This window comes from Heptranchias perlo, chromosome 1 (assembly GCF_035084215.1).
Source record: "Heptranchias perlo isolate sHepPer1 chromosome 1, sHepPer1.hap1, whole genome shotgun sequence".
NCBI lineage: Eukaryota > Metazoa > Chordata > Chondrichthyes > Hexanchiformes > Hexanchidae > Heptranchias > Heptranchias perlo.
In genome coordinates this window covers 51,055,830-51,335,567 of record NC_090325.1, presented here as the reverse complement: position 1 = coordinate 51,335,567, position 279,738 = coordinate 51,055,830, and the positions used below count along the sequence as shown (strand labels likewise).

Sequence of the window (279,738 nt, the reverse complement as noted above, 5' to 3'; positions counted from 1 at the left end):
GCCTCTGCTGACAAACCGCTTGCTACTGGAGCTGGATCATTTTTTCTTTTCAAAAAATAATGAGCTGGATTTTGCTGTCAAAGTAACGGTGAGCCTAACAGCGCTCACCATTATTTCAGTGCAAATAGAAGAACGCAGTTAAACACGGAAATCTGGAACTTCCTCTACCAGATGCAGCCCTCCTCCAGAAGCTTCATGGAAGGACAGCTCGCCGGCTGACTCACGTTGAAATGATTGCAACACCGCAACGTTCCTCACCATCCCCTGTGGGAAACTAACTAATCTCGCCAGAAAAAGGTACGTCAAATTTTTTATTGTAACCAAAATTTTAACAGCATGGTAACTTGAGGAGGAGTGTGAAGTATTGGATAAACATAGTGAGAGAGTAAGTATTAAGGGGTTTAGCATGTTTGAAAGCAGATAAATCACCACACCCAGATGAAAAGTATGCCAGGCTGTTAAAAGAAGCAAGGGAAAAAATAGCGGAGGCTCTGACCATCATTTTCCAATCCTCTCTCACTACAGGTGTGGTGCTGGAGGATTGGAGGACTGCTAACATTGTACCGTTGTTTAAAAAGGGAGAAAGGGATAGACCAAGTAATTACAGGCCAGCCAGCCTAACCTCAGTGGTGGGCAAATTATTGGAAACAGTTTTGAGGGACAGTATTAATTGTCGTCTTGAAAGGCACAGATTAATCAAGGACAGTCAGCCTGGATTTGTTAAGGAAAGGTCGTGTCTGACTAACTTGATTTTTCTTGAGGAGGTAACAAGAAGGGTCGATGAGGGTAGCGCATTTGATGTAGTCCAGATGGATTTTAGCAAGGCTTTTGACGAGGTCCCACGTAGCAGACTGGTCGAAAAAGTAAAAGCCCATGGGATCTAAGGGAAAGTGGCAAGTTGGATCCAAAATTGGCTCAGTGGCAGGAAGCAATGGGTAATGGTCGACTGGTGTTTTTGTGACTAGAAGGCTGTTTCCAGTGGGGTTCTGCAGGGCTCAGTACTAGGTCCTTTGCTTTTTATGGTATACATTAATGATTTAGACTTAAATGCAGGGGGCTTGATCAAGAAGTTTGCAGATGATACTATCAACCATTTGGCCAATTTTTGTGAGGAGGAAAGCTATAGATTGCAGGAAGATATCAATGGACTGGTCAGGTGGGCAGAAAAGTGGCAAATAGAATTCAATCCAGAGAAGTGTGAGGTAATGCATCTGGGGAGGGCAAACAAGGCAAGGGAATACACAATAAATGGGAGCATACTAAGGTGTAGAGGAACAGAGGGACCTTAAAGTGCATGTCCACAGATCCCTGAACGTGGCAGGGCAGATAGATAAGGTGGTTAAGAAGGCATATGGGATACATTCCTTAATAGCCGAGGCATAGAATATAAGAGCAGGGAGGTTATGCTGGAACTGTATAAAACACTAGTTAGGCCACAGCTTGAGTACTGCGTACAGTTCTGGTCACCACATTACAGGAAAGATGTGATTGCACTAGAGAGGGTACAGAGGAGATTTACAAGGATGTTGCCAGGACTGGAGAATTTTAGCTATGGGGAAAGATTGGATAGGCTGGGTTTGTTTTCTTCGGAACAGAGGAGACTGAGGGGAGATTTAATTGAGGTATATAAAATTATGAGGGGCCTAGATAGAGTGGATAGGAAGGACCAATTTCCCTTAGCAGAGAGGTCAACAACAAGGGGGCAGAGAAGGATTAGAGGGGAGCTGAAGAAATTTTTTCACCCAGAGGGTGGTGCGGGTCTGGAATTCACTGCCTGAAAGGGTGGTAGTGGCAGAAACCCTCATCATATTTAAAAAGTACTGGGATATGCACTTGAAGTGCCGTAACCTACAAGGCTACAGACCAAGTGCTGGAAAGTGGGATTAGGCATGATAGCTCTTTTTCGGCCGGCACAGACACGATGGGCCAAATGGCTTTGCCATAGATTTCTATGATTCTAAGTCTTAATGACTGCCAGACAGCTTCTCTGGCACTGAAAATTTACTTTTACAAATGGTGTCTCATTTTAAAAAAAATAATTTTTATTATTTTGCTTTTTCTTTGTCTTTTTATATGCCTTTTAATTAGGGTACGGTAGCATAGTGGTTATGTTACTGGACTAGTAATCCAGAGGCCTGGACTAATAATCCGGAGTCATGAGTTCAAATCCCGCCACTGCAGTTGGGGAATTTAAATTCAATTAATTAAATTCAATTAATTAAATCTGGAATTAAAATACTAGTATCAGTAATGGTGGCCATGAAACTACCAGATTGTCGTAAAAACCCATCTGGTTCACTGATGTCCTTTAGGGAAGGAAACCTGCCATCCTTACCCGGTCTGGCCTATATGTGACTCCAGACCCACAGCAATGTGGTTGATTCTTAATTGCCCTCTGAAATGGCCTAGCAAGCCACTCAGTTGTAAAATCTCGCTAAAAAAAGTCACAATAAGAATAAAACCGGACGGACCACCCGGCATCGGACCACTAGGCACCAGACACGACAAAGGCAAACCAAGCCCAGTCGACCCTGCAAAGTCCTCCTCACGAACATCTGGGGATTTGTGCCAAAATTGGGAGAGCTGTCCCACAGACTAGTCAAGCAACAGCCTGACATAGCCATACACACAGAATCATACCTTTCAGCCAACGTCCCAGACTCTTCCATTACCATCCCTGGGTATGTCCTGTCCGACCGGCAGGACAGACTGACCAGAGGTGGCGGTACACTGATATACAGTCAGGAGGGAGTGGCCCTGGGCGTCCTCAACATTGACCCTGGACCCCATGAAATCTCATGGCATCAGGTCAAACATGGGCAAGGCGACCTCCTGCTGATTACCACCTACCGCCCTCCCTCAGCTGATGAATCAGTCCTCCTCCATGTTGAACACCACTTGGAGGAAGCACTGAGGGTAGCAAGGGCACAGAATGTACTCTGGGTGGGGGACTTCAATGTCCATCACCAAGAGTGGCTCGGTAGCACCACTCTGACCGAGCTGGCCGAGTCCTGAAGGACATAGCTGCTAGACTGGGCTTGCGGCAGGTGGTGAGCGAACCAACACGTGGGAAAAACTTACTTGACCTCGTCCTCACCAATCAACCTGTCGCAGATGCATCTGTCCATGACAGTATTGGTAGGAGTGACCACCGCACAGTCCTCGTGGAGATGAAGTCCTGTCTTCGCATTAAGGACACCATCCAACGTGTTGTGTGGCACTACCACCGTGCTAAATGGGATAGATTCAGAACAGATCTAGCAGCTCAAAACTGGGCATCCATGAGGCGCTGTGGGCCATCAGCAGCAGCAGAATTGTATTCCAGCCCAATCTGTAACCTCATGGCCCGGCATATTCCTCACTCTACCATTACCAACAAGCCAGAGGCTCAACCCTGGTTCAATGAGGAGTGTAGAAGAACATGCCAGGAGCAGCACCAGGCGTACCTAAAAATGAGGTCCCAACCTGGTGAAGCTACAACTCAGGACTACATGCATGCTAAACAGCAGAAGCAACATGCTCTTGACAGAGCTAAGCGATTCCACAACTAACGGATCAGATCAAAGCTCTGCAGTCCTGCCACATCCAGTCGTGAATGGTGGTGGACAATTAAACAATTAACGGGAGGAGGAGGCTCTGTAAACTTCCCCATCCTCAACGATGGCGGAGTCCAGCACGTGAGTGCAAAAGACAAGGCTGAAGTGTTTGCAACCATCTTCAGCCAGAAGTGCCGAGTGGATGATCCATCTCGGCCGCCTCCTGTTATCCCTACCATCACAGAAGCCAGTCTTCAGCCAATTCGATTCACTCCACGTGATATCAATAAACGGCTGAGTGCACTGGATACAGCAAAGGCTATGGGCCCCGACAACATCCCGGCTGTAGTGCTGAAGACTTGTGCTCCAGATCTAGCTGCGCCTCCAGCCAAGCTGTTCCAGTACAGCTATAACACTGGCATCTACCCGACAATGTGGAAAATTGCCCAGGTATGTCCTGTCCACAAAAAGCAGGACAAATCCAATCCGGCTAATTACCGCCCCATCAGTCTACTCTCAATCATCAGCAAAGTGATGGAAGGTGTCGTCGACAGTTCGATCAAGCGGCACTTACTCACCAATAACCTGCTTACGGATGCTCAGTTTGGGTTCCGCCAGGACCACTCGGCTCCAGACCTCATTACAGCCTTGGTCCAAACATGGACAAAAGAGCTGAATTCCAGAGGTGAGGTGAGAGTGACTGCCCTTGACATCAAGGCAGCATTTGACCGAGTGGGCACCAAGGAGCCCTAGTAAAATTGAAGTCAATGGGAATCGGGGAAAACTCTCCAGTGGCTGGATTCATACCTAGCACAAAGGAAGATGGTAGTGGTTGTTGGAGGCCAATCATCTCAGCCCCAGGACATTGCTGCAGGAGTTCCTCAGGGCAGTGTCCTAGGCCCAACCATCTTCAGCTGCTTCATCAATGACCTTCCCTCCATCATAAGGTCAGAAATGGGGATGCTCGCTGATGATTGCACAGTGTCCAGTTGCATTCGCAACCCCTCAGATAATGAAGCAGTCCGAGCCCGAATGCAGCAAGACCTGGACAACATCCAGGCTTGGCTCCTAAGTGGCAAGTAACATTCGCGCCAGATAAGTGCCAGGCAATGACCATGTCCAACAAGAGAGAGTCTAACCACCTCCCCTTGACATTCAACGGCTTTACCATCGCTGAATCCCCCACCATCAACATCCTGGGGGTCACCATTGACCAGAAACTTAACTGGGCCGGCCATATAAATACTGTGGCCACACGAGCAGGCCAGAGGCCGGGTATTCTGCGGCGAGTGACTAACCTCCTGACTCCCCAAAGCCTTTCCACCATCTACAAGGCACAAGTCAGGAGTGTGATGGAATACTCTCCACTTGCCTGGATGAGTGCAGCTGCAACAACACTCAAGAAGCTCGACACCATCCAGGACAAAGCAGCCCGCTTGATTGGCACCCCATCCACCACCCTAAACATTCACTCCCTTCACCACCGGCTCACAGTGGCTGCAGTGTGTACCATCCACAGGATGCACTGCAGCAACTCGCCAAGACTTCTTCGACAGCACCTCCCAAACCCGTGACTACCACCTAGAAGGACAAGAGCAGCAGGTACATGGGAACAACACCACCTACATGTTCCCCTCCAAGTCACACACCATCCCGACTTGGAAATGTATCGCCGTTCCTTCATCGTCGCTGGGTCAAAATTGTGGAACTCCCTTCCTAACAGCACTGTGGGAGAACCTTCACCACACGGACTGCAGTGGTTCAAGAAGGCGGCTCATCACCACCTTCTCAAGGGCAATTAGGGATGGGCAATAAATGCTGGCCTCGCCAGTGACGCCGACATCCCATGAACGAATTAAAAAAAATTCAACATTACTTACCCTCTCTTATTTTGCTTTCTGTAACAGATTTTACATTGAACTTACTATTCTAACTTACACTATCTGGTTCTGTGTCTGCACTGGTAATTAACATGCTTCAATCTGATTGATTAAGAGGATACACAGCAGCTTGCTCCGTTCACACAGGAGGACACAGATGCCTGGGAGAAGACACTGTGCTGGATTGAGGACCCGATAAGAGGAACTTGCAGTGCAAAAGCCCATGAAAAGTCTACAGGCAAGTCCAAGTCTAACGAGCAGCAGGCGCCATTCGTTCGCCGCTCAGAGTAAAATCCGGCCCTATATATATTTTTGCCTCTGCCTCTTTCATGAATAACTTCCAGAAGGGATAAACTGTCAAGTTCTGTGAAATGTTGCAGAAAATATTTGTTTTCATGCCACTTATTTTATATGAATGAAACAAATTCACTTTGTGTTGTGTGCTCTTTTTCTACATTTAATATAATGTAGCCTACAGAAGTCTGACTCTAGCTTAGAAAATTATCCATGCATTTTTATCTGCGTTGTTGATCGTCAGATCCTGATATCTGAAGAAGGCTGACAACTGCACCTTTTTATATAATGTAGTATTTTAAATCTTGAAGTTATTTTACTGCCTAATTTTAGGTTATCTGTGGATGTTTAATTACAATCCTATTTGTTTCCAAATTTGTTACAGGCCAATATTTGCTTTAACTTGTTACATGGCTGTATAGTTGAATCATTCAGCCATCTACCCTCTTTTTTAAAGCTATTTCCTTTTTGTCGTATCCTAGACCATGTGCCCTTTAACAACTCAGATGTGGAAATATGAGCTCAGTTGGAAAACTGAGAGGGTCATCCTGCAGGAAAGCACCTCAGTTTGGAGGCAACACCCATGATTGGGCACTCTTCATGTGGGAAATTGTGTCTGTTGTATTGCACAAAATGACTCCATGAACAAAGGCATATTTACTGCAGAACAGTACAACAACAACAACAACTTGCATTTATATAGAGCCTTTAACAGAGTAAAACATCCCAAGGCACTTCACAGGAGCGTTATCAAACAAAATTTGACACCGAGCCACATGAGATGTTCGGACAGGTGATCAAAAGCTTGGTCTAAGAGGTAGGTTTTAAGGAGTGTCATAGGAGGATAGAGAGGTGGAGAGGTTTAGGAAGGGAATTCTAGAGCTTAGGACCTAGGCAGCTGATGGCATAGCCGCCAATGCTGGAGTGATTAAAATCGGGGATGCACAAGAGGCCAGAATTGGAAGAGCGCAGCGATCTCAAAGGGTTGTAGGGCTGGAGGAGGTTACAGAGACAGGAAGGGGTGAGGCCATGGACGGATTTGAAAACGAGGATGAAAGTTTTAAAATGGAGGGGTTTCCGGACTGCAAACTAATGTAGGTTAGCGAGCACAGGGGTGTGATGTGTGAACAGGACTTGGTGCGAGTTAGGATACAAGTTTATGAGGATGGAAGATGGGCGGCCGGCCAGAAGAGCATTGGAATAGTCAAATCTAGAAGTAACAAAGGCATAGATGAGGGTTTCAGCAGCATATAAGCTGAGGCAGGAGCGGAGACGGGCGATGTTACGGATGTGAAAGTCAGCGGTTTTGGTAGATGGAACCAATATTGGGTCGGAAGTTCATCTCTGTCAAATAGGATACCAAGGTTGCGAACGATTTGGTTTAGCCTCAGACAGTGGTCAGGGAGAGGGATGGAGTTGGTGGCTAGAGAACGGAGTTTGTGGTGGGGACCGAAGACAATGGCTTCAGTCTTACCAATATTTAGTTATTATCCCAGTAATTATGTTGTATTTAAAATGGAGAAAGTGCAATAATCATAATGGTGAAAGCTACAATATTTTCTGTATTGCAGATATATAATAAAAAATAAACCATTTTTGTTTGTACATTAAAATTATATTCAAGGCAAAGCAAATGCTTTGACATCAAGCCTCATTAAGAATTTAAAACTCGTTGCGTTCAAAGTCTCATGATCGTTAATTGTACTTTTAAGACCTTGTACAATAATCTATCCTTTATTTTAGAAGATAACTAATCATTGTCAACTAATCTCACTTTGTTACAAGATAAATTCTATCCTATTTGACCTCGCCAGTGACAACTGCTCACATTAGTATAGTGTCTTTAAGATAGAAAAATGTCCTAGTTCATCACATGAAGAGGCAGGGTATGAGGAGGAGAGATCTGGAGTGGGGGAACAAGATGGACAAAGACTGTGTCACGGAAGGTACAATTGGGGGGGTGGGGGGGGGGAGGTGAATGCAGAGTTGAACGAGTGGAATGTGTGCACAAGGATGCAGGACTGGAGTGGATTAGAGTAAGGAGGAGCGAGATCGTGGACTGATTTGTAGATGAAGATTTTAAAGTTGAGGAGCAAAGATAGATGCAGTGGAGTTATGGAGAAGTTGGAGTTTATATAGGATAGAGGCCAGTGAGGAACATGTTGGAAAAGTTAAGTATGCAGATGACCAATGTGAAGAAGGGATTCAGCGAGACTGAGATAGGGACAGACACCGATGATATTACACAAGTAGAGGTAGATGGACTGGATGTAAGGCTTGAAGCTTAGCTCAGGATTGAACACGAGACTAAGGCTGCATATCAGATTGAGCATGAGCAGGCTTTTACAAGTCACCTGTTGCAGGATTTCAATTGTCAGAATCAAAAGACAATTAAATAAAAATACAGTTTTACTTCTGATAGCAAGATAAATATTGTAACACTACTGCAGAAAGATGGCTATCTATTTTATGACCTTCAGTTTAGGAAGCCTGAGATGTGCTGAATAGTTGGCAACTGTTATTGTGAAGATATCCTTTGCCAAAATTTGGTGCTGGTGTTCTTTTTTGTGGGATTGGTGCAGGTTCTTATTTTTTCCTGCCCCCTGTAGTAGTGTCCCTTTGTGACAAAAGAATTCAGTCTGCATTATAAGTTGTCATATTATGCTAAAAGTATTTTAATTCTCCGCTGGCACCATACAATTTTTTCTGCTCTGCTCCTAAAGAAAGTCTCCAAACCAAGCTACTGAGAAATCAATGTAGCTATCTTTTGCCCTGTGTGGGGACACCCCACTTGCCAACCTACACCTAAGCTCTCTGGAGTCAGGTAACAGCCATGGCTTAGAAAGTCCCATGTGTGCTTAGTTACTGGAGTTTAATCAGGAATTCCTTGAGTGACATGGTGAGTAGCACAATTCACTATAAAGTGTGTACATATTGCCACCATTCTGATCACAGATTGGACATATGCCCATTTCCCATTAAATGTGCTTCCATTATTTGAAGAAGTGAAGTTTTAGCAATAATGGTTGGCCTCTTGACAATTCAGTAATGGTGCCCCCTTGATATAGGAACACACATTTTCTATACCTGTGGAGTGGATTTTTGTCTTCATTATCTAGGTGCAACACCCACCCTTATAGAATCCACCTGCTTATCATTTCATCAATTTCCACAGAATGAAAATCAGGCCGGTTCTATAGCAGGCGAGAGAGCTGCTCCACCAGATTACTCCCCAAGTGGGGTAGATGAAAATCTACTCCCCCTGCTCTCAGGTGACCCTGTCTAGCAACTTTTACTGCTCTAAGAAATGCAGTCTAAATAGGTGAGAAAGTAAATAGTGAAAAATGGACATGTGGAGACAGAAGCATTTCATTTTTGGAATGTTAGTGGCACTGGGTACCATGGTAAATTTAGTTGAGGAAGAGAAGTTGTTCAGTTGGAAAATGGGGAGATTTGCCAAATCCCCTTCTGCAGCTAGCCCAGCAGTAGTACTGTGAGGCACATTAACTTTTAAAGTACAATACCATAAAGCCTGATACAATAGTTTTGTTGGTTTATAGCCATATTCCACACAGCTGTACAACTCAGGAGCATAATAAACTACATTGTTATTGGGTTCTTACATACAGCATAATACAAACATTGAAATTAAATACATAGGTATTTTGTGTAGCAGAATGGTGTGTGTTTTATATACACACACACACATTTTTTGCTGTATTCAAATATGTGAACCTTTTTGATATTAGATCACTAAGCTTGTCGATTATGAATCACGCATGTTAATAACTGGTGTATCTGATGTTGTGGCGAGTCTCCGTTTCCTCCTGTGGCCGCAGAGAATGGAGAGTTGGCAGGTCGTTGAGTTGTACCAAACATCACAATGACTGTTAAAATCGTATGCATAATTTATCCTGAACAGAGATCAATTCCAATTAATTTTTCATTCAATATAAATGAGCCATTAAGTACATTTTTAAAAACATTAATTATGTGACAAACAACTGGTATAAATTGTAACTGATAAAAGGTGTACAACCTGCTCTATTTGTGAAGTCAGATCATTACAGCAACTCATTGTTATATTCTCTTCTGGACCTTAGTTGACAGTAGCATTAATTCAACAGAGAGAAGACCTGGGGGGAGCACATACACAAATCTTTGAAGGTGGCAGGACAGGTTGAGAAGGCTGTTTAAAAAAAGCATATGGGATCCTGGGCTTTGTTAATAAAGGCATAGGGCTCAATTTTGAAATGGTGGCGGGTTGGCAGCAGGGGTGGGGGCGTGGTGCACGTGGCAAACCTGGATTTGGAAAATACGTACCTTTTCCGATGCAATCGCGATATAATTGATGGTGATTAAAGTTCTTTCCGGGTTTCACGCCCGGCAGTCAGCCTGAGTGACAGACTGGCTGCCGACAGGAGCTGCAACGCCAGGGGTGGGGGGGAAGAGAGAGAGAAAGAGACGTCATCCGGCGCTGGAACAGAAGATCAGTGGGGGAGGGAGAGTGGAAAATCGGGGGGGGGGGGGGGAGATTGAAGAGGGAGACATCGGGGTCTGAGAGGGGACATCTGAGTAGGGTGGAGAGGTAGGTTAATTTTGTTTTTTAACTTTATGCAATGGTTTGTTATTGAATTTATTTTGTTTATTTTTGCCTGATCTGGCCTTTCACGCTTGGTTTCACCAGGCATGAATCGGAAGTCGTGGGAAAGCTGCCCAGGTAAGTTTAAAAAATTGTTCTAACTACCTAATATGTCACAAGTACCGTAAGTACCAAGGTACTTACGGTTCTTTAACTATCATCCCGCCAGCTTTAATTGCCAGCGGGACGTCCGGATTCGGGAAGCGCGCACGCACACAGGTGTATCTGTGGGGAAGTCGGCGGGTTGGAGCCGGCTTCCGAACCTGCTCTGCATTTTTGCAATTTTCGCAGCCCCCATGCCCCCAACACTCCCGCAATTTAAGTTTAAAATAGAGTACAAAAGCAAGGAAGTTAAGCTAAACCTTTAAAAAACACTGGTTGGCCTCAGCTGGAATATTGTGTTCAATTCTGGGCATGACATTTTAGGAAGGATGTTAAGACCTTGGAGAGGGTGCAGAAGAGATTTACAAGAATGGTGGTAGGGATGAGGGACTTCAGTTATGTGAAGAGACTAGAGAAGCTGGTGATGTTCTCCTTAGAATGAAGAAGGTTAAGGGGAGATTTGATAGAGGTATTCAAAATCATGAACGGTTTTGACAGAGTAAATAAAAAGAAACTGTTTCCAGTGGCAGAAGGATCAGTAGCCAGAGGACACAGATTTAAGGGGGGCTCCACAGGTAACAGTGCGGGAGCGCGAAGAGAAGCCATTGCAGGGGCGGAAATCTGAATGGAGGGCTTCAAACATGGAGTTGCGGGAAAGATGGGCACGGATTTGGGAGATGACAACACGTTCAAGAACTTTGGAGTGGAAAAGGAGGTTGGAGATTGGTGGTAGGTTGCAAGGACAGGTGTCAAGGATGGGTTTTTTGAGGCAGGATGGGTAATGATGACAGATTTGAAGGGGAGGGGGACGGTACTGAGGAGAAGGAACTGTTAACAATATCAGCTAACATGGGGGCCAGGAAGGGAAGTTATGTGGTCAGCAGTTTGGTGGGAATAGGGTCGAGGGAGCAGGAGGTGGATCTCATGGAAAAGATGAGCTCGGAGAGGGCATGAGGAGAGATAGGATAGAAACTAGAAGAAAGGTGTGAGTTCAGGGCGAGGGCAGGGGGGAACCTTAGGGGAAGTTTGGCTTGGTGGGCTAGGGGAAGGGTGTGAAGCGGCAGAGGCATTTGAATGGATGATCTCAATCTTCCTCTACAGTCAGCTTGGCTTAGTTAGTTTTGCCTCTGAGTCAGAAAATGGTGGTTGCAAGCCCCACTATGGACTTGAGTACATAAATCTAGGCGAAACACTCCACTGCTGTACTGAGGGAGTGCTGTCTTTTGTATGAGATTTTAAATTGAGGTGGTATCTGTCTACTGAGATCCAATGACACTAATTAAAGCCTGACTACTCCAACCAACATAAGCAAAAATAGATTATCTGGTCATTCATTCATCTGCTGTTTGTGGGATCTGGCTGTGGATAAACTCTGCCTACTTAACAGTAACTCTACTTTGGGCATCCTGACGAGGTGATAAGGTACTATATAAATGTAAATTCTTACTTTATTTGTATCTGTTACAATTTTTAATTTTTTCAACAGCTCTGCACTTACCAGGGTGATTTCCACTTTGGACTCTTCTTGCATTTGTGTTTGACGTTTAAGAATGGAGTTATAGTGCCATTCTGGTGTAGAACCAAAAATAGCAGTATAACTCTGGAATCATATATTAACCTGACTCCCAAAGTGGGCTCTCTCATTAATTTGACTTGACACTGCTTGGAGTATAACTCCAGTATGGTGTCAAGTTTACTATAAAAAGTACTCAGAGGGTTCACTGCACTTGCTAGACACTTTATATGTAAAGTTAAGCAGAGCTTATTTAAGTACTTTGAGAGTGTGCACCTTCCAGGCAGGAGTGGAGCTCTCCCTAAAGTTGGCAGAACGATCTGCAAATTTGCAGATGATACTAAGATATGTGCGAGAGTCAGGACTGTAGATGATGCTCAACTACTACAGGCAGATCTAGATGCAGGGGATTGGGCTCATGCCTGGCAAATGATGTTTGACTTAGAAAAGTGCAGTGTTATGCATGTGGGCAAGGCAAATTCTGGACATACGTACACCCTTCAGGGAAAAGTACTAAAGCCAGTGGAGAAAGAAAGATCTGGGTGTTCTAGTGCATAGATCTCTAAAGATTCATGGCCAATGCCGTGAAACAATAGCTAGAGCGATTCTAGGGTGTATTTATAGGACAATACACTACAGACAAAGCATACTATTTTGTCCTTGTATAAAACCTTGATTAGGCCTCCTGTGTCTAGTTTTAGTCTCCTCACATGGTGGATGATATTGAGTTTTGGAAAGGGTGCAGCGGAGGGCCACAAGATTAATTCCCAGTTTGAGGCATCTTAGTTACCAAGATAGGCTCAATGAGCTGGAACCCTACACTTTAGAGAAGCGTAGACTTACGGGTGATTTGATCGAGGTTTATAAGATGATGAAGGGAATAAATTGTGTTTGTGTAGACAGTTTGTTTCAACTAATTAAGTTATGGAGGATCAGGGGTCACAATCTCAAGTTAGGTAAGGCCGGAATTAGGTTAGATGTTAAGAGGTGGGTTTTTTTCCTAGCGAATAGTGGATCTGTGGAAAAGGTGGCCGGCTCGTGCGGTGAACTCTGATTCGCTGAATTCCTTCAAGCAAGAGCTGGAACTTTTTCTGGCTGGGGTGGAGATCACCTTATACAAAAGGTAGGTACTGTATAATATTAATCCTGGACTAGTTTCGATTGCCTAAGGGGGTTGGAGAGGAATTTTCCAGATTCATTTCCCCCTGTTTGTCCTGGGTTTTTATCTGGTTTCTCGCCTCTCCCAGTTTACATGGCATTTGGGTGGGGTGGGAGTGTATATATTGTGATGCACAAAGCATTGCAGTTGTGTGGGACAGTCTTTTTTTTTTCTGTCCGTCATTGTTCATATAAGCACACATGAACAGAGCTCTGTCCTTGCGGAGAATCCTATTAGTTACCAGGTACTATACTGTAGCTAGTGATCTGAAAATAGCAACTATAAATTGGTATAAACAAAGCCTAAAGTACTCAAGAATTATGCTATTCATTAAATCCATATAATGTATCAATAAGATGAATGTATATAGCCTTATCGGGTGGAAGCGCTTCATACATTAGCCAGAAATCGCTGCAATGGTGGGTTTCACAGTGAATGACGTTAATTGGACTTTTTTGCTCACCGTTGATATTGCACTATATTTGCACCCCAAATTGTTGAAATATAGATACAATAGCGGTGTAACAATGTCAATGTCGCATCTGGGACCTTGTGAATGTCATGCTGAATGGCTAATCTCCCTCAACAACCATATGGCACTATAAAAAGTTGATAACAGACGCTATAACTCAATTAAGGTGTGGAACTGAGAGGTGAGTGACCTGCAACTGCTGAAATGGCCTTAAATCAACTTTAATAAGTTACTAACATTTTTTTAAAACCTTTTAACAATGCAGTTAAAAAATAATTAACAGTATTGCATATACACTTTTCCACAGAAATAATGTCTCAAGAGAAATCCAAAAGAAATCCCAGAATTTTGAAGAGGATCATCTGCAGGCCCTCCTGGACGAAGTCGAGAGGAGGTGTGAGCGGCTGCTGGAGATTGCGAGGGCTCCCCTGAAAATTGTCATGGTGGCATAGAGGGAGGTGGCAAAGACTCAAACTCCATGGTCCCATAAGAACATAAGAAATAGGAGCAGGAGTAGGCCATCCGGCCCCACAAGCCTACTCCGCCATGCAATAAGATCATGGCTGATCTTCAACCTCAACTCCACTTTCGTGCCTGATCCCCATATCCCTTGATTCCCTCAGAGTCCAAATATCCATCAATCTCAGACTTGAATATACTCAACAACTGAGCAGCCACAGCCCTCCGGGTAGAGAATTCCAAAGATTCACAACCCTCTGAGTGAAGAGATTCCCCCTCATCTCAGTCCTAAATGCCCGGCCCCTTATCCTGAGACTATGCCTCCTAGTTCGAGACTCCAGCCAGGGCAAACAGCATCTATCCTGTCAAGCCCTCTCAGAATCTTATATGTTTCAATGAGATCACCTCTCATTCTTCTAAACTCCAGAGAGTATAGGCCCATTCTACTCAATCTCTCCTCATAGGACGACCCTTTCATCCGAGAAATCAATCTAGTGAACCTTCATTGCACCGCCTCTAAGGCAAGTATATCCTCCTTTTAAGTAAGGAGACCAAAACTGTACACAGTACTCCAGGTGTGGTCTCACCAAAGCCCTGTACAATTGCAGTCAGACTTCCTTACTCCTGTACTCCAACCCCCTTGCAATAAAGGCCAACATATCATTTGCCATCCTAATTACTTGCTTTACCTTTATTCATTCATGGCAAGGCCAGCATTTATTGCCCATCCCTAATTGCTCTTGAGAAGATGGTGGTGAGCCGCCGCCTTGAACCGCTGCAGTCCATGTGGTGAAGGTTCTCCCACAGCGCTGTTAGGTAGGGAGTTCCAGGATTTTGACCCAGCAACGATGAAGGAACGGCGATATATTTCCAAGTCAGGATGGTGTGTGACTTGGAGGGGAATGTGCAGGTGGTGGTGTTCCCATGTACCTGCTGCCCTTGTCCTTCTAGTGGGTTTGGGAGGTGCTGTTGAAGAAGCTTTGTGTATCTTGTAGATGGTACACACTGCAGCCATGGTGCGTTGGTGGTGAAGGGAGTGAATGTTTAGGGTGGTGGATGGGGTGCCAATCAAGCGGGCTGCTTTGTCCTGGATGGTGTCGAGCTTCTTAAGTGTTGTTGGAGCTGCAGTCATCCAGGCAAGTGGAGAGTATTCCATCACACTCCTGACTTGTGCCTTGTAGATGGTGGAAAGGCTTTGGGGAGTCAGGAGGTGAGTCACTCACTGCAGAATACCCAGCCTCTGACCTGCTCTTGTAGCCACAGTATTTATGTGGCTGGTCCAGTTAAGCTTCTGGTCACTGGTGACCCCCAGATGTTGATGGTGGGGGATTCGGCGATGTAATGCCATTGAATGTCAAGGGGAAGTGGTTAGACTCTCTCTTGTTGGAGATGGTCATTGCCTGGCACTTGTCTGGCACGAATGTTACTTGCCACTTATCAGCCCAAGCCTGGATGTTGTCCAGGTCATGCTGCATGCAGGCACAGACTGCTTCATTATTTGAGGGGTTGCGAATGGAACTGAACACTGTGCAATCATCAGCAAACATTCCCATTTCTGACCTTATGATGGAGGGAAGGTCATTAATGAAGCAGCTGAAGATGGTTGGGCCTAGGACACTGCCCTGAGGAACTCCTGCAGTAATTTCCTGGGGCTGAGATGATTGGCCTCCAACAACCACTACCATCTTTCTTTGTGCTAATTATGACTCCAGCCACTGGAGAGTTTCCCCCGATTCCCATTGACTTCAGTTTTAATAGGGCTCCTTGGTGCCACACTCGGTCAAATGCTGCCTTGATGTCAAGGGCAGTCACTCTCACCTCACCTCAAATTCAGCTCTTTTGTCCATGTTTGGAACAAGGCTGTAATGAGGTCTGGAGCTGAGTGGTCCTGGCGGAACCCATTTAGGTGCATCTTAACTTTCTGTGTTTCATGTACAAGGACACCCAAATCCCTCTGAACACCAACATTTAACAGTTTCTCACTATTTAAAAAATATTCTGTTCTTCTATTCTTCCTTCCAAAATGAAGGAGGGTGTGACTGTGAGTGAGGCAGGTACAGGGATCTAGGAGGTAGCATTGTTGGAGCCTCAGCCTCTCCACTTGTCCAATAGAATTCAAGGTTCTTGCTGTCCTTGTGGACGAGTGCAGGGACCGCAGGGAGGATGAGCAAACTGGCCACGGCACTGTGGTTCAGGGTTGAGTAAAAAGGAATGTGGTTGTAGTAGGCGACAGTATAGTTAGAGGGATAGATACTGTTCTCTGCAGCCAAGAGCGAGAGTCCCGAAGGCTGTGTTGCCTATCCGTGCCAGGGTTAAGGACATCTCCTCAGGGCTGGAGAGAAACTTGGAGTGGGAAGGGGAGGATCCAGTTGTCGTGGTACACGAAGGTACTAACGGCATAGGTAGGACTAAGAAAGAGGTTCTGCTGAGGGAGTTTGAGCAGCTAGGGACTAAATTAAAAAGCAGAACCACAAAGGTGGTAATCTCCGGATTAATACCTGAGCCACGAGCGAATTGGCACAGGGTAAATCAGATCAGAGAGATGAACGCGTGGCTCAAAGATTGGTGTGGGAGAAGTGGGTTTTGATTCATAGGGCACTGGCACCAGTACTGGGGAAAGAGGGAGCTGTTCAGTTGGGACGGGCTTCACCTGAACCATGCTGGGACCAGTGTTCTGACAAACCGAATAACTAGGGCGGTAGAGAAGGCTTTAAACTAAATAGAGGGGGGAGGGCTCAGGTGGGGCGAAGTTTAGATTGATAGAGAAAAAACAAGGAAGTAGTTCAGGAAAGTGATGGGGGTAATGATAAACAGAGTGTGTCAGGAAGGGACAGAGCGTACAAACATAAGATTGCACTAGCAAATGGGGCCGGGGTAGGAAGGAATGGTAAAAAGACAAAATTAAAAGTTCTTTATCTGAATGTGTGCAGCATTCGTAATAAGATAGATGAATTGACTGCACAAATAGAAACAAATGGGTATGATCTCGTGGCCGTTACAGAGACGTGGTTGCAAGGTGACCAAGGTTGGGAGCTAAATATTCAGGGTTATTTAACATTTCGTAAGGATAGGAAAAAAGATAAAGGTGGTGGGGTAGCTCTGTTAATAAAGGATGAAATTGGTATAAGAGTGAGAAATGATCTTGGCTCAGAAGATCAAGATGTCGAATCAATTTGGGTGGAGGTAAGAAATAGCAAGGGAAAGAAATCACTGGTGGGAGTAGTATATAGGTCCCTAACAGTAGCTACACTGTAGGGCAAAATATAAATCAGGAAATAAGGGGGGCTTGTAAAAAAGGTAATGCAATAATCATGGGCGATTTTAACTTTCACATAGATTGGACAAATCAAATTGGCAAAAATAGCCCTGAAGAGGAGTTCAGGGTATATTAGGGACTGTTTCTTAGACCAATACATTGGGGAACCAACCAGGGAACAGGCCATTTTGGATCTGGTAATGGGTAATGAAACAGGATTAATTAATAATCTCAAAGTAAAGGATCCCTTGGGAAGCAGTGATCATAACATAATAGAATTTCACATCCAGTTTGAGAGCGAGGATCTTGGGTCTGAAACTACTGTATTAAACTTAAATAAGGGCAATTATAAACGAATGAGGGCGGAATTGGCTAAAGTGGACTGGGTAAACAGATTAGATGGTATGATGGTGGATAAGCAGTGGCAAATATTTAAAAAGATATTTTATGACTTGCAACAAAAATATATCCCTGTGAGGAGGAAAGACTCCACAAAAAGGGTAACCAACTATGGCTAACTAAGGAAGTCAAGGATGGTGTCAGGTTAAAAGAAAAAGCGTACAACATGGCAAAGATTACTGGTAAGCCCGAAGATTGGGAAAACTTTAAAAACCAGCAAAGGATGACTAAAAGAATAATAAAGAGGGAGAAAATAAATTATGAGAGTAAACTAGCAAGAAATATAAAAACTGACAGTAAAAGCATCTACAAGTATATAAAAAAGAGGGTAGCTAAAGTAAACATTGGTCCCTTAGAGGATGAGACTGGGGAAATAATAATAATAATGGAAAACAAGGAAATGGTAGATGAATTGAACAGATATTTTGTATCTGTCTTCACAGTAGAAGTCACTAATAACATACCAATAATAGTAGAAAATCAAGGGGCAAAGGGGAAGGAGGAACTAAAAACAATCACTATCACTAGAGAAAAAGTACTAGGTAAACTAATGGGTCTAAAGGCTGACAAGTCCCCTGGACCTGATGGCTTGCATCCAAGGGTCTTAAAGGAAGTGGCTATAGAGATAGTGGATACGTGGTAATTGTCAAATTAAAGATACTAACATTTAATTACAGATGTAATGTTAAATTTTAAAAATCCTGTTCATCTAACATTAGAGGCAACTTCAGATGGTATATTTTTAGCTACAATTTCTTCAGAGTTTGGAGAATCCTCGCTGTGTTGCACATCATCATTTAGAGGAGATCTTATTGAAACATACAAGATTCTGAGGGGACTCGATAGGGTAGATGCTGAGAGGATGTTACCCCTCATGGGGGAATCTAAAACTAGGGGGCATAGTCTCAGAATAAGGGGTCGCCCGTTTAAGACAGAAATGAGGAGGAATTTCTTCTCCCAGAGGGTCGTGAATCTTTGGAATTCTTTACCCCAAAAAGCTGTGGCGGCTGAGTCATTGAATACATTCAAGGCTTTAGACAAATTTTTGATCAGCAAGGGAGTCAAAGGATATGGGGAAAGGGCGGGAAAGTGGAGTTGAAGTAAAAATCAGATCAGCCATGATCTCATTAAATGGCGGAGCAGGCTCGGGGGGTCGAATGGCCTACTCCTGCTCCTATCACTTATGCTCTTATGGTCTTATGAATAACCTCACAATACCCCAAATTATACTCCATCTGCCACCTTCTTGCTCACTCACTTAACTTGTCTATATCCCTTTGCAGACTCATTAGGGTGGAACTTACTCAGGTCGGGACGCTGTTCTTCAATGGCGTCCTCTCTCTCTGCTGGCGAATCGATGAAGCAAGTTCATGAATGCGCACATGCGCATTAAAACCCAGAAATTGTGAACTTGCTCCCATTAGTTCACCAGCGGTTTGTCAGCTGCGAATTAAAGGGCCATGCTACGCTACAATCATAGAAATCACTGAAAAATCGTAAATGTACCCATCTGCCCAGCTGGAACAAAAATACTTAAATCACCAAAAGGTATGGTGAAAAATACCAGTTCGACACTACTTTTTAAAAGCCTGATGACTAATAATGACTGTGAAACAACTAAAAATTAAATGTTAAAAATGTGGAATGTCATATTCTTTTTGATCATTTCATTAAAAAAAAATGTTTTAATTAATAAGTTAAAGTAATTATTTTTTACTTTTAACTTCTGTCTCTTTAATTAAATTCAATTATTTGCTTGGCTTTTCATTAAAAAATGTAAAATTTTTATTTATGTTGACATACAGAAGTTTACTTTAAATGAATGATTTTTACTTGCCTGCTTGTGGGCATGACTTCTCTTCCTGACAGATTCTGTGGGCGTGGCTTCCATTCCCACAGTCTGTCCCATACGTACGTTGATCTGACAACGCACAGCTTGAGAAAACTTCAAAATGGAGGAAGTTTACATCGCGGACCCTGCAGAAAGTATATTCGTTCCCTTTTTTCGCAGGATGTGCGGAGAGCCTTGCCACGCTGCTGTGCACAAGTTCTGGCCCTTTGTGTCCTACTCGCGACTTACTTTCCCACCTAGCTTTGTATCGTCAGCAAACTTGGATACATTACACTCGGTGCCTTCATCTAAATCATTAATATAGATTGTAAATAGCTGAGGCCCAAGCACCGATCCTTATGGCACCCCACTAGTTATAGCCTGCCAACCAGAGAATGACCCATTTATTCCTACTCTCTGTTTTCTGTCCATTAACCAATCCTCAATCCATGCTAATATATCACCCCCAACTCCATGAGCCATTATCTTGCATAACCACCTTTTATGTGGCACCTTATCAAATGCCTTTTGAAAAACCAAATATACTATATCCACTGGTTCCTCTTTACCTACCCTACTAGTTACATCCTCAAAAAAACTCCAGTAGATTTGTCAAACACTATTTCCCTTTCATAAAATCATGTTGTCTCTGCCACTAGTGTTTTCCCTTGTTGCCCCTTGTTATTGCTTATTTCCACCCATACTGATTCTATTTCCTGATCTTCTGAGCCAAGATCCTTTCTCACTATTGTCTTTATATCAACCTTTATTATCAGGGCTACCCCCCCCCCCACCCCACCCCGTCCTTTTCCATTTTGTCTGTCTTTTTGAAAAGTTCCCTGGAATATTTAGTTTCCAACCGTGGTCACCTTGCAACCACGTCTCAGTAATGGCTACTAGCTCAAACCCATTTATCTGTATTTGTGCCATTGATTCATCTATCTTGTTATGAATGCTTTGTGCATTGAGATAAAGCACCTTTAATTTTAACTTTTTATTATTTTTCCCTGATTTGACCTTATCCACTGATGTACTATTACCGTTAAACTCTCTGTCCTTTCCTGATGCACTCTGCTTATCTTTACCCAAACTGCTACACTGCTCTACGGCTTTGACTTTTCCCTTTAGATTTATAAATTTACCCTTACCTGAAACTTCCCCCCACAACCCCTCGCTTTTTAGTTTAAAGCCCTATCTACCGCCATTGTTATTTGATTCGCAAAGACACTGGTCCCAGCCCAGTTTTAGTGGAGCCCAACACAATGGAACAGCTCCCTCTTTTCCAACGGACAGGAGACCAATGCAGAAAAAAGTATAATGACTTGACCAAGGCAGGTAAGGTAAGCAGTCTCAGGGCCTCAATTCAGAACATAGGAACATAAGAAATAGGAGCAGGAGCAGGCCATACGGCCCCTCAAGCCTGCTCCGCCATTCAATAAGATCATAGCTGATCTTCAGCCTCAACTCCACTTTTGCGCCTGATCCCCATATCCCTTGATTCCCCTTGTGTCCAAAAATCTATTGATCTCAGTCTTGAATATACTCAACGACTGAGCATCCACAGCCCTCTGGGGTAGAGAATTCCAAAGATTCACAACCATCTGAGTGAAGAAATTTCTCTTCATCTCAGTCCTAAATGGCTGATTCCTTATCCTCTAGTAAAAGTACAAAATTTGACTTTTCTTTAAGAGTGGGGTTAAGGTTGGCTGGTCATTTGTTTGTTCAAGGCAGAACCTAAAGGCAAGTAAGTCGAAAAGTCAGTTGCCATGGGAGACAGCCTTTCCAAAGTGATGAATTTCACATATATTTTTCTGCTGAAGAGATTCGAATGCATGAAAAGAGAGGCCTCTCATAGTAAGCAAGCCATGTGACAGTCTCTCTGCTTTCTCCACGCAGGGCATGGTGGCGCACAACGCACGGGAGTGGGCACCGATGAGAGGGAGTGCCACCTTCCTCAAGGAGCTTTCCTCCCCTCTGAAGATAGGGCCCTGCAGCTGCAAGACTTCCACAGTGCAGCGAATGTGGCCTGTGCAGATGTTGGAGCACTATTGATATGATAAGGTGAGTGTTAAATCCTCTTGCTTTGTCTCTTGGCCAAGAACCAAACCCGCGACCTCTACCACCTAGAAGGACAAGAGCAGCAGGAACAACACCACCTGCACGTTTCCCTCCAAGTCACACCATCCCGACTTGGAAATATATCGCCGTTCCTTCATCGTCGCTGGGTCAAAATCCTGGAACTCCCTTCCTAACAGCACTGTGAGAGAACTGTCACCACATGGACTGCAGCGGTTCAAGAAGGCGGCTCACCACCACCTTCTCAAGGGCAATTAGGGATGGGCAATAAATGCCGGCCTCGCCAGCGACGCCCACATCCCATGAACGAATGAAAAAAAAAGAACCACCCAAGGATGAGAGAGGAGGGATGTTTGAGATTTGTGAAATGCATATGTTCCATGGGCTGCATGTTTAGAATCATAGAATCATAGAAGTTAAAACATGGAAACAGGCCCTTCGGCCCTACATGTCCATGTCGCCCAGTTTATACCACTAAGCTAGTCCCAATTGCCTGCACTTGGCCCATATCCCTCTATACCCATCTTACCCATGTAACTGTCCAAATGCTTTTTAAAAGACAAAATTGTACCCGCCTCTACTGCTGCCTCTGGCAGCTCGTTCTGAGAATGTCTAAGGAATGAGAATGTCTAAGTGGCAAAGAATGAGAATGTATAAGTGGCAAAGTATAGAATGAGAATGTCTAAGTGGCAAAGTAGAAAAGTAGTAATAGGACAAGCAAGGGTTAATTAGAAGCTGCCTAGGTTAGAACAATGGGCCCCTTCAAGGCTAATAGTGAGATGAGTAACTCGTTAGATGTTGGGGTCTGCTTATGCTCATCATTGACATGTTGCCATTAGGGAGTAGGGAGTTTGGTGTAGGTGTCTCTGTGCAGCTGGGTGATCAATAGAAATAATGAGCTTAGTGAAGTCAGAGACCATTCCAGGTTAGCTGATAAGGATGTGGGATGATTGGGGGAAAACATTCCAAGCTAGGAGATGAAGAGACATTCATCTATGTCTGTCACTGCGGCGTGATCAGCTAACTGTATTGTCCATGATTGGCCTGTAGTGAGGTAACCCCTCATGGCCAACCTATGCCAGGCTTATGATTGGTATTGACCCTCATGCTAACAATGTTCCAACCCCTATTGAGCTGTATAAACGTGTGTATTTTCTGTATGTTCTTTGTCTTGCTTTGCCAGCATAGGTGGGACTCTATCGGGAGTCCAGATCAATGCTGCAGACCAAGTTCCAAGTTCGACTCTAATAAAGTTATTGTTGAACTGCAATGGTGTATTCGACTCAGAATTTGCTGAACCAGACTGAGGGGAAAGAATCGAGTTCATCAGTTCCAGAAACTCACCACCCTTTGAGTGCAAAAATTGCCCCTCTGGACCCTTTTGTATCTCTCCCCTCTCACCTTAAATCTATGTCCCCTCGTTATAGACTCCCCTACCTTTGGGAAAAGATTTTGATTAATGCCCCTCATTATTTTATAGACTTCTATAAGATCACCCCGAAACCTCCTACTCTCCAGGGAAAAAAGTCCCAGTCTATCCAACCTCTCCCTATAAGTCAAACCATCAAGTCCCGGTAGCATCCTAGTAAATCTTTTCTGCACTCTTTCTAGTTTAATAATATCCTTTCTATAATAGGGTGACCAGAACTGTACACAGTATTCCAAGTGTGGCCTTACTAATGTCTTGTACAACTTCAACAAGACATCCCGACTCCTGTATTCAATGTTCTGACCAATGAAACCAAGCATGCCGACTGCCTTCTTCACCACCCTATCCATCTGTGACTCCACTTTCAAGGAGCTATGAACCTGTACTCCTAGATCTCTTTGTTCTATAACTCTCCCCAACGCCCTACCATTAACGGAGTAGGTCCTGGCCCGATTCGATCTGTCCACAATGCCACCAATCTTGGTGTCATCTGCAAACTTACTAACCATGCCTCCTAAATTCTCATCCAAATTATTAATATAAATAACAAATAACAGCGGACCCAGCACCGATCCCTGAGGCACACCGCTGGACACAGGCCTCCAGTTTGAAAAACAACCCTCTACAACCACCCTCTGTCTTCTGTCATGAAGCCAATTTTGCATCCAATTGGCTACCTCACCTTGGATCCCGTGAGATTTAACCTTATGTAACAACTAACCATGCGGTACCTTGTCAAAGGCTTTGCTAAAGTCCATGTAAACCACGTCTACTGCACAGCCCTCATCTATCTTCTTGGTTACCCCTTCAAAAAACTCAATCAAATTCGTGAGACATGATTTTCCTCTCACAAAACCATGCTGACTGTTCCTAATCAGTCCCTGCCTCTCCAAATGCCTGTAGATCCTGTCCCTCAGAATACCCTCTAACAACTTACCCACTACAGATGTCAGGCTCACCGGTCTGTAGTTCCCAGGCTTTTCCCTGCCGCCCTTCTTAAACAAAGGTACAACATTTGCTACCCTCCAATCTTCAGGCACCTCACCTGTAGCTGTCAATGATTCAAATATCTCTGCTAGGGGACCCGCAATTTCCTCCCTAACCTCCCATAACGTCCTGGGATACATTTCATCAGGTCCCGGAGATTTATCTACCTTGATGCGCGTTAAGACTTCCAGCACCTCCCTCTCTGTAATATGTACACTCCTCAAGACATCACTATTTATTTCCCCAAGTTCCCCAACATCCATGCCTTTCTCAACCGTAAATACCGATGTGAAATATTCATTCAGGATCTCACCCATCTCTTGTGGTTCTGCACATAGATGACCTTGTTGATCCTTAAGAGGCCCTACTCTCTCCCTAGTTACTCTTTTGCCCTTTATGTATTTAGAGTCATAGAGTCATAGAGTTATACAGCACGGATAGAGGCCCTTCGGCCCATCGTGTCCGCGCCGGCCATCAGCCCTGTCTACTCTAATCCCATATTCCAGCATTTGGTCCGTAGCCTTGTATGCTATGGCATTTCAAGTGCTCATCCAAATGCTTCTTGAATGTTGTGAGGGTTCCTGCCTCCACAACCCTTTCAGGCAGTGAGTTCCAGACTCCAACCACCCTCTGGGTGAAAAAGTTCTTTCTCAAATCCCCTCTAAACCTCCCGCCTTTTACCTTGAATCTATGTCCCCTTGTTATAGTACCCTCAACGAAGGGAAAAAGCTCCTTAGTATCCATCCTATCTGTGCCCCTCATAATTTTGTAGAAGCTCTATGGATTCTCCTTTGCCTTTTCTGCCAAAGCAATCTCATGACCCCCTTTTGCCCTCCTGATTTCTCTCTTAACTCTACTCCGGCAATCTCTATACTCTTCAAGGGATCCACTTGATCCCAGCTGCCTATGCATGTCATATGCCTCCTTCTTCTTTTTGACTAGGGCCTCAATCTCCCGAGTCATCCAAGGTTCCCTACTTCTACCAGCCTTGCCCTTCACTTTATAAGGAATGTGCTTACCCTGAACCCTGGTTAACACACTTTTGAAAGCCTCCTACTTACCAGACGTCCCTTTGCCTGCCAACAGACTCTCCCAATCAACTTCTGAAAGTTCCTGTCTAATACCATCAAAATTGGCCTTTCCCCAATTTAGAATTTTAACTTTTGGGCCAGACCTATTATTCTCCATAGCTATCTTAAAACTAATGGAATTATGATCACTGGTCCCAAAGTGATCCCTCACTAACACTTCTGTCACCTGCCCTTCCTTATTTCCCAAGAGGAGGTCAAGTTTTGCCCCCTCTCTAGTCGAGCCATCCACATACTGAATGAGAAATTCCTCCTGAATACACTCAACAAATTTCTCTCCATCCAAGCCCCTAATGCTATGGCTGTCCCAGTCAATGTTGGGAAAGTTAAAGTCCCCTACTATTACCACCCTATTTTTCTTGCAGCTGTCTGTAATCTCCTTACATATTTGCTCCTCAATTTCCCGTTGACTATTTGGGGGTCTGTAGTACAATCCTATCAAAGTGATCTCTCCCTTCTTATTTTTCAGTTCTACCCATATAGACTCAGTGGGCGAACCCTCGGATATATCCCCTCTCACTACTGCCGTGATGTTCTCCCTAATCAAGAACGCAACTCCTCCTCCTCTCTTACCTCCTGCTCTATCTTTCCTATAGCATCTGTACCCTGGAACATTGAGCTGCCAGTCCTGCCCCTCCCTTAGCCATGTTTCAGTAATAGCCACAACATCCCAGTCCCATGTACCCATCCATTTCATGGCTGCAGGGTGGGAAAAGGAAATTAGAGTGGGAGGTTGCTTGTGCAGCGTGTGAGCATTGGCAACAATTGGGGTGAATTGCCTTTTTCCATGTTGTGCATTGAATGTGAAGATAACTATTGTATGACGTGGCAATTGAACATGCTGCACCATTGTAACATTTTGTTCTTCCTTGGGAACCTAACTCCCTGAACCCAACTGACATCACTCACATGTCACAGCAAAGAACTTGGTTTGTATTTATGCAGTTGCAGAGGAGACAGTCACCGGTCTTCCAGGATTCGCCAATCGTGTAATCCTGTCCATCATAGTGGCACGCTACTGGAAAATACAAACATATATACTCACAGAACAGGCAGCACGGAAAAGGCTAAATTTGGCCAGAATGAAGATAGGAAAGTCAAAGGTTCGAATTAGCCAAGGTCAGGTAGTTGTATAGCAGTGTGCTTATTGTTCCATCATGAAGATATACTGCCAGAAGTATGATTTAAAATGAAGTTTGTTACCACAGTGTGAAAATAAGCAGTTTGCTTTTAAATGGGTTTAAATTTAGGTAGTCTAACTGAAACAGAGTGAAATGCATATCATCCTGGGATACAGGACTGTGGAAAAGATATATTCAGTTTGCTACAATATTCATGCTGGCCAGTTGAAGAATAGTTTAATTTAAATCACGTTATATAATCCGGCAAATAGTTTAAAAGGTAGCATCTAATCTCTTAAAATTAACGGTAAATAAAATCAAAAGCAAGAGACTTACGAAACAAATAAAAACAAAACAATCTGTAACTACAATTTGAGTAGTGCCACATTACCTTGCATGTGCCAATAGCATTCTGCCTCGGATTCGGGGATTACTAATCCCAGCAAGAAAGAGAGGATGAGGGACCTGCTATGCTTCATGAGTGATGTTCGGCGAATAGCCTTGATGTTTCAGACAATCGCAACCAGCTCGCCAGCTCTTTGAAGGTCCAATACGGTAGTTATAAGACTCGGGTTTACGAGCCAGGTAGCCCGTAGTTTAAAATATTGACAACCGTCGGCCTGTAAAATTATACCATGTATTAAAAGGGGTGAAAAATAATTCGATCAATTTCTAACAGAAGGGTGATATGCCTCTTCACACGATTTGCCTCACAATGAAGTGCAATTTGGACGATGGACCCGCTTTTTAGAAACTTAGCACAAGGACAGTGAACCTCTGGTTTGAGGAAATTACTTTAAGACATGGCTTTTAAAAGTAACTCGGTGATGTCAGGTAGTGTTGCTCACCGACAAAAATAAAAAAGGTCTCCCTCTAATTGTCCTTTTACTTGTCACCAATACTCAAATGACTTCTGTCTCACTTTGTCACCCAAGCTTTCTGTCGTCCTCCTTCTCTGTATGCCGCTCGCTTTCTCTTGTCTTCTGTGTTTGGGCCGGATTTTTTTCTGGTTGCCTGGGGGTGTAGATATACTGTACTGTGGATACCAGCAGTAGCAACAGTATCTATTTGCAGCCAACGGGGTTCCTTACGATTGGCACTTTCAGATCCACCAGAAGAGCGCTCTCACTCATAGCAATTATTTTAAATCATAGCATCATACAGCACAGAAGGCGGCCATTCGGCCCATTGTGCCTGTTCCAAATTAGTTCCAAATCCACCGAGAACAGGAGTTGAACAGGAGTGTCAGCACTAGCTCTAGACGTAATTACTGTATGATATGTTAGAAGCTCTAACGGACCCCGAGCTCATCTTCAACCAAGTTTGTCACTGCTCTGTAGTAATATGTTATGTGGTATCAACCCCAAGTAATGTGAGACTGTCTCCTCCTCGAGTTCTCAAAATATTCCTCTCCAGAGTCAGGCCCAATTCTGAGTCCAGAGTTACACTGCAGCTTTTGTATTCGTGCAAAGCAGAAACTGCTTCATAAAGAATCTAAAATTGCAATATTAACACATCCTTTCTCTCTGTGTAAGTCTCTATCTCTTTTCTATATATTAAAGCAAAATACTGCAAATGCTGGAAGTCTGAAATAAAAACAGAAAATGGTGGAAACATTCAGCAGGTCAGGCAGCATTTGTGGAGAGAGAAACAGATTTAACGTTTCAGGTCAAACATTAACTCTGTTTCTGTCTCCACAGATGCTGCCTGACCTGCTGAGTGTTTCCAGCATTTTCTGTTTTTATTTCTTTTCTGCAGATCTCTGACTCACTCTATCGCTCTCACACATTTTCTGTTTTCCTCTCACTCTCTTTCTCTGAATATGCTGTTGCGTTCTTTTTACTGTATGTCTCACATTCTTCCTCTCACATGACATGGAGACCTGGAGACAGATTTGGGACCTAAACTCCTGATAACCACAGGAATGAACTCTGGGAGCAGGAGAAAAGGGAATGGGGTGCAGATCATTTAGTTGTCTTCACCTGAGTTTGGGTTCCGCCAGGACCACTCGGCTCCAGACCTCATTACAGCCTTGGTCCAAACAGGGACAAAAGAGCTGAATTCCAGAGGTGAGGTGAGAGTGACTGCCCTTGACATCAAGGCAGCATTTGACCGAGTGTGGCACCAAGGAGCCCGAGTAAAATTGAAGTCAATGGGAATCAGGGGGAAAACTCTCCAGTGGCTGGAGTCATACCAAGCACAAAGGAAGATGGTAGTGGTTGTTGGAGGCCAATCATCTCAGCCCCAGGACATTGCTGCAGGAGTTCCTCAAGGCAGTGTCCTAGGCCCAACCATCTTCAGCTGCTTCATCAATGACCTTCCCTCCATCATACGGTCAGAAATGGGGATGTTCGCTGATGATTGCACAGTGTCCAGTTGCATTCGCAACCCCCTCAGATAATGAAGCAGTCCGAGCCCGCATGCAGCAAGACCTGGACAACATCCAGGCTTGGGCTCATAAGTGGCAAGTAACATTCGCGCCAGATAAGTGCCAGGCAATGACCATGTCCAACAAGAGAGAGTCTAACCACCTCCCCTTGACATTCAACGGCATTACCATCGCCGAATCCCCCACCATCAACATCCTGGGGGTCACCATTGACCAGAAACTTAACTGGACCAGCCATTTAAATACTGTGGCTATGAGATCAGGTCAGAGGCTGAGTATTCTGCGCCGAGTGACTCACCTCCTGACTCCCCAAAGCCTTTCCACCATCTACAAGGCACAAGTCAGGAGTGTGATGGAATACTCTCCGCTTGCTTGGATGAGTGCAGCTCCAACAACACTCAAGAAGCTCGACACCATCCAAGATAAAGCAGCCCGCTTGATTGGCACCCCATCCACCACCCTAAACATTCACTCCCTTCACCACCGGCGCACAGTGGCTGCAGTGTGTACCATCCACAGGATGCACTGCAGCAACTCGCCAAGGCTTCTTCGACAGCACCTCCCAAACCCGCAACCTCTACCATCTAGAAGGACAAGAGCAGCAGGCACATGGGAACAACACCACCTGCACGTTCCCCTCCAAGTCACACACCATCCCGACTTGGAAATATATCGCCGTTCCTTCATTGTCGCTGGGTCAAAATCCTGGAACTCCCTTCCTAACAGCACTGTGGGAGAACCATCACCACATGGACTGCAGCGGTTCAAGAAGGCGGCTCACCACCACCTTCTCGAGGGCAATTAGGGATGGGCAATAAATGCTGGCCTTGCCAGCGACGCCCACATCCCGTGAACAAATAAAAAAAAAAGGAGGGGGACTGGACATAGATTGAGAGGTAACAAGGGTGGGGGCTGAGTTGGGAGGAGGCATGATTAATGTCTGGTAACCATGTGGCAATAATGCATTAATGTTTCTGTAGTTAGCACAAACCTGTTGGAGCTATGGGGCATGATGGCTGACTATGGGCAAAATCTCAATTTATATAGATACTAACTGGCGAATTATTCCAATTTCATAAATTGTTACATAAGCATTTTAATATATCAACAACTATTATAAATTACAAACTTAAAAATTACATTGCAAATACATAAAGTAAACTCTAAATCATCAAGAACACAAATTCTTATTTTATATATTATGAATATATAACATAATGGCAACATTTTAACAGCAATTAGACTCATTTAATGTTTACTCAGATTCATTGGGACCATAGAGGTTGGTTGCATTCAGAGTTGGGTCTAGCTCCTGCACACAAGGACAGGTTGGGCCAAAAGGGAACCAGAGCCAGATCTGGAATTCTTGGGTGGGCTTCAGTGAGAAGGAGGGAGCAGAGCTGGAGGTGGTGCTGAAGTACTTGGGGTGGGATTTAATAGGAGGGAAAAAGCAGATAAGAGCTGTATCCCGGTGGTATGCCTGCAAGATAGGAATCAGCAGGGGCTGGAGCACTTGGATTTGCTGGGAAGGAGGGATGGCCAGCAAACTTAGGCTACTTGAAATGTGCCTGGGACAGAGAGAGGGAATGGAGGAGAACTAATAGACTTGAGTATCAGGGCGGGGGTGGCTGGAGGCAGGATGGGAACAGATGTTGGCCTGAGTAGGTAAAATGCTAGGGGTAGGTTCAAGAATGATTCTAGGTCTTAGGGTTCTAGATTATGAGGGCAATCAAAGGTATTGATTAAAAGGTACAAAGGTGCAGCTGTCCCAATTGCTGATTCATATTGGTGCTGGGGCTGCGATTATAAATTCTCCTCCTTGTTTTCAAATCCCTCCATGGCCTTGCCCCTCCCTATCCCTAACCTTCTACAACCCTCCGAGATCTCTGTGCTCCTCCAATTCTGGCCTCTTGCGCATCCCTGATTTTAATCGCTCCACCATTGGTGGCAGTGCCTTCAGCTGCCTAGGCCCTAAGCTCTGGAATTCCCTCCCTAAACCTCTCTCGCCTCCTTTAAGATGCTCCTTAAAACCTACCTCTTTGACTAATCTTTTGGTCACTTGTCCTGTTATCTCCATATGTGGCTCAGTGTCAAATTTTGTTTAATAACTCTCCTGTGAAGCAACTTGGGATGTTTCACTACGTTAAAGTCGCGATATAAATGCAAGTTGTTGTTGTGAGGATCCTGGTGGATGACAGCTTCATCCTGGACACAGTCTTTTTGTGCCTGTGCTGAGAAGGATTGAGGTCGAAGATCAGCCATGATCTGATTGAATAACGGAGCAGGCTCGAGGGGCCATATGGCCTACTCCTGCTCCTATTTCTCATATTCTTATGTTCTTAAGGCACTTTGCCCTTTCTTCAATGGCAGTAAAGTCTCAATGCAGTTTACAATTACTGTACTCCTTTCCTAAAGGTACCGACTCATGTTGGGATATGGTTCCAAGGGTAGCAGCAGACTCTGGTACCTCATTCAAGTAGTAATTCTTCATATGTGAGATTTGTTAGCAGGCTACTGAAGTTGGTGAGGACCATCACTGCTCAGTGCAATTCTATCTCCACTCTTGCAGGGGTCACTGAATAGTGATCAGGAGATGTATTCTGCTATTTGCCAATGGAAATGACCAGATACATTATAGAATAGGTTATTGCACAGAGAGTGACCGCTTCACTGTAATATAAGGAACACAATGAGCTGAATTTAGTCACCTGGTTAGTTAATACAAGCCAATCTATTATATATTATGTTTAATGTACGGAGTCGTACAACACCAGGTTATAGTCCAACAGCTTTATTTGAAATCACAAGCTTTCGGAGCTTTGCTCCTTCATCAGGTGAGGAAGGAGCAAAGCTCCGAAAGCTTGTGATTTCAAATAAAGCTGTTGGACTATAACCTGGTGTTGTACGACTCCGTACATTTGTCCACCCCAGTCCATCACCGGCACCTCCACATCATATTAAGTTTAGTATGTGGGACATGTTTTATTGAAAATTCATAATAAATTCCTACAGCACATTATTTCTACAGGAGGTTCTGTGATAGATATTTTCAAAGTTAAATCTGTCTCGCTGTGTGAAACTCAAAAGATGGTGTTTTATAAAGGGTATATCACCCTGTGATTCTGCAATCTGGCCGTCAGAGTCCCCACAAATTACTCAAAATACTTTCTGTAAAATTTTTTCATCCCTTTTTTCTTAGTAACTGACATTTGTAATGCATTAAATAAGGGTTTAAACAAAATAACTCAAAGTTACATATTTTACAATGTAATCCCTTCATCATCATGAGTTGAACGTTACAAGGCTGTATCGCACATTGTGTGGATTTAAGAGTTTCATTGCTTTTTCCAAAAGATGTTGCAAAAACCGACAGTTGAATTCTCAAAGTTTTATTTAATACAAGTGATGAATTTATATAAATATATTACAATTGTGCTTTTCTGTTATGAAAAACAGAGACAGCACATGAGATTAGTAGCAGCTGTTATCATGTGACAGACAGGACCAGCTATTGTTGTGGGTGTTACATTGATTAGAGAAGAAAAATAAGATTGTTTACAAAGAATGTTTTTTTTCAGTCAGTTATTGCTTTTGGTTGTATAGATGGGGTAGCTTTCTATGGGAACATTTTGTGTCACCTCTACCACCGAGAAGGACAAGAACAGCAATATCATGGGTATCCCATCTCCTGTGAGATTCCCTCCACGTCACACATCATTCTGATTCACAAAAAAATCACTGTTCTTTCATTGTCACTGGGTCAATACTTGGAATGCCCTACCTAACACCATTGTGGGAACATCATCAGCATAAGGACTGCAGCAGTAAAAGGAGAAGACCCACTACCATCTGCTCAGGGTAGCTCGGGATGGGCAATAAATGTGGCCTTGGCAAGTGCAATAGCTTGTTTTACTGTATTTTGACTAACATATTCTAGTTTAGATTAACACTCATATGCTAACAATATAACAGTCAAGTATAATTTATGAACTGAAGCAATGTCAGAGGATAATGTAAGTATTTTAAAAAATAAATTGGTGGATATTTTATGCTGGAGGTGGACAGAAGAACACTTGAGACGTCCAACATGAGCAAATGTGGAAACCAAACTTTTACTGCTTGTTCTCTTTAACATTATATGCCCTAAGCCACTTGCGAGGAGATTTGTTAAACTGCTAAATGGTTATTGCTGTCCCACTGGCCTAGTGGGTAAGTGCACCCCAGCGTGGTACTGGGCCATACAGAGCAGAATAAACCCAGATTTGATTCCTTGTCTATGCTCAGTGCTATGAGGGGCCCTGGGATTGGTCACAGAACTCCTGGTTTAGGGAGGTTAAATTCAGGAAAGGTACCTATTCCTAACTGCTATCTGGTTACCTCAATGAAAATATTTGTGGATCTTGGGGACATGATCAGGCTTGACCGTGCTGTGCCCTGCTGTTGAATAATTTGCAAACACTCACTGTCAAACTCCCAAATGAAAAATGAACGTTTGGGTGAGGTACCAGATAATTCAAAAGTATCAGCAGAGGAGAGGAGAATATGGGGGGAGAAAAGATTATAGGAACTGCTCCTTTCCCCTGAAATGGTAGTAGTCACTAAACTGCTCTAAATCTTTGAGATTCACAGAACACTGGAGATGGAAGTCACTGGTTTGCAAGTAAGTTGGGAAGCCCTTGACATCCTAACACATCTTTTGCTTGCTGCAAAACATACTGCAACCAGCTGTGGTCATCTTGTAATTTTGATAACACACAGCATAGGCTACAATTAGATGACAAATGCTGTGTGTGAAAACCACCCAGGGACTCTGAAGTCAAGGAAGAGAGAGTCGTAGACAGAAAATTTAACAACAAGAAAAGATGAAGTAATAATTTCAAGAACACTGAGACTGGGAGAAAGAAAAGAAAAAGTACAGATGCTACATTTATGTAGTCCCTTGTCACATCACTTAGAGAAGTTTCACAGCATAATGAATTACGATGAATTACAGCCACGGTTGTTAAATAGATGAGCAGAGAAACCGTTTTGTACATTGCAAGGTCCCACAAGCAGCAATGAGATGAATGACCAGTTATATTGTTTTTTGTTGAAGGAGGACTATTGACAGGACACCAGGAGAACCCCATGTTCTTCTTTAAATGGTGTCATGGGATCTTGATGTCTGAATCTGAAGGACAGCACCTCCAGCAATGCAACACTCCTTCAGCGTCAGTCTAAGTTATGTGCTTAAGATCTGGAACAGGGCTTTATATCACAGCCTTTTGACCCAGAGGTGAGATTCATACCAAACTGAGATAAACTGACACACAAAAAGAAGTCTGAAAGAGGGGGGAGAGTGAGAGAAAAAAAAACTGGAAAAAAAATAAAGAAACAGTCAGTAAATGGAAATGCCTGTTTCTAGTCTATATTATCATTTGGTCATTTATTTCTCTTCTGTGCTCACCAGTGGACTTGGGTTCAGCATCGCTGTAGATTATTATCCACCAAAACAAACAAAGAAGGAACTTACATTTATATAGCGCCTTCATGGCCTCAGGATGTCCCAAAGCACCATAGCCAATTTGCACACAGCAAGGTCCCGCAAACAGCAATGAAATAAATGACCAGATAATTTATTTTGCTTGAGGGATAAATGTTGACCAGGACACCAGAAGAATTCACCTGCTCTTCTTTGAATAGCACCATGGGATCTTTTGCATCCACCTGAGAGGGCAGACAGGGCCTTAGTTTAATATCTCAACTGAAAGATGGTCCCTCCAACAGCTCAACATTCCCTCAGTACTGCATTGAAGTGCCAGCCTTGATTATGTGCTCAAGTCTATGGAGTGGGGTTTGAACCTGCAACCTACTGACTTAGAGGCAAGGGTGCTACCAGAATCAAAGCTGACATCTTGGGGAACACTTCAGCAGTCAAGGACATTCAGCCTCCGATCTTCGGGTAAGCGTTCTCCAAGGCGGCCTTCGAGACACACGACAACACAAAATTGTCGAGCAGAAATTGATAGCGAAGTTCCGCACCCGTGAGGACAGCCTCAACCAGGATCTTGGGTTCATGTCACGCTACATGTAACCCCACCAGCGAAAAAAGTTATCTGTTTTTAATACAACTGATCATTCTCTCTCTCTGTCTTTGTGATTTGACCCCTTGTGTATTCAGTATTCTTGGATGTAATGTTTCCCTGACTAACCTGTCTGAACACCATTCACTCCTTTGATTGCTGTGATTATCTCTCTGCCGAGGTGTGATAAAGGGCAGTTAGAAAGATTATCTGTAATCACCAGGCATTGTTCTCTGACTATATATGCTGTGCCTTTATGCAACCCTTCATAGGTAAATAGTAAATTAATGGGACTCAAGGCGGATAAATCCCCTGGACCTGATGGCTTACATCCTAGGGTCTTGAGGGAAGTGGCAGTAGGGATTGTGGATGCTTTGGTAATAATTTTCCAAAATTCTCTGGACTCGGCAAACGTCCCGGCAGATTGGAAAACTGCCAATGTAACACCCTTATTTAAAAAGGGTAGTAGGCAGAAGGCTGGAAATTATAGACCAGTTAGCTTAACATCTGTGGTGGGTAAAATTTTGGAGTCTGTTATTAAGGAGACAGTAGCAGAACATTTGGATAAACATAATTTAATAGGACAAAGTCAGCATGGCTTTACAAAGGGGAAGTCATGTCTGACAAATTTGCTTGAGTTCTTTGAGGATATAACGTACAGGGTGGATAAAGGGGAACCAGTGGACGTAGTGTATTTGGACTTCCAGAAGGCATTCGACAAGGTGCCACATAAAAGATTATTGCTCAAGATAAAGAATCACTGGATTGGGGGTAATATTCTGGCATGGGTGGAGGATTGGTTATCCAACAGGAAGCAGAGAGTTGGGATAAATGGTACATTCTCGGACTGGCAACCTGTAGCCAGTGGTGTTCCGCAGGGGTCGGTGCTGGGTCCCCAACTCTTTACAATCTATATTAACGATTTGGAGGAGGGGACCGAGTGTAACATATCAAAGTTTGCAGATGATACAAAGATGGGAGGGAAAGTAGAGAGTGATGAGGACATAAAAAACCTACAAGGGGATATAGACAGGCTGGGTGAGTGGGCGGAGATTTGGCAGATGCAATACAATATTGGAAAATGTGAGGTTATGCACTATGGCAGGAAAAATCGGAGAGCAAGTTATTATCTTAATGGCGAGCAACTGGAAAGTACTGCAGTACAAAGGGATTTGGGGGTCCTAGTGCAAGAAAATCAAAAAGTTAGTTTGCAGGTGCAGCAGGTGATCAAGAAGGCCAACGGAATGTTGGCTTTTATTGCTAGGGGGATAGAATATAAAAACAGGGAGGTATTGCTGCAGTTATATAAGGTATTGGTGAGACCGCACCTGGAATACTGCATACAGTTTTGGTGTCCATACTTAAGAAAATACATACTTGCTCTCGAGGCAGTACAAAGAAGGTTCACTCGGTTAATCCCGGGGATGAGGGGGTGGACATATGAGGAGAGATTGAGTAGATTGGGACTCTACTCATTGGAGTTCAGAAGAATGAGAGGCGATCTTATTGAAACATATAAGATTGTGAAGGGGCTTGATCGGGTGGATGCGGTAAGGATGTTCCCAAGGATGGGTGAAACTAGAACTAGGGGGCATAATCTTAGAATAAGGGGCTGCTCTTTCAAAACTGAGATGAGGAGAAACTTCTTCACTCAGAGGGTAGTAGGTCTGTGGAATTTGCTGCCCCAGGAAGCTGTGGAAGCTACATCATTAAATAAATTTAAAACAGAAATAGACAGTTTCCTAGAAGTAAAGGGAATTAGGGGTTATGGGGAGCAGGCAGGAAATTGGACATGAATTTAGATTTGAGGTTAGGATCAGATCAGCCATGATCTTATTGAATGGCGGAGCAGGCTCGAGGGGCCGATTGGCCTACTCCTGCTCCTATTTCTTATGTTCTTATGTTCACTCACCTGACGAAGGAGAAAAAGCTCCGAAAGCTTGTGATTTCAAATAAAGCTATTGGACTATAACCTGGTGTTGTGCGACTCCTTACATTTGTCCACCCCAGTCCATCACCGGCATCTCCACATCATGCTTTATTCCACAGTAAGGTGAAACGTACAGAACAATGGGTATGATCAGAGTCGCTTAGTTCAATGGCTATAACTTATACTCACATAATGATACAAAATAAAGAATATGCGACACTATCCCACTTTGTTGGGTCATGGTACTTAACTTAAGTGGAATAATCCCTTCGCATTCTGTCCTTTAGTCCTGGGGCAGAGCCACCTCTCTTTGGACCCTTTTGCTACCTGACTGTTTATGCAGCGTCCTCTTTCCAAAAGCCAGGCTGCTTTTGTTTGATGTCTGTGTTCTAATTTTGTAAACATAGAAACATAGAAAATAGAAGCAAGAGTAGGCCATTCGGCCCTTCAGGCCTGCTCCGTCATTCAAAATGATCATGGCTGATCATCCAACTCAGTATCCTGTTCCCACTTTTTCCCCATATCCCTTGATCCCTTTAGCATTAAGAAATATATCTATTTCTTGAATATATTTAATGACTTGGCCTCCACTGCCTTCTGTGGTAGAAAATTCCACAGGTTCACCACCCTCTGAGTGAAGAAATTTCTCCTCATCTCGGTTCTAAATGGCATACCCCGTATCCTGAGATTGTGACCCCTCATTCTGGACTCCCCAGCCATCGGGAACATCCTCCCTGCATCTAGTCTGTCTAGTCCTGTTAGAATTTTATATGTTTCAATGAGATCACCTCTCAGTCTTCTAAACTCTAGTGAATATAATTTTACAACACCAAGTTATTGTCCAACAAATTTATTTTAAATTCCACAAGCTTTCGGAGGACGCCTCCGAAAGCTTGTGGAATTTAAAATAAATTTGTTGGACTATAACTTGTTGGGCTATAACTTGGTGTTGTAAAATTGTTTACAATTGTCAACCCCAGTCCATCACCGGCATCTCCACATCTAGTGAATATAGGCCTAGTCGACCCAATCTCTCCTCATACGTCAGTCCTGCCATCCCAGGAATCAGTCTGGTAAACCTTTGTTGCACTCCCTCCATGGCAAGGATATCCTTCCTCAGATAAGGAGACCAAAACTGCACGCAATACTCCAGATGTGGTGTCACCAAGGCCCCATACAACTGCAGTAAGACATCCCTGCTTCTGTACTCAAATCCTCTTGCAATGAAGGCCAACATACCATTCACCTTCCTAACTGCTTGCTGCACCTGAATGCTGGCTTCAGTAAAAGCCTGACTTCAATATCAGCGCTTAGTCAAAACTGACCAATGACTTCTGCTGAGTTCAAATGAATATAAGTGTGAATGGCTGCTGGAATATAAAATTATCTTTCATTGTCTTCAGGATGCTAGTTTTAGATGCCACAGCCGAAATCTAATATGCACCTTCCAGCCCTGCTGTCCTTTGAATTTAACCCATTTGAAGCAAGCTTTAAAAGCACATTTTAAAATTACTCATATCTATATCCTTTCCATGGAAAAAAGCCAAAAAATCTAGAAATGTGACAACTTCAACATAATTCAATCAAAATGAAAGAACCCAGATTACACAAGGGTGCTACATTTGGCCTCAGCACCTCTTGGAAGTGGAACTATTAGCCAGAGTTACCACTCCTGCATGCCATCCAGTTGCCCGTGTGTGTGTGTGTTTGTGTTTCTGTCTTAGGTGAGAAAAAAATTGGATTTGGCTGTGATGCCTTCCAGGTTGAATGGTCTATTGACACTCCCTAGGCCTTTATGTGAAGAATGGTCACTTGAATGAGACACAGGTGAAATGGAAGTGCCTGTAAATCTGTACTCCAGGAACTGTCAGGAGAGATGGAAGAAAACTAAAAACCCTGTCTGCAGCTCCAGACAGGCTGTTTCACCTTGTCCTCCCGGTAATGATTGAGAAGCCTGTGTTTCAACATAGGAACAGGAGAAGGCCATTCAGTCCCTCGAGCCTGTTCCGCCATTCAAAGAGATCATGGCTGATCTGCAACCTAACTCTATTTAATCGCCTTGGCTCCATATCCCTTATACCCTTGGCTAGCAAAAATCTATTGATATCAGATTTAAAATGATTAATTCAGCTAGTATCTACTGCTTTTTGTGGGAGAGAGCTCCACATTTCTACCACCTTTTGTGTGAAGAAGTGTTTCCAAACTTCTCTCCTGAATAGTCTGATTCTGATTTTAAGGTTATGTCCCCTTGTCCTAGACTTCCTCATCAGCAGTAAAAGTTTCTTTCTACCTACCGTATGAATTCCTTTCAAAATCCTAAAAACCTCAATCAAATCACCCCGTTACCATCTATATTCCAGGGAATACAAGCCTAGTTTACGTAATCTCTCTTCATAATTTAACCCTTGGAGCCCTGGTAACATTTTGGTGAATCTGCACTGCACTCCTTCCAAGGCGAATATATCATTTCTAAGGCGCAGTGCCCAGAACTGTACATAGTACTCCAGATGTGGTCTAACCAGGGCTTTGTATATCTGTAGCAAAACTTCCTCCCCTTTATAATCTTGCCCTCTAGATATAAAGGCTAACATTCCATTAACCTTTTTGATTACTTTTTGTACTAGACCACTACATTTTAGTGATCTGTGTACATGGACCCCTAAATCTCTTTGGACCTCCACTGTTCCTAACTTTTACCATTTAAAAAATACTCAGATCTATTCTCTATTGGTCCAAAATGGATGACCTCACACTTACCTGTGTTGAAATTCATCTGCCACAGTTTTGCCCACTCACTTAATCTATCAATGTCTCTTTGTAATTTTATGCTCCCATCTACACTATTTACTATGCCACCTTTCTTTGTATCATCGGCAAACTTGGATATATGGCTCTCTATTGTGTTATCTAAGTCATTAATAAATATAGTGAACAGTTGAAGCCCTAGCACAGATCATTGTGGGACACCACTAGTCACTTTCTTCCAATTCGAGTACATACCCATTGTCACTACTCTCTGTTTTCCACTGCCTAACCAATCCACTAACCAGGTCAATAATTTGCCTTCAATTCCATGGGCTTTAATTTTAGCTAACAGTCTCTTATGTGAAACCTTATCGAATGCCTCCAAATAAACTACATCCATAGTCATTCTCCTGTCCACTACTTTAGTTATTTCCTCAAAAAATTCAATTAGGTACGTTAGACATGACCTACCCTTTCCAAATCCACATTGGCTTTCTAATCAGCTTAAATTTCTCTAATTTCCCTCTTGAAGCAATAACTAACTGAATTGTGCCAGCTACCAAACAGCTCTAGGCAGAGCTCAAATCCGAACCCACTGCCAAGCGAGTCCTGACATCACGGCCCCTTTTGGAAAGAAGTTCAACTCAGCTGCTTGCTGACATATAGCTTTCCTCCACAACTTCCAAAGATTAAATTTGGAAATCACTCTAAGAGTCCTTCATGCAAGCATTCTCGCCACTTGCCCCATATCATTCTGCATAGATTTCATCAATGATCAAAACATCTTACTGACAACAAATCTAACAACCTTCTTAAAGTTGTAGGGAAAATGCCCTAAAAATTGTCTTAAATGTGTCTTCAAAATGGAATTTCACCAGTCAAGCTGAAGCCACATAAAATTGTGAAATGCTTATGTGATACAAAGTATTGCTGACAAGAACTGGTAGGCCTAAGCTCTCAAGGGTACAGCTCGGGGACAGCATGTTAGGAGATTACAAATATGTCACTTCTAATCTGAAAATGTGTAATTTCTTTGTTAAAAAGAAGACTGCAGAGTTAGGGGAAGTTTAGGGTGATTGACATCTAAAGTGGTGGACTCTTGTAATACCTGTGTCACTCGGATTGGTTAATAAAATTGAGGAGATTTATTTGAGAATTCAGGATATATGATAGCGTTTTGACATTAAAAGTAGAAAAAAGTGTTAAGCAGAAGGTAAGTATTATAGCTTTGGGGTTCTCTCTCCAATGTAGGCATCTGTGAAAGGGACGAAAAGCATTTCCGTCCAAAGTTAGTTGTCATCCTCTGAAAGGACCAGAGAGAAGAAAGAAAGAGGTTACAGAAGTTAAAAGACTTATGTCTTTACCAGTACAGATACAAGTAGACAATATGATCCTCCTTCTTCTGTCTGCCATGCCTAGCAGCATATGAGGCAACCTATTTCTTCACATGCTTTACATCCAGCAGATCGGACTTTGGAGTTTTCTATAATGAAGACTCTTTTTGTACGGATAAGTCGTTAGATCGGCTCACAACCATATACCAGAAGTCCGGCTAGATGCAAAGAGGTGTTGGCCACTCCACTCCTGTCAAATGCAAATACCCTGCTGAATGTCAAGCTAGTATTTAGAGACTGGAACTCTTGCTTCTGCTTGAACCAATAACCTTCCACCTCAGAGGCAGGAATGCTAACACTGAGCCAAGACTTACTAAGATCCTTAGATATACAAAAAATTTCTCTGAGATTGAATAAAGTAAGATTTGAGCCAGCTAGTTTAAATAGAGCTAGCAGCACATCCATAAGACCATAAGAGATAGGAGCAGGAGTAGGCCATTCGGCCCCTCGAGCCTGCTCCGCCATTCAATGAGATCTTGGCTGATCTGATTTTTACCTCAACTCCACTTTCCTGCCTTTTCCCCATATCCTTTGACTCCCTTGCTGATCAAAAATTTATCTAACTCAGCCTTGAATGTATTCAATGACTCAGCCTCCACAGCTTTTTGGGGTAAAGAATTCCAAAGATTCACGACCCTCTGGGAGAAGAAATTCCTCCCCATTTCCATCCTAAACGGGCGACCCCTTATTCTGAGACTATGCCCCCTAGTTTTAGATTTCTCCATGAGGGGTAACATCCTCTCAGCATCTACCCTATCGAATCCCCTCAGAATCTTATATGTTTTAATAAGATCTCCTCTCATTCTTCTAAACTCCAATGAGTATAGACCCAACCTGTTCAATCTTTCCTCATAAGACAACCCTTCCATACCCGGAATCAACCTAGTGAACCTTCTCTGAACTGCCTCCAATGCAAGTATGTCATTCCTTAAATAGGGGCACCAGAACTGTACGCAGTACTCCAGGTGTGGTCTCACCAGCATCCTGTACAGTTGTAGCATGACTTCTCTGCTTTTATACTCCATCCCCCTAAAAATAAAGACCAATATTCCATTTGCCTTCCGGATTACCTGCTGCACCTGTATGTTGACTTCTTGTGTTTTGTGTACGAGGACACTCAGATCCCTCTGTACCGCAGCATTTTGTAGTATTTCTCCATTCAAATAATATTTTGCTTTTTTATTTTTCCTCCCAAAGTGGATGACTTCACATTTTCCCACATTATATTCCATCTGCCAAATTTTTGCCCATTCGCTTAACCTGTCAATATCCCTTTGCAGACACTTTGGGCTCGATTCTTGCACCCCCGATCGGGTGTGTTCATGGTGGGGGGCTGCAAAAATCGGGAATTTCCGGGTTCCCCAGTGACGCGCTGACATGTGCGCGCAGCCCCCCGCATGTGAGACTCCTGCCGGCAATTAAAGCTGGCGGGGTGCCACGTAAAGTACTTAAACAGGTACTTCAGGTTGTTTACAGACCTGATTGACCTGATATTTTAGGAGGGCTGGGATTTTGAAATTACCTGAGATTGTTTCCTGTACTGGCCACGCCGTCCACCTTTGACACGTGGAGCTCCACAACACAGTGCTGTGACACATCCACCTGCACGGCAGGAGGGAGGGCAACCGCAGAGAGAGATGCGTCGCTGAGGGCACTACCCTCGCCACAGGGTCCACAGACCGAGGCTCAGCTTCCTGGACCTCTCTGAGCAGCAGTGCACACGGAGGCTCAGAGTCACTCGACATGTAGTCGTAGACATCTGCAGCCTCCTTCATGCCGAGCTGCTCCCGGTTGGCCCGAGCACTATCTTCTTACCTGTTGCTGTCAAAGTCACCACTGCCCTCAACAACTTCTCGTCTGCATCCTTCCAGGGTGCCACCGGGGACATCGCCGACGTCTCTCAGTCATCTGCACAAAAGAGCCCTGCAAATACACCTACACCCACTCTGCAGTGACACAATGGGTGGCATCAAGTGTGTGTGTTCATGGTGAACCCCATGAAAGGGACCTATTCCACAAGCCAGTCAAGAATGGGCAAGACGTGGCAGTAGTGGTGGTGATAATAATATTTATTGTGCATGTGAAAGAAATCAAATATAAATAAAAAACATGACAAATCGTCAGGCACCCTTGTGCATTCTCTTTGTGCTTAAAAAACCTTCGCCTTGCGTTTCCGGGAACCCCTACGTGGTGCTACCCCTGTGGCTTCAGCAGAGGTAGTGGCAGGTTGCTCTTGTCCATGCCCTGACCAATGAGATGGTTTGGGTGCCCGTGAGAGCCCCTCCAAAGAATGCTCCACCTGCACCTGTACAGGGGCAGACTCGGCCACCTGGAGAGGGGGCAGCATTGTGAGTACTGGTTTAGAGGGGGGCAATGGGTGAGACGTGGGAGCGCTTTGAGTGGCGTCCCCACTTCCATGTCCCCTTTCACCATTATCCCTCTCGTGGCCCAGGCCCACATTACTTATTCCACCCTGCTGGACGGCAGTTTGGAGGACTTGTGTGAGGCCTTGGAAGGCCACTTGTAAAGTATCTGTCAGCCTGTTCAAGGCGGCAGAATGTTGCTCACCCTGAATCCGAATGGTCGTTGTCAGGGCCTGAATGGACTCATTGTTGAGCCGTGCTTGACGCTCGAGGGAGGCTAGCCTTTCCTTCATCGCAGACATTCCCACACCTACCCGCGACACTATCTCAGAGATGCCTTCACGTCCCTGCGACACTATCTCAGAGATACCCTCCTGTACTTGTGCCACCATTCCCCTCACGCAGGAGTTGGACTCCTCCATCTTCTGCGTGATTGTGGAGAGTGCGAGTGGCACCTGTTCCAGTGCCTCGGCAATGTGCTGCTGCCCCTCGACGACTCTCCTTTTCACGGCTGGCCCCCAGGGTTCAGCATCTGGGTCCAGCTAAGCAGAGCCTGGAGAAGAGTGCTCCTACTGACGCGGACTCTCCACGGCTGCCCCGCCACCAGCGATTGCTCATGCTCACATGTGCGTGGTGACTCACCATGTGCAAGCCCAACTAAGTGAGGACAGGGACCCACCGAGGTGTGTGTATCTGCGCTGGTGGATGCATGGCTCAGATGTGACAATGGACCCTCAGAGGCCAGCAGGTCCTCTGAGGAATCGCCCTCCACGGTCACGGTGCTCGCATATGGGCCTGCAAGAGAACAGAAAGGAATATTAGGCATGTGGACAGATGTTGAGGTGCTGCTGATGCCAAGTGATGCTAAGATCATTCGCTATCATGAGTGCTGAGTGTTAGCTTTTTGTCACCGACCGCGTGTGCAATCCCAGCCTCGGCATCCGCCACGGACAGGCACTCCAGCGTGCGGCTGATCTCCAATGCCTGCTGCTCTGCGTTTGTTAGTACCACCTGATGTGGCGGGCCCCCTCCGGTCTGTGCCCTCTCCCGGGCGTTCTGGCATCTCTTCTCCTATCAAGGCAAAACACAGAGGCGTGATTGAGTGATGGTTGCATGGTGAGCCGCTGCATGCATTGGTGTGGGTGGGGTTGAGCGTGAAGGAGATGCATGGGAGGGTGCATGTGCAACATAGCCATGAGATTGTATGAGGATTGGGTTGCGTGGTAGTGTTTGAATGGGGACAGGGGCGGTGAGTACGTGCAGGCAAGGTGAGGATGATAGTTGAGTGGATGTGAGGAGTGATGCGAGAGCGTTGTGGTGGCAGTGCAGAAGTGGTTGTGTGGTGGTGGAGGTGATGTGGAAGACGGAGTGTGGGAGAATGCGTAAGTATGCTCACTTTGGCTGACCTGGTTAGGTCATTAAATCTCTTCCTGCATTGGACTCAGGTTCATGGCACATTGCCGCTGCTGGTGACCTCCTCGGCCACCTCCAGCCAGGCCTTCTTCATGGTGGAGGGAGGTCACTTCCTCCCATCAGACGGGAAATGGATTTCCCTCCTCCTCTTCACCCCATCCAGCAGCACCTGGAGTGAGGAGTCCGAAAATCTTGGGGCAGCCTTCCCTCTGGCCAGCTCCATGGTTCAGCATTGGTCGTTTGCTGCAGGAGGAGCATTGGTGGACTGCCCCTTTAAATAGGGCTCCTCTAGCTGACAGACCTTGCTGCGCATGCGCAGTCCGCCCGCCACGCAGCTTACCAGCGGGAAACCCAGAAGCACAGATAAGTGGCTCCAATTAGCTTGTGATTCCGTGTGGAGCACACTGATTTCACCGGGCGCATTACCCACGCGCCCAGTCGACCCCCCGCTGAGAACCCGCCGCCCTGCTAATATCGAGCCCTTTGTGTCCTCATTGCAACTTGCTTTTCCACCTATCTTTGTATCATCAGCAAATTTGGCCACAAGACATTCTGTTCCTTCATCCAAGTCATTGATATATATTGTAAATAGTTGAGGCCCCAGCACTGAGCCGTGCAGCACCCCACTAGTTACAGATTACCATTTTGAAAATGACCCTTTTATCCCAACTCTTTGTTTTTTGTTAGTTAGCCAATTCTCTATCCATGCCAATATATTACCCCCAACACCATGAGCTCTTATCTTGTGCAGTAATCTTTCATGTGGCACCTTATCGAATGCCTTTTGGAAATCCAAATATATTGCATCCATTGGTTCCCCTTTATCCACCCTGCCCGTTACTTCCTCAAAGAACTCTAATAAATTTGTCAGACATGATTTCCCCTTCATAAAACCATGTTGACTCTCCTTGATTGCATTATGAGTCTCCAAATATCCTGCTACTACTTCCTTAATAATGGATTCTAGCATTTTCCCAATGACAGATGTTAGGCTAACTGGTCTATAGTTACCTGCTTTCTGTCTCACTCCCTTCTTGAATAGGGGGTGTTACGTTTGCGGTTTTCCAATCCGCTGGGACCATTCCAGAATCTAGTGAATTCTGGAAGATTACAACCAATGCATTCACTCTCTCTGTAGCCACTTCCTTTAAGATCCTTGGATGCAAGCCATTAGGTCCAGGGGATTGTCAGCCTTTAGACACATTAGTTTACCTAGTACTTTTTCTCTCGTGATAGTGATTGTTTTTAGTTCCTCCCTCCCCTTTGCCCCTTGATTTTCTACTATTATTGGTATATTATTAGTGTCTTCTACTGTGAAGACAGATACAAAATATCTGTTCAATTCCTCTGCCATTTCCTTGTTTTCCATTATTATTTCCCCAGTCTCATCCTCTAAGGGACCAGTGTTTACTTTAGCTACCCTCTTTTTTATATACTCGTAGATGCTTTTACTGTCAGTTTTTATATTTCTTGCTAGTTTACTCTCATAATTTATTTTCTCCCTCTCTATTATTCTTTTAGTCATCCTTTGCTGGTTTTTAAAGTTTTCCCAATCTTCGGGCTTACCAGTAATCTTTGCCATGTTGTATGCTTTTTCTTTTAACCTGACACCATCCTTGACTTCCTTAGTTAGCCATGGTTGGTTACCCTTTTTGTGGAGTCTTTACTCCTCACAGGGATATATTTTTGTTGCGAGTCATAAAATATCTTCTTTAATGTTTGCCACTGCTTATCCACCATCATACCATCTAATCTGTTTACCCAGTCCACTTTAGCCAATTCCGCCCTCATTCCTTTATAATTGCCCTTATTTAAGTTTAATACAGTAGTTTCAGACCCAAGATCAAGAGGAACTACCCAGGAGTAGAGGTTCCAGGCCAGAACATATCATATCCAAGAATGGAGGTCCATCACTCTCATGTCCCAGGAGGATAACACCATTATCCCAGAGGAAGTCGGGCAACCAATTCCACTGCACTAAAACAGAAGGATATTGCTGCACGAGTTCCTCAGGGCAGTGTCCTAGGCCCAACCATCTTCAGCTGCTTCATCAATGACCTTCACTCCAACAAAAGGTCAGAAATGGGGATGTTCGCTGATGATTGCACAGTGTTCAGTTCCATTCGCAACCCCTCAAATAATGAAGCAGTCCGAGCCCGCATGCAACAAGACCTGGACAACATCCAGGCTTGGGCTCATAAGTGGCAAGTAACATTCGCGCCAGATAAGTGCCAGGCAATGACCATGTCCAACAAGAGAGAGTCTAACCACCTCCCCTTTACATTCAACGGCATTACCATCACCAAATCCCCTGGGGGTCACCATTGACCAGAAACTTATAAATACTGTGGCTACGAGAGCAGGTCAGAGGCTGGGTATTCTGCGGCGAGTGACTCGCCTCCTGACTCCCCAAATCCTTTCCACCATCTACAAGGCACAAGTCAGGAGTGTGATGGAATACTCTCCACTTGCTTGGATGAGTGCAGCTCCAACAACATTCAAGAAGCTCGACACCATCCAAGATAAAGCAGCCCGCTTGATTGGCACCCCATCCACCACCCTAAACATTCACTCCCTTCACCACCGGCGCACTGTGGCTGCAGTGTGTACCATCCACAGGATGCACTGCAGCAACTCGCCAAGGCTTCTTCGACAGCACCTCCCAAACCCGCGACCTCTACCACCTAGAAGGACAAGAGCAGCAGGCACATGGGAACAACACCACCTGCACGTTCCCCTTCAAGTCACACACCATCCAGACTTGGAAATATATCACCGTTCCTTCATCGTCGCTGGGTCAAAATCCTGGAACTCCCTTCCTAACAGCACTGTGGGCGAACCGTCACCACACGGACTGCAGCGGTTCAAGAAGGCGGCTCACCACCACCTTCTCAAGGGCAATTAGAGATGGGCAATAAATGCCGGCCTCACCAGCGACCTCCATGAACGAATTTTTTAAAATAATGTTCCTGGAGTCACTGCTAAAGCTGTGAGCATATCAGTAATAACTTGAACTAATTTGATGTTAACTTATCTGATAGCTTTATTTATCTAAAACTGTTAACTTTTCAGCTATTTAAAGAGACTAGTCATAAATGAATCTCACCAATTTCTATCAATTTCGTACAAATACTTACAATCAGTGTCAGTTAATGCTGAATTAGCGTAACATAGCTGAACTGCCTATGAATCCTTCATTATTCATTTTATCAGTTAACCCTATCTACTAAATCATTTGCATACCTAATGTTTAAAGTTTAAATGTTGTTAATTGTGATCATAAGGTGTTAATATAGAAACGATTTCATAGTCTGACCTCTGATTATTTGGCAAGAAAGGAATGATTCATTCACACAGTATCTTATATGTAATGTAGTAGGGGGTTTGGTAGTATAGCTGAATAATCTGCACTGGTTGATGTAAGGCATTTTGGTGAGTCAAATTTATGCATTATTCTTCCCTAGGCATAGATGCTTGGGGCCAAACCCCAGACACTTTCTTGATGAGGAGTTAAGATGAAGGGTTTATTCATCTGGTGTCCTTTGATAAATAGTTCTTTTAAGGTTTGTTACAGTACTCATGCCAGTGTTCTTACATTTATTGGGGCATGTCCAAGATTTGAATCTTTCAAAGTTTTGGGGGGCACTAGTAAAATGGGATTAATCTTACATAAAATGTACAGCACAGAAACAGGCCATTCAGCCCAACAGGTCTATGCTGGTGTTTATGCTCCATATGAGCCTCCTCCCTCCTTACTTCATTTAACTCTATCAGCATATCCTTATATTCCTTTCTCCCTCATGTGTTTATCTAGCTTCCCCTTAAATGCATCTATGCTAGTTGCTTCAACTACACCTTGTGGTAGTGAGTTCCACATTCTAATCACTCTCTGGGTAAAGAGGTTACTCCTGAATTCCCGATTGGATTTATTAGTGACTATCTTATATTTATGGCCCCTAGTTCTGGCCTCCCCCGCAAGTGGAAACATCTCTACGTATACCCTATCAAACCCTTTCATAATTTTAAAGACCTCTATCAGGTCACCCCTCAGCCTTCTCTTTTCTAGAGAAAAAAGCCCCAGTTTGCTCAATCTTTCCTGATAGGTATAACCTCTCAGTTCTGGTATCATCCTAGCAAATCTTTTTTGCATCTTCTCCAGTGCATCTATATAATATGGAGACCGTAATTGTTTACAGTACTCCAAGTGTGGTCTAACCAGGTTCTATTCTCTCACTCTAGAAATGGACCTCAGTGCTTGGTTTGCTTTTTTTATGGCCTCCTTATTAAGCTGTGTTGCTACTTTTAGTGATTTGTGTATCTGTACCCCCAGATCCCTCTGCTCCTTTACCCCATTTAGACTCTTATTAGCAGTATGTGGCCCCCTTATTCTTCCTACCAAAATGTAATACCTCACACTTACCTATATTGAAATTCATTTGCCAATTACACTCCCATTCTGCAAGTTTATTAAAGTCTTCCTGTATTTTGTCGCAGTCCTCCTCAGTATTAACTATAGCCCCCAATTTGGTGTCGTCCGCAAATTTTGAAATTGTACTTCCAATTCCCAAGTCCAAATCGTTTATGTATATATAGTGAACAAGGGTGTTCCCAGCACCAATCCTTGTGGAACACCAATTCCCATCTTTTGCCAGTCTGAGTAACTACCTTTAATCCCTACTCTCTGTTTTCTGTTTTGTAGCCAGCTTACTATTTATTCTGCTACCTGTCCCCTGACTCCACATGGTCTGACCTTAGTCATGAATCTACTATGCGGTACCTTATCAAAGGCCTTTTGAAAATCCAAATATATTACATCTACTGCAATCCCCGTGTCTACCCTTTTTGTTAGTTCTTCAAAGAATTCAATAAGGTTGGTGAAGTATGATCTTCCCTTTTGAAATCCGTGCTTGCTATTCTTTATTATATTTTCAGTTTCTAGAGGTTGTTCTATTAATTCTTTGAGTAAGGATTCCATTATCTTTCCTAGCACTGGCATTGAGCTAATTGGTCTATAGTTCCCTGGATTGGTTCTAGTTCCCTTTTTAAATATAGGAATCACTTTAGCTGTCCACCAGTCCTCTGGCACTATTCCCTTTTCCAATGAATTTTTATATATATGTAATAGTGCCTCTGCAATCTCTTCTCTAACTTCTTTTGATATGCGTGGATGCAATCCATCCGGACCAGGCGTTATATCCTCTCTAAGTTTGATTAGTTTATCAATTATCTTCCCTCTTTTCTATCTTAAATGTCTTTACATCATTTTAGATCTCTTCTTCTAATGTCATGCCCACCCGTTAGTCTCCCTGGTAAATACTGAGACAAAGTAATTATTTAATATTTCTGCCATTTCGCTGTGAGTTTGTCATGTGTATCCCTTAGTTGCCCTATCTCTATTCTGATTTTTCTTTTGTTATTTATATGTCTGTAGAATACTTCACTATTTCTTTTTATATTCCTTGTTAATTTAATTTCTTAGTTTCTCTTTGTCTTTCTATTGTTTTTTTTAAAACTTATTTCCTAACCTTTTCATATTCCCTTTTGTCATCATTTCCTTTGTTGTCTATGTATTTAGTGTATGCCTTTTACTTTAGTTTCAGTTTTGCCTTTATTTCTTTATTCAACCATAGTGTTTGGCCAGTTTGTTCTTGCTTTTTAGTGGGATATATTTCTCCTGGACTCTTATTGATCACTGTTTTAAATGTTTCCCACTGCTGTTCTATTTCTTTGTTTATCAGTAAATTTTTCCAGTTTATTTTCCCTAGTTCCACTCTCATCCCCTGAAAATCAGATTTTTTCCAATTTATTACTTTGGACTTTGTCTTGCTTATGTCTTTCTCAGTCTTTATCTTAAAACCTTATTATGTTGTGGTCTAGATGTTCCCCTACGCTTACCTCTCTTAACTGTTCTAGTTCATTTCCCATTACTAGATCCAGCAGTGCTTCCTCTCGGTGGACTTTTTACATACTGGGTAAGAAAGAAATCCTGCACACATTGTAAAAACTCCATTCCCTGTACCCCTTTACCTACATCTTCTTGCCAGTTTATTTGGGGATAATTCAAATCTCCTATGGTTATTATTCTATGTCCTTTACTCATTTCACATATTTGCTTTCATAGTACTTCCTCTACCTCATTTCCACTATTAGGTGGTCTGTAGTACACCCCTATTAGTGTGATCGATCCTTCTTATCTTTTATTTCAATCCATATGGATTCTGATTCTATCCTTTTTTCTACTGCCATTATATTATCTCTAATTAGTACAGCTACTCCACCTCTTCCTTCCCTATCCTTTCTGATTATGCTATAACCTGCTATATTTAGTTGCCAGTCCTGTTCTTTATGTAACCATGTTTCAGTTATTCCTATTACATCTGGTTCCTCACTATTGATTACTGCGTCTAGTTTCCCCGTTTTATTCAGGACGCTGTGTACATTACCATCGCCAAATCCCCTACCGTCAGCCTCCTGGGGGTCACTATTGACCAGAAACTTAACTGGACCAGCCACATAAATACAATGGCTACAACAGCATGTCAGAGGCTGGATATTCTGTGGCGACTGACTCACCTCCTGACTCCCCAAAGTCTTTCCACCATCTACAAGGCACAAGTCAGGAGTGTGATGGAATACTCTCCACTTGCCTGGATGAATGCAGCTCCAACAACACTCAAGAAGCTCGACACCATCCAGAACAAAGCAGCCCGCTTGATTGGCACCCCATCCACCCCACCCATAAATATTCACTCCCTCCACCGCTGGCGCAATGTGTACCATCTACAAGATGCACTGCAGCAACTCGCCAAGGCTTCTTCGACAGCACCTCCCAAACCTGCAACCTCTACCACCTAGAAGGACAAGGGCAGCAGGTACATGGGAACACCACCTCCAGCACGTCCCCTCCAAGTCACACACCATCCCGACTTGGAAATATATCTCCGTTCCTTCATCATCCCTGGGTCAAAATCCTGAAACTCCCTACCTAACAGCACTGTGGGAGTACCTTCGCCACACGGACTGCAGCGGTTCAAGAAGGCGGCTCACCACCACCTTCTCAAGGGCAATTAGGGATGGGTAATAAATGCCGGCCTCGACGCCCCCATCCCATGAATGAATTTTTAAAAATAATATAATGTTATGCTAGTTCTTTAATATGTGGCATATTTGGATTGCCACTTCTTGAACATTACTAAGTCCCACAAGGATGTTTCAGTATCCTAGGTCAATGTCAAACCTTCCTCTCGCTTATGTACCCTTTTTGCCTACCTCTCTCAGCCTTCCTTTCCTGCTACAAGTTTTTCAGAACTCAAGTTAAGGCCTCTTCCTAAGCACTACTTCCTGATTTACCTCGCTTTCTCTAATACTCTTTTTAGCCTTGGTGATGTTGTGCACTTAGCCCTTCACTTGGGTTTCTCAATAAAGGTAAATTATTCTAGAATAAAAGCATTTCATATCTCCCCCTAGGTTATGTTAGTACTCTCCTCTTCTGTTTATTCGTATTCAGCTCATTTGGCAGCCTGACAAATAAGTACAATTGTCAGCTTCAGTAAATGCCATCGCAAGCTGTCAAATCTTTATTGGCAGCATCCAGCACCTGAAAGCATCGCAATGGTCCACAGTTCATCATTTACAGTACAACAGGATTGGTCACAGAGTAACTGGTGTAATTTTACTCATTACAGACAAATGCCAAACAAACAATAAAAATAATATTTAAAGTGAAACGCAATCTCCACCTGGCACACTGTGATTGACCTAATTGATTTAAAAAACACTTATATAATGTTTGTCAGACATTTCATGTCAGACTGTCCCTGTTTCTCATTAAATAGAACATTAGACTGAAATTGCTTTTTTCAAAGGCTGACCATTCTGTCATTTCTGCCTGAATCTTTTCAGTGTTGGTTTCATTGAAAGAATATTTGAATATGAAATAATAAAATGAGCTCCAACATTATTTGAGATGAGAAGATACTAATTGGAGACTTACATCCAGAATGGGAAATAAACAAAATGTATTTACTGAAGAACAGTTAGATGAATATCAGGTAAGTCTGCAGACTAGATTATATAATGCAAACATGTACGATTTAATCTAAATGTATAGATTTATAATGTTATAGTAAAAAAGCTGACTTTGGTAAAATAATTCAGATTTGAACATCAAATGATAGATAAGAATTAGTAGAATTCCTCTTGCAAGATATAGAAGGTGCGATTATTTAATTGCCACTAAAGTGTAATGCAGCTGTATGATATATTACATGATTGGGTGTCAATGAATTACTTAAATAATGATTATTGATAAAAAGCATCATCTTGTGCTGCGTCTCTAATTCCGGAGAAGCCTATGGATTTCACCAAATTAAACTGTTATCAAGAATGCTGGGATTCTGAAATAAATAAAATGTTGGAAACGCACAGCAGGCCAACCAGCACCTGAAAAAGACAAAAATAGGTAAATGTTTTGGCTGGGACACTTTATCAGATTTTAAATTACTGCAGCTCCGTTCAGAAGAAGGAATGTCAGCTATGTCCTTGGGAACTCCTTGTTAGTGATATTTAAGGTGTAAGGACTATTTTTATGTAGTAAATGAGTGTATATAGTAGATTTCACTGGAGTCTTTCTTTGGAATGCAGTTTGCAGGTATTTTGGCTGTTATGTAAAGAATTTCTTAATTTTAGAAGAGCTGTTATAATACAAACTAGAATTTCCCAGTAATCAGATATAAACTATTTCTCGATAAAACTGCAGTAATGGTAGTAAGAGGAGAGGTGGGGCTGATTAGGGACCATAAAGGAGATCTATTCATGGAGGCAGAGAGGTTGGCCGAGGTACTAAGTGAGTACTTTGCATCTGTCTTTACCAAGGAAGAAGATGCTGCCAGAGTCTCAGTAAAGGAAGATATAGTTGAGATACTGGATGGGCTAAAAATTGATGAAGAGGTACTTGAAAGGATATCTGTACTTAAAGTAGATAAGTCACCCAGTCCAGATGGGATGCATCCTTGCTTGGTGAGGGAAGTAAGGGTGGAGAGGCAATATAAAATAGAGGGCACAACTCTAAAAGGGGTACAGGAACAGAGAGATCTGGGATTATATGTGCAAAAATCGTTGAAGGTGGCAGGGCAGGTTGAGAAAGCGGTTTAAAAGCATACAGGATCCTGGGCTTTATAAATAGAGGCATAGAGTACAAAAGTATGGAAGTCATGGTGAACCTTTATAAAACACTGGTTCGGCCACAACTGGAGTGTTGTTCCAGTTCTGGGCACCGCACCTTAGGAAAGATGTGAAAGCCTCAGAGAAGGTGCAGAAGAGATTTACTAGAATGATTCCAGGGATGAGGGACTTTAGTTACATGGATAGACTGGAGAAGCTGGGGTTGTTAACATAAGAACATAAGAACATAAGAAATTGGAGCAGGAGTAGGCCAATCGGCCCCTCGAGCCTGCTCCGCCATTCAATAAGATCATGGCTGATCTGATCCCAACCACAAATCTAAAGAACACAAGAAGTCGGAGCAGGACCCGGCCACATAGCCCCTGGGCCCTCTCCGCCACCCACAACCATCTCTTGGAACAGAGATGGTTGCGAGGAGATTTGATAGAGGTATTTAAAATCATGAAGGGTTTAGACAGAGTAGATAGAGAGAAACTGTTCCCATTGACGGAAGGGACAAGAACCAGAGGACATAGATTTAAGGTGATTGGCAAAAGAACCAAAGGTGACATGAGGAAAAACTTGTTTACATAGTGAGTGGTTAGGATCTGGAATGCACTGCCCCAGGGGGTGGTGGAGGCAGATTCAATCTTGGCCTTCAAAAGGGAACTGGATAGGTACTTGAAAGGAAAAAATTTACAGGGCTACAGGGATAGGGCGGGGTAGTGGGACTGGCTGGATTGCTCTTGCATAGAGCTGGCGCGGACTCAATGGGCTGAATGGCCTCCTTCTGTGCTGTAACCTTTCTATGATTCTAATGACAAAGTCTCCTTAATCCAGCAGTGTGAAAATTGTCTCCTATGAAAGAGATGGAGGAGCACTCTCGCAGCTATTGTCAGTGCTGATAATCACCGACAGCGCAAATACAGACCCCAAAAAAACCAATGCAAAAATTGGATCGATTTCTCTCAATTTTTTATTGTATTAAAGATATATCTCCTCTGCCTGGTGCATTGCAAAAAACACTTTTGACATAAGGCAAATTTTGGAGTGTATTCCGCTCCTACCTCTTTTAGTTATTTAATTTGCCATTTAGCAAAAAGAGGAGATGGAAGCACTATTGTTCTTTGTTTTGGAGATTCCTATAAAGAACGCTGTCCGACAATATCAGAAATGCTAATAATGGCTAATAATTTCTGTTTTTATCTCAGATTTCCAGCAATTGTAGTTTTTATTACGTTATTTTGTCATTACATTTATTGATCAGTATTTAAGTTAATTACCTATGAATCTTTGTCAAATAAAAAGTTATTTTTGCTGCATCTGTATCCATCCATTTTTCTCGATGCAGGAAAAGTATTTATTATTTAAAAATCACAAATAAATACCTCAGGACATGGGCTGGCCCAATATCTTGCACTTTAATTTTGTGCAACATTCTGACCCATTTCTCACACTTAGGGGGGGGAATTTTAACCCCCAAGAACGGGTGGGTTGGGGGTGGGTGGGAAGTTAAAATGAATGATTTTTCCAGCATGACGGCAGCCCGGCTCCAATGCGCTCACTTCCAGGTTTAAGGGAGGTGCATCTGGATGTGTGCGAGTAACCTAATCGCCGGGGGCAGGTCCCTAATTAGTGCAGGTGGGCGGGTAGTTATCGGAGCAATTAACATCGTTATGAGATGCTAATTAGGTCTGTTTAAAATTAGGTCTGTTCAAATCCCGAAGACCCTGATCTCTCCCCGACCGCCCACATAAAAACCCTGAAGACCCTGATCTCTCCCCGACTGCCCACATACAAACCCCGAAGACTCTGGTCTCTCCCCCACCTCCCACATACAAACCCCACAGACTCTGATCTCTCCCCGATTGCCCACATACAATCCCCGAAGACTCTGGTCTCTCCCCGACCACCCACATACAAATCCTGAAGACTCTGGTCCCTCCCCCACATCCCCCATACAAACCCCAAAGACTCCATTCTCTCCCCAACCTCCCCTTAGGCAGCGAGCCTGTCAATCTGGTTGGCTGCCAGGTGCGAAACTCGGAAGTAAAAATTTAATCCTTCAATTAAATTGAGATCGCAGAATCCGATCCCCTAACTTCATTTTCTGGTTTCGAGTCCGAAAAATTTTCCCCCTCACTCTTCCCGGCTCGGAGTAAATATCGGGGCCTTATATCCTCTGGGACCTTATTTCCTTCATAAATGCATGGGGAAGGTGGCTTCTTCTTTTGTTAGGGAAATCATAAATCTAGCTACAATACAATTTTCACTGCTATATTTGGAACAGTCAATCTTAAGATTTCCCCATCAGGTGATATAATTATTGTAGGAAGTTTGCACTAAAGTCAAAGATAATGCATTACAATTGATGATAATATGTTCCTATTCTTTTAAGACTCACGGCCCAGTTATATTTAATGTATAAAATATAGAACATGGAAAGTATTAGAGCAACACTGGATATATTAAAATCTACTTCAAATCAGATTTAAAGTATTCGTGCTTAGCACCTTTCCGAAATAATGTGGAAAATGGCTGTTTAGCTTATCCAAATGGGATCTACTTCCTGATAATTGATTTTCTTAATTTATCTTTTCAGTTAACAAGTAGTAATCCATTACCAATGTATTAAATCATTCATCAAAAATGTGGTCTGGGATAAAAGTGCTTAAAGTAACAGAGCACTATCAATCGTATGTTACATAGCATTCATCTGAAAATAGTTCTTATAGAAATATAATTGTAATTAAGTAAAATATAAAAAGTATGTGATTAGTATGAGACGAACTGGAAATATTTATTTATTTTATTGTATTTTTTGTAATGTGCATATGTTTTGTGTGTGTATGTATGTGTATTATATATGTATATGTACATAAACATATAGACAAACACGTATATATCAGATGCCCTGCAACTATGCATAATTTCCATTAGGAAGCATGTTTGTTATATGGTGGACAGAAGGAACAAAGGGGGAGTCAGAATTGGCAGTGTGAGGAGGGTATAGCAGGTGGAATAAATGCAGGTTATAACAAAGATAATCCAGAGCAACAAAAGCCATTCAGACCATCAAGCCCACTTCATCCAGAGTCCAGGCATGATTATTCTCCCATGAACTTCCCTTGCACACCACTTGTCATTCCCTTACTTTTGGCAACACTAATTTCCTTCCTGATCTGCCTTGAGAAAAAAAAACAAGCAATGCTGTTAAATATTTCTATAACTCTTGATCGCACTTCTCAACTGATATCAATCCAGGTTCTTTTTAAAGGTGCCAATGGATCCCAAACTACCATCTCTGGGAGTTTATAGAATTATAGAATCTTAGAGCACAGAAGGAGACCTTTTGGCCCTTCATGCCTGTGCTGGCTCTTTGAAAGAGCTATCCAATTAGTCCCACTCCCCTGCAATTTTCTCCCCTTCAAGTATTTAACCAATTCCTTTTTTAAGTTACTATTGAATCTGCTTCCACTACATTTTTCGGCATTTGAAGTCAAGGAGGATTGGAAGATTATGGCCAGAGCCTCTGCTATTTCCACACTTACTTCTCCCAGCAACCTAGCGTGCATCCCATTTGGACCAGGCAACTTTTCTACTTTAAGCGCTACCAACCTAAGTACCTTCTCTTTATCTATTTTTATCCTATCCAATTTCTCTACTACCTCCTCCTTTACAGTGACATTGGCAGCTTCCTCTTCTTTTGTTCCACATATCCATTACCACGTGGGAAAAAATGTTTTTTCTAATCTCTAACCTTGCGCAAGGTTTGGCAATTTTATACTTGTGTCCTCCACTCCACTACTTGTTGTCTAAAGGTAAATAGTTTGTTTATTTTCACTTTATCTATACCTTTCATTATTTTGAAGACTTGTATCTTGTCACCCATCAGTTTTCTTTACTTTAGTGAACATAAGTTTAGTTGCTGGAGTTTTTCTTCAAGACTGAGTCACCAAAAGTCTCGAATCATTATGAATTCAAATCCTACCGTAGAAAATTGTAAAATTGAAATCAATAAATCTGGTAATTGTTGGGATACTAAAGTCCAAACTGGTTCACTAATGTCCTTCAGGGAAGGGAACCTGCCACCCCTACCCGGTCTGGCTTACATATGGCTCTAGTCCACACCACGTGGTTGACCCTCGTGTGGTCTAGTACATCACCAAGTTGTACAAACAAATGGTACTAAATGGTTCAAGAAGAAGGCCCACCACCAACTTCTCAGGGCAACTAGGAATAGTCAATAAATGCAACTCTACCAGCGTTGCCTACACCCCAAGAACTAAAGACTTGATTTTAATTTCCATTGAAGTCAATGGAGAGTCAAATGGGGCGCCGGACCCATCCTGTTAGGTTAAAATTGGGATTTAAATCTAAAACACATAAATTGAGCATATACAGGTGATGTCAATTTGTATAAGTACTTTATATGACCAACATGGCAAAAGTAATGTGTCCTGCTGTTATTTCCTTAGCAATTATGTTGCTGAAGCATTTATGTATCAAGACTGCAACTTGTAATGTAAAAACATTGTTATTACAAAAATTATGGTAAAACCCATAACTGTTGTCATGTTGGTACCCTGAATTGGCCATCTCGATTCTGCCAGTCTCAGCTGTTAAAAGTTTTGTCATTGAGTCACTGTGAGAAGCTGTCATAAAAATGGAATATTTCAATTTGGAGAAGGACACCATTTCTACAAAAAAGTCCTTATCCAAGGCCCTGGATTAATTTACTGGTAGATTATTTGGATCCCAGAAAATGTATCACATTGGTATGGTTCTTATTTCACTGTAGAAAGCATAGGAAAAATAACACTTAAAGTGATGCAGAAAACAGTTTAAATGGCAAGAGTACACAATGACAAGTAAATGAACATATGCAAGTTTTTATTTACATATATTTGTTTTTTATGAATTTGTAAAAGTCTGTAAACATATGTAATAAAATGCATAGCATTCGTTATGTTAAGGAGATCATTTTTATAGAAGATGTTTACAAAATGGTATGGTAGAAAATGAGATATTATCAACTCATTATAGATTTTCTTTAAAGTGTTTACAAGCAATTTCTCCCATGTACAATATAGAATTCTGTGGCTGACCTAATTGACGAGAGCGCCACATTACTGGGTAATGTTTACTGTCAGCATTAATGGACAGCGGGCAGCAGGCAATATTATTATCAAAACTCAATGGATGTGTAAGACCTAATGCATTATAGGTAAAAATGCACTTAAAGCTTCTTAAAGCTGGGATGGCTCACACAGCTAAATTGGATACATTTAAAATGTAATTTTAAGCAATATTGCTCATCAAAAATCATACTTGCAATATGATTTATTTCAGAAATTTTTAGATTTTTTTTACATTTAGATACTCTAATGCAACTCATCTTTAGTGGCAAATTGGTACATGTGGTGTGGTATTACCCATTCAGAACAATCTCTCTGCCGACTAAGCAAACTAAAAAATTTGTTTACAAATGGTACCGATCTCTATTCTGTGCTGTCAGCTTCTGATAATCCTGGAATTCATGACACTGACCACAGATTAAGAATGACTAAGAACAAAATCCAGGTTAGAAGTGCTCCACTACAGGAGTTTCCTCCAATGGTTCAGTTGATAAAGGCATTTCCCAATGTCATATGGAACCGTATACACCATAAAACTCGCAGTAAGCCGTTCTCATATATGACATTTACACACACTTTCCAGCAGAACAGCGATCAGGGGCAGGAATCCTGGGCACAAAGACATTGAGGCCAGTGGGTGCACCCTACCTTTGGTGTCAGCTGTGGCTCAGAGGTAGCACTCGCACCTCTGAGTCAGAGTGTTGTGGGTTCAAGTCCCACTTCAGAGACATTAGTACAATATCTAGGCTGACACTTCAGTGCAGTACTGAGGGAGTGCTACACTGTTGGAGGTGCTGCCTTTCGGATGAAACATTAAATCAAGCCCCTGTCTGCCCCCTCAGGTGGGGGTAAATGATCCCATGGCACAATTTTGAAGAGAACAGGGCAGTTCTCCCCAGTGTCCTGGCCAACATTTATCTTCCAACCAATATTACTAAAACAGATGATCTGGTCATTATCACATTGATGTTTGTGGCACCTTGCTGTGTGCAATTTGGCTGCCACGTTTCCTACATTACAACAGTGACTACACTTCAAAATTACTTCATTAGCTGTCAAGCGCTTTGGGACTTCCTGAGGTTGTGAAAGGCGCTATATTAATACAAGTTCTTTCTTTCTTTACCGCTGCCTCTGCTGAGATCGGCTGGTGGATCAAACCTGTGAACCTCATAGTCTATATGGCTCAGCTAATTACTGCCTTAACCAGATAAACCATCAGGATTGTGTTGAGGGGAGGGAGAAGGGGAAGGGGGAGTAGGGTTAGCTATCAATGGTGTGACTAAATGAATAGTCTTTGGTGCATGGTTACAACATATCGTAGGGAACCCAGCACTGCTAGGTCTGCAAGAACAATCTGCCTGAAAGGTAGGTTTTACCATTTGTTTATAATAGGTTTTTACTGAAGTGAGGTTGTAGCATCTGGCCTGACTTTATTGCAAAATGTCTAGCCAGATATTGGCCTGGAATTTGCTCCAAAAATAACGGAGAGCCGAACAGTGCCCACCGTTATTTAAGGGAAAATGGAAGAGCAACTTTTGGCGAGTGCGCATGCAGTCAAAGGCGCAAATCCGGAAGTTGCTACAAGGAATTCCCTGCTCATCTGAAAGCTGCATGGGAAGGACAGCTTGCTGGTGAAATGAATGGACCAGCACGCAGTTGCTGCATTGTCCAGCTGGAAACGAACTAATCTACACGGAAAATGGTACGCTGGATTTTTTAGGTCTAAACTAACTTTTAACGGCATGGTAAGACTTAATGACAGTCAAACAACTTCTCTGCCACTGAAAATTAACTTTTAAAAATGTGGAGTCTCATTCCTCCCAATTTTAATTGTTGTTGGAGATTTAAAAAACATTTAAAATTTTTTTTACTTTTTATTTGTCTCTTTTATCTCTGTCTTTTAATTCAATATTTCTTACCCTCTCTTTATTTCACTTTCTCTAACTGATTTTACATTGAATTAACTGCTGTAGTTTGCACTTCCTGGTTCTGACTGCATGGCGTGCCAAGGATGCTTCAATCTGATTGGTCGAGGGGAGAGAAAGATCCTTTCCCTGCTCACACAGCTCACAGGTTCCCGGGAGAGGACGCTGCACTTTTTGCAGCTCACCATTAGAAGTTCTTGCACTAAAGCCCGTGGATCGTTTGAGGGCATGTTTCAATCTATTGAGTGGCGGGCACCGTTTGTTCGCTGCTCAGAGCAAATTCTGGGCCATTGTGTCTTTATGATGCTTTTGGTTATTGTACAAAAATATACAATAACAGTAACTTTTTCTACCATGGATAGCATAAGTAAATATAATACATTCGTGACATTTTTATTGTAAGGTTCCATAAGGAATCTCTCTAAATTACCTAGAATTGACTATTATGCTAGTGTTTCCTAGTAAAACTTAACTGTGAAAGTGTTTCAATTGTGAATATTTGAGGATGTGAAGAAAATATCCCCAATGCCTGAATATGCCACTTTTAAGGAACCAGATAAATGGTTCAAATTGTCAAATTTATTGGAAGTATCATTTTCAGTTTTCACGGTATTTAATATTAGAAAAGCTTGTTAAAGTATTTTGGGATTTGGAGTGAACATAATTTATTACATGTGACAAACTGAAAAAAAGGTACAATTAAAAAATATTCTGTTTTCTTTTTAAAGGATTGTACTGTCTTCACAAGGAAAGAAATTCTGAGGTAAGTGTAAGCATGTGATTCATAAATGCCTAAAAATTATTGGGAGCAATATTATCATACAAATGTTTAACACAGTTATGTTAAATTCCTCTCTCCGCTATTTTAATGGTGATGTAAACCATTTAAAGTAAACTAAAAATAAATCGATAACAGCAAATGCCACAAACTCCTCATGAGGGACATGGTGATCAGCATAAATCACATCAAATGTGTGAGTGCATTGTCACTATCCTCCTGAATGGTGGCCCTGGTTGGAAAAAAGTTCACTCTGCAATAAAGATTACAGCCAGAGCAGCATGGATGGTGGCAACTGACGGCATAAACACAGTCTTATCTATGGTCCAAAGCTGGGACCAGGTGACAAAGTCATTTTTTTGACCTATGCAAAGTTGTCCAAATAAGTGTACGAACATGCAGCAACATCTTAATAGGTTGTTTGTCAAGCTTCTTCATTGCTCTTCAGTATAAAGTTTGGTACAGCATCACAGAGGGAGAATGAAGTAAATTCTGGCAAATGTTAATTTTTCTAAACACACAGACATGCTCATGTTTGTGCATTGCACTGTGTAGCCTCACCATATCAAAGAGCTGACTGCATCATTCATTAAATGCAGCAAGTAACAAGTACCAACTAGTATGCCAGCACAAGATTATTAATTCCACATGTTCACAAACTCATTAAAGATGGCTACTGTTCTTGGTACTTGGGTGACAGTCATATTCTCTCACCATCTTCTTTCCACCATATGTCCTTTTTACATCTGCTTGTAGGAGAGGTCTGGAAATAATAAGAGGCAGTGCAAACAGACAAGAGGGAGAGCCACCAAAGCTCCTTATTTTTTTTTATTCGTTGATGGGATGTGGGCGTCGCTGGCGAGGCCAGCATTTATTACCCATCCCTAATTGCCCTTGAGAAGGTGGTGGTGAGCCGCCTTCTTGAACCGCTGCAGTCCATGTGGTGAAGGTTCTCCCACAGTGCTGCTAGGTAGGGAGTTCCACGATTTTGACCCAGCGACGATGAAGGAACGGCGATATATTTCCAATTTGGGATGGTGTGTGACTTGGAGGGGAACATGCAGGTGGTGTTGTTCCCATGTGCCTGCTGCCCTTGTCCTTCTAGGTGGTAGAGGTCGCGGGTTTGGGAGGTGCTGTCGAAGAAGCCTTGGCGAGTTGCTGCAGTGCATCCTGTGGATGGTACACACTGAAGCCACAGTGCGCTGGTAGTGAAGGGAGTGAATGTTTAGGGTGGTGGAAGGGGTGCCAATCAAGCAGGCTGCTTTGTCCTGGATAGTGTCGAGCTTCTTGAGTGTTGTTGGAACTGCGCTCATCCAGGCAAGTGGAGAGTATTCTATAAGGCACAAGTTAGGAGTGTGATGGATGGTGGAAAGGCTTTGGGGAGTCAGGAAGCGAGTCACTCGCTGCAGAATACCCAGCCTCTGACCTGCTCTTGTAGCCACAGTATTTATATGGCCGGCCCAGTTAATTTTCTGGTCAATGGTAACCCCCAGGATGTTGATGGTGGGGGATTTGGTGATGGTAATGCCATTGAATGTCAAGGGAAGGTGGTTAGACTCTTTCTTGTTGGAGATGGTCATTGCCTGGCACGAATGTTACTTGCCACTTATTAGCCCAAGCCTGGATGTTGTCCAGGTCTTGTTGCAAGCGGGAATGAGCAGCTTCATTATCTGAGGGGTTGCGAATGGAACCGAACACTGTGCAATCATCAGCGAACATCCCCATTTCTGACCTTATGATGGAGGGAAGGTCATTGATGAAGCAGCTGAAGATGGTTGGGCCTAGGACACTGCCCTGAGGAACTCCTGCAGCAATGTCCTGGGGCTGAGATGATTGGCCTCCAACAAGCACTAGGTATGTGCTTGGTATGACTCCAGCCACTGGAGAGATTTCCCCCTGATTCCCATTGACTTCAATTTTACTAGGGCTCCTTGGTGCCACACTCGGTCAAATGCTGCCTTGATGTCAAGGGCAGTCACTCTCACCTCACCTCTGGAATTCAGCTCTTTTGTCCATGTTTGGACCAAGGCTGTAATGCGGTCTGGAGCCGAGTGGTCCTGGTGGAACCCAAACTGAACATCGATGAGCAGGTTATTGGTGAGTAAGTGCCACTTGATAGCACTGTCGACGACACCTTCCTTCACTTTGCTGATGATTGAGAGTAGACTGATGGAGCGGTAATTGGCTGGATTGGATTTGTCCTGCTTTTTGTGGACAGGACATACCTGGGCAATTTTCCACATTGTTGGGTAGATGCCAGTTTTGTAGCTATACTGGAACAGTTTGGCGAGAGGCGCGGCTAGTTCTGGAGCACAAGTCTTCAGCATTACAGCCGGGATGTTGTCAGGGCCCATAGCCTTTGCCGTATCCAGTACACTCAGCCGTTTCTTGATATCACATGGAGTGAATCGAATTGGCTGAAGACTGGCTTGTGTGATGGTGGGGATATCGGGAGGAGGCTGAGATGGATCATCCACTCGGCACATCTGGCTGAAGATGGTTGCAAACGCTTCAGCCTTGTCTTTTGCACTCATCTGCTGGACTCCGCCATCATTGAGGATGGGGATGTTTACAGAGCCTCCTCCTCCCAAGATTAGGACTACAGAGATCATGGGCACGGAGGCAATAGAGGGAATGGTGGGGGCCTCCAAAGTTGGAGGCCTTTCCCAAGCTCAGGACTAGCATGCTTTGCTTTTCATTCTTTAACTCTTCACTCATCCACTCCATCACAATGCAGCACTTCAGTGTAACACACTACAATGGGGCAAAAATTGCTTGGAGCGGCGAACCAACTGCTCGCCGCTCCATAGATTTATACTAATCCACTAACTTACCGCAGCCTTTTCTTCGGCCACTTCCTTGAATAGGAAGCGGAAGAGAGCCCAGCGTCAGTTCAGCCGGGTCTAGGACCCTGGGAGAAGTGAGAGGAGCGATCTCTGGCCTCGACCAATCAGATTGCCGCATTTTTGACAGGCTGCGTTCACTGTCTCTGCCGTCTTGGTACGTTAAACCAGCAAGTGAAAGGTATAACATTAAAATCAATGTAAAAACAGTTATAGACAGCGAATAAAGAGAGGGTAAGAAATAATTGAATTAAATAAAAGAGACAGAAGGGAAAAGTAAAACAAAATTAATCTTTTAATTTAATTATTTTTTATGACCAAAAACTATTAAAATAAGGAATAATGAGACTCCACATTTTTAAAAGTTAATTTTTAGTTGTTTGGCAGTCATTAAGACTAACCGTGCTGTTAAAACTTAGTTTAGACCTGTATTTTTAAGCGTAACTGTTTTGTGGCGTAATTAGTTACTTTCCAGCTGGGAAATAAGAAAGATTGCACTTTTTCAATGACTTCTCCGATTGCAGCATGCGATGTCCCTTTAATTCGAAGCTGTCATATCGCCGGTGAACCAGTAGGAGCAAGTTCCAGATTTCCACGTTTCACTGCGCATGTGCAAACGCCGGAACTTGCTCCTTCAATTCTCCACTAACAACGGAGAGTGCTGTTGAGCTCACCGTCATTTTGCAAGCGATTTCTGCCCCTATGTCTTGCTATAAGAACATAAGAAATAGGAACAGGCATAGGCCATACAGCCCCTCGAGCCTGCTCCGCCATTCAATCAGATCATGGCTGATCTTCGACCTCAACTCCACTTTCTCGCCCGATCCCCTTATCCCTTGATTCCCCTATAGTTCAAAAATCTATCGATCTCTGCCTTGAATATACTCGACGACTCAGCATCCACAGCCCTCTGGGGTAGAGAATTCCAAAGATTCACACCCTCTGAGTGAAGAAATTCCTCCTCATCTCAGTCTTGAATGGCCAACCCCTTATCCTGTGACTATGCCCCTAGTTCTAGACTCTAGCCAAGAGAAACAATCTGTCAGCATCTACCCTTTTAAGCCCCCTAATAATATTATATGTTTCAATGAGATCACCTCTCATTCTTCTAAACCCCAGAGAGACTAAGCCCATTCTACTCAACCTTTCCTCATAGACAACCCGCTCATCCCAGGAATTAATCTAGTGAACCTTTGTTGTACCACCTCCAAGGCAAGTATATCCTTCCTTAGATAAGGAGACCAAAACTGTACGCAGTACTCCGGACGAGGTCTCACTAAAGCCCTCTATAACTGTAGTAAGACTTCCTTACTCTTATACTCCAACCCCCTTGCAATAAAGGCCAACATGCCATTTGCTTTCCTAATTGCTTGCTGTACCTGCATACTAACTTCTTGTCTTTCTTGTATGAGGACACCCAAGTCTCTCTGAATATCAACATTTAATAGTTTCACACCATTTAAAAAATATTCTGTTTTTCTATTCTTCCTACCAAAATGAATAACCTCACATTTCCGCACATTATACTCCATCTGACACCTTTTTGCCCATTCACTTAATCTGTCTATATCCCTTTGCAGGCTCTTTGTGTCCTCCTCACAGCTTACTTTCCCACCTAGGATCACCTTTGTATCATTAGCAAACTTGGATACATTACACTCAGTCCCTTCATCTAAGTCATTAATATAGATTGTAAATAGCTGAGGCCCAAGCACTGATCCTTGTGGCATCCCACTAGTTACAGCCTGCCAACCTGAGAATGACCTGTTTATTCCTACTTTCTGTTTTCTGTCCTTTAACCATTCCTCTATCCACTGCTAATACATTACCCCCAACCCCATGAGCCCTTACTTTGTGTGACAACCTTTTATGTGGCACCTTATCGAATGCCTTTTGAAAATCCAAATATATTACATCCACTGGTTCCCCTTTATCTACCCTGCTAGTTACATCCTCAAAAAACTCTAATAGATTTGTCAAACATGATTTCCCTTTCCTAAAACCATGTTGACTCTGCCTAATCATATTATGATTTTCCAAGTGCCCTGTTACCACTTCCTTAATAATAGATTCCAGCACTTTTCCGAAGACCACTGTCACGCTAACTGGCCTGTAGTTTCCTGTTTTCTCTCTCCCTCCTTATGTGCAGCAATTTTTTAGGAGTGTCTTACTTCAAGTGTTGTAAAGTATATTCTTCTGCTCCTCCAGGTGCCCACAAGGAAGTGGTGGAGCCCAAGATGCAGCCTTAATCCAGCATTCCCAGCACGCTGTGTCACCAATCCTACAGTGACAAGCATTTTTAACAGAGAAACTGCAGCAACTTGTATAGTGCTTTTAATGTAGATATTTCCCCAAGGTGCTTCATAGATGGCAATTGGGAATGAATACAAGCCATTAAGAAATGGAATGGGTGGGGGGGGAGGAAACTTGGCTAAACAGATTGGATTTGAGAAACCTTTGACGTTGGAAAGAAAGATGGAGAACTGAAGAAGTTGAGGGAGAGAATTCCAGAGTGCAAGACTGATATACCTGAAGGTTCTACTACCAATGGTAGGGCTAAAGGTGTGGGGTTTAATAGGCAGGTGGAGTTGGAGGAATGGAGCATTTGGGAGGAGTTATAGGACTAGAGCTTGTAGAGATAGGCCGGGCCAATTTATCGACAGGAACAAAAATTTAAAATCTATATGTTGAATGACCAAGAGCTCATGGAGGTCGGTGAGGACTGGGGAGTTGTATGAATGAGAATTATTGTGGTGTATCAGCATGGGAGTTTTGGAAAGTTGGAAGAGTAGTTTGAAAGGAGTGTATATAGTGTAATTGCATCTGTCTGCCTTGCCTCTTCTGATCCTTCTTCTTCTCCTCCAGAACCTGCAAATAGGGGTACATGCACAAGAATATTCATAGCTGCATGCAAATGAGCACATTAACAACTCCAGTGATACTTTGATTAGGCACAGATCAGGCCTCAGGCCTCCATGCCTGAAACTATGGGGCTCCAGTGCCCGAAGCACTGTGGCAATCTGTTCTCATTGACAGCAACCTCACTGCAAAGTTAAATTGACAAGCTAGCCTTCAAGGAGATATTCCTATTCATCTTACTGATTCCCATTAATTATATGCTGTATAAGTCAGAGGTAGACTATGATTTTACATTTTACCAGATACCCTCAACAGATTTGGATTACCTGTCTTAGACAGCCTCATTGGAGTATAAGAACTGCTCATAAGTCTCTAGCATATTATCGTAGATCTTGATCTGGTAGCAAAGGCTGAGTAAATGAAGCATGACAATTATCTTCTATATCAAATTTCTGACACATGCATTTTGGTTCACAAATGGAATCAACTAAAGGCACCTTAAGCAAATGTGAGCCCCTTGGCTGAGCTGCATCTTAGAAGTTGAAAATACATTAGCGTAGAAATTACAGTTAGAAAGAATTTCTATTCAAGTGAAGCTGGGAGAAGCGAGAGGATCACACTCTCCCCTCAACCAATCAGATCGCAGCATTCCAATGACATAGGTAGAAAGAGGGATGAGGTCCTGCAGGCAGATTTTAAGGAGTTAGGAAAGAGATTAACAAGCAGGACCTCAAAGGTAGCAATCTCCGGATTACTCCCTGTGTCACACGCTAGTGAGTATAGAAATAGGAGGATAGAGCAGATGAATGTGTGGCTGGAGAGATAGTGCAGGAGGGAGGGCTTTAGATTCCTGGGGAATTGGGATCAGTTCTGGGGGAGGTGAGACCTATGCAGGCCGGATGGGTTACACCTCAACAGAGCTGGGAGCAATGTCCTCATGGGGAGGTTCACTAGTGCTGTGGGGGAGGGTTTAAATTAAATTGGCAGGGGGATGGGCACCAGGATGTAGCATTAGAAAGGAGAAACAAGGTGCACAAAGGATTGGGAGAGACAGATAGCACTAGAGTAAAAAATAGTACGGTATTAGGTGGGATCAGATTAAGCAAGAATACAAGAAGATCTAAGATAGGTTTAGAGTGCATGTGTGTAAACGCACGAAGCGTTGGTGAGCTGCAGGTGCAATTAGCCACATGGGAATGATATCGTGGCGATAATGGAGACCTGGCTCAAAAAAGGGCAGGATTGGGTACTAAATATTCCTGGATACGAGGGGCGCTAAATTGGGCCATGTAGCGCCCGTTGTTTCGGCGCTACACGGTCTCTCTGACATCCAAGATGGCTAATCCCGAATGCTGGAAGCATGTAAAATAGGGAGAAAATGGCTGCAATCAGTGTGCAACGCTGATTTAAAGTGATACACACAATTTTGGACCTTAATACTCAACTCAACGCACAGTCTTATCCCCGACCATCTAAACATTTCTTACAGTGCCTGAAGGACCCCCCACCAGCGCTACTTAAAGGGCCATGCAGGTGTTGCAGGTTAGTTGCTGGATTATTGCTACTGGCTGCTGGAGGAGCAGCAAGTGTTTTTTAAAGCTCCCTATTCTTATTGAGAGTTCCTACACTACTTTTGAGAGTGCTTTGGCAGGTATTGCCTTACGGGTCGGAAAGTGACAAACCTGGTGGAACAACACTCCTGCCAACCATGGGTGGTCTGCTAGGACTCCTGTTGGGCATTGAGCACGACTGGGAGCATGCAGAGAGGCTACGCCCAGCAGGTCAAGCTGGGAGGAGACGGAGGACGAGGAGGCGCAGGGCACTGAGCAGAAGGCCCTACCCAATGAGGGCCTTCCAGGACCAATTTTCTTACCTCAACATGACCGAGGAGGATTGCATGCAATGGCTGAGCTGTCACCAAGATCTGTCAACTGGTGTGGCCACAACTGCAGCCTCAGAGCAGGGCGAGGACAGCATTGCCTGTGACTGTGAAGGTCACCGTGACACTGAATTTCTACGGCTCAGCAGCATTTCAGGCCTCTGCTGGCGACGTGCAACATCTCGCAGAATGCGGTGCACTGCTGCATAAGGGAGGTCACAGACGCACTGTACCACATGAGGAACAGGTTCATCATCTTCCCTCTCCACAGAGACAATCAGAACGAGTGAGCACGGGGGTTCGCCCACATTGCTGGCTTCCCCATGATGCAGGGTGCCATGGACTGCACACATATTGCCCTGCGTGCCCTTCACATCAACTCGGCTCTCTTAGTCAACCGAAAGGGCTTCCATTCCCTCAACATGCAGCTGGTGTGCGACCACACGCATCACATCTTGGAAATCGATGCCTGCAACCCTGGGAGCAGTCACGATGCCTTCGTCATGCGGCAGTCCAATGTGCCAGCTATCTTTCATCTGACTCGGCAAGTCAAAGGCTGGCTACTAGGTGACAAGGGCTATCCCCTCATGACGTGGCTCATGACACCGTTCAGGAATCCATGCACACGTGCACAGCAGGCCTATAATGAGAGCCATGCTGCCGCACGCAACATCGTGGAGCGCACGATAGGCCTCCTCAAACAAGGCTTCTGCTGCCTAGACCGGTCTGGAGAAGCCCTGCAGTACTCCCCTGAGCGGTTGGGCAGATTCTTGGTGGTCTGCTGCATGCTGCACAACCTTGCCATCATGAGGGACCAGCCTTTGCCACCAATGACTGGAGAAGATCCTGAGCCAGAGGTGAAGGAGGAGGAGGAGGCTGAGGAGGAAGAGGCAGAGGAGCAGGAGGAGGAAGAGGCTGAGGAGTAGCAGGAGGAGGGGGTGGAGCCGGAAGAGGATGTGGAGGAAGATGCAAGGTTGCAACAGGAACCACACGCCTTGTCTGCAAGGGCTGAGCATGCTCGCCAGATCCGTGCCCGCTATCAATAATTGGAACTACATCCCCCAACTCACCAACAGTCCAACATTTCCCACCTTTCTCCTCCCACAAGACAATCAAATCGCCCTCCATCTGATTACACATTGGATTCCCTCTCAGCTCATTGCATGAATAAAAACCACCATCAAATGCAAAATCAAACTCTCATTTATGGATTAATAAATGAAAATATGCAAACATAACAGAACTATTCACCCTTGTACATTCCCTTAGTGCCTGTTGTTCATGTGCCTTTAACTATCCTAGTGCTCCTACAAGGTGCTTCCCCAGTGGCTGGAGCATGGGTGGTGGAAGGTTGCTGGCCTTCAATGGAGGAACGTCCAGATGGCCTTGGAGGACGACCTTGAGCAGCTCTGGGCCTGGAGGGCCCGGCTTCAGACTGCATCATCTCAGCATGGGCTGCAGCAGTCTGGCCTAGCTGGCTGAGAGGCAACAACAGGGGCACTGGCGGAGTGGCAGGGGTGGGAGCAGGAATACTGTCGTCCTGAGAAAGTACAGCAGGTCCGACTGCCATGGCGCCACTGCCACTCTCCCGGGGTGGCGCCTCAGCAATCCTGGTAATCGGCTGGTGAACGGATTGCTGGAGTGCTGTGATGCCCAGGAAGCCCCGTTCCGCAGTGGTCCCCAGAGCCATGATAGCAGCAGTCCGAGCTTCCAAGACAGCAGTCTGAGCTGCAAATGCAGCAGTCAGACCTTGGACGACAGATGTTTGTACTGCAATGGAAGCTGTGACATCAGTCATCAGACGCTGCATCATGGTGGGTTCCACAAGTGCACTGATGGAGGTGACCACCCGTTCCATGTTGGAAAGGATGGGCTCCAAGCTCTGCGCAAAGCCCTGTGCCAAGTTGGAGCTGGACTGCTCCATGCCCCTTCTCATTATGCGCAGGCTTTCTGGCAGGCATTCCAGTGCCCCAAGCATTTGGTGGTGTACGCCCATCAGCCGTCTTCTGTAGCCTGGCCCATCAAAGTCCTCATCTGACTCCTCTGCAGCAGAACTAGTGAGCGACCTCACCCTCCGGTGAGTTGGCTCTGGTGATATCCGTTCCCTCCGCCCCGGCTCCTGTGCACTTGTGCTCGGTGTCTCACCACATGCAGATCCCTCCACTAACCTAACCTCTAAAGGACGCACAGTGTCAGTCTCTGAGCTGGTGGAAGCAAGTGTCAGATCGAGTCACGGTGTGGCTTCAGCGTCCTCCTCCTCCTCCTCCTCCTCCTCCTGTGCCGTCACGTGTTCTTGGGTATCTGCAATGACAAAGGGAAACAGGTTGAGTTGTGGAGCGGGGAGAGAAGCAAGTAAGAGGTGCATGCTGGCAGCATGTGCAGCACGTGAGTCAGAAAAGATTATGGGAGGAGGGAGATGTGGAAAAGGAAAAGGAGCAGTAGAAATGGAGAGATCCCCTTGACCGGGACCTCCAGCGTGGCACGTTGTGACGGGTGCAGCACCATCTCCTCTGGGGCCGGGGGTGGGGGGGGGGGGGGGAAGACGTGTAGACATGCCCGTCCAGCCTCAGGTCCCTCCTGCTGCCGGTTGTTATACGCCACCTTCTCCTGCAAAACAGAGGACACTGTGTCAGTGAGTGTCCTGTAAGGTGTGTGGGTGATGTGCCTGTCATGGTCAAATAGTTCCCAGTTTGTGTGACTTGAGTGGTGGTTGTGTGACCTGCAAGTGTGTGCAATGTGTGGGTAAGATGCAGCATTGCGTATGGATGGGTAGTGTTTGTTGGTGGGTGGGTGGGTGACGGGAGGTGTCGTGCATGGAGTATTGTTGCAGTTGGTAGGATGTGCCACTTGACACTTGCATTCACTCACCTTGACCACTCGTGTCAAATCATTAAATTTCTTGCGGCACTGCACCCACGTGCGTGGTGCAATGCTCCTGGCATTCACCTCCTGTGCCAGCCTGCCAATGCCTACGCAGCTGTAGTCTGGACGGTCTCGGACACCATGCGGGTGGTCCACACCTTCCACTAGGGCCTCCAGAGCATCGTCCGAGAATCTTGGTGCCCGCTCTCTTGCTGGTGCAGCTACTCGTGATGCCATTTTCCCTTCTCCTACTTGGCTGTGTATCTGCCATTCGAAATGTCCCTGCACCTTTAAGTAATGCAGGCTGCTGATGACATGCGCTGTCCACGCCCCATTTCCAACTTCCTCATTCTCCGTGCAGCCTCTCAGCAGAGAGGGCTGCGCTTGCTGCATGGAGATTTCATGGTAAGTATCAGGCAGCATGAAGTTCACATGCTGCTTGCATAGGGATCCGTTGGGCACGGGGTGGTACCATCGCCCAGAACGGACCCTTATCTAATTTTTCCCCCCAAGGTGATCAAGATAGATAGAGAAGGAAAGAAAGGCGGGGGGGATGGCAGTATTGATTAAGGAGAATATTGCAGTGCTGGAGAGAGAGGATGTCCTGGAGGGGTCAAGGACACAATCTATTTGGTTAGAGTTAAGAAACAATAGAGGCGCCATTACACTACTGGGGGTATTCTATAGGCCACCAACTAGTGGGAAGAATATAGAGGAGCAAATTTGCAGGGAAATTACAGAGAGGTGCAAGAGCCATAGAGTAGTGATAATGAGGAACTTCAACTACCCTAATATAGACTGGGATAGTTAAAGTGTAAAGGGCAAAGAGGGGGAGGAATTTTTGAAGTGTGTTCAGGAGATCTTTCTTGACCAGTATGTTTCCGGCCCAACGAGGAAGGAGGTATTGCTGGATCTGGTTCTGGGGAATGAAGTGGGCCAAGTGGAGCAAGTGTCAATGGGGGAACATTTAAGGAACAGCGATCATAGTATCATAAGGTTTAGATTAGCTATGGAAAAGGACAAGGAACAATCTAGAGTAAAAATACTCAATTGGAGGAGAACCAATTTCAGTGTGTTGAGAACGGATCTGGCCTGGGTAAATTCAAATCAAAGATTGTCAGGCAAAACTGTAATTGAACAATGGACGGCCTTTAAAGAAGTAATGGTTCAGGCACAGTCAAGGTACATTCCCACGAGGGGGAAAGGTAGGGCAACCAAAGCCAGAGCTCCCTAGATGATGAAAGAGATAGAGTAAGATGAAGCAGAAAAAAGGGGCGTATGACAGATTTCAGATTGATAACACAAATAAGAACCAGGCTGAATATGGAAAGTTCAGAGGGGAAGTGAAAATGGAAATATGGGGTAAGTGAGGAGGATAATGATAGACTTCAAGATGACATAGACAGGCTGGTGGAATGGGCGAACACGTGGCAGATGAAATTTAATGCAGAAAAGTGTGAAGTGATACATTTTGATAGGAAGAACGAGGAGGGGCAATATAAACTAAAGTGTACAATTCTAAAAGTGGTGCAGGAACAGAGAGACCGGGGAGTATATGTGCACAAATCTTTGAAGGTGGCAGGGCAGGTTGAGAAAGCAGTTAAAAAAGCATACAGGATCCTGGGCTTTATAAATGGAGGCATAGAGTACAAAAGCAGGGAAGTGATGATGCACCTTTATAAAACACTGGTTCAACCACAACTGGAGTATTGTGACCAATTCTGGGCACTGTACTTTCAGAAGGATGTGAAGGCCTTAGAGGGAGTTACTAGAATGGTTCCAGGGATGAAGGACTTCAGTTACATGGATAGACTGGAGAAGCTGGGGTTGATCTCCTTAGAGTAGAGAAGGTTGAGAGGAGATTTGATAGAGGTATCCAAAATCACAAAAGATCTAGACAGAGTAGATAGAGTGAAACTGTTCCCATTGGCAGAAGGGTCAAGAATCTGAGGACTTAGACTTAAATGATTGGCAAAAGAACCAAAGGCAACATGAGGAAAAACTTTTTTACACAGCAAGTGGTTAGGATCTGAAATGCACTGTTTGAGAGGGTGGTGGAGACAGATTCAATCATGGCTTTCAAACAGGAATTGGATAAGTACTTGAGGGGAAAAAATTTCCATGACTACGGGGAAAGGGCAGGGGAGTGGGACTAGCTGGACTGCTCTTGGAGAGCTGGCACGAGCTCGACGGGCCGAATGCCCTCCTTCTGTGCTGTGACCATTCCATGATTCTATTTATATAGCGCCTTTCATGACCTCAGGACATCCCAGTGTGCTTTACAGCCAGTGCAGTACTTTAACAATGTAGCCACTATTGTAATGTAGGAAATGTGGCAGCCAATTTGCGCACAGCCAGGTCCCAAAAACAACAATATGATAATGACCAGATAATCTGCTTAATAATGTTGGTTGAGGGATAAAAATATTGGCCAGGACACCAGGGAGAACTCCCCATTTCTCCTTCGAAATAGTGCCATTGGATCTTTTACATCCACTTGAGAGGGCCACAGTTTAACATCTCATCTGAAGGACAGCACCTCCGACAGTGCAGCACTTCCTCAGTACTGCACTGGACTGTCAGCCTAGATTTTGTGCTCATGCCTTGTGGCGTGGGACTTGAACCTACAACCTTCTGACTCAGAGGCGAGAATGCTACCACTGAGCCACAGCTGACATTTTAATTGGTAATATTAGATGCTTAATATATTTGTATGACATTCCTTTGTCCACTATTTTATGACGCGCTAATCTATTTAAAGTAAATCATTTAATGCCTGCATTAAAATAGCAGATAGAGGAATGTCATAACAACACATTAAGTACTTGTGTACTAATATAGGTAACAGTAATTTCCAGGCTCAAGAAAGCAAGCTGCATCTAGTTCAACTCAAAATTAACAAGCCATTAGGAAATGGAAGGGAGAGTCGTGGGAGGAGGGAAGGTTCTACTATTGGATTATGCTTGGAATTAAATTCATACTAGATCAAATTACTAATAAAACTATTTATTCTTATCTGAAAGCTTCCTGAGTTGGGTGTAGTACAAGGAAGCCAGAACCGGAAAATGCTTTTGCACTTTACCAACCTTCTCATGGGAGGCAACCCCAAGGGAGGGTGAAACCCCTCCAATGCAAATAAATCTCAGTGCTGAATTGTGATAATGAGAAGACTGAGTTTGATATTTTAGATGCTGCCCGAGACTAAGCCGGATGGATACAAATCATGACCTTTTCTCCACAGCGGACTGATGATGATCAAATATCCTGCACACATTAAATAAATGCATATTGAGGTAAATAGAGTGCACCATTTGTGTCATTCCCATTGTCAGCAAGGATTTTGAAATAGCATCTAAATCGCAGGTATTGTGAGTTGCAGATGAGGAAAGGTTTATTTTGTTAAAAAAAACCTCTTTATGGCTGTCACCTTTTGGCATTTTTGATTATTTAACTTAAGAGGCATTTTAGGTAATTTATATTAAGATATTGCTATTGGGTTATATTCAGCTCAATTAGTGTTAAATATAGTGTTAATATACAGCTTTTGGGAGGGCAGATTAGGATTCAGCACCGAAAGGAATTAAACCAGCTAAAGCTTATGTCGCGTCTCGTGTCCTGACCAGGCTCTGTCTGAAGCTACTTGGCTGTGGGAGACTAAGATTTTCGAAGAAGGCCATAACTGAACTATGCATAACCCTACAACCAGCCTTGGGAAGCATTTGTAGGAGAGGGATGCTTCTGTCAGTGGTTGTTAGGGTTACAGTTCTATTGAACTTTTATGTAAAGGGTTGATTCTGAGCAAACCCAGATTTCTGTCACATCTGTTAACCTTCAGCGTGCACTCGTACCATGCAGGCCACTAACACGTTAGGAACATAGGAACACGAGTAGGCCATTCAGCCCCTCGAGCCTGATCCGCCATTCAATTAGATCATGGCTGATCTGTATCTTAACTCCATCTACCCGCTTCGGTTCGGTAACCCTTAATACCCTTGCCTAACAAAACTCTATCAATCTCAGTTTTGAAATTTTCAATTAACCTAGCCTCAACAGCTTTTTGTTGGAGGGAGTTCCAAATTTCCACTACCCTTTGTATGAAGAAGTGACATCACCCCTGAATGGACTAGCTCTAATTTTAAGGTTATGCCCTCTTGCTCTGGACTCTCCCACCAGAGGGAATAGTTTCTATCTACCCTATCAACTCCTTTAATCATCTTAAACACTTCAATTAGATTGTTTGCTAGAGCCAATTAATTCATCAGTTTCTCTTTGTAAAGCAGCCAGCAGTAGGAAAGAGCTTTGCACTTCTACCATGAGGCAAGATACCCCAGAGTGCAGGACATTATTGTCTGTATTCATGTAGCCAACCTGCCCTATCCCCAATGCTACTCCATTCATGGACAGAAAGGGCTACCTGCCCATCAATATGCAGCTGGTCTGTGACAACAGGAATCAAATTATTCACATAATTTCAACTGACCAGCGGCAGGTAACTTTTGCACCTAAGTCTGAGGCAATAACTATCTCCATCAAGAAATAAACCAACCTTCTCCCCTGACCTTCAGTAGTATCACCATTTCCAATTACCCCACCATCAATATCTTGAGGCTCAACGTTGACCAGAAGGTTTACTGGACCAGCCACATCAACAATGTGACTACAAGAGCATGGCAGAGGCTCAGTACTATGGTATTAGTGCTCATCTTCTGACTCTTCCAAGACTATCGACCATCAACAAGGTTCAAGTCAGGAGTGTGATGGAATTCTAACCACTTGTCTGGATGAGCCTTTGACACAGTTGACCACACCATCCTCCTCCAACGCTTCTCCTCTGTCGTCCAACTGGATGGGACTGCGCTCGCCTGGTTCCATTCTTATCTATCCAGTCGTGGCCGGAGAACCACCTGCAATGGCTTCTCTTCCCACTCCCGCACCATTAACTCTGGAGTTCCTCACAGATCTATCCGTGGCCCCCTCCTATTTCTCATCTACATGCTGCCCCTCGGCGACATCATCCGAAAACACAACATTAGGTTCCACATGTACAATGATGACACTCAGCTCTACCTCACCACCACCTCTCTCGACCCCTCCACTGTCGGCACCGTACGTTCCCCGAACTCGGGGGCTGTCATCGCCGTGCGTTCTCTGAACTCGGGGTGGTGTCGGCACCGTACGTTCCCCGAACTCGGGGGCTGTCATCGCCGTGCGTTCTCTGAACTCGAGGTGGTGTCGGCACCGTACGTTCCCCGAACTCGGGGGATGTCATCGCCGTGCGTTCTCTGAACTCGAGGCGGTGTCGGCGCCGTGCGTTCTCTGAACTCGGGGCGGTGTCGGCGCCGTGCGTTCTCTGAACTCGGGGCGGTGTCGGCGCCGTGCGTTCTCTGAACTCGGGGCGGTGTCGGCGCCGTGCGTTCTCTGAACTCGGGGCGGTGTCGGCGCCGTGCGTTCTCTGAACTCGGGGCGGTGTCGGCGCCGTGCGTTCTCTGAACTCGGGGGCTGTCATCGCCGTGCGTTCTCTGAACTCGAGGTGGTGTCGGCACCGTACGTTCCCCGAACTCGGGGGATGTCATCGCCGTGCGTTCTCTGAACTCGAGGCGGTGTCGGCGCCGTGCGTTCTCTGAACTCGGGGCGGTGTCGGCGCCGTGCGTTCTCTGAACTCGGGGCGGTGTCGGCGCCGTGCGTTCTCTGAACTCGGGGCGGTGTCGGCGCCGTGCGTTCTCTGAACTCGGGGCGGTGTCGGCGCCGTGCGTTCTCTGAACTCGGGGCGGTGTCGGCGCCGTGCGTTCTCTGAACTCGGGGCGGTGTCGGCGCCGTGCGTTCTCTGAACTCGGGGCGGTGTCGGCGCCGTGCGTTCTCTGAACTCGGGGCGGTGTCGGCGCCGTGCGTTCTCTGAACTCGGGGCGGTGTCGGCGCCGTGCGTTCTCTGAACCCGAGGCGGTGTCGGCGCCGTGCGTTCTCTGAACTCGGTGGTGTCGGCGCCGTACGTTCTCTGAACTCGGTGGTGTCGGCGCTGTGAGTTCTCTGAACTCGGTGGTGTCGGCGCCGTGCGTTCTCCGAACTCGGTGGTGTCGGCGCCGTGCGTTCTCCGAACTCAGTGGTGTCGGCGCCGTGTGTTCTCTGAACTCGGTGGTGTCGGCGCCGTGTGTTCTCTGAACTCGGTGGTGTCGGCGCCGTGTGTTCTCCGAACTCGGTGGTGTCGGCGCTGTGTGTTCTCTGAACTCGGTGGTGTCGGCGCTGTGTGTTCTCTGAACTCGGTGGTGTCGGCGCCGTGTGTTCTCTGAACTCGGTGGTGTCGGCGCTGTGTGTTCTCTGAACTCGGTGGTGTCAGCGCTGTGCGTTCTCCGAACTCGGTGGTGTCGGCGCTGTGTGTTCTCTGAACTCGGTGGTGTCAGCGCTGTGCGTTCTCCGAACTCGGTGGTGTCATCGCCGTGCGTTCTCTGAACTCGGTGGTGTCGGCGCTGTGTGTTCTCTGAACTCGGTGGTGTCGGCGCCGTGCGTTCTCCGAACTCGGTGGTGTCGGCGCCGTGTGTTCTCTGAACTCGGTGTCGGCGCCGTGTGTTCTCTGAACTCGGTGGTGTCAGCGCCGTGCGTTCTCTGAACTTGGTGTCAGCGCCGTGCGTTCTCTGAACTTGGTGTCAGCGCCGTGCGTTCTCTGAACTCGGTGGTGTCAGCGCTGTGCGTTCTCTGAACTCGGTGTCGGCGCTGTGCGTTCTCTGAACTCGGTGGTGTCAGCGCCGTGCGTTCTCTGAACTTGGTGTCAGCGCCGTGCGTTCTCTGAACTTGGTGTCAGCGCCGTGCGTTCTCTGAACTTGGTGTCAGCGCCGTGCGTTCTCTGAACTCGGTGGTGTCAGCGCTGTGTGTTCTCTGAACTCGGTGTCGGCGCCGTGCGTTCTCTGAACTCGGTGGTGTCGGCGCTGTGTGTTCTCTGAACTCGGTGGTGTCGGCGCTGTGTGTTCTCTGAACTCGGTGGTGTCGGCGCTGTGTGTTCTCTGAACTCGGTGGTGTCGGCGTTGTGTGTTCTCCGAACTCGGTGGTGTCGGCACCGTGCGTTCTCTGAACTCTGTGTCGGCGCCGTGTGTTCTCTGAACTCGGTGGTGTCGGCGCCGTGCGTTCTCTGAACTCGGTGGTGTCAGCGCTGTGCGTTCTCTGAACTCGGTGTCGGCGCTGTGCGTTCTCTGAACTCGGTGGTGTCAGCGCCGTGCGTTCTCTGAACTTGGTGTCAGCGCCGTGCGTTCTCTGAACTTGGTGTCAGCGCCGTGCGTTCTCTGAACTCGGTGGTGTCAGCGCTGTGCGTTCTCTGAACTCGGTGTCGGCGCTGTGCGTTCTCTGAACTCGGTGGTGTCAGCGCCGTGCGTTCTCTGAACTTGGTGTCAGCGCCGTGCGTTCTCTGAACTTGGTGTCAGCGCCGTGCGTTCTCTGAACTCGGTGGTGTCAGCGCTGTGCGTTCTCTGAACTCGGTGTCGGCGCCGTGCGTTCTCTGAACTCGGTGGTGTCGGCGCTGTGTGTTCTCTGAACTCGGTGGTGTCGGCGCTGTGTGTTCTCTGAACTCGGTGGTGTCGGCGCTGTGTGTTCTCTGAACTCGGTGGTGTCGGCGCTGTGTGTTCTCTGAACTCGGTGGTGTCGGCGTTGTGTGTTCTCCGAACTCGGTGGTGTCGGCGCTGTGCGTTCTCCGAACTCGGTGGTGTCGGCGTTTTGTGTTCTCTGAACTCAGTGTCGGCACCGTGCGTTCTCTGAACTCTGTGTCGGCGCCGTGTGTTCTCTGAACTCGGTGGTGTCGGCGCCGTGTGTTCTCTGAACTCGGTGGTGTCGGCGCTGTGTGTTCTCTGAACTCGGTGGTGTCGGCGCTGTTTGTTCTCTGAACTCGGTGGTGTCAGCGCCGTGCGTTCTCTTAACTCGGTGGTGTCGGCGCCGTGTGTTCTCTGAACTCGGTGGTGTCAGTGCCGTGCGTTCTCTGAACTCGGTGGTGTCGGCGTTGTGTGTTCTCTGAACTCGGTGTCGGCACCGTGCGTTCTCTGAACTCTGTGTCGGCGCTGTGCGTTCTCTGAACTCGGTGGTGTCAGCGCCGTGCGTTCTCTGAACTTGGTGTCAGCGCCGTGCGTTCTCTGAACTTGGTGTCAGCGCCGTGCGTTCTCTGAACTCGGTGGTGTCAGCGCTGTGCGTTCTCTGAACTCGGTGTCGGCGCCGTGCGTTCTCTGAACTCGGTGTCGGCGCCGTGCGTTCTCTGAACTCGGTGGTGTCGGCGCCGTGTGTTCTCTGAACTCGGTGGTGTCGGCGCTGTGTGTTCTCTGAACTCGGTGGTGTCGGCGCTGTGTGTTCTCTGAACTCGGTGTCGGCGCCGTGCGTTCTCTGAACTCGGTGTCGGCGCCGTGCGTTCTCTGAACTCGGTGTCGGCGCCGTGCGTTCTCTGAACTCGGTGTCGGCGCCGTGCGTTCTCTGAACTCGGTGGTGTCGGCGCCGTGTGTTCTCTGAACTCGGTGGTGTCGGCGCTGTGTTTTCTCTGAACTCGGTGGTGTCGGCGCCGTGTGTTCTCTGAACTCGGTGGTGTCGGCGCCGTGTGTTCTCTGAACTCGGTGGTGTCGGCGCCGTGTGTTCTCTGAACTCGGTGGTGTCGGCGCCGTGTGTTCTCTGAACTCGGTGGTGTCGGCGTTGTGTGTTCTCTGAACTCGGTGTCGGCACCGTGCGTTCTCTGAACTCGGTGGTGTCGGCGCTGTGTGTTCTCTGAACTCGGTGGTGTCGGCGCTGTGTGTTCTCTGAACTCGGTGGTGTCGGCGCCGTGCGTTCTCTGAACTCGGTGGTGTCGGCGCTGTGTGTTCTCTGAACTCGGTGGTGTCGGCGTTGTGTGTTCTCTGAACTCGGTGTCGGCACCGTGCGTTCTCTGAACTCTGTGTCGGCGCCGTGTGTTCTCTGAACTCGGTGGTGTCGGCGCTGTGTGTTCTCTGAACTCGGTGGTGTCGGCGCTGTGTGTTCTCTGAACTCGGTGGTGTCGGCGCTGTGTGTTCTCTGAACTCGGTGTCGGCGCTGTGTGTTCTCTGAACTCGGTGGTGTCAGCGCCGTGCGTTCTCTGAACTCGGTGGTGTCAGCGCCGTGCGTTCTCTGAACTCGGTGGTGTCGGCGCTGTGTGTTCTCTGAACTCGGTGGTGTCAGCGCCGTGCGTTCTCTGAACTCGGTGGTGTCGGCGCTGTGTGTTCTCTGAACTCGGTGGTGTCAGCGGCGTGCGTTCTCTGAACTCGGTGGTGTCGGCGCTGTGTGTTCTCTGAACTCGGTGGTGTCGGCGTTGTGTGTTCTCTGAACTCGGTGTCGGCACCGTGCGTTCTCTGAACTCTGTGTCGGCGCCATGTGTTCTCTGAACTCGGTGGTGTCGGCGCCGTGCGTTCTCTGAACTCGGTGGTGTCGGCGCTGTGTGTTCTCTGAACTCGGTGTCGGCGCCGTGCGTTCTCTGAACTCGGTGGTGTCGGCGCCGTGCGTTCTCTGAACTTGGTGTCGGCGCTGTGTGTTCTCTGAACTCGGTGGTGTCAGCGCCGTGCGTTCTCTGAACTCGGTGGTGTCAGCGCCGTGCGTTCTCTGAACTCATTGTGTTAGCGCTGTCTGCTCTCTGAACTCGGTAGTGTTAGTGCTGTGCCTTGTCTGAACTCTGTAGCCTGCCTGACAATGACTGGATCAAATTACACATTCCAGACAAAGGGTTGGGTGAGTATTGTCCTCCCACATCCTTTCGGTGGCAATACCAGAATGTATTACTGCCACCATAGTGCTGGCAGTAGACACGATCATGAACTTACTGCTCTATTGTTTTCAAGCATATCTCAACGCTTTTTTAAAGTAAGGTGTTATATCAGCCAATTTTCAATCCTCAGACATTTCTCTCTAATTTAGCAAATTTACAAAAACATCGATTAAACTTCATTAATTTAAATCCTCACCTCCTTTAAGACCAGTGGGTTGTAAATGATCTGGATGAGGTACTTTGTTAATTTTAAGAGCAACTAACTTTTTTACATTATCTTGTGTTACTTGCCTACTATCTAGCCCCTTCTTTGTTGTTCCTACTGACTTAAGCACTTTTCCTCCTCTTCCTGGCTAAAGACAGATGTAAAGATTTAGGAAATGCTATTTCTTTATTCTCAATTTCAGTTTTCTACTATAATTTCTAAACAGCTTACACTGTTCTGTAAGCTCTGCCTCCATCTTACATTCCCATTGTGTTGAAATCAAAATTTATTGCATAGTCTCCTAAACGACCATATTATTTTGCAAGATCTGAAACCTGTGGAACTCTTTACCTCCTTAATTCTTTCCTTTCTCCTATAATCTTCTGGCTTTTAAACCCAAACTTGGCATCACCTAATCATGACTTACGGTGTTAAATCCAATATTTTTGTGTCACTGAATTTTTCTACATCTTAATGAACATTTCAGTGCTGATGATATTATGGTCAATGAATCTTAGATGCTCATTCCTACATCAGCACAATATGCCAACGCATCTCAATTATTTAAATTCTTTATTAAAACAATTCTTTTGTAAAATTTTGATAGTGACCTTAAATTGATCTACTTGTGTATCTTCCCCGATCAATTCAGCAGAATAAATTGATACACTTCAATGCTAACCTCTTCATTTCTCATTACCTATGACATATTAGCATGGGGAAAATTAATCCATTTAGTTTTGCCATTAATTGCTGTACCTCTGTTCTCTTTCAGGTTGTATCACAGATACCATGCGTTGGCACCACAGATTGTCACACGCCACTTCAATGATAGTGCAAATATCAAACTACCTCTGCAACTCATCAGTGAGATGCCGGAGCTAAAGGTACCAGTGAGAGATTAAATGGTACAAATGACACAGGTTTTCACTTCTCCTGGTTGAGACATTTGACACCTAGTCCTGGCACTTTTTGAAATTGGCACACAGTAATAATATTAGCCCGGATTTTAACCCATCCCACTCAGCCCGAACGGGGCAGTCGTGCATGGGTTTGCGCTGCGTTACCAACGCGTTCCCACCCTACACCATATCCACTGCTGGGATTCCGGCAGGGTGGAGGCCACCCGCTCCAGGCAGCTTTGCGGTCTGCTGACGTCATCAGTGGCCGCATCATGATTTTAACTAAAGCCCCCATAGCGCCGAACCCGCCAGCAAATGCTGGCGGAAATCAGATGCATTTTGTATACATATTTTCTTAAGGATCCTTGTGGCCCAGGAGGATCATTGCTGTACATTTTTTAAGGAGATGGTTTATTTTCTTCTGGAGGTAACAACTACTACTGGACTGTGGTCCCTGGGAACTGGCTGTCTTCCTGGCTGGCTGACTTGCTGGCTTGTTCAAGTGGCTATTTTTATGTGTGAGACTAGACAATGAGTGTCACCGGGCTATTTGACCAGAGGGAAGGACCGGGTGATCATAGCCAAGGCTGATCCTGCCCTTGTCTGACATCCACAGGCCATTTTCAGTGGACAACAAAAAATTCCGAAAGCTTGTGGGATTAAAAATAAAATTGTTGGACTATAACTTGGTGTTGTAAAATTGTTTACAATTGTCAACCCCAGTCCATCACCGGCATCTCCACATCACAACAAAAAATTCAGCATTACACATTCATTTTTCTGTGTTATATTTAAGCTTGTGTTTGAACATATGGGATGTTAACTTCTTTCTTTTTCCAGGAAAATCCCTTTCATCAAAAGATCCTTCAAGTATTTTCTGAGGATAAGCAGGGGAACATGACATTTAATGACTTTCTAAATATGTTCTCTGTCTTAAGTGATCTGGCACCAAACCATTTAAAGGCATATTATGCATTTAAAATTTATGGTGAGTGTTCAAATGGTGAGTGCAGTATGGCAACAGAAGGAATAAATCTTTTGCAAATGAAATGAAGTATTGATCTTTGCTATTAATTGAAAGCTATGTTCATTGATCAGTCTATTGTCGGCTATCTGGTATCAAAATCAAATTAGGGGGTTGCATGAGGAATGGAAGCAAACCTACATATAATCAAAAAAAAGGTTTGGACTGTTAGAGGCTCCTTTGTGTCAGACCTTTTGAGTAACAAGTTCCATTGAAAATTAATGGTCCACCAGCCTTGTAATTCATACATTAGGGAGAACAAATTGATGTGCAGTGTTTCAAAAATGACTGGTCCTTACCCCCTTTTTATACACTTTTCATATATTCGATATCATAATAATAGAGAGCATTTAGTTGCAAATGTAAATAGGACAGGGTGCCTTAAAATTGATCCTGGTGTTGTTGAAACACACAATAATGTGGGGATTTGTGCTGGGTTGCAACATTTGACATTCCACGACCTAAAACATGTTCCAAAAACTCTGGTTCAGTAGTTTGTAGTTAATTGTGTGACTGAACTTATTGGTATGACGGATAGAGTTCCAGGTGAGGACAGTGTTTAGGAGAAAGGTTTGGAGCCAGAAATATGTAATGCTTTGTTTACTGTTGGTATTTTGTATTAACTTTATTGATTTGTACAAAACAAGAAGCAGCTCCAATTCTTTCTATAAACATAAAAATCTGTCCTTTTTCTTATTAATTTAAAATGTTTCAAATACATCAGACAGTAACGGTTCTTTTCTGTCACCAATTTTTATCATTCCCTTCTTGAAGGCATCAGCTCCTTGCTCAGGCACCTCACCCAATTGTAGTGACGAGCACCATGGCTAAGCTCAATTCTGCTCCCATTCAGTATCCAGGAGGAGCACTGGATAATAATCAGGAGTGGGAACCCTGACTGGGTGTCCCAAAACTAACTCAAGGGCACGAGGCCAACTGTAGTAGCTCTAATGCTGTCCCAATTGAGGTTAGTTAACTCAGCACAGATCGAGCCTGCGACCTTCCTGCTCTGTATAGCTCAGTTACTCCTTATATAAACTCTCAGTGATGAGGATTCCTATAGATGTCTGTCCTAAGTCCTAATCATTCTTGTGGTGCTGCTCTATTCATTATCTACTAAACAACAAAATCAGAGGATTTTCCGACATCTCATTTAATTCATTTATCATATATATGGCTTTAAATTCAATTCAGACACAACAGATGGTTGTAGGCTGCAAAACAGAGCTGCAGTATGTTCCACGATGAACAGATATAGGCTTTGTAGGAGCCCGATCCCACTGATTGTGACACGTAGGCGTCAATTTTCAGATGGCTGAGCGGGTACATTCGTGTTGGGTGGGGGGGCCTCCTAAAATTGGGGATTCCTGGGGCGGGTCCGGAGCCCGCCCAATGACGTGCTTAGATGCGTGCGCAGCCCCTGCATGCGGGACTCCTGCCGACTTTAAATCAATGAATCAGATAGTTCAGGTCCTTTGGAGACCTGATTGACATGATATTTTAGGAGGGGTGGGATTTTTATCTCAACTGAGCGTATTTCCCGTACTGGGGGAAACACTCCCAGTTGAAACAGACGTGTTGCAGCCACCAGCCTGTGGGAGCTGCAAAGGTCCATTTGACAGGTGGAAGAAGACCCTCACTCATTGCAGGAGGCCACTCTGTCACTTTGGACAAAGTATGGCCTCCACCACCCTCCTCCTAACAATAAAATTCACCAACTTGGAACATCAACCCCGGTGTGCAGACCCCCTCAAATGTACATCTTGCAGATGGGGGCCGCCATAGCTGCAGTCATGACTTCATTGGAGGACGAACAGCATCACCACCCTCGCCGTCCACCTCTGACACGTGGAGCTCCACAACACAGTGCTGTGACACATCCACCTGCACAGCAGGAGGGAGGGCAACCGCAGAGAGAGATGCGTCGCAGAAGGCACTACCCTCGCCACAGGGTCTACAGACAGAGGCTCAGCTTCCTGGACCTCTCTGAGGAGCAGTGCACACAGAGGCTCAGAGTCATTCAACATGTAGTCGTGGACATCTGCAGCCTCCTTGATGCTGAGCTGCTCCCGGCTGGCCCGAGCACCATCTTCTTACCTGTCGCTGTCGAAGTCACCACTGCCCTCAACAAGTTCTCCTCCGCATCCTTCCAGGGTGTCACCGGGGACATCGCCAGCGTCTCTCTGTCGTTTGCGCAAAAGAGCCCTGCAAATACACCTACACCCACTCTGCAGTGACACAATGGGTGGCATCAGGTGTGGGTCTTCAGGGTGATCCTCAGGAAAGGGAATTATTGCACAAACCAGACAAGATTTGAAAAGACGTGGCAATAGTGGTGAGAACAACATTTAATGTGGTTTGCAAAACAAACAAATCTAAATGAAAAACATGACATTCCGTCATACACCCTTGTGCATCCCCTTTGTGCTCACAAAACCTTCGCCTTATGTTTACGGGAACCCCTACGTGGTGCTACCCCTGTGGCTTCAACAGAGGTAGTGGCAGGTTGCTTTTGTCCATACCCTGACCGATGAGATGCTTTGCGTGGACGCCCTCTGGGTTTCGGTGCTTGTGAGGGCCCCTCCAAAGACTGCTCCACCTGCACCTGTGCAGGAGCAGACTCGACCACCTGGAGAGGAGGCAGCATTGCGGGTACTGGTTGAGAGGGAGGCAACGGGTGAGACGTGGGAGCGCTTTGAGTGGCGTCCCCACTTCCATGTCCCCTTTCGCCATCATCCCTCTCCTGGGCCAGGCCCACATCACTCCTTCCACCCTGCTGGACGACAGTTTGGAGGACTTGTGTGAAGCCTTGGAAGGCCAGTTGTAACATATCTGTCAGTTTGTTTAAGGCGGCAGAATGTTGCTCATCCTGAATCCGAACGGCCGTTGTCAGGGCCTGAATGGACTCATTGTTGAGCCATGCTTGAAGCTCGATGGAGGCTAACCTTCCCTCCATCGCAGACGTTCCCACACCTACCTGCGACACTATCTCAGAGATACCTTCACGTCCCTGTGACACTATCTCGGAGATACCCTCCTGTACCTGTGCCACCATTCCACTCATGCAGGAATTGGACTCCTCCATCCTCTGCGCGATTGTGGAGAGTGCGCGTGGCAACTGTTCCAGTATGTTGGCAATGTGCTGCTGCCCCTTGATGACTCTCCTTTTCACGGCTGGCCCCCAGGATTCAGCATCTGGGTCCAGCTGAGCACAGCCTGGAGAAGAGTGCTCCCACCGACGCGGACTCTCCATGGCTGCCCACCACCAAGGTCTGCTCATGCTCACATGTGCGTGGTGACTCACCATGTGCAAGCCCAAATAAGTGAGGACGGGGACCCACCGAGGTGTGTGTATGTCTGCGTTGGTGGATGGCTGGCTCAGATGTGACGATGCCCCCTCAGAGGCCGGCAGGTCCTCTGAGGAATCACCCTCCGCAGTCATGGCGGTTGAGAACAGAAATCAATATTAAGCATGTAGACAGATGTTGAGGTGCTGCAGATGCCAAGGGATGTTAAGATCATTCGCTATCATGAGTGCTGAGTGTTAGATTTCAGTCACCAGCCGCTTGTGCGCTCCCAGTCTCGGCGTCCGCCATGGACAGGCACTCCAGCGTGTGGCTTATTTCTAGTGCCTGCTGCTCTGCGTCCGTTAGGACCACCTGGTGACGCGGGCCCCCTCCGGTCCTTGCCCTCTCCTGGGCATTCTGGCATCTCTTCTCCTATCAAGGCAAAACACAGAGAGGCGTGATTGAGTGATGGTTGCATGGTGAGCCGCTGCATGCATTGGTGTGGGTGGGGGTGAGCGTGAGGGAGATGCATGGGAGGGTGCGTGTGAGACATAGCCATGAGATTGTATGAGGATTGGGTTGCGTGGTAGGGTTCAAATGGGAACTGGGGCAGTGAATAAGTGCAGGCAAGGTGTAGATGATGGTTGAGTGGATGTGAGGAGTGATGCAAGAATGTTGTGGTGGCATTGCAGAAGGAGTTGTGTGGTGGTGGAGGTGATGTGGAAGACGGAGTGTGGGAGAATGCGTAAGTGTACTCACTTTGGCTGACCTGGTTAGGTCATTAATGCACTTCCTGCACTGGACCCAGGTTCGGGCGACATTGCTGCTGCTGCTGACCTCCTCAGCCACCTCGAGCCAGAACTTCTTGGTGACAGAGGCAGGACACTTCCTCCCGTCTGATGGGAAAAACACTTCCCTCCTCCTCCTCCTGACCCCATCGAGCAGCACCTGGAGTGAGGAGTCAGTGAACCTTGGAGCAGCCTTGCCTCTGGCCTGCTCCATGCTGCCATTATGGTTCTTTGCTACAGGAGGAGCATTGGAGGACTGTCCCTTTAAATAGGGCTCCTCCTGCTGACAGCCTGTGATGCAGGTGCGCAGTGCGCCCGCTGCGCAGGTCTGCAACGGGAAACCCGGAAACACACGTAAGTACCTTCAATTAGGCTGCGATCGCATGCGGAGCACGCCGATTTCACTGGGCACGTTACCCACGCGCCCAGTCGACCCCCCACTGGCAACCCGCCTCCCTCCTAATATCAGGCCCGTAATGTTGAAGTTAGCTGAGAATAACCAAACCTTTACTCACTTTTCCTGTCACTTTCTCCACTTATTCACTTTGATGTACTTTCCAAAGTTGACTACTGTGTGGAAGCCAATTTGACAACAACAGTTTCAAGCCTGGCAAAGACCAAGCATAGTGAAACTCTGCTCATTGTTTCATTAACCTTTTCAACCCAGTAATATGCCAAAAGCAGCCAGTTAACTCTACTGAAAGTACTGGAAAGTGTTGATATTTAAAAAAAAACTGGCAGGGTAATTTCATCTAGCAGCTTGATATGGAACAAATGTGTCATAAGAGCATTCATTCTAACAGAATATTTAAAAAGTAATCTTTAAATTTAGCAATACAATACTCACATTTACAAGAAGTAAGTTTTTAAATTCTATAAATGTAGATTTGTTCATGCCCAGGACTTCACAGATGGCCTGGACTTTAGATTTATTCCATAGGTTTGTTGAAAGTATGTCTTCCTAGGAACACACTCTCAGAACCAATATGATTCTTGATGAAAATCTGAAATAAATATGATTAAATTTGACAAAACTATGTTCACATATAGGTGTATGGTACATAATTAACAATTATTGCATATGTAGCTTCCTAAAATGTGAATGTACTTTCTTGAGAACCAATAAAAAATCAAAACACAAAAGGGAAAACATAATCACCCCAACTATCGTAAATAGGGTGCTGAATAGGTAAAGCTAGATATTGTCATCCAGTAAGAACAAGTTCCAATTGGATTCAGATCAATAAACAGGAAGTTGTATTATAATAGTGCCCTGCTGCTGGGTTAAGTAAATAAACTTGGTAAAGAGCTTGCAACAAACAGGACTTTGGACTTCAGGATTCTTGATTTAGTATTTGAAATTTTGGCAAAGTTTAAAAGGAACCCTCTACAAAGTAATCTGCACTAGTCTAGTTCTGTTAAGTCATTTGCTCCTTGCACCTTTACACAATCCAAAATTATACCACACTTTGGTGTTCACTTTTTTGAGAAACCTAGGTGCAGGATCAAATGCCTATAGTGTGGGACATCAGCAAAGTTGAAAAAGGAGGAGAGAAGATGAGAAGTAGTGGATAGATGATGCCAGATTTCACAAGATTGGTGAATTTAAAGCAAATTGTACAGTTCTTATAGGCCTCACAAAATTCCTAATAATATTCTACTGTCTTGCAAATATATGACCATCAGAAGCTTTGTAGTACAGATATGTTAATCAATGATAGTTGCTGATCTGGTAAAAGATGCCACACAATCTTGCCATTGTACTCCCTTCCGCTACAAACACAACTGAGAGCCCATAGCATACACACCAACCTAGAAAACTAGCAAAAGTTGAACAACAGTTTCAAAAAAGCTGACACAGCCCCAAAAAAACAGGCAAGTAGTTACATAAGCTTTGTAACTTAAGTGGTAGATATCAGAACATTCCTCCACTTTTATTGGAGGCAAATAAAGAACAACTTGCATTTGTAGACTGCTTTTAATGTAGAAAATCATCCCAAGGTGCTTCAGAGATGTGATCAGACAAAGAAATGCATGCCGAGCCAAAGGAGGAGGTATTAGGAGGATTGACTAAAAGCTTGGGCAAAGGAGAAGGTTATAAGAATGATCTTAAAGGAAGAGAGGCAGAAGGGTTTAGGGAAGGAATTCCAGAGTGTAAGGTCCTAGGAGGCTGAAGGCATGGCCGCCAATGGTAGGGTGAAGGGAGGGGAATGCACAAAAAGCCAGAGTCAGAAGAGGAGAGAGTTCTCGGGAAGGGGTTTGCAGTGCTGGAGAAGGTTACAGAGATAGGGAGGGACAGGCCACAAAGGTATTTAAACACAAGGATGAGACTTTTTAATTGGAGGTGTTGGTGGATCAGAAGCCAATGTAGATCAGCATAGTCAAGGGCGATGAGTGAGTGGGACTCAATGCGTGATTAGATATGGGCAGCAGAGTTTTGAATGAGCAGACGTTTACAGAGTGTGCAGGATATGAGGCTGGCCAGGAGAGCATTGGAATAGTTGAGTCTGGAGGTGATAAAGGCATGGATGAGAATTTCAGCAGCAGATGGACTCAGGCAGGGGTGAGGGGAGGTGATATTACAGAGGTGAAGTAAGCAGTCTTTGTGATGGAGAGGATATGCAGTTGGAAGCTCAGCTTCGGATTGAATAGAATGCCGAGACTGCAAACAATCTGGTGCAACCTGGGACAGTGGCTGGGGAGGGGTTGCAATCGGTGGGAAGGGTATGGAATTTCTGTTGGGGGCCAAAGACGATAAACAAAAATGTGAAAGCCTGAAGGAGAATGAAAACATTGAAGGCACAAAATCTGTGGTGCATTTCTGGGGGATCCGGGTACATGCTCAGTGGGAAAATTTTCAAATTTTTACATTAAAATGATGCATTCTGTTCCATTTTTAAGTACTTTTATATTTTATATGAATACATTCTTAAACTAAAACCAAAAATAAAAACAAAACAAAATTTGTATTTTTAACAGACCAACCTGACCAATACTTCTCCAAAAGTTGTGTCAATAGTCACACTCCCACACCCAACCCCACTGCACCAGTTTAAAAAGGCACTCAACCCCCTTCTGACCCAGTTTACAGAGACGCTATACCCCACCCTTTCCCAGAGAGACACTCTTCTCCTCCTACTCCCACAGTCCATTCAGGAACTCTTTTTTTCTCTCCCTTATCAATTCACACTTTTCCCCTCTAAACCAGTTACTTTTCTTCCACTCTCCCCCAGTTCAGGCTGGCACTCTTTCTCTACCCCCCCTCCACGAACCCCCTACCAAAAGTTCATGCTGGCATCTTTGTTCCCTCCACTTCACGTGGGCACTTTATCCTCCAAACTCCTTCTCAGTTAGTGCTGACATTTTCCTTCCTCTCCCACTTTGAAGCACGACTCCCAGCTTCTCCTCTCTTCTGTCCCAAAGCACTGCTCATTGCTTCTGCCCTCATCCCTCTCCCCTTCATTACCATCCATCCCCTCATCCCTTTTCACTACCATCCACTCCCCCCCCCCCCCCCCCACCAAACCCCCTCCTAGCTGATTATGATGGCGAATACACAAGAACATCTTTTGTGCTGCTGGGATTATTTTAGTGGAGGGATTAACTGATTTAAAATAGAGGATTGCAGTATGAATGTGTTAAGTGTTCATTTGCTAATACCACCAACAGTCACTTCTAGGCCATCACTGTTTAACTTTTGCTAAGGTTAAAATCATTGTATACAGAACAGTACCTTCAGCCCCTGCATTACTTGCTAAATCAGTAACAATCAACTGTGATTCAAAATCAAAAGACTACAGAAGCAGATCAGAAAGCTTTTAAACAACATTTTTTGTTCCCTTTGACCTCCAATTTTTCATTCTGCCCCAGCCATTCTTATTCTTCTTTATTTCATCATTACTACCATGACTAGTGCTCCTCAGGGGGGTTTGCTTTTGTTCCTCCTAATTCCTTAATTCACCTCATCTTCTCTCCTGCTTATTTCAACCTTGATGTGGAGATGCCGGTGATGGACTGGGGTTGACAATTGTAAACAATTTTACAACACCAAGTTATAGTCCAACAATTTTATTTGAAATTCACAAGCTTTCGGAGGCTTCCTCCTTCCTCAGGTGAATGTCACAACATTCACCTGAGGAAGGAGGAAGCCTCCGAAAGCTTGTGAATTTCAAATAAAATTGTTGGACTATAACTTGGTGTTGTAAAATTATTTCAACCTTGGTGGTGTTCTGCTGTATGAGCCTTAGTGCTGGACCTTGGTTTCTCAATAAAAAAGAAAACATCAAAATGCAGTTCACTTTCAAATTATAAAAAAAATACAAAGAACAAGTTATTGTCTTACTGCAGAATTCCATGTTAAAATGAATACACATTACCACTGTATCTGTGTCTTATTTTACATAGACTTCAACAATGATAACTTCATTTGCCAATCAGACCTGGAGGTGATGCTCGGTAAGCTTACAGGTGAGGAGCTGTCAGATGAAGAACTTCAACTTGTGTGCAACAAAATCATGGAGGAAGGAGACTTGGATGGTGATGGGAAGCTCTCTTTAGCTGACTTTGAGTACATGATCACCCGTGCCCCAGATTTCATCAGGTAATTTCAAGGCAGCATATAACAGCTCTCTTTTCTGTTATATTTTCTTTTCAATTACACCCATTATTCTCCCCTCTTCTCGTAAAGATACTGAATCACGCAGAATGTAGTTCCATAGCTTGCGGTGCTAGTGGCCATCTTACATTGAGTTACATCGAAACTACAGCACAGAAACAGGCCATTCGGCCCAACTGGTCTATGCCAATGTTTATGCTCCTCACGAACCTCCTCCCTCCCTACTTCATCTAAACTTATCAGGATACCCTTCTATTCCTTTCTCCATCATGTGTTTATCCAGCTTCCCCTTAAATGCATCTATGCTGGTCACCTCAACCACTCCTTGTGGTAGCATGTTCCACATTCTTACCACTCTTTGGATAAAGAAGTTTCTCCTGAATTCCCTATTGGATTTATTGGCATCTATTTTATATTTATGGCCTCTAGTTTTGGACTCCCCCACAAGTGGAAACATCTGTACATCTACCCTATCAAACCCTATAATTATCTTAAAGACCTCTATCAGGTCACCCCTCAGCCTTCTCTTTTCTAGAGAAAAGAGCCCCAGCCTGTTCAGCCTTTCCTGATAAGGCTATCCTCTCAGTTGTGGTATCATCCTTGTAAATCTTTTTTGCACCCTTTCCAATGCCTTTACATCCTTTCTATAATATGGAGACCAAAACTGTGCACCATACTCCAAGTGTGGTCTAACTAAGGTTCTATACAAGTTTAACATAACTTCTTTGCTTTTCAATTCTATTCCTCTAGTGCTTGATTTGCCTTTTTTATGGCCTTATGTGTCGCTACTTTTAGTCATTCAAGAGGCCATTCTTCGTGTCTGAGCCCTCCTAGAGAGTATCAGTAGACCCGATGATTCTGTGAGTAATTCAGTCATATTGTGAAGAAAGTTCACAGCTTTGATGCCTAGTCGATGCTGAAGTAGCTGATCTCAACAGGGGTTCAGTTGGGGTATTACAATTGAGAGGGGACAATTAGCCATGTTTCACTCTCAAATCGCTATTCAGTGACACCGGCAGAAAGTGCACTTTCAAGGACATCAGACAAGGACAAGATCGGGCTTGGCTGTGTTACTCCCACAATTGAATATCCTACTGTCAGTCACTGTCAAGGCTCAGACATGAATAATGGCCATTTGGGTGGGGTTACAGAAGGTGCCACTTACCTGTGGATCATTACCCCAGCAAGGAGTCAATGGTTTCAGGAAACAAGGGGATGAGAGAAAATTGCTGTTCAAAAAAATTGTCAACAGGCTAGTCTACCAGGAGGGACATCATAGCCAAGCTCAATCCTGTTTCCATGTGTGCACTTTCCAGTTGTGGTTATTGGTCAGTGATCAGGAATGGGAATCCAGGACTTTCCCCCTCTTTAACACAGGGCTGCTACATCCAATTGTGGCATTCCGACTGCTGCCTTAGGCGAGGTCAAGTAATTTAGCACAGACCAGGTTCAAATCTTTCTGGCCTCTATGGCTCTATAAGATAGAAGCTGTATTTAAAGTGCAATTTAACTTCAACTATCTCCACCAAATTACATGCTAGAATAAAAGACAGAGAGATTATGAAAGTGCAACCTGCAAGTTACAACAAATACTGCAAATGTTAATTCAGGAGAGGTCAGTAGTACCTTTCAGCTTCACGGAAAAACAAAAATAAGCTTTGTAAAGATTGTATTGAGAAAAACTTATAAGGAAACTACTCCTCAAAGAGTGGATCTGAAGTTGCCAGGTACCTGTCATTTTTCAAATTAGACAAGTGGGTAAAGTTTCAGGTTACTTTCTTTTGTGGCTTCTCCAAATTGCCTATGAACGAAAGAATCAGAACTTGCATTAATGTAGCGCCTTCACATCCTCAGGATGTCCCAAAGCGCTTCACAGCCAATGAAGTACTTTTGACTGGTAGTCACTGTTATGCAGGCAAATGCACTTGCCAATTTGCACACAGCAAAGTCCCACACATAGCAATGAGGTAATTGGCCAGATTTTATCTGTGTTAGTGATGTTGGTTGAGGGATAAAGGTTGACTAGGAGATGTCCTCTGCTCTTCTTCAAACTTGCATTTATATAGCACCTTTAACATAGAAAAACCTCCCAAGGTGTTTCAAAGAAGGGTAATCAGACAAAAATGGACACAACCAAAGGAGGAGATTTTAGGCGGGGATAACTAAAAGATCAAAGAGGTGGGTTTTAAGGTGGGTCTAAAAGGAAGGGACTGTGGAGAAGTTTAGGGGGGAGGCAATTTCAAAGCATGGGGCCTAAACAGCTGAGGCACAGATGCCAATGGTGGGTTGAAGGAAGTGGGGGAAGTGAGGTATGCATAAGAGGCCAGAGTTGGAGGAATGCAGTGTTTTTTGGGTGGGTTGTATAGCTGGAGGAGATTACAAAGATAGGGAGGGATGAGGCGATGAAGACATTTAAACACAATGAGAATGTTAAATTTGAGAAATTGGGAAACAAGGAGCAAATGTAGGTCAGCAAACACAGGGGTGATGGGTGAGCAGGATAGGATATGGGCAGCTGAGATTTGGATGAGCTCATGTTTATGGAAGATGGGAGGACGCCCAGGAGAACATTAGAATAGTCGAGTCTGGAAGTGACAACGGCATGGATGAGGGTTTCAGCAGCAGATGGGCTGAGGGAGGGGTGAAGGCAGGCAATAATATGGAGGTGGAAGGAGGTGGTCTTGGTGATGGAGAGGATATGGGTTTGGATGCTCAGGTTGGGGTCAAATAAGACGCCGAGGTTGCAAACAGTCTGGTTCAGCCTGAGACAGTGGCTGGGAAGGGGAATGTAATCGGTGACAAGAGTATGGAGTTTGCGGCAGTGGCCAATGACAATGGCTTCAGTCTTCCTAATTGTTAACAGGTGGAAATTGTGGTTCATCCAAGACTAGAGACAAATAGAGGTGTGGAGGGGTCAAAAGAAGTGGTGGAGAGGTATAGCTTGGTGTCGTCAGTGTACATGTGGAACTTGATCCCAGTCTTTGGACGATGTTGTAGGGTGCAGCATGTAGATGAGAAAGAGGGGGAAGAGTTCACCTGAGAGGTAGATAGAGCCTCAGTTTAATGTCTCAGCTAAAAGACGGCACCTCTGACAAAGCAGTTCTCCCTCAGCACTGCACTAAAGTGTCAGCCTGGATTATGACCCAAGTCTCTGGAGTGAGACATGACCTTTCAACTCTGACTCAAAGAGTATTACCATTGAGCAAATGCTGACACCAAATTAGAGCATTCAATTTGTTGATTTATATCATGGGAGAGGGAAGGATGCAAAATTCCTCCTGGTTAGGTGCACGGATAATATTGACAATTCTATAAACATTTGCTCATGTTATAAGAACATAAGAAATAGGAGCAGGAGTAAGCCATCTGGCACCTCGAGCCTGTTCCATCATTCAACAAGATCATGGTTGATCTTCTACCTCAACGCCATTTCCCTTGATGCCTTTAATATCTAGAAATCTATCGATCCCAGTTTTGAATGTACTCAATGACTGAGCCTCCACAGCCCTCTGGGTTAGCGAATTCCAAAGATTCACCACCCTCAGTGAAGAAATTTCTCTTCATCTCAGTCCTAAATGGCCTACCCCTTATTCTGAGACTGTGACCCCTGGTTCTAGATTCCCCAGCCAGGGGAAACATCCTCCCTGCATCTACCCTGTCGAGCCCTGTAAGAATGTTGTATGTTGCAATGAGATCACCTCTCATTCTTCTAAACGCTAGAGAATACAGGCCTAGTCTACTCAATCTTTCCTCATACGACAATCCCACCATCCCAGGAATCAGTCTGGTGAACCTTCGTTGCACTCCCTCTATGGCAAGTATATCCTTTCTTAGGTAAGGTATTGTTTAATCTGCCAGCAATTTGAATACTATTTACACTTAGAGCTCCCATCAAGTCTGAACAATGTTTTATTCCTAATTCAACACCATATCCTCAACCAACCATTGATAAATTGAAGGCAGTTTGTAAGATAGTAGCTCAGACAAAATAAGTAACAAATGAAGAAGGAACATAAGTAGTGAGTAGGACTTTGAAATAAAAACTCCAAATAACTATTTCTCAGGTCTTAAATGTTTTAAAAGTAGTTTAAGCACACAATCTCACATTTTTATTAAAATATATATTTTAAGAGATATTAGTAAAATTTCACAGCATTGTTTAATTTTGTGTGAATTCTGGCATAGATGATGTAGGTTGGTAGTGAATAGATTATGGCAGAGGAAAACATTTATGTTCCTCTTGGGTAAGCTGCTGGTATATTTTATGCTGTCCAAATTGTTAAACATAAAATTTCTATGTGAATTTTGTTTTGCAACAGCACTTTCCACATTAGGATCTGAAGCATCAACTTTATTTAAGCCCACGAGAGGCATCAAGATTGGCTGCTACACAACAGAACCTTATCAGCTAGCACCACTCTGCATGAATTTTCTTGCTACAAAGGAAGAATTCCATGCCCGCATTCTTAGAGGCCATCACTTTCTTTAAGGCAGCATTTCTATTATATATACCTGCATATTTTTGAAGAATGAGGAAGTCTAACTGCCCAAATTTAGAATTTTCTAAGGCATTCAATATCATCTGAATGTCAATAGTCCACAAGCATATTTCAGAGTGAAAGAAAAACCTTAACAGAATGTGAGGTAATTTAAAATAATGAATTAGGCCAAACAGAAAGAGCACGTTAAAGTACACACTTCAGACAAAATTTGAGAATTATTCTTCTTCTTCCTACTGTACAATGCAGTTTGATTACTAGATAGAGGCACTGTCCCTACGCATTGATCTTGCTGAGACATCCAGGTATAGTTACCACTATCAATGCAGCATGTTGGAAATCTGCAAACATGATTCACGATGTACTGTCCAGATTGAACAAGTAAAGATTTTCACATACATCATCTGGAAATAAGGGAAGATGTCCACAGGAGTGTTTATAAAAAAGGATAACAATCATTTATTAAACTATTTTATCCCTCTTCCCTTTCACTAAATTGGATTTCCCCACACTACACACTATCCATTAAGAGGATTGCAGGCAAAGTTCTCCTGGTCTCCATTAACATTGCTTCAAAATTAACTGCTAGAAAATGTAATACATTCCCAGTTAAACAAATGAGAGTTATCCATTTTTTTCCTATTTGTGAGCTTTGTTGTTGTCATATTTTTAATGCCATTACTGCATTTAGCCCAACAGATATTATCACTGCGATATAGAAGAAACTCTGCAATGTATTCAACCCATGTTGTATTGATCCTAGAAAGTGCATGAGAGCATGGTGTTGTAATTGGAAAATGTATGATTATTCCTCAAACTTGATCAGACCAAAATTAAAAATACATAGAAAAAAATCAAGTTCTTGTACAGCACTGAACAAAACTCTGGCGAATTATACCAAAAACAAAGTTTATTTGGTAGCTTATTGACCATGTACATCTTTGAGATAGCCACTGTATGTGTAGGGTATGGATGCCAACAGCAGAACACATGATAGAGAAGTGGGAGAAATTGTGTTGGTAATGGAGGAACTGGTGTATCTAAATATAGGTCAGGTAATTTGGTGAAGCAGTAGCAGATATTTATCTATTACCTTAAATATGGCAAGATGCAGGTTAAAATAAATGTAGGTTTGCTGTCCCATCCTTTCATAATTTTGAGCACTTATATCGCTCGCTGAAATAATGTTTGTTCAGGTTAGTTTTTAAATTTAGCTCCCTTCAAGTGCAGGCCATGTCCACTGGTTCTACTATTCTGGACAAGGTAAAGCAACTTGTTACATTATCTAGTCCCTTTAGGATCCTAAACACAGCAACCATATCACCTCAACCTTTTCCAGTGAGAACATGCCCAATGCAGGTCTCTTTTCCAGGGAGCAGGCACCCAATACCCTTCAGTGTACTGGACGCCTGCCATTGTATTATCATTCTCTGTGTTCCTTTAAAGAATTTCATGGCATAATCCCCAGCTGACCCTCACTTGCTTGAGTGTATTTAAAACTCTCTTTATAGCCACACGCTTTGTGGCTTTTTGTCCTGCTGTCATCAGCAGTAGTCACACCATTTTTTCAGTACATCAGGAAATGTCCATTTTTGATTTTAAAAAAAATAGGCCTTTACTGTCAATTTAAAGTGTGTTTTTTAAAAAAAAGCAGTCTCTCTTTTTATGGGGTACATGATCAGATGACTATTTTTCATTGGATGTTTCATGGATTAAGTAAATATATTGTCTACTAGGGCCTATCTTAAGTTTCTGCCACTGGTTGCTCCTGCCTGTCTTCTCCCAGCTGCGTGATTTATTTGATATTCTGACAAGAAATAGCAACAAAAAAAAATTCTAGTTTGTTTAAATAGTGATTTGGTTTTCTGCCACCCCAACAAGTATGGCTCCGCTGCAGCGGCCTTCACTGCCAAATAACCCAAAGTTGTAACTTAGCCCAGGAAGGGCCAGCACTTTCAGCAAGTGGGTACAGAAGTGGAAAGAACAAAAGGGGGAAAGAATGGACTTAATCTAGCTCCAACATTACTATTTTGGAATCCAAAACTCAAAACAGTTCCATAAAAAATAGCTTTTCTTTTTAAAAAGTCTCAACAAAATAAATTGGCTGGCCAAATGGACTGTGCTGCTGGAAGAGTAAGCATTCCAACCAATCTATTCAAAAGCCTTAGTTGGGCCAAGATTAAAGTACATAGTGTTGAACAACAATAGTATGAGTTACAATTCTCTTGAAATATGCTAAACCACAGTATTGAGTCTATTCAGTGACATTTACAACAAAGATTAGGACTACAAATTTAAAACAGAAATAGACAGTTTCCTAGAAGTAAAGGGAATTAGGGGTTACGGGGAGCAGGCAGGAAACTGGACATGAATTTAGATTTGAGGTTAGGATCAGATCAGCCATGATCTTATTGAATGGCGGAGCAGGCTCGAGGGGCCGATTGGCCTACTCCTGCTCCTATTTCTTATGTTCTAAAGAAGTTTGCTCAGTACTGAAAATCAGAAGAGCACTGCACCACCTTGTGGTGCAACACAGTACACAACTACAATCAGTAAGGACTTGCACAACATCAGGTTATAGTCCAACAGTTTTATTTTAAATCACAAGCTTTCGGAGCTTTCCTCCTTCGTCAGGTGACGAAGGAGGTAAGCTCCGAAAGCTTGTGATTTAAAATAAAACTGTTGGACTATAACCTGGTGTTGTGCAAGTCCTTACATTTGTCCACCCCAGTCCATCACCGGCATCTCCACATCATAACTACAATCAGAACAGAGGCATCCATTTGCAAGAGCCAAGGTCCATAGTCTTATAAAGCAATAAAGCCTGCTAAAGACTAAGAGCCATATATATATATATATATATATATATACACACATATACATACACATACATACACTGTTCTCACCTTTTTAAAAAAAACAGAATTAAACAAGAATAATCAGGCTGATTTCAGGCTTTAGAGGACTAAGTTATGAAGAAAGGCTCAAGCAATTAAACTTTTTGCAGCTGAAAAGATGGAGGGGAAATGTGAGATTTTTAAAAAAATAATGCAACATAGAGATGAAGTTGAGGTCACCAATGTATTTAGCTTGAAGAATCAGCATTTTTTGTTTGGTCAGTCAGGTCTGACTCTCCACCTCCACAGGAACATACTGCAATCACCCAAGTCCAGAGAGAAGCTTGGCAGACTTCGAAATCCCCAAGTGTGCAATGGGGAATAGCTGAACTTGAATCAGCTGAACTTGAATCAGCTGAAAATGGATGCAGTTTACCAGTAGAGTACCAGCACGTTCACTGTTGCTTGTCCAGCTAAGACAACCGCACCTGTTAAGATAACCTGCAAAGCAATACCCTGAGTCGAGTGGAAAGAATCCCAGCCCCCAGCAACAGGTCTATCCTTCCAATTCCCATCAGTGCTGACCTGCCCCTTCAGGTATCAGATTAGAATCTGCCACAGACGGTTGACTTAGTTCTGAATTTCCATGCAGGTTAGACTTGTTGGAACAGATGCCCCCTGTATCTTCCAAACATAACTTTTATAATCTGCTCTTGGGCCATGTAAAGCCACAATATTGCATTGGTTGGTACACATCACTATATCATACTGGTTAGCCCATTGCTCACAGTGGTAAATGGCACACACTAGATCCCCACGTGAGTTGGCCAACAACCATCGGGGTCGATATTAACCCCCCCCACCAACGATGGGAGGGAGGGGCTCCGGGGAAGGGGGGTTAAAAATAACAAAAAAAATTGTGAAACGCTACCCCAACCTGCCGCATACCCGCCTTCCGCCATTTCTACAGCGGCGGATTGCGAGGCATGCCTATGTCCCGTCTTGAAGAGGCGGGACACTTTATTCTAATATTTAAATCAGGCCCCCCGAGTGCAGTTGGGAGCCTTATTTAAATTTAACGGTTGTCAGCCACGTTTCCCAGGGCTCGGGAAACCCAGCAGCTAAATGGAGATGGGAGTAGCCCGCTGCAGAAGGTAAGTGATTTTTAAAGAGCACTGCTTGTGAGCCAGGAGGAGCAGGAGTGCTCCTCCCTCACCCCCCCCACCCTCTCAAGCAAACCTTCTGCCAATCGCGGTCTCTTCTCGCTGCTGCGATCTGCGGACCCCCCAAAACCCGCAATCCCGAGAGTCATGCCCAGTGATCTGCCGACCCCACCCCACCTTCAACCTGCGATCTTCCTGATTGCCGGGGACTGTTCTCAAGGATCTCCGGCTGCGGCCTTCTACCACTTTCCCGGCTTTCCCATCCGGCAGCTGGCCAGGCTGTCAATCTAGCTGGCTGCCAGGTGGGAAATGGAATAAAAAAATGATAGAGGTCCTGCAGTTAAATTTAGTAGGGCCTCCACGTCCCTGGGATTTCCAGGTTTCCCCCTGCTATCGCATTCCCCGCTCCTCGTAACTATTGGGACCATCATTTCCAAAAAGAAAAGTGCCATAATACCTTAGTGCCTGAAACAGACTTCAGATAAATATAGTATAATGCCATCCAACAGACCACTGATGGAAACATCGAATAAGATGGATGATCTTTCGAGATATTAAGTTCAGATAATCTCACCTATACACATATCTGGGTTCATACATCCTGGTAAAAATCTATTAAACTACAGTATATTGCTTTTAAGAACTGGTGATATTAATGAGGTTCCTCAGTAGTTTTTGGGCTCACTAGAATTGCAATCTCGTTAATAGAAATCATAATTGCGCTATGGAATATATTCACTAGGCCAAGAAGGGCAGCTCTAAGGTAAGCCAGTGGCTCCTGGACCAACACCATGGTCATTCCCTTCCTTCTCACCTAGATCAACTTTTAAGAACACCGTTCATGCCTGCTGCCCTATCTTTAGCCAGGCTACACCATGCAGGGTCCTGTTCCTTCCACTGAACTGGTGTCATAAGGCCATCTAACTATACCATAGTCAAGCTCTATTAATTTTTATGAACACCATGCAGATGGATTCTGGCAACAGCTTGCTGGCTCAAACACCAACTCCGACCCAGAGGATGCCCTCACAGGTTTGCTGGAGTGCAGTGGACTTGTCAGTCACTTGCACAAGCCCAGAGGAATCTTTTTGATCACAATGAACAACAAACTTTAGTGAATGACAAAGTGGTTTAGGGTATGAAAAGTTGGGAGAGATAGATGGAAGCAGATTTTTCCAGTGGTTGAGGGGTCTAGGACAAGGGGCTATACATACAAGATTAAATTCAAGAGATTTGGAACAGAGAACAAGAGAAACTCCTTTACACAGATCTGAGGATGTGGAATTCACTTCCAGGGTTAGAGGCAAATACGATGTCAACATTCAAGATTAGACTGGATAGGTCGAAGAAAGAAAAAGGGTTAAAGAGATGTGGGAACAGGGCGGGTAAATGTGATTCGGACTATTTACTCATGTGGAGGGTAAATGCAAACATGGACTGGCTGGGTGGAATGGCCAGTTTCAGTGTTGTAACTTCTATGCATCGCCCGAATGACCCACCTGATCTCACATATGCTGTGTTATAATCTACCTTTTCAGTAGCTCTTGATTGCCCCAGAAAGGACACACTCAAAATTTCCAAGCTTCAAGCAAGGTTGGCGATTATAAAAACTTCTTTCCCCAACAGGGTTGTAGATATATGGAATAAGACTCCCAGAGAAGGTAGTTGATTTAAGGGCAAGTGTATACTTATAAATCAACATTTCCTCTGACTCATCATCAATGCCATAAGATTCACTAGTTAAGTGTAAAAATTTGCACAGTCAGTCGTACATTTACAAACACATTTGACTGAAACAAAGTTAATTGTATAATTTCCCAGTAAACTACAAAGGAAAATGACTTGCTCAAAAGTGTGGTAATGAATCAAAAGACCAGCTTTCAAATACTGGTATTTTTTTAATTTTGATAATTGTACAAACTATTTCCCTGCATACACATTTAAGAACAGATCAATAAAGTCCAAAAACACTATATACAGTACATATAAGGAGTGAAAAATATAACATTTCTTAGTAATGAGCAGCTTTTTGCAGATTATTGTTAATACTTTGTAACAAGAAAACACTACTTAAAAAAAACTGCACAAAATACTCCTTGGACACAGTACCCAGCACACACAGGTGCAGAGAGACTTGGTAAATATTTTGTTCCTATGGAGAAATAGAAAGAATCCTTTTTGCAGCAGTAAACATGAGGAAAGTAATCATCTCTCTTCAGCTACATGTGGACATATAATCCCAATCTTCAGCCTGAAAGACAATTGTGCAAATTGTAACATTCCTGTAATTCCACAGAATCTGTGCCAACTCCACTAGTCAGTGCCATTAGAACCCAAGTGATATCAGTGGCTTCCTTTTGCAGTTCAGTGACAGTACAAAGCTCCAGGTAAAAAATTAACTCAGACTCCATAAGACGCTAAATAAATGTCTTTGTTTGTAGTTATAAATCTTATGATCGACAACCCTGCATGTATTTGAAATCAATCAATAATATCAGCAGGAGATAAATTATATATCGGGAGAACATGAAGAAAACATACCCTTGGTAAAATAATACACCAGATGCAATTCGAAACTGAAATTAGCTGCATTCACTTTTTGGGTTTATCCAGTTTAGAATGTTTTTGGCGCTTTCAGAATTGTGATTAAATATCGGCAATATATGGAGAATTGAAAATGAGCTTTTATCATCAGTAGGATGATCAGCAACCACAAACAACTAGCCACGTTTCACTAAATGGCTATTTACAAAAGTGGACACAACCCCGGCAATTTGGATCTGCATCAGACATTGGCAGAGCTGCTACAACACTGTAACCCTGGTTTGCACTCCATGAGTGCAGCTCTGCACCCAACATGAACTACTTCTCTCTGAATTTTCCTATCTCGCTTTTCCTAACCTGCAAATATGCCAGTGCATTTGCTTTCCTCCTTCTTACATCCTCTCTGTTGAAATCAAAACTCACTGCACTCTCCTATTGCAATTCAATCCTTTCCAGGAAAAGACAAAAAAATTAAACACCTTATTTCCATCGGTATAGCACTGTGATACAGTGCATCATTAAAAACCTTCCCTTTACAGCATACCTACAAGTTGCTTTCCTTACCTCCCATTGTGAATATGGGCAAGATAGTATTGGTATGAGTTGATCATGAGTTCATTGGTAATGAGGGAGAATGGATGTGTATGCCAAAAGAAAAAAAGATGTTCACATGTCAACAACCTGTATTGTTTTGTTGCTCATACATCCTTGTAATCTGAACATCAGCACTTCAATAGTATACACGTCTCCAATCTTTATTTTACAAACCATTTATTTCTTAGTGTAGTATTCTGTTGCAAATAATCGAGGTTTGTGACGCTCCTTAAACTGTTTTGGGGGGAGTTCTGGCACAGCTTCCTCTCCACTATTAGGGCTGTGAAATGCAGGCTGTTTCTATAAAGACAAAATATTTACTGTTAACCATAGGCCAAACTTCAAACATTTAATTATTAATTATTTTTTTTTGGAAATGAGTTTCAAACTACTTAAGAATCAGATGCCCAAGCAGAACAGTTTAAAAGTAAATCAACTAATTAAAAGAAATAGGATTAATGTTGACAGTTCCTTGAGTTTCCCCCTCATCACCTGCTGGTGGTGACCCAATCAGGTAAGGTCCTACAGGAACTTACTCAAAGATACCTTGCTCAATGGCCATCTTTCATCGATGACTCTGGAAAGTCAGCGTTAGTAGGCTATTCAACCATAGGGGGAGTACATTCGTGTAGATAGTTTCTTTAAAATAAAAAAATCTTTTTATCTAAAAAGAGTGAGTACGGATAACACCATTAAGGGAGTTACTGAGCCCTGTGGTACAGGGAAACAGAATTACATACCCACTACTGAGCTTGAAACACCCCGAGTCATTGATAGTGATATAAAGAAGCTGAATTGACACGGTCAGCTGCTGCTGATCCTCTGCACCTGGTGGCTCAAACATTTAATGGGATATAGTGTTCGTCCATGCTGTGGTCAGGAGAATAATGCCAATACATTCACACATCTTATGGTGAATGGAGCTGCTCACAAAGTGCAAGAAACTCCTGGTACCTGCTGTCCGCCTAGCAAGAGGTCAAACAAGCACTTGCCAGTCGTCTATTGACCGACCTCCTTGAGGTGGGACTCTGAACAAGGTCTCCAAGATGACGAGCCCAGAAATGGAAATTTAGAATCAAGTCACTCCTCTGTTGCAGGCTTGGCAATTCGATACCAGAATATTGGTAATGATTGACCAGCCAGTCTGACTCTCTAATGGGACCTGCTCAGGTAGACCTGTTACTAAAGCTAGGATTCTTCCTACTTTGTTCCAGATAATCCTGCAAACTCATGCCATAAGTGTGGCCCTAGTTGGGCAAGCAGAGGGCACCTTACCAGTGTTCTGCACTATTGGGCGGCCAAACTCCAGCTGTACCCCATGACACACTTGGGGATTAATAATAATTGCCTGTGACGATATGTGCCTAAGCTCTGGCAAATTGGACGGTCCCAAAAGGAATGCATTCCATATTGGGCAAACGGAAAGTCCACCTGTGTGAATCTCAATAAACTGGCTTAGAATCCCTTAAATATGACGATGGGGCTTCTGTGCATCCCAGACACCTGGCTGACCAAAAAAAAAACATGGCCAGAATCTGTAAATCCTATAAGCTGGTACTGTCAGTGTCATATTAAGGTTCACTATGCAAATATATAAAACAACAGAAACAAGTAGAAGAAAATCAAACAAGTTAATCACAATTACTTGTAACCATTTGATATATAAAAAGGGTTCTTGCAAGACTTCTTTCAAGTTAATAAAATTTAATTTCTATTAAAAACTCAAATTCTATGATAAACTCAAATTTAAAATGCAGTTGCAGGTGGTCTGAATTGGGTCTATGGTCATTCACAGTACGTCCAACTAATTTCAGTTTTACCATACAATGGTTACAACAGTTTCAGAAGATCTCCTTTCTTTCCCAGATGTTGCAACTAAATTCCTTTTGTAATTTAGCCAAAACCAGTCAAAATGGAAGAAAACACTGCAACTTCTTTACTTTTACTCTCCATTTCTAGTAATACTAAAATCCCGTGTTATTTATTAAGTATATATCTCCAGAGTGATCAACACTAAATATTTCATAGAATTCAGAAAAAAAGTTGCATCAACACTGTCAAAGGGTAATAGGGCATTTTGTGATAATCAGTTTACGCACTGAACACAATGTATTACTGAAGTGAAATAATGAAATCCAATTGCTTACCTCATGAACTTGCTGAATCTCCCTCATTGCTAAACGTATTGATGGGTACAGTCTTGGGAACGTACGTTTGCTTCCTTGATGTTCCTCCTCAATCCAATTCTCTGAATTAATTGAAGTTGTTACCCCTGAAGCAACAGCCTGAAGCTTCCTGTCTGTGATCTTTCTCATGACTGGTGGCACTTGAGGCTGCATTGACAACTGTGACTCAGGTGGTACAAAAAGCTTAGATAGCTCATTGTGCACTCGATCATGAATCGAGTCATCAGCCACAATGTCAGAATTTGTGCTTGCTTGCAGGTTGATTTTCATTGTAAAGTTTCTGAGTTCTTCATAATCTGTCTTACTGTCACATTTCTAGGAGGGAAAAAATATTGCATTATTATACAATCTTTAAAACACGAGAAAGGTAATCTAACTTAAAATAACAGTATATGTGTTATAGGTGTTGTAATGTATTTTAAGTGTCAGTTTGTAGTACCTTCACCTCTGAGTCAGAAGGTTGTGGGCTTAAATCCCACTCCTTGTCCTGAGCACATAATCCAGGCTGACCTTTCAGTGCACTACTCAGGGAGAGTTATATTGTCAGAGGTGCCACCTTTCACGTGAGATGCTAAACCGAGGTCTCATCTGTCAGCTTAAGTGCACTTAAAAGAATCTTGTGGCACAACTTAAAGAACACCGAGCTCCCTACTGCTGTCCTGGCTAACATTCTTCCCTCAACCAGCATGACCAAAAACAGATTATCTGTCCACACATTCATTTGCTATTTATGGAACATTGCTGATTATAAAGCACTTCAGGACATCTTGACCATATAAGACTCTATACAAAGGCAAGTTCGTTCTTTCTTGGTATATTATTAGTTTGAATTTTCTTACTATTTGCTGTAGTTGTAAAACCCTGGACTCGAGGTTCAGAAATGAAAATTCTAGCTGTGCCTGACATTCAAACTAACTACTCTGAAGGGGAGAGTTGTGACTGTTCTTGCCCAGCTAGTTAGATGGAGTACTTCATTGCTGTGAATGTTAGAGAGGAACAAAAAACTAGGTGGGACCCTTCCTGAACCACAAAAACTATAATTGGCCCATTGCTGCATTTTCACATTTTTATTATGTCTCTGCAGTCCTGACAAGTAAATAAAAAATCTGATTAACTGCAGGCAATGTTAAAAAAAGGGAAATATAATCACCAGTTTTTGGGTATTGTGGTGGTGTGACAGATTCTTTGAAGGAAGTACACGTTTACTGCTAGCCCACATATGAAACTGTGCTGCCTTTCTAGCTGTCAGCTTTCTCCCTTCTTCTAAAAGCTTTGACACTGGCTTGGTTTTTGTTCCATGGGTTCCAGCAGCCTTCCAGTATCTTGCCCAAGTTTAAATCCTTCATGTGTCAGCCATACGAGTGTCAACAGTGGGTTTGGGGGGGGGGGGGCGGGGGGGAGGCATCCTATCTGAGCCCAACGCTGTCCACATCCAAAAACACACATACTTGTGCGAGCGCATCCTCTCCTCACTTTCCCTGCCCCAGCCCCATCCAGATTCCGTCCCATCCCCCTTTTCATCTTCTCTGTTTTCTCCCCACCCTACTTTCCCGACCTGATCTTTTCCCTTTTCCTGGCTCTTTCACATCCCTAACTCCACTATCCTTTAAGTCTTCTCTTCCACTTCTCCACGCCATTTCCTGTCTTCTCTCTGTTTTCCCTTGCCCACATTGTATTTAAAAGCATTTGCTTTGCTTACAAGAGGAGAGAGACAAAGAGCCTGTTTCCCTGCTCAGTGCCAGGAAAGTAGAGAAGAAAAGATGATGTCTGCATATAGAGAAGGCTAGGTGGTGAAGGTCTGATCGCGGAGAGGCCCAGGAACATCAGAGGAGAGTTGGGAAGGGGGAAAACTGGCTGAGGTGGCAAGAACCAGTACTCAGGTCCAACAGGATTACATGTGGGCCCTCTATTTTACAAAAAAAATTACATCTATAAAAAAAATTAAAAGCTTAAAAAGAAACTTTCTGAAGGCCCATAAAAGCTTTAATAATGTAATAAAGAGAGATAGTAATGAGCTCAACTAGTTATTTGAGCCAAAACGATTACGTGCACAAAGTAGGCTTTATACATGCTCTATTCCCGAACATGCATGGGTTTTACACAGGGGGGCTGAGGAACACACATGCAAGGAAGTTAGAATTTTAAGTAATATGTATGAATCCCAATGTGGAAAGGCAGCTTGTCAAGTTGAACTAAAGGTTTACTGGTTATTAGATGGAATACTCCATAAACTCATCAAACTAGTGAAAAGTGTAGATTTTCAGTACCACCCTCACTTTAAAAGTGTCCTATCAATAACAATACTTGGCAAGAATACAAAGCGAATTAAGAATCTACGTGGAATCTGGTGACACAGGGTGGTCATTGTACTCATTATTAGAAGTTAGTGTTACAGTTACTCTTTTCTAATTACTAAATAGTCAGTTTTGTGATGCAAAAAGAAGAGATTTGGCACAGAATACCTTCTGGCACCACATGTACATTATAAACTAGCTCAAGACAATTAGGGGAATGATCCTCAAAGATTTTAACAATTACTTACCTGCCCACAAGGTATGGTAAGGACTTCCATGAATGGTTGAATTCCAACGGTTTTGTAATACTCCACTAAGTCTGGTAGTGATGGGTGGGCCCTGTCCTCTCCCAATATCACATACTTCCCATTTGGCTGCATTTCAATCATATAGTGTCTGCATCGATCTGTACCTCTGAAGTGTTTGAAAAAAAAAATAATCAAGAGTGATTACACTTGAATAGCCATGTTTTTGATTTAAATTATCCAACCACACAACTGGATTTGTAATTCTTGCCTTTTGGCTGAATTGGGAATTCAATCACATTTATTGTTAGATTAAAGTAGTAACGGCATTAACACTAAATTAGTAATTACATGGATACAGCTTTGTCACTAAGGAAAATGGATAAACAGCATGGAGATGCCATCAGTCCCAAACTATGACTATCTTGGTATACACATAGTGTACTGTACCTCTGCAAAAGAAAACCTGAGGGAACTGCTGTTAACCAGAGACAGGTAGCATTTATATTTATTTTAAAAGTGACCAATTTTACAAATACAACTGTTCATATTAAACTGTGGTGAATCTTACTCCTAAAAACACCTCCGCAGAGCCTTTTCTCCCCGCCTAGAAGTTGTTTAACTGGCGATCGTACTTGGCTCAATCTGAAACTGTGTTTTAGGCAATACAGTCACTCCATCTTAGTTACATGATTCTTCCCAACAGCCTCTTGTACAAATGAGCTGTGAGGATAATTTTTACAAATGCACATTCCTAACACAAAGCTTCGACTGCTAAGAGTGGATATTGAGAAATCACAAAAGTGCTGATTATCTGCCCACGGTGAGTGATTTGTTACTGCGAGTGATTTGTTATTGCTCAGACACCAGCTTTTTCATCGCCTCTAGGACTTTTTGTGCAAAATTCTGGCATTTGGACAGCAAATTGCGCTACACCAGGTAGGGGTAGAATCTGCAGCAATTGTTGCAGAATGTCCTGCCGGGCCAGATTACATGCCCTAACCGTTGAGGTTGAATATTCTGATATGCAAACTTCCTTTACGGGCTTTTGTGCATCCTCCCCTCTCTTCGCCCCACCACGGGCTGCAATGCCTTCATGCCTAGACCCCACCCTCTGGAATTCCCTCCCTAAACACCAATGTCTCTCCACCTTCTTCTCCTCTACAACTCTCTTCAGAACCCACTTCTTTGACCAAGCTTTTGGCCACCCTTCCTGATATCTCTCTCTCTCCCTTTGGTGAGCATCCATTTTTTTTGGTCACATTCCTGTGGAGCATTTTGGGATGTTTTTCTTCAATAAAGACACTGCGATAAATGCAAGTTATTGTTGTGTGCAACAATATTAACACAACATAACTTTTCTATTTTCCTCCAGTGTAACTGCAGTATTGGCATTAGCTGTTCAAAAATGTAACAAGATAGGATACACTGACCAATTTCCTCAGGAGAGGCAAGTTGTCGAAAGGACCCACGTGCACTACAATTGAAGCTTAAGCAACAAATGCACGGTAATAAGGTTGAGCATTCGGTTTGCCTATTCCAGTTGTGCAGCAGCTTAGGGCAGCTTTAAGTAAACTTATTGCCTTCATCCACTCATGAAAAAGTCCCCACAGAGAATAAACCTCGTTAGCCAAACACTTCTGCCATAATAATGTCCTCAGGAAACATTTCTGCTTTAAAACTTAATTTATTTGAAGTACAAGCTTCCTTGATTGGGATACAGAGGAGAGAAATGGATCTGGGATTTCTGTTCATATCCTGCATTGTAACTACATTTCTTTCTGTAATGCCCCGTGCAATGAAAGTTCCACAATTAATCAAATGTATTGTTTTCCTTCTGCATCTCTATTATTGGGAAAAACTTTACTAAAAGATTGGTTTGGAACAATTTGCAAAGGTAGAGGCAAAAACATTGAATTTATTCAAAAGAAAATTGGTTGCCATGTTGCAACAATCACTGTAAAAGAGGGAGGAGTCTTGATGGGTCAAAATTGCTCTCTCTCAACTCTGATGTTTTTATATGATTAGGCTATACTTTGTCCAGTCAGGATTATTACCTGCTCACTCAACTGAAGGGAATTACCAGAAATTTCCAAATAAGAAGATAAATAGGTCAGAGAATCTTCTAGTAGTTGTAACGATACTTGTATTTATATAACACATCACATAATATTTCAAAATGCAGTGCAGTGCTGGTTATGACAGGCAACAATGCCCTGTAAATAACAATGAAATGAATGGTCAGTCATTTGGCCATATTGTTTGAGAAAAAATGTTGCTCAGAACATGAGGAGAACACCCTACTCTTCTTCAAATTCTGCTATGGGATCTTTAATATGTAATTGAACTCGACAGAACCTTGGTTTAGAACCTCACTTTTTAATTTTTTTATGTGTCCATTAAGATGAGAGATGTTAGTGCTGAGAAATAGAACTCTTTCTATTTCAGAGTGTCAGCATCAAGCAATCCTAGGGCAGGTACAAGACAAATAGATATAGAGTAAAGTTCCCTTTACTCTCTTCCAACAATGTGCCTCAGCCCCAAACTCAAAAGCATCCCTACTGCACCAGTGTGACAATTTTTCCATTTCCCTGTGGCCTTGGAGTGAGATTGCCAATTAGTGCCAAACTGGGGACAGTTTTGTGCTCTAGACCTATTCACTAAGGAACTGGTCAAACCCATTTCACGTTGGCGTGGACAGGTCGCAGAGGCAAAATGCCAGTGTCCAAACCACTGCACCACCTAGCTTCATCTGAAGGACGATACCTGTAACAAAGCAGCATTTAAAATAAAAATCTGGAATAAAAAAGCTAGTGTCAGTAATGGTGGCTATGAAACTACCAGAGTCGTAAAAACCCATCTGGTTCACTAATGTCCTTTAGGGAAGGAAACCTGTCGTCCTTATTGCCTATATGTGACTCCAGACCCACAGCAATGTGGTTGATTCTTAATCGCCCTCTGAAATGGCCCAGCAAGCCACTCAGTTGTTCAAGAAGGTGGCTCACCACCACCTTCTCAAGGGCAATTAGGGATGGGCAATAAATGCTGGCCCTGCCAGCGACGCCCACATCCCAACGAATAAAACAAAATTCTCAGTGCCTCACCTGAGCATGAACCTTTGGGTTCAACCTCAGTACAAGACTTGAATCGACAACCTTCTGATTCAGAGGAGAGAATACAATCTAGGCTGACACTTCAGTGCAGTTTTGAAGGAGTGCTGCAGTGTCGGAGATGCTTTTTTTCAGATGAGACATTAAGCAAATCTGTTCAGATTGATGTAAAAGATTATCACCTTCCTTGCCTTGCACCATCATCCCTTTAATCACCCTGCCCTCCACCCTATCACAGACCTTCCTTTTTGTTCTTTCCTCCCCTTTCCCTGGCTCTGTACTTGCTTAAAAATGGTTTAATCTTCAGCTTCGAGTTCTGACAATCTAACTCTTTCTTCACAGATGCTGCCTGACTTGCTGAATATTTTCAACATTTTCTGTTTTTATTTTTTTTAAAATTAGTCATTCATCTCATTGCTGTTTGTGGAGTCTTGCTCTGTGCAAACTGTCTGCTGTTTTTGCCTGCATAACAGTGACTACACTTTTGAAGTAATTCATTGGCCGTGAAGCAGTTTGGAAAATCCTAAGGAAATTTAAAAAAAAACTATCAATGCAACTTTTCTACTAAATAAGCTGTTGATGCACAATATCAGAAGACAAGATAGACAAGCCAGTGATCACTAGCACTCTGCCTGCTAACCATCATTATCAATAGCAGTAACAGGTTAGAAAACGGGCTGATGTATTTTCATGTTAAATGCTAATGGCTTCACACCTACTAGACCAGAACAGTGCAACTATCATAAGGTTTAGAATAGCTATGGAAAAGGATACAGACCACTCTAAAGTAAAAATACTCAATTGGAGGAGGGTCAATTTAAGCGGGATGAGAACAGATCTGGCCCGGGTAAATTGGAATCAAAGATTGGCAGGCAAAACTGTAATTGAACAATGGGCGGCCTTTAAAGAGGAGATGGTTCAGGTACAGTCGAGGTACATTCCCATGAGGGAGAAAGGTAGGGCAACTAAAGCCAGAGCTCCCTGGATGACAAAAAGAGATACTGAGTAAGATGAAGAGGAAAAAAGGGGCGCATGACAGATGTCAGGTTGATGACACAGGCATAGAATCATAGAAAATAGGAGCAGGAGTAGGCCATTCGGCCCTTCGGGCCTGCTCCGCCATTCAAAATGATCATGGCTGATCGTCTAACTCAATACCCTGTTCCCGCTTTCTCCCCATATCCCTTGATCCCTTTAGCATTGAGAAATATATCTATCTCCTCCTTGAACATATTTAATGACTTGGCCTCTACTGCCTTCTGTGGTAGAGAATTCCACAGGTTCACCACCCTCAGTGAAGAAATTTCTCCTCATCTCGGTTCTAAATGGCATACCCCATATCCTGAGACTGTGAATATAGAAAGTTCAGAGGGGAAGTGAGAAAAGAAATAAGAGGGGCAAAGAGAGAGTATGAGGATAGACTGGGAGCCAAAATAAATGGGAATCCAAAAGTCTTCTACAGGCATGTAAACAGTAAACGGGTAGTAAGAGGAGGCGTGAGGCCGATTAGGGACCATAAAGGAGATCTACTCATGGAGGCAGACGGGATGGCTGAGGTACTAAATGAATACTTTGCATCTGTCTTTACCAAGGAAGAAGATGCTGTCAGAGTCTCAGTAAAGGAAGATATAGTTGAGATAATGGATGGGCTAAAAATTAATAAAGAAGTATTAGAAAGTCTAGCTGTACTTAAAGTAGATAAGTCCAGATGGGATGCATCCTAGGTTGCTGAGGGAAGTAAGGGTGGAAATTGCAGAGGGACTGGCCATAATCTTGCAAACATCAGGGGCCAGAGGACTGGAGAATTGCAAATGTTACACCCTTGTTCAAAAAAGGGTGTGAGGATAAACCCAACAACTACAGGCCAGTCAGTTTAACCTCAGTGGTGGGGAAACTTTTAGAAACGATAATCCGGGACAGAATTAACAGTCACTTGGAAGAGTGTGGATTGATTTAGGAAAGCTAGCATGGATTTGTTAAAGGCAAATTGTGTTTAACTAACCTGATAGAGTTTTTTGATGAGGTAACAGAGAGGGTAGATGAGGGCAATGCAGTTGATGTGGTGTATATGGACTTTCAAAAGGTGTTTGATAAAGTGCCACATGGTAGGCTTATCATCAAGATTGCGGCCCATGGAATAAAGGGGGCAGTAGCAACATGAATACAGAATTGGCTAAGGGACAGGAAACAGAGAGCAGTGGTGAACAGTTGTTTTTCAAACTGGAGGGAGGTGTACAGTACTGTTCCCCAGGGGTCAGTGCTGGACCATTGCTTTTCTTGATATATATTAATGACTTGGACTTGGGTGTACAGGACACAATTTCAAAATTTGCAGATGACACAAAACTGGGAAGTGTAGTAAACAGTGAGGAGGATAGTGATAGACTTCAAGAGGATATAAGCAGGCTGGTGGCATGGGTGGACATGTGGCAGATGAAATTTAATGCAGAAAAATGCGAAATGAGACATTTCGGTAGGAAGAACGAGGAGAGGCAATATAAACTAGGGGGCACAGGAACAGAGAGATTTGGGGGTATATGTGCACATATCATTGAAGGTGGAACGGCAGGTTGAGAAAGTGGTTAAAAAAGCATAGAGGATATTGGGTTTTATAAATAGAGGCATAGAGTACAAAAGTATGGAAGTCATGATGAACCTTTATAAAACACTGGTTTGGCCACAACTGGAGTATTGTGTCCAATTCTGGGCACCGCACTTCAGGAAAGATGTGAAGGCCTTAGAGAGGGTGCAGAAGAGATTTACTAGAATGATTCCAGAGATGAGAGACTTTAGTTACGTGGATAGACTGGAGAAGCTGGGGTTATTCTCCTTGGAACAGAGAAGATTTGATAGAGGTATTCAAAATCATGAAGGGTCTAGACAGAGTAGATAGAGAGAAACTGTTCCCATTGGCAGAAGAGTCAAGAAACAGAGGACATAGATTTATGATGATTGACAAAAGAACCAAAGGTGATATGAGGAAAAACTTTTCTTTTTTAAGCACAGCGAGTGGTTAGGTTCCGGAATGCACTGCCCGAGGGGGTGGTGGAGGCAGATTCAATCATGGCCTTCAAAAGAGAACTGGATAAGCGCTTGAAAGGAAAACATTTGCAGGGCTACGGGAATAGGATGGGGGAGTGGGACTAGCTGGATTACTCTTGCATAGAGCCGGCGCAGACTTGATGGGCCGAATGTACTCCTTCCGTGCTGTAACCCTTCTACGATTCTATAACTAGAAAGGTGCAATATGATAGTTTACAATGTACATTAATTCTTATCTGTGAAACAAAACGGGAAGTGACAAATATAACTGACCGTGTTCAAAGTTCTAAGTTCTTTAAATTAAAAACTACTTTAACTTAAAAGGAGATGGACATCGTCATTTCTGAGGATTGGAAATGGATTAATGCTTGAAATTAATGTTTCGATTCTTGGGAAGCAAATGTGTGCCTTAGAATGGGGGTATTGGGGAAAATCAATTCAGTAATGGATTGTTGGGGAATTGGCAAACAAGGGTAGCATATTGGCACAAACTTTTAATTTATGGTGTCATCTATAAGATTTTGCAAATTAAGTACCATGGAGGATTGGGCAAATTAAAAACTTAAAAATCCACTCCTATCAACGTCTGAGTGGTAAAAGATTGGCAATAATTCTGACTTTTCCAAAACTGTACAATTATGAAAATTTAGAATAGAGATCTGGTGGACAAAAAAAGTCATAAAATCAACTCTTGGATTTACTTTTCTGTTTCTGGGTATGTCTCAATTTTATAGTAACTAAATAACAGATACATTAGGCACTCTCTAGTCCTCAGAAATCTTTACAGAATTCACTGAATTTACAAAAAGTAAAAAAGATAATCATTGATGCCCAGCTCCTTTAAGACAAAGGCTCCATAAAGTTAAATGCCCTGATATTTATAGGGAGGCGGGGAGGGAGCGGGGTAGTGCAGGGGAAACCCGGCATGGCCCGGGACACTGAGATCCTGCTGAATTTAATGGCGGGACCTTATTATAATATTTTTTTCCCGTTTCCCGACTGGCAGCCGGCCAGATTAACAGGCTAGCTGGCTGCCAGGCGAGAAAACCAGTGGCAGGAGGCCGCAGCCAGGGACGGTCCCTGACAATCACGATCGCAGGACAGGCATTGGTTGGGGGGGGGGGGGGGGGGGGGGGGGGCGGGTGGTCGGCAATCGTGGGTAGCGGCTAGAGAGGCCGCAGGTTTGCTTAAGGGTCTGGGGGGAGCACTACTCCTGCTCCTCCTGGCCCACAAGGAGAGCTATAAAAAGCACAAAAACCAGAGGACATAGATTTAAGGTGATTGGCAAAGGAACCAAAAGGTGACATGAGGAGAAACTTTTTTTTTCCACAACGAGTGGTTAGGATCTGGAATGCACTGCCAGAGTACAACTGGATAAGGAAAAAATTTGCAGGGCTACGGGGATAGGGCAGGGGAGTGGGACTAGTTGAATTGCTTTTGCATAGAACCGGCACGCACTTAATAGGTCGAATGGCCTCCTTCCATGCTGTAACCTTTCTATGATTCTAGTGATAATGCAGGACATTAATTATCCCAATATAGTCTGAGACAGTAACAGCATAAAGGGCGAAGAGGGGGAGGAATTTCTGAAATGTGTTCAAGAGAACTTTCTGGAACAGTGTGTTTCCAGCTCAATCAGGAAGGAAGCAGTGCTGGATCTAGTTCTGGGGAATGAAGTGGGGCAGGTGGAGCATGTTTCAGTGGGAGAACATTTGGGGAACAGTGATCATAATATCATTAGGTTTAGAATAGTTATGGAAAAGAACAAGGAACAATCAAACATGAAAACACTTAACTGGAGGGGGGCAAATTTCAGTGAGTTAAAAATCCCAGGTGGATTGGAATCAAAAATTGGTCAGCACAACAGTAATTGAACAACGGAAGGCCTTCAAGGGGGAGTTGGTTCGGGTACAGAATAGACACATACTCATGAGGGGGAAAGGAAGGGCATCCAAAGCTAGGGCTCCCTGGATAACTAAAGAGAGATTAAAATGAAACAGAAAAAGGAGGCTTACGATCAATGTAAGGTTCATAATACAGAAGAGAATCAGGCTGAATACAGAAATTGCAGAGGAGATCTAAACAAGGGAATAAGAGGGGTAAAGAAAGAGTATGAGGATAGATTAGCGGCTGACATAAAAGGGAACCAAAAGTCTTTTATAAACATATAAATAGTAAAAGGGTAGCGCGGGACCGATTAGGGACAAAAAAGGTGATCTTTTAGAGGCAGAGGGCATGGCTGAGGCACTAAATGAATACTTCACATCCATCTTCACTAAAGAGGATGCTGCCATTATAGCAGTAAAAGGAGGAGGTAGTAGCGATATTGGATAGGATAAAAATAGATAAAGAGGAGGTACTTAAAAGATTCGCAGTATTCAAAGTAGAAAAGTCACCCGGTCCAGATGGGATGCATCCTAGATTACAGAGGGAAGTAAGCGTGGAAATTGCAGGGGCTCTGGCCACAATCCTCCAATCCTCCTTAGATATGGGGATGGTAACAGAGGACCGAAGATTGCAAATGTTACACCCCCTGTTCAAAAAAGGGAAGAGGGATAAACCCAGCAATTACAGGCCAGTCAGCCTAATGTCGGTGGTGGGGAAACTTTGAGACAATAATCCAAGACAAAATAAATTGGCACTTGGAAAAGTATGGGCTAATAAATGAAAGTCAGCATGGATTTGTTAAAGGAAAATCATATTTGACTAACTTGATTGAGTTCTTTGATGAAGTAACGTAAAGGGTTGATGAGGGGAATGCGGTTGATTGGTATATGGACTTTCAAAAGGCATTTGATAAAGTACCACATAATAGGCTTGTTAACAAAATTAAAGCTCCTGGGATTAAAGGGTCAGTGGCAGCATGGATACAAAATTGGCTAGGGGACAGAAAGCAGAGAGTAGTGGTGAATGGTTCTTTTTCAGACTGGAGGGAAGTATATAGTGGTGTCCCCCAGGGGTCAGTATTAGGACCACTGCTCTTTTTGATATACATTAATAACCTGGACTTGGGTATACAGGGTATAATTTCAAAGTTTGCAGAAGATACAAAACTCAAATGTAGTAAACAGTGAGAAGGATAATTACAGACTTCAGGAGGACAGACAGATTGGTGAAATAGACAGACACACAGCAGATGAAATTTAATGCAGAGAAGTGTGAAGTGATGCATTTTGGTAGGAAGAATGAGGAGAGGCAATATAAATGAAATGATACAATTTTAAAGGGGGTGCAGGAACAGAGAGACTTGGGGGTGCACATACACAATTCTTTGAAGGTGGCAGGACAAGTTGCGAAGGCTGTTAAAAAGTATATGGGATCCTGGGCTTTATTAATAGAGGCATAGGAGTACAAAAGCAAGGAAGTTCTGTTGGACCTTTATAATACACTGTTTAGGCCTCAACTGGAGTATTGTGTTCAATTCTGGGCACCACACTTTAGAAAGGATGTCAAGGTCTTAGAGACAGTACAGAAGAGATTTATTAGAATGGTGCCAGGGTTGAGGGACTTCAATTATATGGAGGGACTGGAGATGCTGGGGTTGTTCTCCTTAGAACAGAGAAGGTTAAGGGGAGATTTGATAAAGGTGTTCAAAATCACGACTGGTTTTCATAGAATAAATAAGGAGAAACTGTTTCCAGTGGAAGAAGGGTCGGTAACCAGAGGACACAGATTGGTGATCGGCAAAAGAGCCAGAGGCGACATTAGGAGACTTTTTTTTATACAGCGAGTTGTCATGATCTGGAATGCACTGCCTGAAAAGGTGGTGGAAGCAGATTCAAAAGTAACTTTCAAAAGGGAATTGGATAAATACTTGAAGGGAAAAAGTTTATAGGGCTTTGGGGAAAGAGCAGAGGAATGGGACTAAATGGATAGCTCTTGCAAAGAGCCGGCACAGGTACAATGGGTCGAATGGCCTCCTCCTGTGCTATACCTACTACAATGTTATGATACTATTAACGTTCTGGGAAAAATATATCTGTAATACAAGTAAGAGTTGTGTTTGAGGTGTGGGATCCATCTGGATTTTCTTGCTGTATTAAGCAGGTATTTTTGTTCAAGTCTTTTCAACAACTTCAACTTGTATTTTAGTCTGGAAACTACAGCGGTGCAGTTGTACTTCCAGAAGTGTTTTAGGGTGGAACTTACACCCTCTAACTTTGTTTCCACTGTGACCCCATCCTAAATCCCAGACACAAGGTAATTTCCATAATGGGGGCAGCGCAACAGTGGCAGAATGTCTGAGCGTCAATCTACTGCATCGAGAAGGGAACCAGAGGCCAGGTTGGATGAGTAGATTTGAGTATTAGTGAAGATGGGGGTGGGCAATATTAGAGGTGATAAGATGTTACTATGAGGTTTGAAATTAGCCCTGGATTAACAGAACACTGCAGCTGCACTGTGGACAGCCTGAACAATCAGGCAGGGAGGGAGATGGGACCAGAGGTAGGGGGCAAAGTTTTTGACAGAATAACTTTGATCTTGCCAATATGAATTTGGAGAAATTCTGGTTCATCCAAGACCTGATGTTTGAAGAGTAGCCATATAACAGAGGCAGTTGAGGGTTGGCAGAAAGGTAGAGCTGGGTGTCATAAGCATATACATGGAAGCTAACCTCATGTTTACAAATAATTTTGACAAGGGCAGTAGGTGGAAGAGCAAAGAGAGTGGCGAAGAATAGAACCTTGGGGCACCGCTGAGGGGATTGCATGGGTGTGAGAGAAGAAGCCATTGCAGGAGATGCGCTAGCTATGTAGGAACAACTATGAATGAAACATGCAGGACAGTGCCGCAGAGGAAAGGGATGGAAGGGGATGGAGTGGTCGACGATGTCAAAAGTTGTGGAGAGTTCGAAGAGGATAAGGAGGGATAATTTGCTGTAGTAGCAATCACAGAGTATGTCACTAGTGACTGAGCAGGATGGTCTGTGTGCTGCAGACTGGACAGAAACTAGAACACCCAGAAAGTATTCAAAACAGAGAATGATGGGAGATCATAGCAAAGCTCAGTGGTGATGAAAGGGAGGTTAGAGACAGGGTGATAGTTGAAGAGGACGTGTGTAGGTTTTTTGAGGAGCAGGGTGATAACTGGTTTGAATGGGATTGAAAGAGGTATTTAGGTGTAAAGAAGGAGAGTCTGGGACTGACCTCCATTGAGAATTGGATAGTTTCTTGAAAGAGGAATACTAAGGGGTATGGGGAGCGAGTGAGGAAGATTAGGCTAGCAGGCGCATGTGGAGAAAAACACCAGCAGACTCGATGGGCCGAATGGCTTGTTTCTGTGTTGTGACTTCCCTCATTGTATGATTCCAGAGCACTGTAGTAAAACAATTTGGCCACTGAGAGACAACCTGGCGACAACAAAATCATTTATATACCAGTGGGCTCACTCCATGGCCCTCGGATTTGAGTTGAGATTTGTATCAGGATAAAGATAGGGATGGGATCTGTGAGCATTTTGGTAAAGAAAATTATATCAAAGGCAGAAGCAAGGAATCTGTTGAGCAGATTGACAGAAAGAGTGATAGTTGTGGTGAGTGGAAGGTCAGAGGAGGTGAGTTGGGAATTGAGAGAGGGTACTGATGAGTGAGCTGGAGGGAAATTAATTTTCATAAGAGCAGAGGAATGCAGAAAGATGTTGAGGGAGACAAGGAATTGATTAGAGATGGTCTTGTCAGTGATCAAAACCTCAGTGAAGGCTGTGGGTGTGGGGAGTTTATGTGCGGTGTTGAAATTTCAAGAGAGATGAGTCCACTCAAGCTGATGGACTAATGCTGGTAGGATTTAAGTACATGTGGGTGGGCAAGATGGACTGCACATTGGCTACTTTGGTTTGTCCCGAAGCACCACATATGTGCTTACATGTGCACAATAATGCTTCAAGTTTCAATGGAAATTTATGTACTGCTGGCCTAAAAAAGTAAACTTTTGAAAGGCCATGAAAGTATCAGAGTTTAAAAAGGAACATGTTAAGAACCAGAACTCAACTTCCTACTGCAGGAGGGGGAGCGAGGGTAAAACCATGCAAGGTATGTTAAGTAGAGGAGAATTTCAGATATGGTAATATGAGTATAAATAAACTTTAAAGTTGTGATGAATTTGCTGCTGCATATTCTGACTAGGCCAGAGTGATGCACTGCATTATCATACTGAAAGGAGTCAAGTTGGTCTGTGGCAGCTGGAATTGTAGGAGATAATAATCTACTTTTTGGAATAATCAGCTTGCCCAAGTCAAAAATGTTTCCATTTGGATGGTTTTTCGTGTTGTTGTTTAATATTTTTTGATGACTTTACTATGTATAGCAGATGCTTCACCAACTGGAGATTTATACACTGGTAAATTTTAGCAACAAAGCACTTAGTGCTGCTGATTTTAACTGGCAAAAAGATAGGAAAGGAAAGTTACCTGAAAGTCAGTGTGTATCCTTCCCTACTCCCACTGACACGAATGAGGAAGCAGCCTAAAGCTTGGTTTGCCAACAAATCTTCACCCTCTCTGTAAATCATAGAGTATAAAGAAATATCATTTTTAGACATTCCCAAATAAAACTGAAACACAGGCCCGATAAACACCCAAAATAACTTAGAAGGGGAGATATTTAAAACCAAATATCATATGACAGTCACTTTGTGCCAGACTTGCTCTTACATCCCTGCAACACGCACCCATCTCACCCAACTCCCATTGGCCTAGGAAGAGGTTATTGGCCCTCGAGGATCCAAAGGAAACACAAAGAAAAAATTTGATAGTTCTTCTCAAACAAATTAATTCTTAAATGATTCGGAAATAAAGTTTTAAAGAATGCCACGCAGTATGTCCAACTTTTAAACTTAAGAATAACTCAAAACATCAGAATTTCAAACTCTTTATCCTATAAATGGATTTTGTTCATCTTCACCTTTCCCATTGCCCTTATTTCAACGTTGTGAGGACAGACATGCACACAATCTGTTCCCAGATTATTTGACCACCTCATTTTAGACAGGTTCCTGGGGTTTGGCCTGACTCTGATTTTCCCTCCTTTCCTCCCCTGGAGAAGAACTTGGACCCATTCCCTATTGTGTGGGGAAACACACAAGCAATCTTAAGTCCCACTGCATCAGATACAGTATGTCAGTAAGTAAATTAATACTGAGACATCGTTGTTGTTGGTAGAAATCTATTATATTTAAAAAATGATAGGTAGGTTGCTGAATTCGATGCAGTACCCTACAAGCCTGTAGGTGGCGCTGTGATAGGGCTTAACAATGTTAAGTGAACATGTCGCATTACCAGCTAAAACAATAGCTCACACTTAGCATTGGTTTAGCAGTAGTTCCATACTTTCGCCAGTGAGTGGCTCTGCTGCAATTTGTGACCTACCTCTGGCTTTTAGATCATGCTGTGTCATGCAAGTGTGTTTGGAATCTTAATTATGCTCATAACTGTGATAACTTCCCCCCACATGTCTATGCATTAAATTTCACTGGAGATTCATTGGCTCAATCTATTAACCAGTCTCTGTCCTTGTGACGTCATTTACAGTCCTCTTCCGTTAACCATGCACGCATATTATGCAGATAGATAGACAGACAGACAGACAGACAGAAATGAGCAATAATCTCAAAACTAGCCTCTGGGAGATTTTCTTTTGTTTTATTAGACCTAGAATTATCACGTGCTTCCAATCATTTTAATTTTGAAGATTTTAATCTGAAGAAATCCAGCTATAGCTGCACATCCTTTACTTTTTGTGGGGATAGGTTTAGTTTGTTTTAATGGGTTTGACAGTATTAAGTATCTCCTGTTTGAACAATACCATTATTTGTCCATTATTTTAGTTACAATTTTTCTAATTTATCTGGGTTAGTTTCTTTTCGGTCTTGTTAAAATTGTGTTTTCCCCTCCGACAAGTACCTTAAGACTATTACTGTAAACAGGTTGGGACATGGGGAAAGCGTGCATACAACAGGGATTTGCTTCCCCGTGTAGGTTTAATTACAGTAACATCTGATGTAAAAGCCAACTCTTCATGCAGGTTTTCATGACATGCAAATTTGGAAATTTAAAGAACTTTTAACGTCAAGGTACTAAAATCATTGGGTACCACTTTTCCAAAGTCCAATCAATAAAATTGACCATGGTATCACTATAATACATTTTTAAAAAACCCCTGCAATAGAATGAAGACCAGACTCACCGCCTTGTAATCATTCCGTGGAACCAGCATGGAAAAGTGCCATTCTGAACTACTTTTCGAGCTTGAGTCTCCTTGAACCACCGGATTGTAGCCCTTTTCTTGTTAATTCGTTGCTCCTTATCTGCCTGTTCCTGTAGCCAGCTGCTGTTCATATGGTCACGAGAATTATCGAAAGGAGTTGCCTAAAATAAAGGGGAAACTCATAGCAGACATCTTGCCTTCTTTAAATCACCGAGTCCTTTTTACTGAGTTATTAAAGTCAACAATGGGACTGGTTATGCATAGCATTGCCTCATTTAGCTTAGGGCAATACTTCTGAAATCCAAGGTTGCTGCCTGTGCCTGCACTCTAAGTACATACAGCATAAAAATCAGTAACACACGGTTACTGAAAGACTCAAAATAGAGTCATCCACAGAAATCCCTTTCCCCTTAAAATGGCAGGCATCAACAATCAATTACAGAAATGGCACAAGGATGCACTGACAAAATATGCTTTAGAACATACATAAAAAAGGATCTGGTATAAATATATTAGTTTTAAAGTAGAGCTTTTTGAAGGGATAAGTATTATTTTTAAAACTTCCATTTGACAAGTAACTTTTAAAAACTTGTTGTGGTCATCTGTGCCAAATGACTGTTTTTCCGTGAAGAGGATCTGCTGCAGATCAATCTCAGTAACCAGTAAAACACTTAGTTTTGTGGCTTTCAAAAGGGAACTGGATAAGTATTTGAAAGGAAAAAATTTGCAAGGCTACGGGACTAGGGCGGGGGAGTGGGACTAGCTGGATTGTTCTTGCATAGAGCCGGCACAGACTTGATGGGCCGAATGGCTTCCTTCCGGGCTGTAACCTTTCTATGATTCTAGTTCTCTTACACAAAGTCCTGTGATTTGTGTGTCCAGTCGGCCAATCTATATTAGTGTTAATGTGAATTAGACTTCACATTAAAGTGAAAAAGGTAATATAACTTTAGTTTGAAATTGTCCAAATCCAAATTTGTCTGGTCAGAGGGAAATGCGAGTTCACAGATGACTTCATGTCCTGCTAAGCAGATAACGGTCTCAAAACTGGTATTGCCAGTATTATTGCACTCTTTTTAATCTTTTGATTACATTTTTTTGGACAGGAAGAAATGAATACCACCCTCAATGCCCATCTTCCAGACCAGAGCTCAGTGCCCATTTTAAAATGCATGTTCCTCCCAACCCCCCCAAACTTCCCTAGCCCTTGCAGATAACTTGTCAATATGCATGCTGCTCCAACTCAATCATCAGGTCACTTGGGTCACTGACTTCATTGACTTCATTACTCACAAAAGAACAGCAAAGTTAGAAGGTGACACTGCCAGTTTTCCCCTCTTCCTGATACAGTATGTACTGCTGTTCCAGGCAACTAAACTAAGGTACAAAACTCAAAAATAAAGCATGGTCAAATTAGTGTGACAGGCCAGTGGTGTGAACCCAGGCACTTCTAAAGAAGTAAGTGACAGGAATCCCACTGTGAACAATGTTGGAGGGAGAGGGTCTAGTAGTAGGCAACCCTCCCTCTCTTTAGGACCCTTACAACTTCTTTGGGGTCCTGCAGTTTAAGGATGCCCTCTAACAGTTATAAAAGTAACCTTCTGGACACTTCGGATTCCTTTAATATGCTTCATCCTCTCCCTGGTGCTGCAGCAGTTGTCCCACTGCAGCACTGCCAAGTTTTTCTCCTAAGCAGCAGCGGAGATCCTACCGAGACACATCCTAACTTGGAAATAGGCCAGTTTCAAGGCAGTGGGCAAAAGTCTTGTCCTGCTCCTCCTCCAGCAGCAATATAGTGAGCCAGAGGAAAATCTGGCCCAACATATCTTACTGAAGTAACAAATCACCAATGGTGGTAGGGTGAGGTGCGCACAGCCATATGTATATTTTCCAGTTTATTTAGCTTTGAATGCAACCAACCTTCTCGAGAGAATATCCTTTATCAAACTGATGAGCCCACTGATTATCTTCTCATACATGGTTTAAAATGATCTTTCAGAAAACGGAGAAAGTTAAGCCCAGTTAAAATCTGACCAGTTTTTTAAAAATATAAACGTTGACAGGTTTATTAGTCACAGATGGAGATCTCTCTCCACACTACTCACTTCCCAGGTCTAAAGTGAGGAAGTGATCATGTATCGAGATTGGGAGACAATGTACGATTTCTTTTTAGAAACATAGAAAAGGCTCGGAAAGAAAGACATACCTCTACTAATTTACTCCGGGGTCTGGGAACAGGAGGCTGCACCGCATTGCGAAATTTATCTACAGCCACAGAACGAGGTCGAGGGAGAGGCTTCTTTTTTCTTGGAAGTGGAACTGGAGGGGTCACCAATCCTGTACAGTACAGATTTTGCTTAAGAAAGTATCATTTTCAGTGCAACTGAATAACTTATTTTCCAACAGTTTGTATATTCTGCTTAACAATCCATTCAGAGACTGTATTTCAATATGACTATTGCATTGCTGCAGAATATGTATACTACATGCATATCATTATTACATATACTAGATAGTCAGCAGTGGAGTGCTAACGTAAGCTGCTCATTGCTTTCGAGCATGGTGGGGGTGCCAGGCCAAAGCCAACCAAGGACTTGGGAGTTAACGGGAATAGTTTGCCCATGACCGGTCACTGTAATTAACATTAACACTGTTAACACAATTAACAAAGTAATTAACATTGAAGATTTTTTTCATATTGAACCACCAGGAAAATTCTGCTGGTGTTGCATTGTTGACTTTTATAATAGTTCCTCCTGTCTATATTTTCATACACAGTGCATATGATCAAATGTGTACTTTAATGTCCAATTCATTTTTGGTAACTTCATTTCTTGCATCCTTAAAGTGAAGTTAGGATACACAGGTTGTTTTGAGAAGCTAGCTGGGTTGAATGGAAGTACAAGATTGTAATAACAGTTCTTATTCCTGGCAGACTTGGCTATCCCTCTGCAAGTAGCCATGCAGCAAGGAGGCTTGCACTATTGTGCAGAACCCAAAATGTTTTTCCTGATGCACAATGGTTGTACAATTCCCATTTACATTTATCAAAGGCACACAAATGTCACTGTACAGTGTAAGGTCACTGAATAAATTCAGTAATAGGAAGAGTTTTCCAATTGCATTCAAGATCTTTTTATTGAATCTTATAGAATCTTTTTATTGAATAAAGTTTTTATTTAAAATGCCCATGTACTATTAGGATATCCCAAATTGCCAGTGATAGAACACAAGCCTGGAACATTGAAAAGGTTGCACTCTGGGACTTTAACATTAGTAAAGCAGCCGTTCTAGATAGACGAAAGAGGTCCAGAACCTATAAATTAGTCTGGTTAGATGAATTATATCCCACGATGTTTACAGACACAAAAGCAGCGATTTTTGGGGGAGCCAATGAGCACGACCTAAAACAACTGCATTATCATTGAATGGTCCACATCCTATTTAATATATTTTCTACCCATTTCTTTGACTCTACTCAATGATTATTAACTAGAATTCACTTGAAATATTTCACAAAACTAAAAATTTCAGTTTTCTGCATACGAGTGTAGACAGGCAGTGGAAAAGGAATTCTGCCCAACTCTTTGGCCTCACCATGACCCTGTCCCAAGGCGTGAGGATGGGGTCATAAGAATAATCGGGGCAGGTGACCCCCACCTGTACATCTGCAAAACAGGTGCCCATGCTGCTGTGCTGCTGCAATCTTAGCGTGTCGTCCAGCGGCTGTGGAGGGGAGGGGTGGTTAGGCCCTTAGCAAGCCAAGGATTAAAAGTAAAACATTATTTTCCCACTTTCCCCTTGCAGAGAAGCTTTGGCTAACAATATGAAGGTAATAGATCTGGATTGATTACTTTTGCAACCTACGCCTGTTCAGAGTGGGCGTGGGAACCGCTGGATGGAAGAGAGGCACATCAGGCATCCCAGGAACATCCCCAGACGTAGGAGGGGGTGAGCAAAAGATGCGCCCTCCAGCTTGAAATTTTAAGGACAAGTGCAGCGGAAACCAGACAGATCTGGGTTCTACCCAGAAGTCTAACCCCCTGCCCTGACCCGCCCACAGCTCTGCCAGAATTGCAACTGCTGCCCCAAGGGGCAGGAATTTTTAGGCTACGGTCTTTGGAATAGTCAAAACTCGATTGATCAATATTGGAGTTTTGTAGAATTGCAAACAATTATGCTTGCAGCCCACTCAACACCTACTTTCATTTTCCCATTCCACTGCTTGCTTCTTTCTCTCCGTTTCTTGTTCCAATTCAATCTGCCGTTTTTCTTCAATCTGTCTTTCCAGTTCCAGCTGACGTTGGGTTTGTAGTTCAGCCAGTAAAACTTTATACTTGCTTTGACAGCGGAATCTTTTATAGCCTAAAGAATACACCAAAAAAAATAAATTATCTGGGCCAATTCAATTTTACAAAGTCTTCAGTTTTGCAAATCAGTAACTTGTCAAAGACAAAAAAGATAATGAGCATAAAGTACAAATGCAATGTATGGAGAATAATTGATTTATGGGAGCAGCACAGTGATGCAGTCTGCAGGTTCATTTCTTCACTCTGATCAGTTCTTTTGCTTGGCTACATCAAATGCATTCTAACAAAGACAATCATCCCCAGAAGGAGAGTGAAGATTAGACATTGAGGATGCTCTGTATTGCTTGTAGGAGGAAGCTTTTGTATGGGAAAAGGTGGATGGCTGATTTTTGCCCTTTGTTAGTGAAGCAGTCAGTGGCTCGGGAGACAGCCAGGTGAATTTCTCCAGGGGCTTGTGGTTGTTGCTCCTTGTCTATCTCCAAATAAGTCATAGAGTCATAGAGTTATATAGCACGGATAGAGGCCCTTCGGCCCATCGTGTCCGTGCCGGCCATCAGCCCTGTCTACTCTAATCCCATATTCCAGCATTTGGTCCGTAGCCTTGTATGCTATGGCATTTCAAGTGCTCATCCAAATGCTTCTTGAATGTTGTGAGGGTTCCTGCCTCCACAACCCTTTCAGGCAGTGAGTTCCAGACTCCAACCACCCTCTGGGTGAAAAAGTTCTCTCTCAAATCCCCTCTAAACCTCCCGCCTTTTACCTTGAATCTATGCCCCCTTGTTATAGAACCTTCAACGAAGGGAAAAAGCTCCTTAGTATCCATCCTATCTGTGCCCCTCATAATTTTGTACACCTCAATCATGTCCCCCCTCAGCCTCCTCTGCTCCAAGGAAAACAAACCCAATCTTCCCAGTCTCTCTTCATAGCTGAAGCGCTCCAGCCCTGGTAACATCCTGGTGAATCTCCTCTGCACCCTCTCCAAAGCGATCACATCCTTCCTGTAGTGCGGCGACCAGAACTGCACACAGTACTCCAGCTGTGGCCTAACCAGTGTTTTATACAGCTCCATCATAACCTCCTTGCTCTTATATTCTATGACTCGGCTAATAAAGGCAAGTATCCCATATGCCTTCTTTACCACCTTATCTACCTGTTCCGCCGCCTTCAGGGATCTGTGAACTTGCACACCAAGATCCCTCTGACCCTCTGTCTTGCCTAGGCTCCTCCCATTCATTGTGTATTCCCTTGCCTTGTTAGTCCCTCCAAAGTGCATCACCTCGCACTTTTCCGGGTTAAATTCCATTTGCCACTGTTCTGCCCATCTGACCAACCCATCTATATCGTCCTGCAGACTGAGGCTATCCTCCTCGCTATTTACCACCCTACCAATCTTTGTATCATCAGCGAACTTACTGATCATACCTTTTACATTCATATCCAAGTCGTTAATGTAGACCACAAACAGCAAGGGACCCAGCACCGATCCCTGTGGTACCCCACTGGCCACAGGCTTCCAGTCACAAAAGTGTCCAGTGAAACAGAGTTATAGCATTATGCAACAATTTCTTAAGCTGAAAAAACATTTTTTTTAAATTCAGAAAGGCCAAAAGTGAAGACCTTTCTTGATGAGAAAAGCCTGTCCCTTTAAGACACTAGTGGGGTTAAATTGGTTAACCCCGAAAACATGCGCTGGGATCGCGGTGCGCGATTAAACTGCGCCTGGTCATTGAGATGCAGGCAGCACATAACATTCATGTTGCCTGGTGATTGGCTGCATGCACCAGCAGGGGGCCCCAATATCAGGAGTAGCCAGCACTACTTAAAAGCAGCCTGCACCTCTTAAAGGGGAGGTGCATTGTGGCTGCAGGGAGAACTGGACTTGGTGTGGCAACCAACTCTGTTCTGGAATATACTGAAGAACGGCTGGACCTGCGAGAGCACGCACCAAGGTTCTCGGACGACGCAATAAAGGCTTTGGTGCAAGAGGTGGATGCACGGAGTAGCATCCTTTATCCGCAGGAGACACATGCTGAGGAGGTAGTGGGAGGAAGTGGTGCACGAGGTGAATGCCAGGAGCATTGCACCATGCACATGGATGCAGCACAGGAAGAAGTTCAATGATTTGACCAGAGTGGTCAAGGTGAGTGACTTTAACTGTCATGTGGCATATCCTACCAACTGCACCACTAGCCGCATCCACTGCTCCACACACTACACCCCCCCGTCACCCACCTACCAACAAACTCTTTCCATCAGTATGCAACTCTTCAAATCAGATGCTGCATCTCATCCTCACACAGTACCACTCTTGTAAGCCGCACACCCACAACTCACAGGTCACGCACACTGGCAGCTACATCACCCAAACATCTTGCCGGATACTCAATGACACACTTCCCTCTTTTTTGCAGGAGGTGGTGGCGCATAACAACAAGCATCAGTAAAGACCTGGGAGAGGATTGGCACGTTTACATGTCCTCATCCCCATGGAGGAGACAATGCTGTCCATTATTGGGTGGGCTGTCGCTGCAGCCGTGGCCACTGGTGGTGCTGGAGGTTTCAATGATGAAGGTCTCTACATACCTAATCCTCCTTCTCCCTCATCCTACAATCTTTTCTGACTCACGTGCTGCTGATGGTGTCAGCACGCACATCTTACTTTCTCCTCTCCCCTCACCACAACTCAACCCGTGTCCCTTTGTCATTGCAGATACCCAAGAACTGGAACCGGCAGTTAGAGGAAGATGACAGTGATGATGCAGACACAGCGTCACTTGATCTTACACTCGTAGCCACCAGCTAAGAGACTGACACTTCTCTATCCTAGCCTCTAAAGTATGCGGAGGGATCTGCGCGTGGTGAGACTTCGGGCACAAGTGCGCAGGAGCTGGGGCAAGGGGAACAGATACCGCAGGTGCCAGCCCGCTGGAGGGTGAGGCCGCACACTAGTTCTGCTGCAGAGGAGTCAGATGATGACTTCAATGGGCCAGGCTACAGAAGGCGGCTGATTGACATACACAACCAAATGTTTGATGCACTGGAAAGCAGGCCAGAAAGCCTGCGCATAATGTCAAGGGACATGGAGGAGTCCAGGTCCAACTTAGCACAGGGCTTTGTGCAGAGCTTGAAGCCCATCCTTTCCCATGTGGACTGGGTGGTCACCTCCATCAGCACACCTGTGGAACCCACCATGATACAGTGTCTGATGACTGATGTCAGCTTCCGTTGAGGCACAAACATCTGCTATCCAAGGTCTGACTGCTGCTATCGTGGCTCTGAGTTCCACAGTGAAATGGGGCTTCCCGGGCGAGACAGCGGTCCAACAATCTGTTCTCCAGCAGATCACCAGGATTGCTGCGGCGCCGCCCTGGGAGAGTGGCAGTGGCTCCATAGAACACGAACCTTCCTCAGGATGACAGCATTCCTGCTGCCACCCCTGCCACTCTGCCAGTGCCCTTGCTGTTGCCTGTCAGCCAACCAGGCCAGACTGCTGCAACCCAGGCCGAGATGGTGCAGTCTGAAGCCGGGTCCTCCCGGCCCAGAGCTGTTCAAGGTCATCCTTCAAGGCCATCTGCACTCTCCTCCATTGAAGGTCAGCAGCCTTCCACCACCCATGCTCCAGCCACTGGGGAAGCACCTCGTAGTAGCACTAGGAAAGGAAAAGGCACACGAACGAACAGGGACTGAGGGAATGCACAAGGTTGAATAGTCTTCATTTTGTTTGAATTATTTCATGAGTTAATTTATAAAAGTGGATTTGAATTTGTATTTGGTATTGGTTTTCATTTCTGCGATGAGCTGAGGGAGGATGATTTGATGGTCATGAGAGGAAAGGTAAGGAGTGTGGGACTGTTAGTGAATAGGGAGATGTCGTTGAGGTTACTGGTATCGCTCATTAATCAGCTGATCATGCAGAGCCCTAGCAGACAGGGCTTGTCTACCTTGTTGCCTCCCTGCCGCACTTCCTCCTCCAACTCTTCCTCGGGGCTCAGGTTCTCGCCAGATAGGCGGTGGCAAGGGCTGTTCCCTCATAATGGCAAGGTTGTGCAGCATAAGAACGTAAGAAATAGGAGCAGGAGTAGGCCATACGGCCCCTCGAGCCATTCAATCAGATCATGGCTGATCTTCAACCTCAACACCACTTTCCTGCCCAATCCTCCTATCCCTTGATTCCCTTCGTGTCCAAAAATCTATCTATCTCGGCCTTGAATATAATCAACGACTCAGCATTCACAGCCCTCTGGGATAGAGAATTCCAAAGATTCACAACCCTCTGAGTGAAGAAATTCCTCCTCATCTCAGTCTTAAATGGCCAACCCCTTATCCTGAGACTATGCCCTCTAGTTCTAGACTCTCCAGCCAGGGGAAACAACCTCTCAGTATCTACTCTGTCAAGCCCCTCAGAATCTTGTATGATTCAATGATATCACCTCTTATTCTTCTGAACTCGAGAGCGTAGGTCCATTCTACTCAATCTCTCCTTAAAGGACAACCCTCTCATCCCAAGAATTAATCTAGTGAACCTTCGTTGCACCGCCTCTAAGGTAAGTATATCCTTCCTTAGATTAGGAGATCAAGGCTGTACGCAGTACTCCAGGTGAGGTCTCACCAAAGCCCTGTACAATTGTAGTAAGACTTCCTTACTCTTGTACTGCAACCCCTTTGCAATAAAGGCCAACATGTCATTTGCTTTCCTAATTGTCTGCTGTACCTGCATGCTAATTTTTTGTGTTTCTTGTACCCAAGTGTCTCTGGGCACCAACATTTAATAGTTTCTCACCATTTAACAAATATTCTGTTTTTCTATTCTTCCTACCAAAGTGAATAACCTCACATTTCCCCACATTATACTCCATCTGCCCACTCACTTAACCTGTTTATATCCCTTTGCAGACTCTGTGTCCTCCTCACTGCTTACTTTCCCACCTAGCTTTTTGTCATCAGCAAACTTGGATACATTACACTCGGTCCCTTCATCCAAATCTTTAATATAGATTGTAAATAGCTGAGGCCCAAGCACCAATCCTTGCGGTATCCCACTAGTTACAGCCTGTCAACCTGAGAACGACCTGTTTATCCCTATTCTCTGTTTATGTCCGTTAACCAATCCTCTATCCATGCTAATATATTACCCCCAACCCCAAGAGCCCTTATCTTGTGTAACAACCTTATATATGACATCTTATCGAAAGCCTTTTGAAAATCCAAATATATTATATCCACTGGTTCCCCTTTATCTACCCTGCTAGTTACATCCTCAAAAAACTCTAATAGATGTGTCAAACACTATTTCCCTTTCATAAAACCACGTTGACTCTGTCTAATCATATAATGATGTTCTATGTGCCCTGTTATCACTTCCTTAATAATAGAATCCAGCATTTTCCAGATGACTGATGTCACATACAATGACAAATCTTGATACCTGCTCAGCTGAGTACCGCTGGGCTCTTCCAGAGCAGTCCAGGCAGTGGAAGCGTTGCTCGAGGACACCTATGGTGTGTTCTATGATGTTCCGTGTGGCAGCATGGCTCTCCTTGTACACCTGCTGTGTGTGTGTGTGTGTGTGTGTTCTCATTCGTTCTGGAGTCATGAGCCACTTCATGAGGGAATAGCTCTTGTTGCCCAGTAGCCAGCCTTCGACTTGCCGTGCTGGTTGAAATATAGGTGGCACGTTGGACTGCCACAAAATGAAGGAGTCATGACTGCTGCCAGGATAGCAGGCATTGACCTGCATGATGTGCTGCCTGTGGTTGCATACCAGCTGCACACTGAGGGAGTGGAATCCCTCTCTGTTCATGAGTATTCCCGAGTTCAGAAGTAGAGTACACATGGCAATATGCGTGCAGTCAATGGCACCCTGCACCAAAGGGAAGCCTGCAATGCGAGCAAACCCTCCAAACTGTCGTGCTCGCACCTGCCGCTTGTCTCTGCCAAGAGGGAATGTGATAAATCTGTTTGAGTGCATACAGAGCCTCCGTGACCTTTATACAGCAGTGCACTGCAAATGGCGAGATATTGCTAATATCTCAAGCAGCCTGAAAGGAGCCAGAGTCGTAAAAATTAAGCGCCACGGTCACCTTGACAGCCACAGGCAAAGCTGTCCTTGCCCAGCTCTGAGGCTGCAGTTGTGGCTTCCCAACAGTTGACAAATCTCAATCATGACCTCTTTCGTGAACCGCAGCCGTCGGATGCACTGGTCGTTGCTGAAGTTGAGGTAGGAGAATTGGTCCCTGAAGGCTCTCATTGGATTACGATCTCCTGCTGAGTGCCCTGTACCTCCTCCTCCTCCTCCCTCTTCTGGCAGCTTGTCCTGCTCTGCGTGGCCTCTCTGCATGCTCCTAGTCTGGGAAATGCCCAGAGGAAGCCCTAACAGGCCACCCAAGTCTGGCAGCAACCTTGTTCAGCACACTATTTTAAATGCCATTAACAGTACTGCAAGACCAGCCAGATCACTCTCTTTAGAATATTGTATACAAATTACATTAGTACAAGCTCTTCAGCTGCAGTCAGGTGCAACCACCTGAAAAGCCATAAAGGAATCTGAGCCGCAATGCTGTTCAGGCACAAATGAGGGTAAAGGATTGCTGCCCATTTTTCAGGCATTATTTAGGTGTTAGGCTGAGGAAAATCACCCTCATAGGACTGCATTACTGGGAAATTGTCTGAGTTAGTGAAATTTATCAATTCAGGGAATAGAGTTTGAATGATATTTGACACTTGTATTGAAACTGGTGTTCCTCAAGGCTGCTGGACTAGGTCGGCTTCCATTATAATAGTTCTAATATTGCTATTCATCACTTTCTGTTTTTATTACCAAGTTAAAATATTAAAAACTTCAATAGAAGGTTAATTTTCTCTCTAAGTAGAACAGAATCATTTAAAATCCAAAATTGGCAGTTGTTGCTTACTTTTCTGGATAATTACTGCAGCTTTTTCCAATCTTTCTATACACTTCGCCAATTGATCCTGATGCCAGTATTTAAAGAACAGGCGGGATTTTCTGCAAGGAGAAAAAAAACCCAGCTCAAACCTACATTAAGAAATCAGTAATACACAGCAAACTGGGTTCACAAGAATCACAAGACAGGTTTGGATTGTAGGATTCACTAAATTCAAAGTGAGCCATTATAAGAGTGATTTTGTTACACCAACATGGACTGTATACTCCCCACCGGAAATAAAACGAGTGAAGTAAAACCTTCTAGATTTTGGAAGTTACAAGTTCCCTCTAGGTAACCATGCAATATTTGACATTATATTGGCTTAGTCTGATACAATATTAGATATATTTTACAAGCACTGAAAGTTGGGATTTCACTGATTAACTAAGAGAATGCTATTCCTAGTTAATTTTTGATGGCTATGCCTCATTCGCATAAATGTCAGCATAAATAGAAAGTGAGATTCCTTGCTTTATATACACTCTGACTTTAATAGATGGAGGAAGATATACCTCTTGAAGCTACTAGTAAACCTATCTGGACCATTAGCATTTACTCCTACAGTAATAGGAACCTTATACTTGAGTAATGTGAATGGACTATAGAAAGTGAAAGAATAGCTTCTCCAAGGGCTCAACAACTACACCCAGTGCATAGCTGAGTTACATTGACCAGAAAATTCCTAGGTTTGATCTCCAGTCTGTGCTGAATTATCAGATCTCAAATTAGCCACTATAATTGGACTCAATACCATGGCTGCTGCTGTTGTTTGCTACCTGAGACACAAGTATGGATAAGGGGCAAGAACAGTATTGGACTTGGCTGTGGTGTCCCCTGTCGAACTGGCCTCCCACACTCGTGCATAAACAAATGGCCACTTAGGCAAAGTACCGCTAGGCGACCAATGCCCATGGAATTGTAACTAAGCAAGAATTCAATAACTTCAGGAGTCGAAGTGATGGGAATTAGAATTTTACAGCACAGGATGTGCCATTCAGTCCATCGTGCCTGTGTGGGCTCTCAAGAGAGTTAGCTATTTAGTTTGATTCCTATGCTCTTTCACCATAGCCTTTCAAGTTTTTTTTCCAAATATTTATCCACTTCTTTCAAAAGCTATTATGGATTCTGCTTCCATCAATTTTTCGGATAAAGCATTTCGTGTCCTAACAGCCCCCTGCGTTAAAAGAAATTCTCCTAACCTCTCCCTTTGTTCTTTTGGTGAGGCTGTTAAATTTACCTCTTCTAGTTATCAACTCAAAAATAGCAGAAATCAACCAGCAGAAATAATATTTCCCTATTTACTTGATCAAAACCTCTGAATTTTGAGGTAGAGGGGGAGAAGGCTAAATAGGGGTTTAAACACAAGGATGAGAATCTTAAGTTTAAACGTTGAGACTGGGAGCCAATTTATGTCAGCAAGGACAGGTGTGATGGGAGAGCAGGAAAAATTAAGACAGTAAAGTTTTGGTTAAGCTGAAGTCTATGGGGGGTGAAGGGTGGGAGGCTGGCCAGGAGAGCATTAGAATAGTTGAGTCTGGGAGATGACAAAGGCACGATGAGGGTCAAGAACCGATTCTAAATGAAAGTTATGAAGAGACCCCAGAAAAAATATAAGAAAAACTGTGAATGCTGGAAATTGGAAACCTGTAGAGCAGGAAATGCTGCAGTAGGTGAGTCAGCATCAGAAAAAGTAAAGGTTAATGTTTCAGGTGGAACATTTCATCAGGATGGATGAAGGATCCCAGCTCAAATGCTAACCTGTCTTTCTCGTTCAGATAATAACTGAACTGCTGTGCATTTCTAGATCAGCACGTCATCATATTTCCAGTTCAACTGAAATTTGGAAAAACTAGAACATTCCTTACACGGGTTTGCTGTAAAGTTAATGCGCCCAGAATGCAATTTGTGCAAATTTCTAGTTTGTGCCTCCTTTACTCTCAGTAATGCTACCTTTGGATTCATTCTAACTTACCCAGACTTCCAGTCCTTCAGGTCTGTAGTTTGAAGAATAGCTAGGCAACTGTGAGGAAGAGAGAAAAATCAATTTCAATACAAAGATAGACTTGCATCATAACATGTCAAAAGAAACATCCTAAAGCACTTCCTTTACAATGAATTACTTTGATGTGCAGTCACTGTTACATAAACAAACATGGCAGCTATCTTGCACATAGCAAGATCCCACTAACAACGAGAAGAACCAATTAATCTGTTTGAAGAAGGAATAAATGGCTGGAGAACTCCCTGATCTTAAACGGAGGCCACACCTGCCTGTTCAGATAACCATTAAACATCGCATTTGACAGTACCTTCAACAATGCAGCACTCCCTCTGCACTGAACTGAAGTGCCAGCCTACGTTATGTGCTCAATTCCTGGAGTGGGGCTCGAGTCCACAGCCTGCTAGGTGAGGGTGCTACCAACTGAGCCTAGTTAACACTTGACAGTACCATACAATATGCAAGGATTGAAATTAGGAGATTGTTTTATGCTCAAGATTTTACAATTTCTTTGGTTAATTTTCTCCCCTCTTCCTATACAGATGATATCAATTCTTGTTAGGGTATGGCTGCAGAGTCAATTTCTGGTACTTTGTTCAAGTAGCCCTTCTTTATGTGCAAGGCTTGATGGCAAGTGTTGGCAGTCTATTTGACTGCGAAGACATTAGTCATCCTTGGCAGACGTCAAATGTGCATACTTTCTAGGAGGGATCACTGGATAGCAACCAGGAATGTAAAGCCTGGCTGATTTCTTTCCCTCCTTAGCCAATTGTAGCATCCCTACTACCACTTAGATCAGATGACTGATCTCAGACAAGCGACTGAATCTGGGGCCCTTTCAGTCTGCACGCTTCAGTTACACATAACTTTATCGAATGAGGCAGCAGGCAGCTCTTTTTAAAAAAAAGTAAATTCCTCTTATGAACAAGCGGAACATTCCAAAAAAAACTTGTTCTTGAAAGTAGTTTCCCCACTTAAAGGCATGGGTGGACAAATTCCCATGGGGCTTGTCCCACTCCTCCGACATAACTTTGGTGAAAGCCCTATTTACATAAAAAATAGGGTTTTCACCAAACTTCTGCCATGGTAACAGCGATGGAGTGGGAGAATCCCCAAGGAAATTCACCCTCAGTTTTATTCAAAAAGATTAACAAGTGGAGTAAAGTAATACTACAGATTCCATTTAACTGCAGCAAACTGCACAAAAGTACTGAGGATATACCTTCCTCATCATACAGGTGAAAACTGACTTTAGAGCAAGAGAAGATTCATCTTGCAGAGAGCTAAAATATTCGGTAATACATCAGCTTCAGAATAACTTCTGCTGCATTAGCTGACATTTTTTTTGTCTTCAGTCATAGTTTTAGACAAAAATCTAGAAATTATTTTGTATATATTATATATTCAGAGTACAAGCAATGGGTTAAAACAGTCAATCTCTTGTATCTTAATTGTTATCAATGTTATTTTATCTTTTATTACCTGTCAAAAGCAAATTCATACTTATTTTCTAGTGAACTTTTTAAAATCTTATTTTTCAGTTTCACCATTTATGACTCTTGAAGAGTGAACTTCCTTGGGATGTTTTACTATGTTAAAGGCGTTATATAAATGCAAGTTGTCGTATTTTAACAAAGTTATCAACTATTTAAAGAGAGGAATGTCACCCTTAAATGTTCAAAGCCATATACAGTTAAAAATTTTACATTTTAATTGTGATTGTGATTTTGTTTTCACTTTACCTTTCTTTAGTAAATGATATATTGGGTGTAATAAGCAGTATTCCATATCTGTAAAAAAAATACAAATCAGCAGCATACATCACTCTACATACATTTAGCTTTATCACACCTCATCTAGATGTCTGATTTCAATATATATAATCTTTCAAATTAAAAAGTTACAATTAATCTTAAAAGCAAGTTTCTATCCAGAATATTAATTTTAGATAACCACAGAAGGCACTGTTTGATCCCTTTCATTGATCAGTTCATTGTAATGTTTTCACGTTATGGTTTGGTTTGAGTTTAATATATTACAATGGTTGTCTTAGTCCTAAATTCTGTTGTCTGATTCCAATACTAATTCCCACTTTCCCATCGTCTCTGTCTTCACCGATCTCCATCATGCCTGCCTGTGTCGACCTTCATTAACGCCTCATCCCCCAAAACAATGAATTCAAAATCCACACTCATTTATAAAGCCTTCCATGGCCTCACCCCACCCAACGTCTGTAACCTCCACCAGTCCTAGGGCCCAGCCCATGCCCTTCAGCCTTCCAATTCTAGCCTCGTGCATCCCCTCCAATCCACCATCAGCTGCCTCAGCCTTACCCTCGATTTCCTTAAATCCCTCCGCTTTTCTACTTCTCTCCCCGCCTGCTTTTGACCATGCTTTTGATAATTTCTTCTAACTTTCCTCCCATTGTTTGGCACTTATTTCTCCTCTCAAAATACTTCAAGATGTTTACCACATAAAATGCAAGCTTTTGTACCTTTCTACAAATTCCTTAAAGAGTGGTCTCCATGAATATCCATCTCTACGAATCCGGATAGTTTCCAATAATCCATTGTATCGCAGCTAGAACAAATTGGAACCAAAGCAGCATGTGAGATACAAAAACAATTGATACTATAAAATGATTACATTAAAACCAAAATGGCTACATCAACTTAACTATACAGTCCACTTTTTAAAATCAAAAATGAGGTGCCACGCAAATATTCTGTAAGAATTAGCAGCTAGTATAGTTGTATTTTGCTATCTTTCCAGAATTGCCTTCAATTGACTATTTCAAAATATTCTTCTAAAATAGAGAGAAATTAAGGCTAGGATTTAGACAGAAAATGCTGTATTATGATCTTGTAAGTGGAAGAAAAATTTTCTTTAGATTTTTATTATTTCCAAATTCTGTGGTCATGCACGTACTAATTCATAACTGGTAACAAAGTAGTACTTCATAATGATTTAAAATTTCTTCCTGCTATGTGAACAATTCTAAAACATGAAATTGGAAGCCAGTTACAGTGATACATTCAGCCTCTTGAGCCTGTTCTGCCATTCAATCAGATCATGGCTGATCTGTACCTCAACTCCATTTACCCATCGTTGCTCCATATCCCTTGATAGCTTTAGCTAACAAAAAAATGTGTTTTGGCTGTGTTCAATCATTTTAAGTGCAAGAGAGATAAATGTGTTTTGTTTTGGTACACAATCCACGTTTTACTAAATTTAACCCAGCACCCCTCCCCCCTAAGTATAGCCCAGCATAGCAATATTTAACATTAGTGGGATCTGACAGCTTGCTCAGGAGAATGTGTTCTGATGACTCAACAGCTGAGAATCATTGTTGCCAAGAGTGGACCTTCACCAGTAACATGAGTCAACTGCAGGTACCAACATTGACATTGCTGCTTTATAATGCCTTCAGTGGTAGATGGGTTATGGTGGCCCAGCAGCACCAACATAGCCACTCAGGAGGCAGCAAGCCATGTTGTCTTCCATTATTAGAAAAAAAGGCAGATCTTTGCTTGACCAGGTAGACTGAAAAACATTTTAAACCCCAGGACTCTGTTTGCCACCATTCCTGTGATATTCCAGTGAACCCAATAGTATCTGAATAAAAATGCACTCCTAAAGCATTTAAATTAGATGAAAGTTCAAGTTCTATTGCCTTAAAGCCCAACACAACCATCTAAAGTAAAATCTTAACCTTTTAAGATTTTCAGAGTAGATTTTCATGGTACCAGTACATATCTTCAGCAGTTTGGAGCAATCAGTTTTGCAACCTATCCCAGCTACACATCACTACAGTGAGCAATCAGATCTAAACTCTTTCCATTTATAGCTTTGAATGGCTTACATGCAAGGTTGCAAGACTCACCTGATCCATGAAAATTTTGCTGTCCAGCTGATCAGGCAATTTATTAATGTTTGGTTTGACACAACGAATGAAATGTGGGTTTGCTGTAAACATCTTCTCCATCAGCACCGCTAAAGAATGCTTGAAAAGAAAGGCAGACAAAATGTTCATGCCAGTTCTGCATTTCAAGAAAATGTTATTTTTAAATATCCTACTTGGTTTTCTACCCAAAATATGGGTATGCTGCGCAATGCAATGAAGAATGCAGCACTTTCAACTTTATTAAAAGGAAAACAAATTTAAAGAGTCAGTGAGTATTTGCGACAGAGGAAAATCTTCCAGTTAATACTGGAACCCGATCTAAAATCCTAAATGCGATAAAGTATAAGTTCAGAAGGATCACTCCATATTACTAAATGTACAATCTCCTTTCTCTCACCTGTATTCAGCAGTGAGACACAACAGTATTTTTCTACCTTCAAAGCACTATTAGACCCGACAGTAAAACTGCTCAACACTCTTGAATGATATTAAAATATTTAACAAATGTAAAGTGGACTCTCACACTGCCAGCTGGCCCAGGGAGACTGTTGTCTCCCCAGCCTGGTTTTATTGATTCCCAGCTCATGTGCTAAGAACAGAGTGAATACAGACATTAGCACACATGTACCAATGGTACGCGTTTTGCTCATGTGTACCACTGCTGCACAACTGCTGTTATTCCATGAGCTAGTGCTTGTGCAGAACAAAATCCTGCTATTTTTGAGTATATGCACAAATGAGTCCAGTCATCATATAAATGTTATGCATGTACAGATGAGAATCAACACACTTCAAACAGCTATCCACAAACAAGCCTGGCTTCTCATCTTGCTGCTGACTTTCCATAATAGTTTTTAAAACTGTTTTCCTTGCTTTTAACTGCTTGGAGTTCTTTCATGAGTAGCTCTTAACTGTTGCTTTTCACAAAAATCACTGATATTACAGTGATAAAACCACGGAAACATCAGGAATGGGGCTTTTTCTGTAATTTTTAAAATCAGACTACACTGTTGGTAATAAAGCTACATAAACATCAGGAAAACCTTTATTACTGCATTATCATCATGTAGTTTTATGGATTAAACCATTGCAGGTGATATCTTAGTTGAACAGTTCATTTTTTAAGTTACAAATATAGTACTGTGTGGGAGAGGGAGAGGGAAGGAGAGGAGAGAACTCCTGTCCCACCACTACGAGGGGGGGGGGGGGGGGCGGGGAGGAGAAAGGTCAAGAGAGCAATAGTGATAGGGGATTCTATAGTTAGGGGAGCAGACAGGCATTTCTGCGGCCGCAGAAGTGATTCTAGGATGGTATGTTGCCTCCCTGGTGCCAGGGTCAAGGATGTCACTGAGCGGCTGCAGAACATTCTAGAGGGGGAGGTGAACAGCCAGAGGTCGTGGTCCATATCGGTACCAACGACATAGGTAGAAAGAGGGATGAGGACCCGCTGGCAGATTTTAAGGGGTTAGGAAAGAGATTAAGCAGCAGGACCTCAAAAGGTAGTAATCTCCGAATTACTCCCGGTGCCACGCGCTAGCGAGTATAGAACTAGGAGGATGGAGCAGATAAATGCGTGGCTGGAGAGATGGTGCAGGAGGGAGGGCTTTAGATTCCTGGGGCATTGGGACCTGTACAAGTGGGATGGGTTGCACCTCAACAGGGCCGTGACCAATATCCTCGCGGGGAGGTTTGCTAGTGCTGTTGGGGAGGATTTAAACTAACTTGGCAGCGGCATGGGAACCTGAGCTTAGATTCAGAAGGGAGAGAAACAGTGCTGGAAATGGAAGGCAGAAAATTAGTTAGAGAGTTTGGAAGGCAGAGGAAACAAAGGTTAGAAACTAGACAACAAAGGAGTTTGGCAGTGCTTCATGGTGTATACCTCAATGCAAGGAGTATAGTGAATAAGGCAGATGGGCTAAGGGCACAGATAGACATGCTGAAGTATGATATCTTAGCTATTACTGAAACATGGCTTAAACAGGGGCAGAAATAACAGCTCATCATTCCTGGTTACAGGGTTTTCAGACGAGATAGAGGGGGGGATAAACAAGGAGGGGGTGGCAATATTGGTTAAAGAAACAATTACGGCTGTGAGGAGGGATGATACGTTAGAAAGATCATCAAATGAGGCTGTATAGGTTGAGCTAAGGAACAAAAAAAGGGGCAATCTCACTGCTGGGAGTGTACTATAGACCCCCAAACAGTCAGAAAGAGAGAAAAGAACTAGTATGTAGGCAACTTTTTTAGCCAGTATGTAGCAAGCCCATCAAGGTGGAGGGGGGGGGGGCAGTTCTGGATTTAGTTTTAGGGAATGAAGCTGGGCAGATGGAAGGGGTATCAGTGGGAGAGCATTTTGGTGGTAGTGATCATAATTCAGTTAGATTTAGCATAGTTATGGAAAAGGGCAAAGATAGAACAGGAGTATCCTGTGCCATGTGGGAACTCCAGGATGCTTCCTGTGTCCTGGACAACCACAGGTACAGGAAGTGTCGTCAGCTGGAGGCGCTCGAGCTCCGGGTTTCGGACCTTGAGCAGCAGCTGGCGTCACTGCAGTGCATCCGCGGGGCTGAGAGTTTCATGGATAGCATGTTTCAGGAGGTGGTCACCCCGCAGCTTAAGAGAGTGCAGGCAGAGAGTGACTGGGTGACCGCCAGAAAGACAGGGAGGACCAGGCAGGTAGTTCAGGAGTCCCCTCAGTTCTGAATACTGGTGGGGGAGAAGACTCCCCTAGGGAGTGCAGCCAGAGTCAAGACCAAAGCACCATGGGTGGCTCACCTGTACAGGGTGGGGGGGTGGGGGGAAGGAGACAGATTGGGACAGCAATAGTGGTAGGAGATTCCATAGTCAGGGGAGCAGTCATGAATTTCTGTAGCCGCAGGAATGATTCCAGGATGGTATGTTGCCTCCCTGGTGCCAGGGACATGGATGTCACTGAGCGGCTGCAGAACACTCTGGGGACCGGGGGGGGGGGGGGGGGGGGAGGGTAAACAGCCAGAGGTCGTGGTCCATATCGGGAACGACGACATAGGTAGAAAGAGGGACGAGGGCCTGCAGGCAGAGTTTAAGGAGTTAGGGAAAAGATTAAAAAGCAGGACCTCAAAAAGGTAGTAATCTCCAAATTACTCCCAGTGCCACGCGCTAGTGAGAATAGAAATAGGAGGATAGAACAGATGAATGCGTGGCTGCAAAGGTGGTGCAAGGAGGAGGGCTTTAGATTCCTGGGGCATTGGGACCGGTTCTGGGGGAGGTGGGACTTGTACAAGCCAGATGGGTTGCACCTCAACAGGGCCAGGACCAATATCCTTGCGGGGAGGTTTTCTAGTGCTGTCAGGGAGGGTTTAAACTAGCTTGGCAGGGGGATGGGAACCTGAGTGTGCATTCAAATGGGATAAAGTCGGAACTGGAAATGGAAGGCAGAAAATTAGTAAGTGAGTCAGGAAGGCAGAGGGAATGCAGGTTAGAAAATAAACAACAGAGCAGTTTGGCAGTCCTTAAATGTATTTACCTCAATGCAAGGAGTATAGGAAATAAGGCAGATGAGCTGAGGACACAGATAGACACGTGGCAGTATGATATCTTAACTATTACAGAAACATGGCTTAAAGAGGGGCAGGACTGGCAGCTCAATGTCCCTGGTTATAGGGTTTTCAGATGCAATATAGAGGGGGATAAAAAAGGAGGGGGGTGGCAATTTTGGTTAAGGAAACAATTACAGTTGTGAGGAGGGATGATATTTTAGAATAAGCATCAAATGAGACCTTATGGATTGAGCGAAAGAACAAAAAGGGGGCAGTCACACTACTGGGAGTGTACTATAGACCCCCAAACAGTCAGAGGGAGATAGAGGAGCAAATATGTAGGCAAATTTCTGAGAAGTGCAAAAACAATCGGGCAGTAATAGTAGGGGATTTCAACTATGTTAATATTAATATTAACTGGGATACAAACAGTGTGAATAGTATGGAGGGCGCAGAATTCTTAAATTGCAGACAGGAGAATTTTTTTAGCCAGTATATAGCAAGCCCAACGAGTGTGGGGGTGGGGGGGGGCGGGGAGTTCTGGATTTAGTTCTAGGAAATGGAGGGGCAGGTGGAAGAAGTAGCAGTGGGAGAGCATTTTGGTGGTAGTGATCATAATACAGTTAGTTTTAGCATAGTTATGGAAAAGGACAAAGACAGAGCAAGAGTTAAAGTTTTCAACTGGGGAAAGGCCAATTTTACTAAACTGAGAAGTGATTTAGCAGAAGTGATCTGGAAACAGCTACTTGAAGGTAAATCAGTGTCAGAGTAGTGGGAGACATTCAAAGGGATGATTCATGGGGTTCAGGGTAAACACGTTCCCACAAAGAAAAAGGGAGGGGCTGCCAAATCTGGAGCCTCCTGGATGTCAAGAAGCATTCGGGGTAAGATAAGGCAGAAAAAGAATGCCAATGATAGACACTGGGAACTCAATACTACGGAAAGCAGGCAACAAGAAGGGTCGATGAGGGTATCGCATTCGATGTAGTGTACATGGATTTTAGCAAGGCTTTTAACAAAGGTCCCACATGGCAGACTAGTCAAAGAAGTAAACGCCTATGGGACCCAAGGGAAAGTGGCAAGTTGGATCCAAAATTGGCTCAGTGGCAGGAAGCAAAGGGTAAAGGTTGATGGGTGTTTTTGAGACTGGAAGGCTATTTCCAGTGGGGTCCTGCAAGGTTCAGTACTAAGTTCCTTGCTTTTTGTGCTATATATTAATGATTTGGACTTGAATGTGGGGGACTTGATCAAGAAGTTTGCACATGATACAAAAATTGGCCATGGGGTTGATAGTGAGGAGGAAAGCTGTAGACTGTAGGAAGGTATCAATGGACTAATCAGGTGGCCAGAAAAGTGGCAAATGGAATTCAATCCAGAGAAGTGTGAGGTAATGCATTTGGGGAGGGCAAACAAGGCAAGGGAGTACACGATAAATGGGAGGATACTGAGAGGTGTAGAGGAACAAAGGGACCTTGGAGTGTATGTCCACAGATCCCTGAAGGTAGCAGGACGGGTAGATAAGGTGATTAAAAAGGCATACGGGATACTTTCCTTTATTAACCGAGGCATAGAATATAAGAGCAGGGAGGTTATGCTAGAACTGTATAAAATATTGGTTAGGCCACAGCTTATGTGGTCACCACATTATAGGAAAGTTGAGACTGTACTAGAGAGGATACAAAGGAGATTTACGAGGATGTTGTCAGGGCTGGAGAATTTTAGCTATGAGAAAAGATTGGATAGACTGGGGATGTTTTCTTTGGAACAAAGGAGGATGAGGGGATATTTAATTGAGTTATATAAAATTATGACGTGACTAGCGTGGATAGGGAGGACCTATTTCCCTTAGTAGAGGGGTCAGTGACCAGGGGGCATAGATTTAAAGTAATTGGTAGAAGGATTAGAGGGGAGCTGAGGAGAAATTTTTTCATCCAGAGGGTGATGGGGATCTGGAATTTACTGCCTGAAAGGGCAGTAGAGGCAGAAACCCTCAACTCATTTAAAAAGTACTTGGATGTGCACTTGAAGTGCTGTAATCTTTAAACTGGATAGCTCCTTTTCAGCCGGCACAGACACGATGATTGCTCGAACTGCATTGCTACAACTACATTTTTGGGCATTTAACAACTGCTCAGTAACTTTCATGTGTCAATTTTTAAATAGGTTCAAAATAAAAACAAACAGCAACAACAACTTGCATTTATATAGCACCTTTAAGGTAAACAATATACAAGCAGCAGCCTGCCAGTAGTGGACTGTGTTTTTATTTTAAAAAATTAAATGTCATTTCAATTTCAGACTTGGATTGGCATAGTGCTTTTATTTGGCCTTTGTTTCCCACTTTAATGACCTGATATATGGGGATAAATTTTTAACATACTGGCAGGAACACAGTGAGGGGGAGGGGGAGGAAATCACTGCGCGCGTGCAAAACCTGGAAATTATTTTCATCAGTTCTCTTGAGCGATTGCGACTCAATTGAAGGCCCTTAATGTGACTTCCGGGTTTTGCGACTCCAAGCTGCACAGCGGACGTACTGCGCACCCGAATAACGTGCTGGCAGCTGGATTATTTAAAGGGCCATTGCAACCATGGATTTTGAAGGAGAAAGGAAGAATTGAGCCAAATGGAGCAACAAAGGATGAGGCCAGCGTCCCAGTTCAGTGACTCTTTACTGGAGTTGCTACCAGCCGGTGAGGAGCAGGAGGAATACATTGGACGCAGCTGACTGGAGTAAACGCCCTGCCTCTGCCACCAAGGCAGCCTGACTCGAGGTGGCAGAGGAGGTGAGCAGCAGGACCACCATCTCAAGGATGTGGGTGCAATGCAGGAAGCACTTCAATGACCTAACCAATGACCTGACCAATCTCCCCCTTGAATGCCTCCCACTGCTCGAACACTGATTTACCTTCAAGTAGCTGTTTCCAGTCTACTTTTGCTAAATCACTTCTCAGCTTAGTAAAATTGGCCTTTCCCCAATTTAGACCGTTTACTCATACAAACATACGAATTAAGAGCAGCAGTAGGCCATTCGGCCCCTTGAGCCTGCTCTGCCATTTGATAAAATCATGGTTGATCTGATTGTGACCTCAACCCTACTTTCCCATCTACCTACTATAACCTTTGACTCCCTTGTTAATCAGGAATCTATCTAACTCAGCCTTAAAAATATTCAATGACCCTGCCTCCACTGCTCTCTGGGGAAGGGAGTTCCACAGACTCACGACCCTGAGAGAACGAATTTCTCCTCATCTCCGTCTTAAATGGGAGACACCTTATTTTTAAACTGTGGCCCCTAGTTCTAGTCTCTCCCACAAGGGGAAACATCCTCTCAGCTTCTAGTCCCCTCAGGATCTTATGTTTCAATAAGATCACCTCTCATTCTGCTAAACTCCAGTGTATACAGGCCCAACTTATTCAACCTTTCCTCATAAGATAACCCCCTCATCTCAGGAATCAGTCGAGTGAACCTTCTCTGAACTGCCTCTAACGCAATTATGTCCTTTCTTAAATAAGGAGACCAAAACTGCACACAGCATTCTAGTTGTGGTCTCACCAATGCCCTCTGTAGCAAAACATCTCTACTTTTATATTCCATTCCCCTTGCAATAAATGACAACATTCCATTTGCCTTCCTAATCATTTGCTGTACCTGCATACTAACCTTTTGTGATTCATGTACTAGGACACCCAGATCCCCCTGTACCTCAGAGTTCTGCAATCTCTCTCCATTTAAATATACTGCTTTTCTATTCTTCCTGCCAAAGAGGACAAGTTCACATTATACTCCATCTGCCAATTTTTGCCCACTCGCTTAACCTACCTATATCCCTTTGCAGACTCTATAATCCTCTTCACAATTTACTTTCCTACCTACCTTTGTGTCATCAGCAAATTTAGCAACCATACATTCGGTCCCTTCATCCAAGTCATTGATATAGATTGTAAATAGTTGAGGCCCAAGCACTGATCCCTGTGGCACTCCACTCGTTACATCTTGCCACCCTGAAAATGACCCATTTATGCCTACTCTGTTTCCTGTTAGCTAACCAATCCTTTATCCATGCTAATATGTTACCCCCTACACAATGAGCTCTTACTTTGTGTAGTAGCCTTTGATGTGGCACCTTGTCAAATGTTTTCTGGAAATCCTAAGTACACCACACCCACAGGATCCCCTTTATCCACATTGTTTGTTACTTCCTCAAAGAACTCTAATAAATTAGTCAAACACGATTTCCCTTTCACAAAGCCGTGTTTGACTCTGCCTAATTGCGTTGAGATTTTCTAAGCGCCCTGCTATAACCTCCTTAATAATAGATTCTAGCATTTTCCCTATGATAGATGTTAAGCTAACTGGCCTATAGTTTCCTGCTTTCTGTCTCCCTCCTTTCTTGAATAGAGGAGTTACAATCGCTATTTTCCAATCTAATGGGACCCTCCAAAATCAAGAGAATTTTGGAAAATTAATACCAACGCATCTACTATCTCTGCAGCCACTTCTTTTAAGGCCCTAGGATGAAGTCCGTCAGCACCTGGGGACTTGTCAGCTTTTTGTTCCAATAATTTTTTCAGAACTTTTTCTCTGGTGATTGTAAATGTTTTAAGTTCCTCTCTCCCTTTCACCTCTTGATTCACAATTATTTCTGGCATGTTATTTGTATCCTTTACAGCGAAGACGGACGCAGAATATCTGTTCAATTCATCCGCCATTTCCTTGTTCTCCATTATTAATTCCCCAGATTTACTATCTAGAGGATCAACGCTCACTTTACTTACTCTTTTCTTTTTTAAGTACCTGTAGAAACTCTTACTATCTGTTTTTATATTTCCAGCTAGCTTTCTGTTCTATCTTTATCCTTTTCCATAACTAAGCTAAATATAACTGAATTATGATCACTACCACCAAAATGCTCTCCCACTGATACTCCTTCCAGTTTCATTCCCTAAAACTAAATCCAGCACAGCCTCCCCTCTTGTTGGGCTTGCTACGTACTGGCTAAAAAAGTTCTCCTGAATGCAATTTAAGATGCTGAACCTAGGGGGGCCATCGTCAAGGAGGAGAATGTTGGAGGTACAGATGCACCTTTGCGAGATATGGGAAGACGTGCCATGCACACTCTCCACAATAGCGGAGAGGATGGAGGAGTCCACCTCCAGCATTAGTGGAATTCTGGTGCAGGTAAATGCAGGAATGTCTGCGATGGAAAGAATGGAAGCCTCCATTGAGCTTCAAGCATGGCTTACAAATGAATCCATTCAGGTCTTGACAACAGCCGTGCGGACTCAGGGTGCCGACTATTCTGCCGCCTTAAACAGGCAGACAGATACTTTAGCCCCTAACCCACCCGTTCTTACCCCATGTATGCAAAATGGGATTGAAGAACTTCTAGGCTATGATTTAAAATTAAAAATATTAAAATTCTCTTCCCCATCAAAATAATTAAATAGCAACAGTTTAAATATAATATCTACAAAATTTTAATTTCATACTGATCAGCAATAACTAATGATATCTGCAAAAATGTTTGCTTATAGATAGCAAACATCACTTGTGTTAATAAATGCGACGCATACCCGGTCAGAGACAAACTCAGATAGAAAGAGAAAGACAAAAGAGACAGAGACAGAGATGCACACACAAATGGATCTGAAAACCTACAATTTCCTTCCACTGTTGTAACCACGGTGGAGCGAGACTTGCCAGTGACCCAAGTGCCTGACCTTGTTGGAGTTCCCAGGATCATAGATAGTCTGTGACTGACTAAATTATGGCCACACTTTAAGTTGTTTGAGTATTTAAAAAAGGTACCTCAAAACTGTGGCTGCTTCAAAATGAACCACTTTGATTAACAGAACACAATTAGTGACTAGCCACATTATTGGTCATCCAACCTGCACTGCACATTTCACTGAAAAACCTGATGGAAACTTCACTGAGGCAGTGACTTTTCCTGTGTTCAAGGCTACTGGCAAATAAGGCTTTTCTTTTAATTACTGCAAAAGTCCATTGCATAAGTTGCACCTACAACTAACTTGAGCTGCAATGTGTTCACCGTTGATACTGATCTTTTTCTATGCTAACTGGCAATTGGAATTAGCTTTAGCTCAATACATTCAATATTCTGGGATTTTTAGAATGTTAACATAAAAAGATTTGTTCTAAAAAGAAGAAAAACACCCTACAAACTTAGCTTGACATTTCCTGTGGACCAATGTGCAATGGATCAGCATCCTGATCTGCTTCCTCTCAATGATTAAGAATTTAAAAAGATTATAAAACTTACTTTTAGTAACCTTGGTAGCTAATAAATAGAATTAAACATTGATACGCACTCTAAACTGTGCTCCAACAGACTGCTTCCTGGTGCTGTTAAAGTTGTCTTGTGTTCTCTGTACTAACTGGAAAAACAAAGCAAGCATAGATGGCAAACATTAGGCCCAAATCAGAACTTGCCAAAATTTCTAAGCATTTCTTGGTGTTTCAGTAGAGCACATTTACTACTATTATGATATTTATTGATCTAAACAGAAAAAGCAACTGCAAAGATATATCCTAGATTGTATATTATTTGAGAGTAGTTACCAAAAAAATAAGAGTAATGCAGAAAATGTTAGCTTGTGTTCTTGCAATGTAAAAGTTAAAAAGGGAGATTTTCTGCTTACACTCCAAGCTAAACAGCACAAATCGGGAATTCGCATTTTCAGCCCAAGATTTTCTGAACACTAAAATTAATGGATAGAAAATCACAGGCTGGGGTGTGCAATTTCCCTAAGTGCACCAGGAGTGTTGAAGTGGAAAGTATCCCTTTATTTTACACCTGCAGGTTTAATAAATTATGGAAAGCATCAACCAAAAGTAATAGTTATTCGACACAATTAATGCATAGTACTACATACAAGTACAGTACCTTGGGTTACCAACTTTCCGGAATTGTTCTGGTGTCTCCAGGAATTAAAGATTAATCTCCAGGACACTACTGTGAGCAACCCAGGAGAAAAATCATAGGGGAATTAAAAAAAAGTGTGTTTTTAAAAATTTTCTTTGGACACTTTCGTTCATTAGTTATAAAAACATGAGAGATGAAAAAAAAGGCTGTTCATCATTCAATAGGGTAATGAAGAGTTTGTTCGCTTTCCAATTGGCTTAGGAATTGCGCAGCCCCAATTGGTGAGGATGGATGGGTTGGGCGGGCAATAGCGGGAGCATGGGGGCGGCAGGTCATGTGATGAAAACTCCAGAGTTGGCAACCCTAATGATACCCTAGTTGTTATGGTATTGGACTAGTAACCCAGAGTTCATTAATTCAAATTCCACCATGGCAAGTCGTGAAATTGAGAAAATGATCCTGACAGCTGCTGGCCATAAAAACGCAACTGGTTTGCTATTGTCCTTTTGGAAGGGAACCAGCCACCCCTACCTGGTCTGGCACACGTGACTTCAGACCCACACTATGAGGTTGACTTATATATTATCTTGCCAGTGTTTCCCACATCGCAAGAATATCATTAAAAATGTTAAAATTACAGATTAAATTGAGAGATACCAGAGCTCTTAAAAGATCTCTAGATGGTGAAGTTAGAACTTTGGGTGATGTTGTGTACAACTCAACCAGACTGGTAAGAGATGCTTTTTTTATATCTCTGTGAAGGAATTGTGACCTTGCATGTTAAATTTTACTTGCATTTTTTTTAATAAATACACAACACTGAAGCAAATAGTAGAAGATTACTGGGAAAAGACTGAAGCAAAGATTAAAACATGGTACCATGTATATGCATATTTAAAAAAAAGATTTAACTGAACTCAAAAAAAATTACATTGCGCAACAGATCGGTGCTTTATTTCTTAACCAGCTGTATTTTGGAATATCTGACGTTTCCTTATGCTTAGCTGCTCATCTGACAGGGCTTTAAACTAACAAGGTGGGGGGGAGCGGGAGAAAGAGGGTTCAGGTAAGGGTAAATTTATAACCCGAAAGAGAAAAATCAAGACTGTACAGCAGATTTGGGTAAAAACAAGTAGAGTGTGTCAGGAAGGGCCAGAGGACTAGAAATTCGGCCACCTACAGCCCGTTGTTTCGGCATTACGCAGCCTCCCGAAGTGCCAAGATGGCATCTTGGTTGCACATGCACGTTTCCAGCGTGACATGCGCCGGACGACATAGATCGCCGGAAGCATGTAAAGTAAGGAGAAAATGGATACAATCAGTGTGCAACACTGATTTAAAGTGTTAGACACCATTTTGGAACTTAACACTCAACTCAACACACCGTCTTAACCACGACCATCTGAACATGTCTTAGAGTGCCTGGAGGACTCCCACCAGCATTATTTAAAGGGACTATGCAGGATTTACAGGTTAGATACTGGATCATTGCTGCTAGCTGCCGATAAATTTGTATTTGTTTTTGGAGGTCTCCTTTACTTGAATAATAGGACGTGGGGATATAGCCTAACATTTAGAGCCAGGACGTGCAGGAGTGAAGTTAGGAAACACTTCTACAAAAAAGGGTGGTAGAAGTTTGGAATGCTCTTCTGTAAATGGCAGCTGATGCTACCTCAATTGTGAATTCTAAATCTGAGATTGATAGATTTCTGTGAACCAAGGGGTATTAAGGGATATGGGGCTAAGGCAGGTATATGGAGTTAGGTCACAGGTCCACCATGATCTCACTGAATGGCGGAACAGACTCGAGTGGCTAGATGCCACCGCCACTTGCTCCCTCCTGTTATGTGCCACCTTCTCCTGCAAGCAAGTGGGACGTGTGTCTGGGTGATGTGCCTATCATGGTTGAATAGCTGCCAACGTGTGTGGCCTGTGAGTTGTGGGTGGACGACTTGCAACAGTGGTAATGTGCAAGGGTGAGAGGAAGCATCTGAATGGGAGAGTTGAGTACTAATGGAAAGAGTTTGTCCGTATGTGGATGATGGGGGGTGTAGTGCATAGAGCTGTGGATGCGGCTAATGGCGCAGTTGGTAGGAGACGCCACTTGACAGTTGACCTCACTCACCTTGTGTCAAAGCATTGAACTTCTTCCTGCACTGCATCCATGCTCATGGTGCTGTGCGCCTGGCTTTAACTTTGTTCCCCACTGCCTCTTGGGCATATGTCTGGAGGGCTTCTTGCCACCAACCCCCCCCCCCCCCCCACGGATATAGGATGTCCCTCTTTCTGTCCACCTCTTGCACCAAGGCCTCTAGTGCATCAGCAGAGAACTTGGCGCATGCACTCTCGCAGGCCTGGTACAAACTCAGATCGGCAGATTGGAGGATGTGGGATTTAATAGTGTGCAACATTTATTCACTGCTTTAACATAACTCAGTTTGTAAACATAGGGACGGGACCTGCGTCTGTGTTTTGCATGTGTGATGTCTGATCTCTGTTCAGACTCCGTGCAGACAGCAGACTGTTATTTTCAGCAAATAACAGGTACCAACTACCTTTAAGAGATTTTAAGAGACAGCCTGCCTTTAAGAGATTGGGCTCCCCCTGTTGGTAGAAAGTGCGAATTGCATTGAATCCTCGTGTCAACACTGAATTCCAACACAGCTTGAAGGTAAGTCCACAGGCCTGACGGAAGTCTCCGCCTGCCTGCGCAGGAAGCACCTGGCGCGGGATAATAACGGATCGCGTTACCTGCACCCGGTTTTTGGGGTTATCCAATTTAACCCTCAGAGTTTAACAAAGATAAAAGGGCATTAGTGACTAAGGCCACATCAGGGAAAAATAATAAAAAGTTTAAATTAAAGGCACGAGATGAGGAAAAATGTCTTCACTCAGAGGGCTGTGACTCTTTGGAATTCTCTACCCGAGGGGGCTGTGGATGCTCAGTCATCGAGTGTATTCAAGACGGAGATCGATAGATATTTGGATACTAAGAGAATCAAGGGATAAGGGGATAGGGCAGGAAGGTAGAGGTAGATCTGCCATGATCTGATTGAATGGCGGAGCAGGCGTGAGGGGCCCTAGGGCCTACTCCTGCTCCTATTTCCTATGTTCTTATGTTGTAGCACTCTGCTTCTTGTAGCAATTTAGCAGCAGTCTCTCAAATAACCACCTTGCCTTTCTCTTTCAGTCTCATCGTTATCACACCTCAGTAATGCAAGTGTAGCTGTTGGTTTCACAGAGTCTTCCTGTCAGCTTTTGTTCATTACTATTTCTCATTCCCTGGATTTTCCTCCAGAGATTTTTCCCCTCTCCCCAACCTCACCTCCAAAATTAAGTGCAAAGAGTTCATGGATTTCTATGTCTCCAAGATTGAGGTCATTCGTGCCTTTGCTTCTACCTCCCCTTTTCTCCCATTGCTCTTGGTGTCCTCCCAGTCTTCAACCTCTAACCCCTTGACACCCCCCACATCACTCTGCAATTCTCTCCCATCTTCCCCTGCCCTCTCCAGCTAATCTCCAAGAGGCCATCCCATTACCTCAAACCCCTCCCCACTTAACTCCTGACCACTAAATCGCCCCTTCTGCCCTCCACGTCTGTGAACATTGGGAATGGCACTGATCAGGTAGTGTTCCTCTCCCATTCAGAACTGCCACCATCATCCCTCCCTCAAAAAGCCTGCACTTGACCCGTCCATTTTCTTCAACTACTGCCCGATCCATAACCTCCCTTTTCCACCCCAAGGTCCTTGAAAATGTCATTGTCGTAAAACTCTGTGCTCATCTTTTCTAAAACTCCGTTTGAATCCCTTCAGTCCAGATTTCACCTTGCTCACAGCAAGGCTGCCCAGACCAAACTCATGCATTCGATCCTCTGCGATGGTGGCCATAACCATGGTGCATTATCCCTTCTTGACCTTGCTGCAGAATTTGATATGGTCAACCACACCATTCTCCTTAATCTCCTCTCCAGTCTGTGGGACCGCCCTCATATGGCTCTACTCTTACCTGCCCAAACGCAACCAGTGCATCTCCACAATGTTTCGCTTTGTGCCCTTGCATTGTTACTTCTAGAGTCCCCCAAGGATCGATTCTTGGGCTCTTCACCTACATGCTGCTCCTCAGTGACATATACTAATAACTCCCAGCTCTAACCCACAACTACCTCTGTGCGGTCAGACTGCCTGTCCGAGATCAAGAATTGGACAAATTAAAATTACCTCCAACCAAACATCAGGAAGATTTAAGCCATCGTTTCTGACACCCGCCATAAACTCTGCTCCCTTGCCACCATCACTCCTCCCCCAGCCACCTGCTCAGGTGGAAGGAGACCGTATAAAACCTTGGCATCCTGTCTGACTTAGTGCTGAGCTTCAGAGCCCACATTCTATCCATCCAGGAGACCGCTTACTTTCACCTCTGCAACATCACCACCTTTGTCTCCTACCTCACCCATACTGCCACGAATTCCTTATTCAGGCTTTTGTAACTTCTAGACTCAATTTCTCCAAAGTCGTTCTTGTTTCCTTCCCATCCTCTGTAAACTCCCAATTTGTTCAGATCTCACCTGCCTGTATCCTATCACGTCCTGCACAAAGTCCTGCTCATCCATTACCCCTTTCCTCACTGACCTACATTGGCTCCCAATCCCCCAAAACATCAAATTTTAAATCCTTGTTCTCAAATCCATCCATGGCCTCACCCCAGCCTAACTGTGCAGTCTCCTTTATCCTTACCCTACCACACTCGTTGGTCCTCCAAGTCTGGCCTTTAGTGCATTCACCCCATCCCTCACCCCAACATTGATGGCAGAGCCTTTAGCGGACAGTCTTACTCTCTGGAATTCCTGTCCGAAATTTCTGCACCTCTCCATCTTGTAACATTCTCAGTGCACATCTTTCCAACCAAGTTTGTCACCTCCCAAATCTAGCACTATGACTTCTCACCTGCTCCTTTATTTATTTTTCCCTCTCCCCCTCCAAAGTGGGGGGGGGGGGGGGGGGGGAGTTTTATACATTAAAAGTATTTTATAAATGCAAGCTGTTGTATTTTTCATGCTTTCCTTCAGAGATTGGCTTTGGTTCTCATTGTTGATTCAAACATGCTCCTCATTCTTCATTCTTATTCCTTTCTTGATGCCCTTTTTGCCTCTCCTGTTTTGTTCTTGTGATTCCTCTTGTTACAATTTTAATACAGCAGTAATGTGTGTAACCCAAGGAGAGACCTGCTATCAGCACTGTACTTAATTGCATCTCCAGACCTGTACAACTAGTTTATCTCCTTCTATCCAAATGGCACACATCCAAAACAGAAAAAAAATTGGAGCTCTACACTTCAATTTGGGTCTAAATACTTTTAGTTACAAATATGGTTGGAATGTTTACCCTTGTAATTTTGTATCAGTAGGATCCATATTTTTTTCAGCAATTTTCAAGGTAGGATTAAAACAAAAACAGTTTGTTATTTGTGCTACACTAAATGAATGCTGAGATAATCCAGCTGTTGAGACAATTCCAAAGTAGATACCCTGACAATGTTATGGAGAAATCAAGTTATTAAAAAACTATTAAGGAAAAAGATTGATTCCTAGACCCTGCTAAGACAAAGATATAGCAAAATTTTAGTCACTATTAATTACTGCAGATCTGATCTTCAAGAGAAACAGCACTACATTTACAAGCAAAAACAAACCACCTTCTACTTCAGACAACATAACCCACTTGTCTTTGAACTGCAGATTAGATGGTTTTAAATTAATCTATAATATTCTGCATGAATGACATTAAGGTTGTACGCTTTATAAATTAATGCTCCAGGCATGGAACTTTGCTCACCAGGAGCACATTTCAGGGTTCTGTGGGTTTTATTAGAATTACTTCATATTTTCAACATGTATCACAGTTTAAAAAGAACTACTCCAAAATAATAAAATAAAAATATCCAGCAGGGGCTCAGTGGCCTCTTTCTGAGCTGTAACCATTTTACGATCAGACTTTGCTTTTGATTCAGAATGTACTTAGTTTGCTGTAAAATCAGCAACTACGTTGCCATTCCATAAAAGTCTTAGAATAACTTACTCTTGTTCTTTGCTGAGCCATTAAGGTTCCAGTTCTCGAGACTGTAGCTGCAATTAAAAAGTCAGTGTCATCAAATAAACTGGAAGCATTGTTATTACATATAGACCTATACACACACCCTCGTGCACTAAATGTAGGGTTAAAATTTTTTTTCAGGTTAATAAATTTTCTGATTCTTCCTTCCCCCTCGTATCTTTCTCTCCTTTCCTGATCGACCAGGTCATGCCTCTCCTGTGACTGAAGACAGGTGGATGTCACATTCTGAAATCTGCATCACAGCAACTCCGAAGCTCAACATAAAGTCGTGCTCAGACATAGCATTTCCCAACTGGCAGCTCAGCACATTGGGGAAAATCAAACCTCCATGCCCCATTCCACAGAGCTGCACACAGGTGTGCTCAAGTGCTCTGCATCACATCACTCCTAACATAAATATGCTTCTATTTACCATTCTCGTTAGGTTTCCTGGCCACAGTAGCCTCCAGATTCGACTATTCGAATGCTCTCCTGGCTAGCCTTCCAGTACTCACCCTCTATAAATTTCAGCTGATTCAAAACTCTGCTGCCCATATCTTGTCATGTGTTCAATGACCTACATTGGCTCTTGCTCCTCTAATGCCTCAAATTTAAAATTCTCATCCTCATGTTTAAATCCCTTCATGGCCTCACCCCTTCCTATGTAACTGCCTCCAGTCCTACAACCCTCCGAGAATTCTGTTCCTCCAACTAGAGCCTCATGTGCAGCCCCCCCCTCCATTTCCCCCCTCCCCAATAACGACCATGCCTTCAACCATCTAGGCCTTCAAGCTTTTAGCCACATCTTCTAATATCTCCTTCTTTGGCTCCGCAACCATTTTTTCTGACTACGCTTCTGTGAAGTGCCTTGGCATGTTTGTCTACATTAAAGGAGCTGTATAAACACAGATTGTTAGTTTGCATTCATCAGAACATAGATTTATATCTCTTATGAACTCTTAATTCTTATTGTTGCAAGTTTCTAACGTCCAGTACATATAGACACACAACTTCAAAACTATTTTACTGAGGCAATGCTGACCACTGCATTTACCTACACAGGTTTGTCTAAAATGCTGGTCATGTTATTTACCTGCAAACAGTACACTTAGCAGTGGAGTTATGCTGTTAATGAACAGCCCTCGAATGCTTGCTGGGATTGTGTCTCTGTTTTTCTCCAGAAACCCAGATGCATTATATTGGACCTGTGGAATTTATAAACAAACACAAAATTAGGTGTAAAAAGCTCAAACCAGGTTAAGTTTTCCTTATAATCAAATCTGGTCACTTTTTTAAAAAAAAGTTACTTAATCCCAAAATCGATTTGCTTCCATCCCTTAAAAATGGTAGATTAAGGGAAATATTTGGCCAACTGTTTCTTCAGGGTCTGTTATTTACTCACAAACTAAATTCTTTTCTCCTTTCACCCAGAATTCATAAATAAACAGAATATATCCAAATACAAAACACAATAAACTTTCCAAACTCTAAATAAAAATAAAAGACTTAAAATTGGGTTTTTGCTGGAGGGAAAACAATTGATTTTAATCCAATCATGTAGCTTACAAAATTAAATCTTGTAAGTGATTTGCAGTAACATTCACTACAATTTAGTTTTTGAATAGATTAAAAAATTGCCTGGTCATCCAAATTGTTCAAAAGTTTCCATCTCGGCCACACAGACGAGGAAGTGTAATCAATAATCTGAGTTAGATGATCTTATGTGGGGCAGCGCTAGTGTAGGTCTGCCTTTCCCACAATGCTCATTGGACTTTTTTTTATAAAACTTTGTTCTCCAGATGTGGGTGTTGCTGTTCTGGCCATATCAGGGTTGGCTCTTCATCACTATACAGGTGATCCCTAATTAGAAGTGTCAGGTGAGGGTGGAATTGGGCTATAATGTCCTTATAGTTGAGACAGTCTGGGCATTCACCATGAAGGCTCACATTTGGGTGAGGCACCAGAAGGCACTGTAGCCCATGGAACCAGGCCCCAGTGAGGGAGTCAATATAAGTGAAGTTCTTTCTGTCTTTCTTTGCCTTGAGAGGACCCCTTGCTGCTTTTACAACATTGTTCCTTAACATTAATTACTTAATATTCAAGCCATATACAAATAGAATAGCTGGTTGCAGACACTCCACAAGCAGCAAAATGTGGAGAATGCATTAACACCAGTAACCATTTGATAGCCAAGAAGGCTGCCTGAAATTTGTCCCTCCTCATACAGTTACAACTAATTGAATTATGGCAACATCTCTGCAGCAGACAGGCAAGACAAACACAATCATTGCTTTTTCAAAATGGTACCAAATTAAAAGAGGAAGGATATTCCTTCATTAAACAAAGTACTTTCCTTTTTATCTCCCACAAAGCTATAAATAAAATTTACCAGTTAGGAGAATGCCATAAATATACCAGTGGACAGATAACTACTTGTGTACTTTGTCAGGTATAGGGAATGGCACCCAGACTGAAATAAATGTTGTTCCCTGTTTGGTTAGTGTTGGAGCCCGTGGCTTAACTCGTTGAACATTGGTCAGTGAATCTAGCTAACATAAAATTATAGGCATTCTTGACTGAGAAGTATCAACTTTCTAATTTAGGATTTCACTCAACGGGTAGTAGATGTCCTGAAAACTACACATGAAAGACATTTTCTTTAAAGTTTGAGTTGTTTCTCTCCTATCCGTTAATTACTAACACAATGCCAAAAATGCACTTAAAATTTATGAGACGCCATCACTAATTTCAAAGGGATGTAGAACCAATTGAATATTTGTACAAAGTGTCTGCACTTTTGATTTCCTATTCAAAATGATGGGGAAACTAAATAGTTGATATTCATTCCAGCATGCTGATTACCTGCAGACAGGCCAACACAGAAAATTACTGCTCTTTTTGGAACTGGAACAGAACTTCACTTAAATATCAGGTTTGTTTTTGGGACAAAATGGGGCAAATGAAAGTAATTACATTGAGGCACCGTATACATCATCCTGTTTAACACAGCAAAACTTCTTTACCACTCACCTAAATTATATTAATCAGAAAGATTAACACTGACATTAGGACTCAGATTTAAATATAAACACTAAGTACACGCCAGCTGATGTAGATCAATCATATAATGATGAAATATCCAAATACTGCCATAAAAACCACCTTACATTGACATATGATATTGCAGTGGTTATGTTACTGGGCAGACAACCAAGGTATTGAGTTCAAATCATAGCACAGCAAGCTGTGAAATTGAATCAGTAAATCTGGTAATCTGTGGGCCAGCATTAGGAAAGGAGGGAAGGCTAATAAAAACCCAACTGGTTCACTAATGTCCTCAGGTAAGGGAACCTGCCACCCCTGCTGGGTCTGGCTGAGAATCATAGAAGTTTACAACATGGAAACAGGCCCTTCGGCCCAACATGTCCATGTCGCCCAGTTTATACCACTAAGCTAGTCCCAATTGCCTGCACTTGGCCCATATCCCTCCATACCCATCTTACCCATGTAACTGTCCAAATGCTTTTTAAAAGACAAAATTGTACCCGCCTCTACTACTGCCTCTGGCAGCTCGTTCCAGACACTCACCACCCTTTGAGTGAAAAAATTGCCCCTCTGGACCCTTTTGCATCTCTCCCTTCTCACCTTAAATCTATGCCCCCTTGTTATAGACTCCCCTACCTTTGGGAAAAGATTTTGACTATCTACCTTATCTATGCCCCTCATTATTTTATAGACTTCTATAAGATCACCCCTAAACCTCCTACTCTCCAGGGAAAAAAGTCCCAGTCTATCTAACCTCTCCCTATAAGTCAAACCATCAAGTCCCGGTAGCATCCTAGTAAATCTTTTCTGCACTCTTTCTAGTTTAATAATATCCTTTCTATAATAGGGTGACCAGAACTGTACACAGTATTCCAAGTGTGGCCTTACTAATGTCTTGTACAACTTCAACAAGACATCCCAACTCCTGTATTCAATGTTCTGACCAATGAAACCAAGCATGCTGAATGCCTTCTTCACCATCCTATCCACCTGTGACTCCACTTTCAAGGAGCTATGAACCTGTACTCCTAGATCTCTGTTCGATAACTCTCCCCAACGCCCTACCATTAACGGAGTAGGTCCTGGCCCGATTCGATCTACCAAAATGCATCACCTCACATTTATCTAAATTAAACTCCATCTGCCATTCATCGGCCCACTGGCCCAATTTATCAAGATCCCGTTGCAATCCTAGATAACCTTCTTCACTGTCCACAATGCCACCAATCTTGGCGTCATCTGCAAACTTACTAACCGTGCCTCCTAAATTCTCATCCAAATCATTAATATAAACAACAAATAACAGCAGACCCAGCACCGATCCCTGAGGCACACCACTGGTCACAGGCCTCCAATTTGAAAAACAACCCTCTACAACCACCCTCTGTCTTCTGTCGTCAATCCAATTTTGTATCTAATTGGTTACCTCACCTTGGATCCCATGAGATCTAACCTTATGTAACAACCTACCATGCAGTACCTTGTCAAAGGCTTTGCTAAAGTCCATGTAGACCACGTCTACTGCACAGCCCTCATCTATCTTCTTGGTTACCCCTTCAAAAAACTCAATCAAATTCGTGAGACATGATTTTCCTCTCACAAAACCATGCTGACTGTTCCGAATCAGTCCCTGCCTCTCCAAATACCGTAGATCCTGTCTCTCAGAATACCCTCTAACAACTTACCCACTACAGATATCAGGCTCACCGGTCTGTAGTTCCCAGGCTTTTCCCTGCCGCCCTTCTTAAACAAAGGCACAACATTTGCTACCCTCCAACCTTCAGGCACCTCACCTGTAGCTGTCGATGATTCAAATATCTCTGCTAGGGGACCCGCAATTTCCTCCCTAACCTCCCATAACGTCCTGGGATACATTTAATCAGGTCCCGGAGATTTATCTACCTTGATGCGCATTAAGACTTCCAGCACCTCCCTCTCTGTAATATTACATCACTATTTATTTCCCCAAGTTCCCTAACATCCATGCCTTTCTCAACCGTAAATACCGATGCGAAATATTTATTTAGGCCTATATGTGATTCTCAATTATACTAAGTATAAGTATAGTATAAAAAGTCTAGTTGTTGTTTTGTGAAGTGGCCTAGCAAGCCACTAAATTATACAAATAATTGCACAATAAATGTAGCCTGGCCAGCATCACCCACATCCTGAGAACAAAGTAAAAAAAAAGTCCAATGAGCTTTGTGGGGAAGGCAAACATATACTAGAGGATATGCACTGGGATTGAATTGGATACTACAAATACTAACATGAGTAATGGGCCCATATAAATGATGAGTGAATGCTTCCAATCAATTAATGGTTAGCAATGTATTCAATATACAACATTCATGCTAATGCAGGATTTTTGAAATTTAGAACCAGTGGTTGGGTTACAATTTAGTGCAGTATATTTTGCACTAAGTTAATCTGGAAACTTTTTACTCCAACTTAGACGTGGAGAACAAACTAGTTTTGGTAAGATTTGTTTCCCCCTTCCCACTTGATTAAACAGCATTCATTGAAGTCCAGGATTTGCTGCTACTCCAAGAAGGAAGGGTGGAAAGATCATTGTAAACATGAAAAAAAATCTACCGGAAGCCAAAAACGCAATCAGGGATACATACAGAGCAGCTCTAATAGCACAATCAAGATCTGGAGTCAAGATTGGCATCTCAAAGAAAATTCAAAGTGGTTGAACACTTGACAGCACCAAAGGAACATTATCCTAAACAGGAAGGGTGGGAATATGTTCTTTTCTTAAAAAAACAAAGACTGTTCTCAGGATTTGGGTGATGCTGTCAAGCCGGCATTCATTGCCCATTCCTAGCTGCCTGTTGCTGGGCCGCCTTCTTGAACTGCTGCAGTCCTTGTGGTAATAGTGTGTAGCAATTGTTTGTAGAACCAATCATGACCACGCCAGTTCACAAAAGCACTTTACCCTTTCTGGATCCAGTTCACAGATACGAAAGAACAAACAAACTTGCATTTATATAGCACCGTTCAAGACATCAGGACATCCCAAAGTGCTTCACAGCTAATAAAGTACTATTGAAGTGTAATCACAGTTGTAGTGTTGGGAAATGTGGCAGCCAATTTGTACACAGCAAGGTCCCACAAAGAGCAATGAGATAAATCACCAGATAATCTGTTTTAATGGTGATGGTTGAAGGATAAACTATGGCCAGGACAAGGAAACACCTCACCCTTTCATAGAGGCACACTTTTCACCGACCCTCCCCATTCCTTCCACTATTCTTCTCCCTCTCTCTTCTTGATCTGACACTCTTCTCCTCCGCCAACCTACTTAAGCTAGCACTCTTTCTCCCCTCCCCCCTCCACTCACTCAAGATAGCACTCTTTTTCCCTCCCCTCACTCATTCAAGATAGCACTCTTTCTCCCTCCCCACTTCCCCCCTCCCCACTTCCCGAGCCCGCCCCCTCTTCCTGTTGGCTTCAGCAATGCGATCAATTGTTGATTGCATAGCTGAAACTGGTCTTTTGAATTTAATTCTCCCTAGCCATAGCCCAGGCAATGCTACACCCCAGGATTTTCAGGCGTTCCTGACATTTGTTCCTGACATTTTTTGTAAAGCATATTTCCTTCACTTATATTACATTATAGTGTGCTTGTTTCCAAAATTGCCAACATTCTTTTTTAAAAAGCACTTTAAGCAATAGTGACTGGTTTCTGTGGAGGCAGAGTAATACCAATGCTCTCACCAAATGATGGTCAGATGCATTGCTGGACTCTACCCTTGACATTCGACAGGCATTGGAGCAACTTTAATCCTTATCAATATTTTATATTTTTTTTAAAAAGCGTACATAACACTTTTGATTACTAATATCAGGAGTCATGGCATGATACTTAAAAGAAAAAAATACATATACGATTACCATGTACTTTGTCTTTAGGGGAATGGTATACTAGCAGTTAACCAACATTTTCGATTGGTGTCTCTTCATAAAAATGAGAGTAAAACACAACACTCTTACCTTTCCTGCATAATGTATCACTGTAAATACTGGACTGTGACTTCTGTCTATTTTAAAGTGTGGATTCCCTTTGAAACTACTGTTTAGTTTGTCCACAAAAGTCCTGTCAGTGGCCTGTAATTGTACATAAAAGGAACATAAAGGTCATACTTAAATATTGTACATGCATAGGTCTGTAAATAATATTCCTAAATATTTGTTCATTTTGCCTTTAGTTAATAAAGGGATTCAAAATTTTTAAAAAGTTACCTAAAGCTTGCTACAAGTCTGCATGCATACATTAAAAATAACTCTATCCAGAACTCTTCCATCAGTTTATCAAGAGAAACCCAATGACAAGGTCACATTTTCACCAACAAATCAACTGGATGAGTCACCTATGAATAAAACTACGTCTACCCTTTTGATCAGATGCAAGGTGCACTAATTCCACAAACTAAACTTCTTATGCTAGTCCAACCAGCCTTTATGAAGGAAAACCACACCAATTCTGTTTAATGACTGAGTTGGAGTTGTAGTTTGTGTAGCAAAGGTACACATTGAAACAGTTTCAATGAAATGCAAGCAGTTTCTCTGGTGGTTTAGAAGGAGAATGCACCACCCAATGTGGTGAGCATCCATTTTGAACAGGAAGATCCCAGTTTTGATCCCCAGTCTGTACTGTTACCAGTAGGGTGCCACAATGGGCTTCAACAACCCGTGGTTATTGAAGGGGCTAAAAAAAAATTTCCAGTCCTGATCTTTATCTGGTAATCTCTGATGAAGGTGTTTATGTATGGGCACGAGGCCAGGACAGTTACTGGCTGTGATGCCCCCACAGTTGAACAGCCAGCTAGCACTCATTGTCTAAACTCAATGAACAAGCATGATCACTTGGGTAACGTACCAGAAAGTAGTTGGTGGCCATGGAACTATAAGAGATCATTTTATTTCAACATTGCCAGTACACGGCAGGATTACACAACAGGAAATTATGTACCCACAACTGGTGATTTTCCATCCACTAAAATTAACAGATGGAAAGTAATGGGCTGAGGGGGTGCAAGTTCCCAAAATGTGCCCCTGGTGTGTGTGCTGGCAGTGGAATACTCCAGCATAAGTTATTGCTTTTAGGAGAGGGAAAAGTGAAAGAAAATTGGAGGTGAAAAAACATTGAACAAGTGTGGCTAAAAATCTAATCCCTTCAGAAATAGACCTCATGAGATCAGACACCTCTTATAACTTGTCTGTTTGCAGATTTGATCCCAACTGCGGCCCAGGAATTAATCAAACATTCTAGGTTTGAGAATTCCATTAACTCTGACTAATCAGACAAACACCTCAAAAATAAAAACTTTGATTACTCTAAACACTCCTGCCTTCCACCCTATCAGAGACCTTCCCTTTTGTTCTTTCCTCCCCTCCCCCATCACTTTCCCTGGCTCTGTACTTGCTTAAAAACTGTTTAATCTTCAACTTCTTCCAGTTCTGACAAAGGGTCATCGACCTGAAACATTAACTCTGTTTCTTTCTCCACAGATGCTGCCCGACTTGCTGAGTATTTCCAGCATTTTCTGTTTTTATTTCAGATTTCCAGCATCTGTATTATTTTGCTTTTGAATGAATGCAAAGACGTCAAATGATGCAACTCCAGCCAGTCAATTGCTGCAGCAAACACCCCAGTGTGCATAAATCTTTGTGATACAAAAAAAAGGTTCAATAGATGTGATGTGGTTGTGAAAACACTCATTATAGCAACAGCCCTATCTACCACATCATTGGCTGTCCTGCAGCTCTGCTGTTCTCCCTTCGTGTCTCACATATATACGTTACAATTTTGTAAACTGTTAAAAAGGATTGTCACCATATTAGGAAATTTTTAAGACAGACTGTTTGAATAAACCGCTCTGAAAATGCTGCTGTAGAGCCGATAGGCTGGGCTAAACAGTAAACTTTCACCAGTATACTTTCTCTTTCAAGGCAAAATTTTTCAATGTGCTTTTCACCTTTTTTTGGAAAATCATTATACTTCTGTAAACCAAGAAAAAAATACTAAGGTGGGTTCTCTTCTGTGCTCATAGTATAAAGCTACCCATCAAGTCCCATCACAGCAATACCAACTCTTGAAAATCAGTAGGGACCGAGCGAGGGAGGGGGGCGCGCGAGTGGGACCGAGCGAGGGAGGGGATAAAAGAAATGAGAGAGAGAGAGAGAGAGAGAGAGAGAGAGAGAGAGAGAGAGAGAGAGAGAGAGAGAGAGAGAGAGAGAGAGAGGCTACAGTTGCATTCTCTTCATTGCTCAGTTCGTTACCTGTGGAAACGCACTTTGTTCATCCAGTAGGGAAAACACTCCTAGTGGTTTTGCCAAAAACAGATCCTATAGAGAGAAAGTTTGTATGTGAATAAAACAGAAAAGAAAAAATTACAATCCAATATAGCCACACTGAACTGTAAATGCCTCTTTTACCAGTATTGCCTTGTTGTCCTTAAAGGTAATAGTTTCCCACTCCAATCCTTCTTGCTTGTACTCATTTTGCTGCATTAAAAATATGTGCTGCAGAAAAAAAAATGCTTTTAATTTGGGCTTTTCATTTAAAAGGAAAACTATTAACATAATATCAGGGAAATATAATAATTGACACACGAAGAATACAGAATACAATGGGATCTGTGATTAGTTACTTTTATAAATCCATATTTCATAGTTCCAACTAATATCTCTTACAAGTCAATTGAGATACGGTGCTTAGAATGGGCCTATGTACTCTGTATTATGGCTAATGAATTATACCCACAAGATGGGGTATTGCCAAAATCAAGTTGGAATCAAAGCTGGTGAGCTGGACCAGAAATCAGCCAGTAGGCTAGAGGTGCTAACAGGAATTGGGTGGAAGTCAAAGGCTGGAGAGATGTGCTAGGATCAGACAGGAATCAAGCAATACCAATAAACACAGTGCATTTTTTAATGCACATTTGGGCTGGCCAGTGTGTTTCCAGGTCAGAACCAAGACCTTTATATTAGTTGCAGAAAGTTTGAGAGGTGAACAGATGTGGGCTAGAGATACAGGCTGCACAGAATAATGGAGCCAAGTGTAGAGAATCTTGCAGTTACTGCACTGCATTGAAGGAAGGCCACTGAGGCTGACTGATGCTGGGATGAGCTTCTCGTGATGAGACTGCATCGGGTGCACCAACTGGCTTAGCCATACATCACAGGAACTGGCTGGACTACATTAGGCGCTAGTGAGCCTCACTCTCCTCTGGCAAAAAGAGTCACCACACCAGGATCATCCTGGAGATGAAAGAAAACCCCCAGCTTCTTTTCTCCACTACCAACTGACTTAGTCAATCCCTCTCCACCCTAAAGCTTTCCACCACTGGGGGTTTCCTCACCTCATATCTGGGTTTGTTGTCGACCCAGATATGAGAAGAGACTGATTGCCATGATTAGTCAACAACTCCATTATTGTTAGATCATGCAACTATCAGGATGGTAGAAGATGAACTAGATGGACCTTGGTCTTTGTTCATCTAGCAATTCCCATGTTCCTACTGGCCATGCTCATCTGTAAGACTGTCTCATTACACCCAGTGGACATTACCTAATGGAAAAACATGGATTGAATTTCAGCTCATTTTAACTTACTGGAAATTGGTAGCACTGATTTATAATGGCAGCTGTTTTAGTGGGTGCAATGTAAACAAACAATACCTTGATGTGAGTTCATGATGGCAAAATTGCTAATATGAAAATTCTATCATTTAATATTCAGTGAAATTAGTTTTGTTTTGTGAGTGGAATTACTTCCTCTCATCTGTTCCTGGTATTTTTACAAACTGCAACACTTGTGGCATTTAGTTTAATAAGTGAAATGATACATTGGGTAAGCTTTTTTGCATTCATGTAAAATAAAATTGCCTTTAGTAGAAACTAGAGGAGCATTCCTGTTAACTCCAGTATTATAGAAAGTGATGCAGTAGTTTCCTACATACAACTCAGAATAAAGGAGCAAATCGTTAACTCCTTTTTCAATGCTGAATAACCCATGTAGCTGATTCACATGCAGCTTGACACTAGCAGTATAATTTTACACAGCATATGGAAATAACTGTAGAAAGTGGCTGTAGATTTTTCATATATTATGAATTATGTAAAACCTAATGTTTACCCTAGTAATTGAATTTTAAAGTTTGGGTTTACTTACATGATTGAAGAAATACTGAATCTGTTCATTTGCCAAATTAATACACATCTGTTCATATCTGTTAACTGCAAAATTCTCAAATCCAAAAATGTCTAGTATACCTAAAAATAAATTCAAAAGCAATTCAACAGCACAATTAGCAACCACTATGAAATTATTCACATGTTAAGATGTTTGTGATAGGTGGAATCACCAGAGAGCCAACAAATGCTCATGTTAATTGCATTGCCCCTCTCCACAAAATCAAAAGGGCATAATATTCAAAATGGCAGCTTTTAGAGTATTGGCACCAAAAGGTAAACAATGTCATTTACACTTGGCGGGGCAGGTTCAACTGCATGATAAGAACAACAATGCCATTACCTGGTATACCAGCAGTGTTAGAAAAGATAGAACTATTTTTCTTTGTGCAGGTTAACTTGCATGCTTTAGAAATATGAAGAGACAGTATTACATACCTATCTCCCGTAGTTCCACAGCATCCATGTCCTCCTTTGGAGCCAGAAGCTGGTTGATTTTGCTGACTATCCAGCCAAAAACTCTACCATAAGCTACCTTAGCAATAGAATCCCTGGCATCTATAATAATAAGAACAAAATCAGAAAGAGACCTCCTTCTCCACATGTCCCAGGGAGCAGTATGGGCTGGTTATCACTCACCCTCCCCCACAATCATGTGCTGTACTTCAGTCCCTCAGTGATCATCCTGTGGTCTCCAGAGATATCACAGAACTATTAACAGGGAATATTCAGTACTATATGTTTATGGATCTTGGTTTTCACCTTGTATTTGATATTGCCCTCTAAATTCAATCTAAATTTATTTTGTTCCATGAATCTTTCACTGTGCAACGATTTGAAATAGATTAATAAAACAGAAGAAAAAAAAAAGTAATTTTATATCCAAAAAATACAATCTCCACACCAATTTTCTACCCTCCTCTCATGAAGCCAACTCATGCCAGGGTACAGCTCCACAGGCACCTTGGGAGAAATTACTTTATAAAAATGTATTTGTTCTCTGGGTGTGGGCAATGCTGGCACATTACATTTATTGCCCATCCCTAGTTGCCCTGAGGTGGTGGGCCTTTACCTTGAAGCACTACAGTCCTTGTGCTGACTGAGTTCCCATATTGACAGGATATTGAACCTGCAATAGGGAAGGAACTGTGATGTATATCTATTTCAACATGGTGTGCAACTAGGAGGGGAACTTGGAGGTGATGATAGTCCAATAATATTGCTGCTTTTTTCCCCTCTTAATGGTAGTTGCTCTTGTCCTTCTCAGAAGGCCTCTCCCCTCCCTATCGCTGTAACCTCCTCCAGCTCTACAACCCAACTAGGGTTGCCAAACCTCCAGGATTGCCCTGGAGTCTTTAGGAATTAAAAGTTAATCTCCAGGACACTGCTGCAAACAACCCAGGAGAAAAATCATAGGGGCATCCAATCAGAGTTGGCAACCCTAAACCCAACTGTATTCTCTGTTCCTGTGACTGGCCCAACATTGGTTGCCATGCCTTCAGCCACCTGGGCCCATGCTCTGGAATTCCACCCCTCCAACTCCCTTTCTTCCTTTAAGACCCTTCTTAAAATCTCTCTCTTTGACCAAGTTTTTGGTCACCCCTCCTAATAGTCCCTTCTTTGGTTCAGCATCCATTTATTTTTGATTATGTCTATGAAGCATTGTGGGAAATTTTTCTTTGTTAAAGGTCAAGTTGTTGTAGAGGTCACATGGGAGGGAGATGCTGTCAAAGTAACTTTGGTGAGTTGCTGCAGCGCATTGAATAGATACTACGTACTCTAGCCACAACGTGCCAGTTGTAGGGAGAGTGGATATTGAGTTCAGTGGCAAGGGTGCCAGTCAAGTGAACTGTTCTTTCCTGGATGGCGTTGAGCGCATTGTGGCATGTCATGAGTGTTTAATCACACTCCTGCCTTGAGCCTTATGATGGTGGAGGGGCTTTGAGGGGGTCAGGAAGTGAATCACTTGTTGCAGAGTCCTCAGCCAACAGTGAACACTGGCAGGCTATTTGGCAGGGGGGGCAGGGGGTCACAAGTAGGGCTGTTCCTTTCCTCACTAGATGTTTATACATGCACATTTACCAGAAAGAGCTGCTGAATAGCAGACAAAAGCAGAACCCTAGTCAATTTTTTTCCCTTCCTTAACCCAATGCTAACTCAGCTGAGATCAGTTAACTCAACACAGGCCAAAGCTCGAACCCGGGACCTTCCCTATTCTGCACAGTTCACACTCTACATTGGCCAGAGCACTAAATAACTGAGCAGGCAGCAGCCTTTAAAAAGTAAACTTATTCAGCAACTCAGTTCAAATCTACTACTAGGCCGCATGACCTCTTGATGCGTACAATTAAATTGCAGTTCTCTGCCGCTGTAAATTTGTAAAATATTCCCAGATTGAATAATTTGTTCCTACCTTCAGCTTGCTGTTTACTGTGGTACCTTTGAATGGATTCGCCTCGAGTTACTGCCATTGTACAAATCAAACACTTTAACAGTTCTTCCTCCTCAACGCCAAACTGACCCTGTTGAATTTAACAGCAATTAGTACAATCCAAGACAGCTACATCAAATAAAATAGGGACTAATTTAACTCAGTATCAGCATTAGAAACTGTGCAGTTATATACCATCACTCATATTATTACAAAGTGTACTACCTTTTTTCTACATATATTTTACACATAATGTTTTAAAATTCTTGTGTATGGCATGCACTCCCTGTTAACTTGCTACATAAACATTTCCACAAGAATTACAATTTTAATACCGTCAACACTTACCTGCAATATTACCCTGTCACACCACTTGGTGGCACCCTACAGACTTCCCACCTCTTCACCCCACTGCTCTGCCTGTTCTGGCATCAATCGGACATTTCCTGTTCCTGTGCGTCCCTTGCCCAACTTCCTTTGAAAGCAATCATCAACTGAGTTTAAAGAAAATTTTAATTGCCTCTTTTAATTCCTTGTATTTATCTGGAAACTTTATTTTCATCCCAGTCCTGCTGGCCTAATGTCTACATTTGTGACCCTAAATCATTGGCCTCCTAGCCCTGCTCCTTTAAAGCCTTTCTAGGCTTTCCCAGGTAGATGACCTAGGGGCACACTGGGGGAATGAGAGACAATGTAGGGTGAGGGTAGTTGAAAGAGAAGAGGAGAAAGGTTGTTTTGTTACATCAAATGTGCAATACAAATAGATTAGGATTAGTGGTCTATTATAACATGGATACAAAAGCATCAATGATTCACAGTGGAAACCTTTGTAAAATTCCTGCCTTATGGAGGAGCTGAGAAAATTATTTTAAAAAAAAATCCACATGTGCTGAGTAGTCACTTTGGTAAGGTCATTGTATTTTGTTGTGTATTTATGATCTTTGTTGCCTTTGCCTTGGCACCCTTAATCTGTGAATTTAAATCCATTGCACTGAATGAATCAATACAACGTGCACTTTTGTTGACTTTTTTTGTACAGCTCACTAGATAATGACTATGAAAACACTGAAGTTAAGGAAGGAGACTCAGAAGTCATGATACAAACATGAAGAGAATAACAGAAATCATTTGCACAGTAAAGTGCCGATACCACCGAAATGGTGTGCCAGTAAGTGTTATACTATGCTTGGCTAGATTAACAAAAAGCCAGTTTGTTCTACAGCCTATTCAGTCATTTTCTGTACTTACGCACACAGACACACAAAACCTATTTTACATAATGATTAGAATTCTACAAACAGGCTACTAACAAAAGCCAGCAAGACATCAAGAGAAGTCATCAAGCATAACAATCTTTTATTACTACTTTGAAAAACTTCTTGTTGCATCTCATTGTTTCAAGGTGGGGGTGGACGGTGGAGGACAATTAAAGCACAATCTTTAAATCAGTCATCAGACTAGAGAGAGATTACAGGGGTAATTTTAAATTGATGGAAAATCACAGGGAGAGCACACTTGATTCCTGATGTGCATTCCAGGAGTGCGATCTTGTAAAATTATCCCTCATGTTTTGTTTTAATACTTTTTAAACTTTTTAACAGTCAGCATTTCTGACTGCAGTAGTTAGATTTCAGGATTGGAATTAAGGAAATTGATAATTTTTTTGCTACCATGTTTATATATAGAGTACTGTTAAATAAAGTATTTTGTTAGCAGTACAAGAAAAACCATTGATCGAATCCGACCATCCTCCCCCCGAACAAGTGATACAGGGAACCCTGATCAGCAACTTGAACTGTATTGGTGAAAATTAGCTAGGTAACGGTTTAAAAAATACAGACCTTGGATGTGCTGCTCTCCTTTATAATTATTGACCAGTAAGGAAAACAAGCACACAAGGCAAGCACAAAGGGCTTGCACAAAGATGATTAGTGAATTTTTTTGTCAATGCTGACATGCTATGAGAATATTGGTTTGATAAATTTGTTTTTTGTTCTGGATTTGGTGTTGGTCTTTATCTTTGTAGTGAAGTGAGGGCAAGACCCATAAGTCTGGAGTGAAGGAAGGCATCGGATGGTGGCTGTAAGGAAAGTGGTAAGGATTGTGGGACTGTAGGTGAATGGGGACAATCGGAGGGCTGACATAGGTGAAACGCTCCTCAATGAGCTGGTCTCAGAGCTCTGGAACCGGTGGTCGCTGCCGCTCCTCCTCCTCCTCCTCCTCCTCCCTTGTTTCCTGCTTCTGCTTCTCCTCCTGCACTTGTTGCTGCCTAGGTGGTGGTAAAGGCTCATCCCTCATGATGCCGAAGTTGTGAAGCACGCAGCAGATGACATCAAATCTTGATACCTGCTCAGGTTGTTTTGCAAAGCTCCTCTGAAATGATCCAGGTAATGAAAGCGTTGCATAAGCACACCAATTGTTTGTTCAATGATGTTCCTTGTGACAGCATGGCTATCGTTGTATGTCTGCTCTGCAGCTGCGTGTGGGTTCGTGGCAAGAGTCACGAGCCATGTCCAGAAGGAATAGCCCTCGTCACCCAATAGCCAGCCTTTAACTCATAGAAACATAAAAAATAGGAGCAAGAGTAGGCCATTCGGCCCTTTGGGCCTGCTCCCCCATTCAAAATGATCTTGGTTGATCATCTAACTCAGTACCCTGTTCCCGCTTTTTCCACATATCCCTTGATCCTTTTAGCATTAAGAAATATATCTGAAATATATCTATCTCCTTCTTGAATACATCTAATGACTTGGCCTCCACTGCCTTCTGTGGTAGAGAATTCCACAGGTTCACCACCCTCTGAGTGAAGAAATTTCTCCTCATCTCTGTTCTAATGGCATACCCTGTATCCTGGGACTGTGACCCCTGGTTCTGGACTCCCCAGCCATCGGAAACATCCTCCCTGCATCTAGTCTGTCTAGTCCTGTTAGAATTTTATATGTTTCGATGAGATCACCTCTCATTCTTCTAAACTCTAGTGAATATAGGCCTAATTGACTCAATCTCTCCTCATACATCAGAATCAGTTTGGTAAACCTTCGTTGCACTCCTTCCATGGCAAGGACATCCTTCCTCAGATAAGGAGACCAAAACTGCACACAATAGTCCAGATGTGGTCTCACCAAGGCCCTGTACAACAGTAAGACATCCCTGTTCCAGTACTCAAATCCTCTTGCAATGAACACCAACATACCATTCGCCTTCCTAATTGCTTGCTGCACCTGAATGCTTGCTTTCAGCGACTGGTGTACAAGGACACCCAGGTCTCGTTGCACTTCCCCTTTTCCCAATCTATCACCATTCAGATAATGATGTGGAGATGCCGGTGATGGACTGGGGTTGACAATTGTAAACAATTTTACAACACCAAGTTATAGTCCAGCAATTTTATTTTAAATTCACAAGCTTTCGGAGACTTCCTCCTTCCTCAGGTAAATGTTTCAGGAGCTCCTTGAAGCCTACGCATTTATACATATAGAACAATACATGGTGTTTACAGACTGCCCCTGCAACTGCCCGTTGCCAAGGCAATCACCGTGTTCAGACAGAGAGGTGTCACCTGCAGAACCCCCGAATACACATTCAACAAAAAAACAAACAGGGAAAAAAAACAGAGAGAGGCAGAAACATCCGGAAGGCAGAGAGAGCCAGCAAATGACCCATTATATTAAAAACAGATAACATTTGTTCGCTGGTGGGGTAACGTGTAGCGTGACATGAACCCAAGATCCCGGTTGAGGCCGTCCTCATGGGTGCGGAACTTGGCTATCAATTTCTGCTCGACGATTTTGCGTTGTCGTGTGTCTCGAAGGCCGCCTTGGAGTACGCTTACCCGAAGGTCGGTGGATGAATGTCCATGACTGCTGAAGTGTTCCCCGACTGGGAGGGAACCCTCCTGTTTGGCGATTGTTGCGCGGTGTCCGTTCATCGCGGACGATGAACGGACACCGCGCAACAATCGCCAAACAGGAGGGTTCCCTCCCAGTCGGGGAACACTTCAGCAGTCATGGACATTCATCCACCGACCTTCGGGTAAGCGTACTCCAAGGCGGCCTTCGAGACACACGACAACGCAAAATCGTCGAGCAGAAATTGATAGCCAAGTTCCGCACCCATGAGGACGGCCTCAACCGGGATCTTGGGTTCATGTCACGCTACACGTTACCCCACCAGCGAACAAATGTTATCTGTTTTTAATATAATGGGTCATTTGCTGGCTCTCTCTGCCTTCCGGATGTTTCTGCCTCTCTCTGTTTTTTTTCCCTGTTTTTTTTCCCTGTTTTTTTTCCCTGTTTTTTTTCCCTGTTTTTTTTCCCTGTTTTTTTTCCCTGTTTTTTTTCCCTGTTTTTTTTCCCTGTTTTTTTTCCCTGTTTTTTTTCCCTGTTTTTTTTCCCTGTTTTTTTTCCCTGTTTTTTTTCCCTGTTTTTTTTCCCTGTTTTTTTTCCCTGTTTTTTTTCCCTGTTTTTTTTCCCGTTTGTTTTTTTGTTGAATGTGTATTCGGGGGTTCTGCAGGTGACACCTCTCTGTCTGAACACGGTGATTGCCTTGGCAACGGGCAGTTGCAGGGGCAGTCTGTAAACACCATGTATTGTTCTATATGTATAAATGCGTAGGCTTCAAGGAGCTCCTGAAACATTTACCTGAGGAAGGAGGAAGTCTCCGAAAGCTTGTGAATTTAAAATAAAATTGCTGGACTATAACTTGGTGTTGTAAAATTGTTTACATTCAGATAATAATCTGTCTCTGTTTTTACAACCAAAGTGGATAACCTCACATTTATCCATGTTATACTGCATCTGCCATGTTATTGCCCACTCACCCAACTTGTCTAAATCACATTGGAGCCTCTTTGCATCCTCCTCACAGCTCACATTCCACCCCAGCTTTGTGTCGTCTGCAAACTTGGAAATGTTACATTTAGTTCCCTCATCCAAATCATTGATATATATTGTGAATAGCTGGGGCCCAAGCACCGATCCCTGCGGTACCCCACCAGTCACGTCCTGCCACCCGGAAAAAGACCCGTTTATTCCTACTCTCTGTTTCCTGTCTGTCAACCAATTCTCAGTATATTCCCCCCAATCCCATGTGCTTTAATTTTGCACACTAACCTCTTGAGGGACCTTATCAAAAGCCTTCTGAAAATCCAAATACACCACATCCATTGGTTCTCCCCCATCTATTCTACTACTTACATCCTCAAAAAACTCCAGTGGATTTATTAGGCACGATTTCCCTTTCATAAACCCATGCTGACTTTGTCCGATCCCGTTAATGCCTTCCAAGTGTTCCATTATCACATCTTTTATAATAGACTGTAGCATTTTCCAAACTCGGTGGCCTGGTTGGAATAAAAGTAGCAGAGGACTGGCGCAGGATAAAAGAGTCATGACTATTGCCAGGATATCGGGCACTGATCTGCAAGATGTCCTGCCTGTGGTTGCAAACCACCAAAAATATGAACTAGAGCAGAAAATGGTGAGGGAAGTTTTGATTTCAATATAGAAAGGATGAAGAATGTGCGGGTGCAGCAAAATCCACGGATACCCTGCCAATTTCTGAAAAATTGGAGCTGTTGATCATGTAAAAGCAAAGTTGTAGAGACAGAACCACTTTATATGCTAAAGTGATGCTTTGAATGTTTCACTTCTGATACATCCAGATTTTTGAAATATGTAAACAAATTAATAAAGCAGCAAAAATCACACTTGCATGAGGGAATTTCACATGCCTTTAGTTTCTTTGCTTTAGTTTTGTTGAATTGCATATTGAAGGGATACCTACTGCAGCAGCTTTGAGCCATCCCTTTGATTGATCAGTCACTTTAAGGATTCCATTGTCTTGAGGCTCGAAAATGATATTGCCTAGTGACAGGATTCCTGCCAGTATTGTCATCATGTCAACCTGCTCCTATAAACAAAAAAGGTACAAGAATTAGACTGCTTTTAATAGTACAGTAGTATAGGGTTAACACCATTCTACAAACCAAGATAATGTTGAATCGTCCTGTCAACTATAATTTTGATCTTCTAGAATTCCCTAAATTCTAGAACGGTTCCCGTGGATTGGAAGGTAGCAAACGTAACCCCGCTATTAAAGAAAGGAGGGTGGGAGAAAACAGGGAACTATAGGCCAGTTAGCCTGACATCAGTCGTAAGGAAAATGCTAGAATCTATTATTAAGGATGTAGTAACAAGGCACTTAAAAAATCATAACATGATTAGGCAGAGTTAAAATGATTTTATGAAAGGGAAATCGTATTTGACAAATTTATTTGAGTTTTTTGAGGATGTAAATAGCAGGGCAGATAAGGGAGTAACCAGTGGATGTAGTATATTTGGATTTTCAAAAGGCATTTGCTAAGGTGCCACACAAGAGGTTGTTACACAAGATTAGGGCTCATGGGATTGGGGGTAATATATTAACATGGATTGAGGATTGGTTAACAGACAGAAAACAGAGAGTAGGAATAAAGGGGTCGTTTTCAGGTTGGCAGCTTGTAACTGGTGGGGTGCTGCAAGGATCAGTGCTTGGGCCTCAGCTGTTTATAATCTATATCAAAGACTTAAATGAAGGGACTGACGATACAAAACTAGGTGGGAAAGTAAGCTCTGTGGAGATCGCAAAGAGGCTGCAAAGGGATATAGACAGGTTAAATGAGTGGGTGAGAAGGTGGCAGATGGAGTATAATATAGGGAAATGTGAAATTATCCACTTTGGCAGGAAGAATAGAAAAGCAGAATTTTTTTTAAAAAAAGGAGAGAGAATAAGAAATGTTGGTATTCAGAGCGATTTGGGTGTCCTTGTACACAAATCACAGAAAGTTAACATGCAGGTACTGCAAGCAATTAGGAAGACAAATGGTGTGTTAGCCTTTGTTGCAAAGGGATTAGAGTAGAACAGTAAGGAGGTCTTGCTGCAACTACATACAGCTCTGGGACCACACCTGGAGTGCTGTGTACAGTTTTGGTCTCCTTACCGAAGGAAGGATATACTTGCCTTAGAGGGGGTGCAACAAAGGTTCACTAGGTTAATTCCTGGGATGAGTGGGTTGTCCTATGAGGAGAGGTTGAGTAGAATGGGCCTATACTCTCTGAAGTTTAGAAGAATGAGAGGTGATCTCATTGAAACATATAAAATTCTTACAGGGCTTGAAGGGTAGATGCTGAGAGGCTGTTTCCCCTGGCTTGAGAGTCTAGAACTAAGGATCATAGTCTCAAGATGAAGGGGTGGGCCATTTAGGACAAAAGATGAGGAAAAATGTCTTCACTCAGAGTTGTGAATCTTTGGAATTCTCTACCCAAGACGGCTGTGGATCCTCAGTCATTGAGTATATTCAAGACTGAGGTCGATAGATTTTTGGACACTAAGGGAATCAAGGGATATGGGGATAGGGCGGGAAAGTGGAGTTGAGGTAGAAGATCAGCCATGATTTAACTGAATGGCGGAGCAGGCTCGAGGGACCATATGACCTGCTCCTATTTCTTATGTTCTTATCAGTTCTAATACACATTGACTTTGACTCTGTAAAATAAAGCAGTTACCTTTAATCTTTTAAACAGTCTACTATAAATACTCTTTCTGCTGGAATAATGAAAAGGTACGTGTGTAACTGGCATATCTTTACATTAAATACACTGCTGCTAAAGGAAATTCTGGAAATAGGAAAAGACGATTTGGGCCAACAAACCTGTGCCTTCCTGATTTCATAGTTAAACAAACAATGGAAAATTTGGCCCATATCCATCTATTGCCTCTACTGCCATCGGATGTGGGTACCCCGCTGGATGTCAACCCGTATTCAGAGACCGGAACTCTAGTCTCCACTCGTCTGGGCTATCTTGAATGGGACTTGAACTCATAACCTTCTGCCTTACAGGTGGGAATGCCAAGGCTCACTCCAATTCAAAATACCGGATAATTCAATTTTGATAAACTCCAGAGAAGATGAGAGTTGACTTCAGTGCTGCTTGAATAAGCAATAGCTCAGCACAGACAGCAATGAATACTACTAACACACTGGCTTTTTAGAAAGTATAAAAGTAAACTTTAATATACATAATAAATCACCTGGTATAATAGAGATCACAGTCTTAGCAAATTTGTATTTATACTTTAATGTTGAATATAAAAATAAACAAAAGGTGCATAGATTTCAAAGTTTCATATTTTAGCACTTCCATTTCTAGAAATGCTGCTTGTGTAATGGCTGAAAGCCGTATAACACATACTATCCCGGCTGTCATGCTGGGATCACACTAGCCAAAGAACTTCACCGCTAACTTTCCCTCGAAGTTCATAGGGTCAGGGGGAGGATTCTCAAGGAGTGGGCGGTGGTGTGGAGACACATCTGTGGTCCTCTCCTGTGGATGCTCCGGAAATACCAGTGATAGCTGGTCAGCCAGAGGATGAAGGTTGGGGGGGGCAGGGGCAGGAGTAAGGTTCTCCCCCACCCATGGTAGAACAACCTGGGTGCTCCAAGCAGCCCACTTGCAGAGGGCCACTTACGAACCCCCCAAAATTTAGGATTTAGGCCCCTCATCTTTGGGGGTCCAGAACCTACCCTGGCCTGGTTGCCACCTTTACTTCCTTTGGTCAGGCATGCTCGGTGAGACCACCAAGAGCATATATTGGAAATTCGGGCACATACTCCCCCCCACATTTTAACTTCCATTGAAGAGTAAAATGAACACCCTCGTTCTGGTCTTCGTGTTGTCTAAAAATAGAGGTGTGATGTCTAAACCTGATTTTCCAGTAATTTATTTTTTAAATTAAACCCAACTAACAGTAACAACACGGAACTTGGCTTTATTAATAGAGGCATAGAGTACAAAAGCAAAGTAATGCAAAACCTTTATATAAAAAAAACTGGATAGGCCTCAGCTGGAGTATTGTGTTCAATTCTAGGCACCACACTTTAGGAAGGATGTCAAGGCCTTAGAGAGGGTGCAGAAGAGATTTACTAGAATGGTTCCAGGGATGAGGGACTTCAGTTATGTGGAGAGACTGGAGAAGCTGGGGTTGTTCTCCTTAGAGTAGAGAAGGTTAAGAGGAACTTTGATAAAGGTATTGAAAATCATGAACAGTTTTGATTGAGTAAATAAGGAGAAACTGTTTCTAGTGGCAGAGGGGTCAGTAACCAGAGGCACAGATTTAAGATGATTGGCAAAAGAACCAGAGGTGACTTGAGGAAAAATTTTTTTTACACAGAGTTGTGATCTGGAATGCACTGCCTGAAAGGGTGGTGGAAGCAGATCCAACTTTGAAAAGGGAATTGGATAAATACTTGAAGGGAAAAAAATTACAAGGCTCTGGGGAAAGATCAGGGGAGTGAGACTAATTGGATAGCTCTACCATAGAGTCAGCACAGGCACGATGGGCCGAATGGCCTCCTTCGGTGCTGTATCATTCTATGAACCTAAGCCTGAAGCAGATTTTGAAAAACCTTAAATGAGTTAAGTGGAGAAAGTGACAGATGTGCATCTACAATTTGTCATCTGGTGATTTCTGATTCTGCTACAGTCTGAAAGCATGGACAGAATTTTTCATCAGCAGGGAAGTAAACAAATATTGGAGGATCAATCATCCCAGGCTGCTCTTGCGCACCGAAATCAAAAACATGGACATGTTGGGCCGAAGGGCCTGTTTCCATGTTGTAAACTTCTATGATTCTATTCTATGATTTTATGGTAAGAATATTTGGAAGAAACCTGGAGATAGGTCACTTTATTCCCCCCCTCACAGCCTCGGATTGGTGCACAATACAAGGGTCTGAACTGGGTACCAGGAATGAGGAGAAAACAAATGTGGGATTGGGATCATACAAAGGTTTTTTCAAATTAAATTCTGAGATGGCTGAGTTTTTTCGTCAATGGATGTTTTTGGAAAAGAAGGCAGACTTCCAAAAATGTGCCATAGATTTTCCACTTTAGTGTTATTTTGAAATCAATAGAAAACATATTTTAAAAACTAAGAACATAGATGTTTAAAATCCACATTCTAGTATTTCATTTTCTGAATACATTTTATTAACTTGCAAATCAAAGCTCCATCATGATATCAGCCGCACAACATGTTTTAGGGGCAAAAGTCCTCTTTTGTCCCTGAAGTGTCGCGCAAGTGTCTTCACATTTAAAAAAAAAATCAATCATTCACCTTCATCAAATATCTACATTGAAGGCTAGGTTGAAAATAGTCACCTCTCCTAATGTCTTTCTCATGGCTAGTCATCCATTCCTCTCATGATTTCTCTCCTCTGTAAAGCAGCTTGGGATATCTAGTATGCTAAAAGTGCTAGATACATGCAACTTGTTGTTGGGTAGAGGTCAAGTATGAAAATACATCTCAAAATACTATTTACAGAGAATAGCACCACAGCATCTTTGATTTGGATACACCCAATTCCTTTGGTCCCCAAAATACACAACTTCAATAAGAAATTTCATGAGCACCAGTTCTAAAGTTTCTAGAAATGCAGCTGATTTACCTGCTCAAGAAAGCCAACCATATCCAGGGCATTGCATACTTCATGATATTTCGTCTTCCATTGCTGGATGGTTTCATCAGCACCATATTTGTGATTTAAGTACCTAGGAAAGATTGGGTTGGGGTATAATGGTAGGAAGGAAAGAAAATAAAACCACAGGTCATTTCTATATTGCACATTGGACTATTCACATTTCAGTTCAAATAAAAATGCACGATGAAGCCTTTCAATGTATTTTAAACTTTTAACTGAAAGGGTGCAGTTTACAGTAACAAAGATCAACAGGAAATACAGTAATACTCCTCAGGAAAAATAGAAGCAAATAAAATAGAATATGGACTTCTGGAGCTTGTTTAAAAGCCTTATATTGTTACAATGCTAACACACAAAGAAAGCAGAATGCACAAAAACAAGAAATCCTTGAAAACTTCAACCTAATCATAGTTATTCAGTATTTTGAATCTCTAATTTTATACACAATTAGACCTGTGTGTCAAGGATAGAAGGGTCCAATCCATCAACAATTATTTAGAGAATAATCAATGGAGAACAGTGGAATGATTGATTTATTGCATTCACAAGGAAGAACTGATAACTCCTCAGTGAACTACATAGATCTTCTTGATGAGTGTAATAAACCTTTTAGAAATGCAGTGACTTATCTTGCAAAGGCAGCAGGCACTCAGCACCACAACATCCCAGAAATAGTGATATCGTGACTGACCAGTTAATCTGTTCTTATGTGGTATCAAAGCAGAATTAAGCTTATGGTTTCAGGTGAGAAACAAAAAAAGGCACAACTCCAGATATTTTAAAAAAAAATGATCCTCAAATGGACTTAAATATTTAGCTTTTTATGAAATATCAGGTTATAAAATATTATTAGAATCTGAATGATTAGCTCAATCAGAAAAGTACAACGCTTGATATTTTTTCTACTGCAAACAGATTTAACATGTGATACGCCATATGCAAGCTTTCTAATTACATAATCAGACATGGGATTCCTGTTGGGTAATCAGCTATAGATTTTCTTTAGTGGACCATTACATTTTAGTGCCCTATAGTTAGCGAGGATGTGGAAGTAAATATTCTGCAGACTTGACTCCATGGCGTTTTTGCAACTTTTGTTTCAACCACTTCCTTGAATAAGGTACTTAGTTTCCTTCAAGGACAGCAGTGGTAAATAACAAAAAAACATAAGCAATAAACCCAACTTCTGCTCAAATAAAGTAATAAAAGCTAACAAGCTCACAGTTTACAACTTCCCAACAATCTAACATATATTGCTGGGGATCCTTCAGATTCAGATTCCTTAAGCATAGGCCAAATCATTGAACCTTAGCTCAGAGTATTAATACCAGAATTTTAAGCAATTATGAAAAATCAAAATTGCTACATTAACTATGATGGGGCCTGTGTCTTTGAGAGTGCTACTAGAATCATCATCTTCAACTTGACCATAAAAACAAAGTAAAGACACGCGGTGAGCTGCCAAGATAAGATGTTACCTGTAGAACTTAGGGTCTAAAAGACCGTAAACTTCCTGGTCAGCAGCAGATATTCCAGCAAACATATAGTAGAAAATATGGAAGTTTTTCTCTCCTTCATCCTGGCGCACAACTCGGGACTTCTCCAAAAGATATTCATTTATTTTAGCACCTTTGACTGGGTGAAAGTAAAGTACCAAGTTACACGTGTGGCACTGAATATCCAATTCATTGGATGGAATCAGACAGTGTTCTTATCTAATCATAAGCTGTAGCTTTTGAGAACCTAGACACTGTCCCTGACCAGCCCAGTTTTGTTGCTACTTACCTCATCTGTTGGGCAGTGGGGGTGATTTAAACCCCTAAGAACGGGTGGGTTGAGGGCGGGTGGCAGTTGAAAATACTTGTTTTTTTGGGTTGCAACCGCAAAATTGTCGGACGTTGCATTCCCAGTGAGAAGCCTGTACTTTTACGCGCCGACATTAAACCCGAAAATAAAGCCGGGTTGCGGTCACGACCCAAAAACTATTTTCAACTCCCACCTGTTCCCAACCCACCCGTTCTTAAGGGTTAAAATCACCGCCAGTGACTCTAGATAGAAACCACAACAAATAAAATTTAAAAAAAAAACAAAAAAAAACTACACAAATACAGCATGGCCATAGTTGGTAGGGGAAAATCAGAGTGTGGGAGGCCAAAAAATAATTTCTGTCTTGGGTGCAATTGTCATACAAATGCTCAACAGCAAGTCTGTAGTAGGGTTTTATTTGGGAGTTTGCCTTATACATATAATTCATTTATTTTAGGGAAAGTTAGATTTACTTCCAATATTTACATTTGGAATAAACTTACTAGAAATTACTACAAAACTTATTTTTCATACTAGTGTCCAAATAAAATGTCCTTTTATCCAGTGTGGTCAGTCAGATGTCCAACAAACTCAGAAACCCATCACCATGCTGGACCAAACCAAGCAACAAATGTAGTTTCTTTTTGCCTGATATGGAGTTAACGTTCTCTTTCCATAGGGGATCATCTCACTAACCCAAGCCCAGAGAACTTTGATGCAGATTGACAAGAGTGAAAACGTAGGAAGCCCAAGCGTGCACTGGTTGTGCTGTTGGAGTTTATCTGGCTAAAACTGCACAACATATCAGCAGAGTATTAGTAAGTTTCCAGCTACCCATTAGACATTGGCTTGCAGGGTTATCCAGCACCAAGTAGGAAGAATCCCTTGCCCCACCCAGATTAGCTAATCAATCATTAGCAAAGTCCTGAAGTACAGCGGGCATGCTTGGCCCAGGTGTTACAGTAGCAATTTTGCTACAGGGAGATCAACTTTTTTTTAAAAAAAAATCATTCTTGGGATATGGGCATCGCTGGCATTTATTGCCAGTCCCTAGCTGGCCTGAAAAGGTGGTGATGGGCCTTCTTTCTTGAATCTAGTGGTTTGATATAACAGAGTAGCTTGCTGTGTCACTTCAGAGGGCAGTCAAGGGTCAACCATGTTGGTGTGGGACTGGAGTCACATATAGAACAAAATGGTTAAGGACAGTAGGTTTCATTCCCTGAAAGGATATTAGTGAACCAGTTGGGATTTTATGACAATCCGACAGCTTCATGGTTACTTCTACTGATATTAGCTTTTTATTTCCAGATTTGTTTTTTTTTAAAATTGAATTCAAATTTTCAAACTGCCATGGTGGGGTTTGAACTAACGTCCAAATGAATTACTAGTCCAGTGACATAACCACTACAGTATCGTACCCCTTTGTAAGGGGGCTGCCAGATTGTTCTTTTTGGAACTCTGTTCCAATCGCCCATATTAGGCATGTCATTTTGGAGCTAAGTTGACTGCAAGGAAACTCCATTTATCTCCCCGCAGCCAACCCCTAAAAAGGACAGTCATGAGATTTTATAGGACATCTGGATTCCATAAACAGTCAAATCCAGGGCACAAGGTTTTCAAGTCTTAAACGTTTTAATATATAACTGCACATTTATTAAAAATGCTGGGCTAGACTTTCCACCCACTCCGGATTTGCTGAAAAAAAAATCAGAGGGTAGGCAGGAGAGAATGAGCCTGAGGGAGGACAGATGGACATAAACACACACCCCTGCCGCAAGTTTGGCGGGATACCGCTGGAACGGTCGCAAACCTGCTTTGGTGCAGGTATGCCTGAAGCTTACGTTACTGAAAACTGGGGTCCAGGTTGGGATCAGGAATAGAATTATGTTTTAAAACTTTTGTAAGAGGGCTGCCAGATTGTTCTTCTCAGCAGGACTAACCACTGCACTGCACCACCACCCACCACCACCCACCCCCACCACCCAAACCCGGGCTGGCCAGCTTTCACCGACACCCCAATTAGCAGAGACTTTCTCCTATAGGCACCTCTCGAGGCCACAAACTTCAGGGCGGCCAGTGGCGGAGTTCCATGGCAAATTTAATCCCGGCACAACCGCTGCATTGTGCCCCCGTGGATTTTCTGGACTTGATTGTATGACATCAAAATGGGGCTTGAATTATATTGAAGTACTGTAGTTCAATTATCTTCTACCCTCCAACCCCATTTCACCTGAAAACTACACGTTCTTGAACTTCGGTATACAATGTCACCAGAGATCGATTAGTGCGCATGCACATGCACATGGATTATTCACTCCCCCATCGTGGAGGCTGAGCACACAAAGCCACGCTTGTTTTGAGATGCTTTCAGAAAAGTTACGGCTAATTGCTAGTGTTCTACCTCTCTCAACCTATTTAAAGAGTAAAGAAAGGTTCTGGCACTTTGAACTAAATTCAAACAAGTTTAAAAATAAAACCAGAAAATGCTGGAAATAAACAGCAAGTAAATCTGTAAAGAGATGTCGGGTGTGGGGATGAGAAAAGGATACAATGCTGGAGGGGATTTTGGATGTTAACCCAATAAAGGGTCTCCACCTAAACCTATCTTTTTCTAACAAGATCAACACCAATTATTTATATATTGTGCCCTTAATATGAAAAAGAATGTCTGAAGGCACTTCACAATGGAAACAAATAGCAAACCAGATGCCAAACCCAAAAGGAGAGAGATTAGGAGAGGTGACTGAAAGCTTGGCCAATAAGATGGGTTTTGGGTATGATTTTAAAAAGAAGTGGAGAGGCAGAGGGCATTACTGAAAGTAAAGCCAGGATGGCTGAAGCCTCGACCACCAATGGCCTGAGAGACGGTTGCACAGAAGGCTGCTTGTGGGGTTGGGGGAGTGGGGTAGGGAGAAAGGGAACGGAAAGAACAAGATACAAGGCTGGAAGAGGTTGGAGAGTTAAGATAGGGCAAAATCATGGAGGAACTGGAGGATGAGAATTTTAATACACTGGTTAAAAGAAAGCCACTGTAGGTTAGTGAGGTAGGAGTGATGGGTGAGCAAGACTTAATGTGGTATAGGATGCAGGCTGCAGAATTTTGGACAAACTGGAGTTTATGGACAATTGAGGATGGGTGATCAGTAAGGATGTCTTTGAAATAAAATTTGGTATAGAGGTGATAAGTAAGGATAGAGGCAGGCGGAAGGTGCGAAGGTGGAAATAAGCGGTCTCGCAAATGCGTAGGATGTGGGGTTTGAACCTCAGCTCTGGTTGGAACAGAATGACAAGGTCATGCATAGCCTGGTTCAATGTGAATGTGTGGCCAGGGAGGGGATGGAGTCGGTGGCAAAGAAATAGCGTTTACGTGAGTGCTGAAAACGAAGGCTTCAGTCTTCCTGAAGGAAGTTGTAGCTCAATTCAAGACTTCAATCAGACAGCATGGATGTGGTCGTGAGAGGTGGTGGAGAGGCAGAGATGAGTATTGTCAGCACAAGCCAACCTTGTGCCTGTCGATGATGTCACTGACGGGCAACATACTGATGCAGATGGTCTTGCCTGTGTATTTTTTGTTTTCCCAGATTTCTAGCATTTGCAGTTTATTTTTCATTCTACTGTTAACTAGTTCAAGCCCTGGACAGCTATTAGACACCCAGCTGGCTTCAATTTTAATAGACCTCAGAGACCTAAAACAACAAGTGACGTGCTTTGCAATATCAGATTGCAATATCAAGCAGCAAAAACTGAAATTTTTCCTGCTGCAAGTAAACCTCCCAAAGAAAATTAAAAGTAATTTTATAGTACTTTATTACATCTCAGGATGTTCTAAAGCATTTCACATCCAACAAATCTCTTTGAATTGCAGGCACTGTTATGTAGGCAAGCATGGCAGCCAATTTGAACATAAGAAGGTTTCATAGAAAGATAGAGACAGAGAAAGAAAAAAAAGTGAAAAAAGAAAGAAACAATCACACTGATCAAAATGAAATGCAGTTCAGTCTGCACAACATGGGCTTGCCTTTGAGGTATAGTTGTGGGAAAATGAGGTGGTCAAAATCTGCCCTCTCAGTTGCAGCATGATAACATCAACAAACTTCATGCAGGATGTGGTTATGAATCAAGAGTTGCAAAACTGACCAGAGAGAACAATAAGCCCTCTCAAGGACCATCATCATCCACAGTGTTGAATGGATGGTGAATATCTTCTTCCTGTTGATTACAAGCTTTCGTAGCCTACTGAACGTAAAAACAGCCATCACGGATCGGAGCACAAAATAAGGACAGAACATCTAGGAATGTGATTTGACAATCAAAAATAGAAAAGAATTGGAATGAAGCTCTGATGTATGGAAGATTTTTTTTTTACCTGCAGTATTGTGAAATCTCAGTTGAATGTATTTCCCAAATCTACTGCTGTTGTCATTCATCACAGTCTGAGCATTTCCAAATGCTTCCAGAAGTGGATTCACCTGCATTATATAAAAAAAAGTGTTCTTTTTAAATTAAAATCTGATATATTAAATATATGGAAGAGAAAGATCATTTATTTCCTCTCCCAACCTATAGTAACGGTAGATAAGAAATTACAGCAGTTCAAAAGTTTCTTCACGTCACATTTATTTCAGTTGCACACTTAACAGAAATTAGAAATGTTGTTATTTAAAATAAATAGTCTCTCCAGTGGCACACAGGAAACTCAAACTAAGATTTGGGCTTGCTTTAAGCTGACTACAAGGAGAATTCCTAATGTGGCTTCAGAGCCCCAGGCCCATGCAACCTCTTGAACCGGGTAGCAGCAAAGGCTCAGGTTAAAAAGACGTGAACTAGAAGGCAGAGCACTTCCTGCTCCTCCAATCACCTGAAATACCTAAGATCAAGTCTGATTTTAAAGCACATCCACTATTCCATATGCTACTAGTGCTATACACAAATACAATCAGGGAGCAGGAGGCTAGGTATTATATTGGGCTGGATTTTGCTGTGAAAATAATGGTGAGGCTAACAGCGCTCACTGTTATTTCTGTGCAAATCAAACAGCAACTTCCGCTGACCGCACATACGCTGCTAAACGCGGAAATCCGGAAGTTGCTTTACGAGATGCCCTGCTCCTCCAAATGCTGCACCAAAATGGCATCTTGCCAGCTGACTCAACATTCAAATGTATTGAACAGCGTGAAGTTCCTGTAGGTACCTCATAGATACAGACTAATCTTGCCAAGTTAAAGAAAGTTCTGTCAAGTCATTTCAAGTCGAAGTACCCTTTTAATGGCATAGTAAGTTTTAATTACTGCCAAACAACCTCTCTTGCACTGAAAATTAACTTTTACAAGCGTGGAGTCTCATTCCTTCAGCTTTTAATTATTGTTGGACATTTAATAAAAATGTAAATTTTTTTTTAAAAAAAACTTTTTCACTTTCTCTTATCTCTGTTTCTTAATTCAATCTTTCTTTCCTTCTCTTTATTTTGCTTACTGTTCCTGATTTGACACTGAATTCACTATTCTAACTTACACTTCCTGGTTCAGTCCTTGCGCTGCTCATTAATGTTCCTTCAACCTGATTTGTTAAAGAGATACACAGTTGCTTGCCCTGTTCACACAGGTCCCAGATGCCCTGTAACGGGTGCTGTGCTGAATGGCTGACCCATTCACAGGAACTTGCCGCGCAAAAGCTCACAGAACATCTATGGGCAAGCGAGAGTCTAACGAACGGCTTGCGCCATTCGTTCGTTGCTCACGCTAAAATCCAGCCCAATATTTTAATTAGATTTTAGAATGAAAATCATAGTCTGGTCTTCCATCAAAGCAACTAGCAAGAACAGATACACAGCTAGATAGCATTTTAAATGGCATTTGACACTAATGTTAAATGCAGTATTGAATGCTACAGAGCTACAAATCAGTTCCATTAAATGAAAGGGGTTAAAAATCAGTGCTTTTTAAAAAATTATCCTTGGGATTTGCAGTATTTATTGTTCAAATTAAACAAATAGACTATCCAATTATAACAGGTAGGTGGTCATATTAGGATACAAGTTAAAGACATTAGCATTCAGAACTTGCAGCTACAATTCTTAGCTTTTAGACCAACACAGAACTTTCCTTTCATATTATCTGCAAAATTGGTTTTCTGTTAGTTTTGAATTGAAGAAATGTCTTTTGAATATAAAAAATACCTCAAAGAAAAACTATAAAATTGTAATCTGGTTACATTTAATTGTGGTCCAGAAATGTTGCTGCAGTCTTCAGTGCCGAGAAGCAAATGTAGATCTGGGGGTGGGAGCAATGTCACACTTAAAAGCTACAGTTTGAAACTCTGCCATATAAGGCAGCATGACTAATCAGCACAAGTCAGAAGATGAATAATATTCACAAAATGTAATACCACACGACCAAATTAACAGAATTGTTTTTCCTGATGTAATACTTCCTTCTGATAATAATTAAGCTAATAATCAAAAACATTTTGCCAGAGCCATTTTGTTTTAAAAAGAAAACTAAAAATGTACATCACAAACCCTTTTTAAAAAAAGGTTGGAACTCTACCTGTGGAATTTATGAAAATTAATTGAGTCTATCCTTACCAAAAGGAAGGCCTTGACATATAAATGATGTACAACCTAAATAAGCTGAATAAAGCGCCATGGGATGTTTTACTACACTAAAGGCACTACATAAATGCAAGTTATTGTTGTTGAATAGTTTACTCTGCTAACACATTAGCCGCCATACAAACTAAACTGGATAAAACGAACAGCCCTCCAGAGTTTTAATTTTAAGGACAGATCAGTGTTATCGCATTTCCAACCTCCCAAATGAAGACACGCAGAAGCCCAGGTGAGAAAATGGTTGAGCGGCAGGAAACAGAGTAGGGATATTGGGCAGGTACTCAAATTGGCAGGATGTGACTAGTGGTGTCCCACAGGGATCGGTGTTTGGGCCTCGAACTATTCACTGTATTTATTAACGAGTTAGATGACTGGATAGAGAGCCACATATCCAAGTTTGCCAATAACACAAAGATAGGCAGCATTGTAAACAGTGTAGATGAAAGCATAAAATTACAGAGAGATATTAATAGATTAAGTGAATGGGCAAGACTGTGGCAAATGGATTTCAATGTAGGCAAGTGTGAGGTCATCCACTTTGGACCTAAAAAGGATAGATCAGAGTACTTTCTAAATGGTGAAAAGCTCAAAACAGTGAAGGTCCAAAGGGTCCATGTACATAGATCATTAAAATGTCATGACAAGTACAGAAAATAATCAAAAAGGCTAATGGAATGCTGGCCTTTATATCTAGTGGACTAGAATACAAGGGGGTAGAAAAGTTATGCTACAGCTATACAAAGCCCTGGTTAAACCACACCCGGAGTACTGTGTTCAGTTCTGGACACCACACCTTAGGAAGAATATATTGGCCTTGGAGAGAGTGTAGCGTAGATTTACTAGAATGATACCTGGACTCCAAGAGTTAAATTACGAGGAGAGATTACATAAAGTAAGGTTGTATTACCTGGACTTTAGAAAATTAAAGGGTGATTTAATTGAAGTTTTCAAGATATTAAGGGGAACTGATAGTTTCTCTCTATCTACCCTATTTCCGCTTGTTGGGGAATCTAGGACTAAGGGACATAGCCTAAAAATTAGAGCCAGGACGTGCAGGAGTGAAGTTAGGAAACACTTCTACACGCAAAGGGTGGTAGAAGTTTGGAACTTTCTCTACCGCAAACGGCAGTTGATGCTAGCTCAACTGTTAATTTTAAATCGGTGATTGATAGATTTTTGTTAACCAAAGGTATTAATGGATATGGGGCTAAGGCGAGTATATAGAGTTAGGTTACAGATCAGCCATGATCTCATTGAATGGCAGAACAGGCTAGAGGGACTAAATGGCCTACTCCTGTTCCTATAACATGGGTATATGCATAATAGCTACAGTGGGCGATAGACACAACTCAACAAAATGATGGTAGGGATATCCCACAATCTAGAATTCTTCAATACCATAATTTTGCTTAGGTAATTAGTGTGGTGCTCTGAATGCAGGTTCTTTCAACAGGCCTGTTTGCCAATACAGTCTATATACAACTTTGAAGAACAAACACAGAAATCAAGCATACTGCAACAGGATTTTGACTTGCTGCTGAAGACTGCTGCTATTGGAGAGTCAGGACACTTAGTTCCTACAATTTTATTTTCATATTTCTTGGCCTGGGAATAGTGCATAGCATGCAAAGATATAAAACAGGGGGCCCAGGATAAAACAGAATAAAGAAAATAACTAGCAGGAGAAGAATTCAACCAAATTGTTTATTTTTCCACAGTAATTGCTGACTCCCATAGCAATAGAAACTACAACAGAGCTCACCACTGGCCTTGCACCTATATCGTACAGGAACTACCAAACATGTCAATTTTTGCATGTCAAGTCCACAGCATCTTGCAATCAATTCTCTTTGCACGTGATAAAACATAAAAAACCAATAGGCTACAGAAGTGCATGCTGATCTCCAGACATACTAATTGGTGGTCGATCAGAGATTTAATCCTAGCTGCAAATACAGTTTGTGACTCAGATTTCAAATGACAATCTAAACTCTCAGGTTACTACTAAGATACTCTTTGGTCTTATATCAGCCAATGTGTAGAATCATAGAAAGATTACAGCACTGAAGGAGGCCATTCAGTCCATCGAGTCCGTGCCGGCTCCATACAAGAACAATTCAGCTAGTCCCACTCCCCTGCCCTATCCCCATAACCCTGCAATTTTTTTCTTTTCAAGTATTTATCCAGTTTCCTTTTGAAGCCCATGATTGAATCTGCCTCCACCACCCCCTCAGGCAGTGCATTCCAGATCCTAACCACTCGCTGTGTAAAAAAAGTTTTTCCTCATGTGACCTTTGGTTCTTTTGTCAACCACCTTAAATCTACGTCCTCTGGTTCTTGACCCTCCACCAATGGGAACACTTTCTCTCTACTCTGTCCAGACCCTTCATGATTTTGAATACCTCTATCAAATCTCCTCGCAACCTTCTCTGTTCAAAGGAGACCAGCCCCGGCTTCTCCAGTCTATCCATGTAACTAATGTCCCTCATAGAAACATAGAAAATAGGAGCAGGATTAGGCCATTTGGCCCTTCGAGCCTGCTCCGCCATTCAATATTATCATAGGTGATCCTCTATCCCAATACCATATACCCACTCTCTCCCCATACTCCTTGGTACCTTTTGTGTCTAGAAATCTATCAATCATCCCTGGAATCATTCTAGTAAATCTCTTCTGTACCATCGCTAAGGCCTTCACATCTTTCCTAAAGTGCGGTGCCCAGAACTGGACACAATACTCCAGTTGTGGCCAAACCAACCAGTGTTTTATAAAGGTTCATCATGATTTCCTTAAGCCATGCCTCTATTTATGAAGCCCAGGATCTCGTATGTTTTTTTAAAAAAAAAAGTCGCTTTCTCAACCTGCCCCGCCACCTTCAACGATTTGTGCACATATACCCCCAGATCTCTCTGTTCCTATACCACTTTTAGAATTGTGCCCTTTAGTTTATATTGCCTCTCCTCATTCTTCCTACCAAAATGTATCACTTCGCATTTTTCTGCGTTAAATTTCATCTGCTACATGTCCACCCATGTCACCAGCCTGTCTATATCCTCTTGAAGTCTAACACGATCCTCCTCACTGTTCACTGCCCTTCCAAGTTTTGTGTCATCTGCAAATTTTGAAATTGTGCCCAGTACACCAAAGTCCACGTCATTAATATATAATCAAGAAAAGCAGTGGTCCCAGCACCAACCCCTGGGGAACACCACTGTACACCTCCCTCCAGTCCGAAAAACAACCGTTCACCACTCTGTTTCCTGTCATTTAGCCAATTCTGTATCCATGTTGCTACTGCCTCTTTATTCCATGGGCCACAATCTTGATGACAAGCCTACCATGCAATACTTTATCAAATCCATATACACCACCTCAACAGCATTGCCCTCATCCACCCTCTCTGTTACCTCATCAAAAAACTCGATCAGGTTAGTTAAACACAATTTGCTTTTAACAAATCCGTGCTGGCTTTCCCTGATCAATCCACACTCGTCCAAATGACTGTTAATTCTGTCCTGGATTATCATTTCTAAAAGTTTCCCCACCACCAAGGTTACATTGACTGGCCTATAGTTGCTGGGTTTATTCTTACACCCTTTTTTGAAGAAGAGTGTAAAAGGAAAAGAACCTCACATGCACTCACTCATTTATTCTCATGATCCTTTTATGCTCACATACTGAGATGTCACTCATTCTCATACATGTTGCATAATCCCACTCATTTTCTTGCTTTATTTTCCTATCCAAAACAGAGTTTCATTTGGTCCTACTGTTTGGGAAATAATAATGCTTATACTCTACATTTTTGGGCTGAATAATAACATTTCATTTTTGATCAGAGGCAAAGAGGATGGGAGAACAGAGCTGCAAACCCCCAGCTTGAGATCTGGGCCCTGGCCATAGGGATATGCCAAGAAAGAACATCCTAAGAGAGGCAGCAGTGCTGTGCCCATGCACAAGTGGCTATAATATGGCAATAGATATTTACTACTTCCATAATTATACCAGGAAACACCCAGATAACCTGCTGGAGCTGCTGGACTTGTTTTCTTTTGTGTTGGTAAGGGAGGCAGTAGGGAAGGCAATTGCCATTTAACATGCAGTTTGAAATAGAGTGGGCCATATTGCAAGAGGAGTTGGGGGAGGGAGGGAAGAAAGAAATTAGGTATTCAGGTAATCACTGCTAGCCCAGCACTACTGTTCACTCCAGTTATCTCTCCCAGCCTGATTAGGTTTGCTCTCTGTCCTAAGCAGGTCACAAAATAAATAGGTATAATGAAGGTCATTCAGTACAGATTAGTTCATCCATAAAAACCTCACACTCTCCACCCAGTTCTTCTATTCTTCTATGAAGAACTTCCTGGTAACAGTCCTAACTTTGCATTTTGCTAGTTTGAACTCACATTCCCTTATTTTCCTAAATTTGCTACTTTACTTCAAACTAAATTGCCTTTTTACTATCTGTATACCTCCACCTCTCAATCTCTTCCTTTCAATTGTAAACAATTTTACAACACCAAGTTATAGTCCAGCAATTTTATTTTAAATTCACAAGCTTTCGGAGATTTTCTCCTTCCTCAGGCAAATGTTTCAAGATCTCCTTGAAGCCTACGCATTTATACATATTGAACAATAATAAATGGTGTTTACAGACTGCCCCTGCAACTGCCCGTTGCCAAGGCAATCACCGTGTTCAGACAGAGAGGTGTTACCTGCAGAACCTCCGAATACACATTCAATAAAAAAACAAACAGGGAAAAAAAACAGAGAAAAAAAAACACAGAGAGAGGCAGAAACATCCAATTGTCAACCCCAGTCCATCACCGGCATCTCCACATCATGACTACCATCGACACCACAAACTGCCGGCTCACAGTGGAAAGGATATCCAAGAAGATCGCGCATTTAGACACAGACATCAAGTTTTTACAGAGCTGCAAGAAAGCAGACAAGATCCCGAAAGGACTCCAGATCACGAACCCACTCAAGTCCACATACAACTCGGATTACGCTGAGAGACTCTGCCGCCGTACCTCTCGCACACTCCGCAACCATCTCATACACCAACTCTACAGCAGACGCCACAACCTCGAAACCAAGATAGAGTCCATACTCTCAACCTGTACTCAGGACACAGCAGACCAGCTACGTTATACCGCCAAACAGACGAGGCAACGGAACTACGCTGCCTACATGAAAACCAAGAGCAGGAAGCTTGAGAAACTCGGCATCACCACCAGCAACGACCAAGCTTCCCCTGGTACCACGGTTGCAACCACAGGGAAGTCTATTGTCAATTTATCCGACCACACCCTTCAACCAAACGAAATCGAAGTTCTCAGCCGAGGGCTCAATTTCTGCCCCACTACCAAAATGGACCCCACTAGTCTCGCGGCGGACACAGAGGAATTCATCAGGAGAATGAGGCTCCGGGAATTCTACCACAAACCCCAAGATTTCAGCAGCGAACCCAATGAGACAATCGACGATCCGGAACAGCAGTCAGAGGGATCCGCGGTACAGCAACCGAAGAGGAAAGAGTCAAACTGGACTCCTCCGGAGGGTCGCTGCCCTCAGCTGGACATGTATGCTCAAGCTGTCAGGAAATGCGTCAATGCCAGATTCATCAGCCGCACTCAGAAGACAGTCCAGAATGTCACCCGAGCACAACGCAACGCCATCAACGCTCTCAAGACCAACCGCAACATCGTCATCAAACCAGCGGACAAAGGAGGAGCCATAGTCATACAGAACAGAACAGACTATTGCAAAGAAGCATACCGACAACTGGACAACCAGGAACACTACAGACGGTTACCCGCAGATCCGACCAAAGAACACACCCACCAGCTCAACAAACTGATCAAGACCTTCGATCCAGACCTTCAAAGCATCCTACGCATTCTCATCCCACGTAATCCCCGCGTGGGAGACTTCTACTGCCTCCCAAAGATACACAAAGCCAACACACCCGGACGTCCCATCGTATCAGGCAACGGAACCCTGTGTGAGAACCTCTCTGGATACATCGAGGGCATCCTGAAACCCATCGTACAGGGAACCCCCAGCTTCTGTCGTGACACTACAGACTTCCTACAAAAACTCAGTACCCACGGACCAGTTGAACCAGGAACACTTCTCACCACGATGGACGTCTCGGCACTATACACCAGTATCCCCCACGATGACGGCATCGCTGCGACAGCATCAATACTCAACACCAACAACAGCCAATCTCCGGAAGCCATCCTACAACTCATCCGCTTCATCCTGGATCACAATGTCTTCACCTTCGATAACCAGTTCTTTACCCAAACACACGGAACAGCCATGGGGACCAAATTCGCACCCCAATACGCCAACATTTTCATGCACAAGTTCGAGCAGGACTTCTTCACTGCACAAGACCTCCAACCAACACTATACACCAGATACATCGACGACATTTTCTTTCTATGGACCCACGGCAAGGAATCACTAAAGAGACTACACGATAACATCAACAAGTTCCATCCCACCATCAAGCTCACCATGGACTACTCCTCAGAATCAGTTTCTTTCTTGGACACACGAATCTCCATCAAAGACGGGCACCTCAGCACCTCACTCTACCGCAAGCCCACGGACAACCTCACGATGCTCCACTTTTCCAGCTTCCACCCTAACCACGTCAAAGAGGCCATCCCCTATGGACAGGCCCTGCGAATACACAGGGTCTGCTCAGACGAGGAGGAACGCGATGGACACCTACAGACGCTGAAAGACGCCCTAGTAAGAACGGGATATGACGCTCGACTCATCGATCGACAGTTCCGACGGGCCACAGCAAAAAATCGCATAGACCTCCTCAGGAGACTAACACGGGACGCAACCAACAGAGTACCCTTTGTCGTCCAGTACTTCCCCGGAGCGGAGAAACTACGCCATGTTCTCCGCAGCCTTCAACATGTCATCAATGAGGACAAACACCTCGCTATGGCCATCCCCACACCTCCACTACTCGCCTTTAAACAGCCACCCAACCTCAAACAGACCATCGTTCGCAGCAAACTACCTAGCTTTCAAGAGAACAGCGTCCACGACGCCACACAACCCTGCCACGGTAACCTCTGCAAGACATGCCAGATCATCGACACAGATACCACCATCACACGAGATGACACCACCCACCAGGTGCATGGTTCATACTCCTGTGACTCAGCCAACGTTGTCTACCTCATACGTTGCAGGAAAGGATGCCCCAGAGCATGGTACATTGGCGAGACCATGCAGACGCTGCGACAACGGATGAACGGACACCGCGCAACAATCGCCAAACAGGAGGGTTCCCTCCCAGTCGGGGAACACTTCAGCAGTCATGGACATTCATCCACCGACCTTCGGGTAAGCGTACTCCAAGGCGGCCTTCGAGACACACGACAACGCAAAATCGTCGAGCAGAAATTGATAGCCAAGTTCCGCACCCATGAGGACGGCCTCAACCGGGATCTTGGGTTCATGTCACGCTACACGTTACCCCACCAGCGAACAAATGTTATCTGTTTTTAATATAATGGGTCATTTGCTGGCTCTCTCTGCCTTCCGGATGTTTCTGCCTCTCTCTGTGTTTTTTTTTTTCTCTGTTTTTTTTCCCTGTTTGTTTTTTTATTGAATGTGTATTCGGAGGTTCTGCAGGTAACACCTCTCTGTCTGAACACGGTGATTGCCTTGGCAACGGGCAGTTGCAGGGGCAGTCTGTAAACACCATTTATTATTGTTCAATATGTATAAATGCGTAGGCTTCAAGGAGATCTTGAAACATTTGCCTGAGGAAGGAGAAAATCTCCGAAAGCTTGTGAATTTAAAATAAAATTGCTGGACTATAACTTGGTGTTGTAAAATTGTTTACAATTGTCAACCCCAGTCCATCACCGGCATCTCCACATCTTCCTTTCAAGGCTGAAAAACCCAAGTTTCTCAAATCTCTCCTCGTAACTCAGACCTCTAACACTAGGTCTTGTGGCTCTTCTCTGTACTGAGACACAAAGGAGAACTGCAAGTGCTGGGAGACAGCGATCAGAATCGGGTACAGTACTAAACATGCGGTCTAATTACTGCATTACACAGTAAGAGCATGACTTCCTTTGACTTGTATGCCACTGTTATGGCTCTTATTTCTTCCTGCTGGTGAAATGCCTTGGGGGGCTGGCAGGCCTTCCCTTTCTGGCTGTGAATAACGAGACATAACACAGAGATGCAGACATAGGCAGTCAGGTTTTTGAAACAGTCTGCTGTGAGTAGATTGTAATGAAAGAGTAGTCAGAAAATACTTTGAGTTAAGACAAACAATCTGCTGATGTGGGGAGGCACATCGTGCTCATTATTTTGTATTATTGCATGAAGACAAATTGTACTGATTGAACTAAATGGATCTGATCCTTGTGAATTTGTGTTGTACCCTCTCTGAAGCCTTAATATTCTGTCTAGACTGGAACTCAGTACTGCACATAGCACTGGAGGTCTAGGCTCATCATTACTTCTTGGCTTTTATATTCTATACCTCTTGATAAAATCTAGAATTTCATTAGCTTTTTTTTAAAAAAATGGGTCAAGAGCTGGCACCGTCTTGGTCTCTAAACACAGTCAGCCCTGTGCACCCACACTTGGAGTTATGATATTATGCTGCTAATTGGCATCGTGCAGACACGTAGAACCAACTCCTAGTCGACTCCAAAACAAAACTGGCCGCCTAAAGAGCCTACAAGAGTGCAATATAAATCAGAAGAGCAATGCATGGAAGTTGCAAAACCTCTTTACAACATTGTTCCTGCAGGTCACGATCATTATTTAAAAAATTTTTTTTTTCAGGTGTGGCAAAGGGTTCACACCCAAAACGTCAACTTGTTTGTTCGCTCCACAGATGCTGCTGCTTGAGCAATGGATGAAGCTAGTCCAGGGTACACAATGTGGGTTGTGATGCTAAATTGATATTCTAGAGTTTTGCTCAATTCGTCTTATTGGGGTGAGAGTGGAGGGGAATTTGGAAGGAGGAAATAGCCTAATGAGCTAAATGGCTTTTGCTCATTCCACATGTTCTTAAACACTAGGGTTCAAACTCCTATGCCTGTTCTTGTGCATTGTCAGAGGTGCCGTTTTTTTCAGATGAGGTGTTAAACTGAAACAGACTGCACTATAAATGTTTACACTGGCAGTTTCAGCATTAAATGTTGACATAGAAAGTAGGCCTTCACAATCCTTGCTTCCTGTGTTACTTTTGTTAATAGCAAGTGTGTGTCATAGATGGGATTTTTAAATATATAGATCTATAGGATCAGGAAGTGTTCTGTAATTCAACATTAGGGTTGCCAACTCTTGTTGGAGGCATTCCCGGAGGTTTCATCTTGTGACGTGCGCAGATGTTATTGTATTTACTGGATAATGGTTGGGTCCCCTGTAGTTAAGTATATTTGCTCGTGGTTTTGTGTCAGCAGCTGTTGTGCAAGAAGTTCCAAGAACCAGGAGGTCTGCCGTGAGCAGGCGAAGGGGAGAAACCAAGGGCAGGGAAGAGGGGAAATCGGGGCTGGGTGAGCGATTCGCAGGGGAGTAACCAGGGAGGAACTTTGATTCCACCAGTAACTCACTAAAATTGCACTGCTAACGGATAGTAATAATGTTAACAGTCAGATTCCCCTCAACCAAAAGTAATACAATAACTCATTGATAGTAATAGGTGTAATGCCCCAATATCCTACCTATGACTAGTAGCAATTCTATAATCCACAGGAAATTTAAAGCGTAAAGATCTCCCAGGCTGCAAGCAGCAGCGCCCGGGAAACCCACACCCCATTCTGAGACACTCCTGGGCAATTCGGGAGGGTTGGCAACACTATTCGACGCAGGTAAGAATGTGGAAGTTGAAAGTTAAGTGACATGTTTAAGTCAAATAAAACAAACAGATGTGGAACAGGAACTCTTCGGTAAAGAGAACAAGAAGTTAACAATGAGGAAGAATAAATGTAATCCACTATAAAACTGCCCTGCAGTTATAACTCAATTTAATTCTGCAACTGCTGAAACCACATACTTACACACTTAACTCCTGAGGGAAAGGCCTCAGGCAACAAAAGAATGCTTCAGAAACACTATTAAAAGACATGTCAAAGATCGTGGGAATGAACGTCACATGATTACACTCCAAACCATGCAGGCCACTGTAACCATCTTAGGCTACAGCCATGCTGGTCTTACAATATGATTTACAATACTAGTTTTGTCTGGACTCTTGCTGGAGTAGTTTCACAGGCACCATCTGCCCTGAAGGATTTCTCCCCACCCGCACGCACGACCGCAAAAAACTAAAGAGGAGAGGAAGAAACAGCACCCACATGAAGACATTTGCAGAAGAGGTAACTGTATACACTGTATAGCAAACAGAGATTCTAACTGGTTCAGTTCAGATTAAATCTATGCCCTGCTCTTTCTGCTTTTGGATGTTGGAAAACGAAACTTTCACTGGTATAATGTCCAAGGCAACACAGAGCCTAATGCCTGTTTCAGGCGTGGGGCACTGCAAGCCGATTTTGTGGCCTTTACTAATATGTTGGGCGGCGCATTTCCAGCACATGAGCGTGCGGCACCTGCCCGGCATAATTGGAGGCTTAGGAGGCTGTTTAGTACCTGAAAAACGGGCGCCGTGCAGCTAAATTTCTAGGCCAATGTATCACAAGGTGGCAAACACAAATGATGCAGTGCACAAACAGAAGAGTAATTCTATCTGGAACAGAAATATCAGGGGTAAAATTCAACTTCAGCAGGGGTGCAAAACAGACCTTAGCAGATCAGCCACTTGTTATACACCCTGCTCGATTTTCTGTTCCACTGAAGTCAAAGGAAAGGAAAGTCAGACATGGTGTATAAGGGGTGGCTGATCCGCTACCGCCTGTTTCCCGCCTCTGCCAAAAGTTGAATTTTACCCCCATCAAGTTATGGATTCTGATACTTCTGTTACAGAACATGTACCAATTAAAATTTTATGAATCTAACTGGCACTTTCCCCCGACACTATCATTTCCCTTTAAAATAACTCCAGGTTACTTTCTAGCCCTTTTGATTGTACAGTGATGGGCTAGTGTGGGAACAATTGCTAGGAAGAGATCCACAAAACAACTCTAAAATGTCCCTGTGCTGACTTACAATCCCTGAATGTGTGTGGACAAAAATATCTGGTTACTATATTAAATAAAAAGCACAAAACATTCTAAAAATTCATATACTCACGAAACCAAGAATGTGTCGAATAGCAAAACATTTTTTTAAAAAAGGGTAGGGAAGCTGTAAATGGTTCAAAAATCACACTACTGCAGCTGGAGAACAGGGCGTCACTATAACACAAGGCCAATTACAATACAAGAACACGATGATGGCCCGAGAACAACTAATGTGGATTTCTCCCCTCCCAAAATAAACACACACAATATGCTTGCAGTTTCTGTGTGGCTCGGTTTGCAAAGATGTATTTAATTGCCACAGTTTTTGATTTTCTGGATTAGGCATGAAAATGTGCCATTTGATCCAGCTTTTGATAAATCACTTTTTGGGCATATTCATTTCAAAAAAAGGAAGCAGATTTTTTAAGAAGGCCTATTACAAATCTAATTAGGCCATGATAGGATACGATAAGAGCTTCTGTCTAAAAAGAGAGATAAAAGACACCTTTAACATAAGAAACAGGAGCAGGAGTAGGCCATCCAGCCCCTCGAGCCTGCTCCGCCATTCAACAAGATCATGACTGATCTTCAACCTCAACTCCACTTTCCTGCCCAGTCCCCATATCCCTTGATTCCTTCAGAGTCCAAAAATCTATCGATCTCAGTCTTGAATATACTGAATGACTGAGCATTCACAGCCCTCTGGGATAGAGAATTCCAAAGATCCACAACCCTGAGTGAAGAAATGCCTCCTCACCTCAGTCCTAAAAGGCCGACCTCTTACCCTGAGACTATGCCCCAAGTTCCAGACTCTCTAGCCACCTTTCTGAACTTAATAACCAATCCTAGATCGCAATAGGCTCCTAAAATCATGCACACCTCTGACAAAAAATATACAAAGATAGCAGCCAATATAGAGCTGCTGCAGGATGGTAATATTCTGTGCAAATTTGAGAGAATGATGCAGGGATTCCATAGCTAAATGAAAGAGTCACGACACTCAGGGGTTTAGATACTTAAATCTTGAGAAGTGGGAAGACAAGTTCACAAAGCTGTGTAAGAAACAAGGATTTAGGTTTTATAAATAGGGACATAGAATACAAAACAGAGATAATGTACTAAATCAATACACATCATTGGTGAGGCTGCATTTAGAATATTATGTCCGATTTTGGTTGCCTTACTTTAGGAAGGATGTCAAGGTCATAAAGGAGGTACAGAAGAGATTTACTAAGCTTTACAAGTATCTGAGGATTTAGCTATGAGGAAAGACTAGTGGAACTGGAGATTTTTTTTCACTAAAACGATATTGAGAGGAGATTGGATAGACATGTTTAAAATTATGAAGGATTTTGACAAAGTGAACAGGGACAAACTGTATCCACAGGGTATAAATTTGTTATCCAAAAGAACAAAGGGAGAGGTTATGAATTTTTTTTATGTTAAAGAACTATTAGGACATGGAATATCCTACCAGTAGCGGAAGCAGGAACAATAAAAGCTTTTAAAAAAAATGAATAAATATAATGAAAGGTCTTTGACTTGAAACGTTAACGATTTCGTTCTCCACAGATGCTGCCTCACTTGCTGAGCTTTTCCAGCATTTTCTGTTCTTATTTTAGATTTCCAGCATCCGTAGTATTTTGCTTTTGATTATAGATAATAAATATTGTGTAATGGGAAAGGGCTGAATGGATAGCTCTTTCAGAAATCTGGCACAGGCACAAAGGGCCAAATAGCCACCTTCTGTGCTATTAAATTTTTATAAATCATATTGTAGCAATCCTGTTGCCCAGGTTATCGGATTCCTGGTCAATGAGGTTGCTACTATTGGTTGGTTAACAGTGTTTATGGCCTTGCACATCCAACTGGTGACTTTTCAGCTGGAACCAGGGCATGCAACTGGCTAGATTGCCTGCTTGGCATCAAAGCAAATAAAAAAATTGAAGCATGAAATAAGGAACCTAGCACGCTGATGGAGACAAAAGAGCTAGATCTTTTGTTTTTAAAACAAGGACCGCTCTGAACAGGGGGAAAGAGAACCTGGAGCAAAGGACAAGGACAGATGTATCATACGCAGGTGCTGGAAAAAAGCCAGAGAAAGATTTGATTGTAGAGACAAACAATCTCAGAGCAAAAGCAGAAAAAAAAAGCAAGTCAATCACACAGAATGTACAGCACAGAAACAGCCATTCGGCCCAACAGGTCCATGCTAGTGTCCAAGCCTCCTCGCTCCCTACTTCATCTAACCCTATCAGCATACCAGGAGCAGCACCAGGTGTACCTAAAAATTAGGTGCCAACCTGATGAAGCTACAACTCAGGACTACATGCATGCTAAACAGCGGAAGCAACATGCTATAGACAGAGCTAAGCGATTCCACAACCAACGGATCAGATCAAAACTCTGCAGTCCTGCCACATCCAGTCGTGAATGGTGGTGGACAATTAAACAACTAACGGAAGGAGGAGGCTCTGTAAACATCCTCATCCTCAATGATGGCGGAGTCCAGCACGTGAGTGCAAAAGACAAGGCTGAAGCGTTTGCAACCATCTTCAGCCAGAAGTGCCGAGTGGATGATCCATCTCGGCCTCCTCCCGATATCCCCACCATCACAGAAGCCAGTCTTCAGCCAATTCGATTCACTCCACGTGATGTCAAGAAACGGCTGAGTGCACTGGATACAGCAAAGGCTATGGGCCCCGACAACATCCCAGCTGTAGTGCTGAAGACTTGTGCTCCAGAACTAGCCAAACTGTTCCAGTACAGCTACAACACTGGCATCTACCCGACAATGTGGAAAATTGCCCAGGTACGTCCTGTCCACAAAAAGCAGCACAAATCCAATCCAGCCAATTACCGCCCCATCAGTCTACGCTCAATCGTCAGCAAAGTGATGGAAGGTGTCGTCGACAGTGCTATCAAGCGGCACTTACTCACCAATAACCTGCTCACCGATGCTCAGTTTGGGTTCCGCCAGGACCACTCGGCTCCAGACCTCATTACAGCCTAGGTCCAAACATGGACAAAAGAGCTGAATTCCAGAGGTGAGGTGAGAGTGACTGCCCTTGACATCAAGGAGTCCTAGTAAAATTGAAGTTCATGGGAATTAGGGGGAAAACTCTCCAGTGGCTGCAGTCATACCTAGCACAAAGGAAGATTGCAGTGGTTGTTGGAGGCCAATCATCTCAGCCCCAGGACATTGCTGCAGGAATTCCTCAAGGCAGTGTCCAAGGCCCAACCATCTTCAGCTGCTTCATCAATGACCTTCCCTCCATCATAAGGTCAGAAATGGGGATGTTCGCTGATGATTGCACAGTGGTTAGTTCCATTCGCAACCCCTCAGATAACGAAGCAGTCCGTGCCTGTATGCAGCAAGACTTGGACAACTTCCAGGCTTGGGCTGATCAGTGGCAAGTAACATTCGCGCCAGACAATGACCATCTCCAACAAGAGAGTCCAACCACTTCCCCTTAACATTCAACAGCATTACCATCGCCGAATTCCCCACCATCAACATCCTGGGGGTCACCATTGACCAGAAACTTAACTGGACCAGCCATATAAATACTGTGGCTACAAGAGCAGGTCAGAGGCTGGGTATTCTGCGGCGAGTGACTCACCTCCTGACCCCCAAAGCCTTTCCACCATCTACAAGGCACAAGTCAGGAGTGCGATGGAATACTCTCCACTTGCCTGCATGAGTGCAGCTCCAACAACACTCAAGAAGCTCGACACCATCCAGGACAAAGCAGCCCGTTTGATTGGCTCCCCATCCACCACCCTAAACATTCACTCCCTTCACCACCGGCGCACTGTGGCTGCAGTGTGTACCATCCACAGGATGCACTGCAGCAACTCACCATGGCTTCTTCGACAGCACCTCCCAAACCCGCGACCACTACCACCTAGAAGGACAAGAGCAGCAGGGAACAACAGGACACATGGGAACAACACCACCTGCACATTCCCCTCCAAGTCACACACCATCTTGACTTGGAAATATATCGCCGTTCCTTCATCGTCGCTGGGTCAAAATCCTGGAACTCCCTTCCTAACAGCACTGTGGGAGAACCTTCACCACACGGACTGCAGCGGTTCAAGGCGGCGGCTCACCACCACCTTCTCAAGGGCAATTGGGGATGGGCAATAAATGCCGGCCTCGCCAGCAACGCCCACATCCCATGAACGAATATTTTAAAAAAAATCCTTCTATTCCTTTCTCCCTCATGCTTTTAAGGGGAAGCTGGATAAACACATCTATGTTAATCGCCTCAACTATTTGTGGTAGTGAGTTCCACATTCTAACCACTTTCTGGGTAACTGCATTTCTCCTGAATTCCCTATTGGATTTATTAGTGACTATCTTATATTTATGGCCCCTAGTTGTGGTCTTCCCCACAAGTGGAAACATCTTCTCTACGTCTACCCTATCAAACCCATTCATAAACTTAAAGACCTCTATCAGGTCACCCCGCAGTCTTTTTTCCAGAGAAAAGAGCCTCAGCCTGCTCAATCTTTCCTAATAGGTGTAACCTCTCTGTTCTGGTATCATCCTAATAAATCTTTTTTGCATCTTCCCCAGTGCCTGTATATACATTTTATAATATGGAGACCAGAGCTGTTCACAGTAGTCCAAGTGTTGTCTAATCAAGGTTCTATACAAGTTTAATATAACTTCTCTGCTTTTCAATTCTATCCCTCTAGAAATGAACCCCAGTGCTTGGTTTGCTTTTTTTAAAAAATGGCGTTATTAACCGGTGTCGCTACTTTTAGTGATTTATGTATCTGTATCCCCAGATCCATTTGCTCCTCTACCCCATTTAGACTCCTATTATCCAAGCAGTATGTGGCCCCCTTATTCTTCCTACCAAAATATAATACCTCACACTTATCTATATTGAAATAGATTTGCTAATTACATGCCCATTCTGCAAGTTTATTACTGCATTACGTACAGTTTTGGTCTCCTTACCTAAGGAAGGATATACTTTCCTTAGAGGCTGTGCAACGAAGGTGCACTAGATTGATTCCTGGAATGTGAGGGTTGTCCTATGAGGAGCGGTTGAGTAGAATGGGCCTATACTCTCCAGAGTTTGGAAGAACGAGAGGCGATCTCATTGAAACATAAGATTCTGAGGGAGCTTGACAGGGTAGATGCCGAGAGCTTGTTTCCCCTGGCTGGAGAGTCTGGAACAGGAGGGCATAGTCGCAGGATATGAGGTCAGCCATTTAAGACTGAGATGAGGAGAAATTTCTTCACTCAGAGGGTTGTGAATCTTTGGAATTCTCTAACCCAGAGGGCTGTCAACGCTGAGTCGTTGAATATGTTCAAGACTGAGATAGATAGGTTTTTATACTCTAGGGGAATCAAGGGATATGGGGATCGGGCAGGAAAGTGGGGTAGAGGTGAAAGTTCAGCCATGATCTGATTGAATGGCAGAGCAAGCTCAAGTGGGCGTATGACCTACGCCTGCTCCTATTTCTTATGTTCTCATGTTATTATGTATCTTCCTGTATTTTGTCGCTGACCTCCTCGGTTAATTATACCCCCAATTTGGTGTCTGTAAATTTTGAAATTGTACTTTGGATTCTAGAGTCCAAATGAATAGAAGTGCAGTTGACTGGTTATTCTTGTCCTCCCCATGACCTTCAGTATTTAATCCCTAATAACCTCGCCAGACTATAAATTTCAATGTCAAGGCTAAATTTTAGGCAGCAGTGCCCCAGGCAGAGGGTGGAAGCAGCCTGTGAGGAATATTGTTACAGGAATCTATGTCATAGCATTCTGTAGGGCAGCACACTGGAGCTGTGTCACTTGGTGTGTGGACACATTCTGGTCACAAATTTGTCACAGAGCACAAGGTCCAGCAATGCTCCTCATCCTTTTCAATCTTGGAATACAATTAGAGGGTTCTGGGGATTGAAAAAGAATGCTGTCATGTTGCAAGTTTGAGATCCAGAATGCTGCTTCCTCAGGAATCTAGTTTTTTTTTGTAATTTATAACATAACTATACATATACAAATCTAACCAGCACTCAGTTCCTAAATTACAATTGTCCCTTCAATGAACTCCAAATAATTCCCTGGCCCTTTGACTGGACAGTAATTGACTAGTGTGGGAAACATTTGCTGGAAGAGACCTCCAAATACCTCTGTATTGACCTTCGATCCCTTAAGATAATATCTGCGTGCACAAGAATAACTGGTGTCTAAAAACTCACTGTATATTCATTACACCAAGAACTGGGATAGATCCATGCTTTCAAGTATTTATAAATTTTGATTCTTTTTGACAGCAAGTTCTGCTAATGAGTTACGAGGTGCAAACTCTTCCAATTGATTCTGAAAATGAACGTATGCTGCAGCATAGCCAGAAATATCCTTGCCCTATACAGCAAAAAAGAACTTATAGCAGTAGTAGCATGACCTGGGTTTGGTGAGTTTTCCACTCACAGGATGAGAAACTCTTAAAGCTGCATTATCACTACAATTGCACCATTGGTACAGACCTACAAATGTCCACAATCCTGGTGAAAGGGACTCCGTGTTCACCATCACTTATTGTTAGAGCACCATTTGTCGCATACCTAAAAAGCTTCATGTTGCACTGCATTTTAGTGTGGAGCACCTTATGGCTGTCCAGTATCTTCAATTTGATGAGATATAGTTTTCTATAAAGAATTTTTAAAAATTGGAGATAATTTGTGGTCTTATTTATTGATTTGATACTTTATAAATATGATGTTTCTTTTTTAGTTCAGAAACAGTGATTACATGGGCCACAAGAACTCATCTTTTGGGCATGATTTTAGCTCGGAGCCGGGAACCCAGCTCGTCTGTAGATATTCTCGTGGGGAATCCAGAAGCCAAACCAGTGCATCGCAATCTGCGATCGCAACTCAACTGAAGGTTAGTATTTGTGCTTCCGGGTTTCCCCATGAGCCAGGCAGCTAGATTGACAGGCTAGCATGCTTGTAGAGATGGATAGGAGCCACGAATCAGAGAAGAGGCGAGATGGAGAGCTAGATCATGGCAGTGGAAGAAATCGGAGGCGTGGGGGATGTTGACGACATCGGGTGGGCCTTGGAGAAGATCCTGGGGGGGGCGGGGGGGGAGGTCGGCCAATTGTGGGGTCCTGTCGTGCCAGGTGAGCTTGTTGGGTCTGGATGAAGCACTCCTGCTCCTCCTGGTCCACAAGCAGCGCAATAAAGACAGACACTCACCTCATGGATCCGGCCCTTCCCGCCTACTTTCACCTGATGTGAATCAGAAGCAATAGGAAACCCGAACAAGAAAGATTAAATTTGTTTGATATTTTTAATACACAAAAAATTAAGTGCATCAACTATCGCAATGAGGTACATTGCCCCATTAAGTATCGGCCCGCCGGCTTTATGTGGGGACGGGACATCGGGATTTCTATTGCGCGCGCATCCAATTGTGTCTGGGTTAAACCCGGAAGTAGGTGCACTGAAGCCAGGATGTGGTCCCGCTCCAAAAATCAACTATTTTTACTACCCACCTGCCCCCAAGGCACCCATTCTTGGAGGTTAAAATTACCCCCCTTCTCCCTGTACAGATGCATTAAATGAACGCCACAACAGTTCTTTTCCTTTCCAAGTAAGAATGCCAAAGAACGAGAAGCAACGTGTGAACTTGGCAACATTTCTGGTGAATCCTTTTATTAAAGTATACCTGCCATCTCAAACTCTTGGCAGCACAACCTTAGTGGCCATTAATGCATTGACTCAGCTTCATTACAGATAGTAAAGGAGCCATTCAGAAAGTTTCTACAGTTAGGTGCTCTGCAGGCCATTGATTATTCCCTTCTTCATGAATTGAGTATCCAAAGCTTTTAAGTCTAGAATCAGGATCTCCATGTTTGCAATACAGTAAGGGAAATGGACTGTCAGAAGATTCATACTTTTTAATATATCTTGGACTACATCATTGCAAAGCGCTTAAAAATGCAATTTCCCTTCTCCTCTGATGATGGACCCATCTTAAAGTATATAGATGATCAAATAAATTGGGAATAAATATTCAGTCCACTCAATTCATAATTCAAAAAGTCACTGAATTCAAATGAATAGATAATTCAAATATTTTCCAGTTAAAAGACACTTTGTGCTTTTTATTTAAATTAGTTATTTAAATTATTGATAACAATTTTTTTCAAGCAATAACTAACACTGAATTATCAGGAGTAGAAATGAGCATTCAAATCCCATTTACATTCCATTCAACTGTTCTAAAAAATGAACCTCTGCAGAAATTCCTAAAATTCTGATCTTAAAAATAATTGATGAAAATATCTGACTGCCATTGACACTTCCAGTCATAAATGCCAACCTAGAAAACTAGGAAAAGATGAACAGCTACAAAAAAGCAGATACCCCAAGAATGACCCCGATTATGGGGCCTGGGTTCACACAAAGAATGACCACTTGGAGACTGGTGATGCCTGTGCAACTGTAATCCAGCAACAGTCAGCACCTTAAAGAGGGGAAAAACTGGAAAGGTGTAACAAAAGCAGAAATCTGAATTTAAAAAAAAATTCTATATGCAGTTTATGCATTTGCAGTAGAAAATCTTGCAATTGAACTGGGTGGAGTCAAAGACATTCATCATAACAATCCACCCAATTATCAGAGAACATAATCTTTTATATAATACCGTTGCATGCTTTCAGCATGTCATTAGTCACAATTCTTAAGATGAGTTGTAACAAACAGTGAGAGACCACATACAAAAGCACTGATTCCCACTCTAGCTCCTCTTCTGTCCCTTGTAAAAAAAACTATGGTTGGGTCCAAACAGTTTAGTGTGATTTTAGGGTTTCTTGCATTGGTCCATATAACAGAAGTTATCTTGTCAATTTTTGTCCGATTACGCTCCTGTGAAGTGCCCTGGGACCTTTCACTATGTTAAAGGCGCTACATAAATGCAAGTTGTTGTTGTTATTTATATAACTGTAGTCATTTTGTTACTATCAACAGACCACAATGTTGGAGTGCTTTAAAAAGAGTTATTCAGCATCAAAGTACTGTTACACAAATAACTGTCAAGGTGTAGGCAGTTAAGCCAATTTATACACTTAAAAAAAATTGTTTGATATATCACTTGTGTTTGCCAAACAAATTATAAAATAACATAAATCATGTCAAATGCTAGACCAGTCCAATCTCCTGAACAAAGAGGACGTTAAGCTTAATGTGTAAGGTTGTTGGGTGGGGGAGGGAGGTGATGAGTGCGGCATATGTGGGAGGGAACCAGTGTTTCCACATAGTACTGTACATGTGCCTAATTATTCAGATATGGTTCTACTGTGAACAGTTACCTTGAAAGCCTACTCCTCCCCCGCCATATTTTAGATAATTAAAAGATACCCACATAAACCAATCACACACACACACACATCAAAATGAGGCTCACTTTCAAACTTGAAATACGAGGGGACCGAGACTTGTATAATTTAACAGTTAAGATCCTCCATTGCTCTTAAGGGTCAAATCCAAATTTTGTACACTATAAGGATATGTTCACACCAACTTGGTTAATTAGTTTCACTTTGCACCAATGCTGCATGTATAGTTTAAATACAGCCCAATTAGTGTCACTGGACACTGGAGTGAAGAGAGTTCCTGCAGGAGACAGCCTCATCACTTCACTTCGGAGTCAATTTGGGCCTGGACCTTGTTATAAACTTATTTTTCCCTGTATTTAAAAGACTCAGAACAAAAATTATGTTCTCCTCCATATAAAATTCCTTGAAGGCAACCAGAAGACAAGTCCCCAGGCTTGAGAAATCAATTGGTAAAAAAAAACATTTTACATGGGGTAAACATTACTGTGCAGTACTTCACGTGTTTTGGTGGGTCGAGGATTGCATAGGGGTTTGGAAGATTTGAAGTAGTTATTGCCCAACCAGACAGTATATTGTAACTGAGGTTTTAGAAAATACCACAAGGAACAGCAGGATAAGTCATTCTTCCCCTATCCGCCCATGTGAAAGCAACTACCTCACAGAAGGCGGCCAAGGAATTTTTTTTATTTTTGTAAAGCCTACATAGGATTTCCCAACTGAAAAACCAGTGCCAGGAACCAAAATTTCCTGCTGTGCTCCCTACTTCATTAAGTGGAATTAAAATCAGGTTCAGGAAACAAAAAGCAAAACACTAAGTAGACATGAATTTGTTCAGCAAAAACATCTTCAACAACATCAGTGTGCAGTGCTGTACTGTGCATTAACACAATGCAGCTTTACTTAGCAAGGTAGACTGGGTTTGTGCTGCTGCAGAGACCAACACTGTGGGTGCCTGGAGTTCCTCGCCTTCCATAAACTGGACACGAGCCTTCCAAATTAGAGACAGGATATTACAACTACAACTTACAGTAATATAGTATCTTTAACACAAGAAAATGTCCCAAGAATAGATGATAAACTGGAAGGGGAAGATCAAGAGGAGCAACTGAAAGCTTGGTCAAAGAGATGGAGGTTTTTTTTTAAATAAGAGACTGATGAGATGGAAAGGCTTTGACAGGGAGTTCCAAAGAGTAGGACCAAAGGTGACTGAACAGGTAGGGGGAGGGGGGCAATGCACCAAAGGCCAGAGTGAGGGGAACAGAAGAGTAGAAGGCTGGGGGAAAGATTGCAGAGATAAGAATGGGACAAGGCCATTGATGGATTTATAGATGAGGATAAGCAGGTTGATTTTAACGCTACCCACCTAGCATGTTTTAGGCAGCTAAAACTGACCAGGTGATTTACTTGCCAATGTCCCGCCGAGATCCCGCTGTCTTCTCTTGTGAGCGGGCGGCAAAGGCACCCGTCTGAAGCAGGCGGGGTCCTTCTTTAAATATGCAGATCGAGGTTTAACGATTTCATCAGGCCCCAACTGTGATTTAATATCAACCTGAGCAGGGAAGCCGCTATGGTTGACAACGGATTTAGTTAGCCTATACAATTGATCAGACAAACGAAACAACACTGAAAAGGTAAAATATGCATATAGAGTTGAAAAATAATCTGCTCGAAGTATATAATGAATGGGATTGAATTGACAGAGAAGCATTTAGACCACAGATTGTTGACTCATTGTTTATCAATACCTGGATAACTTGGGAAAGAGATTAAAATAGATTGAACCTGGACCTGTTTCTAGCTGGGTGGAGATCGCCTTGTACAAAAGCTAGCTACTGCATAGAATTATGCAGGCCAGGGTGATCTCCTGGACTACTTTCAATCGGCTGGGGGGCGGTTAGAGAGGAATTTCCCAGATTTTTTTCCCCCAAATTGGCCTCGAGTTTTCACCTCTCCCAGAAGATTACATGGTTTTGGGTGGGGTGGAGAGTGTATATATTGTGATTGAATCATAGAAAGGTTACAGCACGAAAGGAGGCCATTCGACCCATCGAGTCCGCGCCGGCTTTTTGCAAGAGCAATCCAGCTAGTCCCACTCTCCCGCCCGTAGCCTTGCAAATTTTTTCTACTTTCAAGTACTTATCCAGTTCTCTTTTGAAAGCCATGATTGAATCTGCCTCCACCACCCCCTCGGGCAGTGCATTCCAGATCCTAACCACTCGCTGTATAAAAAAGTTTTTGCTCATGTCCCCTTTGGTTCTTTTGCCAATTACTTTAAATCTATGTCCTCTGGTTCTTGACCCTTCCGCCAATGGAAGAGTTTCTCTATCTACACCCTTCATGATTTTGAATACCTCTATCAAATCTTCTCTCAACCTTCTCTGTTCCAAGGAGAACAACCCCAGCTTCTCCAGTCTATCCACATAACTAAAGTCCTTCATCCCTGAAACATTCTAATAAATCTCTTCTGCACCCTCTCCAAGGCCTTCACATCTTTCCTAAAGTCCGGTGCCCAGAACTGGACACAATACTGCAGTTGTGGCCGAACCGGTGTTTTATAAAAGTTCACCATGACTTCCTTGCTTTTGTACTCTATGCCTCTATTTATAAAGCCCAGGATCCTGTATGCTTTTTTAAATTGCTTTCTCAACCTGCCCTGCCACCTTCAACGATTTGTGTACCTATACCCTCAGATCACTCTGTTCTTGTGCCTTTTTTAGAACCGTGCCCTTTTGTTTATTTTGTCTCTCCTCATTCTTCCTACCGAAATGTATCACTTCCCATTTTTCTGCGTTAAATTTCATCTGCCATGTGTCTGCCCATGCCACCAGCCTGTCTATATCCTCTTCAAGTCTAACACTATCCTCCTCACTGTTCAAGTTTTGTGCCATCTGCAAATTGTACACCCAAGTCTAAGTCATTAATATATATCTCAAGAAAAGCAGTGGGCCTAGTACTGACCCCTGGGGAACACCACTGAACACCTCCCTCCAGTCCGAAAAACCGCCGTTCACCACGACTCTGTTTCCTGTTACTCAGCCAATTATGTATCCATGCTGCTACTGCCTCTTTTATTCCATGGGCTTCAAGCTTGATGACAAGCCTATTATGTGGCACTCTATCAAAAGCCTTTTGAAAATCCATATACACCACATCAACTGTATTGCCCTCATCTACCCTCTCTGTTGCCTCATCAAAAACTCTATCAAGTTAGTTAAACACAATTTGCCTTTAACAAATCCGTGCTAGCTTTCCCTGATCAATCCACACTTGCCCAAATGATTGCTAATTCTGTCCCGGATTATCTTTTCTAAAAGTTTCCCCACCACAGAGGTTAAAGTGACTGGCCTGTAGTTGCTGGGTTTATCCTTACACCCTTTTTTGAACAAGGGTATAACATTTGCAATTCTCCAGTCATAGAGTCAGAGTTATACAGCACGGATAGAGGCCCTTCGGCCCATCGTGTCCGCGCCGGCCATCAAGCCCAGTCTAATCTAATCCCATATTCCAGCATTTGGTCCGTAGCCTTGTATGCTATGGCATTTCAAGTGCTCATCCAAATGCTTCTTGAATGTTGTGAGGGTTCCTGCCTCCACAACCCTCTCAGGCAGTGAGTTCCAGACTCCAACCACCCTCTGGGTGAAAAAGCTCTTTCTCAAATCCCCTCTAAACCTTCCACCTTTTACCTTGAATCTATGCCCCCTTGTTATAGAACCCTCAACGAAGGGAAAAAGCTCCTTAGTATCCATCCTATCTATGCCCCTCATAATTTTGTACACCTCAATCATGTCCCCCCTCAGCTCCAAGGAAAACAAACCCAATCTTCCCAGTCTCTCTTCATAGCTGAAGCGCTCCAGCCCTGGTAACATCCTGGTGAATCTCCTCTGCACCCTCTCCAAAGCGATCACATCCTTCCTGTAGTGTGGCGACCAGAACTGCACACAGTACTCCAGCTGTGGCCTAACCAGTGTTTTATACAGCTCCATCATAACCTCCTTGCTCTTATATTCTATGCCTCGGCTAATAAAGGCAAGTATCCCATATGCCTTCTTTACCACCTTATCTACCTGTTCTGCCGCCTTCAGGGATCTGTGAACTTGCACACCAAGATCCCTCTGACCCTCTGTCTTGCCTAGGCTCCTCCCATTCATTGTGTATTCCCTTGCCTTGTTAGTCCCTCCAAAGTGCATCACCTCGCACTTTTCCGGGTTAAATTCCATTTGCCACTGTTCCGCCCATCTGACCAACCCATCTATATCGTCCTGCAGACTGAGGCTATCCTCCTCGCTATTTACCACCCTACCAATTTTTGTATCATCAGCGAACTTACTGATCATACCTTTTACATTCATATCCAAGTCGTTAATGTAGACCACAAACAGCAAGGGACCCAGCACAGATCCCTGTGGTACCCCACTGGCCACAGGCTTCCAGTCACAAAAACAACCTTCGACCATCACCCTCTGCCTTCTGCCACTAAGCCAGTTTTGTATCCAAAGTGCCAAGGCACCCTGGACTCCATGGGCTCGTACCTTCTTGACCAGTCTCCTGTGCGGGACTTTATCGAAGGCCTTACTGAAATCCATGTATACCACATCCACTGCGTTACCCTCATCCACACGCCTAGTCATCCCCTCAAAAAATTCAATCAAATTAGTCAGACATGATCTTCCCTTGACAAAGCCATGTTGACTATCCCTGATTAATCCTTGCTTCTCCAAGTGGAGACTAATTTTGTCCTTCAGAATTTTTTCCAATAATTTTCCTACCACTGATGTTAGGCTCACTGGCCTGTAGTTCCCCGGTTTTTCCCTACTTCCCTTCTTGAATAATGGTACTACATTAGCGGTTCTCCAGTCCTCTGGCACATCCCCTGTGGCCAGAGAGGTTCTGAATATATGTGTTAGAGCCCCCGCAATCTCCTCCTTTGCCTCACACAGTAGCCTGGGATACATTTCGTCCGGGCCTGGGGATTTATCCATTTTTAGGCCTGCTAAAACCGCCAATACCTCCTCCCGCTCGATGTTAATATGTTCGAGTATATCACAGTCCCCCTGTCGTATTTCTATGTCTACGTCGTCCTTCTCCATAGTGAAAACAGATGCAAAAAATTCATTTAGAACCCCTCCTACATCTGCCGGCTCCACACACACATTGCCATTTTTGTCCCTAATGGGCCCTATTTTTTCCCTAGTCATCCTCTCACCCTTAATATACTTATAAAACATCTTAGGATTTTCCTTTATTTTGCTCGCCAGTGTTATTTCATGGCCCCTCCTTGATCTCCTAATTTCCTTTTTAAGTATCCCCCTGCACTTTTTGTACTCCTCTAGGGCTTCCTCCGTCCTTAGCCTTTTGTATCTGCCAAAAGCCCTCCTTTTTTTCCTAATCCATTCTCGTATATCCCCTGACATCCAAGGTTCCCTGGAGTTCTTGGAACCACCCTTGACCTTTACGGGAACATGTTGCCATTGTATGGTCTCAATCTCCCTTCTGAAAGGCTCCCATTGCTCCGATGCGGATTTTCCTACAAGCAGCTGATCCCAGTCCATTTTGGCCAGATCCTGCCTTATCCTATTAAAATCTGCCTTCCCCCAATTTAGAACCTTTATTTCCGGCCCCTCCCTGTCCTTTTCCATGACCACCTTAAATCTCACCGAATTATGGTCACTGTCACCAAAGTGCTCACCTACTAGCACTTCTTCCACTTGGCCGGCCACATTCCCTAGAATTAGGTCCAGTACCGCGCCCTCTCTTGTAGGACTTTCTACATGCTGGCTCAAAAAGCTCTCCTGGATGCACGTTAAGAATTTTGTACCCTCTAAGCCTTTTACACTCTGAGTATCCCAGTTAATATTGGGGAAGTTGAAATCCCCCACTATTATTACCCTATTATTTGCACAATTTTCTGAGATTTGCCTACATATCTGTTCCTCTATCTCCCCCTGACTGTTTGGGGGTCTATAGTACACTCCCATCAAAGTGCTTGCCCCCTTTTTGTTTTTAAGCTCCACCCATATGGCCTCATTAGAGGAACCTGCTAATATATCATCCCTCCTTATGGCAGTAATTGATTCTTTAATTAATATTGCGACCCCCCCTCCTCTTAGACCTCCCCCTCTGTCTCGCCTGAAGATTCTGTACCCCGGAATATTGAGCTGCCAGTCTTGCCCCTCCCTCAACCATGTCTCTGTGACAGCAACAATATCATACTCCCATGTGTTTATCAACACCTTCAGTTCATCCACCTTATTTGCAAGACTCCTTGCATTAAAATAGATGCCATCCAGCCTTGCTCTTACATATTTGCCCTGTCTTCCAAGCTGACTGGTTTTTTTCTCTATATTTGGCTGCACATCACCCCCTATTGTAGCTCCACTCTGTATCCCATCCCCCTGCCAAGTTAGTTTAAACCCCCCACAACAGTGCTAGCAAACCTCCCCGCAAGGATATTTGTCCCGCTCTGGTTCAGATGCAACCCGTCCGACTTGTACAAGTCCCACCTTCCCCAGAAGCAGGCCCAGTGATCCAGGAAACTGAAACCCTCCCTCCTGCACCAACTCTTTAGCCACGCATTCATCTGTTCTATCCTCCTATTTCTATACTCACTAGACCGTGGCACTGGGAGTAATCCAGAGATTACAACCTTTGAGGTCCTGCTCTTTAATCTGCTACCTAGCTCCCTAAATTCTTGATGCAGGACCTCATCTCCCTTCCTACCTATGTCGTTGGTCCCATTGTGGACCACAACCTCTGCCTGCTCACCCTCCCCCTTGAGAATGCCCTGAAGCCGCTCAGTGACATCCATGACCCTGGCACCAGGGAGGCAACAAACCATCCTGGAGTCACGTTTACGGCCACAGAAACGCCTGTCTGTTCCCCTTACGATAGAATCCCCTACCACTATAGCTCTTCCACTCTTTTTCCTCCCAGCCTGTGCAGCAGAGCTACCCCTGGTCCTCTGGCCCCAGCCCCGCATCAAAGGATGTTTGGAAGATTATGGCCAGTCCCTCTGCAATTTTCACCCTTACTTCCCTCAGCAACCTTGGATGCATCCCATCTGGACCAGGTGACTTACAGCTAGCCTTTCTAATACTTCCTCTGTATCAATTTTTAGCCCATACAGTATCTCAACCATATCTTCCTTTACTGAGACTCTGGCAGCATCTTCTTCCTTGGTAAAGACAGATGCAAAGTACTCATTTAGTACCTCGGCCATGTCCTCTGCCTCCATGAGTAGATCTCCTTTTTGGTCCCTATACGGCCACACCCCTCCCCTTACAACTCGTTTACCGTTATATGCCTATAGAAGACTTTTGGATTCCCTTTTATGTTGGCCTCCAGTCTATTCTCTCACTCTCTCTTTGTCCCTCTTATTTCCTTTTTCACTTCCCCTCTGAACTTTTTATATTCAGCCTGATTCTCACTTGTGTTATCAACCTGACATCTGTCATACGCCCAATTTTTCTGCTTCATCTCACATTCTCTCTTTTGTCATCCAGGGAGCTCTGGCTTTAGTTGCCCTACCTTTCTCCCTCGTGGGAATGTACCTAGATAGACAAGGTATCACAATTTTATGGGACAGGCTGGATGGACCAGAGGGTCTTTTCCTGTTAGTCACTTTTTGTATGTTCGTATGAATGCTGACTTAATTAGTAAGATCGGTGGAATACATGTCTCCCGAAATTATGCTGGGGAAGTACAAAAAACACTGCGAGCACTGTACGCCAACCAACAAAAAACATACAAGGGGTGGGAGAGGAACTTGTATTTATATAGCAGCTCATCACATCCTCAGGATACCCCAAAGTGCTTCATAACCAACAAATTCCTCTTCGACTGGCAGCAGAGAAGAACAAGACCGAGGCCAAGTGATAGACAAGCACAGGAGCAACAACAGTGATCCCAAGTGTAAAAGGAATAAGCTACAAAGTAGGCATAAAGAAGCTTAAAGTCTGCAGTCTAAAAAGGAGGTTGTTTAAGGTGGTGGGGGGGGGGGGGGGGGGGGGGGGGGGAAAGAGGAGAGCGGGGAAATGTCATTCAGGTATGCAAAACAGTGAACAACAGATACACCAAATCCAGAAGATCAGTTCAAAATAAGCCAGAAAAGTAGAACCAGTGGACAAAAATTTAAGTTTGTGAGAAATAACTTAAACAGATGCTAGGACGAATTTATTTACTCAAAGCAAGTGTTAAATCTTTGGATCAATCTGCCAAGAAGGGCACTAAAGGCAAATAATACTTGACATTCAAGTACAGCTGGATGGTACAACAGTGTTAGGATACTCAAGAGAGATGAACTTCAATGGGCTGAATGGCTTGTTGCTTTTGCTAACTTCTTATTTACAAGTACAAAACAAAACCAAATGCCTCCTCCTCACTTCAAAAATGAGAAACAAACATCAAGGAGAAGAGGAATTAGGAAAGATGACTGAAATCATATTCTAAAAGATGGTTTTTGAAGAGGCTTATAAAAGATTAGAGTTTAAGGAGGGACTGACAGTGAGTAGGTCAAAATGGCTGAAGGCTCTGCAATTTATAGTGAGGTGGAAGGATGCACAGGAGGCCAGAATTGGAGGATAGAACACCTCGGTATAAGGCTGAAAGAGGTTGCAAAGGTAGGGTGAGGTTAGAGTGTGGAGGAATTTGTGAATGAGAATCAAGACAAGGACTTTCAGTTTGTTGAATACATTGGGAGACAGAGGAATAATATTCAAATGGAGTTTGGCGAGGGTGGGGTTGATGGGCGAGTGGAACTTAGTACAGGACTTAAGATATAGGTGGCAGAGTATGGATGAGCTGGAGTGTGAGATGAGTTGGAAGACCAGCAAGAAGCAATGGGAAAAGTGAGCCTAGAAGTTGCAAAAATATAGATAAGGGTTTCAGCAGCACCGGGAGTGAGATTTCAATGGGGAAAGTAAACAGTCTCGGCAATGGATACGATAAAAGGTTTAAAGCTCAATCCTGGGTTGAGAATGACACCAATTATGCATGGCCTGGTCTAGTCTGCTTTTTAAAGAACTATCCAAAAACTACTTCCTCCTACCTCTAACTTCACACCCCATTTCTTTAGAATTTTGCCAAGAGCTACAAATATGGTACAAAGCTACTCAATTATAGAAACATGAAAGGAAAAAACAGAAAATAGTTACTTTCCTGCCACCGTCCCTTTTTACTCACTCCTGTACAAATAGGATGTTTTTGCTATTTAGAGGCAGAAACTCTAAATACTTAGAGCAACTATTGAAAAGGAGATAAAACAGGTCACAAATGGTTGAGATTTCAAACTGAAAATGTTGTTTTAGAACCTGGGCTCATAGCTAGGATTTTTAGTTTTAGATTGGAGAGCTTCTTAAGTTTCCCTTTAGAAAAAAATACAAACATGCAAATAATTGTTCAAGGAATCCAAAAAAAGAAAAAAATATAGTCAGTCACTCAACTCCTTTATGGTGAAGAATTTCTTGGCTACTGTCTCGTGGCTATCTGGGACACACAAGAAGTCACTCAGGTTTCCAAGGTGGGCACTCAACTGGAACCCAGCGGGCTGCGTTTACAGTTATTTTCCACTCCTCTTCCTCATTTACATGCTGCCCTCTGGCAACATCATCCCGAGATACGGGTCAACTTCCACATGTATGTTGACACCCAGCTCCACCTCTCCTCTGTCTCCATCCCCGTCCCAGTCTCAATTGAGGTGCAACTTTCTCCAGCTAAACATGGGGAAGACCAAAACCATGACCCGTGGTCCCCACCACAAACTCTGTGCCCTTGCCACCCAGTTTCCTCTTATTGGCCACCATCTCAGGCTGAACCCAAGTGTTTGCAACATCAGTGTCCTATTCGACTCTGGACTAAGCTTCCAATCCCATATTCTCTCAGTCACAATGACTGCCTATTTCCAACTCCAAAACATCACTCACCTCCACCCCACCGCAGAACATTTGCCGCTCACCTCATCCATGCCTTTCTCACCTCCAGAATCGACTATTCCAATACTCTCCAAAACTCTGCTGACCATTCTCTTCCTGCACCAAGTTCCAAATACCATTCATGCCTGCCTTCACTGATATACACTAGCTCAGAATCCCCACCAATACCTCAAATATAAAATCCTCATGTTTAAATCGCTCCATGACCTTGCCCTCTACATCTGACCTCCTCTAGTCTTACAATCCCTTCCCAAACTCTCCCTTCCTCCGGCTACAGCCTTTTTTGTATCCCTCTCCCTTTGCTCCACCATTGACTGTTGTGCCTTCAGCTACCCAGACCCCACGCTCTAGAATTCCCACTCTAAACCCTCCAATCTCTTCATCTCCCTCTCATCAATACTAAACTCCTTAACCAGCCTTCAGTCACCCCTTCTATGTCTCCTCTTTTGCTTGGAGTCTTTTTTTCTTGCACTTCTGTGAAGCACCTTGTCATATTTTTTTTTAAGTTAATGGGGCTATATAAATTCAAGTTGTTATGGTATTGGATCACAAGATGCAGGGGAGTTGTCAGACCTGACTAAAAATTCTGCAGGGTATCTTCACACTCCCAAATCTTTTTATATCCAAAAGGACACTGATCTGTGTTACTCAGATATATGACCTGCCAATCTTGACTAATTGAGAGTTAGGTTTGCTCCAGGTGTCAAACAGAATTAACAAATTAACTCCAAATCAACACATGTACAATCAGTGAAATCCAGTTCCTGTTCAATTTAGAATCTATTGCTAGAAAGCAAACTTGGGTTTATCTCCCCCACACAGTTATCTCCTTTGCAACTGAGTAGTGACCATAACATTGGATGTGAAAATCACAGATAGCGCAGAGACATTAAATCATCAACTTTACTCACTAATGACAAAGCAAGGCCATTTACAAGAAACAAACATCATGAAGCTGAAGTATACATCTACAATACATCCATTTAAATCAAGGGCATCACACCCATGACTTCCCAACATGCACCTGCAGTAGTTTAGGCTCTGTACTAGAAGCGCACATTTAGAAAACTGGGGTCATATATGGATGATTCTGTTTACCAGTCAGCATTATTGATTAGGTAAACCTTATAAGCCTACTTAGTGGAACATTTTATTACACTACACAAAATGATGTCAATCTAAGCCATCTGACTGACCCAGAACCAGATAGCAATGGTTTTAGCAAAAATGGCTTATTAAAACTGAAAAGAACAAATTCAACAATGAACTTATCAAAAAGGTTGATTCTGAAAGGACTACAACACACCAAAATAGGCAAGACAAAACAAATTAGGAAATGCTTTGAACACCTTGGCATAATGGCTTCCAAGGTCTCCTAGATGCTTTAAATATATGGCAGATGCTTGAAGCCTGCTGAACTAAATTGGTTAATTTGTTTATGTATATTTAATTATAATCAAAGGCAGGAATATGACTCAATTCAAAAAACAATGCTGCAATCTAGTATGATATTCCACATCAATCCTGGTTTCTGTGGCAGTAAAATTGGGATAAAAGTTGTTACTTTACACACAAAACTAAATGAAGTGTGAATGAGTTAACAGCAAAAGAACACAAGACTAATGTGTGCTCCAGATAATGGTCTCCATCCTGCCCCAGTGCCAAACCTTATGGCTCCAGTACCTCCCTAATCAGAACCTCTCTAGTTCCTTCATAAAATATTCCACAGATTCTCCATTTACCATAACTGGCTTAATCAGATTCTATAACTACAATTTTAAGAAAAATAAAGTTGAGCTTTTTAGCCTAGCTTGCAGTTTTCTATATATAATCGTAGCCCTAGCTCCACAAAAAAAAACCTTTCCATTTCTAGTTTAGAAATCCTCTTAATTTTAAACACAAGTTATATATTTTACTCAATCTTTTTTCTAGCCGAAACAAATTTAGCTCTTTGAAGTTCTCCTTAGTTCTATGATATAAATCCCAAAGCCTTAATATACCCTTTCAAGCAGTCAATGTCTATTTGTAAGTACAGCCACCAGAGCTTTTAAAATATAGCATCAGTATAATTTGTTTATACTTCCACTCTATGCACCTGGTTATATACAGCAACACTGTCCGGACTGTCTTTTTGGTTTGGGCTTTTAAAATGCCATTTTCTCTTTCTACAGTTGTGCAGCATTTACCGTGAATGGACCTCATTGCTCACGAACACTTCTTTTAAGCTCTGCCATTGTAGTGGTTAACATGGCCAGAGTCAAACAAACAATTAACCCAATTACCCAACTACAGTAAATAACACTGGGGTCCACTAGTGTGGCAGATGCTCGAGAGGGTCCCACAAAATTCAAAAAGCATTGGGGTGCACAGACACTGAAACTCAGGAGTAAAGCAAAAAGAAGACATCGGTGCTATCCAAATTGGTAACAAGGTAAACAGGAAAATATTCAACACTGGGAGAGCTTGATTCCCCAAAGCCTCTGAATTTTTGACAAATTAGGTAAAGTAATAAGGAGACAGGAAAGACAGATGGACTGTAGGTATCTACTTAAAGTGAGTACAGGCAGAAATAGATTTAAAACAAAAGCATCTAAAAAGCTACAGGTCCAGCGGAGAGGAAATAAGATGAAAGAGAACATCTGTGTGAAGTAGTTAACATAGGGGACCACCTGAAATAAGTCAAATAAAATAAATATCCAACGAAAATAAAAAGTAAACAGAAGAAAAATCAAATGGGATAAAAGGAAGTTAAACCAAGAGGGCAATGGGAGAAATATAACAAGAGGAACAGTCACGAGAAGGAAAACTAATATGGAGATCTTGAGCTACATTTACTGCGGAAGGTGCATAAATGAGAAAGGCAGATTATAATAGAGGGGTGAGAGATGTGAAAACTGGCTCTTAACCAGTAAGCTTAAAAGACAGAGTTATGTTCATAAAGAACAAGGTACAGGAACTTACAAAGGTAGGCAGAAGCAAGAGGATGTCTGAGGCAAGTCAGGTCGCATCTCTGGAGAGAACGAACAAGTTAATGTTTCAGCTTGTACACTTCGTTAGAACGGGAAGATATTACACACAAACAGCATTTAAAAAGGAACAGAAAAAGGGGAAGCTGTACCCCCAGGTCGACATTGCGAGATTCTGCCGATTGTTACCGATTTGGAAGGGCTCTTCAAATTACGCTCATTTTCTTAGGCGCACAGACACTCGTAGGCATGTTTTAAAAGTTTTTTCACATCAAAAAATAGTTAATTTACTAAGAAACTGACTAGTGTACACCAACGAAACTTTTAAATGGTTTAGTATAGTTTTTTTTAAAAAGTCATTTTCAGTGATTTTAAAATCAGGTTACTCACAGATGGACTGGACACATTAAAAAATGCTTATTATTGGTGATAAACTCATTATCAGCTAAATTAATCAAATTGAACCAGGCTACCACTCTTAAATACATCAAGAAATACTTTTTAATGGAAAGAAAATAAAATAAACAACAATGTTCTATTACGCTGCCTAATTGCGATGATTCACAGGAGACTTTACATTTGTGATTATGCAAATGAATTTTATCGGAAACTTGAACCCTAACCTAACTAGCGCAATTTCCCAATTGCGCCCAAAGCGGAAACTCTACTCCTGGATTTTGTAACACTTTTAGGTAGTGAGTTCCAGATCCCCACCACCCTCTGGGTGAAAAATTTTCTCCTCAACTCAACTCTAATCCTTGTACTTTAAATCTATGCCCCCAGGTTATTGACCTCTCTGCTAAGGGAAATAGGTCCTTCCTGTCCACTATCTAGGCACCTCATAATTTTATACACCTCAATTAAATCTCCCTTCGGCTTCCTCTGTTCCAAAGAAAACAACCCTCCAGCCTATCCAATCTTCCCTCATAGAAAATTCTCCAGTCCTGGCAACAACCTCGTAAACCTCCTACGTACCCTCTCTAGCGCAATCATATTTTTCCTGTAATGTGAAGACGAGAACTGTATGCCGTGCTCGAACTAGTATTTTATATAGTGCTAGCATAACCTCCCTGCTCGTATATTCTATGCCTTGTCTAATAAAAGGAAAGTATCCCACATGCCTCCTTAATCATCTTACCTGTCCTGCTACCTTCGGGGATCTGTGGACATGCACTCCAAAGTCCCTCTGTTCCTCTACACCTCTGTATCCTGCCATTTATTGTCTATTTCCTGGTCTTGTTTGCCCTCCCCAAATGCATTACCTCACACTTCTCCGGATTGAATTCCATTTGCCACTTTTCTGCCCACCTGACCAGTATATTGATATTTTCCTGCAGTCTACAGCTTTCTTCCTCACTATCAACCACACGGCCAATTTTTGTATCATCTGCAAACTTCTTAATCATGTCCCCTACATTTAAGTCTAAATCATTAAAATAATGGTTGCTAAATTTGCTGATGACACAAAGGTAGGTAGGAAAGTAAGTTGTGAAGAGGACATAAGGGTCCCGATATTACCAGGGAGGCAGGATGGCAGCCGGGGGTGGGGGGTGACTGGGCGCATGAGTAACCCGCCCAGTGAAATCGGTCCGTTCCCCAAGCGATCGCGGGTAAATTGAAGGCACTTACCGTGGCTTCCGGGTTTCCCGTTGTCAACCTGCGCAGCAGGCGGACTGCGCACCCGCATCACAGGCTGTCAGCTGGAGGAGCCCTATTTAAAGGGGCAGTCCTCCAATGCTGCTCCTGCAGCAAACAACCAAAAGTACAGCATGGAACAGACCAGGGGAAAGGCTGCTCCCAGATTTAACGATGCCTCACTCCAGGTTCTATTGGATGGAGTGAGAAGGAGGAGGGAGATTTTCTACCCAGCGGACAGGAGGAAGTGGCCTGTCTCTGCCACCCAGAAGGCCTGGCTCCAGGTGGCAGTGGAAGTCACCAGCAGCAGCGTCTCCCGCACATGGATCCAGTGCAGGAAGTGCTTCAATGACCTAACTAGGTCAGCCAAAGTGAGTACACTTACTCATTCTCCTACACTCAGTCTTCCACATCGCCGCCCCCACCCCACAACTCCTTCTGCACTGCCAACACTACTCTATCACATCACTCCTAACATCCATTCAAACCTCATCCTCCACTTACCTACCTCCCCAGTACTCATCCCACCACTACCACTCAACCCAATCCTCATACAATGTCATGGTTCTGTCTCATACTCACCCTCTGATGCATCTTTTTCACAGTCAGCCTCACCCAAACCAATGCATTCAGCGGTTGGTCACGTCATCATCACTCACGCCTCTCTACTTTCTCCCCTTATAGGAGAAAAGAGCCCAGAGTGCACAGGAGAGGGCGAAGACCGGAGCAGGGGCCGCAAAAACAGGTCGTCCTCATGGATGCGGAGCAGGAGGCTCTGGAACTGAGCCGCACCCTCGAGTACCTGTCCGTCGGGGACACCGAGACTGCCACCCGACAATTGGCTGGTGACAGAACTTTAACATTCAGCACTCACAATAGCAAATGATGTTAACATGCCTTGCCATCTTCAGCACCTCAACATCCGTCACCATGCTTAATATTGCTTTCTGTTCTCTTACACGGCCTTCAGCGACTGCCATGACGGCAGAGAGCGATTCCTCAGAGGATCTGCTGGCCTCTGAGGGGGCCCCGTCACATCTGAGCGAGCCATCCACCAGCGCAGATACACACACCCCGGTGGGTCCCGTCCTCAGTTAGTTGGGGTTGCACATGGGGAGTCACCACACACGTGAGCACTAGCAGACAATGGTGGCAGGGGCAGCTGTGGAGAGTCCGCGTCGGTGGGAGCACTCGTCTCCAGGCTCTGCTCAGCTGGACACAGATGCTGAATCCTGGGGGCCATCCTTTGAAAGGAGAATGATAGAGGGGCAGCAGCACATTTGCACGGTGCTGGAACAAGTGCCACGCACACTCTCCACAATCGCGCACAGGATGGAGGAGTCCAACTCCTGCATGAGTGGAATGGTGGCACAGGTACAGGAGGGAATCTCTGAGATACTGTCACAGGGACGTGAGGGCATCTCAGATAGTGTCGCGGGTAAGTGTGGGAATGTCTGCGACGGAGGGAAGGCGAGCCTCCATTGAGCTTCAAGCACAGCTCACCAATGAGTCCATCGAGGCCCTGACAACGGCCCTTTGGACTCGGTGAGCAACTTTCTGCCGCCTTAAACAGGCGGGCAGATACATTAGCACTGGCCTTACAAGGCTTCACACATGTCCTCCAAATTGTCATCCAGCAGGGTGGTAGGAGTGATGTGGGCCTGGCCCAAGAGAGGGATGATGGCGAAAGGGGACATGGAAGTGGGGACACCACTCAAAGCGCTCCCACGTCTTAACCGTTGCCCCCCCTCTCAACCAGTACCCACAATGCTGCCTCCTCTCCAGGTGGCCGAGTCTGCCCCTGCACATGTGCAGCTGGAGCAGTCTTTGGAGGGGCCCTCACGGGCACCGAAACCCAGAGGGTGTAGGCCCAAAGCATCTAATCGGTCAGGGCATAAACAAGAGCAACCAGCCACTACCTCTGCTGCAGCCACAGGAGAAGCACCAAGTAGGAGTACTCGTAAGCGTAAGGCAAAGGTTTTGAGCACAAAGGGTATGCACAAGGGTGTTTGACGGTTTGTCATGTTTATTATTTATATTTGATTTTTGTTAATGGCAGACTAAATATTATTATTGTCACCACTACTGTCACGTCTTGGCCATTCTTGACTGGCTTGCATAATAAGTCCCTTTCATGAGGTTCACCATGAACACCCACACTTGATGCCACCCATTGGGTCGGCCTACAGTGGGTGTAGGTGTAGTTGCATGACTATTTTGTGCAGGTGCCTGTGGCGCAGCACTGTGTTGTGGAGCTCCACATGGCGGAGGTGGACGGTGTGCCTGGTGATGCTGGTGATGTTGCTCGTCCTCGGATGAAGTGATGAATGCAGTTATGGCGCGCCCCATCCTGACGGTGTGAGTTTGAGGGGGTCCGCAAAGTAGGTAAATGTGTTTGCACAGCAGAGTTTAGGGTATAAATTAATAATTTTGAGTGGAAAGACAAAGGTGTTGCAGCCAAAACTTTGTCTGAAGTGACAGTGTCCTGCTGCAATAAGTGAGGTATTCCCCCCAACTGTCAAATAATCCTTTGCATCTCCCACTGGCTGAAACACGTCTGCTCCAGGGAGCGTTTCCTTCAAAATTGCCCCCCTGCCAAAATCTCGAGTTAGACAGGATACATGGAATGTTGGACAAGTTAAAGTTTATGTAGAGTGCAGCTCAGGAGCCTGGAGGTGGGCATTAGAGAAAAGCACGTATGGACATACAAGCATGGATAAAGGTTTCAGTTGCTGTAAGGAGGTGGTAAAGGCAGAGATGTTGCCTTTCATAGTCAGTCTCTGCTTAGGCCGCAGAGGCCACTGAAAACCCTGCACGGGCTGGACTGATGCTTTCCCTGCTCATCGCAGCCCAATTTCTGCAAGGGGATCTTAAACTTGCAACAAGCCTCTTATTTACGTGTGTAATGGGCCTAATTCCTGTTTTAGGTGACCGCTTTCACACCAGAGAAAAAAAAGCACTTCTCCAGCCCCTTGTGGTCTAACCAAATGTTTTTTTGTTATAAATAGAATCAAATTAAAATTCAGACTTATCCCTCTTAAATAGGGTCTGCAGAAGCACATCATGACATTAGAATTTGAGCGAGAGAAGGCACAGCCAGAGCGAGAGGCAAAGAGAGCCAGAGCGAGAGCAGTGTAGATGAAAACATAAAATTACAAAGCAATATTGATAGATTAGGTGAATGGGCAAAACTGTGGGAAATGGAATTCAATGTCGACAAATGTGAGATCATCCACTTTGGATCAAAAAGGATAGAACAGGGTACTTTCTAAATGGTAAAAAGTTAAAAACAGTGGATGTCCAAAGGGACTTAGGGGTTCAGGTACATAGATCATTGAAGTGTCATGAATAGGTGCAGAAAATAATCAAGAAGGCTAATGGAATGCTGGCCTTTATATCTAGAGGACGAGAGTACAAGGGGGCAGAAGTTATGCTGCAGCTATACAAAACCCTGGTTAGACCGCACCTGGGGTACTGTGAGCAGTTTTGGGCACCGCACCTTCGGAAGGACATATTGGCCTTGGAGGGAGTGCAGCGTAGGTTTACTAGAATGATACCCGGACTTCAAGGGTTAAGTTACGAGGAGAGATTACACAAATTGGGGTTGTATTCTCTAGAGATTAGAAGGTTAAGAGGTGATCTGATGAAGTTTATAAGATATTAAAAGGGAACAGATAGGGTGGATAGAGAGAAACAATTTCTGTTGGTTGGGGATTCTAGGAGTAGGGGGCACAGTCTAAAAATTAGAGCCAGACCTTTCAGGAGCGAGATTAGAAAACATTTCTACACACAAAGGGTTGTAGAAGTTTGGAACTCTCTTCCGCAAACGGCAATTGATACTAGCTCAATTGCTAAATTTAAATCTGATAGATGTCTTTTTGGCAACCAAAGGTATTAAGGGATATGGGCCAAAGGCAGGTGTATGGAGTTAGATCACAGGTCAGCCATAATCTTATCAAATGGCGGAGCAGGCACGAGGGGCTGAATGGCCTACTCCTGTTCCTATGACAGCGAGCAAGAGAGAGCGCGAGCAAGCAACAGGGACAAAGAGCATGATTTTAACATTGAAAAACGGGTGGGTAGGGGCGGGGCATTCAAAATCGCAGTCATTTCAGACCCGCCCCCAACCCGCTTATTTCCATTTTTCACCGGGACAAGACAAGGGGCGGATGACCAACCCGCTGCCAGGAGACGGGTGGGTGACTAAAACCTTTCAAAATCGTAAGGACGTCCGGGAAACCCGTACTTCCCGTCTGCAATTTGACCCCCCCCCCTTCCCGGCTTGGGGTCAAAATCACGCCCAAAGAGACAAAGGTAAAGAGACAGACACAAAAGGGTCAATTTTCGGATGGCAGGGTGGGTGCGTTCGTGGCCCGGGGGGCCCTAAAATTGGGGATTCCGGAGCGGGTCTGGAGCCCGGCTCCAACCTGCCCACTTCCGGGTTCCCCAATGACGCGAATCGGTGCGCGTGCAGCCCCTGCATGTGGGTCTCCCACCGGTTGAGATCCCACAAGATCATTATCTGGGTACTTGAAGTGGTTTACAGACCTCATTAGTTGGAGAGCCAGTGGCAGCTGCAAAGGTCCATTTAACAGGTGTGGGGTAAACCCTCATTCATTGCAGCAGGGCACTCTGTCACCTCAGACAAAGTTTTGCCTGCCACACCGTTGTCTCCACACTCCAAATTATTACATCATACCCTAAACTCTGCAGTCCAAACACATTTACCTACTTTGTGGACCCCCTCAGTGTCAGGATGAGGAGGGGTAGCCAGTGCTGCATTCATCACTCCATTGGAGGACAAGCAACATCACCAGCCTCGCCAGGCATGCCGTCCACCTCAGTCACGTGGAGCTAAACAACACAGTGGTGCGCAACAGGCACCTGCACAAATTAGTCGTGCAACTACACGGACACCCACTGTAGGGTGATCCAATGGGTGGCATCAAGGGTCTTCATGGAGAACCTCATGAAAGGGCCTTATTGCACAAGCCAGTCAAGAATGGCCAAGACGTGGCAGTAGTGGTGACAATACAATATGTAATGAGAGTTGATCAGAAATCAAATACAAGTAAAAACCATGACAAACCCTCAAACACCCTTGTGCATCCCCTTCATGCTCACGACACAATAGCCTTACGCTGCCTACTGCACATAGGTGATGCATGCCCTGTGACTGCAGCACAGGTAGTGGCAGGTGGGGTGAGGCTGACCGTGAAAGAGATGCGTGAGAGGGCGAGTATGAGACAGAGCCATGAGATTGTCTGAGGATTGGGTTGAGTGGTAGTGGTGGGATGAGTACTGGTGAGGTGAGTAAGTGCAGGTAAGATTTGAGTGGGTGTGAGGAGTGATGAGAGTAGTGTTGGCAGTGCAGAAGGAGATGTGGGGTGGGAGCAGTGATGTGGCAGATTGAGTGTAGGGGAATGAGTAAGTGTACTCACTTCGGCTGACCTACTTAGGTCATTGAAGCGCCTCCTGCGCTGTATGCAAGTGAGTGATATGTTGGTGGTACTGGTGACCTCCTCGGCCACCTCAAGCCAGGCCTGCGTGGTGGCAGAGACAGGCCACTTCCTCCCGTCCGCCAGGGAGATGATCTCTGTCCTCCCCCTCCTCCTCACCCCATCCAGTAGGACCTGGAGTGAGGAATTATTAAACCTGGGAGCAGCCTCCCCCCTGGGCTGCTCCATGCTGTAATTTTGGCTCCTTTCTGCAGCATCAGTCAGTGGAGGACGGCCCCTTTAAATAGGGCTCCTCCAGCTGACAGCCTATGATGCGGGTGTGCAGTCCACCTGCTGCGCAGCTTTCTAGCATGAAACCCGGAAGCCAAGGTAAGTACCTTCAATTTACTTACGATCGCGTGGGAAACCCACCGATTTTACTGGGCGGGTTACCCACAAGCCCCGCTGTCAACCCACCTCCCTCCTAATAATCGGGCCTAGAGAGAGGGAAAGAGACAGAAAGAGGGAAAGAGAAAGAGAAAAAAGTGTGAGTACAAAAGAGAAGACTGTTCTTATATTGTTCTTTGTCACTACTTCTATGCAGGTCAATTGAGGATAATTAAGTCCAGATTTTTAGAAAACCAAAGTTTTTACATTTTGAAAGTGAGCACCAAATGAGCTGTAGAGCAGTAAGGTAAAGATTAGAGGGGCAATTTTTGCAATTTAAAATGTGAGTTACACACCTGGGAACTGATGTTCAATATGTCTAGCTTACCTGCATTATGATGCAGTTACACTGACTTACTGAACTGGCTTGGTGCCTTTAGCAGACCATAAGGAGTTATATGTTCTGACGGTAAAAAGCAAGATCATGGTTTTACGCTCCCACCGGCTTTTGCAAGATCTTCACCCTTATCTTTTAGAATGCTTTGAACTACATGTTGACAGTCAATGATCTGCACTGACGTATCGAAAATGTCTTAAGCAGAGCAGTTTCTGAGGTGACATCAGCGGCCTGTTTTAGGAAGTGGTTTTTCAACATTAATGCAACATCGTACAACCTGCTTAGTTGTCTTGAACATTAAAACTGGCAGACTGATCACTGACTAGTTTCCATTCTATTTACTTCCACCCAGTGTGAACTATTCTCATTAGACATTTTTATAACACAGCTTGGCAGTGCTCAATTGAGACCATAACCTTTCTACACTGCTGTCCCCAATTTAGAATTAGAATCCGTTGCCACTGTAATCATAGACCAACTGGAATAAGTTTGCACAGGGAGACCTGTATTGCGTACGCACAAAATGGGGTGTAATTTTATGAGTGTAATTGGATGTCATTAAGCACAACATAGATTCTATGTCAAATACTGGCCTGGGACTACAACTTGCATTTATATAATGCCTTTACTTGTAAATAGCCAACAATGGCTTAATAAAACTTGGCACGCATTTTGCTTTGTATGAAAGAGTAAGGAGAGTCAACCAACAGCAAGAATGAAGAAATAGGTTTTGAGGGAGTTTTGTAAAAAAAAGTGGAGAGGTGACAAAGCAGAGTGATTTAAGGAGGAACATCCATGGAATAGGGCCCAGATTGCTGAAAGTTTTGCCAGTGGTGAAGCAGGAGGAGGGAGGGATCCACAGGTGCTAATCAGGCAGAGCCAGCATGAATTTGTAATGGGCAAATCATGTCTAACAAACTTAGTTGAATTTTTTGAAGTGATAACAAACATGGTAGATAAGGGAGTGTCTATGGATGTTATTTATATGGACTTCCAGAAGGCATTCAATGAGATTCCACGTAAGAGACTGTTAACAAAAATGAGAGCGCATGAAATTGGAGGCAACTTATTGGTTTGGATAGGAAATTGGTTAGGAGTTAGGAGACGGAGAGTAGGGATGATGGGCATATACTCAAATTGGCAGGATGGGACTAGTGGTGTCCCTCAAGGGTCTGTACTGGGGCTTTAGCTTTTCACTATATTTATCAATGACTTGGATGAAGGAATAGAGAGTCATATGTCTAAGTCTGCTAATGACACTAGTTAGGTGGCACAGTAAATAATGTGGATGGGAGCAGAACGTTGCAAAGGGACATTGATAGATTAGGTGAATGGGCAAAACTGTGGCAGATGGAGTTTAATATGGGAAAGTGTGAGGTCATCCACTTTGGACCCAAGAAAGATAGATCAGAATATTTTCTAAATGGCAAGCAGCTAGGAACTGTGGCTGAGCAGAGATTTAGGGGTCCAAGTACAGAAATCACTAAACTAGGGACAGGTACAAAAAATAGTTATAAACAGATAATGGAATGTTAGCCTTTATTTCAAGGGGGCTGGAAAACAAAATGTTATGTTACAGCTGTACAGAGCTCTGGTTAGACTCCATCTGGAGTACTGCATTCAGTTTTGGGCACTGCACCTCAGGAAGGATATATTGGCTTTGGAGGGGGTGCAGTGCAGATTCATCAGAATTATACCAGGGCTAAAAAGGTTAAATTATGAGGATAGGTTGCAAAGCCTAGGCCTGTATTCCCTTGAGTATAGAAGATTAAGGGGTGATCTAATTGAGGCATTTAAGATGATTAAGGATTTGATGGATAGAAAAAGAGAAATTATTTCCTGTGACGGAAGTGTCCAGAACAAGGGAGCATAACTTTAAAATTAGAGCAATATCAAAGCGTTTCTTTATACAAAGGGTAGTGAAAATCTGGAACTCTCTCCCCCAAAAGGCTACGTCAATTGAACATTTCAAAACGGAGATTGATAGATTTTTGTTAGGCATGGATATTAAGGATTATGGAACCAAGGCAGGTAGATGGAGATAAGATACAGATCAGCCACGATGTAGTTGAATGATGGAACAGGCTTGAGGCTGAATGGCCTACTCCCATTCCTATAGAAGACACAAGTCATACGAACATAAGAAATAGGAGCAGGAGTAGGCCATAAGGCCCCTCGTGCCTGCTCTGCCATTCAATCAGATCATGGCTGATCTTCGACCTCAACTCCACTTTCTCACCCGACCCCCATAGGGTCCAAAAATCTATCCATCTCAGCCTTGAATTTATTCAATGCCTCAGCATCCACAGCGCTCTGGGGTAGAGAATTCCAAAGATTCACAACAGTCAGAGCACCAAGGGGCCCAGGCTGAGATATAGGACTGAAGAAGGTTGCAAAGGTAGGATGGGGCAAGACATTAGTAGGATCTGTAAACCAGGACAAAAATTTTGAATTTAATACATTGGGGGATAGGGAGTCAATGAAGGGCAATAAAGACAGGATCGATGGGCAAGTTGGACAGGATGTAGATAATGGAGTGTTGGACAACTTAAAAGGTTATGTAGAGTGCAGCTCAGGAACCCTTAAGTATTGCATTAGAAAAGTCAGGTATGGAGATAAAGGCATGGAGAAAAGTTTCAGTGGCTGGGAGGAGGAAGCAAGGGCAGAGGCACAATTAAGTGGTCTTGATGCTGGATAGTAAGTGCAGTTTGAAACTCAGCTCAGGATCAAACAGGACAGATACTGAGGCAGTGTGGTTCAACCTGAGCACGTGATGGAGTCAGAGGCAAGGATATGGAGTTTTACTGTCGGAAATGATTAGGATGACTTCGGTCTAGTCAATGCTCAATTGGAGAAAGTTCTGACTCAGCCACAAATTAATTTGGCCAAGCCATCAGATGATACAATGGTAGCTGTGGAGTCAGGGGTGTGGTAGAGAACAAGAGCTGGGTGTCAGCACAAGGAGCTTATGTACAATTCTGCCCAGGATAAATACATAAAAGGTGGAAAAGGAAGAGCCAAAAATGGAACTTGGGGTATACTAGTGTGACTATGTGGGTCCAGGATGAAGCCAGTTAGAGATGTGCTGGCAACATTGGTACATGCATGAGTGGAACCAGGCAGCATGGCCAATCCCACAGAGTAGGACAGAATGGTTAACCATGTCAACTGTCGTCATGTCCTAGGACACAAATGCGCTGGAAGAAGCAGATATCCGTAGGCTATAAAGAAAAAAAGACTTGTATTTATATAGCACCTTTCACAACCTCAATGTCCCTTTACAACCAAAGTACTTTTGAAATGTAGTCATTGTTGTAATGGAGGAAGCACAGTTTGTGCACAGCAAGATCCCACAAATATCAATGAGATGATCACTGGATAATCTGTTTTAATGATATTGGTTGAGGGATAAATATTGGCCAGGACACCAGTGAGAACTCCACTGTTCTTTGAATGGCATCATGGGATCTTTACATCCACCCAAGAGGGCAGGCAGGGCCTTGATTTAGCAACTCATCCAAAAGACAGCACCTCTGACATTGCAGCACTCTCTCTGTACTACACTGGAAGTGTCAGCCTACATTATGTGCTCAAGTCTCTGGAGTGGGACTTGAACCCACAACTTTCTGACAAAGGTGAAAGTGCTACCATCGAGCCAAAGCTCACACCGCTTTGCATGGGAGCCAGGAAAATACAAGCTCCTGATTCTACCAAGCTCATGGATGTTGGGTGTACAGTCAATGGATAGACCGTGATCAGTGGCACCTGTGGACAAACACAGCAAATGCATCCTACCTTCAACTAAAAAATCCAAACTGGTATGTCTCCAGTCAGTTGCTGGGCACAAAGGAGAAATGTTTACTCAAGAAAGGAACTTGGATTTATTTACCACTTTTTATGACCTCTGGAAGTCTCAAAGCTCTTCACACCAATTAAGTACACATTTGAAACATTTATCACCCCAACCCATCCCCTTGCAGTTTTTCTTGGAGTACTTTGGTTTGAAAGTATTCCCCTTTCCTCCATGGTTTCCTATTCTCCCTTTGTCCCCAAACCAAGTAAAGATACTTTTCAAAAGGGCTCAGCTGGATTCACTGCCAAACACCACATGCCAATCCAGAATGTAATGCAAATGCACTTCCATTTCTGGAATGTACAGTGTCCTAATAGTGTATGTAGTGATGAGATTTTTGGGCCTAAAGCAAAGAAGTGGTAGAATACATTTCCTCAGACTGTTTAAACCTGTTACTACAGACCTTTCCAATGTCCTGTTCCTTGATAATGCAATCCTTTGAAGAGCATTTTAAAATCTCTGCATTTACATCTCAAATTTTTGATTATATTAGCTAACCTTTACAGCCAAACAATTAAGTCATTAAGCAGTCCTTGAGCAGTAAATCTTAAGGCAAAATCAAATAAAAAAGATCCCCTTGAGAAACTATATCAAAAAGGCAAAATACTGCAGATGCTGGAAATCTGAAATAAAAACAGAAAATGCTGGAAAAGCTCAGCAAGTGAGGCAGCATCTGTGGAGAAAGAAACGAGTTAACGTTTCAGGACAAAGACCTTTTGTTTAAATTTCTCTTCTACCTATAAGTGCAGTCTACTGTGGTCACATTATAAGGCAGAGCAGTAAATTGTGGGTGTGGGGGGAGGAAATGGACTCTTGTCAGAACCAGTTGTGACAAAAGGTCTTCGACCTGAAACGTTAACTCTATTTCTTGCTCCACAGATGCTGCCCGACGTGAGCTTTTCAGCATTTTCTGTTTTTATTCCCCTTGAAAAACAATGGGGATGATTTTTTTTGTTCCGTATTTGTAGCCATAAACTCATCCTTTTTATTTGCGTTTACAATTAGAGACTTGAGGAAACCTTTCTGCAACAGCATTTATCATCCTTGCAGATAATTCAAATTTAAATTCACCCCAGGACTGTTTTCATTTCAGAATGTAGCCTGTAAAATAAAAGCTTAAAGACCAAGCTATACAGTGATATTTTCTCATAACGGTATAAGCCACTTATACAAGATTGATCGAAGAATTATCCACACAGATCAGATTTGCTTAGTATGTTCAATGGCCATTTTAATTGGACAATTTAAGTGTGGCAGATTGTGAAGAATCAGGGCTGTAGAGCAAGGAGAATTGGGGAAGCTTGGACAGACTGGTAATCCTATTTGGACAAAAGCAATATATTTTCTACATGCTTAATGTGCTTGGTTGAACTTTCTCTTCTACCTACAAGTGCAATCCACTGTAGTCACATTACAAGATGGGGCAGTAAATTGGGGGTGGGGGGCAGGGGGAAAATGGACTCTTTATAAACCAGACTTTTACAACTTAATTTTTCAAACAGCCCCCTCAAAAACTGGATGGATGCCAAATCCACAAACAATTATATTTAATGCCTCACGTACACCACACATTAGAGTTCACCATTTATCCTTAAAGTGCAATATTACTTATCCAAATGCAGTCACAGTTGTGCAATCAAACATGACAACCAATTGCACACAGCAAGGTTCTACAAATGGAAAATGAAAGACCAGGTAAGCTGCCTTTTTTCATGGTGCTCGCTGATGGAAGAATGGCCAGGAAACTAGGAAAACCCCCTGCTCTTCAATACCATGGGATCTTGTGTTCACCTGAAGAAGCATCTGCAAGACATCTCCAACAATACTGCACTGAAGGATTAACCTAAATGATGTGTTCAAATCCTGAAGTGGGCTTGAACCCATGGCTTTCCAATTCAGAGGAAAGAATGCTGTCAGCTGAGCAAAGCCAACACATGTAAGTTAGTCAGTTTTGAATAATGTGTGTGTTAAGTGCAGTAGAGGGAGTGCTGCACTGTCCAAGTTGTCGTTTTTCAGATGAGACGTCAAACTGACCTCTCAGGTGGACATAAAAAGATCCCATGGGGCTATTCAAAGAGCAGGGAAGTTCTCCCGGTGTCCTGGACAATATTTCTCTCTCAAACAACATCAATGAAACAGACAATCTGGTCTTTTCACATTGCTGTTTGTGGGATCTTGCTGTGTGCAAATTGGGCTGCTGCATTTCCCTACATTACAACAGTGACTAAACATCAAAAATATTTCATTGGCTGTAAAGTGCTTTAGGATGTAATAAGACTGTGAAAGGCACTATATAAATGCAAGTCCTTTCCTTCCTTTAAGCATTTGAACTTTATCAATAAACTGTTTCAGGAACTATTAAATGAATGCAACACAAAAAATTCCTCATTTTATCTGCATTATGTACAGAAATCCTGATCCAAAGGAAACATTAACACCTCTGTCCAAGAAAACAAAAAGATTTCCAGTTAGCCTAATATTGGTAGTAGGTATTTTTGCAGAGACCATAATATGGGAATAAATTAATATGCACTTGGAGAGAGGGTTAATTTGGGATAGTCAGTAGAGATGTATGAAAGAAAAGTCCTCTATCCAAATGTAATGTTCTTTTAAGGAAATAATGGAGCGTTTTTACAAAGGAAATGTAGTGGCTGTTTTGTAGATGAATTTTCAAACAGTGTTTAATAAGATGCCAGATATGAGGTTTATTGAAAAAATTAAGGCATTAAAGGGAACATGGCAACATGGATAGCAAGTTGGGTAAAAGGACAGAAAATAGTCTAACAGACATTTTGTAGACTGAAGGAATGTAAACAATGGAGTTCCTTACAGGTCAGCATTAGGACTATTGCTCTTCTAAACAAACAAGAAATCTGGAATCAGGTTTGCGGCACAAAGACAAGAAGCAGGGTTAATGGTGAAGCAGACTATTAGCAATTTTAGGAGGACAACTGACAGGTTAGTAGATTGGATTGGGAAAATGGTTGTTATATTGAAATTAATGCAGAAACTTCACCAGCTCCATATCAAACTCAAAACACTTCACAAGCTCCAGGTTAATAAATATCCCAAACACGTTACTGGTGCTTTGTGGAATTTGAATAAAAATCTAACTTGAAAAGTAGCTGCCAAACAGACACCTATCTGAACCAATCACACTTATGTTTGAATTGTGCAGCTTGGCTCCTCCCTCAAGTTCCTCAGACAGCAAAATAGTCCTTGAAACATAGCGGTCTAACGTCTAACCTTATAATTTAGTTTTAAGTCTCAATCTTCCTGCACATTCTTCCCTGTATCTTCTTCAAAGCAGCCATGTATTTGACGATAAGGGGGTGATTTTTTTTTTTGGGGGGGGGGGGGGGGGGGTGGAAAAGGAAAGAAAGAAACAAAATCATTAGGTGCAGGTTTCCTGCTGCCCACATATTGACCCTGATGAATCTTCCATAGTTTGACTTAGTTACATATCAAAAAGGTAAGCACCTAATGTCCTTCCTCACTTACAGGGAGATTGCTGAAGCAGGGGTAGGATATCTGGTGCTGCAGTACCTAATTGAATTACTGCTACAGGAATTATTTCTTCATTTTGATAATGGATTGCTGGCAATGCCACAAGATAAGGGAAGAACAGACACGTGGGCTTAACAGTGATGCCATCAGAAACTAGAGTGTTAGAGACATTAATGCACTTTAAGTATAAACACAATCTCTGGTTGTTAGGGCAATGAAGCATGCCATTCTGGTCTTTAGAACAATGGAGGCGTGTGTTATTTCAATAGTTTACAACAAGTGATCAGCAACAATATAAGACAACCCAGGGTTACAGTGAGTTTCTCCCCCTCACCCTCAAAAAATAACAGTGCAACACTACAGACTGCAAGGACAGCCCAGGGAGAGAGAGATGGGGGAAGGGGGTATGTAGAAACTACCTGCAATCTGACATCCTGAGTCAGAGGATACACATATAAACATACCTATAAAGCATCAATGCTCTAAATATTTTTTTTTAAAAACTTTTGCTCAACCATTTTCCATACAGGAAATGCCTCTTTTACAAGTAATTATTCCATTATCAATACATCAGATAAGTTTCATAAAACTAACAGCAGACATTAATTTCCCTCAGTAACATAATACATTTTCATAAAATTCATTTGTGTGCTATTTTAACACAGTTGTTAATCCATTCATTTTAAATACAAGTTTGGAAGGACAAAATCTAATTTAATATGATTCGATGTTGTTCCATAGTTTAAGTAAACATAATATGCCAATTTAACACTGGAATTCTAGTGACTGCACCAAATATTCTACAGTACAATTTTTTGAACTATTGTGCTCATTTTAAACTAAACCTTAGTGTAGAATCAAAAATGATTTGCTATCACTATTTTTCCTTTATATTTACTGTAAAATGCTCTACATATGGTTCAGCTTGTATGGACTGTACTATGTTAAAAACAGAAAATGCACAACAGGTCAGTCAACATCTGCATGATTCCCCCCCCACAAATGATCATGGACCCCCGTGATGACCCCCAATCCAGACACCACCCCCCCCCCCCCCACCGTAACTGACTTCCCCATGACCACCGTGCCAACCCTTGCCGCCCCCCCCCCCCCACCAATCCATAAAAACAAAAACTTACCTGAACATGTCCTCTCCCTGGCTGGTCTCCCGTCCGACTGAGACCAGCCTGTCAGTCGGACGGCAAATCGACAAATGAAAATGTCCTTGCATCAAAACCATACAGATATCCGTGAAACTAGTACTTCCGGGTTTCCCATCTGCAATTTGACCCCCGCCCCCGAGTCAAAGTCATGCCCGTGGTACCAAAAAGCAGCTATTGACAGGGCATTCGGGGGGGGGGGGGGGGGGGAAAAGGGTGAGCAGCCAGTAGCAGTGGTCCATATCAGTACCAACGACAGGTTAAAAAAGGGAAGAGGTCCTGCAAGGTGAATTTAAGGAGTTAGGGGATGAATTAAAAAGCAGGACCTCAAAAAGGTAGTGATCTCAGGATTACTACAAGTGCCACGTGCTAGTGAGTATAGGAACAGGAGAATAGACAGGATGACTGCGTGGCTGCAGGGATGGTGTAGGAGGGAGGGATTTAGATTCCTGGGACATTGGGACCGGTTCTGGGGAAGGTGGGACCTGTACAAGCGTGACGGGTTACACCCGAGCAGGACCGGGACCAATGTCCTCACGGGGGTGTTTGCTAGTGCTGTTGGGGAAGGTTTAAACTAGAGTGGCAGGGGGATGGGAACCTCAGCAGGGAGTCAGAAGGGAGTAAAGTTGAGAGCAGCCAGAGAGGGGAAGACCCAGGGGAAATTTACAATACAAATAGTACAAACACTAGTTCAAGAACAAGTGAAAGGGAAAAGCAGAGCAGCGGAAAGAAAGTGTACTTTAAGCACTACAGATTAAGTGAAAACTAGAAGGCGTAAAGCAATTAACCCAGCATCAAAGCTGAAGGTCAGGCTAGGGTGTGTGGCCCAGCTAAGAGTTCTATATACAAATGCACGGAGTATAAGGAATAAATTAAATGAACTACAGGTTCAAATGCAAATCAGAGGGTATGACATGATAGCTATTACTGAGACATGGCTGCAGGATGGTCAGGATTGGGAACTAAATATACCAGGTTATAAGGTCTACAGGAGAGAGATAGGGAAAATGGAAGGGGGGGGGGGGGGGGGGGGGGGAGGAGTAGGCTTAGTGATTAGGGATGAAATCACTTCAATGATAAATGAGGATATAACGAGAGGTAAGCAGCCAACAGAGACCTTATGGGTTGAATTGAGAAATAGGAAAGGATCTAAGACTATAGTGGGAGTTGTATATAGGAGCCCTGGCAGCAGCTCTGAAGTGCTAGATTGTATAAATGCAGAGATTAGACAAGCGTGTAAGAAAGGCATAGTGGTCTTAATGGGGGATTTTGACCTTCACAGATTGGGAAAAGCAGACTAGCAACTGTCAGAAAGGTAATGAATTTCTTGAGTGTGTCTGGGATAGTTTTCTACAGCAGTATGTCCTAGAGGCAATAAGGGGGCAAGCCATACTAGATTTAGTAATGAGTAATGAACCAGATTTAGTCAACAGCTTAACTGTGCGCGAACATCTATCCAATAGCGATCATAACATGATCGAGTTCAATGCAGTGTTTGAAAGGGAAAAAAGTGAATCAGCTGCTAAGATTCTAGACTTGGGCAAGGCCAACTTCAATGGGATGAGACAGACTGTCCACAGTAAACTGGGCAAATCTGTTAATGGGTAAAACGACTGATGAACAGTGGGAAATGTTTAAAGAAACATTTAACGCGATACAGAATCGGTTTATACCCGAGGGGCAAGAAATCTACTTGCCAAAAAACAGCCATGGACAACTAAAGAGGTAAGGGACAGTATAAGACACAAGGAAAGGGCATACAAAAAGGCAAAAAATGGCACAGATCCTGGCGAATGGGAAAGATACAGAGATCAACAAAGGGTCACAAAACAGATAGTAAGAGCTACAAAAAAGTGTATGAAAAGAAACTTGCAAGGGATATCAAAACAAATACGAAGAACTTTTATAGTTATATTAGGAAAGAGGGTGGTCAGGAGCAGTGTTGGCCCCTTAAAAACTGAAAGCGGGGATATTGTCATTGACAATGGGGAAATGGCAGACATGTTGAATGATTACTTTGCATCAGTATTTACAGTAGAAAGAGGATAGCATGCCGGAAATCCCAAGAAAACTAATATTGAATCGGGGACGGGGACTCCATAAAATTAACATAAGTAAAGCAACAGTAATGAAGAAAATAATAGCACTAAAGAGTGACAAATCCCCAAGACCAGATGGTTTCCATCCCAGGGTTTTAAAGGAAGTAGGTGAGCACATTGCAGATGCCCTAACTATAATCTTTCAAAGTTCTCTAGATTCAGGAACTGTCCCTCTAGATTGGAAAATTGCACATGTCACTCCGCTTTTTAAGAAAGGAGAGAGAGGGAAACCAGGGGATTATAAACCAGTTAGCCTAACATCCGTTGTGGGGAAAATGCTGGAGTCTATAATTAAGGAAAGGGTGACTGAACACTGAGAATTTTCAGTTAATCAGAAAGAGTCAGCATGGATTTGAGAGAGGTAGATTGAGCCTGACAAACCTGATTGAATTTTTTGAAGAGGTAACTAAAGTAGTGGACAGGAGAACGTCAATAGATGTTACTTATATGGACTTCCAGAAGGCATTTGATAAGGTCCCACATAAGAAACTGTTAGGCAAGATAGAAGAGAGGGAAAAGTACAGGCTTGGTTAGGAAGTTGGCTGAGCGAAAGGCAACAGAGTAGGGATAATGGGAAGGTACTCACATTGGCAGGATGTGACTAGTGGAGTCCCGCAGGGATCTGTTTTGGGGCCTCAATTATTCACAATATTTATTAACGACTTAGATGAAGGCATAGAAAGTCTAAGTTTGCCAATGACAAAGATTGGTGGCATTGTAAGCAGTGTAGATGAAAACATAAAATTACAAAGTGATATTGATAGATTAGGTGAATGGGCAAAACTGTGGCAAATGGAATTCAATGTAGACAAATGTGAGGTCATCCACTTTGGATCAAAAAAAGATAGAACAGGGTACTTTCTAAATGGTAAAAAAGTTAAAAACAGTGGATGTCCATAGGGACTTGGGGGTTCAGGTACATAGATTATTGAAGTGTCATGAACAGGTGCAGAAAATAATCAATAAGGCTTATGGAATGCTGGCCTTTATGTCTAGAGGACTAGAATACAAGGGGGCAGAAAAGTTATGCTGCAGCTGTACAAAACCCTGGTTAGACCACACCTGGAGTACTGTGAGCAGTTCTGGGCACCGCACCTTCAGAAGGACATATTGGCCTTGGAGGGAGTGCAGCGTACGTTTACTAGAATGATACCCGGACTTCAAGGGTTAAGTTACAAGGAGATTACACAAATTGGGGTTGTATTCTCTGGAGTTTTGAAGGTTATGGGGTGATCTGATCGAAGTTTATAAGATATTAAGGGGAACAGATAGGGTGGATACAGAGAAACTATTTCCACTGGTTGGGGATTCTAGGAGTGGGGGCACAATCTAAAAATTAGAGCCAGACCCTTCAGGAGTGAGATTAGAAAACATTTCTACACACAAAGGGTTGTAGAAGTTTGGAACTCTCTTCCGCAAACGGCAATTGATACTAGCTCAATTGCTAAATTGAAATCTGAGATGGATAGCTTTTTGGCAACCAAAGGTATTAAGGGATATGGGCCAATGGCAGGTATATGGAGTTAGATCACAGATCAGCCATGATCTTACCAAATGGCAGAGCAGGCACGAGGGGCTGAATGGCCTACTCCTGTTCCTATATTCCTATAGCTGCAATTTATCCCAGCATGTGTTAGCAGCTTCAGGATAGGAGGGGAGGGGAAAAAATATGAAGAAGCTGTAAACCATTATACAGGGGTACAGGCAATATGTTTTTATTTGGCATTGCCACTTTTTTGTTGGTGACTCTACACATCTCTCCCTCTCCTTTTCTGATTTCCCCAAATCACAGAGCATAAGCAGCCAAGAGATTGCAACTAATGTTGCTCAAGTAGACTAGTGACAACCCTCTCTCCAAATTGTCTTTTGCTCAGCCCAAGAAACTGGTCTCATCAGCATCTACTCATAAGAATGCAGCTGAAATATTCAACTCTTGTGTGAAATACTGTGGATGTGACATTTAAGGGCTTCAACATGCTGCATCAATTTAAGCCACGCAACCAGTGATCATGAAGGAAGGCATTTAAGTTTGAAACAATTAGCCAAACAGATATTGATTAACTTCATACTAATTCCAGTCACAGTTTTTTCAAATCCAATTCAAGGAGGATGAGTTTGAAATTTCTCAAGAAAGCAAATTGCTGCAGTTTGTTCCCAATTCACAACCAACAGATTTTTAATTTCTCTACAAGTTGAGCAGGGATAAAATAACTGCTGTCTGGATTTAGCCACAATGAATGCTTCACATCAGTTTATAACTACTCAGGTCACAACACTCGGTTCCACTTATTTAGGTCAACTGTGTTGCCATGACAACTTTTCCTTGTTTAAAAATCTAGGTAAGTATGTCCCTGCAGAGTCTCTACCTGCATGAAACTCTGTCATAATTCCTACTTTTAATAGTGGAATGCATGACTACCACGGTTTGATAGCAGTAAGCCGCTCTATAAATTTAACACGGGAACTTGAATCATCACCATTTCCAATTCCCTATTTCTAATGGAAAGATGATTATTTGAAAAAAAACAAATGAAATGAAAAGTTCACAGTACTTGTTAACTCCACTACATGTCTATCGGTTCACTTGCCTACAACCCTTTGTTCTACCATACAAGGGAAATTTCAATTTGTCAACAATGCACACAGTCTTGATTTACCAAAGGACTTTGTTCTGGTCTAGGGAGGGGAAGCAATCTGTCAGTGTTTAGTTGTTACTTTCTTACCTGCAGAACCTGTTGTTCTAATTGAGAATTTCCTTTGCAGAGCTCCATGATCTGTCGCAGCAGAAGCTTGGTGCTTTCAGTTTTCCCAGCACCACTTTCCCCACTGTTAGTTCAAAAGAAAATAATATTATCTCCAACTTTTGTTTTCCAAGCCAGTATTAAGATTCCAGTGAAGAGTTTGAATTATTAATTACCAATATTTACAGAAATATATATGAAACTGTATGTTTCAAGTTAGGTGAATTAATGACAAAATGTCTCCCAAGTGGAACTAGAAATTTCTTCATGAATAGCACTGAAAACAGAAAATCATGGAAACCATTTCATTGTTTCTATGCTATATTTCTTGACACTAGTGTACACACCCTACTAAATGTGTACAGTGAAACAGCAACATAAGGTCATCAGATTACTCAAAGCACCTACTCCTTGAAATTTTGACTTAAAACAAAAAAAATTAAAAATTAAGAAAAAATATCTAAATTTGAGAGTGGAGGCAAGGGGAACCACTGGTTACTTAAAATGTCACTCTTAATGTTTCACCAAAACCACCAAATATCATTTTGGAATATACCCACTAGTGTCCACTACAAATATCCAAGGTTTCCTTGTTTGGCAAGGCATAAATCTTCAAATATCTCACCTAGATGCTATAGAACTAAAGCACCAACTCAAGGCACAATATGGTAAAATTGCATCTAGAAAAAGATTATTACCACTGGTGCTACATCACCTACTCTGACATAAGCCACCCATTCCATCAACAATGGAAGAGCTCATTATTTCTACCCTAACCAAGGCCAAAATAATATCTGAAGGTTACTCCATCCACATAACTCAAAACCCAGAGAATTCTAATCATATCAAGAGAATGTAGGAAAATAGCCGTTATACCAGGAAAAAAAAAGAGTAGAAGGTGATCAGTTACACAGAAAAAGGACAAACTAAAATTTCTACAATGCAACACAATTCCATTAGTGAAACCACTGAACACAGGAATACTGAAGAGATCAGGTAAAAATTGGTATCCTCTGCTGGGTAAATCCTGAAGCTCAGTGACTGGGTCACTGCTGAATAGAGATTCAAAGTCACTGAATCAAACCCACTCAACTGCATCCTAGGCATCAAATGGGCTCCCTCACTTTCTAGATCCAATCACTGCCAAAACTGAACGAACTTGGTATTCAGACTGAACCTGGAAAACATACTGGCATATAAGAAATAGGAGCAGAAGAAGGCTGTACGGCCCCTCGAGCCTGCTCCGCCATTCAACAAGATCATGGCGGATCTTCTACCTCAACTCCACTTTCTCACCCTATCCCCATATCCCCGTGTCCAAATATCCATCGATCAGAGTCATGAATATATTCAACAACTGAGCATCCACAGCCCTCTGGGGTAGAGAATTCCAAAGATTCACAACCCTCTGAGTGAAGAAATGTTTCCTCATCTCGGTCCTAAATGGCCAATCCCTTATCCTGAGACTTCTACCCCCTAGTTCTAGACTCTCCAAAACAGGGGGAACAGCCTCTTAGCATCTAGCCTGTAAAGCCCTGTAAGAATTTTATACATTTCAATGAGATCACCTCTCATTCTTTTAAACTCGAGAATATAGGCCAACCCTCTCGTCCCAGGAATTAATCTAGTGAACCTTTGTTGCACCCCCTCTAAGGCAAGTACATCCTTCCTTAGGTAAGGAGACTAAAACTGTCCACAGTACTCCAGGTATGGTCTCACCAGAGCCCTATATAATTGCAGCATTATACTCCAACCCCCTTACAATAAAAGGCTAACATACCATTTGCCTTCCTAATTGCTTACTGTACTGTACTGTTAACTTTGCTATTCCTGTAAAAGGACACCCAAATCCCTCTGACCACCAATATTTCTTAGTCTCTCACCTTTTAAAAAATATTCTGTTCTTCCTACCAAAGTGAATAACCTCACATTTCCCCATATTGTACTCCATCTGCCACCTTCTCATTTACTCAGTTAACCTGTCGATATCCCTACCCAGCCACTTTGTGTCCTCCTCACAGCTTACTTTCCCCACCTAGCTTTGTATAGTGAGACAACTTGGATACATTACAATATATATCAATGACCTAGATGAGGGGACTGAGTGTAAACAGCTGAGGCCCAAGCACTGATCCTTGCGGCACCCCACGAGTTACAACGTGCCAACCCAAAAATGACCCGTTCATTCCCATTCTTTGTTTTCTGTCGGTTAACCAGTCCTCTATCCATGTTAATATATTACCCCCAACCCCACGAGTCCTAATCTTGTGTAACAACCTCTTGGGTGGCACTTTATTCCACATCCACTGGTTCCCCTTTATCTACCCTACTAGTTACACCCTCAAAAAAACCCTCAGATTTATCATAGAATCAGAGAAAGGTTACAGCACACAAGGAGGCCATTTGGCCCACCAAGCCCGTACCTGTTCTTTGCAAGAGCAATCCAGTTAGTCCCATTTCCCCCGTTCTTTCCCTGTAGCCCTGCAAATTCTTCCCCTTCAAGTATTCATCCAATTCCTTTTTGAAAGCCACGACTGAATTTGCTTCCACCACCCTTTCATGCAGCTCATTCCAGATCTTAACTACTCTATGCGTGAAAAAGTTTTTCCTCATGTCACCTTTGGTTCTTTGGCCAATCACCTTAAATCTGTGTCCTCTGGTTCTCAACCCTTCCGCCAATGGGAACAATCTCTCTATTCACTTTATCTAAACCCTTCATGATTTTGAACACTTCTACCAAATCTCCTCTTAACCTTCTTTGCTCTAAGGAGAACATCCCCAGCTTCTCCAGTCTATCTACGTAACTGAAGTCCCTCATCCCTGGAACCATTCTAGTAAATCTTTTCTGCACCCTCTCCAAGGCCTTCACATCCTTCCTAAAGTGCAGTGCTGACAAGCCCTGTGGCACTTTATCAAATGCCTTTTGAAAGTCTCAATTACCTCCTCTTTTACAGTGACTTTGGCAGCATCTTCTTCCTTGGTAAAGACAGATGCAAAGTACTCATTTTAGTACCTCAGCCATCCCCTCTGCCTCCATGCATAGGACTCCACCTCTCCTCTAGCTACCCATTTATATGCCTGTAGAAGACTTATGGATTCCCTTTTATGTTAGCCACCAGTCTCATACTCTCTCTTTGCCCCTCATTTCCTTTTTCACTTCAGTACTTTCTACATTCAGCCTGTTTCTCATTTGTATCATCAACCTGACATCTGTTATACCCTCCCTTTTTCTGCTTCATCTTGCTCTATCCCTGGTCATCCAGGGAGCTCTGGCTTTGGTTGCCCTACCTTTCCCCCTTGTGAGAATGTACCTATCTCCTCTTTAAAGGCCACCCCATTGTTCGATTACAGTTTTGCCTACCAATCTTTGATTCCAATTTACCCAGGCCAGATCTGTTCTCAACCCAATGAAATTGGTCAAACACGATTTCCCTTTCATAAAACAGTGTTGACACTGCCTAATCATTTTATGATTTTCTGTGCCCTGTTACTACGTCCTTAATAACAGATTCTAGCATTTTACCTACTACTGAAGTCAGGCTAACTGGCCTATAGTTCCCCATTTTATCTCTCCCTCCTTTCTTGAATAGTGGGATTACATTTGCTACCTTCCAATCCATGGGGACCATTCTAGAATCTAGAGAATTCTGGAAGAGCAAAACCAATGCAGCCACCTCTTAAAACCCTAAGATGTAGGCCATCAGGTCCAGGGGATTTGTTGGCTTTTCATTCCATTAATTTCTCCAGTGCTTTTTCTTTACCAATATTAATTACTTTAAGTTCCTCACTTTTATTTAGACTCTTGGTTCCCCACTATTCCCAGTATGTTTGTTGTGGCTTCTACCTTGATGATAGATACAAAATATTTAACGTCTCTGCCATTTCCTTTTCCCCCCCCCCATAATAATTTCTCCTCATCTCTGCCTCTAAGGGACCCACATTTGCTTTCGCTAATCTCTTCCTTTTTACATACTAGAAGCTCTTACAATCTGTTTTTATATTTGCTAGTTTTCTCTCAAATTTAATTTTCTCCCTCTATCAATTTCTTGGTCATCCTTTGCTGATTTCTGAAACCCCCAATCCTCAAGCTTACTACTCTTTATGGCAACATTGTAAGCCTCTTCTTTTAATCTATTATTCTTAACTTCTCTAGGTAGCCATGGTTCGATCAGTTTTCCCGTGGCTGAGTAAGTTCTGACTACCCCAGACTTTCCTCTATGTTTAAAGATCCTGGTCACTTCCCCTTACTACACAAGAGGCACTTGGTTACCAAGCTCCTACTAACCAGACCACCTACCACACCTGCTAAAGTAGCAGCCTGTTGCACTGCAGTTGACAGTTTAAACAGGCCTTTAATCCCACATCTCAGGTGAGACAACCACCAGCCACATAATACCTCTTTGCCACAAGAACAAAGCTCTCATGGTCTATGGGCAAACCAACCACAATACTGCCACATCCTTTACCAGAGCAAAGAAATATATTGCCCACACATCACAATATCAATACATTCTGGAAAATTCTGAAACTAAAAAGTTCTTAAAATCATTTAGCGATAACTTGCAAGGCCACATTTGAAAGAGTAGCCTACCTGCCTTAAAATTAAGCACCGATAACAACCTGCCAAATGGAAACTTATCACCATCAATCATTCCAAAAGTTAGAATGCATTTGTGGAGCACCCTAATTGGTCACCATGCCCCCAAGTCAGTGGCAGAGGGGGTAAACAAAATAAATCAGCCAGGGTCCCCACTTGTGCTTGAAAATCTCATATATGGTATCTCAGATGTGATGTCCAAGTAATTGTAGCTGCTTGTAAATGATTCCAGTCAATTAAAGGTTTTGTAAATTTCAGACTCTAGGTCACTGATTGGCTTTCTTACTCATTTTTTAAAAAGTATGACATCTGGTGTGGGACATATGGACTGGGACAGATGCACCTAGACATAATTTTATAATACAATCCACAACTTTATCTATATACTCTTACCTGATGACTATACATTGGTTCTTGGGGCCAGTGGCTAAACGTCCCAACATTGACCGATAGGCACGATCTGCCACTGCAAATAGATGAGGAGGTAGGCTGTGTTTTGAACAAGTTTTGTATTTTTCAGCCACCTGACAAACAGAAACAAAGACGTAGTTAAAATAGCTTATTGTTGGATTTCATAAAAATGCTGTCATGTTATCGGTTGCCATTTGGGTGACTGGACTTAAGTTAAGACCTAATCACCTAACACAGGAAATAAATCACATGACTTTCAAATTTCCCAAACAACAAATCAAAAGGAGTTCTCACTGGTGAATAAAAGATTTATAACCCACACCAATGAAAGAATACCTGGAGGTCACTATCATTTGACAAAATATATGAGAAGCAGAAAGCACACAGCTTATTTCACTTGTCTGCAAGGTCATACTAAGTTTCCTCTGGCATTATTCAAATCCCTTTCAAAACCACCATCACTCCACCCTCTCCAACTGCCCCATCTCCAACGTATCTTTCTCAAATCTCAACATATTGTCATCGGCCAAGCATGTGCTTACATCTCACCACAGCCCTGTTCCAGCCTTCCTAATCTATTTTCTGACCAACATCTTGTGCAACTGTGATCACACTTGCTGCTGCTCCTCATGTCTCACACCCGCCAGATACTGCTGGCTTCACCTTTTTCCTGCAGCACCTCTAGTCCATTTCCACAGCATTAGCTCTCCTGGTTCCATTCATCTGTTCCAGTGCTGTTACCACAGGTTTTTTTTAAAACCATCAGAGTGCCTTGGGGCTCTATCCTTGATCCCATTCTAATCAGAATTTACATGCTAATCCTCAGCAATATCATCTACAAGCACAGGATCAGTTCCCCATATACACTGACAACATCCAACTCCACCGCTCTCCTAGTGACTCCAATGTTGTTGCCACCTTCCTGGCATCAAGTCCTAGATGAATCAAAATTTACTTCAGCAAGTGAAACCATCCTTTATGGCCAACACCTATATGCCTTCATCACCAAAGAGTAATTCATCCAACCCTTTCATCATTGAGCTCACCACCTACATCCTATGCAAACTTAAGTTAACCTAGAACTCAGCAGCCCAATTTCTCTCCTCAAAATCTTTCCTATCAACTTCCAGTGCCAGAAACTAAACTGAGTGCAGGGATCAGTATCTTCATTTTCAAATTCCTCAAAAGCCTCAATCTACCCTTACCGAAAGATCGATTCCAGCCAAACACCTCTGCCTGGATACTTCGCTTTACTTCTTGGACAGTGACTTACTCTTGGTTCCCCTTCCCCATGATACACCAGTCACTGATCCTGCCCTCTGCAATTCTCTCAAAGCCATTTTGCCTTGCTACCTTCCTCTGTGCCTTCAAGACACTCTTCAAAACCAAGCTCTATCATGCCAATACAAATCACAATAAATTAACCTTTTTAAGAATGGAGTCCTGCCTTTATTCCAGTTACAATGAAGGAGTGTATCATATCAGCCATGTAGCATAGCTCAGGCAATTCTGTAGTACCCTATAGCTAATCAATTGGGTGGTTCTTATAAACTCCTGTTAAATTTTCATGTGCCAATGCATGAACATCAACTTAGGTGCTGCTTGGTTCAGGGAACTTTGAGAGGCACAAGTTTCTACAGTCTTTCACAAATTCCATTGAAGTTCAAGAATTGACTTTTGGAGCACATCCAATGGTTTGAAGGATTCAATTTCTTGCTAGTGAAAATTCAGTCTATTTTCAAAAGTTACAATGAAAGCAAAAAGGTTAGTGTGGCAGTGTTAAAGCTTTTACACCACAATAACATCCACATATATGAATATTAATTAGCACAAATATCTTTCAAATTTAAAAGCTTCACCAATTACCTAGTATACTTCATACAACTGGATATCAATTAAAATTTCAGTTAAGAAGTTTTATTTATAAAATTACCTACCGACTTTTCATACAATGCCAAGTACTTGAAAGGATTGATGGCTACTAGAATATCTCCAATATAAGTCTGAAAGAAAAAAAATATTTACAGTTACACCCAGGTGGAGCACAAACATTTTAAAAAGCTACTTGCAGAACTTTTTCCACCACTGTTGGGGGATGGGGATGTTGGCCAAAAGAAAGAAGGTAGGAAAAAGAGGTGGAGTAAAATAAGATCTATACCTAGCTATTGGTGAGAAAAAGGGGATGGGAGGCACAAAAGGGAGAGGAGTTCCAAGTCTGGCAGTTTTTAAAAAATTAATTCTTGGGATATGGGCATCACTAGCAAGGTCAGCATTTATTTCATCCCTATTTGTCCTAAAGGTGGTGGTGAGGCTCCTTCTTGAACCGCTACTGTCCATGTGGTGAAGGTACTCCCACTGTGCCGTTAGGTAGGGAGTTGCAGGATTTTGACCCAGCAACGATGAAGAACGGAGATATATATATCCAAGTCGGGATGGTGTGTGACTTGGAGTTCATGGTGTTTCCATGCATCTGCTGCTCGTGTCCTTCTCGGTGGTTGAGGTCGTGGGTTTGGGAGGTCCCGTTGAAGAAGCCTTGGTGAGTTGCTGCAGTGTAGCCTGTGGATAGTACGCACTGCCACAGTGGTGGAGGGAGTGGATTGGGTGCTGATCAAGCGACTGCTTTGTCCTGGATGGTACAGAGCTTAGAGTGTTGTTACAGCTGCACTCATCTAAGCAAGTGGAAAGTATTTAATTACACTCCTGACATGTGCCTTGGAGGTAATGCAGAGACTTTGGGGAGTCAGGAAGTGAGCCACTTGCCACAGATTACCCAGCTTCTGACCTGCTCCAGTAGCCACGGCATTTATGTGGCATGGGTGAGATGGATTTGGTTGGGGGGTGAGAGGGAAAGAGAGGAGGCCAGTTTTGGGATGTGTGGGTAGTGGGCTAGGTGTTGAAGGGGGTTAGTTTACAAATGAAAATTAAAAAGTTAAGTCTGTAAGTGGAACACAAGCAGGTGACGGTTTTGCTTTTATACATCAGATATAAAATACACTAAGTAACTACAAATGTTTCATGTAGGATAACCATTTCAATGGCAAGGTATTAAAGTCATTTATAATGAGGTAAAATTCAATTCAAATCTATTGATCCCAGTGCCATTCCCAGCATTTACTCATTCACTTGTCTTCATTCATTAGATATGAAGCACATCAATTACCAATCTTGGTGCAAGTACTAGGGTACCTAGCATAGGGTGGGGGAGAAATGACATTTAAATCAAATAATTTTCACCAATCCAATCTAAAAGGAGGTACTATGGTAAGCTCCAATTATTAGCAATATATACAAAGCCCACTAAATAGCAGAATTCTGGGCACCACACCTTAGGAAGGATATATTGGCCTTGGAGGGGGAACAGTGCAGATTCACCAGAATTATACCAGGACTAAAAGGGTTAAATTATGAGGACAAGTTGCATAGACTCGGCTTGATTATAAAAGATTAAAGGGTGATCTAATTGAGGTGTTTAAAATAATAAGGATTTGATAAAAGTAGGTAGAGAGAAACTATTTCCTTTGGTGAGGGAGTCCAGAACAAAGGGGGTATAACCTTAAAATTGAGCTAGGCTGTTCAGGGGTGATGTCAGGAAGCACTTCACACAAAAAGGGTAGTGGAAATCTGGAATTTTTCCTTCCCCCAAAAAGCTGTTGAGGCTAAGTCAACTGAAAATTTCAATCAGAGATTGATAGATTTTTGTTAGGCATGAGTATTAAGGGATATGGAACCAAGTTGGGTAGATGGAGTTAAGATACAGATCAGCAGTGATCTAATCGAATGGCAGAACAGGCTCAAGGGGCTACCTGTTCCTATGTTCAAAATTCTGCCCCTGTACCCTATCGCACACCAAGTCCTGCTTCTCCACCAACCCCATAACCTTGCCAACCTCCACTGGCTTCCCATCTTTAAAACATGGAATTCAAAATACTCGTTCTAATCCATCCACAGCCTTGCTACTTTTTAACCTCCACAACACAGTCCTACGTGCCAGTAGAAGGCTTCCACTCTTCCAATTCTGGCTTCCTTTGAATCCCACCCCCTTTGCCTTTGGTGGCTGAGCCTTCAGCAGTCTTAGCCCACATTCTGGCACTCTTTTCCTCAACTCCTCCACCTTGCTATCTATTGAAATGTTGGTCAAGTCACACGTCAGACTTCACTGTACTTTGATCTTCCTTTTCAGAAGAGATTACATTGCTGCCAATTACTTCAGTGACTCATGGTCATAAACACTGATCTATCCACACCTATTTTTAAGAATTCTTTCAAATCCTGTTTAGACTTGGTCAGATATGCATTTTGCTTACCACCTTAATTTACAGTAAGGCTAGATTCACATTACACTAGGTGGACAAGGCAGGAATTTTTTTTATATATAGATATAGATATAGATATAGATATAAAGTAACTAACATCTAAACACCAGCTTTGAGGTTGTTTAGATTAGGTCCACTTAAAACCTAAATTGCACACAAGTGATTACAAGCTATTGCATTAACAATCTATAATAAAACATACCATAATCAAAACCTCAAACTATACACTAGGCAAAATGCAAACAGTATTGACAGACACAACATAAAAGGTTTTAACAGTGATACAAGACAAATAAGTATGAATACATATGTAAATAGCAAAATATTTGTTCACCTATTTAAAGAACAAGTTTCTAAAAATTATACATTTAGAAATAGCAAATGCAATTTTTGTTGCAACACCATGACAAATTAAAGAAAAAGGGAATTGTCGGGGGGGGGGGGGGTGGGTTTCAGCCTAATAGCTCACCCCAGGCAGTCTCACACATCGGTCCTTCTTTAGGATTCTCAAAGGCAATTTGTCACCCACCACCAACCATACTTTACCAAAATCAATGTAATGAGATAACTGACACCTAAAGTAGATTTATTGACAATAAAGAACATTTTCCACCCCAAAATGATTCCCTTGAGAATTAACTATATACACCTTCTAATGCGTTTAAACTTAGGACAGTGAAATTTTGATTCTTAATGCAAGACTTACAGGCTAGTAATTTCATTCCCCCCCCCCGTAAAAGGAATTGACTACTTGGCGAGTTACAGTTCCAGGGATGCCCCTGGGACCTCACTTAAATAGCCACTATTATTGGCAACACCCAAGTGGATGTAAGCAGTCTGTTCGACTGCAGCAGCATCACCAGGGCCTGATCCTGTCCTCAATTAACATCCATATGCACAAACTTCCAGCAAGCGTCACTTGAAAGTGATCAAGAGGGTGGTTGTAGAGGGTTGTTTTTCAAACTGGAGGCCTGTGACCAGCAGTGTGCCTCAGGGATCGGTGCTGGGTCCGCTGTTATTTGTTATTTATATTAATGATTTGGATGAGAATTTAGGAGGCACGGTTAGTAAGTTTGCAGATGACACCAAGATTGGTGGCATTGTGGACAGTGAAGAAGGTTATCGAGGATTGCAACGGGATCTTGATAAATTGGGCCAGTGGGCCGATGAATGGCAGATGGAGTTTAATTTAGATAAATGTGAGGTGATGCATTTTGGTAGATCGAATCGGGCCAGGACCTACTCCGTTAATGGTAGGGCGTTGGGGAGAGTTATAGAACAAAGATCTAGGAGTACAGGTTCATAGCTCCTTGAAAGTGGAGTCACAGGTGGATAGGGTGGTGAAGAAGGCATTCAGCATGCTTGGTTTCATTGGTCAGAACATTGAATACAGGAGTTGGGATGTCTTGTTGAAGTTGTACAAGACATTAGTAAGGCCACACTTGGAATACTGTGTACAGTTCTGGTCACCCTATTATAGAAAGGATATTATTAAACTAGAAAGAGTGCAGAAAAGATTTACTAGGATGCTACCGGGACTTGATGGTTTGACTTATAGGGAGAGGTTGGATAGACTGGGACTTTTTTCCCTGGAGTGTAGGAGGTTTAGGGGTGATCTTATAGAAGTCTATAAAATAATGAGGGGCATAGATAAGGTAGATAGTCAAAATCTTTTCCCAAAGGTAGGGGAGTCTATAACAAGGGGGCATAGATTTAAGGAGAGAGGGGAGAGATGGAAAAGGGTCCAGAGGGGCAATTTTTTCACTCAAAGGGTGGTGAGTGTCTGGAACGAGCTGCCAGAGGCAGTAGTAGAGGTGGGTACAATTTTGTCTTTTAAAAAGCATTTGGACAGTTACATGGGTAAGATGGGTATAGAGGGATATGGGCCTAATGTAGGCAATTGGGACTAGCTTAGTGGTATAAACTGGGCGACATGGACATGTTGGGCCGAAGGGCCCGCTTCCATGATTCTAAGAATGGGAATCCTAGCTGATTTTTACCCGTTAGCCCAGGGCACCAAAACCAATTAGATCACCCTGGTGTTGCCCTAGCTGAGATCAGGTCAGCACAAATCAGGAATTGAACTTGGGACCTTTCCAGTATTGTATAATTCAGCAATTTCACTGGATCAATTTACTGATTCATTGTGCCAGTCTTAGAGGTCAACTGTACTATACAATATGCAGAGATGTGAAGCAATTTCAGCACCATTTTTCAGTTATCATCTCTCCATTCCTCAAAAAGCCCACCCTTGACCCCTCCATTTTCTCAAACTATTCCCTATATCTTAACTCTTCTTTCTCGAAGGTCCTTGAATTTACTCAATTGCTTGTTCACATCACCTCGTTCAGACCTTGTCCTGTGGTCAAAACCACTAACATCCTTTGTGGCTGCAACTGTGGTCAATTATCCCTCTACGACCTCCTCATCCTCTGTGACATGCAATATATTCAACCGCTTCATCCTCCTCCATTACTTCTTCAATATACTACCTCTGCAAGACTGTTCTCATTTGGTTCCAATCTTACATGTTCCAATGTAAACAGCACATCAGCAATGGCTTCTCCTGCTGCCCCCACAGTCACCTCCAGAATACCCCAAGTTTCCAACCTCAACCTCCTCTTCAACTTCATTTACACATTCCCCTCAGCAATATTATCCTTAACCATAGGTCAGTTTTCATATGTATGCTGATGACATCCAGGCCGTGTGGTTGATAGTGAGGAAGAAAGCTGTAGACTGCAGGAAGATATCAATGGACTGGTCAGGTGGGCAGAAAAGTGGCAAATGGAATTCAATCCAGAGAAGTGTGAGGTAATGCATTTGGGGAGGGCAAACAAGGCAAGGGAATACACAATAAATGGGAGGATACTGAGAGGTGTAGAGGAATAGTGGGGCCTAGGAGTGCATGTCCACAAATCCCTGAAGGCAGCAGGACAGGTAGATAAGGTGGTTAAGAAGGCATACGGGATATTTTCCTTTATTAGCCGAGGCACTGAATAAAAGAGCAGGGAGGTTATGCTAGAACTGTATAAAACACTAGTTAGGCCACAGCTTGAGTATTGCGTACAGTTCTGGTCACCACATTACAGGAAAGAGGTGATTGCACTAGAGGGTACAGAGGAGATTTACGAGGATGTTGCCAGGACTGGAGAATTTTAGCTATGAGGAAAGATTGAATAGGCTGGGGTTATTTTCTTTGGAACAGAGGAGTCTGAGGGAAGATTTAATTGAGGTGTATAAATTATGAGGGCCCTATATAGTGGGCAGGAAGGACCTATTTCCCTTAGCAGAGAGGTCAATAACCAGAGGGCATAGATTTACAGTAATTGGTAGAAAGATTAGAGGAAAGTTGAGGAGAATTTTTTTTCACCCAGAGGGTGGAGGAGGTCTGGAACTCACTGCCTGAAAAGGATGGTAGAGGCAGAAACTCTCATCGCATTTAAAAAGTACTTGGAAATACACTTGAAGTGCCGTAACCTACAAGGCTATGGACCAAGAGCTGGAAAGTGGGATTAGGCTGGATAGCTCTTTCTGCCGGCAGACACGATGGGCCGAATGGCCTCCTTCTATACCATGAATTTCTATGATTTTATGAGTTCTACATATCCACCACTCAATGCCATACAAAGTGTTGTCGAGACTCCTCATCTCAAGTTGCAGATAAGCGAGAACTGTTTCCACAAGACTTCTGAAGCCATCTTATTCAGGTTCCGCTAAAAACTTTGTACTTTTGCCCCCAACGCCATCCCCCTCTCTGGATGCTTTCTTTAACTGAGCCTTAGACTGCTCTACTCTTCAGAACACCCTCCAAGCAAGGACTGCCTCACACCAACTTAAGTTTCACACACAATGTGTTATAACTGCCACTTAGTACAAAGCCAAGATTAAAAGGAGCTTCTGTTGCCTGTCTCGTAACATTAAAATTTAGTCAGCATTTTGATGCCAGCAAGCAGTGCTCTACACCTATATTGGAGATGGGTACCTGTAGTATAGCTTTTCCCACAACACGGTCAAAACTCTGATTGCCTAGGTTTAAAATGCAAGTGGTGGTTTTAATGGTAAACACTATTTGAGAGATTTTTCTCATTTACTTCAGGGACTTGTTTACTCATGTTATCTCTAATAGCTCAGTTGGAGAACCGTTGATCTAGCTTCAGTAATGTTTTCTCCCCCCTTTTTAAAAAAAGGGAATAAAAGAAAAGGTTTCATCAACATCAATCAACCATGAAATCTACCTACTGAAACCAACCTCATTCATTTACTATCACCTTGCAAATTTCCATATTAGCACCTGGCACAGCACAAACCTGAATACACTACTAATAATACATATGAATCATCTATCAACAGCACACAAAATATTTTCATACAATGATCAAATTAGTACAGAATACTGGAATACAGCTAAAAGTAGTGACATGTCAAACTTGATTTAGATAAATTAACATTAAAAAGTTGGTGACATGACAGCAGGTAACTAAATCAAAATAAGAAAATCATAATATTAGAAAACAAGAATGGACAATGCACATTAGTTCAGCTGAAGTTACATCAATGCCATCTAAAATGCCATCAAAACATTTACCTGAGGAAGGAGGAAGCCTCCGAAAGCTTGTGAATTTAAAATAAAATTGCTGGACTATAACTTGGTGTTGTAAAATTGTTTACAATCTAAAATGGAGACCTTGCCAAGTACCATTTGAGGTGCATGATCTTGGATCTTGAAAATTACAAAAGGAGTCATTAATCCTCTGGACTGTTAGTGCAATTTAACACTAATCTTGCAATTAAAAAATGCTATTGTTATTAATTTCGATGCACGCTACAAAAGCAATAATGTAGTGGATATGTTACTGGACTGGTAATCCAGAAGCCTGGACTAAAAATCCAGGAGTAGAGTTTCCACTTTGGGCACAATCGGGAAATTGCACCAGTTAGGTTGCAGTTCAAGTTTCCGATAAAATTTATTGGCATAATCACAAATGTAAACTCTTCCATGAGCCTTCACAATCAGGCAATGTAATAGTATATTGTTTATTTTATTTTCTTTCCATTAAAAAGTATTCTTTGATGTATTTAAGAGCGGTAACCTGGTGCAGTTTGATTAATTCAGCTGATCATGGGATGGGCAATAAATGCTGGCCTTGCCAGCAATGCCCACATCCTATGAATGAATAAAAAAAATGGGTTTATCACCAATAATAAACATTTTTAATAAGTGCCCAGTCCACCTGTGAGTAACCAGATTTAAAAATTGCTGAAAATGACTTTAAAAAAGTATACTGAACCATTTAAAAGTTTCATTGGTGTACACGTCAGTTTTAGTAAATTAAATATATTTTAATATGAAAAGACTTCTAAAACGTGCCTACGAGTGTCTGTGCGCCTAAGAAAATGTGTAATTTGAAGAGCCCTTCCAAATTGGTGCAATCGGCAGAATCTCGCAATGTCGACCTGAGGGTGTGGCCAGTTGTGGGCGGAGCCTGATCCAGGTGAATTGAATCTGAAAACCAGTGGAAACAATCTCTGAAGACATGAATGCAAGTGGTTTTGGGCATAACTCACATTTAAAATTCCCCAATCTTTTGCGCTGATTAGGCCGATTCCACACGGATTGCGCTGATATAACTGGCAGAAACTCGACCTGCCAGAGATTGCAAGTTCAAATCCCACTAAGGCTGTTTGAGAATTTGAATTCAGTTTCAAAAAAAAAAAAAAAATTTGGAAATAAGAAGCTGGTACCAGTAAAAGTGAAGCTGTTGATTTTTGTATAAAAACTGGATTCACTAATGTCCTTCAGGGAAGGAAACCTGCCATCCTTACCTAGTCTGGCCTATACGTGACTCCAGTCCCACATCAACGTGCCTGACTGTCAATTGCCCTCTGAAGTGGCCTAGAAAGCCACTCAATTGTATCAGGGCAAGTAGGGATGGTCACTAAATGCTGGCCTTTCCAGCGACGCCTACATCCAGTGAATGAATAATAAAAAAAAGTAAATTGCTATACCCATCTCAGATTTGGAAATGGACAATAAGCTTAGCATTGCATCTTTTAAAATAAAAGATTCTGCGTCTTTAAGTATTTACATTTTAAAACAAATTAGCCTGTTAAAAATAGCTTGCGCCATTCTAATAACTGATGTCACTAAACACTGGCTATGATTCTATCAGAGGGATTGATAAACACAGCAGGGGCCATCAGAGGGATTGATAAACATACTGGGACCAGAGTAATGGTAAACATACTGGGACTTCTCAATGGGATAGATGAACACACTGGGACATTCAGAGTGATTGTTAAACACACTGCAACCTATCCTAGTAATGCATAAACAATGGGACAATAAACACACTGGGACTTAGAGGGTTGATAAAGTCTGGGACATTGAGAGATTGATAAACAGAGGGAATGATAAACACACTTGGACAGTGAGAGTTTGATAAAATCTCTGCGACCAGAGGGATTGATATACACAGCGCGCCCGATCAGAGGAATTGATAAAAACACTGGGCCCTCAGTCACTGAGAAATGCAATGGGTCCCATCAGAGTATTGGATAAGCACACTGGAACTTGTCACAGGGATTGATGAACACTCTAGGACATTCGGAGGGATTGATAAATACACTGGGACCTATCAGAGGACATAGATTTGAGGTGATTGCCAAAAGAACCAAAGGTGACATGAGGAAATTTTTTTTTAAAAACACAGCAAGTGGTTAGGATCTGGAATGCACTGCCTGGGGGGGGTGGGTGGGTGGGTAGTGGAGGCGGATGCAATCATGGCCTTCAAAAGGCAACAGGATAAGTACTTGAAAAGGAAAAAATTTGCAGGGCAACGGGGATAGGGCAGGGGAGTGGGACAAGCTGAATTGCTCTTGCATTGAGCCTGCACGAACTCAAATGGGCCGAATGACCACCTTCTATGTTGTAACCTGTGATTCTAATTTTCCTTCTGACCAAAGTAATTTTTTTTTGTATACAACTTTCCTCTTCAATTCTAGTATTTTCCCGACTACTGATGCCAGGCCAACTGGCCTGTAGTTCCCCGTTTTCTCTCTCCCTCCTTTCTTGAATAGCAAGGTTACATTTGCTACCTTCCAATCCACTGGGACTGTTCTAGAATCTAGGAAATTCTGGTAGTTCACAACCAATGCATCCACTATCTCTACAACCACCTCTTAAAACCCTAGGATGTAGGCCATCGGGTCCGGGGGATTTGTCGGCTTTTAGTTTCATTACTTTCACTGGTACTTTTTCTTTACTAATATTAATTACTTAAGTTCCTCACTCATTAGCCCCTTGCCTCCCCACTATTTCTGGTATTTTTTTGTGTCTTCTATGGTGAAGACAGATACAATATTTGTTTAACGTCTCTGCCATTTCCTTATTCCCCATTATAATTTCTCCTGTCTCTGCCTCTAAGGGACCGTATCAACATAAGGCTACAAAAGCAGTGCAGAGGCTGGGTACTCTGCAATGAGCATCTCACCACCTGACCCCTCAAAAGCCTCTCCACCATTTACAAAGCTCAAGTAAGGTATTTGAAAAAAATAACCACCTACCTGGGCTTGATTGCAGTGGCAGGGGCAACATTCAACCTGCACCATTAGCACACTGTGACTGCAGTATGTATGAACTACTTCAACAGCACTCGGCAGAAGAGGAGGACAAGTGCAACGGTATTGTGCGTACACTGGCCCCGATATTAACAAAGGTGGGTTCCCAAGTGTGAAAGATTTAGCGGGTCGTAGTGTCTGATTTTAAACTTGATTGCCTAATTAAATTTTTCCTTCCAGGTTTCACGTTGCCAAGCTGCGACAGCGGGCGTGATACGCAACCACATGATGCGATCTCAAATCAACCAATTAAAGGGCTAATGCAAAAATGGAATTCGGAGGAGCGAGGAGGTTTTGGAAGGAGACGATGAGAGTTAGTCAATATGAATTCAGGACGAGCAAGGCCAGCACCCAGATTTAATGATACTTCCCTTGACTTCCTGCAGATGCAGTCAGGAGCGGGAGGTAGATATTTTTCCCCTGCAACAGGAGGAAGAAACCTGCTGCTGTCACTATGAAAGCATGGTTGGAGGTAGCTGAGGTGAACAGAGGGAGTATGGTGCCCCAGTCTTAGCTGTAGTGCAGGAAGTGGTTTAATAACCTAACCAGGTCAGGAGGAAAAAAAAAGTGAATTCAGTTGCTGATTCACCCACATTGTGGTGCACAACACCCACCCCCCCCCCAACCCCCACTCATTCTGTCTTGCCAAACGTACTCCACCACATCTCTCCTCACACCCACCTAAGTTTCAATAGCACCCGTCCTTCCTCACCTCCCCATTTATCCATGCACCTCTGCCACCCACCCCAATCTTTATGCAGTAGTGAGACGCAACGGTCGGATAGTCACCCTCACCTAATGCACTGCATTAATCAGGTAAATATGTGGCCAGTAATCATTCACAGGTCTGTTCTTACGTCCCTTGTAAGAGAAGAGCGCGCAAAATGCGAGGGAGTGGGAAGAGGACTAGAAGCGGCCCACCACAAATTGTGCAGCACACAGATGCAGAGGAGGACACCATGGAGAGAAGTGGTACATCTGCCTTCTTGTCAGTCAGAGATGGAGACACTCAGAACCTGCAGATGCCTAGTGATAGATATTTTTAATTCTGACAGGAGGATTTTATTGTTTATTTTTTCCAGTGTCAGTCACTAGCTGAACCTTTGAGCTATTAGGGCATCCCTGGCAGCAGTGTACGCGGCTGGTCTGGTAATGGGTGCCCCATCTTCATATTGCTCGTTGTCCCCCTACTCATCAGAAGATGATTGATGAGCACCTTGGTCATCCTCCACATCTAAATCTTCTCTGCTGAGCAATGTTGTGCAGTACACAGCACCCCACTATGATTCTGGACACTCTCGCTGGCGAGTACCGAAGGACACAGCCAGGCCTATCTAGGCACCTGAAGCGCATCTTCAACACACTGATGGCTTTCTCAAATGCACACCTGGTGGTCCTGTGGCTCTCAATGTAGCACTCTTGCACCTCATTGGTGGAATTCCTCAGTGGTCATGAGCCAAGTTCGCAGGGGGTATCCCTAGTCTCCTATGGGCCAGCCCTTAAGTCTGTTTCCTGGTGGGAAGAGATTTGGAATGTTGGACTGCCGAAGTATAAAAGCAGATACATGGAAGCTGAGCCTGTCTGTAGACCCTCATGTGGATAGTGCCTCCTGCGACCTCGGCCACTCTGCAGCTCTCCAGGTCTGTGCTGTGCACCTGCAGATCCCACCATAGCACAACTTTACTGCCATGGATGGTGATAGGACATCAGACGAAGACGACAAATCCATGGTGCCTCCCATCCTGAAGTAGTCCATTTGAAAGCCTCCAAACTTCTAGAACACCTCTATGATCATAAGAACTCTCTACATAACGTTTGCCGGGGGAAACTGAGAAAGCACCTTTAAGCACTGAGCCTTTATTCATATCGGGCTATCAGAAATTTAAACAGCCCCATGAAGTGCAATTTTATCTTGCCTCCATTTCACTGGCGAATTTCCCGAGTGAAACCAGTGCTGGTGGCATTAAATGCAAATTTCTGTTGAAATTGCTTCAAATGCGCCTCATTAACTGTTAATCGTTGACCCACATGTTAACGACCGACCCTCCTTCGGCGAGCAGATTACTTGCACGCAGCCAAAAGGGCCTCCGTTAAAAACGCAAGTTGGAGGCGGGTTAGCATTGGGTTTGATTTTGCAATTTTAACCTTCCCACCTGTCCCCAACTCTCCCGTGCTTGGGGGTTAAAATTCCCCCTATTTATCTCCAAGTTCCCCTCCAAGTTACACACCATCCTGACTTAGACATATACCACTATTCCTTCATTGTTGTTGGGTCAAAATCCTGAAATTCCCTACCCACCACCACTGTGCAAGCATCAGCACAAGGATTACAGCTGTAAAAGAAGATCCCCCACCACCTTATCCAGGCAACAGAAATACAGCTTTGCCAGCATCACCCACATCTAGAGAACAAATTAGAATAAATGCGTTGTCAACCATGAATGCAAATTGTCTTGTAATGCAATGTTTTGGTCAAAACGATGCAGCCTTTTTTTTAAAAAAAAAGGCCAGTCATCTATGCCTTTTTATTGAATCAGCAGATTACACACGAAGTAACAATACTAGAAAAACAAACTGGAGGTGGGGGGGGTTGTGAGGGAAGAGCAGCAACAGCAGGGAGGTGTTAGAAACACCCAATCACCAGCAACTTTTTTTTTCCCTTCCAGTCACGCTAATGCAAATCACCAGCAATAAAGAGCTTTCAGGCTCACGGGCTTATACAGAGATAACATTTCATGAATTTTTATCAACATGCACCCAGCTGTCATCGCTTTCTGCGAGCCTGGACTTGGTTGCGTGGTGGTTTTTGAAATGGCTGATTCAAAATGCAGAAACAGTCAGTTCCAAATTGTTCAGCAAATTCATTTGTCTTTAAACTGGAGGACCCAAGATAGTTGTCCTTTCACCAACTTTAGCCTAAGTACCCTTATTCTAGTGCCTTGGTTTATCATGATGTACTTCTCCAAGAAGGATATACTCTCCTTGGAGTGGGGACAGTGCAGATTCACCAGGATACCATGGCTTGAAGGGTTAATTTATGACGACAGGTTGTATAAACTTGTCTTATATACCTTTGAGATTAGACGATTAGATCACCCCTCAACCGAGGTCTTTAACAGGATGAAGGGATTTAATAGGGTAAATACAGCGAAACTATTTCCTTTGGTAGGGAATCCAGAACAATGGGGCATAATCTTAAAATTAGAGCTAGGCTAGTCAGAAGACGAGTTCATGCAATGCATTCGAGACAGTTTTCTAAAACAATATGTCAAGGAACCAACTAGGGAACAAGGTATTTTAGATCTAGTATTGCATAATGAGAAAGGGTTAATTAGTAATCTTATAGTTAAGGATCCTCTGGAGCAGAGTGATCATAATGAGACAGAATTTCATATTGAGTTTGAGAGAGTGATGTATTTAAGTCCGGAAGTAGTGTCTTAAATTTAAACAAAGCCAATTACGTAGGTATGAGGGGTGAGTTGGCCAAGGTAGATTGGGAAATTAGATTAAAAGATATGACTGTAGATAAGCAATGGTGAACATTTATAGAATTAATTCATAATTCTCAATGAACATACATTCCTTGAGGAATAAAAACTCCACAGGAAAAGTGATCCAACTGTGACTAACTAGAAAAGTTAAGGATAGTGTTAGATTAAAATAAGAAGTGTACAATGTTGCCAAAAAGTAGTAAGCCTGAGGATTGAGAGGGTTTTAGAAATCAGCAAAGGGTGACCAAGAAATTGACAAAGAGGAAGAAAACTGAATATGAGATTAAACTAGTAAGAAATATAAAAACAGATTTTACATGTATGTAAAAAGGAAGACATTAGAGAAAGTAACCGTGGGTCCCTTAGAGGCTGAGACAGGAGAAATTATAGTGGGGAATAAGGAATGGCAGAGACGTTAAACAAATATTTTGTACTTGTCTCAGTAGAAGACAAAAAAAAACTGGAAATAATGGGGAACCAAGGGTCTAATGGGGGTGAGGAACTTAAAGTAATTAAGGTTAGTAAAGAAAAAGTACTGTTTACAAAATATATCAATGACTTAGATGAGGGGACAGAGTGTAACGTATCTAAGTTTGTTGATGATACAAAGCTAGGTGGGAAAGTAAGCTGTGAGGAGGTCACAAAGAGGCTGCAAAGGGATACAGGCAGGTAAAGTGAGTGGGCGATAAGGTGGAGTATAATGTGGGGAAATGTGAAATTATCCACTTCGTTAGAAAGAATAGAAAAGCAAAATATTTTTTTTTTAAAAAGGAGACTAAGAAATATTGGTAGTCAGAGGGATTTGGGTGTCCTTCTACACAAATCACAGAAAGTTAACATGCAGGTATAGCAAGTAATTAGGAAGACAAATGGTATGTTAGTCTTTATTGCAAGGGGGTTGGAGTATAAGAGTAAGGAGGTCTTGCTGCAATTATATAGGGCTTTGGTGAGACCACACCTGGAGTGCTGTGTACAGTTTTGGTCTCCTTACCTAAGGAAGGATATACTTGCCTTAGAGTGGGTGCAATGAAGGTTCACTAGATAGATTGCTGGGATGAGAGGGTGATCCTATGAGGAGAGACTGAGTAGAATGGGCCTATATTCTCTGGAGTTCAGAAGAATGAGAGGTGATCTCATTGAAACATAAAATTCTTACGGGGCAGATGTCGAGAGGCTGTTTTCCCTAGCTGGAGTCTCGAACTAGGGGTCATGGTCTCAGGATAAAGGGTGGGCCATTTAGGACCGAGATGAGGAAAAATTTCTTCACTCAGGATTGTGAATCTTTGGAATTCTCTACCCCAGAGGGCTGTGGATGCTCAGTCATTGAGTATATTCAAGAATGAGATCGATGGATATTTGGACACTAAGGGAATCAAGGGATATGGGGATAGGGCAGGAAAGTACAGTTGAGGTAGAAGATCACCCATGATCTTATTGAATGGCAGAGCAGGCAGTATGGCCTACTCTTGCTCCTATTTCTTATGTTCTTAGAAGTGAAATCAGGAAGCACTTTTTCCACACAAAGTTAATGGAAATCTGGAGCACTCTCCCCTAAAAGGCTGTGGACCCTGGGCGAATTTAAATTTTCAAGACGGAGGTCGATAGATTTTTGTTCGGGTATCATGAGATATGGGGAGAAGGTGGATAAATGGAGTTGAGGTACAGATCAGCCATGATCTAATAGAAAGGCAGAACAGGCTCAAGTGGCTACTCCTGCTTCTATGTTCCTGTTTTTCTAAATTGTTTACCTTGTGTATACTGTTTAATGTCTTGCATACTTTTAGAAGGTCTCCGCTCAGTTGGTTTCTTTCAAAGCTTAAGAGACCCAGTTTCTCCAGTCATACATCATGACTTAATTCTTTGAATACTAATTATCAGCCTTAAGGATCTTCTCTGCACTGCTCCCATGGCTTGAAGGTTTCCCTTATGTCTTGGTGACCAAAACTGAACATTGTACTCAAGGTGCAGCCTGATCAGAGCACCAATTACTAACCGGCAGTAACATACGTTGGGACTTCCTGAAACACACTACATAAGTGCAATTCCTTTCTTTCTTTGCACAATATTACCATAATATCCTCAAACTTACAAAAGCAGATTTTACAAACAAGCCCAGAATGCAGCCTCTTCCACCAACAGCACAGTAACATTAACCATACCTTCCTTTCTCTAGATGCTATCTGTCCTGCTGAGAGTTTTCAGCATTTTCTGCCTTTATTCCAGATTTCCAGTCTCTGCAGTATTTTGCTTTTTGCCCTTCTATAGCACCTGTCACATCCTCAGAGCATCCCAAAGCTCTTTAAAATCTGTCACTTTCACTGTCAATGAAGTATATTATTTACTTAATACAGTATTTTACTAACCATCAGTCTTTCATCTTCACTGTTCATAAAAAGGCAGATGGCAGGGAACAAAAAATAAATATAAGCTACTTTAAAGTCAGAACTTCCAGTTAATTTTAGAAAAATCTAAAAAACATAATTGCTTTGGAAACATAAAAATGTCTTACTTTGTGTCACACCACACTACAGAAACTCTGCAATCGTGCAACATCCTTCTAAAAATAAGTATTCACCATGGCAAGCATCAAGGTCATTTGCTTTCCTTCAAATATTTGAGTTCTTACCACCTTGCACACTCCATAAACTTAAGCTCATCCAAAACTCTGCTGCATGTATCCTAACTCACATCAAGTCCTATTCACCAATCACCCGTGTTCACTGACCAACTTTGGCTCCTGATCTGGCAACAACTTAAACTCTCATCCTTGTTTTCAAATCCATCCATAGCCTCACCCCACCCTATTTCTGTAACTTCCTCCAGCCCTACAATCTTCCAAAAACTCTGCATTCCTCCAATTCTGGCCTCTTGTGCATCCCTGATTTCCTTCACCCCTCCACTGGCAGCTATGCCTTCAGCTGCCTAGGCCCTAAGCTCTGGAATTCCCTCCCTAAACCTCTTTATCTCTACCTTTCTCTCCTCCTTTAAGGCACCCCTTAAAACCTACCTCTTTGATCAAGCTTTTGCTCACCTGTCCGAATATCTCCTTTTGGTCATCTGTACTAATATCTCCTTTTGGTCATCTGTACTAATATCTCCTTATGTGGCTCAGTGTCAAATTTTGTTTGATAATGCTCCTGTGAAGCACCTTGAGACGTTTTACTACATTAAAGGCACTATATAAATTCAAGTTGCTGTGGGCATCTAACTTGCAGTGACTGGGAAGTAGTAAGCCCATATCTCATTGTGGTTGAAGCCTGACCACCCTTTGATGATGCCAAGTGCATCTGGATATTTAGAGTAGTAGGGAGGGGGAAGAAGGGCTAATAAGTAGTTTAAACTCCCTGGTATCAATTGGTAACCTGGGGGTCTGTGTTTGTCCTCCTCCTCCATCCCCCCTTGTCAAAGTACCTAGAAATTCAGTGAAAGCTCTGCTGCTCACGTATAACAGAACAAAAACTGTAGGAAAAATTCAGCATGTACACTGATGGGGGGGGTCGATTACCTCTCCTTACTAAAGGGTCATTAAAGTATTAGTACGTCCCCAAAGTCCAGTCAATACAATATTTGAACACCCATACAACAGCAACATTAGATGATTCGATTAAAACACTTGGCCAGTTTGGTACTTCAGCGGTATCTCACTTTCAAATTTGTTGAAAACAAAGCTCTCAGCCTCCTGTCGGAATACTCTGTCCGTGTTGACTAAACAAAGCGATTCAAAGCAAGATCACCTACGTCAGCTTAGAAGAGAGTTAAGAACATAAAACGTCCCTCCGCAGTAATGCCTGTTTAGTTTAGTTAGTTCAAGTCAAATGATAGGAAACAATTTTACTTACACTGCGTTTGCTAAACCGGGACTTTTAATGGAGCCCAGCTGGCGCCTAGAACCTGGCGTAAGTTAAGTAAACTTGTTTTGTTTTCGTTTGTTACTTACATAAATTTGGTTATGCCGGAATCTGTTGCTAAGCACGTCCAGGAGAGCGGTCTCATCCAGCTGGGACAACGTGGCCAGGTCCTCCGGGGTGGTGGGGACGGCCGCGCACATCTTGTCGCCGCGTCGGTCACTCCAGGCTCGGCTGGCGGGGACACTCTCTGTAGCAACGCAGCGGGGTCTGGCTTCTGTACTAGAGGATGCAGCTCATTCCCGGCTCTCGCTACAATATTTAGCAAAGTTCCTCCCCCAACCCACCTCCCTACGCCTGAAAGAAATGGTTCTTTGACAAAAGGTTTTGCTCAAGAGCAGTGTTACTCAGTTTTTCTATTTTTTAAAAAAATGTTAAATTATTTATAATAACTCGAGATTTTAAAAGTGATACTCTTACTAAGAGAGCAACGTTAGTTGTAAACGTCCCCTTCTTAAAGGGAACAGTGAGGAGCTTATTGGCGCCCCCTAGCAGGGTCACACCGAATGGGATTCCTCCGGGGGAGCGCTGATTGACTGACTTATACACGCACAGAGTATAACGACCAATACCAACACTCCCCAAACACTTCCTCAATTAATCATGATGTGGAGATGCCGGTGATGGACTGGGGTTGACAATTGTAAACAATTTTACAACACCAAGTTATAGTCATTTCACATTTTCACCTGACGAAGGAGGAAGCCTCCGAAAGCTTGTGAATTTAGAATAAAATTGCTGGACTATAACTTGGTGTTGTAAAATTGTTTACAATTAATCATCACACTTCTTACTAATGAGCCTGACATTTTTGAAGTTGTTCTCGGGATCTGATCCTGTCAGAAAGCACCATAGGTTGTAGTATTATTTCTGTGCTTGGCTATGTAGCATTTCCGTCAGACCTGGTTGTTCTGAGCCGGGGTTGCCTGGGAATTCCCCGTCCACTGAATTTCGGATCTTGCTCTATTAGGGAGGAACCAAACACAAGCCAAGGTGCTACCCTAAGAGGGAGGGAAAATAGGAGGTTAATAAGAGAAGCTGAATGCTAATACTCTATAATGGAATTAGAAAGTGCTGCTAATAAACAGCCATGATGTGGAGATGCCGGTGATGGACTGGGGTGGACAAATGTAAGGAGTCTTACAACACCAGGTTATAGTCCAACAGCTTTATTTGAAATCACAAGTGACGAAGGAGGTTGTGACAGCAACATCGGAAAGTGCAAAGGAAGGTTAACAACGTGTCGGATGGAGACTCTTGGTATAGCTACTCGTCAAAATTAGAGACCGGCCGTCCTAGCCCGGATCACTTTCACACACTTCTAAACTGCAGGCGACACAAGAGAATCGGTGGGCGCCTGGAAGCAGGATTTCAGTTCACCCTTTCAATTGGGGAGGTTGAGACAGAATTATGAAGGGGAAATAAAATGTATACTTTTTTTAAGCCATTGTTGTTCCTTATTTATTTAGTTGGTACTTTGGCTTAGAGATGAAGTTACAACACAGTTTTGCTGTTCACGTAATCTTGGCCTTTAAACGTCTGACGTAATTGAAATAACTTTGAGCTATGACTGTATACCAAATTGTAAATTACATCATTTGAAGTCCATTACAATCACACACTTTGTAACCGATATCGTTAAGAACGTATTCTTTACAACTAATATAATAGTGACTAAGCGTCCCATTTCCCAAAAGGGAAAGGTTTTTTTTAATGAAGTAGGATTGATTGCAACCATAGAAGCTCGCAGCCAAATGTAATGTAACTTTATTTTTAAACAGTTGGATATAAAACATTTCATCTAAATTTACGTTTTGGAATATTATTAGTACGTATATTTAGCAATTAATTATTTTCACTTGATATTAAACAATGCTATTTACTGTGCATTAATATATATTGAGCGTTTTTGAGCTCACCAAAGTGGACTATTTTGAGCCCGGTCACATTATTAGCAACAAAAACAGAAAATGCTACCAATGCATTGGATAGGCCCTTTACCCCAAATATTAACCCATATTTTCTATTTTCAGATGCTGATGAATTTGCTGTGTATTACCAACATTTTCTGACTTATTTTGGAATTCCAGTATTTGCAATTTCTCTTTTAATTTCCACTCAATGTCAACAATAATAACTTGTATTTATAAAGATTCTTTAACATAAAAATGTCCCAGGTCACTTCACAAATGGAGAAAGATAGGGAAAACAGATGCTATGCCAAATAGGGAGAGATTAGGACAGTCACCTGGTATCTTGGTCCAAAAGATTGATTTTGAGAATGTTTTTAAAGTAAGAGGGAGAAGTGGAGAGGCAAAGGGAAGGACTGTCAGAGAGTGGGGCCAAGGCAGCTGAAGGCTGTACCACCAATGATGGGGAAAAGGGAGGGGGGTAATCAAAGGGCTCAGGAGGGGATATAATGTTGAAGAAAGTTGCAACAATAGAGTGGGGAAGACTGTGGAAGGATTTGAAGGCAAGGACCAACCAGGAGTTTAAACTTAAAATATTAGGGGACAGGCCAGTGAGGATAGGGTCAATGGGCAAATAGGACTTTGTGTGTGATAGGGTGGCTGCACCTTGGACAAGTTGGAGCTGGTGGGGGACGGGGCGCCAGCAAGGAGGGTTGTGGCAAAATGGATTATGTCTGTGTTGGTATTCTAACTTATATTTTGTACTGCATGTGAGGACTTAATGTCCAAGGTCAAACAAGGCATCTTGTCAGTAGAAAACTATCAGCTCAGAACAGATACACTGTCTGAGGAATGATTTCCCAAGGTGTAAATTTGTTTTGGTCCATAAAATGAAGATATGAAGTATTAATTTGTTAATCAACCCAGGTAGCCATTATTTGCAGTCTCAAACATCTTATGCTATTGTCAAAGATGATCACTTTAACATAATTTTTAGTACGGGACTTTGGATTTAATTATTTAATCAGATATGACATTCAATGGCCCACCTCTTCAGAGTGTGGGGCTAAGGGCAGATGTGGGCCCTTCTGGGCTTACAGCTGCCGAACCTGTCCCCAATGACTGAGAGGCCAGGAATATGGGAATGGCTGATGTTGGGAGTTCCCCTGCCCCCAGCCCCCCAACGCCTGATGCTTTGGCCTTGTGAGGGGTGTTGAAGCCCTGATGTCAGGCATATTTTGCAGCCTTCCTGGAATAGGAATATGGGAACAGGAGTAGGAATTCAGCTCCTCAAGCCTGTTCCAGCAATCAATTTAGATCATGGATGATCTGTACCTCAATTCAATTTACCTGCCTTGGAACCATATCATGATTATAACAATTAAGGATTGAATATTTCACTTTATCATTGTCCATACAGAGTTCAGGATCTATATGTGTGATTGTAGTCATGACTTTCCTTTTAAGTGATGGTAACAGTCTTTCTGCTCATGTTCAGTAACCCACTTGCTTTGTTCAACCAGCAGTTCAAATGGCCTTTAAAATCTACTTATGCCTTCCTCTGCAACTAAATTTTGAAATAATATTGGATTTACTGGGCTAAATTTTCCTTACCTTTACACGCATTTTCATATGGTAATGGAGCAGATGTGGGAGGGAAATCATCCAGGGAAATATTTTGTCAGTTCCCTCCTAGTCCCCAGCACTTCTGGGATTTTCCACAGTAGAGGCAGGGCATAGTGAGTACGCCTGCCCATAATTGGGTGGGCGAATTGAAATGCCATGTAAATGACGTATTTTCCTTCATTTGTGCCTTTGCAACTATAAGCGATATGAGCACTATTGTCTTCTGTTGTCCAACTTTGCTAAGGAGGCAGAGTGGGTTTTTAAAATTTTAAATAGCCTGCAACCTGAGTATAATAAATTGCAAGGAGATTGATTGGACTTGGCCAAATCCCCAGAGGCCACGCTCTGCTACTGCAGGTGTCCAAGGCCTCACTCCCACCCCTCACAGAGGCCAGTTCTCTGGTTCCACCATAAATCCTGTGGAGTGCACGCTCAACAATATTTAAGTTAGCTGACCCAGGAAAATCCACCTGGGTCAGCATTGGAAACCATGGACAGGCACAAGGCCTGTCCCAAGCAGTTCTGGCAGGTTTATTAATGAAGAGACAAATACAGGCCCTAAAGTCTATTATGTACCAGATCCTGGGGTAAACTTTCAGTGCCTTCACTCACCTGGTCTGTATTCATAGAATCATAGAAATGTTATAGCATGGAAGGAGGCTATTCGGCCCGTCGAGTCTGTGCCAGCTCTCTGCAAGAGCAATCCAGCTAGTCCCATTCCCCCGCCCTATCCCCGCAGCCCTGCAATTTTTTTCCTTTCAAGTACTTATCCAGTTCCCTTTTGAAGGCAACGATTGAATCTGCCTCCACCACCCCTTCGGGCAGTGCATTCCAGATCCTAATCACTCGCTATGTAAAAAAGTTTTTCCTCATGTCACCTTTGGTTCTTTTGCCAATCACCTTTTAAATCTATGTCCTCTGGTTCTTGATCCTTCCACCAATGGGAACAGCTTCTCTCTATCTATTCTGTCTAGACCCTTCATGATTTTGAATACCTCTATCAAATCTCTTCGCAACCATCTCCGTTCCAAGGAGAACAACCCCAGCTTCTCCAGTCTATCCACGTAACTAAAGCCCCTCATCCCAGGAATCATTCTAGTAAATCTCTTCTGTACCCTCTCTAAGGCCTTCACATCTTTCCTAAAGTGCGGTGCCCAGAACTGGACACAACACTCCAGTTGTGGTCGAACCAGTGTTTTATAAAGTTTCATCATGACTTCCATACTTTTGTACTCTATGCCTCTATTTACAAAGTCCAGGATCCCGTATGCTTTTTTAAGGGCTTTCTCAACCTGCCCTGCCACCTTCAACTATTTATGCACATATACCCCCAGATCTCTCTGTTCCTGTACCCCTTTTAGAGTTGTGCCCTCTAGTTTATATTGCCTCTCCTCGTTCTTACCGAAATGTATCACTTTGCATTTTTCTGCATTAAGTTTCATCTGCCACATGCCCGCCCATGCCACCAGCCTGTCTATATCCTCTTGAAGTCTATCACTATCCTCTTTATTGTTCCAAATTTTGTGTCATCTGCAAATTTTGAAATTGTGTCCTGTACGCCCAAGTCCAAGTCATTAATATATTTCAAGAAAAGCAGTGGTCCCAGCACCGACCGCAGGGGAACACCATTGTACATCTCCCTCCAGTCCGAAAAACAACCATTCACCACTACACTCTGTTTCCTGTCACTTAGCCAATTCTGTATCCATGTTGCTACTGCTCTCTTTATTCCATGGGCTGCAACCTTGTTGATAAGCCTACCATGCAGCACTTTATCAAACGCCTTTGAAAGTCCATATACACCACATCAACTGTATTGCCCTCATCTACCCTCTCTGTTACCACATCAAAAAACTCTATCAGGTTAGTTAAACACAATTTGCCTTTAACAAATCCTTGCTGGCTTTCCCTAATCAATCCACACTCTTCCAAGTGACTATTAATTCTGTCCCAAATTATCGTTTCTAAAAGTTTCCCCACCATTGAGCTTAAACTGACTGGTCTATAGTCGCTGGGTTTATCCTTACACCCTTTTTTGAACAAGGGTGTAACTTTTGCAATTCTCCAGTCCTCTGGCACCATCCCTGTGTCTATGGATGTTTGAAAGATTATGGCCAGTACCTCCGCAATTTCCACCCTTACTTCCCTCAGCAACTTAGGATACATCCCATCTGGACCGGGTGACTTATCTACTTTAAGTACAGCTAGCCTTTCTAGTACCTCCTCTTTATCAATTTTTAGCCCATCCAGTATCTCAACTATATCTTCCTTTACTGAGACTCTGGCAGCATCTTCTTCCTTGGTAAAGACAGATGCAAAGTACTCATTTAGTACTTTGGCCATCCCCTCTGCCTCCATGAATAGATCTCCTTTATGGTCCCTAATCGGCCCCACCCCTCCTCTTACTACCTGTTTACCGTTTACATGCCTGTTGAAGACTTTTGGATTCCCTTTTATGTTGGCCGCTCATAGACTGATTACAAATTTTCCTACTATTATGAGATCACACAAAACCTTCATGTGCTGGCACTAATATTCCTTTTTTTTGAGCTTGTAATGCCTGTTTTCCTGCTCAACTTGTTCATGCTTGAACTGCTTTTTAGCAGCCTCCAGTCTAAATATTTCTGACTGGTACTGATAGGCCTTGTCCACCTTTTCTGTTCCCACTGGATCTTTTTTTTTTCACTGGAATGTTCCTTGTTTCCCTTGCTAAATATTCACTTACAGCCTTTGTTTCAGCTTCTATTTATGCCACAATGGAATTGGTTTTGGAACTTTTGATCATTGTAACTGTTATTTGCTTCTGGTAATTTAATTTAAAATCTGAAAAAAACTGTGACGTGATATCCCATTTTGGCACTAATTGTTACAATTTGGGCTCTCTTCAGACACTTTTTATCTTGTGCGCAAGGCAAGCCCCTCACCTCCTAGGAACCAAAACATGACCTCAAGAGGAAAGTAATCTAGGATCGTGAAGTGATCTAGGGTGAAAAATAAACCCTTTTATGGGTGAGGTGTGGAGTGGAAATTTTGTACGAACATACATCCCTTGAAACTGGTGGAAAATAACACGCCAGCAAACCACATTATTCGGGCTGAAAGAAAGAATTAAAAGAAAGACTTGCATTTATGACCTTAGGATGTCCCAAAATTAGTTACAAATTAGCTTTATACAGAGGCAGAAATAACACACAAGCAAAAGGGGTCAGGCAACAGTCATAGAATACTTGATTTCTCACCAGTTTGGATCATTTGTAGCACTCTTGCCTCTAAGTCAGAAAGTTGTGGTTTCAAGCCCCATTGTGGGACTTAAGCTCGTAATTTAGGCCAATACTTCAGTGCAGGATGGAGGGAATGCTGACTTGTAGGAGGTGTTGTCTTTCAAATGAGATGGTTAAACTGAGGCCCTGTCTTCCTATTCAGATCCCTTGGCACATTTTCAGAGATGAGCAGGGAGGTCTTCTGGTATTCTTGCCAAAATTATGCTTCAACCAACACCTCAAAAACAGATTAACTGATCAATCATCTTTTCGCTGTTTGTGGGACCTAGCTATTTGAAATTTGGCTGCCTAGATAACAACAATGATTGCACATGAAAAGTAATTAATTGGCTGTGAAGTACTTTGGAACATTTTGAGGAAAGGAGGACTGAAAGGTGCTATATAAATGGAAATTCTTTCTTCTCAGTATTTTAAAACAATGTACTAAAGCCATAGTAATTCTTGTAATCTTGTACAATGTGTTCATGAAGAAATGAGAAAGACAATCAAGAGTCATGTACAACAATACAGCAAGAAAGAAACTGAGGAACATAAGGCACGAGAGGGCTGGAGTTAAGGAAGGTTTCTTGGACTGGCAGAAAGTGGGAAATAGTGTCCCGCTGGGATCAGTGCTGAGACCATTGTTATTCACCACAAAAATAAATAATTTTGACTCAGGCATTGGAAATATGATGTTGAAATTTGCAGATGATAAAAAATTGGGGGGTATAGCTAATAAAGTGGAGGACTGCACCAAAACACAAAAAGACATAAACAGATTTGCAGAGTGGGTGGATAAATGGAAAATAAAATTCACTATAGCGAAGTGTGAGATGGTTCATTTTGGTGGGAAGAATAAGGAGGCAACGTATTCCTTAGACGGTAAGAATCTAGATGGGGTAGAGGAGAGATCTGATAATACAGATATATAAATCACTAAAAGTAGCAACTCAAGTTGATTAGGCCATAAAGAGTGAAAAAAAGTACTGGGGTTCAGAAAAGATATTGAAGCACTGGAGAAAGTGCAGAAAAGATCGACAAAGATGTTAATAGAATTGGGAGGATGTAACTATCAAGAAAGATTGAGCAGGATGGAGTTCTTTTCTTTGGAAAAGAGAAGACCAAGAGGAGACCTGATAGGGGTCTTTAAAATTATGAAAGTGTTCAATAGGGTGGACATGAAGAAACTGTTTTCACTTGAGTCCAGAAAAAGAGGACATAAATATAACATAGCCACTAGCTGATCAAAAAAGAATTTATGTGCATAGAGTGATGAGAATGTGGAACTCGCTGCCACATGGAGTGGTTGAAGCAGATAGCATTGACACATTTAAGGAGGCTTTCTTGCATACATGAGGGTGAAGGAAACAGAGGGATATGGGGGCAGGGTGGAAAGAAGTAATTAAATTGGGAGAAGGCTCATGTGGAGTATAAACACCAGCATAGACCAGTTGGGCCGAATGGTCTGTTTCTACGCTGTAGATTCTATATAATTCAGACCCAATTGTATGATTCTCTTTCCTTTGATCCCTTTGGAACAAAAGGAATGTAGACATATAGGGGTCGATTTTAGCACCCGCGATCGGGTGCGTTCCTGGCGGGGGGCCACGAAAATCGGGGATTCCCGGGGCGGGTCGGGAGCCCGGCTCCAATCCGCCCACTTCCGGGTTTCCCACTGATGCGCTCACATGCACGCGCAGCCCCCGCATGTGGGACTCCCGCCGGCAATTAAAGCCAACGGGGTGCCACTTAAAGTACTTAAGCAGGTACTTCAGGCTGTTCACAAACCTGATTGACCTGTTATATTAGGAGGGATGGGATTTTGCAATTGACAGAGACTGTTTCCCGTACTGGGGGAAACACTCCCAGTTCAAACAGACGTGTTGCAGCCAGCAGCCTGTGGCAGCTGCAAAGGTCCATTTGACAGGTGGGGGGGCGGGGAGACCCTCACTCATCGCAGGAGGCCACTCTGTCACTTTGGACAAAGTTTGGCCTCCACCACCCTCCTCCTAACAATAAAATTCACCGACCTGGAACCTCAACCCCGGTGTGCGGACACACTTACCTACCTTGCGGACCCCCTCAGACGTACACCTTCCTGATGGGGGCCGCCGTAGTTGCAGTCATGACCTCCTCGGAGGACAAACAGCATCACCAGCCTCGCCAGCCAAGCCGTCCACCCCTGACACGTGGAGCTCCACCACACAGTGCTGTGACACATCCACCTGCACAGTAGGAGGGAGGGCAACCGCAGAGAGAGATGCGTCGCAGAAGGCCCTACCCTCGCCACAGGGTCTACAGACCGAGGCTCAGCTTCCTGGACCTCTCTGAGGAGCAGTGCATACGGAGGCTCAGAGTCAGTCGCCAGGTAGTTGTGGACATCTGCAGCCTCCTTTATGCTGAGCTGCTCCCGCATGGACCGAGCAGCATCTTCTTACCTGTCGCTGTCAAAGTCACCACTGCCCTCAACTTCTTCACCTCCGGATCCTTCCAGGGTGCCACCGGGGACATCACCGGCGTCTCTCAGTCATCTGCACACAAGTGCATAAGGCAGGTAACCGACGGCTTGTTTCACAGGGCCTCGCACTACATCAACTTCCCCGTAGATGACCACAGCCAGATGGAGAGGGTGGTTGGATTCCATGCTGTGGCTGGCTTCCCACGGGTGCAGGGTGTAATCGATTGCACCCATATAGCAATACGAGCACCTCCAAACAAGCCAGGGCTGTTCGTCAACAGGAAGGGCTATCACTCCATGAACACTCAGCTCATCTGTGACCACCTCAAGAGATTCCTACACGTGTGCGCCAGATACCCTGGCAGCTGCCACGATTCCCTCATCCTCAGGGAGTCCATCGTGCCGCCCCTCTTCCACTCACCCAACACCCGCAAGGGCTGGCTTCTCGGGGACAAGGGATATCCCCTGCACACGTGGCTTATGACACCTCTGAGGAACCCCACCACCGAGCAACAGTGTCGATATAACGACAGCCACATCGCTACCAGGTCCACAATTGAGCATGCTATAGGGCTGCTCAAGATGCGTTTCAGGTGCCTTGATCAGTCTGGGGGAGCACTCCAATACACGCCACGCAGAGTGGGACGCATCATAGTCATCTGTGGCACAACAGAGAGGGGTGCCGCTGGAGGAGGCCCCATCCACATCTGCCACCCATATTGAGGACGAGGAGGAGGACGAGGAGGAGGAACGACCCATGGGCAGAACAGCGGCTTACCTGGCTGCTTGTGAGGCCAAGGAGCACTGATATGTGAACGGTTCTCCTAACATCAGACTGTCTGAAGAGTCCAGTCCTCATCACCTGGACAGAGGGCCATATCAGCCCCCTCCCCTGCCCCCTGCAGAGAACAGTGGTGCAACTACACCTGCACCCACTGTAGTATGACCCAATGGGTGGGACCAAGTGTGCGTCTTCATGGTGAGCCCCACAAAGGGGACCTATTGCACAAGCCAGTCAAGAATGGGCAAGAAGTGGCAGTAGTCGTGATAACAACGGGGATAATTGTGCATGTGAACTAAACAAATATAAATAAAAAACATGACAAATCGTCAAACACCCTTGGGCATTCCGTTTGTGCTCACAACACCTTCGCCTTGCGCTTCCGGGAACCCCTACGTGGTGCTACCCCTGTGGCTTCAGCAGAGATAGTGGCAGGTTGCTCTTGTCCATGCCCTGACCGATTAGATGCTTTGGGCTGACGCCCTCTGGGTTTCGGTGCCCATGAGGGCCCCACCAAAGACTGCTCCACCTGCACCTGTGCAGGGGCAGACTCGACCACCTGGAGAGGGGGCAGCATTGCGGGTACTGGTTGAGAGGGGGGCAACGAGTGAGACGTGGGAGTGCCTTGAGTGGCTTCCCCGCTTCCATGTCCCATTTCACCATCATCCCTCTCGTGGCCCAGGCCCACATCACTCCTTCCACCCTGCTGGACGGCAGTTTGGATGACCTGTGTGAGGCCTTGGGAGGCCACTTGTAAAGTATCTGTCAGCCTGTTTAAGGCTGTTTAAGGTTAAGCTCATGCTGAATCCGAACGGCCGTTGTCAGGGCCTGGATGGACTCATTGTTGAGCCGTGCTTGACGCCTTTCCTCCATCGCAGACATTCCCGCACCTACCCGCGACACTATCTCGGAGATATCTCGGAGATACCCTTACGTCCCTGCGACACTATCTCGGAGATACCCTCCTGTACCTGTGCCACCATTCTCCTCATGCAGGAATTGGACTCCTCCATCACCTGCGCGATTGTGGAGAGTGCGCGTGGCACCTGTTCCAGCACCTCGGCAATGTGCTGCTGCCCCTCGACGACTCTCCTTTTCACAGCTGGCCCCCAGGGTTCAGCATCTGGGTCCAGCTGAGCAGAGCCTGGAGAAGAGTGCTCTCCACGGCTGCCCCTGCCACCAGGGT

The 279,738-nt window shown here is 43.1% G+C and overlaps 2 protein-coding genes across 3 annotated transcripts; one reads left to right on the top strand and one right to left on the bottom strand.

The window, feature by feature from the left end:
• The first annotated feature begins 71,676 nt into the window (after positions 1-71,676).
• LOC137325233 (calcium and integrin-binding family member 3-like) lies at positions 71,677-96,875 on the top strand. The gene is made up of 5 exons (XM_067990528.1): positions 71,677-71,756; positions 82,694-82,805; positions 83,661-83,808; positions 92,324-92,519; positions 96,854-96,875. The coding sequence occupies exons 1-5, from the start codon at positions 71,677-71,679 to the stop codon at positions 96,873-96,875; spliced, it is 558 nt and encodes a 185-aa protein (XP_067846629.1).
• Positions 96,876-102,925: 6,050 nt separating this feature from the next.
• On the bottom strand, positions 102,926-269,010 carry LOC137322030 (myosin-IIIb). 2 transcript variants are annotated; one of them, XM_067985063.1, is made up of 30 exons: positions 268,550-269,010; positions 251,126-251,191; positions 249,171-249,301; positions 244,163-244,265; positions 187,274-187,376; positions 182,580-182,736; positions 181,069-181,171; positions 176,367-176,492; positions 170,565-170,673; positions 168,590-168,709; positions 168,132-168,232; positions 166,394-166,480; positions 166,238-166,303; positions 163,949-164,062; positions 157,998-158,109; positions 156,890-156,936; positions 150,260-150,325; positions 140,385-140,504; positions 138,996-139,081; positions 138,244-138,291; positions 136,475-136,522; positions 134,470-134,561; positions 127,452-127,613; positions 125,455-125,585; positions 123,228-123,409; positions 121,454-121,543; positions 108,900-109,065; positions 106,319-106,672; positions 104,346-104,471; positions 102,926-103,284 (listed from the first exon to the last, which is right to left on the bottom strand). In XM_067985063.1, the coding sequence occupies exons 1-29, from the start codon at positions 268,658-268,660 to the stop codon at positions 104,349-104,351; spliced, it is 3,324 nt and encodes a 1,107-aa protein (XP_067841164.1). In that variant the 5' UTR covers positions 268,661-269,010; the 3' UTR covers positions 102,926-103,284; positions 104,346-104,348. The 2 variants fall into 2 exon arrangements, with proteins under 2 accessions (XP_067841164.1, XP_067841156.1); XM_067985055.1 differs by having other exon boundaries at positions 102,926-104,471; positions 268,550-269,009.
• Positions 269,011-279,738: the final 10,728 nt, after the last annotated feature.

Bases quoted from the DNA above. Each gene is read 5' to 3' on its own strand.
- LOC137325233 (XM_067990528.1), top strand. From the start codon at position 71,677: ATGCCCGTCCAGCCTCAGGTCCCTCCTGCTGCCGGTTGTTATACGCCA. The intron at 71,757-82,693 runs GTGAGTGTCCTG...GTTCTCTTTCAG, and splicing joins AAACAGAGGACACTGTGTCA to GTTGTATCACAGATACCATG. The intron at 92,520-96,853 runs GTAATTTCAAGG...GTTTTGCAACAG, and splicing joins CGTGCCCCAGATTTCATCAG to CACTTTCCACATTAGGATCT.
- LOC137322030 (XM_067985063.1), bottom strand. From the start codon at position 268,660: ATGTGCGCGGCCGTCCCCACCACCCCGGAGGACCTGGCCACGTTGTCC. The intron at 251,192-268,549 runs GTAAGTAACAAA...TTTTTCTTTCAG, and splicing joins TCCGGCATAACCAAATTTAT to ACTTATATTGGAGATATTCT. The intron at 176,493-181,068 runs GTAAATCAGCTG...TTTTGTTTATAG, and splicing joins TGGTTGGCTTTCTTGAGCAG to GAGCAGGTTGACATGATGAC.